Source organism: Armigeres subalbatus, chromosome 3 (genome assembly GCF_024139115.2).
Source record: "Armigeres subalbatus isolate Guangzhou_Male chromosome 3, GZ_Asu_2, whole genome shotgun sequence".
NCBI classification, from domain to species: Eukaryota; Metazoa; Arthropoda; class Insecta; order Diptera; family Culicidae; genus Armigeres; species Armigeres subalbatus.
Genome location: NC_085141.1, coordinates 417,052,018 through 417,280,005, shown reverse-complemented (window position 1 = coordinate 417,280,005; position 227,988 = coordinate 417,052,018). Strand labels below are relative to the sequence as shown.

The 227,988-nt window shown below is 39.4% G+C and overlaps 3 protein-coding genes across 3 annotated transcripts; all 3 read right to left on the bottom strand.

Annotated features, from left to right (window-relative positions):
- Nucleotides 1–1,316: 1,316 nt before the first annotated feature.
- LOC134224289 (uncharacterized) lies at nucleotides 1,317–3,339 on the bottom strand. The gene is made up of 3 exons (XM_062703625.1): nucleotides 2,969–3,339; nucleotides 2,641–2,805; nucleotides 1,317–1,857 (listed from the first exon to the last, which is right to left on the bottom strand). Exons 1-3 carry the CDS (start codon nucleotides 3,182–3,184, stop codon nucleotides 1,645–1,647), a joined length of 594 nt encoding a protein of 197 aa, XP_062559609.1. The 5' UTR covers nucleotides 3,185–3,339; the 3' UTR covers nucleotides 1,317–1,644.
- A 13,443-nt stretch (nucleotides 3,340–16,782) lies between these two features.
- Nucleotides 16,783–19,325, bottom strand: LOC134224288 (uncharacterized protein K02A2.6-like). The gene is made up of 2 exons (XM_062703624.1): nucleotides 19,267–19,325; nucleotides 16,783–18,082 (listed from the first exon to the last, which is right to left on the bottom strand). The coding sequence occupies exons 1-2, from the start codon at nucleotides 19,316–19,318 to the stop codon at nucleotides 16,896–16,898; spliced, it is 1,239 nt and encodes a 412-aa protein (XP_062559608.1). The 5' UTR covers nucleotides 19,319–19,325; the 3' UTR covers nucleotides 16,783–16,895.
- Nucleotides 19,326–70,192: 50,867 nt separating this feature from the next.
- On the bottom strand, nucleotides 70,193–200,714 carry LOC134227280 (uncharacterized). The gene is made up of 8 exons (XM_062708652.1): nucleotides 200,242–200,714; nucleotides 118,128–118,609; nucleotides 116,386–116,869; nucleotides 103,167–103,254; nucleotides 102,931–103,016; nucleotides 91,174–91,281; nucleotides 72,601–72,660; nucleotides 70,193–72,512 (listed from the first exon to the last, which is right to left on the bottom strand). Exons 3-8 carry the CDS (start codon nucleotides 116,488–116,490, stop codon nucleotides 72,426–72,428), a joined length of 534 nt encoding a protein of 177 aa, XP_062564636.1. The 5' UTR covers nucleotides 116,491–116,869; nucleotides 118,128–118,609; nucleotides 200,242–200,714; the 3' UTR covers nucleotides 70,193–72,425.
- Nucleotides 200,715–227,988: the final 27,274 nt, after the last annotated feature.

Here is a 227,988-nt window from a genome sequence, read left to right as displayed (position 1 = left end):
TTACATAGAAATCTCTATCTTCAAGAAATCAAGAAAATCCATCCTAAATCATTGGCACTTGTGAGTTCCAAGGATTTGGAATTCCTTGATGTATTGAAGATACATGAGATTCTACGTGAATTTCTCCCAAGTTCTGGTGAGATTTTTAAATTCTTATGATTATCCATAGTGAGATTCCGAAAGGATTCTGAATTCATTTCACTTCAAAGTATTCAAACAGTTTTCAAAAGGGGTAAGTTCTGTTCTCTCTTAATGTCCAGCATTATTTATATCTATTCAGATATCTGATGTAATGCCAATAAGAAGAAGAAAAAGATATCTGTGGCAGAATTATATTGAGTAGCGATAACAAAAAGCTTCATAGAAATTTGATCAACTTTTTTGTGGCACTTGAAATAGTAATTTGAAATGAGCATCAGTTGTTGGTTAATTGCCCAAAGTTGCAACTTTCTAAGAATGTAATCAAATTTCCATGTACTGTTGGTCGAATGATCCAATGCATAGCTTTTTGGCTTAAATTAAATTTATGAAAACTTTGTGGAACATCATCTACTAATGATGATTATATGGTCGGGGTTCAGCCAAAATGCACCAAGCGCCAACGAAAAATTACCCATTTTTCTGCTCAAACTTTCGTTTAGCAGATTTAATTGATCGCAAATCGTATCGGACATCCCTCAATCCAATAAATGAGGATATCCTATTGAAAATGTACGCTTGAATTGATATGAAACGATTTCCGTTGTCCTTGTACGAACAAAATATCGCAAGTCAGTCAAAAAGCCGCTTGGTGCGTTTTTAGTGAACCCCGACCATATGCAGATTTGAGGGAAAACTCTTTTTTTTAAAGAAAAATCAGGGCTGTTTTAAAAAGGCTCTTATTTCGCCAAATATTAATCAACGTTTGTCCCTATTCAATAGTTTAACAAACCAGTTTCGTTGTTAACAGAAAATACGTGAGTTTCCAAAACGTGTACATTAAGAATGGATGTCTAATCCGAAGCGCTATTCAAATGGTTCTTTGTACAATTTCGCAAGTTGTTGTCAATCACGGTGTAGTTACTTTAAATTGTACGGTCATATTGTTAATGCTTACGATAATTGGCTAAAAGACGCTTCGACATAAAACAAGCTCTATCAGATAATCGTTCACCGCCGAAATTAATTAAACGAATAACTCTGAAAACCATTATCGAGTCAACTGTCTTCACCAGATCAAATATTGTTGAGAAATAAAAGTTTCCCTACGTGCCAAAATGTAGGAAAAAATGTTCAATTATGCTCCGTTTTATAACATCCAACACTTCAGCGTGACCGCAAAACCTGTTGCAGCAATAAATTTCAACACAACCTTTATTATAATTTACCAAATAATTTAAGCTCCACCGCAGAAACCACAAGCACCGCACGCCGGCTGAATCTGGCAGAAGCCACTCACTGTCGTTCATCTACTTTGCCGGTACGGGGTCCATTCAGCGATGCCAAAAGTGAATGCTTTTTCAGTGCTTCCGGTGGCTTTTGGCAAGATAGGCAAAGTGGCATCCTGGCTTCCTGGTCACGCATAACTCCTATTCCCCGGTTCGTTGTCCAATCGTCAGTACGAGACGGGGTCCAAAGTGGTGGCAAATTTCGCTCCGATCATTATCAGCAAATTAAATGCGACAAAACCAGCATCGACAGTGATGTCGTTCCGCGCTTTGGCTTCCAGGATGATGGCATTGAGTGTGCACTTGTGCCCGACGTTGGTGGCCGGTCCCAGGTCCAACCGAGGGCAGTCCGAGTTATGAAATAGTTCAACTCCAGCACCAGAGTGATTACATGCAGCACAATGTATGGCACCAGCAGCAGGGTGTTTGGCTGAAAATAGGGTAATATTAGCGGGGCCTGAGGTCTGCGGGAGTGTTGGTTTGTTATATCACTTGACGCCACACAAGATCGACGTTGGAACGAGCGGTCTATGTTGGACGATTAGTGGCTTGCCGATGGAAATATTTTATACTGGTACTAGGGGAGGACAGATTCTACGATTCTGTGATGAGGGCAAAATATGTTAGTTCCTCATTTACGGAGAATCGAGTTTGTTTGTTGGTTGTTTAGTGATAGTAAACCATAATTAAAACCGCAATTTATATTTTAGATTACAGCGATTTCAATCTTAAAATACTTCTTCTTCTAATGGTTTTACATTTCAATTGGAACTTGACCTGCTTTTATGTGTGCTATTAGCGTTTCCATTGTTATCAATGTAAACGTATAAGTATTTATTGTGGCCAGCGCAAAGGGTACATACTCCTCAGGGAGCTGAGAATGAATCTCACCCGAACATAACACTTAGGGTTACTGCTCCTGGAATTCATCTCTTAGCTTCGATATTTATTCCACGAAATACAAAGCCCTGAAAAGGAATTTGATTTGTTTCTTAATTTTTGTGATTTTTTAGCGGTGAGCTGCATGGTAGCAAAAAGAGACGACGAAATTGGGGGTGTATTTCCGTGTTTCGCGATGAAATGGGATGAAGTGGGATGGAAAACGGAACAGTTTTCCTATAAAATTGCAAGTTGCCTTTTAATTTTCTGAGTTATGTGATTCCATATTTTGTTAAATATATTTCGAGAATAAATTACTAAAGTGGGAGCATACCTTCAATAAACCATAAATTGCCATTCCATTAGATTGCAGCATGACCATCTCCGTAACGAAATGCATATTTCTGCTTATACACCGGAACCGACCCCCACCTGCTGAAGATATATTTCCGCCCGTGCCAGTTCGCTTCCGTTCGGTCATCTCATGAAGAGCAAAACACTGGCGGAGAAGAAAAGAAGCGCAACAATTGTCAACACAAACGAGATGAAAATTGCACAAAGCTCTAATTATCGAGGGATTTCCATCATCGCAAAAACCACTCAGTGGCCGCTGCCTAACTAACGTTCGCTCGTACGGCACGGAATGACATCCACTGACTCACCGCTTCCACCACGTTGATCAGCACGGCGTACCACTTGATGAACAGAGCAGTCCGCCACGAACTGTTCAATCGGGTTTCGAATTGATGCAGGAAGCCACCAACCGGCAGCCCGACCCAGGTGGTCAGACTTAATTGGTGCTGATTTGAGAATGGGATGCGCTGCTGTTGCTGCTGCTTGGGAAGCCGACCGGAACATATCGATCGATAGCAGGACATTGTCGGTCTGCCGGGCAGGCCGGATTTCTGGCGATTATTGTGTGCGGTCGACCGGACGGAATTGTGTGGAAGGAGATTTTCAAAGCTTATGTCAGTGGAATGGATTCTTTTTATACAAAGAAATGGGACCTTGTTGTTGACGGCCTAGAATGTAAATCAAGGGCTACCATGATATTTATTTTATTTTCAGTTTCAGTCTTTATGTAAGGGATTCTCGTGTTTCTCACGTCACCGCATTTCAATAAGATTTAATTCTCATATTGTACCTAACAAAACCAGGGTGAATGTAACGGTTTTGATTTTGTTATTTCCATCCTTATCACCATGGGGCAGCTCCATACACGTAGAAGGGGGGATGGGTCTCAAATTATTTGAGGAACTTTCAAGGATTTTGACTAGATTTGTTGCTTATAATCAGGATTTTCAGCTTTCAGTCACATGCAAATGTTGATCATTTTAAATCCTTGCCAACGTTTCGATCTGGAAGTTTGGATCATCATCAGGGCCTGTTATTTTATTGGCGATAAGTTAATTACATACAATTAATTACATGTCTATTAGTGTACAACTTAGTCAAAATTAATCAACTAGTGGAGTGTTGGTCAAACGATGGACTGTCAAATGGGATGGGGTAAATTGCACTAGTCTCACTATTGTTTGAATGATTATAGAAAACGAATTTAAGTTTGCGAAAGTGTTTGGATGCATACAAAAATAGCCAAAAGTAGCCTTCCAATAGCTGCTTGTCCAATTTGTTCACGTTGGATTGGTGTCCATACGTTCGAGTTTTGAGCTTGTTGGTCGTCATACCGATGTATTTACTAGGGCAATCCGTACAGTCAATCGTTGCATTTATTGAGCTCCGATACCGGATCCTTGGAATTTTTATACAGATGTCTACAAAAGAGAATATTCTGATTGAATATTATTCGATTGTCAATTTAACAATGCAGTGAGTGAAGTGAATCATTTTTTTCTCGATTTTTTGTAGACCTGATCTCCTCTACTCTATTATTCTCCTCCTCTACTATCCAGTTCTGTAATATAGGTAGAGTAAGCTTAAAGCTATATCTTGTTGATCCTTGAAAAAAAAAAAATTTATATCGATTAATTTTACAAAACTTTCTTCATTACTCAATTAATTGAAATTTAAAACTTTATTGAAATTACTCAATCCACGAGAAAAAATATTTAAATTGTAATACAATCAACCCAAAAAAGCGATAAACAACCAAACCAACTCCAATCCAATCCAAAATCTATCCAAATCCAATCTATATTGAATCCAAATCCAATCAAAATTTGATCCAGAACCAGAAGTCCATTTCAAATCCAACCCACATTTAATCAAAATACAATCCAAACCTAATCCAAATGCAATCCAAATCCAATCGGATTCAAAATCCAAATTTAATCCAAATCCAATAAATATCCATTTTGAATCAAAATCCAATCCAATCCAAAATAATAATCCTATTCCAATCCAAATCCAATCCTTATGCATTCTATATCAATATTCATTCCAATCTGAATCCAAATCAATCCAAATCCAATCCAAATTCCGTCCAAATCCAATCCAAATACAATCCAAATCCAATCCAAATTCAATCCAAATCCAAAATCAATTCAAATCCATTCCATATCCAAAATTCAAATCCAACTTCAATCTCATTCCAAATCCTATTCAAACCAATCCAATTCCATTCCAAATCCATTCAAAGACCGATTTTCATACAAAATTGCCAACTTTGGCATGCTGTAGCTTTGTTCCTTGATGGCCGAGCTGAACTACAAATATGTTGAAATTTGCATACACGAAATATCAAATTTATTATTATTATTATTATTATTTATTATAATTCATCCGACAATTGTCTACATGAATAAACTTAAGTGGTAAAAACGACAATAACACATTTTAACGACTAGTGAAAAATAAGAACAATTAAAATACAAACATACTGTCAAAATTTTCTTCTACGGATTTTGTTACGAAACTTTTTGGACGAATCTTCAAATTCGTAATCTGCTTCCACTACCGAAAACACTCTTATCATGGCAGAGAGAGGTTCGTGATATCCATAGGCGGTACGATGATACCTTGGTTGCAGAAGAGAGGAATTCCTTAACGATCGCTGAGGAACTCGGAAATTCAATTTTGATAACAATTCCACTTCGCCGTTCAAGAGCTTCGCGACGAATGTAGCCTGCTGAATTTTCCTCCTGTGCTCCAACGTGTCCAAATCCAGCAACAAGCATCTACTCGTATATGGGGGTAAATTATCTGGATCATTCCACGGAAGATTGCGTAAAGCTAGCCGAACAAATCTTTTTTGCACTCTTTCAAGTCGAAGAATCCAGGTAACTTCATAGGGGCACCATACAACTGATGCGTTTTCGAGTATAGGTCTGACTAGAGATAATAGAGTGATTTCAGACAGTGAGGATCTGTGAAATCACGCGCTATCTTGGTAATAAATCCTAGTTGGCGATTGGCCTTTGAGATTATGGATGTGTAGTGAAGCCGAAAATCCAGTTTTGGGTCCAAAAGAACATCGAGATCATTGACTTTTTCGACTCTGTGCAGCGTAACACCGTTAATGACGTAGTTGAAGATGAATGGCTGTTTCATGCGATGAAACGTCATTACCATACATTTTGGCACACTGATTGTCAGTTTATTGCGATTACACCATTCAACAAATAGGTCCAGAAATCTTTGGAGACGGCAACAGTCGTCAATTGTTTGAACCGTAACGTAGAGTTTAAAATCATCTGCATATACGAGTTTGCATTTAGTTCCATATCGTTGAGCAACATCATTGAAGAACAGCGTGAATAGCAGTGGGCCCCAAATTACTTCCCTGTGGCACGCCTGATTTGTTGATGAAAGGTTTTGAGATACAGTTGTCTAGTTTCACACGTAGCGTCCTATTTTTCAGATATGAATGCAGTCACGACTTAAGCTCTACTGATGCACCTAGCTTGAACAGTTTGAAAAGCAAAATATTGTGGTCAATCTTGTCAAAGGCAGCTTTAAGGTCGGTGTAGATGACGTCGACTTGTTTATTCATTTCCATCGCTGTAACGCACGTACTGGTGAAGTCCAGCAAGTTTGTCACAACCGACCTTCCAGGAATGAAGCCATGTTGATCTGTCGAAATATAATTTTTCGTGTTGCTGAAGATGACCTGGTGTAGGATAATTTCGAACAGTTTCGATGCCGCATTCTTCACATCCCGGCGATCTCCAGCTTTGAACACTGGAAACATGTAGGAATGCTTCCAAATGGCGGGAAATTTACCTTGATGAAAGGATCGGGTGAAAATTGCCGCAAGAGGTTTGGCTAAGGCTACAGCACATTTGCAAAATAGAATAGCGGGAATGCCATCGGGTCCAGGAGATACAGAACTCTTTAGTTTTCTTGATGCTGCGACGACCATATCCTCTGTCACTTCAAATGTTGTTAAACTAATGAAGTCTAAAGGTACATCACCGGCTGCATACTCAGCTTCACTATCACTTGCTTCATCGTCATCGAAAACTGACGCGAAGTGTTCCGCGAATAGTTCACTTGCCTCTGCATTGCTCATGGCTTCCTTCTCATTGAGATACACGTTAGCCGGAATGGTTGAAGTTTTCCTTTACTGTTTACGAAACTCCAAAAGCTCCGAGGATTTCGTCGTAAATTCATCTGAACTTTTGTTACATGTGACTTGTACAAATAAGCATTCAGCCTACAGAAAGCTGCACTTGCGCGCTTGAAATTTACTTTATTTTCTCCCGTTTTCCACTTCCTTAATATGCGTTGAGCGGAATTTCTCTCTTTTTCAGCCGGCGAAGCAACGGGGTACTCCAAGGAGGCTTCAAACGACGTCTCCTGCGTGGCACATTCGACTCCAGCCAATGAGTAATGACGCCGCAGAACCGTACAGTCATTTCGTCAACATCAGTGCACTCTAGTATGTCGTTCCAATCCTTAGTAGAAAGGAATTGTAGGAGCATAGCGTAGTCAGTTTTCTTGTAATCCAGAAGTATTACATCATTGTTTGTTACTTCATCTGAATTTACTGACGAATGATGAATTGCAGGCAGAGATGAAGTTAGAGGAGGGTGATGGGAATCAATTGGCAACAGTGGTACGACTGACTCTTCAATTTCAATAATATTCTCGACGTTATAGAACACCAGATCAAGCGTGCGTTGTAGCTCATTCATTACGGTGTCGCGCTGACTTAGATTGACAAAATCCATTCCGTCAAGAAGGGCTACACCAGCAGCATTCATCGAGGATGTTTCTGAGATGCTGACCACGTGATCTACGGTTAACCATCGTAGTCGAGGTTGATTGTAGTCACCACAAACAAGAACACCTGTCAGTTTTGTTGCATAGCTCTCTAATGGAGGCAACATGTGCTTCCATAACGTCTACATCACGACTACGGTCCGGAGGGATATACACTACGGCCATATTAATCTTGCACCCTTTCACGCTCGCAGAAACACAAACCTGTTCAAGCATTCTTCCATGTTCGAGAGATATCAATTTACTAGAATAACGTTGCGCTACAGCGATTAACACACCTCCAAAACTCGTTTTATCACTGTTGCATGAATTGCGGTCACAGCGATAAACATTGTATTCTGATCCGAAAAGCTGAACGGAGTTGATTCGGTCATCCAAACCAGTCTCAGTCAAGAAAATCACATCAAACCCGCTGTCAGAAGCAGCAAGAAAGAGATCGTCAATTTTTGTACGAATACCCCGAACATTTTGATAATAGGCCCATATGCGATCTTCAGGCTGATTTGTCAACTGTCTTCGATGTGCATTGAGGTTCGATCGGAGTATCATCGCTACAAATGGAGCGGAAATCAGGTCCCAAAGGTGTAATTAAATTACTGTACTTGCCTGGACGAGCAAGTTGGAAGCCCTCTCCCCCAATTCCGAGCACAGGAACGGAACGGCTTGGACGGCTGGAACAATCTGCTTCGCTGGAAGATCGGCAATGCTCGACTGTGTCGGATGGCTTGAGGGCTTCCAATATGCTTTGGTTAGAGCGTTCCGTTGTCGATGACTGCGGAGGACCAGATGAATGCGGGTAGTTTATCAGGAAATTTTCAGTTGAACTTTTCATCGTCGAGGAAGAAAAACATTGGCTTGTAACATAGCGTGCGAGTGGGCTGGAATTTGAACAGGTTTCAACGTACGAAGAGGATTCTATTTTGTCATACTTGCCGGTGCAAGCAAGTTGGAAGCCCCCTTCACCGATTCCGAGCACAGGAACGGAACGGCTTGGATGGCTGGAACAATCGGCTTCGCTGGGAAAACGGCAATGCTCGACTGTGTCGGATGGCTTGAGGGCTTCCAATATGCTTTGTGGAGAGCGTTCCGTTGTCGGTGATTGTGGAGGACCAGATGATTGCGATCTGTTGATCAGTTTTGCGATCGAACTTTCCATCGTCGAGGAAGAAGAACATTGGCTTGGAACATAGCGTGCGAGTGGGTTGCCGGTGCAAGCAAGTTGGAAGCCCCCTTCACCGATTCCGAGCACAGGAACGGAACGGCTTGGATGGCAGGAACAATCGGCTTCGCTGGGAAAACGGCATATCTCGACTCTGTCGGATGTCTTGAAGGCTTCCAATATGCTTTGTGGAGAGCGTTCTGTTGTCGGTGATTATGGAGGACCAGATGATTGCGGGCTGTTGATCAGTTTTGCGATCGAACTTTCCATCGTCGAGGAAGAAGAACATTGGCTTGGAACATAGCGCGCGAGTGGGCTGGAATTTGAACAGGTTTCAACGTACGAAGAGGATTCTATTTTGTCATACTTGCCGGTGCAAGCAAGTTGGAAGCCCCCTTCACCGATTCCGAGCACAGGAACGGAACGGCTTGGATGGCTGGAACAATCGGCTTCGCTGGGAAAACGGCAATGCTCGACTGTGTCGGATGGCTTGGGGGCTTCCAGCATGCTTTGTGATGAGCGTTCCGTTGTCGATACACGAAGAGGTGTTATTGCGCGGGTGTTGTTGTTACAATCATCGGCGTCACATCGGTAAGTTGCGTCCGGTCGTCGATTCGTGGAATTTTTGCAGGTCCCCAAAAATCCCGTTCAGTTTGTAAGTTTTTGAATTCCCGGAAGTAAATTCCTTTAGGCCAAACAGATGGGTCCAGCGCGTATTCCTTTTCCTGCACGTCAACACCTACTTTGAAGGAAATGAATGCAAATTGCTTCAAATCTGCATCCTTGCGCACCAGTTTTCTCACATCGATGGATTCGGTATTCGGTAAACAACCTTTCACCAGCTCCTGGATGTCAGACTCAGTAACATGGCTAGCAATCCTGGATAAGTATATCCAAAACTTCTCAGGTGGCTTTGCAACCGTCTCAACGGCAAATTGTTCTTTTCTATGGATTTAGTGCCAACGATTAACTTTGCATCCGGCCGGGATTTGGGTGTTTCCCTTGCATCAAATCCACGAGGCCGTTTGATACTAGGCCATGCTGACCTAACTTGAGCAGTTCCGGATGAGTCTTTCAAATTAACTTCACTCGCAAATGACTTAGTTAACGCCTTCGTTTCTAAGAGATCATTCTTCAGTTCAGCTAAAGATTCCTTGATCTCTGACACACTGGTAATAATTTCGTTCGAAGAAATGCGAAAATTATCTTTGATGGTTTTCAGCTGGTCAATACAATTATCGCAAAACCATAGAATATTTCTTTTGCTCGTTAACGAAGTCCATATTAGGTCGCTTCAGTCCTACGCACTTAAGATGAGCAGCTTGATCACAGAAGCCACTACATTGCATGAACTCCAAAGTTTTGATTTGTTTGGAGCACTGGCAGCAGTTGCAATCCATTTCAATCAGAGTCGATCAATGAACAAACTTGAAGTGCAGCTCCACAGCTCAACGTTCCCACAGTCAGTCAGAACGAGTCAAGCCAAACGAATACACAGCACACAGAAACGCAGAAACGCCGCACCGCCGCAATAGTAACAGTAGCGCGAAGGTAAACAAATATACGGACGAGTAGACTGCTTGTGGTTGTAGGTACGGTTGCCGAGTGAAGTGCTATTAGCGGACAGTGACTAGTTTAAACACTTTTTCTCGCACCGCGGACTGCGATAAACAATTATGTTTTACGGGTATAATCGCGGTAATTAACGATAAAACAGTGAAATTTTCACTTCGACGCGGTACACAGTGATTAAATGATCAGTACGATGCGAAATTCAACATTAAATAGTAAATTTTACGCGGTAAAAAATACAAATCAAATTCAGTGCGTGCTCGAAACAACAAAACAACAACACGACGTTTCGGTTACAATACAATTATTGAACAGCTTGTGGAACAGAACAGCTTACATATTAGGCAATTTTTTCGAAAAAATAGCAGTGCTTATTTTTGATATATTGTCCAATTTAAATGTCATATTCCACAATTCATATCATTTACATAATTTTCTATAGGTATCCTGTATCACCTACAATCAAGTTAGTAACTCTTCATTCATTAGCATAGCATTAGCATTAGCATTGTTACAGTGTAATTCGTAGATTGGACACTAGCGATAGTCATGTTTTACTTTTGAGATCCTTATCTAGAATGATATCAGAAATCAAGAAGGAGAGTGGTCCTTGATTCCAGTCTTAAACAAAAATAACAAAAGCATGAGGATTACTACTCCTGGCCACGCCCATCTTCACCGTAACTAGGGAGAGGCAGGAAGTGTTGATGTGGTACTTACATAACGAGAGGCCACCAACTTAGCGACATCCTCATAAATACCGCGGAATTGGATAATGAGGAAGGTATTCGTTGGGTCAGGATTTGCCTGTAGTTGGCAATGTAACCGTGGTAGATCTTACCCCGTAACACACCACGTAAAGGTGTCTACCCAACGTTACGGGTCCAAGTTAGTAGCTCTTCATTCAGTTGTTTTTCAGATCTTTACAAAACAAAATTATTGTTTTGCTGCTGTAAATACGAACGCCACTGTAATCCAAATCAAAATCCAATATAAAATAATCCAAATTTAAATACAAATCAAATTCAATCCAAACCCATTTTAAATCCAATCCAAATCCAAATATAAATATAATCCAATTTCATTTTAAATCCAATCTAAATCCAATTGACCTTTCCTGTCAAAAATTTTTATTCGCTCAATCGATTATTTGACTTATTTAAGGTCAACTTTCCCAAAGTATTTTTAAAATTTAAATCAAAAAAGTGCTATTTCTTAACATTGGCCCAAAACGAACATCGGGTGAATTTTTCAGGCCGGTTTACACGTGCAGCACTTTTTTCGGTTTTTGTTTTCGATTTTCAAAAGGGCTTCAAAAAAATATGGGTTCTTTGGGAAAGTTGACCTTAAATAAGTTAAAGAATCGACTGAGACAATAAAACGAGATACAACTTTTGACGGGAAAGGTCAATTCAAATCCAATCCAATAGAAATCAAAACCAAATCCAAAAAGGTCGACACATTCAAAGTCTGTTTTTTTAACCAGTTCATTTATTTGGTAGGCTCAGTCGTGTGTGACACTTTGCGGAGCCGCAATTCTCAAGTATGATATTTTTACATGGTATATCATTTTATTTTAAAAGTTAGTTGGGAGGGGACATAGACCATAATACTCGTGGCGACTCAAGGTTAAAAATTACTTAATACAGGACGGACGGGGTAGGGATTTGGGTTTAGGTTATTTCAGCTGCTCATCCGGGCGTTTGACGTTGAACGTTGAAAACGGTTTTGCGTGGCATCGTGCTCGATTTTGGTTCGTCAGGGAGCATCTTCCGAATGGCCAGAGCTTCGAGGTACATGGTACAGAGAAACAGAATCGGACAAAAAAAAACTGAGAAAGAGAAGAATATAGGCATTAAACTTTGATGTCAGCCAATCAAAGGGAGGCATAGGTGGCCTGCATATATATCACATCGCGTTCTCCCAAAACACCTCTTATATCCCGGAAGGGTTGTTTACCTCGGGCCACAAGGGTATCCAATAGTTGCTCTTTGGAGGCGTCATTTTCCGAGCAATACCAAACTACGTGAACGATGTCATCGTAACCGGTTCCGCACCTACATAGGTTGCTATCGACCAGGTTAATTGAGTAGAGATGTGTGTTTAGTGAATCTTCCAAGCTTCTTGAAAATTGGACATAAGTCTCGACATCGTGCGAATGAAGCCTCGACTTAAGTCCTCACCTCTGAACCACGCTCGCACATAAACTTTAGGAGCTATGGAAGGTAGCCACCGTCCAAGTTCATTGTGTGACCAAATCATTTGCCAATTTTGAAGAGTACTCTGACGGACTAAGGGGAAAAACTCGTTGTTCGAGATTTGTCTATCATAAACTTCACCTTCCTGTGCGCCCACCTTTGGTAGCGAGTCTGCCTTCTCATTGCCATAGCAATGGGATGGGACCCATACAAAGGTAATCTTGAATGATCTTTCGACCAAATCACGCATCTGCTCTCTTACAGTAGTAAGAAAGTAAGATGCGTGCTTATCAGGTTTCATCGACCGGAGTGCCTCGATAGAACTAAGACTATCCGAGAAATAATGGTCTACGGACTGATTGGAAGTTATCCCCAAAGCGAAATTAATTGCTGTCAGCTCAGCAACATAAACCGAACACGGTTCTTGAAGTTTTCGGAAGGTGGTTGAACTTACGTTGAAAACACCGAAGCCAGTGGATCCGTTAATGCAGGAACCATCAGTGAAATATCTGTTATTGCAATTGACATGTTCATATTTTTCAGAAAAAAATGGAAGGGATAGATATTTGAGGAATTGTCGTTGACGAAGTGAACTCGAGGTGGATTATAACATGGAAGACAGAGATCTGACGATATGTAGTTGAGATAGACTCCCAGGTATCTTGAACGATGAACCAGTTCAAGCATATTATCGAAGTTTTCTTATACAAGTGTGTTACTTGTAACGGTGCTTTAAAGGAGTGACTCCAGCTAGCACCTAATTCCAAGTCTGTTTCCTGATGAATATTTTTAAATGTGGTTTCGCTTACTATATTTTCATACTCAGTATCAAGATTCAATCTTTCGTTTATCTCTTTTTCTTTGCATTGTTTTTTTTTGCAACTTTTTGTCTCCCGGCCTACTTCTCTGCCCTTCCGTCAGGGAGCCTACCGGAGACGCTAGCATATTTCCATTATGTTTTTCGCTATATTTACCTTGGAGTTACTATAATTATTTGCTATTTCACTTTAAACTTATATTCCAGGAGCACATACACAAACTTTAGAAAACACGGTTTTAAGATGACTCGGGGAGGCACTACACACTGTGTTATTTTTCCTAATTTTTCTCTTTTTCTAGCAGTATCACCTCGTAATTTTGTAGCAGCGTATTTCAGTTTTTAGTTGTTTGATGTAGCTGTAAAAGTATCAACATGTAGATTGCGAGTAGACTCGAGTCGAGTCAAGTACGAGACACTGAAGACGGCCTTACTGTTGAGGTCGAAATACGTATCTGTCAAGATACAATTAAGTGGTGAAATTCAATGGGATTGTTTAAACTCGTCTTATGACAGGTGAATAATTATTTTTTCTCGATATTTTGTAGACCTGATCTTATCTACTACAATGTCCTACTGTGCTGCTGTTGCTGCGTGAGATACCAATGTTTAAGCCACTGGTGTGGAGGATGCTTTTGATGTTTGGTGTTAGGTCTTAGATGAATGTTTCCAACAAAAATTTTACCTGCAGATATCTGGAACTGTAATGGGAAGCCATCTCTCTCCAATTTTAGCGGATATTGTGATGGGAAACTAGCTATACTGTAATAATTGGGTAAGTATGGCCTGAGCTATGCTGAGACTCCCTGAATCAATGGCCTCAGGGTCGGCACGCTCACCTCAAGCCACTCGCGGGCAGGGAACTCTCGGAATCAAAATGTAGGAAAGCCACAGAGCTTCACAATGCGACACTTTATTCTCTTCACTTTTTAACTTTCTTAAGCCTGGCTAACCTGTCTTCCTTGGGCCCCTTTTCCTGGCAGCACTCCACCACTTCACTTCTTCCTTTTCCAACTCCTATCCTTCCTCATCCTCTACCTGGATCTCCTTCCGTCCTTCCTTGTCTTCAACCTTCGTTGCAAGGGCATTCACGCCGGCGACGGCGGCTTTCTTCCTCCTCGGTACGGAATCTTCACTTCCTTCGCCCTTCAACGGCCTACTTAGCGTCGGTGACTGACACTTTCTTCCCTCTGTGGCCGACGACTCGGCTCGCTGCGGCTTACCGGTGGTAATGCCGGGGTGGCTTGTGGACTTCCCTCGCTCCTTGCTACGCTGCAATTTCACCAATAAGATGGCCGATCGACTATCGGCGGAATAATGCCGAATCAGGCCGACAATGGAACCTGGGTACGAAAGCGGTTCTCAATGCGAACTTTTATCATTAAAACTGCGGGGTTCTGAGAAGGAGAATATGCTGGGATCAGCTTCTGTCTCCGGAAGCAGCCACTTCAAGTAACCTGACGTCCTCTACGCCTGGTATTCTTACACAAACTCTCTCACTTCAATTTTTTTTAAATCGGTAACTTTTGCTAGCTTTCAAACTTTCATCCGTTCACTTCGAAATGCGTTGAATAAGTGACTGGTTTAGGGCTTGTTTCCCACATCCTAGGGTCATGACCTCCTTTTTCAGATCAGTCACCTCGCATAATTGCATCATCCCGATTACGCCACTCTTTCATGGCTGCTCGACGATGGTGCTTCTGGTCCTCTGGTGTTGGGTCGGAGGACTATGGTGGGTGGTTGGCTACGGTCTTCTAGGGTGGTGGAGGCTAATCACGCCCTGCTCTACTGCAGTCGCTACTGTACATGGACAACCTACACATAAAGACGAGTTTTACCTGCCATTCACGAACAATTCACGCATAACACTAAAACTCCACGAATTTCTCGGCAACACTCATCTCATAACATAACCAACACTTACAATACAGATCAATTATAGCTGCCAACATTTCTCCGCAATTTATTCGAAAATATGTGAAGCCGTTCACTTGTCGTTTCTTTCTTACAGAAAAATCAAATAAATTTATTCGAGTCGTTCGAGTGTTTAAGTTCTAAGACATGAACAGGATGGTGGGAAGAGAGAACGCCGACAATGGTGCCAAACGGATGCCTTCTCCTTCCTTGGAGGAGCGACTGTGGCCCAAGAGGCGATTGATTTCACCCTGACGGCCAATGAAGAAATGACTACGCTTAACCCGAAACGGCTCTGGCAGCAATCCGACGAAGGCGCTCAGAGCAAAGCCAAACGACGTGCGACCATAAAGGCCAAACGTCGTCTGGACAGAGCAGCTCGGGGTGTCAAGGAGCCCGAAGGACGTCGCCCCGAGAAAGTGACTTCTCGGCCCGAAAAGGCGAAAGCCACCAACCAAACGCAAGTCGCCGGGTCGCAAAAGGATACCAGTCAGCCTGCGCCATCGACACAAGGGACCGAAAATCCCTGGCAGCTGGTCAGTAGAGCAATGCGGAAGTTGAACGCATCTCGACCCGCAGATAAAGCTAAGGACAGAGGCAAGGCCTTCTTGGTGAAAACTGATAGGTAAAAGTAAACGGGTATGGTACACGGGGCCGAGGTGAGGTCATTGGGGGCGGAAGTGGCCCTCCAGTGCAAGCAAGCAGTCAGAGACCAGTGCGGTACAGAGGTCGAGGAGACCTCTGTTCGCCTAAAAAGCGGTGTCTTCGACAGGCAGGTAGCCTACCTCAGGTTACCGGTTGCGGAAGCCAAAAAGGTAATGGAGCCAGGGAATTTGAAGACCGGCTGGTCAGTACGCCCAGTAAGCAAACTCCAGCCGTCTTCAGTGGACAGGTGCTATTGGTGCTTAAGGTCACTCCTGACAGAATCCAAGTTTCAAAGTGCTCGCGTTTTCGGGGCACACCACTCGATACGGAAGCAACGCACAACTGTCATTTTTATTTTTTCACGCATGCTGCGACGCGGCAAAGTTGAATCAACAAGAATGACAGTTGTCCGCCGCCTCCGTATCGAGTGGTGTGCCCCCAAAAACGCGAGCACTTTGAAACTTGGATTCTGTCAGGAGTGACCTTAATGTCGAGGGACAAGTCCTACAACTGTAAGGTGCCAGACCGTAGCAACCTGTTTCGTTATTGTGGTGAGGAATGAACCAAAGTGCCTTATCTGCGCCCGCAAAAAGCAAGCCTGTAACCATGTTATAGGCGGATCTTCGTGTCCCATCGGAGGACAAACAAGAAGCAGCTGCTGTGGCAGTCGGTCTCGGATCGATGTCGCCCTCCTGTCCGACCCGTACAACATCCTTGTCGATAACGGCGGACAGGTCTAGGATGGCGGCTATTTGCATGACGGGACGGTACCCGATTCAAGAGGTGGTACACTCCTCTGCTGAGGGTATCGCGATAGCCAAGATCAATGGTGTGTTCTATTGTAGCTGTAGAGTCGTCGGTATATTTCGGGATTGTCACAGAATTCCACAGCAATATATATATTTTCCAGATCACCTTTATTCGCGTCTTTCTTCCGTCACTCCCCAAACTTCCTCCCTTCTCCACCCTCTCTTCAGTTCCCTCCTCTCTTCTCTTCGCAGCCATCGTGTAGTGTGTTGCTCAATCGAGCAACCCGTCTTCCTTCTCACATCTCTTTCAGTGCTCCCAAACCCCACAACCCCTCCTACACTTTCAAATAGCTAGTAAGGTACATAATCTTTGAATTTAGACGGCTGTTGCCGATCACGTTGACGGCGAACTGTATTTTCCGGAGGAAGGACGGCTCCACGATCATTCGATGATTCCTCATCCATGCCGGTTTCTACAGTCCCATCAATTTCCTTGTCCGGAGATAGCTGCCCTTCATCCCGTCCCACCGGAACTTTCTTCAGATGCACAGTGTTCCGACGAAACTCCTTACCGGTTAGCCGTGAACGGACGATAACATCTGCTCCATACTTTTTTACCACTTCATACTCCTCAGGTGCGAATTCTGCTTCCAACTTGTTGTTCTTCTTCATTCGTTTTACGAAGACAGCGTCACCTACTCGAATTTCGCTATATGCAGCTCGACGCTTCCTATCGGAATAGTTCTTACCCTTCTCTTTCTGCAGAGTATCGAAATCGCGAACTGCCTCGTCATCGAAGTGAACTGGAACATGGGGCAGTTTGCTTTGTATTCGACGTCCGAACATCAGCTTCGAAGGTGCATCACCAGTCGTTGCATGGTTGGTCGCATGATATACGAGAAGGAACTCGTGTAGCTCTTTTTGCCAATCTTTGCCAAGCTCCTGCGCAATACGTAGCCGTTTTAAAATTGAACGGTTTTGCCGTTCGACTTGACCGTTCATCTGTGGCCAATACGGAATCGTGTTCACCAGCTGTATTCCGTAGGCACTGCAAAATTCCCTGAACTCCTCACTGGTGAATTGTGGACCGTTATCTGCTTTGATCAAGGATGGTATTCCGAATCTACCAAATATTGCCCTTAAACGGCCAATGGTCTCCATAGCATCGATACAGTTCATTTCGCAGACTTCTAGGTATCTGCTGTAGCAGTCCACAATCACCAGTAAATGCTGACCACCAGGTAGTGGACCAAGAAAGTCAATAGCTATATCTTGCCAAGGTCCAGTAGGAAGCGACCTACGGAGCATAGGTTCCGGAACATCAGGAGTGGACACCAAGATACATCCACGGCAGTTTTTCACGAATTTTTCCGAATCTGCATCTAGTTTGGGCCACCAAACGGCAGATCGAAGGTATGACTTCATCATACGCACACCCTGGTGCCCTTCATGCGCTATGTTCAGGACCCGTTGACGCAAACTATCAGGAACTACGACACGATCTCCTCGTAGTAGAACTCCTCCGACCTCTGACAACTCTGTAGAAATTATACGGTAAGCAGCAGGTAAACAATCGATAGTATCTTCACTTAGGCATTTGAAAATGTTTGTGATTTCTGCATCATCTCGAGATTCACGTATCAGTTCTTCCCAAGAAACTGCAACGGATTCAGCACTAACCGAAGCTATGTGTCGAACAACTAGCTCTTCCGACGAATCTAAAGGTTTTGCAATCGTACACGAGAGTCTAGAAAGCGCATCTGCAGCATTTTGATCACCCTGAATGTGAACGACAGAGTAGTTGAAGCTTTGCAATCTTAGTACCCACCGCTCAATCCTAGAACACGGTCTTGATCGAGGAGTGAACAGATAGGTAAGCGCTTGCAATCCGTGACCAAATCGAATTGTCGTCCCAAAAGATAGAATTGAATTTTTCGACTGCCCATACCAATCCCAGGGCTTCCTTCTCTGTCTGGCAATACCTTTTCTCAGTATCCGTAAGTGATTTTGAAGCAAAGCTAATAACCCTTTCACGTCCTCGGCTGTCCGTCTGTACTAGCATCGCTCCTAGCCCCGTAGGGCTCGCATCAGCAATTACTGCAGTCCTGTCCTGAATATTATAGAAACCAAGTACACGAACATCCGACATTGCCTGTTTTATAGTCTGGAAAGACTTTTCTTGCCGTGATTCCCAAGAAAACTTAACCCCTTTCCTTGTCATCTCTCTAAGGGGTTCATCCAAAGTTGCTAATTGCGGTATGTATTTATTGAGGTAGTTCGCTAAGCCCAAGAAGCTACGAACCTCACTCTCATTCGTGGGACGACGAAAAGCAACGATTGCAGCCAGTTTTGTATCAGACGGTGCCAAGCCAGATTTTGTGATCTTTTGTCCCAGAAACTCAACGCTCGTCGTTCTAAACTGGCATTTTTCCCAATTTAATTGGACCCCTCGCTCCCTGAGTTTAGTCATGACCTTTTCAAGTCTTGCATCGTGTTCTTGAAGTGTACTGCCTGTGATAAATATATCGTCCAGGTGCCACTGTGTTCCCTCACAGCCACATAGAATTCCGTCAGTGACCTTTTGAAAAATTTCCGGGCTGTTATTAGCCCGAATGGAAGTCTTTAAACCTATACAACCCCTTCTCTGTGATGAACGTGAGAATATCTCGAGATTCCGCAGCAATCATAACTTGTAAGAAAGAATCCTTTATGTCCAACTTACTCCATACTGCACCATTTCCGATACGGGCCAGGATTTGGTCTATCACCGGCATAGGATGATGTTCCCGTAGGACTGACTGGTTTACCCTCCGGAGGTCAACACACAACCGCAATCCTCCACCAGACTTAGCTATGACAACAAGTGGAGAAACCCACGAAGTTGGACCCGTTTTAGGTTCGATAATATCTACGTCATCTCAACATCTCATCTAGTTTTCGGTTAATTTCTGCTTCGATTGGAATTGGCAACCTTCTAACCGGTTGAACTATGGGCTTAGCATCCGGCTGCATGTGAATATGGACCTCGACATCATTGATACAAGCGAACTGTTCAGACTTCTCAACACAGTTAAGATTCACACCAATCTTCAGAACTTGCAACTGTTTAGCGGTTGTATCTCCCAGCAGATATGTTTGTCCCTTTTCAACTACGTAGAATTCAGCAACCGTCACTTTGTCGTCGATTTTGATCTTTGCCGTAAACTTTACTCGGACTTCAAGTGGACTACTACTACCGTAAGAGAAAAATGAACGATCGGTTTCTTTCGACGAACTGCAAACGTCGACCCCGCTTGCTTCAACTTCGTCCACGCTTCAGATGTCACCAAGTTCGCATCTGCTCCAGAATCCACCAACATCTCCAATGGTACCTCCGACTTCAAATGTCAACATGTTTTGAGATTACCGTTGAAAAAAGCGTAGTAAGCCTTCCTTCGTCAGTGTCTTGTTTTTCCTGTTGCTCAATAGATCGAACATTTTTACTGGAAGGGACGCTTTAACTGGATTCGAAGAGATTCGAGGGACTTGCAGGTATAATCAAAATGACCTATCCGTTTGCAGTTCCTGCAAAGCTTGCCTTTTGCGGGGCAAGATTCTGACGAAGCAATGTGTCCCGATTTACCGCAATTAAAACAAACGATGGTTGAAGCATAAGGCGTAGACTGACGACCACGGAAACGAAAACGATCAACTCTAGAAGAAGACACTGGGGGACGTCCAAATCCCCGTGACGGACGCTGCCTTACTTTATAAACCTGCTCACTAACACGACTATCGTTTGATTTTCCTGCGAGATCTTGCATTTGAGACTCAACGCCTTCCAAGCCAGAAGCAATCTCTTCGATTTCATCCAACGACCGATCTTTCAGCAACATTCGTCGGCGAAGTTCGACCGACAAACAACCCTCGACGATGACGTCAGTAATCATCATTTCAGTCAGAACCTGCTTCGTTGTTTTCGAATATTTGTCGAAGCCGCACAATGCTGTTTGCTGTCTCAAACGAACCTATAGAAATATGTACACTGTTTAGAACAAACTATTAAAATTAACAAATATGCCTGCAATACCATATAATGAGAAAACTTTTCGCCAGGAAGTTGTTTCATTTGGCGTAAGCGGTGCCGTTCTAAAATGTCTTGTTGTATCGGCTGGAAGTAGTTATCCAATGCTGAAATGGCCACATCATAATATCGCTTTTCTGTAGCAACTAAGGGGAACTTGCTTCCGTCCGGAAGGTTTGTGAAAACTTTATCAAGTTGGGGCCCTCCCAAGTACAACAGCTTTGCCCGCTTTTTGTACTGCTCAGTAATGTCGTTGGCGTCGAAATATCTTTCTAGACCGCTCTTCCAGTCTTTCCACTCATGGTGTAGTCTCGCCTTAGCAATATCCTCACATCTGAACTGTGGCATCGGTCTCGTGTCGTCCATCTGAAATATCAATATCACAAAACCAACGCTTTATGGACTATGCCATTCGATACTCATGCATTAACAGTTTAATTGCATTCAATCCATATTATCTTCATCAAATATATTGTCATCAAATTACTAACCCCTATTACTCCCGCTTCAATATATTTATTCCGGGTTGCAATTTTTGATCATCCCTCATGATCATTTTTTGTTTAAGACTTCGCTTCAATCGCCCCTCACGATATGACATTCACTTCTCTTCGATCGTCCCACACGATCTTTTATCAAACATTTTGAACCTATCATCCCACACGATATTTGTCAACATTTGCGACTATAGACCATCCCACATGATCTTTCATTTTCTCCATCAATCAGTTCAATCGTCCCTAACGATATATGTACATGTAAATATTTCATTTATTTTTCGATCATCCCTCATGATATCTAGCATCCCAAAGACCAAATAGAAATCGCCCCACACGATAAATTAATTGCTAACTTGATAGCCGATCAACCCTCATGATCTTTATGTTTTTTTTTTTGCCTTTGTGTTGTAGTTTCTGTTTTCCTTCACGATTTATTATAAATAATATAACATCTGTACAATATTTGGTAAACACAATCAACTGTACTCTTCAAGACGCAAAGTAATCGATTCTTCCAATTTGCCCTCACAAATATTGTGCAATCCACCCTTTTGATTATATTTTTGTGAACTAAATTTATTTCACAGTCCCATAGCAAGTCTCCATGCAAATTAACACAATGTCGTTTGTTTATTTGTTTTCATTCATTTTCCTGGCAATGTTCTCACATTTTACTGTCAAGATCCACACGCCAATGTCCGTATCAGAATGCCACATCCGTCACCTATACAGATGTATTTTAGAATTAAGATCTCTTCCTTCCCGTCAAGTACACTCACAGCATTAAAAAAACGACATGCCACTTACACAAATGTATTTTCAATTTTGTTTCTATGTTCTATGTTTTTTTTTCAACGCTTCGAAACACTTGTCCGGCGCCATGTTTATTTTCCGATAAGACGCTTATATGCCAGATTTAATTAATCAAATTTTACACCATTTCGCGCTTATATCGATTAAATAACCCACCTTGAATATTCTCCTGCGTCGCCAGGTTGTAGAGTCGTCGGTATCTTTCGGGATTGTCACAGAATTCCACAGCAATATATATATTTTCCAGATCACCTTTATTCGCGTCTTTCTTCCGTCACTCCCCAAACTTCCTTCCCTCTCCACCCTCTCTTCAGTTCCCTCCTCTCTTCTCTTCGCAGCCATCGTGTAGTGTGTTGCTCAATCGAGCAACCCGTCTTCCTTCTCACATCTCTTTCAGTGCTCCCAAACCCCACAGTAGCCGCTATGTCCCATCGAGGTGGCCATTAGAATAGTTCAACCAGATGATCGATAGGCTATCGTCCTACCTAGTGGGTCGTAAGCCGGTTGTCATAGCAAGAGATTTTAACGCTTGGGCAGTGGAGTGGGGCAGCCGTTGCACCAATCAAAGGGGTCAAGCGTTACTAGAAGCGCTAGCGAAGTCAATGATGGTTCTGCTAGCACGTTCAGAAGGAACGGGGTTGAGTTATGGATTGACGTAACGTTTGTCAGTCCTGGTCTGGTACCAGACTTGGACTGGAGGGTGGATGAGGGTTATACCCATAGTGATCATCTAGCAATTCGCTTTAGGACGAGTTAGTACAATTCCATTCGTCGAGTCAAGTACGACTGTAGGGTGACCATATGGTATCCTAAAGGAGGACATGTCCTCCTTTTTCGATAAAAATCGGATGTCCTCCTTTTGAGCTGAAATGTCCTCCTTTTTGTACATTTTGAGGAAACAATTGACAATACTAGACATTAATTTCGGTTGTAAATATACATTTGCGTTTAATTCGTTTCCAACTTGGAACCCTTTCCATCTAGCTTTCGATTAAAATCAATGTTAATACCAAACATTAGTGAAGTGTATTAGAAGATGTCAAAAAATGATTTGAAATAAGAGTTTGATAATTTCACGAAATTGTGAATAATGGGCTAAGAATAAAATTATTCAAATGCTTCTCAAGCTGTGCTGCGAGAAAGCATACATTGGTTGATTGAATCTTATTTCGATCGTAGCACATGGAACGTGTCCTAAAAATAAATCTAAAGAAATCTAAAAATGGTCACCTGTCATGAGTCGAGTTTTGTACTATTCCATTAAATTCCACCGCAACGTGGTCCCATAACAGGTAAAGACATTCCACTAAAAGAGCTTGATAAAATGTGTTGGAGGAAACATGGGACTCAAACTTATGACCCCATTTCAAAGACGGGTGCAAACATATATTCCCTAGTCAACGATGTTCTCTAATCAAACATAAAGTTCCTAATTTACAGTAAATGAAAAATTAATTGTAATCTTTCTAGAATTCATCTGAAAATAATACCTCGCAAAGCTTCAAAATCGTCATGAAAATCTCCGTACTTGTATCCAGCCTGAAAACATTTTTGAATTTCTATGAACAACTATTGAAAGCATCGTGGCCATGGTGCACGCCGTCTAGATGCATTCGCATGCCATGAACTTGTTGGTATTCAAGGAATAATCTCCGCTGGTCTTTTGGGTGTCTCAAGTGTCTTAGGTGTCAATCAGTTGTCTATTGCTCAACGTTGCAATGTATGCGATGGTTAAGTCATTCGAAAAATAATATTATTCCAGATTTTCTTGTTAAAATTATGTGCATTGCTGCCATCATATTGATACACCAAACATTTGTGTACCATTATTCAGATAGAGTGAAGCTTGTTTAATAGAATCTCACTATAAAGATGGTGAGTTCGTTCTTTCTTTTTTTTTATTTTAATAAATTTGTATGTCGTATTTGACTAGACGCCCCGAAATTTTCGAGTTGGAATTTCTTTCATATGTCCTCCTTTTTCAATAAAATGTCCTCCTTTTTGGCACGATTTGAAGGAATTGTCCTCCTTTGGAAAATTTTCATATGGTCACCCTAAGTACGAGACACTGAAGACGACCTTACTGTTGAGGTCGAAATACGTATCTGTCAAAGGTACTGATGGAATTAAATGGAATTGTACTAACTCATCGTATGAAAAGTAAATACATTCCACTAAAAGCTTAAAATAATTTTCGTATCAATTCGCTTTAAGGTCAACTGTGCCATGCAACATCCGTTGTCCGGGGACCCCTGTCAGGTCCGTGAGTGAAGGACCAATCACTCCGACATTGAAGTTTTCACCGCGGCCCTGGGACTTGAAGCCAACACTGAAGGTCTTAGCGGGAATGCGTTTGTAGCTTTTCTATCACGCGCGTGCAATGCCACCGTGCCAAGGAAAGCCCTGCCGAGAAATGGCAAACGCCCGGTATACTGGTCGAGTGACAAGATTGCTGCCCTGTGTGAGCGTGAATGAGCGAGTACATCAAGTACTGCCTATCTCCCAGAAGTAATGCTGGGAAGCAGTTCCTGGGAAGATCAGGGGGTATATCAGGGATCTGGTAGAGAGCACATAACATAAGTGGATCTTCGAACAAAATCCCTATCAAAAAGTTGACCCCCTTTCGGTGGGCCAAAACTGTTATAACGAGCGTCGGGAACATCGTTCTGTCATTCTCAAATGTAAACAAATACCATATGATCAGAAAATTAAGTTTCAAAGAGTACAAAGGTCAGGATAGGCAACCGATGTGTGGAGTAATTCAGTTTTAGCATGCATATATTTTAAACATTATCGAGAAATGGGAGATAATATCCGAAAATAAATCTCTTCTGCGCTTCTCACAACAATGGACAAGATATAAAATAAATATCGACATTTTCTTTATCTAAAACAGCTATTTTCAGGCGATTTTATAACAATATCTTTTTCCTACCGATTACTAGTATCGAAAATGAAATGATCCTAAAACCGGTTCAATAAGTTTGTGTATGAATTGAAGAAAATTGAAGTTTTTTCAAAAAGTGTTAATTAAGATGTCGTTTAAAACTGTTCTACATTAGAAACTAATCTTCAAATATGCAGTTTTCGGCTTTTTCAAAAGGATGGCGAGGGAAACACCAATGTAGGTTTACAAGTTACAAAAATGAGTTGCGAAATGAAATGAGTAAAAAACTAAACAGTTTTCAAAACTAAAGTTTTATTATTGACTAGATGCCATTCTTGTTAATACTTTTATACCGTATAAACTGCAATGTTGAATATATGTAAATCCTCTAACCTAAATCATTAACCAAGTATGCTAAAGCAAACCCGCGGGACGGCAACCGAAGACGTTTCTGATCATTTTGAGAATTGAAAGGCTGTTTAAACACTAATTTACTTAATACGTTTTTACTAAGCATTAGGTTATTTTGAATAACTTGACAAATTGCTTGATAATATTCTGGTAAGAACGTTTCCAAATTTGTACCGATAAGGGGAAACATTGATTACATTTATTGTTCAAACAGCAAAACACTGATATTGTGAACCAATATTGTAATACTTCATTCAAAAGTTTGGTGTTACTGTAGTATGATAAATCGAAGTGTTATGTTCAAAATATTTCATAGTTAATTACAGAGTTTCAAAAGTTTAATCGTATAATTATGTTAATAATTAATTTTATAAAAATCATATAATTTTATAATGATTGTAACTGACCTTCATGAGTTAGTATTGAAAGGAACAGTCGATTCATGGAAATATCGAGATGTGGAATATAAAATCCTTGGAAAGCTCTTCACAGTAACCCAGAAAATATTGTTTTCATATGGCATAATTTGCTTCCATGTTCCGTCATCGAGTCATAGAACATCGACTCATGGAGGTTTGACTCTAATAATTTTAATAATCTATGTTAACTATTTGAGGCAACGATTCTTTTATTTGACATTTTTCTCATGGTTATGCAGAAAGAAAGGTTTGAGCTCAATAACAAAAAGTTTCTTTACTAGGGTTATGCGCTAATTCGTCCATGGCGCTAGCATTCGTCATATCAAATTCTAAATCACTAAATACTCGCGAATCGTAAACTAAAATAATTAACTAATCATCTGGCGAGATAGAAAGTGTACACTACGATCTGCATTCATTTAAATTACATTCCGGTGTTACTTACTTGAAATACAGTTAAATTTAACTTTGCGGCTGTGACTTTTGCATAATTTCCTACGTTATCCGTGCGACGAAGGAAAATCCAGTTCGTTCACTGCTGTAGAAGACGCACAACACCGTCACCAAAATCCACGTAATTCACTAATTTTCACCGCACTTTTTCACATAAATTTCTCACTGCGCACTAAATAAAAGCAATGTTTATTGCTCAAGTCAATAATAATTGCAAAATAACTGCCGGAAGGCGTTTAAATGATCTGTTTTTTCAAACTTTGGAGCGTTTGCAATTTATTTTCTTCGTCGCCTTGTTTATAGTCGAAAAACGCGTTGCCAAACTGGCGGTTTGAACTGAAATAGTCTTACGTTACACATCTGATAATACATCATGCAGTCAATAAAAGTGGGTTTTTCAATTATTTTCCGCTAGTGTAATAAAAGAAAAGTCTTCCAAATAAATATTTTTCATACACACTCGTCATTCACACTAAAATTTTCCACTATTCCAAAAGTTTGAAACAGGAGAAATAATTTCATAACAGAAATCTGTTGGCAGCACTACCCACGTACATGTTAAGCATGTGTGTTAGTTGTTTGACAGACTGAGGCATTTAACTGAATGGCAGCACAATCGAAACCATTTTTATGCGGTCGAAATGGGATTGCAATAGGAAATTTTTGTTAACTGGAACCGAAAATAAACTTTTAAGCTTGACTTTCAAAATTGAACGAAATGATAGTTATTCTGCATAAAGTCACAGATAAGTCATCCAGTTATCCAAGAAATGGCTTAAGCTCAGGAACAAAGATTTGCAGTCCTGTTTTAAGTATGGTACATGCTCCTCGTGGTACAGAGAAATAATACGTAGATGATCAATTTTCCGGTTTCAAATATGGTACATGCTCTCTGTAGTACAAAGAACAGAATGCGTTCACTGCATTTGTTCTTGTTCATCCAAGAAATCCCTGGAGTAAGGCCTTTCGATCTACACGCGTAACTGAAGATCAATTTTCCGGTTTCAAATATGGTACATGCTCTCTGTAGTACAAAGAACAGAATGCGTTCACTGCATATGTTCTTGGTCATCCAAGAAATCCCTGGAGTAAGGCCTTTCGATCTACACGTGTAACTGAAGATCAATTTTCCGGTTTCAAATATGGTACATGCTCTCTGTAGTACAAAGAACAGAATGCGTTCACTGCATATGTTCTTGGTCATCCAAGAAATCCCTGGAGTAAGGCCTTTCGATCTACACGCGTAACTGAAGATCAATTTTCCGGTTTCAAACATGGTACATGCTCTCTGTAGTACAAAGAACAGAATGCGTTCACTGCATATGTTCTTGGTCATCCAAGAAATCCCTGGAGTAAGGCCTTTCGATCTACACGCGTAACTGAAGATCAATTTTCCGGTTTCAAATATGGTACATTTTGTGCTCTCTCTGGCATGTACAAAGAACAGAATGCGTTCACTGCATATGTTCTTGGTCATCCAAGAAATCCCTGGAGTAAGGCCTTTCGATCTACACGTGTAACTGAAGATCAATTTTCCGGTTTCAAATATGGTACATGCTCTCTGTAGTACAAAGAACAGAATGCGTTCACTGCATATGTTCTTGGTCATCCAAGAAATCCCTGGAGTAAGGCCTTTCGATCTACACGCGTAACTGAAGATCAATTTTCCGGTTTCAAATATGGTACATGCTCTCTGTAGTACAAAGAACAGAATGCGTTCACTGCATATGTTCTTGGTCATCCAAGAAATCCCTGGATTAAGGCCTTTCGATCTACACGTGTAACTAAAGATCAATTTTCCGGTTCCAAATATGGTACATGCTCTCTGTAGTACAAAGAACAGAATGCGTTCATTGCATATGTTCTTGGTCGACCAAGAAATCCTTGGAGTAAGGGCTTTCGATCTACAAGTGTAACTGAAGATAAATTTTCCGGTTTCAAATATGGTACATGCTCTCTGTAGTACAAAGAACAGAATGCGGTCTCATCATATGTGCTTGGTCATCCAAGAAATCCCTGGAGTAAGCCTTCCGATCTACACGCGTAACTGAAGATCAATTTTCCGGTTTCAAATATGGTACATGCTCTCTGTAGTACAAAGAACAGAATGCGTTCACTGCATATGTTCTTGGTCATCCAAGAAATCCCTGGAGTAAGGCCTTTCGATCTACACGTGTAACTGAAGATCAATTTTCCGGTTCCAAATATGGTACATGCTCTCTGTAGTACAAAGAACAGAATGCGTTCACTGCATATGCTCTTGGTCATCCAAGAAATCCCTGGAGTAAGGCCTTTTGATCTACACGCATAACTGAAGATCAATTTTCCGGTTTCAAATATGGTACATGCTCTCTGTAGTACAAAGAACAGAATGCATTCACAGCATATGTTCTTGGTCATCCGAGAAATCCCTGGAGTAAGGCCTTTCGATCTACACGTGTAACTGAAGATCAATTTTCCGGTTTCAAATATGGTACATGCTCTCTGTAGTACAAAGAACAGAATGCGTTCACTGCATATGTTCTTGGTCATCCAAGAAATCCCTGGAGTAAGGCCTTTTGATCTACACGCGTAACTGAAGTTCAATTCTCCGGTTTCAAACATGGTACATGCTCTCTGTAGTACAAAGAACAGAATGCGTTCATTGCATATGTTCTTGGTCAACCAAGAAATCCTTGGAGTAAGGCCTTTCGATCTACACGTGTAACTGAAGATCAATTTTCCGGTTTCAAATATGGTACATGCTCTCTGTAGTACAAAGAACAGAATGCGGTCTCATCATATGTTCTTGGTCAACCAAGAAATCTCTGGAGTAAGGCCTTTTGATCTACACACGTAACTGAAGTTCAATTCTCCGGTTTCAAATATGGTACATGCTCTCTGTAGTACAAAGAACAGAATGCGTTCATTGCATATGTTCTTGGTCAACCAAGAAATCTACCTGGAGTAAGACCTTTCGATCTACACGCGTAACAAAAAATCAATTTTCCGGTTTCAAATCTGGTACATGCTCTCTGTAGTACAAAGACCAGAATGCATTCACTAGATCATTGATTACGCGTGTAGACCTGAAGGCCCTCACTTCAGGGATTTTGTGGATAACCGTGAAGATCTTCCATACGCAGATTCTATCATATGTACCACAATGGGTATATTGCATTTCCAAAACAGGCCTGTAGATCATTGGTTACGCGTGTAGATCTGAAGGCCTTCACTTCCGGTATTTCTTTGATAACCGCGAACGTCTTCCATACGCAGATTCGGTTAAATGTACTACAATGGGTACATTACATTAACAAAACAGGCCTGTAGATCATTGGTTACGCGTGTAGACCTGAAGGCCTTCACTTCATGGATTTCTTGGATAACGGTGAAGATCTTCCAAACGCAGATTTTGTTATATGTATTACAATGGGTACATTACATTTACAAAGCAGGCCTGTAGATCATTGGTTACGCGTGTAAACCTAAAGGCCAGTGTTGTAAAATGTCATTTGCATTCGTTTGTATAATTTTCCCAGAACTTTTTCCAGAAGGTAGCTATCAATTCATGATGTATGACGAACTTATAGCGCTTAAATGTGCCTACAACTTTGTTTAACAAGACATTGCTGTAAATATGTAATCTGGGGCGTGGGAGGCAAAATGTCATTCAAATGACATTATGTCAAATGACACGTGACATTTTGGAGAGTTTTCATTCTCCAGCCTCAGATGTTATATTTAGAGCAATGTACACTTGGACAAAAATATAGCCCTACTCAAGCGTTATGAGTACATCTAAAATTATGGACTAAATTTGGCTTCTAGAGAAAGTTATGAACAAATTAGTCAAATGACATGCAGATGACATTTTACAAGCCTGCTAAAGGCCATCACTTCAGGGATTTCTTGGATAACCGTTAAGATCTTCCATACGCAGATTCTATCATATGTACCACAATGGATATATTACATTTACAAAACAGACCTGTAGATCATTGGATACACGTGTAGATCTGAAGGCCTTCACTTCAGGTATTTCTTGGATAACCGCGAACGTCTTCCATACGCAGATTCGGTTAAATGTACTACAATGGGTACATTACATTAACAAAACAGGCCTGTAGATCATTGGTTACGCGTGTAGACCTGAAGGCTTTCACTTCATGGATTTCTTGGATAACGGAGAAGATCTTCCATACGTAGATTCTATCATATGTACCACAATGGGTATATTACATTTACAAAACAGGCCTGTAGATCATTGGTTACGCGCGTAGATCTGGAGATATCCTCTTCAGGTATTTCTTGGATATCCGCGAACGTCTTCCATACGCAGATTCGGTTAAATGTACTACAATGGGTACATTACATTTACAAAGCAGGCCTGTAGATCATTGGTTACGCGTGTAAACCTAAAGGCCTTCACTTCAGGGATTTCTTGAATAACCGTGAAGATCCTCCATACTCAGATTTTATCATATGTACCACAATGGATATATTACATTTACAAAAGAGGCCTGTAGATCATTGGTTACGCGTGTAGATCTGAAGGCCTCCACTTCAGGTATTTCTTGGATAACCGCGAACGTCTTCCATACGCAGATTCGGTTAAATGTACTACAATGGGTACATTACATTAACAAAACAGGCCTGTAGATCATTGGTTACGCGTGTAGACCTGAAGGCCTTCACTTCAGGGATTTCTTGGATAACCGTGCATATCTTCCATACGCAGATTCTATCATATGTACCACAATGGGTATATTACATTTACAAAACAGGCCTGTAGATCATTGGTTACGCGTGTAGACCTGAAGGCCTTCACTTCAGGGATTTCTTGGATAACCGTGAAGATCTTCCATACGCAGATTCTGTTATATGTACCACAATGGGTATATTACATTTACAAAACAGGCCTGTAGATCATTGAATACGCGTGTAGATCTGAAGACCTCCACTTCAGGTATTTCTTGGATAACCGCGAACGTCTTCGATACGCAGATTCTGTTATATGTACCACAATGGGTACATTACATTAACAAAATGGGCCTGTAGATCATTGGTTACGCGTGTAGATCTGAAGGCTTTCACTTCCGGTATTTCTTGGATAACCGCGAACGTCTTCCATACGCAGATTCTGTTATATGTACTACAATGGGTACATTAAATTTACAAAATAGGCCTGTAGATCATTGGTTGCGCGTGTAGATCTGAAGACCTTCACTTCCGGTATTTCTTGGATAACCGCGAACGTCTTCGATACGCAGATTCTGTTATATGTACTACAATGGGTACATTACATTTACAAAATAGGCCTGTAGATCATTGGTTACGCGTGTAGACCTGAAGGCCTTCACTTCAGGGATTTCTTGGTTAACCGTGCATATCTTCCATACGCAGATTCTATCGTATGTACCGCAATGGGTATATTACATTTACAAAACAGACCTGTAGATCATTGGTTACGCGCGTAGATCTGAAGACCTCCACTTCAGGTATTTCTTGGATATCCGCGAACGTCTTTGATACGCAGATTCTGTTATATGTACTACAATGGGTACATTACATTAACAAAACAGGCCGGTAGATCATTGGTTACGCGTGTAGACCTGAAGGCCTTTACTTCAGGGATTTCTTGGCTAACCGTGAAGTTCTTCCATACGCAGATTCTATCATATGTACCACAATGGATATATTACATTTACAAAACAGGCCTGTAGATCATTGGATACGCGTGTAGATCTGAAGACCTCCACTTCAGGTATTTCTTGGATAACCGCGAACGTCTTCGATACGCAGATTCTGTTATATGTACCACAATGGGTACATTACATTAACAAAATGGACCTGTAGATCATTGGTTACGCGTGTAGATCTGAAAGCTTTCACTTCCGGCATTTCTTGAATAACCGCGAACGTCTTCCATACGCAGATTCTGTTATATGTACTTCAATGAGTACATGACATTTACAAAACAGGCCTGTAGATCATTGGTTACGCGTGTAGATCTGAAGACCTCCACTCCAGGTATTTCTTGGATAGCCGCGAACATCCTCCGTACACATATTCTATTCAATGTTTCACAATGTACACATATCATATTCAGAACAGGCCAATATTAATTGAATTTATGTTAATTTTATTTAACACGGTATGATACCGCATAAAAAGCTAATTTGGTGTACTTGTAGAAATCGCACACCAATACCAACAGATTTATTTGACAGCAATCCATCGAGTTTCGGACTGGACGAATGAAAATTCTCATGGACGTAAACAGATTTTCATAAGACAAATTTGAAAAATTTTAAGGGTATTTTTGATTGCCGATTCTCAATAAACTATGATTTGTTCAATGCGCTAATAGTACACAATGAAAACTAGGAACTCTAAAATACGTGTTACATACAACTTAGTTAGAGTAAGTAGTTGGGCTGGCGTATAAATTAGATTTGAAAACCAAGCACTACCTACTACGACGGGAATTAGCTCACTACCCTATGTGCGTCTTCTTCTGTGTCTAGTGGGCTTGGTAGTCATATTGTTACCGTTTCTGCCTCATACGCTAAGTCGTTTCCTATATCTCCATCTTGATATTCTAGCAGTAATTGCTAGAACTGTAAATAAACAAAAAGATAGTTTCCTACATCAAACTAAAATTCCATCAATTGCTTTCTTCTGTCAACTCGTTAACTAAGATGAACCCGTGCTACTCGAACCTTTTCCAAAAATGTCAATAAAGTCCGCATGAACTCGTGACAAGTGCAATGTATATTCGGCTTGCAATGGTTTACTGTTTAGAGTTGCATTGCTGCTTACTTTTCTGATTCACAGTGCCCGGTAAACGGTGACATCAAGATCAACGAATACAAAACGAGCTGTCTTTCCTCAAGATCGGTAAATTTTATTACCAACTAGTTGACCCGGCAGACGTTCTACTGCAAAGTAGGCAAAAGTGTGCGTTGTGAACTGCCCATGCGAAATTTCCATACGAATCTCATTATTTTCGCATGAGGATATATCATTTGAGCCCGTCGGAAACGACAAAGAATCTGCTGAAGGAATGAAGGAAATCCATCCAGCCGTTTTCGAGTTATGCGGATACGATTTAATTTTTATTATTCAGAGATATTATTTACATCAACATCAGCACTTTAAACCATCAATATGGAAGAATTGGGTTACAAAACTTTAAAACAATAAGAAAATTATTAATCTTTTTTTGTGGATTGTCTTTACCGGTCATAAGACGAGTTTAATACTATTCAATTGTATTCCATATTTGACTAATTTTGGTGTGAATAATAATCAGATAAACAGTAAAAATCACGCGACCCCTTGCTAATTCAATACTGTTATACCATATCTTTTGACGTTTCGATGTTCCGTATAACACATTTAATCTGTTATAGGGCATCTTTAGTAATGTTACAGTTATAGTTATATTTATTTCCCGAGTTTTACATTTTATAACTGTCAAAGATATAGAACAAGAAATGCATCTTCAGTAGCAGTTATAAGCTGCACATGTTTTATACTAGAAAACGAAAAAACAATCGTCCGAGGCCATTTCAAATGTCAAATTGTTATGATGTCGATGAAATAATATTTTTTGTAGCTGATGACGTCATCTTCTATTGTTTTGAACGAAATAAAACTCGAGTAAATTCTGTTGCAAATTCATGCAAAAATACAACTGAGCAGTATTCCAGTTATAAATTTCCCAACGAAACTGTTCGAATATTTAAAACTATAACGTCTGTTGAAGATGGCATTTTTACAGTTTCAATTTCATTTCCTAACTCCCATACGATTTATAACTCTACTAAAGATGCCCTTAGGGCTTTTGCTACCCGAGTTACACAATATATGTTATGTGTAGAGAGGGTAACTCAAGTAACCTTCCGCTACTTGGGTGGGCTTAGTGGGTCGGCTTTCTGTCAACCCCACTCCCTGAGTGATAATTTCAGGTGTTTGTTTACCGATTTGCCTTCATCCTTCTATATATAAAAAAGACAAAAAATCATTTTTATTTATATAGATAACCTCTTTCAAATCCTTCCTTCGTCAACTGTGTGGAGATGCAAAGGTGTCAAGTAACAACGGGTATCACTCTAAAATTCTACCCCCTCCTCCGATGACCGTGAGAACGTCGTCGGCACTGTTATGAACTTTTGAAGCTGTAAACTACCGAAACATGCATAATGACGATGGAAAGCTACACCCAGGCTCTGGTCAATCGCGTAGTAGCAACTACGAATTGTACGGACATCATGCTGATGCTCATGCTTACTTCATTTTTTTAAAGCAATAATGTCGGAAATGCTCTCTAAGTGGAAATGCTTTTACGTTCAATAGGAAATTTCAACCCCTTATAATTAAGTTCAACTTCTCCAATACACTGTACATCTTTATGAAAAACAAAATATCAAACTATTATCTAAACGATAGGGCGATTAGATATATGACTACTTTACGAATTCTAGTGTGCTAGTTAACCATCTGCTGTTCTGTTCCCAAATTTATCTACCTTATTAGCTACATTCAACATGTTATGCTACAGTATTTTTGCTTTATTCATCTGCACGAAGCAAGAGCGCATCAGAACCAGTACTTTGTTATTCATGAAACGAAACAAATTTTCATTTTGTTTCATTAGCGGATGATGGAGAAAAGTATTCGCAACGAGCATGGACATAACTTGGATTTCAAACTACCCCATATGCGAAAGCCCAAAGCACGTTTAAATAATCATGTGCTAGTGCTGCCCCACCATGTCTCAATCGTGCATTACATTTACAGTCAGTTACGACAAATTTACGTGCTCTGTTGCATGTTTTGACTCCGCTTCGAAGTGGCAAGATAATTTTTCATTTTAAAATTGGAATGGCAATTGACAGCGCAATAATAAAAAAATGAATGTCATATGCCGAAAATGGTGTTTTTTTTTGTTTCATTATTTTAATATGTAGCTTTACTTGTTGCTCTTATGGCATATAAATGTTGCAAAAGCACACATAACATTGGAAATAGCCGTGGAAAGTGCTTTCAGAGGACCAGGAAAACCGCTGATACCATCCCGTGCTTTTCACACTCCTACTTACACGTTGTCGGATGCAGGAGACTGATACGCCCGTCAATATCGGTACTTCTTATTTTATTACTCACTTTCACGTATGATAAAGTAGAATTGATAATCAAGCCATAATGAGACACATTCGTTTACAAAAGTTCTTGTTAACATTTGATTACTTTATTTTTTTTATGAAAAATAAAGAGAATCACCATCGTTGACCAGAGGTCGTACAGACTAAACATAACATCTAGCATTAGACAACGGACAGAACATTTACACAACACCCAGTGGATTAGTGGAGAATTTTCTGCTTTATGGAAAGTTTTCTCCTTACCAGGGCGGGAATCAAAACCACACCTTGCAGCAGATGCGTCTAGAATCTAGATGACTGACGTCGCTAACAGCACGGTTACGAAGCCCACACAACATTTTGCTGTCACGAGCAAGATCTTGCATAATATCTTAAGTTCGAAACCTCAACTACAAGTTTTTGTATTTTTCAAGTATCCTTATATTGACAACCACGTTTAAAATCAAAATAAAAACTTTGAAACAACTGTCAGTAGTTGAATTTCGACAATGTCAGTCCCCTGATTGGCTGGTCTTCAGGCAAGCCGTATGCGTTAAAAATGCAATTGCTCAGTTGAAGTGCATCTGGGATGGGATATAAATCCATTTTGTTCAGCATTTATTCGTGCCATTGATCTCATATGTAAACGTGTGGAAGTAAAAAGTGGAAAATTATATTATTTCAGCTGCGGCGTACGACATGCGTTGTATGATGGGCAACATATCGAAAATTTATTCCAGAAGAACAACATATAAAGAAAACAACAAAACTCGTAGCATTGTTTTTAAAATTTAGTAATACAAACTTTGACTTGCTTGAAAATTATAACTTGATGTAGGTAAATACGTTATTGTAGTATTATTTGATTTTAAGGACACACAGTCGGGGTACAGCGAAGCCGCACCAAGCGCCTTTTTGACTGACTTTTGGTATTTTGTCTTTAGAATTAAAGCCGAAAGTAATTCATATCAATCCATCCGTAAATTTGTTGTTGGATATCCTCCGATGGGTAGACGAATATCCGATACGCTTTGTGATCAGTTTGATCTGCTACACGAAAATTTTTGCAAAAAAAAGAGGTAATTTTTCATTGGCGTTTGGTGGGATTTGGCTGAAACCCAACCAAATAGAGATTGGCACGATAAATGCTAGGAAATGCGTACCATTGGTACTCGTACGTCGTACCTGAAGGAATGAATTAGACCCATCTAACGGTCCGTATCATCTTACCTAGCAATTCCTATCCCATTTCGTAACAGCCCGGAATGCTGATTTCCTGATCAGCTCTTAAACTTCCATATTTTTCAAAACATGCCCATAAGAATGCATTGTGAGGGTATTTGATCAAACATTCCGAATAGCTGGTTTCAACAAAAAGTTGGTTATTTTTTTATCGGTTCTGAAACCTAACATGCGACGTCTCAAACTTCATGGTGGCTAGGATAGGATGTGCCAATTAGTCATTAAAAATCGTACCGATTTTCAGTCAAAATCGTACCGGTTGTTGATTGGGTGAAAATGACAATCGATTACTTCGATCGGCGGCATCACATTTTCAAAAGGGCAGCTTGTTGTTACCTTGGCCGTGTTGCTGAGTTATTAAAATGTAATTTAAGACAAAATTCAAAAGTTTGTTTTTGGATATTTTGGGTAAAATGAATTTATGGTAGACTGCAAATGATGTATGCATTAGGGTGGTTCAAAAAATCGATTTTGCTCCACAGTGCTCATCTGATTCTTTATCATGTTCTGAGTGTCCTCTGAAAATTTGAGCTCATTTGCATGAAAACTGATTTAGCACAAGCGATTTCAAGTTTGCATGCAAATTAGTATGGGGAAATTTATTTTTTCAGTATGCTGTAAATGACGCTTCCGCATTAAGCGCAGGTTAAAAGAAAACCTACATAGCTAAAAGGAATACTCAACATCTTTCACTCAGTGAAAACCGCATCTTAATTGATCGTTCCAATAATTAGTAATCGAATTTAATCTATACCGTGGTTTTCTGGAGCTAATTGCATAACTCCTCAACAGGCAACATTGCTGCTCGTGGCGCGAAAGATAGCACACACAAATTCAGGCTACTATGTTGCACTGTACATTTCAGTGATGCCCTCAAAGAAGTTTAACGATCATGACTAAAGATTCGCAACCTGTATTAAAATCGATTACTAATTACTGGGGCGATCAATCAACATGCGGTTTTCGTTGGGTGAAAGCTGTTGAGTATTCCTTATAGCTATGTAGGTTTTCTTTTAACCTGCGCTTAATGCGGAAGCGTCATTTACAGCATACTGAAAAAATAAATTTCCCCATACTAATTTGCATGCAAACTTGAAATCGCTTGTGCTAAATCAGTTTTCATGCCAATGAGCTCAAATTTTCAGAGGACACTCAGAATATGATAAAGAATCAGATGAGCACTGTGGAGCAAAATCGATTTTTTGAACCACCCTAATGCATGATTCTCAAATGTTATGCTAATTTAGAACACACGTTTTGAGGCATTAATAATCAATTTTTTACCCATTTCACTGTAAAACTTATCTAATTTGACATAAAAACTTTTTTGTGATATTATTATGTATCAGCTTTTAATACGAATAACAGAAGAAATGGGCTGCAAAATGGTGGGTTGACATCAAGGAAGGAGCGCCCAACAGAGCTCTGGTCCCCACAAATTCCTATCTCACGCTTCCACGGGTCGTCCGATGACAGAAGACCGCCAGCTAATGGTTGTGTACTTAGCTGGTAGTGCAGCCTGGGCACTGTTGTCCTTCTGACATCAGCTAGAGTGAGAAGGTACGCCTCGAGCGTCTGTTCACCAGGAGGTGCGGCTCAAACAGCGTCTGCCTGGTACCCAGCGGCTGATCAACGAAATGCTGTATCGCGTCAGCTATACCTAAGATGGCAGCCCCATCATCGCGATGTAGGTAACGCGACCCGGTAAGGTAGCTTACTGAAGCCTCTCAAATACCACGAAAAATGGAGATAGAAGAAAAAGAGAACGTTATTTTTGGCAACCGACCCGGCAACGAAATAAGGACTATAATTGGAAACTCGGTACCTGGAAAGTCAGGACCCGTCCGTCCCATAATCGGTAGGGAGAGCCTTCACTCCGCTACAAATGACAACGACCTACGGCTAGTAAACTTCGCTGCTGCCAGAGAGATGGCCATCAGTAGCACCTACTTTGTACGAAAGAGTATCCGAAAGCACACCTGGAGACACCCAAATAATGAAACTTGCAACCAGATAGACCATGTTCTGGTGGATGGGCGCCATTTCTCGGATGTTATCGATGTGCGGACATTCAGAGGTCCGAACATTGACTCTGATCACTACCTCGTTGTCAGTAAAATTCGATCACGGTTGTCAACTGTATCGAACGAAAGATCACAGCGAACGATGCGTTACAATATCCAGCGATTGTCGGCGGAAGGAGTATCGGCTGAGTACCGCCAGCGACCGTTAGCGACAACATCAACGATCTATGGGAGTCGATCCATGGAGCGGTAAGCACAACAGCACGAGAAGTGGTAGGCACTGCACAGAGGCGACCCAGGACGGGTTGGTTCGATGTGGAGTGTCAGAGAGTGACAGACGAGAAGAATGTTGCCAGAAGCCGAATGTTGGTGTCGGGTACCCAATCGAATAAAGATCGGTACAAGGAAGCAAGAGCAGCCGAAAAACGAACCCACCGCAGGATGAAAATAGAGTACGAAGAACAAGTTATTAGTGAGGCGCAGGAAAAATGGAGCAGAACGATATGCGGATGTTTTATGAGTCTGTCAATGGCGTGCGGAGAAATACAGCGCCATCTCTCGTCATGTGCAACGACCAACAAGGGAATTTGCTGACAGATAAAACCGAAGTGGCTGCCAGGTGGAAGCAACACTTCGAGACTTTGTTGAATAGTGGAAGTGACGGTGCATCGGTGAACAGAATAAATATTGGCGACGATTACCTCATCATCACCAAAGCTGTTAAAGAGCTGAAAAACAATAAGGCTGCGGGGAAGGACCAGCTCCCGGCTGAACTTCTCAAACATGACAGTGAGCAGCTTTATGAAGTTCTGCACCATATTATGTCGAAAATATGGGTAGACGAGGAAATGCCTACTAGCTGGTTGAACGGCCTCATTTGCCCTCTCTTTAAGAAAGGACACGGACTGGAGTGCGCCAAATACCGAGGAATAACCCTCCTAAATTCGGCGTAAAAAATTATGTCCCGTATTCTGTTCAACAGATTGAGACCGCTTGAAGAGTCCTTCGTCGGCGAATACCAAGCAGGTTTTCGTGAGGGCCGATCATCGACGGATCAAATGTTCACCCTGAGACAAATCCTTGATAAATTCCGGGAGTACAACCTGCAGACACATCATCTGTTTATTGATTTCAAGGCGGCGTACGATTCAGTGAAACGGAATGAATTATGGCAAATGACGCTTGAACATGGTTTTCCGGCGAAACGGATCGAAATCAAGTGTAAGGGTTGCGGATGAAATATCGACGTCATTCGTTACCTTAGATGGATTAAAGCAGGGTGATGCACTCTCGAATCTACTGTTCAATATAGCGCTCGAGGGAGCGATTAGGAGAGCTGGCGTGCAAAGAAGCGGTACCATTATCACAAGATCGCACATGCTCCTGGGACGCTCCTTTTGCGGACGATATCGATATTATCGGAATTGATCGCCGTGGCGTGGAAGAAGCTTTTGTGCCTTTCAAAAGGGAGACAGCGAGGATTGGACTCACGATCAATACCAGCAAAACGAAGTATATGGTCGCTGGCAATCAACGTGGGTTCATTAGTGGTGGTGGTAGTGAAATGGTGCTGGATGGTGAAAAATTTGCAGTGGTGGAAGAATTTGTTTGGAACATTAGTGACGTGCGTTAATGATGTTACCCGCGAGGTGAAAAGGCGTATTGCAGCTGCAAATAGGGTTTATTACGGACTTCGTAACCTGCTTAAGTCCCGTAGTCTGCAAACGAAAACAAAACTCGCGCTGCATACTACTCTGATTCTTCCGGTGGCTTTATACGGTCATGAAACATGGACGTTAAAGGAGGCTGATCGCAGAGCTTTCGGAGTGTTTGAGCGTAAGGTGCTGCGGATTATACTCAGCAGTAAACAAGAGAACGGTATCTGGCGGTGTCGCATGAATCACGAATTGTACCGGGTATATAAAGGGCAGGATATTGTTAAGCTTATACAACACGGCAGACTACGTTGGGCTGGTCACGTTATTCATATGCCGGAAGAACGTCAAGCGAAGAAAATATTTAGTAGAGAACCCCGGAAGAGGCCGCAGGCTTCGTGGAAGGCCGCGTACACGATGGCTTTTTGCAGTTGAAGAGGACCGGAGGGCGCTCAATGTTCAGGGCGACTGGAAGCGATTGGCCCAGGATCGAGTCCAGTGGAGAAGGATACTCCATTCGGCGTAGGTTCATCGAAGAGCTGTAGCCCATCAAGTATCAAGTATCAAGTAAGTAATAGAAGAAATGAACGAGAAAACATGATTTTTTACGTATATTGTTCGGCGGATTTTGCATAAAAAATATTCGGAAACACTGGCCATCACCTCGTCGGAGCAATCGACTGAAGAAACAACAAGGCAGTCGCAATTCAATTGTCACATCCTATCCTAGCATGGTAGGTACACTGAAACCCAAAACTACCCAAAAGTGGGTTGTTTGCACTCAAAACCGTAGTTTGGGCCAATAACCCAAATTTGAGTAAAATTACTTTTCTGGCACTAGGTAGTTTGCCTTTAATCCCATGTAAACAATTTACCCAAAGCTAAGTTTAATTTATCCAAAGCGGACCTTGATCAACCCAAAATAGAGAATATTGAATTTACTCAAATTTGGGTTATTGGGCTGAGCAGCCTCGGTGAGGTGTTTGCATCTTGCTCTAGTTTTGATAGCAATCATGGGAAAAAAAGGGAAAACTACCCAAATTTGGGTAAATTTTTTCTGCGGAATTCTCATCAGTACGTATATTGAACTCAAAGTTTGGGTTGGTTTATCTGTCGGTGTACTGCAAAACATGCCAGTAAAAATATATTCGGTCTATCTGGTCTCCCCCGGAACTGTTCTGACTACCGGAGTCTCAAGGTTCATGATTTTGCATCATAGATAGGTATTTGATGAGACTCGGTATTTCTGGTTCCATTTCGGAACAACCTGGAATGTGAACAAGCTTCTTTGATTAGTTTTGAAACCTGGGCAGCACGAAAAAAAAAGTCGATAACAAAACACTGAAGAAGTTTTCAAGTAGAAAACGAAATACGTATCTGTTGATACATAAGTGAATATAGCGGAAGTAAATGGAAGTTTGAAGTATTTTAACCTTACTGGGTAGCACGTCCAAATAAATAAAGCTCATTGAAGAGTATATTGTATTTATGTTTGATGTATGTGCGCTTTCCGGAATTCTGGTATCCCCTTATTGCCCTGTAATGTGGCCAGATGAATCAAATGCCCTTAAAACACTTTCGTATGAACTCAATATTTGATATATTATAAAGTTTGAAACGTTGTATTCCGAGTTTCAGAACCCTACAACAAGTGGCTGTTTCTGCGAAAAATATTGCATAACCGCATTCCTTTGATCGTGTATAATCTACTGGGCATTATGTACGTAAGTACACCTCACTAACGTATTTTTTTTATTTTATATTTCTGCATAAGAATCTACCAAAATCTGTAGAAGAAGACCGATAGACCGGTAGAAGACTAATGCATTTGCGAAATGATTAGTTTTTATACCAAAAATGTATTCATCCACGATAAATTTCAGTGTCTCAGATAATAAAGGCATTTTCATAATATGTTATTACCAGTGAAAAAAATGTTGGCCGTGAAATAAAATGTCCCTCACGATTTGAGAAGTAACATGAAAACTGAATATCGTTGATATCAAAATGTCCAAACTTTAACGTGGGCACGCGTTTAGCTTCTTATCCATCGCAAGCAAACATGTCAAGTTCCGATGGGCGATATTTACCTTCCATTCCGTGAGTGCCATTTCAATGCTAATCTCATAGCACGATGAATGTTAAGGTGAAGTATATTTTCACCTTCCGTCACAATCTAACCAACATTATACCATCGGGGTATGCTATATAGTTCTGGTTGTGGCCCATATTTTAGCGAACTCATTCCGCAAGGGAGGCACGTACCTAATGTATCGCGTTGCTCACGAATGTTTGTCTTACATTTGCTCCAAAACAAACATCCGTGACAAAACTTAACAACAACTATTTGGGTTGGTTTGTTCAGTTGACCCAATCTTTGGGTGTTATTGTGTAAAACTTTGTTGCTTATAACCTCAGTTCGTAGAAGCGGTAGGAAAGAGTGCAAATTACCGGAAAGGTTTCATTTCTGTATGAAACTGTGTGGCAGACAGTTAGTATGCCAAGGTCAGAGGTTGACATACAGTGAGAAATGAAGGAAGAAATCATATCTTATTTCCGTTTCCAAAGCAAGTGCGTGATATAAAAGAAGGACCTAAATACATTAGTAATTAAAAAAAACTTTCATTGTGGGTAAAGGGTTTTGAAAACCTTCGTCATTTTTGATGATCATTGATGCTTTATTTTATTTATTTTCAAACTAAGGCTAGAGTGGAGTAACCTGTGTGGTACGTGACTTCAAAATTTAAAAAATGAGACCGTCACGAAAAAAGATAGGTTTTAGAGACTAATAAGTTAATAATTTCTCAACGGATTTCCAAGATTTTGTCATCAATCGATTGATAATTTATCTAAGATTCATACTCTGCCGTAATCTGGCAAAGTGACGTATACGCCATTTTCCAAAAATGGTGTTAACGAGTAGTACTCATCGTACTCTTTAACAGAGAAATGGAAAACATGTATGTTGTAAAATGGCGCATACGTCACTTTTTCAGATTACAGCAGTAATGTTATTGGAAATTTTATAATTTTCAATAGTAAGCTAATGATTTGTGCTTTATTCTCAAAAAACTATGTGATCCCACAATCAGTTAATTTTATCAGTATATCAGTATATTTTCTAGGTCTCCAAAAAACTCTGAAGTGTGGCTTTAGTCATGCAAGAAATCCATGGAGTAAGATCTTGAGGTCTACCTGCGTAACCAAAGGTCTGTTGTCTAAATTCAAATACGGAACATGCTCATTGTACCCTTCTTAACCTAGCGGTTAGACTCGCGGTTTCAAAGTAAGACCATGCTGAGGGTGGCTGGGTTCGATACCCGGTGCCGGTCTAGGCAATTTTCGGATTGGAAATTGTCTCGATTTCCCTGGGCATAAAAGTATCATTGTGTTAGCCTCACGATATACGAATGTAAAAATGGTACCTTGGCTTAGAATCCTCGTAGTTAATAACTGTGGAAGTGCTCAATGAACACTAAGCAGCGAGGCGGGAATGTCCCTGTAGGGGATGTAATTCCAATAAGAAAAAGAAGACATGCTCTTTGTTTGTTAAATATCTTGGCTGTGCATATGCACAGCATATGTTTCGAAATGGACAAATTGATATGAAATTTGCGAAAAAGAATCCACGTGTCTGGGAGGGACTCGAACCCTCAACCTCCTACTCTCTAGATAGGCGTGATAACCCCTACACAACAAGACCACTTAAAGGTCACGTTTGCGGAAAAGCCATCAGAATCCGAGTACCAACCTCCACCGCGGTTAGCTCTCTTTTTTGCAAATTGAATATCTTTCGGATGCTTGATTTGTCCAAACTCGACAGGTGCTTTACTATTGTATACCCGCAGCCAAGCTTGGGCACATTGTTTATTAAATGTGATTAACGCACTGCATGCCCCCCAGTAACTGTCTGGGGGGGACGGTATAGAATGCGAATTCAATCGCACTCTGCTGTGCCGAAGGCTTGCTTGGCTAAAGCATTTGATGAGTTTGATTGCCTTAACGTAAGCGGTCGCGTGTACTCAGACGACTAATGACGGTGAAAGACCGACACTTGATTACAATTAATTGCATATTATTCGGCAACTCGGCCGTACGAAAACCATTTTTTTGCTAAATATCTTGGCTGTGCATATGCACAGCATATGTTTCGAAATGGACAAATTGATATGAAATTTGCGAAAAAGAATCCGCAAACGTGACCTTTAAGTGGTCTTGTTGTGTAGGGGTTATCACGCCTATCTAGAGAGTAGGAGGTTGAGGGTTCGAGTCCCTCCAAGACACGTGGATTCTTTTTCGCAAATTTCATATCAATTTGTCCATTTCGAAACATATGCTGTTCATATGCACAGCCAAGATATTTAACAAAAAAATGGTTTTCGTACGGCCGAGTTGCCGAATAATATGCAATTAAATGCTCTTTGTGGTACTTAGCATAGAATGCGTTCACAGTATATGTTCCGGATCATCCAAGAAATCTATGGAGTAAGGCCTTATGATCTACAGTAGATCTGTTCAAATTTCAAAAGGTTTTTATTAACTCAACCAGTCAACTGGTATTCTCAATTCTTATGCTAAGATAGAATTCTGGTGAAAATTTCAGCTTCAAATCGATTTAGTGTTTTCGGCATAATTTTGTCCCTAAAAAAATCGTAGTTGTAAGATGCTACATAAGATGCTAAAGTGGAGGCGATATAAGTACATGTTGTACGAGGAAGTACCAATATCGCCTCCACTTTTGCATCTTATACGGCATCATGCAACAGAAAGCACAAGATCTTTCGGCTACAAAGAAAATAAAAACACCAGCAAATCATCAATTTTCTTGGAGAGTCTACCTACAAATGCACAACATATGTAATCAACAAAGTTATTTGCATTTCACAACACCTTTTAGAGAACATGCAGGGGACTGTCAAATATAAAATGTTACAATCAAACTTTGGCCGCAAGACCTCAAGATTGCCGTTTTAACCAATTTAAACGTGTTTCAGGTGCATGTTACGAAGAGTCCAATAATGCATGTTCTCCTGGATACTGGCGTCCAGCAGGCACTTTGGTAGATAGCTTTACATTTTAGGTAATTTAAAAGATAAATAATAGTTGATTTGTGAATTCTCATTAGGAGTCGCTAGAGTTGAGGTAAAAGTATGCAATGATCATACTTTCGATAAAAATTTTCCTACACATTATCTAAAATTGATCGAAGAAGCTCAGGCTTGTCCAAAATATGTACATGTCCAAAATATATCATTTACCCTAGCAATTAACCAAATCATTAATTGAGCAACTTATTTGTTTTGTTTCTGACATGGAACAACCCATAATTATCCAAGAAGTCAGGAAAGGGTCGTTTGGCCAAAACACATTTGACCGAAACACATTTGACCGAAAACCATTTGGCGGAATGCCACTAGGACGAACAAACCATTATGCTGAAACCCATCTGGCCGAAATTCATATGACCGAAAAGGTCATTTGTCCGAACGGGTCATTCGGCCGAAAGGGTCGTTAGGCCGAAAGGGTCATTTGTCCGAACGGGTCGTTTGGTCGATAGGGTCATTTGGCCATTTGATCGAAAGGGTCATTTGGCCGAAAAGGTCATTAGGACGAAAGGGTCATTAGACCGAAAAGGTTATTTGGCCGAAAGGGTCATTAGGCCGAAAGGGTCGTTTAGCCGAAATGGTCAATAGACCGAAAGGGCCATTTGACCGAAAAGGTCATTTGGCCGAAAGGGTCGTTTGGCCGAAAGGGTAATTCGGATGAATAGGACATTTGGCCGAATAGGTCATTTGAAAAGTGAGAAATTCGGAATGAGAAAAGAGACATCTCACTTCGCACTCCTCGTTTCTCACTTCCCGCTGTAAAAAGTGAGTAGTGAGGTCCTTTCGGTCTCACTATCTTTTCGTCCAAACGTTCCTTTCGGGCAAATGACCCTTTCGACCAAATGACCCTTTCAGCCAAATCACCCTTTCGGCCTAATGGTCTGTTCGGCCGAATGGTATATTCGGCCAAACAACTTTCGGCCTAGTGACATTCGGCCGAATGGGTTACGGCCAAACGATCCTTCCCCTTAAGGACAAGTATCACGGAATCCAAATTTAAAAGTACATGGTGGACATGGTGAAATTCAAAATATCCAATACAATCTATTAGCTAAACAAGCCGCTATTTGAAAGATGTAGCGTGTCCTGCTTGCGTTAGAATAGAATGAGTTCTCATGATATGTTTAAAACTTTTCATTTAATTCGTTAAGTAAGACATTAAAACTTACACTCGTTACTGAAGGTTTATTAGCTTGTTTCAAATATGGAAGATGTTGCTTGTGGTACTTGGAATTCAATGTGTTCAGGGAATATTTTATGGTTCGCATCATTTTATGTTTCTTAAAGCATCAGGAAAAGTTAGTGGTTGGATTTTATATAACTTGTTTCAAAAAATTAAAAAAAATCAGAAAAGGTTTTTAGGTTATAAATATTACCTAAAAATAAAAAAAAAGTCAAAATTTCACCGATGAAATATTTTAATCGACACAGATGCTTATACTAGAGGTCAAAAACTATGATCTAGCCATTGTTTCCCATTGAAAATTGGCCAGATGGGGCTATGGGATCGGAAGTTTTGGACAAAATACAATTTTTAATTGTAACCTCTCAGTTACAATCCTATCGTAGCATCGATCAACAATTAAAAAAAAAATGTACCTAAAAAAAATATATATATATAATTTATGGTCCTAGAATTAAATAAATAGATTAAGATAGTAATGTTATATATTTAAAAGTTTTGTTATCCCATCCTAGTTCCTTTCCTTCGGTGTCAGATGCCCTTTACAACCCTATTATAAATTTAAATTTGAATTATCCCTTACCCCCTGACACCAAGCAACCGCTGACAACAAACGAACGTTTGTAACAACGACCGTAACCCGCTACCATGCTACCATGTCGGTAGCAATATGCATTATGCCATGGCGGTTTTGTAAACTGCGGTCCAGCGGATATAAAAACCACCTGAAACCAGGTTCAGGATCTTATTCGGTAACAGAAAAGCTAAAGCTAAACCACAGTTCGCGTTTTTTAAAAGTAAATTAATTACCACTTTGCAGTGACAGAAAATCAGCATCTTGCCGTAGCGATAAGCCAGTCGGAGTGCTGAGGTGTAGAAGATTCCGTGCGCGATTCTACCATCCTGGTATCTGCAGTGAACCGAGTGCCTGCCAACTGTGCCACGTAGGCGTACATCGACCGGAGCGTAGGTGGTGAACGCAGCGAGTGAAGCTTACCGAAGCAATAGAGAGACGCCATACCATCTCGGCGACCAAACCATCCATCCACCGAACGTCGGGACGAGGGGCCTGTTCATCGAGCGAGCGACGTCAACTTCGACCGGATTGTGGGTGGTGGCAGTCCTAGGCTGGTGATCGACGACTCCGTCATTATCGTCGCATCACACGTGGCGAGAGCGTGACAACGGCCGTCTTGGAGGTGAGAGCCCTGTAAGGTCCGGCGGGATTACCCCGCTTGCAGGACGCTCAATATCCGATGAGTTGTCACCCCGCTAACGAGCTTAGGGACGTCACCGTGTTTTCTTCTCCCCACCCGCTTCAACACCCTGATGAATGCTAGCAGAAATTGCAGCAACTGGAGTCTGCTCACTGCACTACATACGCCGTGGATGACCGCTACCCGAGTAAAAAGGTGTGTTATATCTTCTCCCCATTCCCATTCCTAGAATTGTTTAAATTAGAATAAAATTGCATTTCACTATTTATTATTTATTATTTTCTTAGACCATATTATCCCTATTCCACCATCTTTTGAATTGAATTAGTGTTTGATCGGTGCATAAACGTGGGAAGTTCGTTCCGTTATTCAATAACTCCCGGATTGACCCTGAGCTTAGATTAAATTAAATATTAACTTTCAATTGGCGCCCAGCGATAAAATAAGAATAAAAGGTTTCTAATTTAAAATTAAATTCGCACCCTTTTTTGATTTGCTCCGGGAGGAATTGAAATACAATTAATTTCAATTTAGTTAAAATTTTCATTGAATTTCTGAATTTCTGCTATTTCTTTTCTGTAAACAAATATATATTTCTTAGGTTAATAGTGAATTTATAATAATTTTAGTAGTGTAGTGTGATATAATGGTGAAATTAGTGATATTGAACGTTGCAAATTATATTTCAGTTCGGGTGATGATAACTAATTTATAACCGCTTTGCCCACCACGTGCTGAGGTAAAATAGAATCCTTTGTGATTGTGTCACAATAGATAAAACTTAGGCTTTTTCAATTTATTTTCGGCTTCTCAACGCTTTGTTCAAACTAGAATAACAAATTTCTCAACAGGTGAATGCCATTCATCATGGCTCAGTCGAATATCAGCTTCGAACAAGCCATCGAATTGATGCTAGGGTGGTACCATCAAATGCGCGTTGATCTTTTGTTACCAGACGAGTTTCTTTTTGAGCTAGACATAAGATCGATTGTTATTAACGATGATCCAACGCTAACGCGAAGAAGAAGGAGTCTTAGGGAACATTTAAAAGAAGAAAAGGAGTCTAGGCAGGTTTTGAATGTAAAGCTGAATGCGGATAAAGTTCATGATGTTGGGTTGTGTTACCAAAAATACCGGGAAATTTTAGAAATTTTGGAAGGGGGCGATATCAACTTGAAAGACAAGTGTAGAACTAGACTTATTCACTTAAGCCACCGATTATTTCAAATGGTGAATAATTGTGAAGATTCCAGTGAATTATGTGAACGATTGCAAAGCTTATTTGTGAAATGTGTTGAATTGTTGCGAGTTTGGTTTTACACCCAGCCTAGTGCCCCGCTCGATGAAGACAATGATAATGATTTACCAATAGGTGATTTATTTGCGATCAACCCCGGCCCATCACAGCCAGACAATGTGCAAAGTGAGTCGGTAGTTTGTGATAATTCAAACAATGTCGAAAATGACCGGGAGAATGATCGCAAACTTATTCTCTATCTCCAAGCCCGTGTTCGGCAGCTAGAAGAGAACTTAGCTCTGCGTGATAACCATAGTGAAAAGTTCAATCAGATGAATATTACAGATAAAGAAGAAGCGAGTAATCTCCCTGCTACTGCATCTGCCCTTCAATCTAGATTGACTCGGGACACTACACAGTACACTAATAATTTCCATGCTATTCCGCAAAGTTCCGTACCACATACAATTAATCAGAACTCTTACCCATCTCAATTTATTTCACATCATCAAATTTCCCCCAGTAGTGTTCCCAATTATCAACAAAGCCCAGCTCAGTTGCCTAATGCCTGGCATTATGCACAACAGCCGAGTAATTTACATATGGGTAACAATTATCCAGTTCCCAATTTCAGTTCCTGGAAAACGTGTACTAATCCTTCTACTAGTTTTGCTTGCAATTCTAATCAGTTACCCTTCAATACTGGCCACTCGTCACATCGTACGTTGCCAGTGTCCCGATGGAATTTGACAAAATACGATGGCGACGATCAGGGCCTCAAGTTGAACGAGTTTCTGGAAATCGTTCAAGCTTTATCCATGGCCGAACACGTGTCAGAAACTGAACTCTTTGAATCGGCCGTTCATCTATTCACAGGACATGCTCTAAAGTGGTACATGACCATGCGAACCACTGGGCGACTAGTGAACTGGCCGCATCTAGTATTCGAACTCCGACGTACTACGCGGTGAGCAGTTAGATGTTTTAGGTCAATTATACTTACCATTCTCCCTAAACGGTTTGGTGAAAATTGTCCCCACATTGGTTGTTCCGAAATTGGCCATTGATTGTATATGTGGAATGAATTTTTGGAACAAGTTCAGCATCCAACCAACAATGCATCATTGTGCAACAATAGAGAACACCGAATCGGAATCTTCCACTAACCAATCGTCGTCAGTATCCTCTCTTTCTGCTGAGGAACGTCAGACTCTTGACCAAATCAAACAGCTGTTCCTCTCAGCTCGTCCAGGTCAGCTAACATTGACCCCACTTGCAGTACATACCATAGAGATTCAGGATGAATGGAAGCAAAAGGCACCTGTAAGACAGTTCCCGTACGTAATGTCCCCCAAAACCCAGAGTCTGGTTACGGTGGAATTACAGCGACTGTTAGATGCCGGAATCATAGAGCCTAGCAATTCCGACTGGTCTCTCAACTGCGTCCCCGTCATAAAACCTAATAAGGTGCGATTATGTTTCGATGAGAGAAAAATAAACGAGCGCACAGTACGCGACGCGTATCCATTACCACATCCTTGTTGCATACTTGGTCAGCTTCCAAAGGCCAAATATCTGTCGACTATCGACCTTTCAGAAGCTTTCCTCCAAGTGCCTTTGGCCCCGTCGTCTAGAAAATACACTGCGTTTTGCGTACAAGGTAAGGGCCTCTTCTAATATACGCGTATGCTCGTTGGCCTCGTAAACAGCCCGGCCACATCGGCCAGATTAATGGAGAAAGTACTTGGTCCAGGGATACTAAAGCCTTATGTCTTCGTATACCTCGACGATATCGTCGTGGTTACGGAGACATTTGAGCAGCATATGCAGCTGCTCCGTGAAATTGCTTGAAGATTGCTTGAGGCCAACTTGAGTATTAACCTCGGAAAATCAAAGTTCGGTGTGCCTGAGATCCAGTTCTTGGGTTATTTGTTGAACACGGATGGTCTCCGTGCAAACCCGGATATGATTTGGCTTATCGTAGAGTACGAGAGGTCCACTTCCGTTACCAAGCTCAGAAGGTTTTTGGAGGATGGCCAACTATTATGCGCTTCATCCCCAACTTCAGTTTTATCATAGCTGGTCTCACTGAACCCTCAAAACAAAAACGAAATAATTTGTTGGCCGAGGATGCAGAAAAATCTTTCTGTGAAATCAAAGAACATCTGGTTTCCGCTCCAATTTTGAGTAGTCCGGATTTTTCTAAAGAATTGACTGTCCAAACGGATGCCAGCGACGTGGCGGTAGCTGGCATCCTGACGCAACAGCATCAAGATGGGGAAAAGGTTATCTCATATTATAGTCACAAATTGACTACACCACAGAGGAACTACCACGCGGCAGAAAAAGAAGCGTTGGCCGCCTTGTTGGCCATAGACGCTTTCCGTGGTTACATAGAGGGATACCATTTTACCCTCATCACAGATTCATCCGCCTTAACTGGAGCTTGGATCTACAGCAGTACGACATGACCGTCGTACATAGAAAGGGGAAGGATAATGTTGTACCAGACGCCCTATCACGTAGTACTGCTGTGATCCAAAACCCAACGGCAACGTGGCACTCTACCCTCGTACAGAAGGTGTCGGACAATCCTGATAACTATGTGGATTTTAAGTTGAGCGATGGTCGTTTGTATAAATTTGTGACGGCTAAAAACGAACCGTTTGATAGTCGCTTTGAATGGAAGCATGTCCCCCGTTCTGAAGAAATTCCGGGAATTTTGAAGAAGAACCATGACGATTGCTTCCATTTGGGGTACGATAAAACACTGGCCCGTATACGTACCCGGTTCTATTGGCCAAAAATGGGAACCGATATCAGGAAATATATTCAAGCTTGTCAAACCTGTAAAGAGGTGAAGCCCCCTTACGTTCCGGTTGCTCCGGCTATGGGGAAAATGCGTGTTGCCACCCGACCCTGGCAGATAATCTCTATAGATTTTGTGGGACCTCTTCCTCGCAGTCGAAAAGGTAACCAACACATACTGGTTGTAGCCGACCTGTTCTCCAAATGGGTTTTAATCCAACCTGTGAGGAAACTGGATAGCTCAGCCATGTGTGCGATTCTCAGAGACCAGTGGTTTTATAGGAATTCCGTTCCCGAAGTTGTAATATCCGACAACGGAAGCACTTTTACTTCGAAGGAATTCAAAAATCTTCTGGATCACTTCGGAATCGCACACTGGCTGAACTCCCGGTACCACTCACAGGCAAATCCAGTTGAGCGTGTTAACCGCACCATCAACGCGGCTATACGTACGTATGCCAAGAATGATCAGCGGTCATGGGACTCAAAAATCCCTGAAATTGAAGTGATACTTAACACGACCATTCACTCATCCACTGGATTTACTCCTTACTATATAACACACGGTCAAGAACTGTCCGAAAGAGGGTCTGATCATCAGCTTCATCGACACGATAAATTATTATCCGAAGTGGAACATCAAGAGCAACGAAAACAAATGTTCAAACATATTTATGACATCGTCCAAAGCAACTTAGCAAAGACTCACGAGAATTCCAAAAACCAATACAATTTACGACACAACCGATTCTCAAAATCATTCACTCCGGGACAACTTGTATATCGCAAGAATATGAAGCTGTCTAATGCAGCCGAACATTACAATGCAAAATATGCAGCTCAGTATCTTCCTTGCAAAGTTAAGAAGAAAATAGGCACTTCTTCATACGATCTAGAAGATCTGTCGGGAAAATCTCTCGGAATATGGCCAGCAGCATTATTAAAACCCGCATGAAGTAACAAAATCACTATCACAGAGATACTTTATTCTCTTCAGTATGTACACAATTATCGTTCTTCGTAAAAATAACACCCCACAACTCGATATTCGCATGAACAACACCCGTCGTATCATCTTCTCAGCAGAATGAACCGAATAAAGCACAGCAAACCTGAAAAAGAGAAAAACACAGAAAAACAACAGAAAAAGTAATAGTATCCATAACAAACCCTTAAGTTGACTAGCTAGAGTTTTCCACAGTTCGTTAGATGAATGCTTGTCGCCCTTGACCTTGATGGAATGAGTCATTCCTGACCTCGGAAATTCCAGTAATTTTAGAGGTTGATCTTTATTCCGCGCGCGTCGTCCTCACACTAAGAGTAAACAGTAATGACATCTCTCGCACTTCGACAGTCGACATTCAGTACAGCGACTGAAATGGATAGGTCAACTGCCCAAGTGGTAAATTAAAGTAGTATTAAATACATCTAGAAGTACGTTTCAAAGGGTCCTTTCTACGCTATTTAAATAAATACGCTAGAGAGAGGACACATTGAATTGATAATGTTTCGAAAATTGAACCCGGTCATTCTTGAAAGAGAATCGCCGAAGAGTTCAAGGAAACATCTTTAGAAATAGGGCGCCCTAGCATAGTGAATAAGGTTATGAAGGATTTGCGTTGAACAAATTAACAACGTGTAGCTTAGAAAAATTATTCAATTTAACCAAAGATCGTTGAGATTAAGATAATAAATGTTTTCGTCTTTTCTGTTTGAGTCGTTTTTGAAATAACATGTATAGGTCACAGGATGATGACCGTAGCATGAAGTATTCTGGTTTATCTTTATAAGCGTGAGAAGGGCATAAAGCTATTTAATCTGACGAACACGGAAGTAACATACTGCACAGCCCAATACAACTTATTCCACCATATATCGTTCAACACAATTAAAAAAAAAAATTAAAAAAATAAAAAAAAAAATATATATATATATATATATATATATATATAAATGAGTAAAGTAATAAAATCCTATAGCAGAAATTTAAAAATAGAGAAAAAAAAAATTATTGCTAATTTTTTTTATTCGTACCCCGGGATAATTGTAACCTCTCAGTTACAATCCTATCGTAGCATCGATCAACAATTAAAAAAAAAATGTACATAAAAAAAATATATATATATAATTTATGGTCCTAGAATTAAATAAATAGATTAAGATAGTAATGTTATATATTTAAAAGTTTTGTTATCCCATCCTAGTTCCTTTCCTTCGGTGTCAGATGCCCTTTACAACCCTATTATAAATTTAAATTTGAATTATCCCTTACCCCCTGACACCAAGCAACCGCTGACAACAAACGAACGTTTGTAACAACGACCGTAACCCGCTACCATGCTACCATGTCGGTAGCAATATGCATTATGCCATGGCGGTTTTGTAAACTGCGGTCCAGCGGATATAAAAACCACCTGAAACCAGGTTCAGGATCTTATTCGGTAACAGAAAAGCTAAAGTTTCAAACCACAGTTCGCATTTTTAAAAGTAAATTAATTACCACTTTGCAGTGACAGAAAATCAGCATCTTGCCGTAGCGATAAGCCAGTCGGAGTGCTAAGGTGTAGAAGATTCCGTGCGCGATTCTACCATCCTGGTATCTGCAGTGAACCGAGTGCCTGCCAACTGTGCCACGTAGGCGTACATCGACCAGAGCGTAGGTGGTGAACGCAGCTTACCGAAGCAATAGAGAGACGCCATACCATCTCGGCGACCAAACCATTCATCCACCGAACGTCGGGACGAGGGGCCTGTTCATCGAGCGAGCGACGTCAACTTCGACCGGATTGTGGGTGGTGGCGAGTCCCAGGCTGGTGATCGACGACTCCGTCATTATCGTCGCATCACACGTGGCGAGAGCGTGACAACGGCCGTCTTGGAGGTGAGAGCCCCTGTAAGGTCCGGCGGGATTACCCCGCTTGCAGGACGCTCAATATCCGATGAGTTGTCACCCCGCTAACGAGCTTAGGGACGTCACCGTGTTTTCTTCTCCCACCCCGCTTCAACACCCTGATGAATGCCAGCAGAAATTGCAGCAACTGGAGTCTGCTCACTGCACTACATACGCCGTGGATGACCGCTACCCGAGTAAAAAGGTGTGTTATATCTTCTCCCCATTCCCATTCCTAGAATTGTTTAAATTAGAATAAAATTGCATTTCACTATTTATTATTTATTATTTTCTTAGACCATATTATCCCTATTCCACCATCTTTTGAATTGAATTAGTGTTTGATCGGTGCATAAACGTGGGAAGTTCGTTCCGTTATTCAATAACTCCCGGATTGACCCTGAGCTTAGATTAAATTAAATATTAACTTTCATAATTTGCACGAGAAAGGCACCATCATCGCTGGGTGGATTAATCAGGGTCTAGTTAGAAACGAGGAGAATTTCCTACCGAAATTCAAGGGAACTGCATGTGAAACAAAAAGATAATTTCTCGTGAATGTTCAAGAGAATTTCCTTTTTCAGTTAAGAATATTTTAATGGATTTTTAGAAAATTCTGAATTTTCTTTGAAAATTAAATTTAAACTTTGAAAAATTTCCGTGAAAGTTCTGAAGAGAAAATTTCCTGTTGTCAAGAGTCAGAATAACCCAAGTAGAAATACAGAAAAATTGTCGGTGGGGTTTCAGCAAATTTCTTGAATCTTCAGTTGATTTTTTCGAACGAACGGAAAATGGTGAGGTCAGCATCAGATTGGATTAAGTAATAGAAAAAAAAGTCATACCCAAAAATTCGGCACCAACATTTCAAAAGGGCGAAACTGCTTTGGTAAACAAGAGCTTCTCACGTCGCTGGTGAGCTAATTAGAGCCTAACCACGCTATCCAACGCCACTGATAGAAGCAGTGAATCTTCCTCTTTCATTCAAAGGCGCTGGATTGCGTAGGTGTGCACAAATTAGCCAACCAGCGACGTGAGAAGCTCTTGTTTACAAAAGCAGTTTCGCCCTTTTGAAATGTTGGTGCCGAATTATTAAAAAGAGATAATACGGTAATACGATAGTAATTGAATAACTACAACAAATATACACTAAACATTTTCATTTTAAAAGAAATTTTATATGATTATCCGATATATCTCGATATTTTCATTCCAATATATCAATGATATCGATACTTTGATTCAATTATCGTATCGAATCAAATATCGATATTTTGAAGTATCGGAACGTCCCTAGGACGAAGGCTGTAAGCTTTGCAAACAAGTGGACAAAAAGTATTCGAGTTTCTGTTTCCAAAACGGCTGAAATTATCTAAATAGGTTGAAAATTGTTGAAGTTATGAAAATATCAATTTATGGGCACACGGGTACCTTGTCGGCCATCCACGTGTATCTCCAATGGAGAGATTCTCCATTTTTAGAAAGTTTTTCGATTGAACGAAAAGTTAAAAAATACACAGGTTCGATCAAAGCAATCGACGCGTAAAGATGTGTCTTTGACATGTCACTGCTAAAAGTTTTGCGAATTCCGATTTTTTCCTAATTATACCTAAATAGAATCTATTTACATAGTTTGTGAAGCGTGCTTAGAAATGTTATAAAATAATATTGTCATTGTGAGAAAGTGTGTTTGAGAAAGTGATCTGGTGTCAAAATCTTGCATCGCTAATCATTGGCGGAAAGGATAAATTTGGATGGCCGGAAACGGACGATGTTTCGCGAAGTTGGTGAGATCAAGCCATTTTTCCTTTATTTGTATTTTTGCTTTTCAAAATGCAATACTAGTCACTTGTCATAAGACGAGTTTATACAATCCCATTGAATTCCACCACTTAATTGTATCTTGACAGATACGTATTTCGATCAAACAGTCTCGTGCTTGACTCGACTAAGTCCACTAAGTCGAGTCAAGTACGAGACACTGAAGACGGCCTTGCTGTTGAGGTCGAAATACGTATCTGTCAAGATACAATTAAGTGGTGGAATTCAATGGGATTGTATAAACTCGTCTTATGACAAGTGAAGACATTCCACTAAAAAGATCAAAATAATTTTCTTATGCAATACTAGTGTTTTACGGTGTTCTTTATTTATAAAGCTGTTTCGATTCCAAGAAATTTCAGTTGTTGACAGTACTTCATACAATCAATTCTTTACTTCCCAAAGAATTAGCTAACGTTTACTTGTACATCTTCACGATATTGGGAAACACACTTTCACACCACTTCATGCTTTCTTTGTCGTTACAGATCATGTTGCAAGGTTTGTATTTTTACAAAATCAGTCAGCAGTTCATGATTTTATTTTATGCGAAATACCATAAACCAGATAGTTTTTTGTAGGTATGGTTGTGAAATGTTGATGTGGTTCATTAGTGAATAGATGCGCATCGCGCGCACTTTCAGCGGTTTTGTAGCCTTCTATGGTAATATGCAAGGCTGCAGAGCAAGACCGCGCTGAAGTTTTCAAAAGTTGATACACAGGATAAGAAAACCCCAAAATTCCAGGTCCCTACGAGTTATAGTTTTTGAGATATTAGTTATCAAATTTGAGAAAAGGTAAAAAAACTTAGTGTGCATCATAGCAACTCAAATTTTAATATTTTACTCTAAAAAGCGTTCCTGCCTATTTGTTCTTGGTATTTTGCAAATAAAAATGCGATGTCGTTTGAAAATTTATATATAGTTTTAATTAAAGAGTCAAAATATTAAGCCCTTTTCAAAAGTCAGTCGCGAAATGACTGGAATTGTTGTTTAATAACATTTCATTGCTAAGAAAACATGAAAAACATCTTATAAGCTCGGAAAAAGGAAGAAAATATTTTTTTCCGCCAGTTTGCATGGAGAGGCCTCATAGTGCAGTGGTAGCTAGCTTTAACTAGAGTCTTCGCAGTTATTGATTGGGATACGGGATTGCGGGGCGGTGGTGTCCCGATGGCTATGTGGTGTCAACGACCAAGAAAAAGCATATCACTCCATATTTAATATACAAAAATTAAATGGTTCTTCACAACATGTGTCGACGTACACTAGTAACACGTATTTCTATTAGATTCACATAAGAACTTTCAGTAAGAATAATAATATTTTGGAATATACATATGTATTACATTTTACATTTACAGTATTTTTGTACAGTTCGTCATCGAAGATGACGACATGTGTAAGTAATTTTCTAAAATAGTTGAATTAATCTATTGGTTGTTCTAATTTTAACTAATAACGGTTGCATGGATCGCATCACTTACCAAGGTGAATCCTGATCCATGAAATAACGTACCCTGTACCAACTAACCAAAATCCTTCCTGTGACAACTGTGGAGATGCAGAGGTGTTCTCGGTCTCTAGCAGCAACGGATGTCACACCAATATTCCTTCCCTTCCTCGATGACCGTAAGGACGTGGCTGGCACCGTTATTGGTCCTTTAATATCTTGAATTCTCAACCTATGCACATTGAGGTTGGACAGCTAATCCCAAGCCCCAACTATTGGTTCCCTGTGCAATTTTGATTGTTCTGATCAATCACGGAATAGCAACTACGAATTGTGCGGTCATCAAGCTCAAGCTCAAGCTCAATGAACGAAAAGTATAAAAATACACACATTTAAAAGTTGCCCATTTCTAAATGATCTGGTCCTTATGCACTTTCGGATGCATCTCTGAATCCATGCAGCTCAACGTTGAATGGATTTCTACAAGGTACCATCCAACGCGAAATAGTGAAGGTGTCGAGAGCCAAGAGATCTCTTCGAAAAGACTTCCAGAATTGCAGAGAAGTCTGTCGAAAGCACCTTTCCTAGTATCGATCGGTGCCATATGGTCCAGCTGAACGTACTCCAGCATGAAGGCTGCATATTTCTCTAAAAGCGAAGGATTCGCGCGAAGCCGTCTTTCCAGCGACAGGAAACGTCAAGTAGCGATGGTACGAGATTCTCTTAATTTGTTCAAAACATCTGGCTTTTTCGGCAAAGAAACCACAAACCTTCCAGTGCAATCTCGGGTAGTGTTAGCAGCAAATGAGGGTTCCGCATTTCCGTTCTTCTATGGAGAGGGTCTCGTTCGAGTGGTACGACTCCACTTCCCAGAACCGTGCAAGCTGGTTTTCCAAATCGGCGTTACTGTAAACGAGCGTCGTAGAAGGTTGACCGAATTCAACGTATTTACTTTTCCGGAGACTATCTACCCGAAAACCGTTTCCTTTTAATGGGATAGTTCCGGTGCAAGATCGATGAAACCTTCCAGTGGTTGACGATAATACATTTCGGCTCCAATGATGGCATCGATTCGATTTGACTCAAAAATGCGAAGATCAGCGAGCTTAACGGACCCAATATTCCAGGTGCAGACCGACAACCGATTGGATGGTAAAATCAGCTTGAACTCCGGTAAAATTTGAAACTGTAGGTCAGTGCAGCATGAACTATAGTTATTTTAATGATTGCCGTCGTCGATTGTTCGATACAGCAGTACTGGGTCCGACGCCTTGGAAAGATAATGGATTATTCTGACGATAAAGATCCAATTTTTGTGCCAATCGTTAGATCAGTAGATTCGGAGGTGCAGGGTTGTTACGAAGATCCTGAAATATTTCAGGCGCCAAATCTGCGCCGACTAAAATCAAATCCGCGCAATTTCCGCGTGACATGAAATCCATTCCGCGCCAAATCCGCGCGATCTAAATTCTAAGCAAATACATGTTAAATGTCAATTTTTGTATAACAATTTATTGAACGTCTTCTCTTCGAGTTGTTTTTTTTACAATATTACTGATTTGAAATATGATTTTAAACTGCAACCTATGTTTATATCAAAATGCTAACAGGACTAATAAAACCGCAGTAAGTATTACAACCCTTCTACGTGGCATTATTCACTACTAGAAGTACTGAATCTAAGGGAACAAGAACTAAACAGTCAAAATCATTTACATAAGTACCGCTTTTTGGATTAGATGATGGCTTTGGCATGTTTTGTTCCGTTATTGCCAGGGTTTTTTTTGATGATTTTACGGTCGTAAAATCTGTTTCAATTAGGGGAAGTGGGGGTAGCACGCCCATAGGGGTTAAAACGCGCCACCCCTGAATAAGGTTAAATATCCCCATTTTGATTATTTTCAATAGTCTATACGATAAAGCAATGAAAAATATTGCCATTGGATACATATATTTCATGATTTTTCTCTAGTTATACATGAAAAACTCGAAAAAACGATTTTTGCGTGTTTTGATGCAATTCTAGCTCGGTGGAATTTAGTCTTTCTGTCGCTGTTATACATTGATAAATTAATAATTGAGCCATGAGCCATGCTGCTTACTCGTGTTCTTTATGTTCCACACGAAATCGTCGTCAAAAATGGTTTTAAAACGATTTTATGGGCCTTCAAACTTCTGAGGTCGGTGTGGGGCATTACGCAACATGCTCATTTCGTATGACCGAAACAGCTGAAACATTCGGTTAATTGCCTTAATGTAGGCAATTAAAATGAAAATCAGTACGATAAGCACATGCACGTTTTAACCCATCCACTGGCGCATCTCACCCCGCATGGTTTCAAAATCATTTTTTTTCGGGTGTTTTTTAAAAATCAAATTTCTGTGCAATAAAATGGACAATTAGATATCTGTTATCGGTAGTCAGTCGCAGATATGCTGTTCTTCAGTATGCGCTGATGAAAACTGGCTGAAATGGTGGTTTTCATTGATAAAAATGGCATTTTCCTTAACGTGGGCGTCCTACCCCCAGTTCCCCTATGGTTTTTTTTTGTTGATAGAACTTTATAAAATTCGGCACAAAGTACGTTGATATACAAATGAATGTTAGGGTCAGATTTGATCATAATTGATCAAAGGTAACCGTGGCAAATATTAAAAAATCTGCCAAAACCGCAGTAATTAAATATGCAGCTTTGTTGTAGTTATTGATCACCAAAAAAAAACCAAAACTTATGTAAAACAAATATTTGAATTCATTTTTTTGTTAAATATCTTGGCTGTGCATATGCACAGCACATGTTTCGAAATGGACAAATTGATATGAAATTTGCGAAAAAGAATCCACGTGTCTGGGAGGGACTCGAACCCTCAACCTCCTACTCTCTAGATAGGCGTGATAACCCCTACACATCAGACCACTTAAAGGTCACGTTTGCGGAAAAGCCATCAGAATCCGAGTACCAACCTCCACCGCGGTTAGCTCTCTTTTTTGCAAATTGAATATCTTTCGGATGCTTGATTTGTCCAATCTCCACATGTGCTTTACTGTTGTATATCCACAGTCAAGCGAGTGCACATTGTTTATTAAACGAGAGGATCGCACTCCATGCCCCCCAACAACGGGTTGGGCGGGATGGTATAGAATGCGAATCAATCGCACTCTGCTGTGCCAAAGGCTTGCTTGGCTAAAGCATTTGATGAGTTTGATTGCCTTACGTAAGCGGTCGCGTGTACTCAGACGACTAATGACGGTGAAAGACCGACACTTGATTACAATTAATTGCATATTATTCGGCAACAAATCAAGCATCCGAGAGAAATTCAATTTGCAAAAAAGAGAGCTAACCGCGGTGGAGGTTGGTACTCGGATTCTGATAGCTTTTCCGCAAACGTGACCTTTAAGTGGTCTTGTTGTGTAGGGGTTATCACGCCTTTCTAGAGAGTAGGAGGTTGAGGGTTCGAGTCCCTCCCAGACACGTGGATTCTTTTTCGCAAATTTCATATTAATTTGCCATTTCGAAACATGTGCTGTGCATATGCACGCACAGCCAAGATATTTAGCAAAAAAATGGTTTTCGTACGGCCGAGTTGCCGAATAATATGCAATTAATTTGAATTCATATCAAGAAACAAATAATACAAAATCTAACATAGTTGCACAAGCTCCGTTGATTTTTAAGTCAGAATCAAGCGTAAATTCCTTCAAAAAATCCAGAGGAATATTTTTAGAAATTTCCGAAGAAATTTCTTTGGAAATATGGCAGAATAATTTGCGTAAACTCCAACAGAAATGAGTCCGTTATTTCTCCTTCAATTCTTGTAACAAGCTTTTCTAAAAGTTTGTGCAGAAATTTTTTTGACCGTTGTAATTTCATTTAAAAACTCCGAGAACTTCTGTAGAAATTCATCTTTCGTGCGCAGATTCATCCCAGAAATTTCTGCGGGTCATCCTCCGGAAATTCTCCCGGAAATTTTCATGGAAATGTTTGCCGAAATCTAACTGCCCTTGAATCTGCTGAAGTGCAGAAGTCACTCCAATTTATCTGTGGGAATTCCTCCGAGTATTCTTACAAAAAAAATCCCCTGGAAATTATTTTGTAATTCATTTGGGAATTTTGTTGTGAGTTCAAGTAAATTTTCCACGAACAACCTGCGGAAAATCTTCTGAGCTAACTTGCAGAAATCCCTTCAGAACTCCCTTGCAGAAATTAATTGGTGATTTCCTGCGGAAAAAAATTTCTGTGATCATCGCTATAACTCTTTTGTAAATTCAATGCGGCATTCTTTTGGATTTTCTATAGTCATTCCTGCGGTCACCGCTCCAGGAAATTTCTCCAAAAATGTCTTTATAATTTTTCGGGTTTTTAATGCTGCAGAAATCCTCTTTACGTAGTGCTTTACGCATCTGCATTAAATCACAGAGACAGAACATTTTTATGTTTTCAATTGCTGTATAAACCCTAATTCGTTCTAGATGAATGTTATAAAGGAAATATAAAATGTTACAATATTATGAAAGAATTCCTGGCGACTTTTGAAGAATGATATAATATATTATGCTGAGTGGTTCATCGTAAAAGAAACGACTAATCAGAAACTGACAAATATCTTGGAATTACAAAGAAATTGACAAGATGAAAATGGGTGTTCATGTCCTTCAATAGGCAATGGTTTGTGTGCGTCATGTTTTAGAATGGATAAATAATGACAACAAGTGGCGTATCTCTCCTCATAACATTTGTTTAAATAAGGACTTGGACATATTTGAAAAATAATGTTAATAACCTTGAAACGTGAATTTGTTATCAACAACACTTATTTTTTACCGGGATCTCAGCAATTTGTTCAACTTTTACCGACATTCGCACAGCCGAGCCCCAGTAAACATGTATTTCGCCAAGATATCTGTCAAAGATGCTAAAAATCAGCAAATAATTTGCCGAAACCCAGCTAACAAACCTCATTTTTGACGAAATATCAGTTTTTGATTTTGCTGGGCTGTGCGGATTTTGCCGAGCTGCAGAAATAAAAACTGAGTGTGCAGATAGGCATCGAACTAATTTTCAAATAAACTTCCTTTGATTTAGCATTTTATTTATTAAATTTCCACCTAAAACTAAATCCACGCCAAATCCGCGCGAAACTCTAAAATCGTTATGTAAATCCGCGTTAAATCCGCGAAAACCGCGAAATCCGCGAAAATCGCGAAATCTGCGTAGTCGTAACAACCCTGGCAGTGGGCTTCTCAGTAAATCGGCATCAGCAGTCCCGGAGGCAGTGACGGGAAATGTCATATCGATGTCATGGGAATAATTTGTTAATAACTTTTTTCACAAGTAATTTACAATCGTATGTTTTATATGAATATAAAGCCTTCAAAGGATACTAAAACTTTTTCTAACAGGTCATTGCTCTAAAACTGAAATTGGCGCCGTGAGAGCCGAATTAGTGTCAAATGACATTAATGTCATGACATTCCGTGACATTTTTTTAAATTCGTTATCGTGCCTCATACTGTGTATTTAGAACAATGACATGTTTGGCAAACTTGTAGGATCCTTTGAGCATTACATGTTAATAAAAAAATCCGAATTGTACATAACTTTTGAAAAAAGTTATTAGCAAATTAGTAATAGCAACCCCATGACATTTTTTTGACATTTCCCATCACTGCCCGGAGGAACTATCATCGCTGACGACAACAGCATTATCCGGCAATAGCGAAGAAAATCGACCAGCAGCTACATGCCATCCAAGAGGCGTTGTCCCAGGCACATGAACCAAATATTTGGCTTGGTATATAGAGTAGAGTGGGGCAAGAGTGCGCGTGGGGTAAGAGTACGTTTTCGATTTTTTGAAGTAATAAAAAAAGATAAACTAGCAGCACTGCATCAGTTTGACAGGTATTCTGGCCAACTATTATCATGCGTAATTGTAAACGATTTGAATAAACAATAAGGGAGATATGGAGTTAGATAACTTTTTGGTCATTTTGCTAAAAATAATTGGATTTCCGCAACTAGTATTTCATTACCATATATACGTTCAATCAGGTGAACATTATACCATTTCGATAACCTTTTGTATAGAGTACTTTATGGTACAGAACACCAATCCGGTTGGTTTTCCAAAAAGTCAAAACCATTACTTGAATAATTTTCGGGACTGTGGGGTAAAAGTACGCAGGAACCGGTGGGGCAAGAGTACGCATATGAATCTTCAAGTTATGATATCAAACCCGTATCTCCGGCCGAAATAAGACTTCTTCCAGAGCGTTAAGATCCACAACTAAGAAAAAAGGGACAGAATTCGAAATTATCACAAGTTTTTAGGATAAGTTGAAGTAATTCGGTGTTAGAAAGGACTTAGCGAACAAAGCACTGAAGCGAAATAATGAAATTGTATTAGGACTTGTTGTACACCTAAACATAGTACGAAAACACAATTTTATATAAATGATAATTTCATTTAATCAAAAGAAACATTCATAAATTACGCAACGTTTAGCTGGGAGGGGTTGTGAGATGTGTGACGAACCATATAATTTTTAGAGGAGCCATACAAAAAGTGTAAGATAGGCGGAGAGGGGCGATGAAATAGCCAAATTTTACGTTACGTGATTGGTGGACTTTCTTTAAGGAAAATGCCTTTGTATACGCCACGCGAAACCTGATATATATTTTTACCTCCGTAGTTTTTTGTATATCTTAAAAACAATGGTTTTTCGTATGAAAGTGCACATTTTTAGGACCCCCTCCCCCTTTAAGAGTTACGCAATCTTTAAACATTCCCTAATATATGCTCATTAAACATCAATTAAATGTTATTAACTCTTATTTGTGTTAATATATACTTAAAGCACATGATTGGATAAATGCGTACTTTTACCCCACCCGATGCGCACTTTTACCCCACCGGTGGGGTAAGAGTGCGTTTTTCACTTGTCTTGCCATAAGGGTTCTACTAAAACGAATCTCAATAATTTCAATATTTTTTCCACTGGGTAACATAAAGGAAGAGTATATGAATCATCGACACTGATTTGATATGCAGAAGCTTGCTTCATAAGAGCCACATGATCGATTGAAAACTAAGTGCGTACTCTTGCCCCACTCTACTCTAAGCAATATCCTAACCCTAATTATACATTCACCAAACATTTTTTTAGCGAAATGTCACTCGCAGGCAGTACCAACGTACTATACTGCCAGCGCTTAAGACATGTTCCAATCGCTTGACAAAAATAATATATAAGACCAATAAGATCTGCGTTCTCCCAGACTGTGCTAAGTAATTCTGGAAATTGACCAAAATTCTAAAATCCAAGACTCGGCCACATTTGAGCCCATTAGACAGCAATGGCTCTAAGCAGAGTGTCAAATAGGGTTTCTTACCCCATTCCCGGCCTAACATGCGTTCGACTGCATTATTTAATTGATATTTATGACAGGCAGCAACTTTTCCTGAATTTTGCGGGCTGTATAATGCTGCAATGGGGTTCACTTCTGCTTAAAAATAGCTATTCGTGCTAAATATCGTTCAAAAAAGCTTTTGTTTGATTTAAAATAACGAGGTGCAGCACTCATTTCAGTCATAGCGATTTGCCATTCCGGCACACGTAAAACCAGTTCCCGGCCTAAACAAAATTTTACTCGATCTCTCAACATTTTACTCTCATTCTCTCTCGGGACGGTAGAAAATGAGACGTAAACAAAAATATGCACTATGTTTATTTGATGATACCTTTTTGTAAAAGTGGAAAGAATCACTCCGGCTCCCTGGTGTGGCATCGGACAGTGAAATTTTGGAATCTACATTTTTATTTTCTACAATTGGATCAATTAGGAGTAAAACAAGTGGTTGAAATATATTGAGTATTGTGAAAGATAAATGGGAGACTTTTAAAAAATTATCAATCATAAACCTACGGCTTCCAAACAGTATAAATCATTAGTTTTCTGTGCAGTGAGCCGGGAATCGGGTCCATAGGCCCAAGTAGTGATTTACCCTAATCGAAATTTTTTGGTGAAGTTCTTCTTTCTTCACTTGTCAGCTCACTTTCAGACGCATTCATAGTCGGCACTGGAATGTCAATATTCGATTGAATATTAGTCATTGAATATTTATCCACATTCTACAAATTGATAAATTATCTGAAATCTAAACACGTTTTAAATGAGTGAAGTAATTTATCACATAGAACTGAATCCAACTTGCATCCGTGAGGCACTTTCAATGGTAAACATCAATATAAACAATGCTAATTATGTTTTTTTCTGCACATAGTAAACACATTCAGTGACAGTCGAATGAATGAGTTCGTGGAGTAGTCGTCTGACTATTTCATTCTATGTTTTGAATAATCATGCGATGTTTGTCAAAATTCGGACTGAAGTAGCTTCACGAAAATGAATATTTTACGCTCTGGCTCTAAGAATCGCTTGATAGCTCCTTGAGAGAGAAATAAGTCGTCACTCCGTCAGCTTACACAATCTTGGGCAGAACTTCGTCAGTCTTAACCCGTTAACTAGCATGCTAACTACACAGTAAAATATTATGAAAATTAGCCACGACGGAATTCATAATTGAATGTAAAATTTGGAAACCGAATGTGTACCAGATCATAATTTTAAATTTATGTGATGTAAATGATAAAATCATTGAAATTTCAATGGATATATCTTAATTTTACATGACTCTATCTAAAACCAAGATGAATACACAGCTAGGTGTTGCAGTCTGCCCAATTTATGGGCGAGAAGAAGGCGGGGGTGAAGAATTCATTTTCGGTGCAAAACATAAACAAACCGGCTGGCTCTCCCATACTAAAATCCAAGATGGCTGAATCGTGAATTTGGCAGATTGGAACACCTAGTGGTGTATTCATCTTGTCTAAAACCTTGGTGAGCGAGCACGTGACTGTCAAAACAAATAAAAACAAACTTCACCGTATTTTATGCAAACCGCAGCTGGCACCTATTTTATTCATATACAAATCTACTTAAACGGATATCTTTGCATATGAAAATAAAGAAGCCTTTATGATGCTGCATTTCATCGCTGCAACTCTATGTTTCTTGCTTCTTCCGGCGAGAAATCTGTGATGCATTCAGCATATGGGAAGAGGCCCCAAAACGCCCCCCCGCGTTTTGTGGTTTCCCTCAATTTTACCGTCATTAAGATGTCCGTACCAAAACTAGATCTAAAATTATGTAGGATAGGCGAAAAAAGTTTCAAAATAGTGCATGGGAAGGTCGGAAAAACCGAAAATTTCCACATTTTGAAGAAACATCTAACATTTTGGCGAGGCAAAACGCCCTAGTGGCAATAACCTACAAAGTACTTGCGTCTCCACGGACTATCCATACTAGAATGCTGCTTCGCCGACGCGTGGTACTTTGTTCCCTAGGAGCTGCCAGCTAAAAGGCGTTTTGCCTCATGAGTTTTCCGGCAACAGAATATCACCACTGTTTTGAAATGTGAATATTATCAATATGATTGAGATTTTTGACAATTTTTGAATGGCATCAACTAGCTATCTTGTTTAACTGATGCATAATTTAAAAATACCCATGAATAGCGTTACAAATAAGACAATAGAGCAGTGTTTGCTTAGCTAGGGCATATTGCCCCCCCTTTCCCTACTGAGTCTCAAACGATTCCAGCTCGAAGGAGTTTCCGTGTCATGTAAATTTAAGCTATCGTTTAGCCTAATAACGAATTATCTTATCTCCAAAACGTTTAACCTGTTACATCTTGATCGACTCTATATCAAGAAGCGGAAATAACCGAGAGGATATCAGATTAGGCTCTTACTCTGCGGACCAAAGTTCGATTCCCATGCTCTGCTCCTATTTTTTTTGTTTTTCAATAAAAATAAGAACTGTAAAATTCCAGTACGCGTAAATTTGAAACAACCTATAACTTTATGTTGTTTCACACGGAGCAGATTTGTTACATCTACTTGAACGGAAATTTACAGGTTTTGTTCGTACTGTGTACATATATCTGACTCAAACCACCTCTCGGAGGAGTTAGAGATCTCAGCTAGTGAATTGAAGTCACCGAGTTTCGAGAACATCCTGATTTTCGAACTCGAGCACCTCTCACCGATAAGTTTCTCCGTCTCAGATATTTCCCAGAATTGCGGAAGTCATCCAAAGTCATTCCCATCCGAAAACCTGGGAAGGATCTTTCCTCTCCCAAAAATTTCGTCCCATTACCCTTATCTCAGGGTTATCCAAGCTGTTTGTCAATACGATTAATTGGAGGCTACTTGAGTTTGCGTAACACAACTATATCTCGCTCGCTGTCGAGAAGGCATTCGACAATATATGGCAGGATGGGCTGGTGTACAAATTACAACGCTACAATCTTCCCAGGTACCTGATAAAATCATTAACAACTATCTGTCGGCGAGGACATTCCGGGTCTCAATCATTAGAGCAAGTTGCAATTCAACGCAGCTATGTTTTGCATTCATATATCAACATGGACATATAGATGTTGCTAATCGACTTAAAATACCTCAAACTAATGGAAGACTATGATACCGTAAAGAATAATAATGACCCTTATACCTATATTGGTAAATCTAGAGATGTATCTAGATTAAGGGTCGTTTTCTATATCTTCGCTTAGGCCTTAAACAATGCGTATGGGAAAGCACCGCTTAAGAGTTAAGCGAAAATGAAGGAATTACCTCTAAGAGTAAGTTGAATGTTAAACTTTGCTTACCTAAAAGATTGCATACATTTTCAAGCTCAAAATTCGAAATAACCCTTTTTCAGCTAAAAATTTTAAATATCGCTCTGATTTAATTTGCGCACCCCGTTTTTGGCGCAAAAAAAGGTTTTGCCTTGTACCCATTTTCTATTAAATACTTTAAATAATATTTTTTCAGCAATCCAGAAATGTACGAATATGGAGGTAGGATTTAGAACATTCATAAAATCCGAGTTTTTGGTTCTGTTTTTAATGTTCGCACTTTGGACGGTTCGTAAGTAAATTATTGAATATATTTAAATATTTTTCAGTATATACTGTTATTGACAAACGCTCTATATTGCCGAATAGAGCTCCCTATTTTTCACCTTACCCACTAATAATAATTTTCCTTTCCGAGACAGCTATGAAGGTAGTATGGGTTCCCTGCATGTTCACTAGTAGATGTTGAACTAACATTCCTTCCCTTCCTTCCGTGATTGTAAGGACGTACAACTGCTACTGTATAGGAAAAGGTACTAATCCCAAGTACCAATTTGCGACAATATACACGATTTGTACTATCACATATGCTATGCTATGCTATGCTAATCTAGAAATGTACGTTTCTGGTTGTGTATGTTTGGTTGAAGGAATTTCTGATCACTGGGTTGTAATATTTTTTAAATCAAGTAGAAGTTTGTTCTAAATATAACGAGCAACCAAACTAGGGTATGTAAAGCCAATGAATTGGTTTAATTCGCCCTCACTGCTGAAAAGGTTCCAGAAGTCTCTCGGTAACCGGCCAATAAAACTACCAAACACTATGATTTGAAAATGACTTCTTCGAATTTCATACATTCAGATTTTTTCTCTCGAAACTTATTTGCTAATTGGTCTCGTATCCAATAAAATAGTTCTGTTTCTCATGGACTAAATTCTAATTTCGGCACCCACTGCACCCAACCAGCGGTTGTTAGAGTTTCTAACAATTCTGTATAAGAATATACCAAAACATGCATAAGAACTGGGCATATGCGAAATTGTTAGATTCTTATTCAAAAATTGTAGGAAAAGCTTACTGAAAAGCTTACTACTTACTTAATATTTGTATAAGAATCAAGCAATTTCGCATATGCCCCGTTCTTATACAGGTTTTGGTAGATTCTTATACATAATTGTTGGAAAATCTAACAACCGCTGGTTGGGTGTGGGGGTTGGCGCTCTAGGCGAGAGCCAACTCAGCCAACCGCACACTACTGCGCTGATTACATATTAGGTACGATTCGGATAAATTAGGAAAATATGTTCAGTCTAAAGTTTCCGCGCCTTTTTCAACGCTGATTGCATTCAGTTCCCAGAATCCATGTGAGCATCATTATAAACCTACAGTCTTCAGAAGGCGTCGTAATAATTTGGGGATAGGTTCTGTTGCTGACAGTTGTGATATTATGATTTTTTTCTTCTTCAAAGTGATAACTGCTTGGGGGATTTTATGACAGATTAATTTAAATGGTACGACGTATACCAGGGAAGAGCTATGAGAGGAATGTAAATGGAGATTGGAAACAGGAGATCATTTATGCATATTTCTTTTGTTATATGTGGTGTGATATTCTTCATCGTACGACATTAATTTTGATTGTTTCGTTTATTCTTCCATTTTTTATTTCTCTGTTCTACTCTAGGTATATACATATACTGTGTATATAATGCTATGCTGCATGTGCTCATGAATTAGATGGTAACTAGGAGGTTGCTCTAAATAAAGAGCTACCGGTTTGTGTGTATCCTAGCCTATAAGTAAATATGGTTCTTTTGTGTTTTTTTGTTTTTTCTTGTCGCCATATCATACGACCGACGTCTCATTCGTGCTTACGTTCGCTAACATTCACACCTATGTTGGCAGCTATATACAAAGATCTTCTTAATTCCATGCCCTATTAGTGAAGGAACAAACTCGACTATTTTTTATTTGGGTTGAACTTTGCACTGTTTTTTTTTAATCTTGATATACATATTTTGACCTCAAATTTTATGTAGTGCGCAATCGGTGGAACATATAAAAACCAAGAAAATATATCGCGGTTGCTGATTTGTTTAAACATTGCGAAGCTTTTCAAGCAACAGTTTTACTGTTAACAGTTTTATTTGGAAAAGAAACAAATCAGTTCAATCAATAACATTGTGATAAGCAATGCATGCAGCAATGACATGGAACTTGAACCATGCTCAAGGAAGACTTGAAAGAACTCGGAGTATTCGATAGACGGGTGCTTAGGCCCATCTTTAGCGGTGTGCAAGAAGACGGTGTGTGGCGGCGAAGAATGAACCACGAGCTCGCTCAGCTCTACGGCGAACCCAGTATCCAGAAGGTAGGTAAAGCCGGAAGGGTACGATGGGCAGTGCATGTTGCAAGAATGCCGGAAAGCATCCCTACAAATATTCCGATCCGACAGGTATGAGACGGGATGGTGCGCAGCGAGCGAGGTGGTACAGAACGACTTGGCGAGCGTGGGGCGCGTTCGAGGATGGAGAAATGTACAGAACGACTTGGCGAGCGTGGGGCGCGTTCGAGGATGGAGAAATGTGGCATCGAGCCGTAAATAGACCTGTGCAGCGGTTCATTAAATTCACTCACCCGATGGATTTTGACATTTGAGCGGGTCGTCTTCTCGAACAAAAGTTCATTTTGCGTTCATTATGCGACCCGCTCAAACGTCATAATTTCTTGGGGGAGTTCATTTTGCGTTAGTCTATTGTGGCGTCAAATTGTTGATTTAGTGTTAACTTTTAGATGCATAACACAACAGTACCTCCCACTAATGAAACTTGCTGACTAAACATTTATCCACATTAATGACTAGTTCGTTTTTCCGGGACTACTAAAAAAATGATTTTGTAAATCGTTTGTTAATCCTCCCTACAAACTCAATCATTTCCAGCTTACCACAGATAAGCAAGATAGTAAAGCCTATTTTACTGTTGTGGGATTAGATGCAGTAAATTAGGCTTTCTGAACGATTTACAGGCGTTTTACAGAATAAACTAAAATGCGAGTGTTACAAATATGCGATCATGGGCAGCTGATAGTAAACGAATGTTTAATACTGAATTAGGTAGATGCGTAGGTCACGTCAAAACGCTGCCTCTTTTGTGAGAAGGGCATAAGAACGATTTTATATAAGTGAAGTCTGGAATCGGATAAGGTTGGAACTGATTCAAAGAGAAAAGAATTTCATGTATGCCGTTGTTGATTTCATGTTTTGTTTTGTGCAAATTTCAAACCAAATTGTAAATTTGTCGAGTACGGTTCTGGGTGTTTTTCCTTATCTTTGATGGAATTACTTTACATCTTTGCCTTGCCAGAAATTCATCAATTCTGGCCATCGTCTAGAAAAATATAAAAATCTGCGCATATACCTCAATACAAAATATAATTAAAAACAACAACACAGCACTGTCCGCCTGCCGCTGGAACTCCGTCAGCATCCGCACCAGCTTTCGATATTGTCAAACGGATGCCACGGAATTGCTATCGTACGCCACGAGGAGCGAGTCGTCCTCATCGCTCCCACTTCCGGGGCTCTTGTCTCCGTCGTCGGAACCGACACCACCGTCTCGAAATAGTTGCGGCCGTGATCGTCCCCGGCTGGGTCTCCCCCGTCCACCATGGCCCGAGGCATCAATCATATTGTCATCGGTATCCTCCCGTCGTCGTCGCCGTCGCCACCGTTGCGGTTATCGTCGTCCTCGTCGCTGGAGCTGTACCGGCCGCCGCATTCGTTCTCGGTATCACGGATGCGCACAATCAGGTGGGTTTCGTCACGGAGAGACGCCAGCGTTTTCTCCGTGTCGTTCGAGTTGTGTCATAGTTCGATCACTTCCGGCCCCTTCCAGGTGACACCCGCCCGCAGCAGATTATAGAAGCGTGTGACGGCCCACATTGCCAGGGCCTGCGGAATAGATGAGAGCAGGATAAATGGTAAATTCATTGTTTCCAAGAAATGCTTGTTCTGGTGGTCGGTCAGAAGATACACTTACGTTGATGAATGCTCGTGATATGAAAAAGGCCACTTCAGCTTTGCACAGGGAATCGAATTGCTGTGGATGAGAAAATAGATACATATGAGAATGGGTGTGTTTTTGTTTTTGATGGAGCTTGGCAAAACAGTAATTTGATTGTCTGATAACTTATTTTTTACTTTGCCGTTTAGATTGTTTAAAGATGGTTGTTTTCCGTTTTCAAATTCTATAACCATCAGCGTACCTGCTGCTAATTAATATCTTCTTAAGCAGTTAAAATTTCTATAAAGCTCGTTAGCCTTTCGGCAGTTGCATTGCTGTGAAAAGTATAACACATTGGATAAATATGCGATTTTTTTTTCAATAAGTGACCAATATCACCATACCACCATGTATTCTCCAAAAAAAAAAAATTATCGATTGAGAAGCTGAGCAATGTTTCGCAATTTTTAGTCAATTCGTTTCAGTTTTCCAAACCGTGGATAGCTATTAGATGACTTCGGAATAGGTTTTAGATCAGTGAACCCCAAAGTGCGGCCCTACGAGCCTTTTCCTGCGGCCCGCGTAGGGTTTCAGAGAATACACTACATGTGTCCAATTGTTGAGCATTACATGGCAAGATAAGCTTTTCATTAACCTTCCTAGTGCATTGGGGTCTATTTTGGCCCAGAGATGATTTAAAAACGTTGTAGCTTTGTAATCAAATGAGATAGGGCGTTGAAATTTTCTGACTTTTCCTAACTTTTGGAAATGAAAATTTTGGGGTGATAACCAGCTATCAGCGACCTCTAGGAGCGCCACAACAAAAAAAGTGACACATTGTGCATTGGCGGGTCAAAAATGACCCAAATTGGATTCGCTCCCAAAAGTTCATTTTCGAACCGATTCTCAATCTTTTGGAACCAAATTGAAGGTATGGAATCCACGGATGTCGCTTTTTACACTTTGGCCATTCTGGTTCCCAGGAATCGATGTTGAAGGAACATAGATTCTTAGGTCAATTTTTGGCGTGATTTCTTGCCTCTCGAAGGGTGATTTTGGAAATGCTCATTAATTTGTGTAGCAATAATTCTATTAGAATGTAGCCATTGTCCATTTCCATGGATCAACACAATTCCTGGTTATTTCACGGTCCGGTGTCCCTCCGGAAGATCCGGAACATCCGTAGAAGTGGTCAATTCATTGAACTCATCCTAGAAGAGCGCGGTTTTTTTCAAAGCTTTTAATTATCGAACGCTGAGTAACAAATGATTGTGGTGTGGTGGATTGTGGTGGTCCTCCAATAGATCCGGAACGTCCGTAAAAATTCCCAATTCATGAAACTTATCATAGAAGGGTGCGGTTTTTTCCAAAGCTTTTCCTCATAGTACTTTCAGTAACAAATGATTGTGGTGACCCATTTTGGTGGACCTGGGTGGCCACCGGAGGTTCTCCAGTAGATCCGGAACGTCCGTAAAAATGGCCAATTCATGAAACTCATCATAAAAGGGAGCGGTTTATTCCAAAGCTTTTCCTCATAGTACTTTGAGTAACAAATGATTATGGGGGCCTATTTTGGTGGACCTAGGGGCCCTCCTTAGCCATGCGGTAAGACGCGCGGCTACAAAGCAAGACCATGCTGAGGGTGGCTGGGTGCCGGTCTAGGCAATTTTCGGATTGGAAATTGTCTCGACTTTCCTGGGCATAAAAGTATCATCGTGTTAGCCTAATGATATACGAATGAAAAATGGTAACCTGGCTTAGAAACCTCGTAGTTAATAACCGTGGAAGTGCAGAATGAACACTAAGCTGCGAGGCGACTCTGTCCCAGTGTGGGGATGTAATGCCAATAAGAAGAAGTAGAAGAAGGTGGCCACCGGAGGTGCTCCAGAAGATCCGGAACGTCCGTAAAATTGTCAATTCATGGAATTCGGCTTTGGGACAGTTCGTCGAATGACGTTTAGTTCGACATTTTGTTGAAAGGACATTTGGTCGAAGGAACATTTAGTCGAATGGACATTTGAACGAAAGGACATTTAGTCGAATGGACATTTAGTCGAAAGGAGATTTAGACATTTCTGGTTAAATAATCCATAAGATACATGAATAAACTGGTTGGAGGAATTCAGTGGACATGAGGAATTTCAATCAGCAGCTGAAGAAACGAATAAGGAAGCCAATGAGGATTTTTCATCTGAGCTAACAGAAACTTCTGGAGACCTGGTGGATTATTGAAAAATTGAAAACCTTCAGAAGTAGCAAATATATACTGCCGCTAACCGCAAGTCGAGCACATCTGTATATGGGGCTCCATATACAGATGTGCTCGACTTGCGGTTAGCGGCAGTATACCCTATTCTATTTTCGGTGGTATAGATTCAATGTAGTCGGTTAGAGGGGTTCGCGGAAGTCAAGAATAATATATCACCGTTTTCTTATTATTTATTCTTTTTATCAGCCCATCATTCTTTGGACAATATTGGAAAAATAATTATATGACTTTTAGGAATACCGCAATAAATCATTTATTTTTTAATTGTTATTGGCTTAAGTTTTTTTTTTCTAATATCCATTCGACGGAGCGTCATTAGACTGAATGTACCAAGATTATCAATTCGAAAATCCACTTTCGACCAAACGTCATATAACCAAATGTACGAAGATTCTTTCAGAAAACTGATTTCGACTAAATGTCAATTCGACGTAGTGTTCTTTCGACAAAACGTCATTCGATCAAATGTCCTACGTCTCTAGTGGATTAAAACATCATTTTCGACTAAATGTCCCTTCGATAAAACGTCCATTCGACGTAATGTCCTTTCGACCAAATGTCATTCGACTAAATGTCTTTCGACGAAATGACTTTCGACGAAATGGTATAGATTCATGGAATTCATCCTAGAAGTGCGCGTTTTTTTTCCAAAGCTTTTCATTATCGTACTTTGAGTAACAAATGATTGTGGTGACCCAATTTGGTGAACCTGGGTGGCCACCGGAGGTCCTCCAGTAGATCCGGAACGTCCGTAAAAATGGTCAATTCATAAAACTTATCATAAAAGGGTGCGGTTTTTCCAAAGCTTTTCATTATCGAACACTGAGTAACAAATGATTATGGTGACCCAGTGTAATGGACCTGAGTGGCCACTGGAGTTCCTTCAGAAGATCTGGAACATCCGTAGAAATGGTCAATTCATAAAACTCACAATGGAATAGCTGAATCACCGAACGCTGAGTAATAAATGATTATGATAACCCTTTTTGAAGGACCTGGGTGGCTACCGAGGTCTTCCGGAAGATTTGGAACGTCCGTTAAAGTGGTCAATTCGTGGTGAATGGTGAATATCGATCATGGAAGCAAATTATGCCATACTTGAAAATATTTTCTGGGTTAATGTGATTGTCCTTTCAAAAACAAATAGTGTCATCTTAATTTTTATGAATTGACTATAATTACAGATTTTTTGATCTTGCGGAGTTTCATTCGTGACTACACACGTTCCTGAGAATGGGTTACAACGATCATCCATTACTCAGGATATGAAAATAGGAAAACTATGATAAGTTTCATGAATTGACCGATTTTACGGATGATCTGAATGTACCTGAAGACATACAGTGGGCAATCCATGCGAAATGGTTACGATCATTGGTTTCTAAAATTAGGAAAATAAAAAGGTTTAGAAGAATAGTGTGCTTCATCTTCTTCTTCTATGGAAAACACGCCATTTCTAAGGTGGGTTTTATGAATTGATGATCTCTTTTACGTGTGATACGGACATTCCGAAGGGCCTTTAGTTGCTTTGGCCTTTAGGGCCTTTCATGTTCAGAGTACGACAAGGAAATTAAAAAAAAAAATAGCCTATTCTAGTATGTATTACATAAATTAACCACTTTAACCGATGTTCCGTATCTTCCGTAAGACCTCCGGTAGTCACTTTAGTAAATAAGAACGGGTCACGACATTCCTTCGTATTTTGCTCAGAGCTCGATAATAGAAAGATTTTTTTAAAAGTTCGATAATGAAAAGCTTTAGAAAAACCGTGCTCTTTTATGATAAGTTTCATGCATTGACCATTTTACGGGCGTTCTGGATCTTCTGGAGCACTTCGGTGGCCACCCAGATCAACCAAAATAGGTCACCACAATCATTTGCTACTCAAAGTACTATGAGGAAACGTTTTGGAAAAAACCGCGCTCTTCTATGATGTATTTTATGAATTGACCACTTTTACGGACGTTCCGGATCTTCTGAAGGACCTTCGGCCATACAGGTCCATCCAAATGGGTCACCACAATCATTTGTTACTTGTAGTTCGATAATGAAAAGCTTTGGAAAAAACCGCGCTATTATATGATAAGTTTCATTAATTGACCATTTTTACGGATGTTCCGGATCTTCCGGAAAACTCCGGTGGCCACCCAGTTCCACCAAAATGAGTAACCACAATCATTTGTTACTCAAATTACGATAATCAAAAGTTTTGTGAAAACTGCATTTCTTCTAGGATGAGTTCCATGAATTGACCACTTCACCGAATGTTCCGGATCCTCTGGAGGACCTCCGGTGGCCACGCAGGTCCATCACAATGGGTCACCACAATCATTTGTTACTCAGCGTTTGATAATTAAAAGCTTTGAAAAAAACCGCGCTCTTCTAGGATGAGTTCAATGAATTGACCACTTCTACGGATGTTCCGGATCTTCCGGAGGGACACCGGACCGTGAAATAACCAGGAATTGTGTTGATCCATGGAAATGGACAATGGCTACATTCTAATAGAATTATTGCTACGCAAATTAATGAGCATTTCCAAAATCACCCTTCGAGAGGCAAGAAATCACGCCAAAATTGACCTAAGAATCTATGTTCCTTCAACATCGATTCCTGGGAACCAGAATGGCCAAAGTGCAAAAATCTGTCCGTAACGACATCCGTGGAATCCATACCTTCAATTTGATTCCAAAAGATTGAGAATCGGTTCGAAAATGAACTTTTGGGAGCGAATTCAATTTGGGGTCATTTTTGACCCGCTAATGCACAATGTGTAACTTTTTTTTAATGCACTAGGAAGGTTAAGTAAATTTTTCGTTGCATTTGAGGATTCTGTTGGTTTGAACTACTAAGTTGTTGAAGCACCGTATAAAAAGCATGAATCGTGTTATCATCATGATTAATGAAAATCATAACTTCATAAATATTATGTAGGCCAAACATACTTTGATGGTATTGTCCCGGGCTATAAAAATAGCATATGTATGTCTGTTTTTTTCACAGATTTAAACGAGCTTAATGTTGAACTTCATGTAAGAATAATGTTGCCATATACTGCAGTGTTTTTTTTTTGTGCGCTGTTTCGTTTTATTCCTAAAACCAAGTTAGGGCTCGGCGAATTTTAACTAAAATGTTACTAGAAAGGAAGTTACTCCAAGAAAAACTGGTTGGCTATCAACTATCATGTCAACTAACTTAAACCTACGGAACATATTAAACGAAATCAAGATTTTTTGTTCAAGCTCCGATATTGATCTGGGTGCTGAGGATAGAGTCGCTTTTCTGCTCTCAAGCGAGTAGCGGGATATTTTGACATCAATCCTATAAGCAAAATTATTTTGCAGTTACTCGGCTGTAAAACATTTCCCGAAGGCGCACAAATGCGCGAGACTCAAAATGACTTTATGATGGTTTCCATACATTCCTACTCCAATCAGCTGCTGAATCTCGGGAAATCTCGTAACGAGTGCTTTTTAGTTGCATTCTTACTAATTTTCCACTCGAAATATAATGTGAATATATTTGTTACAAAGAATGCAAAACTCAAACTAAGTTTATTTTTATGTTACCCCAACTAATAACAATACTTCTCAATGTAAGATCTAAAACGACCATAACCACAATCTTTAATGTTTGGCTCCGGCACAATAGAAAATTTTGGCTTCAGCTTGATAACCAAATCGATTGCCAGATATTGACGAAGAAAAAGTTTCAGAAAATGCAATTGATAGGAAAACTTGAAAGCAAGGTTAAGAATGCAGATTTACTTGATTCCCATTCAGCACTGCTGGCATGTTCACCTAGCTTTAAAAACACTTTTGAAACATGCTGTCGTTATTTGCGCGACAACTTGTAGTGGACATAATTCAGAAAAATTAATGCATAAGGTCATATGATCTTTAGGAAACATAATTTAGAATACTTTCTGAACTTAAGCGAAAAGACGGCGTTGCAAAATTATTTTCTGTTTTGGTTGCTAAAATTATTTTCTATTGTCAGGCAAAAGCAAAAACTGTAATATCGACTCATAGTCAGCTATGGCGATAAAACCTGCAGAATTAAATATCCTTACAAGTTTGTCATTTGATAAAAATCACTAGAATAACATATATTGTTGGAATTTTATTCATATTCAAAATTAAAATTCAGTTTGAAATAAAAACCCGGATTGTTCCACCTAGCGGTGTTTGTGTCTTTCTCATACATCATATACTAAAAAAAAAATTAGTGAGAATTTCTTAGCGTGTTTTTTTTGTATCTAAATCGTATTTTGGCCATATCGTTTGATCCCATAGTCTGATCTGGTCAAGTTTCAATAGGAAACAATGGGACAGAATTCCCCGTCGAATGCAACTTATTCCAAACAAATCGGATCAAGATAAGTGCCTAAAAGATGTGAGTTTTATTTTGCGCACATACATACACACACGCACACACATACACACAGACAGACATCATCTGAATTCGTCGAGCTGAGTTGATTGATATATAACACTATAGGTCTCCGGACCTTCTATCACAAAATCGTCTTGGAAGTGAATATATAGCCTTTTCGTTACACCTTGGTGTACGAGAAAGGCAAAACAATATTGTTCAAAAGGACGTATGTGATTTTGTAAACAAAGATTCATACGTCGATTTGTCCAATCTGATGGAGCTCCCACACAAACCAACACCATGAACAGGTAGCCGAAACCTCGCTCTATCTGTTTGAGTCAATGGTTTGCGTGAGAGTGCTATCATATTGGAGAAATCAACGTTTGAATCTTTGTTTACAAAATCACTTAGGTCCTTTTGAATAAGTACCCGAGATATCATCATTTCCTTCCTTTCCCTAGTAACGAAGAAGATGGGCGTGGCCAGGAATCGTAGCTTTCATGCTTTATCTTTTCAGACCCTCAATTGAATTAAATACGAATAAGATTGCTATTAAATAAAAAAAATCACGAGCGGTTGGGTAGGAAAGTTAAAGGATATGCATGACAGCTATCAGTATATGAAATCTACGAAATACTCCGTTACAACGCAACGCAATGCAACGTAGAAAACGGTCAAACTGAGGAACCACCAACGCTGGGCGAGGTAAAGAAGGTTATAAACGAGCTGAAACACAGTAACGCTGCTGGGAAGGACGAGATCCCGGTCGAGCTTCTCAAACACGGAAGTGAGCATCTGCATCAATCAATCCACCACATTATCCAGAAAATAAGGGAGGATGAAGAACTGCCTGCCGGCTGGTTGATGGCCTAATATGCCCAATCTATAAGAAAGAGCACAGACTAGAGTGTGCCAATTACAGACTGAGACCGCTTGAGGAGTCCTTCGTTGGCGAACACCAGGCAGGTTTTCGTGAGGGCCGATCAACGACGGATCAGATGTTTAGCCTGCGGATAAATAAATAATAATAATTGATAAATTCTTGCAGACTCACCATCTGTTTATTGATTTCAAAGCAGCGTACGATTCAGTGAAGAGAAATGAGCTGTGGCAGATAATGTCCGAACATAGTTTTACGGCGAAACTGATAAGACTGATACGTGCAACGCTGGATGGCTCGAAATCAAGTATTCGGATTGCAGACGAAGTGTCAACCTCGTTTGTGACCTCAGACGGATTGAAGCAGGGTGATGCACTTTTGAATTTCTTGTTCAACATTGCACTCGAAGGCGCCATTAGGAGATCTAACGTGCAGAGGAACGGCACTTTCATCACATGGTCGCATATGCTCCTGGGCTTTGCGAACGACATCGACCCCATTGGAATCGATCGCAGAGCAGTAGTGGAGGCTTTTGTCCCAATGAAGAGGGAGACGGCTAGGATAGGCTTAACCATTAACTCTACCAAGACAAAGTAGGGCTTTTTACGGATTACGTAACCAGTTTAGGTCCCGCAACATGCAGACGGAAACGAAATTTGCTCTATACAAAACTCTGATTCTACCAGTGGCCCTTTATGTTATGACGTTAAAAGTGGCGGACCGGAGAGCTTTCGGGGTTTTCGAGCGAAAAGTGCTGCGTACAATACTCGGAGGGAAACTAGAAAATAATGTATGGCGCAGACGCATGAATCATGAGCTGTATCAAGTATACAAGGAAGAAAATTTTGTGAACCCTATAAAATACGGCAGACTTCAGTGGGCTGGTCACTTAATGCGAATGCCGGAAGAAAGAATAGCGAAAACATTATTCAACAGAGAACCATGTAGGGGCCGGCGACTTCGTGGAAGGCCTCGAACACGTTGGCTGCACGCGGTGGAATCGGACCTGGGGACACTGAACGTTCTTGGATACTGGAGGAACATTGCCCAATACCAACGATTATGGAGCTCTACAATACGCCAGGCATAGGTGTATCGACGCTGTAGCCAACCAGGTATCCAGGCAGGTAACGTAGAAAGCTGGTGTTGTGGCTGTAGATTGCAAAACGGAATACATAAAATAGTTAAACTTGATACTCTACTGCGGCCTAATCGATGATGTTTTCAAAATCATTGAAATTTGGCGTTCGTTGATTCAAATATTAAAGATCTTCATCGCTCACTAATGGGAGACAACTGATCGAGGCAAATCACTTGGTAACCTGACAATAAGTGTTATTACCACACGCTGGTAGAAAAATCTTTTCAGACATTAGGAAATTTTAGTCCGCTACGAGAATGGAACTCTGATACACTGCATGGGAGGCTTTCATACCTTCTCTCCTCCATCCCAGCAACTTGAAAGCAAAATGAATTATGTGTTTTGATGTTTGAGTTTTATTCTAGTAGAGCAAACATAACACAAATGCTCAAGTCGTAGCTTCCATGGATACCATACCTAGTTTGGCTTGGCGGACTATGTTGCTCGTTGTTTAGGCAGCAACGATCGCTCATAGATTACGTTCGAGAGTATCGCGTAATCCATTTTGTTCCAAATACCGTGAACCCCTGTATTACGACCGTTTTTAATTCGAACACTTTTCAACTTGAGCTCCGTTTGTTTTAACATGTTAGCTATGTCCATTTAGAATCCGGAATCATTTATTGTATTGCAGCGACACGGAAAGCGACCGCTGCAAGAATTCTTTTACAGCGGTTTGTCTACCTAGGCGTCCACTTGCTGTGGTATAAATTTCACGAATTTTCGTGCAGCGTGTCAAAAATTATTCCAGATGGAAGTCGTAAGGAGAGAAGAAAGTCTACACAACCACGTTGATAATCCTGTTCATCGACGATGGAACCTACGTCAAAATGGATTTCGGACAGCTTCATAGCCAAAAATTCTACTTTGCGACGGCACGAGAAGTAGTTCCTGCGAAGTTTAAGTTTGCTTTTTGGACAAACTTGCCTAAAAACAGATGATTTTGGCGAGGGATATGCAACTGTGGGGCAAAGTCCTAAGTGTTTGTGACGAATAATACGATGGACTCGAAGCTGTACAAGGAGGAATGTCTCAAAAACCGCGGTCGACCTTCCATAAAGCCCATAAAGGTCCCGTGAAGTTTTGGACAGATTTGGCGAGTAGCCACTACAGCCGGGAAGTCATCCAGTGGTACCGCGATAATAACGAAAATTTCATCGATAAAAACATAAATCCACACAATGCCCACAGCTCAGGCCCATAGAGACATTTTGGGCAGTAATGAAGCGGAAGCTTAAGAAAAGTGGAAAAAGTGGAAAAACAGCTCGGGACGCGACTGAGATGACCAAAATGTGGAACAAATGTGCCAAGGAAGTTGACTCCGGAGGTGTGCAACTTTTGATGAGAGGAATAAAGAAGAAGGTGTGAATTTTCAATAGAAACAAGAAGAAATTATTTGTATCAATATTTTTTCCTTTAAGTACAGTGAATTACCCTTGTTTTGATGTATTAACCTTTTTTGTACGTCAATCCGTTACCGAGATACACATGATTTTATTATTCCGGATTATAAATCGACATAGCTTTAAGAATGGTTCAAACGTCATTTAGCACGTGGAATCAAGAAAGGAAAAATGAAAAATCGTGACACGGAACACATAATCAAAACAAACCAGTAAAAGGAGCAGCCAGAAGCCAGCATCAGGCTGAAAGTCTCCTTAATAAATACAGAAAAAAAGCAGCCAGAAGCCAGTTTTTCTGATACTCCAAAACGGCCCGGAGCTCAGATCATATGATCTACCCGATCAACTAAGTCATGAACGATGTATCCGTACATCGCTTAACATCCCAACATGTTCATTGAGCCGATAGAATTCCACTTATTATGTTTATTAGGTACTAGACCTTTCAGATTTTCCAAAATGCCTGGGAGTTCAAAATATGCGATCTACCCGATTAACCAAGCCCAGAAAGATGAATACGTGCATCGCTTAACAACTCAGCAGGTCAATTGAGCCAATAGGATTTCACTGAACACTTTTACTAGCTACTACAGGCCTTTATGGTTCTTCAAACCGGCATGAAGTTCAGATCGTGCGATCTACCCGATCAACCTAGTCCTGAACGATGTATCTGTTTAGCGCAAAATATCTCAGTAGGTTCGTTGAGTCGAATCAATTTCATTCATTGTTTTCACAAGCTACAATAGGCGATGTTCTTCGACTCGATATCGACTAACTAAAATTGCCATACTAAAATTATTTTCTTCTATTCCATATCTCAATGTATGCTTGAGTCAATGGTCCTTTCGTTAGCGACTCATAGGTTCGGTTGTATTATAGACCCTTTTTAGAGCTCGGATCATGTGATCTATCCAATGAACCAACTTATGAATGGTGTATGATATGATATCCCAGTAGGTTCATTGAGTTGATATGACTTCAATCATTATTCATACAAGCTACTACAGACCTTTTAGGTTCAACAAAACGTCCTGGAAACCGTAACGATTGAACTACATACTTGATCTTCCAAGTCCGTATACGCCGAACAAACCGCAGGTTAACCTTAATGTCATTGTGCATCTTGACTCAAGATTAAGCACCTTGGACATTGGATGTCATGTTCATGAAAATTAGGATCTTATACTTATTACACTGCATTGGGTAAATACCGATAATGAGGGTATTGCGTTAGTCTTGATTGATCTGGAAGATGCTATGAACTAAACTCAAGAATATTTTACCCCTAAAAGAAGAATATTTTACCCCGACGATGGGGACATTGACCAAAGCCTTGATTGATCTGATAGATACACTGGGCTGAACTTCAGAACGTTTTGGAGTACCCGGAGCACCCGTATTCAAGAAAGTTGGAATTGCATGACGCATATATGCTTATTGCACCAAATTGGGTGAATACCGACGATGAGGATATTGCAAAAGCCTTGATTTATCTGATAAATACCCCGGACTGAATTGCAGAATGTTTTGAAGTACCTTGACCATCTCGTATTCAAGAAAATTGGGTTTACATTATGTGTATATACTTATTGAACCAGATTTGGTGTAAGGTACACTGGGAGAAGTGGAAAAGGAAAAATCGATAGTGAATGTTTGAATTAGGGTGGGTGTACCAATTGTCGCCATACCTAAGAACAACTATTTTTTTAAAAATAAGTAAAAGGCATGTGGGTGAACTTTATATATCAAACGAAAGGTTTTACTTCCTGCTCCTTAAAACAGCTGTGAAAACCACAATAAAATTTGTTATAATCATCAAAATTGATTAATCCATAATAGGAACGCATGCACCAGTTGTGGCACTATTCTTAATTTTGGTTCCTTATTTGGCAAATCCCACTGTTTTCTTATGGGATTGGCCAAATAGGGACCACTAGTGCGACAACTGGTGCAAAGGACGTCAAAAATTGAGCAAAATCAATTTTTACAATTAGGCTTTGCTTGTTTTGTAGGAAATCAAAGCTGTTATCGTATCATATGAATATGCTTTATCGATATGAACTTGGTTTGCGGTGATTTGATTGGCCATTTGGCATATAAAGCACTAGTGCGACAACTGGTGCTATAGCCACAACTGGTACATCTAGCCTAGTGTAAAACCAGTTTAAATGATTTAAATGCGTTCAATCAAAATGGACTATCAAAAACAGTCAATTTTGCACCAACTGTGCGGTAATTCATACCATTTTGGTCGCTTGAAATTTATGGAAATAGATTTTAAAATTAGGAGTTGTTTTTCCACTTTCCCTAGTGGGATGGGGTAAGTGGAAAACCCATGTTGCCTTGACCTTCAATAGTGATGAGTAGTTACATATAACTAAAATCAATACGATAATTACTCTGAGTATCTTTTGTGGAATAATTTCATTACCTTAACGGAATAGATCCTCAAGGAATTCTCGTAATAGCTAGGGGAGGGCTGGTTTTGCCTTCTCGGACACTAAGTGTACGTAAAGTCTATATGTTCGCCCCAAAGATGAACATTTTAAAGGAAAAATGGGACTTACAGGGTTATAAACTAATCAACTTAGTTTAACGAATTGAGATGATGTCTGTAAGTGCGTATTTGTATGTATGTGTGTGCGCAAAGCACGTACAAAATTATCAGCTATTCTTAAGCACTTGTCCTTAACCGATTTGTTCGCAAAAAATTGCATTCAACGGCGAAACTTGTTAGGAATAAAAATTAATGTGAATTATACAATATATTTACCTATCAGTGCTATTTTTAACTTTCTTATATATTTTTTTCATATGGAAAACATGTGAAAGGCATCAGTAACGATAGGTGGATGAATCAGGCATTTTCTCATTTATATGAGTCCAATCACCACTGGAATCACCATGATGACAAAGAAGGGACATATTAAGATTCACAGCTATCGAAATAAACCCTGGAAGGAAGAAAAAAATTGCGTAATAAGAACATTTTCCACTTCCCCCGCAGTGTTTGATACCTGGGGTAAGTGTAAAATCTTTGAATTATTTGCTTTCTTGGTACAAACCACTACCAATTTAATGGGATTAGTTTAATTGTATTGTAATGGTCACCTGTGATATAAATTCACTTGAAAAAAGATCAATTGGTGCAAATAAGAATTAATTTTATGAATGCAAATATCAATTTTTCGCGAAATCTAAAATTACAGTTCAAGCGTTAACCGTGTTAGTGTATGTGTTATATAAATTTCAACATAGTATTAGTGTGAGCATCAAAGTATAACATTGCATGATGCTATGATGTGGTAAAAACTGTAAAGTATGTACAATTCCAATTTTTCGAGTCGATTTTTACACTTACCCCCTTTTTCCACTTCCCCCAGTGTACCTTATACCGACGATGAGAACATTGGCCAAAGCCTTGATTGATCTGATAGATACCGTGGGCTTACCTCCAGACAGGGTTGTAAATATTCGGCAGCACTGGATGAAGGTGAGGTTTTTTTTATTTCATTTTTTAATTTTCTTCCTGCTTTGAAATCAACCTCACATTCCCGGAGAGGCAGAAAAGTAAACAACAGAACTCACATCACCCACTGCGCCGCGAAGATGAAATTTACCACAGCAAAATGTACACATTCACCCAGCAAATTGAAAAAATTCACCACGCGTTTAAATGGACCACTCACAGTCATACGGTAAGGCGCGAACTGAGCAGCATGTCAGAGCGACTTGTGAGTGGCTGAATGCGAAATTGAATGGTCGGTGTTGGAAATGATTTTTCGGTTGCACCCAGTCGCACTCACCACGGCGGCGAGGAAGGCGACTGCAGATTATACTGAGATACATGTTTTTCACTGCATTGACTGTGAAATATTTCTACCCTGCCTCCAGAACGTTTTGTACCTTGAACATTCCAAGTATTCAAGAAAATTGGGTTTGCATTATGCTTATATGCTTATAGAACCAGATTGGTTGAATACCTACGATGAGGACATTGTAAAAGCCTTGATTGATCTGATCGAGAATCTACGACAAAAGGTCGAAAGACAAAAAGTCGAAGGACAAAAGGTCGAATGGACAAAAGGTCGAAGCATATGCATAATCAGCGGAGAACAACGTCGGTTATGTGGGACAAAGTCGACGGAGCGATGTTCGACGAAGAGTGCAGACAGATTCTGGAGGAGAAGGACGCAGCGTGGGCGGTCGCGCTGCAGCAAGGTACCCGGCAGAACGTGGAACGTTATAGACGGAAGCGGAGACAGCAGACCCGCCTTTTTCAGGAGAAGAAACGTCGCCTGGAAGAAGCGGAGTGCGAGGAGATGGAACAGCTGTGCCGTTCTCAAGAAAGACGCAAGTTCTATCAGAAGCTCAACGCATCCCGATAAGGCTTCGTGCCGCAAGCCGAAATATGCCGGGATAAGGATGGGAGCATCTTGACGGACGAACGTGTGGTGATCGAAAGGCAGCACTACGAGGAACATTTGAATGGCGCTGAGAGTACAGGCAGTAAAGGTCAAGGCGGCGGAGGAGATGTCCACGTCAGTTCAGCGGACGATGGAAGCCAACCAGCCCCCACCTTGAGGGAAGTTAAGGATGCCATCCAACAGCTAAAGACCAATAAAGCAGCTGGTAAGGATAGTCACTAGCCTGCACAAATTGATAGTCAGAATCTGGGAAACTGAACAGCTACCGGAGGAATGGAAGAAAGGGATATATGCCCCATCTACAAGAAAGGAAGCTTACCAGACTGATCAAAGCAACGGTGGATGGTGTGCAAAACTGTGTGAAGATTTCGGGCGAACACTCCAGATCGTTCGAATCGCACTGGGGACTAAGACAAGGTATTGAACTTTCGTGCCTGTTGTTCAACATTGCGCTAGACGGTGTCATGCGGAGAGCCGGGGGTAACAGCCGGGGTACGATTTTCAACAGATCCAGTCAATTTATTTGTTTCGCGGATGACATGGACATTGTCGGCCGAACATTTGCAAAGGTGGCAGAACTGTACACCCACCTGAAACGTGAAGCAACAAAAGTTGGACTGGTGGTAAATGCGTCAAAGACAAAGTACATGCTTGTGGGCGGAACCGAGCGCGACAAGGCCCGCCTGGGAAGCAGTGTTACGATAGACGGGGATACCTTCGAGGTGGTCGAGGAATTCGTCTACCTCGGATCCTTGCTAACGGCTGATAACAATGTCAGTCGTGAAATACGAAGACGCATCATCTGTGGAAGTCGGGCCTACTACGGGCTCCAGAAGAAACTGCGGTCAAAAAAGATTCGCCACCGCAATGTGTCATGTAGAAGATGCTAACCCAAGCAGCACGCGCAACATCTTTCAAATAGGTGTTTGTTCCTAATAAATTGCATTGAAGACACTGGCAATACATCGAGTCACATTAAAGCCACTTTCCAGTTTCAGAAAATCTCAATGTTTCATTTCCGTTTAAGTGGCGTCGCAATATTCTACCCATCTAACTTCTTGGGTGGTTTAAAATTCGATGTGTTTCATATCAGAAACAAAACAGATAAGTTGCAGAATTAATAATACTTCGGTTCATTGCTGTTACGACAATGTTTCTGATATGTTGCAAAACACTTTGAGCTCAGCTGAGCAGTATTTTATTTTTGACAGTCCCCTGCATGTTCCGTATAAGGTACAATGAAGTTACAAATGACTTTGTTGTTTATGTAGTGCACTTGTAGCAGAATCTCCAAATAGAATTGTTGGTGTGATGGTGATAATAGTAGGTTGCAAATCTCAAGGTCCATGGTTCGATTCCCGGTTGGTTTTTGGGTTTTTATTTTCATTGTAGTCGCAAGATGTTGCAAATAGGCTCCACCTCTTGCGCTTTTTGTGTCACAAACGAGTTCCAAATACGACTCGTTGTGCATAAGTCAGACCTTCAGTAAGTCACACCACAGTTGTTGTTACTCACTGAGAAACAAGAGGTGTTGCTTGGGAATATAACCGGTTGTCCTCTACGGACATGAAACATGGACAATGCTCGAGGAGGACTTGCAATCACTCGGAGTATTCGAGAGACGGGTGCTTATGACCATCTTTGGCGGTGTGCAAGAAGACGGTGCGTGGCGGCGAAGAATGAACCACGAGCTCGCCCAACTCTACGGCGAACCCAGTATCCAGAAGGTAGCTAAAGCCGTAAGGGTACGATAAGCAGGGCATGTTGCAAGAATGCCGGACAGCAACCCTGCAAAGATGGTGTTCGCTTCCGATCCGGCAGGTACGAGACGACGTGGAGCGCAGCGAGCGAGATGGGCAGGCCAGGTGCAAAACGACTTGGCGAGCGTGGGGCGTATTCGAGGATGGAGAGATGCGGCCTCGAACCGTGTATTGTGGCGTCAAATTGTTGATTCAGTGTTATCTGTTTAGATGTAGACTAAATAAATGAATGATTGAATATGCACAATCATGATTATAAACCGTTTGGGACGCGCGCGGTCCTGGAACACTCATGCAGGCTCGTTCATGCTGTATACCAAGAGAGAGATTTTTTCGTTAATGTTGTACAAAATACAACATCACGCGTGTTTGGGTGCTAATTGAAATGATTCGTACGGTTGAATCACCAAATAATATGCAATTTAAGCTGTTTACAACTTAAGGCTAGTGTTAGAATACATGCTTCAGTATTTATTTCTTATTTAGAATCAATAACGACATCACGTTGAATTAAAACAATTAACATCCCTATCTAATACATGATGAGGAGTGGAAAATGAATTTGACACACATTGCTACAAGAGACTGACAATCTTCTGTATCTCCATGATCAACATCGGAATGTATAGGAAGTCGTGTTGGTTAGCTGCGAAATAATTCATTATACGACACTGATTCAATGATACCAAAACCAACGTGTTTCACTCAAACATGCACTCGAAGCGACATGTGTTACAAGAGCACGACCTTACAAGTACTAACTATGTAGCTTCATCGTCTCGAGGACCAATAAAAATCATACAATGCTCGCCCTGGCTGCTGTATAATCACTGTAAATTTGTTAAAGAAGAAGGAGAAATCTCTGGGGAATGTAATAAGCTAGATTTTCCTCCAGAAACATGTTTTAAAACTTTATATTTAGTCTTTTTCATGTGTACAGAATTATAGATTTTTAAAATTTGGGCTTCCGACCTTTTGTCCCGTCGACCTTTTGTCCTTCCGACTATTTGTCCCTTCGACCTTTTGTTTCTTCGACCTTTTGTTCTTCGACCCTTTGTTCTTTGACCTTTTGTCTTTCGACATTCTGTTCCAAAGCCGATGGGGTCATCGTAAAAGATTTGATTGATCTGATACATACCGTGAGCTTTACTCCAAAAGGTTTTGGAGTACCTTGAGGGCCGCATCAGGCCCGCGGGCCGTAGGTTGGGCAGCCCTGGGCTAGATGTTTTGGAAGTTCTTCACAAGTCTTGAAAACGGGTTTGTACACCCAAAATGAAAACAAATTTTACAATTATTTTCATAAAATTTTGGCATATATAATTCTGCAAGGTTTTATTACTAAAACTTTTAGCTTTATATACAGATACTATGATAAAATAATCAATAAAGTTCTATCATCTTCCCAAATCATCTGCCGCTGTTTACCACTGGTAGAAACAATTTCGTTGTCAGATCGGTTTTCTCAACAGACTCTCGACAACAGGCCAGATGATTATCGCAATGATAGTGTCGGGATTATCATGTCCCAATGTATCATTTATTTATCGACTTTAAGGCGCATGATGATAGACCACATTCCCGGTAGAAGCCGTGATATTGATAACAAAACAAGATATGCACTTGTTTGGAATAAGTGCAAAAAACAAGCAAAAATTAAAAAAATAGCTCCAAAATATCATAAAAATAACTAATTTTGCGATGGATAAGAACAAACTAATAACTTTAGATATTGGTTAGTTCTTGTTACTATGCTCAAAACCTGATACATATTTTTGTGATATTTCAGTACAAAATTTTGTTAACGTCGCCTGTTCTTTTAGCTCTTATTCCAAACCAGTCCATATTGTGTTTTGTTAACAATATCACGTTTTACTGTTGATGTGCTATTATCATCTACCTGGGTTGAGTTATCGTAAATGATATACGAAAGTAACTCTTCCGGAAAGTTCCCAGGACAAGACAAGACTGATTAGAGTAACGATGAACGATGTGTGAAAATCTAGTACGGAAAATTCGCTTCATTAAATAACCTTGGAGTCATGCGAAGAGCCGTTCCAATCTATTATCTTTGAATTCTGGACAGGAGCTAAACAATAATCAGATTATTTTAAAACAGAATCTAAAGCACTTTTGATTTGATTGAAGATTGACTGTAAACTAGTACTTAATGAATGTTGCTAAACTTTGTCTCAGCAGATTGAAATTCTTCCTATTCTTAAAGCAAAGCAGTTGGCTAGCACCAACTGAGAGAAGAAGATTTAATCATGATAATAACCGAGATTTAATCTACGTAATGAAAAAGAATATCATTCCGCGCACAAGAACATACCAACATGCAAACATTTTACTCACCCTATTTACATGATCCCGCAGCACGTTGGAGTATACCATTGCCACGGCTTCCAGCGCCATGAAGGTGATGAATCCGATTATCCACGGCACCACGAGACCAATGTTTTCCTGTGGATGACATGACGTGACGATAGAGAAAAAAAATTAAATAACAAAAATAAGCAAGAATTAATGTTAATTAGGAGAACTCCAACCAGTCCACCCCGTCCATCGCAGTAATTTAATTAAAGTTTTGAAAGCTGCCCCCCAATGCGCGAACAACTTTCGTTCGCCCAAAGTTGTGCGGATTGGAACGACTACATTCCGAAATCTCTGATAAACCTGTCAGAAACTTTTATTGCCTGATTATTTAGCAGCACGTCTCTGACAGCACATTTCATAAAGGAAGGCGACAAACGACCGTTACTAGGAGTAGGGAGGAATCCGGGTTTGGTTGGAAATCTGCAAATTTATGTATCAGGGGTAATAGATGAAATAAGACGGTGAAAGGTTGTGCCGCTGGGTAAAGTTTCGCGTTTCTGAGCCGAGCGTTGGCATTAAATTTGCTGCTTAAGCGCATTATGTAAAATGTCTTCTATTCATCATGGCTAAGTGAAGATCCTTTTCAATGAACGAGAAATTGTAGCTTTAACCATAAAATAAATTATTTTAGTGCAAATTGTTCAAATATTCATCATCATTTTTCCTGAGGGAAAGAAAATATTACGGATTTAATAATTTATACTTTGTCTAACGGATAGGAACGTTAGAATGGTTTTTACGTCAATTTTGGAATTTGCAAGTTTTTACGCTGTTTTGGTTTTGAAAAAATATATATATTTTTTACAATGTTCTGAAAACTCAGATGTGAATATGTACATTATGTGGAAGAAGATCAGTACGCTAGACCGGTGCTTTAACCAATTAAGCTACGAAGGACCTACGTTGGCCAAAATCCAATGTTTGCCAAAACTTAATGTTCCCAAAATCCAATGGGGTCTATACAATTATTTTTACACTGTTATTGGGACATAAAATATACGTTCTGTTATACCAACCCATACCCTGAAATTCAAATGATTATTTCAGAATCACTATTGAAGATATTGAAAGTTTTCAACCTTATCCACTGTTTGGCTTGCCTATCTATTGTTCAGATGAATCTAGATGGAGAAGTTGTTCGTGCAGGCATCTAACAATTTGGTCTTGTCGAGGATGACAGTGAGACCCGTGCCGCTCTAGAGGTGCGTCACATGATTATTGTCTTCTAAATTCTACACCTACTCCTAATTAGGAGGAGTTAGCTGCGTCGTGGGCAGCAGGGACTATGTCCAAGGGCTTGACGATCCCTCCCCAGGCCATCTGCGAGTTGTTGGGCTTGCCTAGGATGTGGTGGGGTTTGACAGTGGGCCCTGTTAAACCCAGGCATTGCAATTTATCCCATCATTCGATCTTCTGAGCCAAGATACTGATGATATAATGGGATATCGATCTTATGTCGTTTTCGTTTTTGAGGTGTAGCGACACCGTTTAGTGCAGCATTTTGCACGGCAAAAACGAACGTTTTGAGTGCAGTTGGGTTTGTTTGTTATGGATACCTGTTGGATACCATAAAAAGAAAACAATAACAACGGGAGAAACTTGACAACAAACTACACTACACGGCACACTCTGATTTTTTCTGGTGCTACACTGCTTGTTTCAGTGCAAGAAAAATGCTACACTGGTGTAGCACGAAAATCAAAAACGAACATTTTCGGTGCAAAAGTGTAGCACGAGTGTAGCTACACCGCAAAAACGAAAACGACATTAGATATCTATCTGCTCAGTAAACAAAGTGCAATGTTCGCCATGGAGACATTTTTTCACTGCTTTTGTTGTAGCAACACCCTCGCAACGTGAACAAACCCCGAACCGTGCTGGCTATCAGGGTCATCATCAAAAGCTCACATGATAATATCTTTTCAGAGTGCTCTTTGATTAGGGATAATATCTTTGCACAAACAAAGATAATATCCTGTGTTCAGATGATATTGCAATGCCTGGTTAAACCTCTATAAAAAGCTGCATGTATCCGCAAGTAGGCCTCACCAAAGCGACCTTGTGCCGCTCAAAGCGCACAAGCCCAAGTCCTGGTGTTAGGTGGGACGCTAAACAGCCCTGGCACGACAGCCCTCCGACGAGACAGGAGGTTTGCGCAGGCCCAATAAGGCGCATGGAAAACCAATCCTTACGAACAATATAAGAGATAATGCGACTCGATATGATCGGCGAAGACCTAGGCGACGAATACAGGATCACGATTGGAAGCTTGGAACATGGAATTGCAAGTCGCTAGGTTTCGCAGGTTGCGACAGGATGATCTACGATGAATTACACCCCCGCAACTTCGACGTCGTGGCGCTGCAGGAGATTTGCTGGACAGGACAGAAAGTGTGGAAAAGCGGGCATCGAGCGGCTACCTTCTACCAAAGCTGTGGCACCACCAACGAGCTGGGAACCGGCTTCATAGTGCTGGGTAAGATGCGCCAACGCGTGATTGGGTGGCAGCCAATCAACGCAAGGATGTGCAAGCTGAGGATTAAAGGCCGTTTCTTCAACTATAGCATCATCAACGTGCACTGCCCACACGAAGGGAGACCCGACGACGAGAAAGAAGCGTTCTATGCACAGCTGGAGCAGACATACTATGGATGCCCACTGCGGGACGTCAAAATCGTCATCGGTGACATGAACGCACAGGTAGGAAGGGAGGAAATGTATAGACCGGTTATCGGATCGGATAGTCTGCACACCGTATCGAATGACAACGGCCAACGATGCATAAACTTCGCAGCCTCCCGCGGAATGGTAGTCCGAAGCACCTTCTTTCCCCGCAAAAATATCCACAAGGCCACATGGAGATCACCTAACCAAGAAACGGAAAACCAAATCGACCACGTTCTAATCGACGGTAAATTCTTCTCCGACATCACGAACGTCCGCACTTACCGCAGTGCGAATATTGAATCCGATCACTACCTCGTTGCAGTATGCCTGCGCTCAAAACTCTCGACGGTGTACAACACGCGTCGAATTCGAACGCCGCGGCCTTACATTGGGCGGCTACAAGACGGTAGACTAGCCCAAGAATACGCGCAGCAGCTGGAAGTGGCATTTCCAACGGAAGAGCAGCTAGGCGCAGCGTCTCTTGAAAATGGCTGGAGAGATATTCGATCCGCCATTGGTAGCACCGCAACCGCTGCACTTGGCACGGTGCCCCCGGATCAGAGAAACGACTGGTATGACGGCGAATGTTAGTGGAAGTTAGTGGAAGAGAAGAATGCAGTATGGGCGAGATTGCTGCAACACCGCACGAGGGCGAACGAGGCACGATATAAGCAGGCGCGGAACAGACAAAACTCGATTTTCCGGAGGAAAAAACGCCAGCAGGAAGATCGAGACCGTGAAGAGACGGAGCAACTGTACCGCGCTAAAAACACACGAAAGTTCTATGAGAAGTTAAACCGTTCACGTAAGGGCCACGTGCCACATCCTGATATGTGCAAGGACATAAACGGGAACCTTCTTACGAACGAGCGTGAGGTGATCCAAAGGTGGTGGCAGCACTACGAAGAACACCTGAATGGCGATGTGGCAGACGAAGATGGCGGTATGGTGATGGACCTGGGAGAACGCAAGCAGGACATAATTTTACCGGCTCCGGATCTCCAGGAAATCCAGGAGGAGATTGGCCGGCTGAAGAACAACAAAGCCCCTGGGGTTGACCAACTACCAGGAGAGCTATTTAAACACGGTGGTGAGGCACTGACTGGGCTGCAAAATGGTGGGTTGACATCAAGGAAGGAGCGCCAAACAGAGCTCTGGTCCCCACAAGTCCCTATCTCACGCTTCCACGGGTCGTCCGATGACAAAAGACCGCCAGCTAAGGGTTGTGTACTTAGCTGGTAGTGCAGCCTGGGCACTGTTGTCCTTCTGACTTCAGCTAGAGTGAGAAGGTACGCCTCGAGCGTCTGTTCACCAGGAGGTGCGGCTCAAACAGCGTCTGCCTGGTACCCAGCGGCTGATTAACGAAATGCTGTATCGCGTCAGCTATACCTAAGGTGGCAGCCCCATCATCGCGATGTAGGTAACGCGACCCCGGTAAGGTAGCTTACTGAAGCCTCTCAAATACCACGAAAAATGGAGATAGAAGAAAAAGAGAACGTTAATTTTGGCAACCGACCCGGCAACGAAATAAGGACTATGATTGGAAACTCGGTACCTGGAATGTCAGGACCCTAAATGAACCTGGACGAGTGAGCCTTCTGGCTCGTGAACTGCAGAAGGTTGAAGTGAACGTGGCTGCTATTCAAAGAAGTCCGATGGCCTAGATCCGGAGAACGTGAATTCCGAGCCGTGGACCCCACGACCAATACTGCATTCAAGTATAACATCTATCACAGCGGCAGTGAAAAAGCAGAGCATGGAGTTGGTTTCGTAGTGATGGGCAAGCAGATGAAGCGAGTGATGCGGTGGAAACCCATTGGCGAACGAATCTGTGTGTTGAGGATACGGGGCAAATTCTTCAATTACAGCCTAATCAACGTTTACGCACCGACAAACGATAAATCCGACGACGTGAAGGACACGTTTTATGAATGTCTTGATAAAGCCTATGGAGAGTGCCCAAAGCATGACGTGAAAATTGTTATCGGAGACGCTAACGCTCAGGTCGGTAGAGAGGACTTTTTCCGTCCCATAATCGGTAGGGAGAGCCTTCACTCCGCTACCAATGACAACGGCCTACGGCTAGTAAATTTTGCTGCTGCCAGAGGGATGGCCATCAGTAGCACCTACTGTGCACGAAAGAACATCCGAAAGCACACCTGGAGACACCCAAATGGTGAAACTTGCAACCAGATAGACAATGTTCTGGTGGATGGGCGCCATTTCTCGGATGTTATCGATGTGCGGACATTCAGAGGTCCGAACATTGACTCTGATCACTACCTCGTTGTCAGTAAAATTCGATCACGGTTGTCAACTGTATCGAACGAAAGATCACAGCGAACGATGCGTTACAATATCCAGCGATTGTCGGCGGAAGGAGTATCGGCTGAGTACCGCCAGAAGCTCGACGAACGGATAAGTGCAATCAACGTTAGCGACAACATCAACGATCTGTGGGAGTCGATCCATGGAGCGGTGAGCACAACAGCACGAGAAGTGGTAGGCACTGCACGGAGGCGACCCAGGACGGGTTGGTTCGATATGGAGTGTCAGAGAGTGACAGACGAGAAGAACGTTGCCAGAAGCCGGATGTTGGTGTCAGGTACCCGATCGAATAGAGATCGGTACAAGGAAGCAAGAGCAGCCGAAAACGAACCCACCGCAGAAAGAAAAAGTGTACGAAGAACAAGTGATTAGTGAGGCGCAGGAAAAAATGGAGCAGAACGATATGCGGAGGTTTTATGAATCTGTCAATGGCGTGCGGAGAATGACAGCGCCATCCCCCGTCATGTGCAACGACCAACAAGGGAATTTGCTGACAGATAAAACTGAAGTGGCTGCCAGGTGGAAGCAACACTTCGAGACTTTGTTGAATGGAGGAAGTGACGGTGCATCGGTGAACAGAATAAATATTAGCGACGATGGACAAGGTGTGGAGTCACCTACACTAGATGAGGTTAAAAAAGCTGTCAAAGAGCTGAAAAACAATAAGGCTGCGGGGAAGGACCAGCTCCCGGCTGAACTTCTCAAACATGGCAGTGAGCAGCTTTATGAAGTTCTGCACCATATTATGTCGAAAATATGGGAAGACGAGGAAATGCCTGCTAGCTGGTTGGACGGCCTCATTTGCCCTCTCTTTAAGAAAGGGCACAGACTGGAGTGCGCCAATTACCGAGGAATAACCCTCCTCAACTCGGCGTACAAAATTATGTCCCGTATTCTGTACAACAGATTGAGACCGCTTGAAGAGTCTTTCGTCGGCGAAAACCAAGCAGGTTTTCGTGAGGGCCGATCAACGACGGATCAAATGTTTACCCTGAGACAAATCCTTGATAAATTCCGGGAGTACAACTTGCAGACACATCATCTGTTTATTGATTTCAAGGCGGCGTACGATTCAGTGAAACGGAATGAATTATGGCAAATTATGCTTGAACATGATTTTCCGGCGAAACTGATACGGCTGATTCGTATAACGTTGGACGGATCGAAATCAAGTGTAAGGGTTGCGGATGAAATATCGACGTCATTTGTTACCTTAGATGGATTAAAGCAGGGTGATGCACTCTCGAACCTACTGTTCAATATAGCGCTCGAGGGAGCGATTAGGAGAGCTGGTGTGCAAAGAAGCGGTACCATTATCACAAAATCGCATATGCTCCTGGGATTTGCGGACGATACCGATATTATCGGAATTGATCGCCGTGCCGTGGAAGAGGCAGCGGAGAGACAGCAAGGATTGGACTCACGATCAATACCAGCAAAACGAAGTACATGGTCGCTGGCAATCAACGTGGGTTCATTAGTGGTGGTGGTAGCGAAATAGTGCTGGATGGTGAAAAATTTAAAGTGGTAGAAGAATTTGTGTATCTTGGAACATTAGTGACGTGCGATAATGATGTTACCCGCGAGGTGAAAAGGCGTATTGCAGCTGCAAATAGGGCTTATTACGGACTTCTTAGACGGAAGCGGAGACAGCAGACCCGCCTTTTTCAGGAGAAGAAACGCCGCCTGGAAGAAGCGGAGTGCGAGGAGATGGAACAGCTGTGCCGTTCTCAAGATACACGTAAGTTCTATCAGAAGCTCAACGCATCCCGCAAAGGCTTCGTGCCGCGAGCCGAAATGTGCCGGGATAAGGATGGGAGCATCTTGACGGACGAACGTGTGGTGATCGAAAGGTGGAAGCAGCACTACGAGGAACATCTGAATGGCGCTGAGAGTACAGGCAGTGAAAGTCAAGGCAGCGGAGGAGATGACTTCGTCAGTTCAGCGGACGATGGAAGCCACCCAAGCAGCACGCGCAACATCTTTCAAATAGGTGTTTGTTCCTAATAAATTGCATTGAAGACACTGGCAATACATCGAGTCACATTAAAGCCACTTCCCAGTTTCAGAAAATCACAATGTTTAATTTCCGTTTAAGTGGCATCGCAATATTCTACCCATCTGACTTCTTGGGTGGTTTAAAATTCGATGTGTTTCATATCAGAAACAAAACAGATAAGTTGCAGAATTAATAACACTTCGGTTCATTGCTGTTACGACAATGTTTCTGATATGTTGCAAAACACTTTGAGCTCAGCTGAGCAGTATTTTATTTTTAACAGTCCCCTGCATGTTCCGTATAAGGTACAATTAAGTTACAAATGACTTTGTTGTTTATGTAGTGCACTTGTAGCAGAATCTTCAAATAGAATTGTTGGTGTGATGGTTATAGTAGAAGGTTGCAAATCTCAAGGTCCATGGTTCGATTCCCGGTTGGTTTTTGTGTTTTTATTTTCATTGTAGCCGCAAAATGTTGCAAATAGGCTCCACCTCTTGCGCTTTTTGTGTCACAAAGGAGTTCCAAATACGACGCGTTGTGCATAAGTCAGACATTTCGTAAGTCACACCACAGTTGTTGTTACTCACTGAGAAACAAGAGGTGTTGCTTGGGCAACCAGCCCCCACCTTGAGGGAAGTTAAGGATGCCATTCAACAGCTAAAGACCAATAAAGCAGCTGGTAAGGATGGTATCGGAGCTGAGCTCATGAAGCTGGCCACGTGCCTGCACAAACTGATAGTCAGAATCTGGGAAACCGAACAGCTACCGGAGGAGTGGAAGGAAGGGGTTATATGCCCCATCTACAAGAAAGGCGACAAACTGGAGTGTGAGAACTTTCGAGCGATCACCATCCTTAATGCCGCCTACAAAGTGATATCCCAGATCATCTTCCGTCGTCTGTCACCATTAGTGAACGAGTTCGAGGGAAGTTATCAAGCCGGCTTCGTTGACGGCCGCTCGACAACGGACCAGATCTTTACTGTACGGCAAATCCTTCAAAATGCCGTGAATACCAGGTCCCAACGCACCATCTGTTCGTTGATTTCAAGGCGGCATACGACAGTATAGACCGCGTAGAGCTATGGAAAATTATGGACGAGAACAGCTTCCCTGGGAAGCTTACCAGACTGATTAAAGCAACGGTGGATGGTGTGCAAAACTGTGAAGATTTCGGGCGAACACTCCAGTTCGTTAGAATCGCGCCGGGGACTAAGACAAGGTGATGGACTTTCGTGCCTGTTGTTCAACATTGCGCTAGAAGGTGTCATGCGGAGAGCCGGGTGTAACAGCCGGGGTACGATTTTCAACAGATCCAGTCAATTTATTTGCTTCGCGGATGACATGGACATTGTCGGCCGAACATTTGCAAAGGTGGCAGAACTGTACACCCGCCTGAAACGTGAAGCAACAAAAGTTGGACTGGTGGTGAATGCGTCAAAGACAAAGTACATGCTTGTGGGCGGAACCGAGCGCGACAGGGCCCGCCTGGGAAGCAGTGTTACGATAGACGGGGATACCTTCGAGGTGGTCGAGGAATTCGTCTACCTCGGATCCTTGCTAACGGCTGACAACAACGTTAGTCGTGAAATACGAAGGCGCATCATCTGTGGAAGTCGGGCCTACTACGGGCTCCAGAAGAAACTGCGGTCGAAAAAGATTCGCCACCGCACCAAATGTGTCATGTACAAGACGCTTATAAGACCGGTTGTCCTCTACGGACATGAAACATGGACAATGCTCGAGGAGGACTTGCAAGCACTCGGAGTATTCGAGAGACGGGTGCTTAGGACCATCTTTGGCGGTGTGCAAGAAGACGGTGTGTGGCGGCGAAGAATGAACCATGAGCTCGCCCAACTCTACGGCGAACCCAGTATCCAGAAGGTAGCTAAAGCCGGAAGGGTACGATGGGCAGGACATGTTGCAAGAATGCCGGACAGCAACCATGCAAAGATGGTGTTCGCTTCCGATCCGGCAGGTACGAGACGGCGTGGAGCGCAGCGAGCGAGATGGGCAGACCAGGTGCAGAACGACTTGGCGAGCGTGGGGCGTATCCGAGGATGGAGAGATGCGGCCTCGAACCGTGTATTGTGACGTCAAATTTTTGATTCAGTGTTATCTGTTTAGATGTTAACTAAATAAATGAAATAAACGGACTTCGTAACCAGCTTAAGTCCCGTAGTCTGCAAACGAAAACAAAACTCGCGCTGTATACTACTCTGATTCTTCCGGTGGCTTTATACGGCCATGAGGCATGGACGTTAAAGGAGGCTGATCGGAGAGCTCTCGGAGTGTTTGAGCGTAAGGTGCTGCGAACAATACTCGGCGGTAAACAGGAGAACGGTATCTGGCGGCGTCGCATGAATCACGAATTGTACCAGGTGTATAAAGGGCTGGATATTATTAAGCTTATACAACACGGCAGACTACGGTGGGCTGGTCACGTTGTTCGTATGCCGGAAGAACGACAAGCGAAGATAATATTTAGTAGAGAACCCGGAAGAGGCCGCAGGCTTCGTGGAAGGCCGCGTACACGATGGCTTTTTGCAGTTGAAGAGGACCTGAGGGCGCTCAATGTTCAGGGCGACTGGAAGCGATTGGCCCAGGATCGAGTCCAGTGGAGAAGGATACTCCATTCGGCGTAGGTTCATCGAAGAGCTGTAGCCCATCAAGTAAGTAAGTGAGGCACTGGCTAGAGCGCTGCACTGGGTCATTACCAAGATTTGGGAGGAGGAAGTTTTGCCGCAGGAGTGGATGGAAGGTGTCGTGTGTCCCATCTACAAAAAGGGCGATAAGCTAGATTGTAGCAACTACCGCGCAATCACATTGCTGAACGCCGCCTACAAGGTACTCTCCCAAATTTTATGCTGTCGACTAGCACCAACTCCATGGGAGCTCGTGGGGCAGTACCAGGCGGGTTTTATGGGCGAACGCTCCACCACGGGCCAGGTGTTCGCCATTCGCCAAGTACTGCAGAAATGCCGCGAATACAATGTGCCCACACATCATCCATTCCTCGACTTGAAAGCCGCATATCATACAATCGATCAGGACCAGCTATGGCAGCTAATGCACGAACACGGTTTTCCGGATAAACTGACACGGTTGATCAAAGCGGCGATGGATCGGGTGATGTGCCTAGTTCGAGTTTCAGGGGCATTCTCGAGTCCCTTCGAAACCCGCAGAGGGTTACGGCAAGGTGATGGTCTTTCTTGTCTGCTATTCAACATCGCTTTGGAAGGGGTAATACGAAGAGCAGGGATTAACACGAGTGGTACAATTTTCAATAAGTCCGTCCAGCTATTTGGCTTCGCCGACGACATAGATATTATGGCACGTAATTTTGAGAATATGGAGGAAGCCTACATCAGACTGAAGAGGGAAGCTAAGCGGATCGAACTAGTCATCAGCACGTCGAAGACAAAGTACATGTTAGGAAGAGGTTCAAGAGACGACAATGTGAGCCACCTACCGCGAGTTTGCATCGGTGGTGACGAAATCGAGGTGGTAGAAGAATTTGTGTACTTGGGCTCACTGGTGACTGCCGAAAATGACACCAGCAGAGAAATTCGGAGACGCATTGTGGCTGGAAATCGTACGTACTTTGGACTTCGCAAGACGCTCCGATCGAATAGAGTTGGCCGCCGTACCAAACTGACAATCTACAAAACGCTCATTAGACCGGTAGTCCTCTACGGACACGAGACCTGGACGATGCTCGTGGAGGACCAACGCGCACTCGGAGTTTTCGAAAGGAAAGTGCTGCGTACCATCTATGGTGCAGATGGCGGACGGTACGTGGAGGAGGCGAATGAAGCACGAGTTGCATCAACTGTTGGGAGAACCATCCATCGTTCACAACGCGAAAATCGGACGACTGCGGTGGGCCAGGCACGTAGCCAGAATGTCGGACAGTAACCCGGTGAAAATGGTTCTCGACAACGATCCGACAGGCACAAGAAGGCGAGGTGCGCAGCGGGCAAGGTGGATCGATCAGGTGGAAGATGACTTGCGGACCCTCCGTAGACTGCGTGGTTGGCGACGTGTATCACGGAAACAAATGCATACCCACAGGCATGAATAAAAAATCATGAAATCATGAATCAGGTCAGTTCATGAAACCATGATTATAATTCATGATTTCAGGAACATTATTCATGGTACCAGGCAATCCTCATCAGTCGACAGTATACATAACCGGTTATACTTCGAATACTCCATTCCCAAGAAGTAAGAACGGCTGAGAGGTAGCACGCCGGACTCTCGCTCAGTGTACTCGAGTTCTAATCCCCTGTTGAACTTTTTTTTATTCTGTCGATTTTAACAACCAAATCGTAACGCATTGGTTGCGTTACGCGGAAATAAATCATGAAATCATGATTTATATTCATGGTGTATTTTCATAGCATGAAAACACGACGGATTCATGGAATCATGAATTATTTTCTCATTTCTGGGAACGGATTTTTACCCGTGTAGCCATGGACCGAGCCGAATGGAGAAGACTCTTATATACCGCACAGGCCACTTCGTCTGAATAAATAATAATATGTTAATTTACTTGAAATAGGTGATAGACAATTTTGTTTCGCTAAAGTAGCCATAATCATTGAAATTCCCATAAAAGCATTATCTGAAATTTCATAGTTTAGATTTAGATATGTGTAGTCAGTCAAAGCTAAACAAAGCTAAAGCTAGGAAATTTGAAAGTTTAGATCACTTCAACATTCACTGTCGATACTCACCTTATAGATTCCAAATATCAATACAATGCTGAGCAGAACCATCGAGCACTGCGTTCCGATGATGGCAAAGTAAGCAATCTGGACACCTGATTTTGTGGGAAGATATACGGAGAAGAGAAAAAATCCAAAACTTCAGTAATCTGATCGGCTTTTTGCTAGAAAACAGAGTCAAAAAACAAACACTGCCTGGCGAAATGTGGCCACATGTGGATGGCCTTCACCATCGATGAACGTACCATAGTAGACGTCCTCCAGATCGCTGTACTTTTTTACGTTGACACTGATTCGCCACGAGTAGAGCAGCACCACCAGGATGGAGATATTCTGGAAAGGCAGAATGGGACGATGAATGAAAAAGCCGGCGAGTGAAAGAGTTTGCAACGCAGCTGGGAAAGAAATTAAATATGGAAAATGGCTTTCCAATTCGATTAAATATGAATGAAATCGGTCTAGCGAGATGCAGCTGTATCTATTCATGGTTTTCATGGGTGGTTGGGCAGATGCAATAGGTCACCTGTCAGTTATGGTAATCAAATTTTCCAGAAGCGGATCCGTTGGGGTAATGGAATTTGGTTCGTTTATCCTCTTTCGTTGCAACATGCTCGTGGCTTTTCCCGGCTTGTGTGGTACGGGTTGAGTTGTTTAAAAATAGCGATTTAAAATGAGCAGCTGTTGGAAAACATCAAACAAGGGCACATAATTGAATGGGAATGGGAAATGAAAGGCTTATGCAATGGTTTCAAAGAGAAAATTCTAACTGTAGGACTGCTTATTCACATTGTTCCACAAATAAATTAAGTGAAAATGTTGTGGCTTACCACTGCGTTCCGACATTGCGCCATTGGTAGATCTAAGGTAGAACATCATCAAAAGCCATGCCTTTTGTATTGACTTATAAAGCCAACTGTATTAACTGTTCCACCAACATTCTATTCGAAATAATTGGATATTAATATGTCTACAAACAAGAATAGAGCTACGTGTCTTAATATAGGTACTGCAGCAATAGGCTTTTAGTTCGATTATTGCAGTAGTCGAATGGGACAGCAGCAACTCAACAAAGTTACCATGTTTTTCCGCTGAACGAGACCTAAGTTGCCGAGACCAAAGCATAGTTGTCTCATGTTTGTTTGAATTCCTTTTCACATTGGACAGATATACATTTCTGGTAGTACAGTGACGATGGGTGTTCTAGACAGAGGTCCCATTTCCGCACTGTATAAAAATCTATGACAGCGATATTTTTTTGCCGAAACTTCACCTTAGCCCTTTGTGCTCAATCGTTAAATACGATATTGCTATGTCCAAGTGTTTGACGACCCCTCCCTTGGCCACTGCGAGTTGAAGGGCTCGCCCAGAATTAGGTGGAGTTTGACAGTGGACATGTTGAGCTTCTTTAAAAAAAAATGCATATATCCGCAAGCAGGTCCAAGTATCCGCAAGCAGCATATATCCACAAACAAAAGTGTGCAACATGGTCCAACGGAAATTTTGGGGATCGATGTCAGGCCATGCAAGCCAGCCTTAAGAATATCAAGCAACGAATAATAGACAAGAACATATGTAGGGTAAGACGGTATAATGCGCCCCACCTGGCCAAAACGCCCCTCTTTGATTTCTAGAAAACTATAACTAACTAAGGGCCTAAATCAGTTGGTACCTATAAATATTTGTAAAACCATCGTACTATGTGAATGTGGAAGTATTTTTGTATTACATAATGAAAATAATAGCAAAATACAAAAAGTGACAGTTTTGATGTAACTTTTTATGTTTGTTTGCTCAACATTCTGGAGCGACGCTAGCATACTGTCCGCAAAACTTGCACGGGAACACTCAGTTGGGCAACAAAATAACTTTTCTCAGTGGTTAATATGATATAAAATTGCTTCCATCTTCAAAAACGTAACGATTTTTGAAAATATGTTTTACTGGCCAAAACGCCCCAGTGTAGGCAGGGCGATATGCCCTTACCAACTGGACACAAGCGCGGCGAGCTTGCAGCAGTTGCTTCCAAATTGTATGGAAATTATTGAAATGTAATTAAAACCTGATTAAATGGACTTATGTTGGTTTTTTAATGTCGGGCACATAAGGATTTGTAACCTTTTTATTATGGGATTGATGAAATACTAATGAAGGGCTATGGAACGTCTCTGGCTAAGGTGGGGCGTATTGCCCAGACACCTTTTGAAATCCATTTTTTCACGACTTTTCAAAAAAGCATTATTACGTGTTATCTGTAATATTCTTATATGACTACTCACGGGCAATGCATTTGCGACTTCTTGCACTACCAAATAACACAAAGTTTGCATAAATTGCGATGAAAAGTAAAAAGTTATCAAGGTTTTGCCTTAGGGGGGGCATATTATACCGTCTTACCCTACCGGAATAATCGTCGAAGACTACAACGACGAAAAGGATCACGATCTGGGAACAGCTTCCATAGTGATGAACGATTTGAAAAGGCGCGTAATTGGGTGATGGCCGATCAGTACGGTACAGGTTAAGGATCGAAGGCCGGTTTTTTAAACGTGATGTCACGAATATACCTACACTGTATACGTGTCGCATTGCCCAGGCTTCGGATTTCTCACTCATATGAATGAAAATCCAAGACAGCGGATTTCCAAATTCTTTATCTTGCCACTTCTCCAGATAATGTTTATAAGCATATTTATAAAAATGTAGGTCCGCGACGGGATTCGAACCCAAAACAATTTGAAGGGTTTAGAACACCCACTATAACCACACAACAACACAAACTAATTAAAAACATTAAGTTCTCTGGCAGATGGTCGTCTTGTTTAACGGGTCGCCAATGTGATTGTAAAGAAAAGGTGATAAATTTTAATTTGACGCGGAAACAAGCTTTTTTCACTCATTTGAGTTCTAACAGTTACCTGCTAGTGCTAGTCAAGTTGCAGGTAAAAGGTAGAAGATGAAAACTAGCGATTATTAGGAACATGAGAAATATATGGAAAGATGCAAAGTAGGAAAATTGGAACGGGCCTTGGATTGAACCCCCGACCTCCTGCTATGAGGCAGAAGTGGTAGCCATATGACCACCAAGCCCGCCCGTTACCACACGAACTGATTAAAAGCAAGTCAGATAAATATGTGCAATCAGTTTGGAGAGGAAACTGAGCGGCATATGCTTTTCGTGAAACATGCGAAGATGGATAACAAATTTTCGAACCAGAATTTATTGCACTGTAATTTCTACGGATAAAGTAGATGGTGGAGAAAGCTGTTGAGAGGTGAGTGAGAAATCCGAACCAAAATTATAACACAAGTCTATCAATGGTTGTTAACAACAACGTGTGTTATAATTAGATAATTCGATAAAAACGGCCAGTATTATTTTATATCAAAACTATAACAACCTAAGTTATGTATACCGTCAACTGGGGGGAAGATGATCATTGAGGTGAAGATGATCATTTGATGTGTCAGTCAAAAGTGCCAAATTTTTTTATGAAACGGTAGTCAACAATATTCTCCGTTCAAGTAATGTTACCGCTAGGTAGAAATCCGAGTTTTTCGATTATAATCATGAAAATGTATTTTGTGGAAGAAAGAGAGAGATAGTCATAAATGACGCTATTTTCGTTTCAAATATTGACTTCGTAGACTTCTTTACGTAGTAAATTCAACATCCATACAAATAACCTAGGGTATTTTGACTACTAGGTCATAATGATTTTAGTAGAGCTGTCTTGATCAACTTCACCCCAAACCAGATTACTCAAAAAATGTGTGATAATCTAATTTATTTTAATAAATGCGACCGCATTTCAGTAAACTATTTTTTTTTGATTATTGCAACGTATAGCAGTACATGTTTTGAAAATATTTGTTTCGATTTAAAATGTAAACACACATTGTTATTGCATGTTTTGTCTTGAAAATGATCATCTTCCCCCCAGTTGACGGTACCGTTTTGCTTCGAATTGCCGGACGCTTCGAAAGCCGGACACTTCAATTGTTATTTGACTTTATTTACCATATGAACAAGTATTTTTTGGGTTATCAACGCAGGGAACGATTCTTGGAATTGAAACCATTTCAACAAATGTAAGGAATCCTTGATCTGTGGCAGTGATGGGAAATGTCAAAAAAATGTCATGGGGTTGCTATTACTAATTTGCTAATAACTTTTTTTAAAAGATGTTTACAATTCGGATTTTTGTATTAACATGTAATGCTTAAAGGATCCTACAACTTTGCCAAACAGGTCATTGTTCTAAATATACAGTGTGAGGCATGATAACGAATTTAAAAAAATGTCACGGAATGTCATGACATTAATGTCATTTGACACTAATTCGGCTCTCACGCCGCCAATTTCAGTTTTAGAGCAATGACCTATTAGAAAAAGTTTTAGTATCCTTTGAGTGCATTATGTTTATATAAAACATACGATTGTAAATTACTTGAGATAAAAGTTATTAACAAATTAGTCCCATGACATCGATATGACATTTCCCGTCACTGATCTGTGGTAAAAACTTGAAAATTAAGGGTGAAAGTTGAAAGCATGTCATAATCAAGGGTGAATTTCGTTTTTCTTAGAATGCAGCTTAAACTCCACATTAGAAAAACCAAGCTCATATTTTCTATATTCTATCATTTGCAAGGGGTATTAGTAATTTATTAAAATAGTATGATAGCACTCTTTGTCATGAATTAGAGAAATTGGTTGGGAATTCATAGCTTTATAATTTTTATTACATTTTCTATATGTCCGGACTTCGAGGCAATAAGTTGCTTCGATTTCCGGACATGCTGAAATGATGTTAAATAACTGTTTATCAGTTAAGTTAGTTGAAATCAAATGATTCGTAATGAGCAATAGCAATAGCAATTTCATTAGATTTGAGTTGCTACACTACAAAAGCAACATTGCTTGCTCTCAGCTTATCGATATATACTTATACACATATTGTAAATGGTATTAATTTAAAAATTATACACAAGTAGCAAAACTTGCCTTCAGTTTCTAGTGAAAGGTTGTCTACAAATATATTTTTTAAACCATACACATTTTTGTAGAAAAAAAAACAAGTCAACGTTGAATTTGAGAGGTAGTATTGAAGAAAATATTTCATTACCCACAGGCCTTCTACCTTGAAAGGGGAGAGGGGGAGATTGTATGAAATTATTAGATTCCGAATGTTGTATATTGCAGTTAAATGCTCCTGCTTGATTTCAAATGCTGTTTTTGGTAGTCCTGGTCAATCTCGGAGCAGTAACTTCGGATGGTACACACAACCGGGGGATGCCAGATTTCCATACAAATGTGTATAGAAACCTTACCATACGGATTTATATTAATCGCGAAATATGAATGCTATATCCTAGTTGTCTTTGAATGGATTCAATTGGCTATTTGAGAATCAATATAGCCAAACTCGAGGTATCCGGAAATTCTAAGCAAAATTGTCCGGTATTTGAAGCATCTCCAGGGAATCAATTTTTTTGGAATGCGCCTGCAAAACAAGCGACAAAAGAGAACCAACGACAAAGTTTTGTTTTTGTCGGAGATAATAATGACAAAGATCCGAAAAAAATTGTCAGTAATAAAAAAGAAGATGATCTTATTGCTAACTTTTCATCCCGTTATTTTGCATTTTTTCTAGTGAAAATTTCGGTTTTATCCTATCATAGTTTCTGCTTTTATGGAAATATTTGAGAATCGAACAATGATTACAAATTTAGCAGCGTATTTTCGGAAATATCAGAGCATGCAAGGCAAATGATTTTTGTCATATTGTGTTTGGGTTCTGATAAAGGTTTGTCGCTAGGTGCGTTTGTCAGTAACCAACTCTGTTGATGACAAAGAGTAAAAGATATTTTAGTTACTAGATAAAAATTGTCGCTGTCGTCGCTGTCCGGAACATCTTTTGCTGCACTGAACGAAATCATCAGCCATCAATTGAATGAATCGTCATCCAACTGCCTTCAAACTTATACAATCTCTTTATTATATGATGCAATGGATTGGATGATTTTCCATTCAGAATCGGCCTCCAATCATTCAAATTTCAAAATAATAATGCTTCAATAAATGAGATTATTTCATATTAGCTAACCCTTGCCCTTCAGAAATCTTTGTTCTGAAAATCATTCTAACGATAATAGAGACAAAAGCAAGTGGCTAATTGCGGTTAGTTCGGTTGGTTGACCTGTAAGCAAAATCTGATCCGGAATAGCTTATTACCATTGTTATTTCATCGTCGTCGCCGTAACAATCCGTATCCGTAGTCTTCTGTCGTGTATTGCTGCCCGTATTCGGAAGTGTTGAAGCGGGAATTGATGACGCATTCCTGTCCTACATACAAGGAAGATGTCCTGCAGCACGGTGCAGATGAGTTTAAAGACGGCGAGATGTTTAGAAGGCTGTTGGGCGATCCTCCACGAGATCGCAGGACAAAACCGAAAAGGACATCCGGTAGATCTGGAGGCTAAAGGCAAGAACCTCATTGTGTTTGCTGCAAAATGTTATGTTACTATGGCTTGCCGTTTCGCTACGGGTTCGTGGTGAAAACGCTGATACAATGCCAGACTAGCGTGCAATGAAAGACAATCATGTCGTAGAAATTGTAACTATTGGGGTAAGTAATTGTTTATTATCAGTCTTTTATTTTATTCTAAACTTTTTTTATTGCTCAAAACATATTTCAGACCCGAAATGAAAACCGTTGGGAAAGAAGTCGAAGTGTCGATAAAACCCCCGGAAAAGCAACCGGCGTTTTTCAACTGATCGAGTTTCATTTGGAATACTTCTCCGAACAAAGAATGTTCAATTTGTTTAATGCCACCGCAAAGCTGCATCGTAAGTTCTCTGTTATTTCAAAAATGACAAAAAAGGTCTAAATGCTTTAATCATTATCAGGTAGGCAAGATTGGTGAAACCACCCTCCACCCTCATCGATAGGCGAACTGATACACCCGCATATGGGGCCCTGGTTTGTTAACTTCGTGTAGCATCACGTCGTCCAGCCGCCAACTGCATGAAACTGAACCCAGGAAAACTGATCAAAAAGTTCCGTCGGTGGCTAAGAATTTTGGCGTGTCGGGTGCTGTGGCTATACGAGTGCGTGGTGGCGTTCGCTTCAGGAAGACAGAAATCATACGTAATACTGACCAAGATGTACATGCGCTGACCGAACTGCCTGGTACTTGATGATCCGACCAATCAATATTTTTTCAACGATACCCGACGAACAATGTAATAGATTTAATTGTCTTTATTACGTAAAGCACAATGTAATAATAAATACACTAATAATTCAATTTGAAATCGAATCTGGCTCATATAATTTAATTATGTGCTTTTTTTTTCTGAGAAAGTAAAGTCACGACAACATATAAACTGAATTAAGAAATATAATCATTTTTAATAAGAATGCGAAAACGTTTTGAATTTTAATGAAAATCATTGCTTGTTTGGTTTGACTGCCAATTGAATGATTTTAATGTGCTTGCTCTATGACGTACATTCAACTTGCTTGAATTTTATGAGCAGTAGAGTTGAATGACGGTCAGTTCAAAATCATCCGATTAACGTTATAGGGCTTGGATGAACCAAAAATCATTCAGTTTCCTACTGATATTTTAGTTCAGTGCACTGAACGAAAACATCAGCTAGAAAATGAATAAATCCTCATTCAGTTGGATCTAAAATGGGATCTTCCATGTTTCACATGATCAACCAGAATGGATGATTTTCCGCTCGATATCATTTGAAATGCATTCTTATAGTAGATAAAAAAAATAAAAAGATGAATTACAAATCATATACATGATCCCAAGAAATAATATCATTCAAGGATGGGCTCTTCAACTTGTTTCGATTTCGACGAACTAAATTAAAAGAAAATCCGCTAGAAATCATCTTGTTATCGTTATAGGGTTTGGAAGAGACAAAAATCATCCAAAATACGATGGAAGTTTCCGTCAAATGTGACGATCATCCAATCTAAAATCACTCAATACTGTCTAGAACTGATTAGGTGAAAAAGGCAGTTGTGATGTACGCTGTAATTCCTCGGAAAATTTGTGTGAAACGGATAACTGCTCAAAGGTATGTATAAGTCAAACAAAATAGCTTAAATTGGTATAAGATTATTTTATATCATTCTTGTAAATAAAGCTGATACACCAGAAATTTGCTGCAGTCGGCGCTACCAGCGTTAAAAAAGGGACCATCCATCAACATTAACTCGGACCATCTATCAACGGACCAACAACGCTCGATTTACACATTGCAACGCTATGGAAACTACGCTGAACGTGCAGTACAGTGACATCGGTCAACAGAGCAATCTAGTGATCAAAATTTTCATTTATGTGAAAAGCCATCAAAATCCGATCGGAAATTAATTTATTATATGTAGAATGCAATCGACAGAATTAGAATGGAAATCACTCAACAATTGCTTATTTTGATCATGATGCAAATGAAAATAGTGAGAAAAACAGATGAAATTCTTATCAGCTTGTTTTGATATCAGCGGACTAAATTGAAGGAAAATCCGCTCGAAATCATCTGGTTATCGTCATGGGGCTTGGGAGAGGAAAAAATCATTCAAAATACGATGGAAGTTTCCGTTCAGTGTAGGTGTCCGGACTTCGAGTCAAAACGGTATTTACAGAAAATAATTGCCTATATTTTTGATAGATATTGGAAAACAGCAGAGGTAATCACCTCCAGTTTAACTTGAATCCATGTTCGATATTAATAGCTAGTACAAACAAAGTTAATCTCCTACATTATGGATAGAAATCCGTCGTTGTAGCGTACCAGATTTTTATACGTGATGTAGGCAATTACCTTAAAATTAGATTTTTTACAGGATAACTATATCAACGTTTGTTTTAATTTATAACACATTTTGTTACAACATTTTTCTGAAATAAATAACTCCCCTTGTTATGATTTTGTTATGCATTATTGATCGGGGAAGAGGGTGAGCTCGAATGAGCCTCTCTTGAGGACTGCTGTTTAACCTTTTCAAGCCTTATCTTTTATAAGCGCCTCGTAGCTCAATGTTCATTTAGCAATTCCGCAATTATTAACTGTGAGGTTTTTAAGCCAACTTACCATTTTTGCATTCGTATGTTATGAGACTGACACGATGATACTTTTATGCTCAGGGAAGTCGAGACAATTTCCAACCCGAAAATTTCCTAGACCGGACCGTGAATCGAACCCAGCCACTTTCAGCATGGTCTTGCTTTGTAGCCGCGCATCTTACCACACGGCTAAGGAAGTTTTTCATGATTAATAATGGAGAATTGACAAAACAAGTTGAAAATTTTTGCAGCAGACAGTCCAGAACTTGCGATTTACAGTTACTATGCTAGCTCTTTTCGTCACTCTAAGCTTGGATATGTATTCAACCATATCCATAACATATTCCTGAAGATCAAGAAACATGGTACGATGGTTTTGGGATATCCTGGATCATCCGAACAGTCATTGAGTCCAGAACTTGTGATCTACAGCCATGTCAATAGCATTTTTCGTCATTCCAAGCGTGGATACGAATTCAACTATGTTCAACATTATATAACATATTCGTGAAGATCAAATGACATGGTAAGATGGTTTTTACATATTCTGGGTCATCCAAACTGTCATCGGCTTGTGATCTACAGCCATCTACATCTTCAGCCGATCTACGGCATTAGATTTTTTTTCGTCGCTTGAAGATTGGATATGTATTCAATCATGTCCATAATCCCGTAACACGGTAGATCACTTTGACGTAGTGTGTTGCGGTGTAAGATCTACCAAACAGAGCCCTAGCTTTATCCATTTTTATAGCTAGGGCAATAAGTTGTGGTAATAAAGAATTCATCGTATTTAGTCCCCGCTACCAACAGCAGTCCCAGAAATAAAACCTAATTAATGTTACCTTGCAGACAGTTGAAAGACTCGAATTCCTCTTGTTTGAGGCTAAACTGTATGCAGCGGAAACAACTTTTCAAGCAATTAGTTAAAAAACCTCGGTACCCGGTCCTAGGCTGAACTGACTGCTGGAAAAATCGAGTTTAAATACGTACTAACTCTTCTTGAACTGGTGAACAATGGTAGTGAGAGGAACACACGGAAGTTCTTATTATTGAACAAATTGTCTTGCTTGAAATGGTCTTGTAGACAGAGCTAAATCCCGGGTTTTAAGACACTGGTGATATTCTAGAAGCAAGACAAATATGTGGCTAGGGCTCCGATGCATGGCCAAAAACAGTACTACTGTTCTGTTTTCTCAAGAAAGGATTGATTTCCTATTGATAAGGAGCGCGCCTTCAATATGATTGCTCTCTATAAAGGGTCTAAATAGCGGACCTTGTCATGGTGGTCTTGAGGAAACAAAACAACAACTGTATCGAAACCGACATGCACTTAAACACTAAGGATACGGGTAACGCTACAATAGATCTAATAATTGGTCGCAGTGGCACACCGAACAGGAAAAAAAATCATGTCCATAACATATTCCAGAAGATCAGGAGACATGGTAAGATAGTGCGCAGGACATACGACTTCCGACTCCGAATCTCTAGGAAATCCAGGAGGAGATTGGCCGGCTGAAAAACAACAAAGGCTCTGGAGTTGACCAACTACCAGGAGAGCTTAAAAACGGTGGTTAGTTTAAGGCTTAACACAGAGTTTGCAGAAATTGTGTCGAAAAGTAATAAGTTATTGTAGTGTTACCTTATGGGGGGCATATTCTACCGTCTTACCCTAGCTAGATAATCAAAAGCCAATCAAAAGAGACTACATCATAGCTATAATAGGGTAGAGAACCATTTGGGCAGCACCCCCTATTCCCGTCAGCAACGTTCATTACTCGAGCGCATTACAACCGAAATACTTGTTTTTCAGTACATGGTTAGTTTCTGTCGATATCTAGTGATAAACAAACAATCAAGCCATTTGATTGGAACGCGGTCGAGTTATTACCGTTGCGGACGGGAATAGGGGGTGCTGCTCAAATGGTCCCGCTCTCTACACACATTTTTTTATCTGGTTTGCAGTAGAAAAAAGTTGGATGAGCTTGTACTGATGGTGCCCCAGCAATGCTTGGGTTTTAAATCAGGATTTCGGAAAAGAATAAAAGAGCTTGCTGCACATGCCAAATATGTTCATTGCATGATTCACCGATACGCCCTTCCTTGTAAGACCCTAAAGAATCGTAAACTATTCTGATTATGGATCGACTGTACGCGACGGTTTCGACACGGGAATTGTCACTTGTCATAATACGAGTTTGTACAATCCCGTTTAATTCCAGCACTTAATTGTACCTTGACAGATTCGTATTTCGATCTCAACAGTAAGGTCGTCTTCAGTGTCTCGTACTTGACTCGACTTACGTACGAGATACTGAAGACGACCTTACTGTTGAGGTCAAAATACGTATCTGTCAAGGTACAATTAAGTGGTGAAATTAAATGGGATTGTACAAACTCGTCTTATGACAAGTGAAGACATTCCACTAAAAAGCTCAAAATAATTTTCTTTACGGGAATTGTGTCCTTTTCTATATTTTCTCCTAGTCAGTGTTGAAACGTCGGATAAATAAAATGAACTCGATGTGAAATTTTAAGACTGATTAGCCGTTCTATAAATATAAGAATCGTGAACTATATCAAATCTAGAGCTCTTCTTAACACACGTTTGTTTTATGAACTTTGCACATAAATGCATACTGATCACGAGATCCTTCTCTTCAACGCGGTCGAACGTTGGCTATCAAAAGGCAATGTTCTTAACCGCGATTTTGATTTGAGGGATAGGGAATTTTTTTGAACTGTGGGATAGGGAAACTTCCATATTGAGTATTATAGATATGATAAACAACGGTTACCAGCGTGAATGATTTTAGATCGGCAGCGTAGTCTTTATAAATCAGTTAGCGTTGGCGAAGTTCAAAAAACGCGTCTGTCTACAGATACATAGGGTGGGTGTACCAATTGTCGCCATACATAAGAACAACTATTTTTAAAAAAATAAGTAAACGGCATGTGGGTGGTCTTTACATATCAAGCGAAAGGTTGTTCTTCCTGCTCCTTAGAACAGCTTTGAAAACCACAGTAAAATTCTCGGGAACTTTTTCAAATCGGCGTATGTAACATTTTGATCAAGCTGAGAAAATGAGCTTGGAAGTTTTCAGATTTCATTTTTATTCCTATTTAGAAACTAATCATTTTTATTGCAATTGAATACACCTCAACAATACATTATGAAAAGGTTCATCGTCACTGACTCTGAAATCAGCACTGCGTGTGAACATTCCAGTTATTTTGATAAAAATATATGTTACAACGTTCTGCAGCAGATAAATCACATACGTCGTTTTGATACGTCAGCATGACCGAGGTCATGCTACTTTCGTCGAAATGTTACGCTGCTCCGTACGCTGCATTGTTGATACGTCGAAATGTTGCGTCAAGTTGAAACGTTTCACGCACATGCGACAAAAAAATTGCAACACTTACAACACGACGTAACAACATTTGCTGCAGAAAAACAACGTAAAATGTTTTTCTTAACGAAAATCAGAATATTCAAGCAACATGCTTAATTTTGAAATCAGTGATGAAAAAGTACAAGCAGACGCACGTTTTAAACTATTTAGTTGTTTGAAAAAACTTTTTAAAGTACATTTTCTGCTAAGCGGTGTATGTGCAATATTTTCAACAATGATGTTACACCGTTTTGCAAAAAATTGATTTACATTTTTAATAACACATTTTCATGTAGCTTTGAAGATATACACATTTTTAGATGAATTTTATACCATATGCTGTTGAAAACGGGTTTGTTTACAATTTGCGACATACGCCGTTTTGAAAAAGTACCCGAGAATTTGTTATAATCCTCGAAAACGATTAATCCATAATAGGAACGCATGTACCAGTTGTGGCACTATTCTTAATTGTGGTTCCTAATATGGCAAATCCTATTGTTTTCTTATGGGATTGGCCATAATGGGGGCACTAATGCGACAACTGGTGCAAAGGACGCCAAAATAAATTTTTACAATTATGTTTTGTTTGTTTTGGAAGAGATTAAAGATGTTATCGTATCATATGAATATGCTTTATCGATATGAACTTGGTTTGCGGTGATTTGATTGGCCATTTGACATATAAAGCACTAGTCCGACAACTGGTGCTGATGCCACAACTGGTACATTTAGCCTATATGCAATCATTTTGAATTAATATGAAGTAGTCTTCAGTCACTCAACTCAACTGTTCACAAAACATTGACACGCTCATTCGGTAACCTTGATCCACAAACCTACTGATTTCGGTCGTAACAAAGCAAGTCAATTAAACGCGTTCCCGCGATTGCTTCCATTTGGGTTTACACATTGGATATAGGTTTGATGAAAACAAAAGCACTAGCACAAATACCACACATATACTCACCAGAGTGTAAATGGCACTCGTCAGTGCTAAATGTTTCGCGTGCAGCATTCGACAGCATCCATTTGCTCGAAGTGGCCCGTAAGGGTAGAGAATTGCCGACTTCATGGCTGTTTCGTGTTGTGGTTTTAATGGTCGGGTCCGCTCTTTTACGATGGTTCCTGTTCCCACTACTACTGGCTGCTCGAGTACCTTTCCAAGTAGTGTGCAGCAACGCGAGGACTGGGGCACGCCGTCGAGTGGCGAGAAAACAGGATAACGCCAAGAGGTGCTGCCGCCAACTTACGAGTTTCAAGGGTTGCACGGTTGAAACGTTTAGAAGTAGTTGCAGTTGATGTACACTTGAGTAGATGCTTTTAAGGTACAAACGTAAAACACAACTCCATGTAATCTTATGTTCCACTTCACTTTGGTTGTTTCTTCTTTCGGGAGATTATGTTCTGTTTATTATTTTGTTCACTATTTTTTCATCGGTGTTGGATCAAAGCTAATTATGACGAGTAGTAAAGTTAGAGCTTATTTAATTTTAATTATCATCGTACAAGTATCTGCTGAAGGACTTTTATAATGCCACGGAAATTTAAATTCTTGAATTTTCATAATTTATAAACTTTTCCATAGAAAATGGTAACCAATTTTGGTTGATGGACTTGGATGGTTTGGTGGATGGACTTGATGGATGGTTTCTCTTTGCCTTTGAATGTAAATCAAATATTTCAAAATAATATGAGAATATATTTTGTTCATTTTTTAACGATTTATAAAAACTATTATTTATGAAAAAAAATCTTTAGCATGTGCTGGAAGGGTACCTACTCAAGTTATTTTAAAATTTTAATTATAAATGGTTATTCTGTCATTAACTATTAAAAGTACTTCGGCAAAGGGATTAGGTATGTCTTCCTCATGGGTTAAGTACTGTCGTTTTTGTCTAATACTTGATCTAACTCTAACTGTCACGGTGGATTTTTGATAATTTAAAAATCCAAGGCAATTTAGTGATGGTTTAGAAGTGCCTCATGAGCAATTTATGTTCATATGGGAATTGAGATTAGGCAAATATATTAGTTTGTTTCGGCTATTCTAAAATTGCCACATTGTGATCAGTTCGAAAGTACTACTCCACTACAATTATTAGTGCTTTTGTGCTATGTGCTTTTTCTTAGTTTTTGGTAAAAGATATTTTCCTCCCAATATGGAAATTTTACCTGCGAGAATTTTCAGTTTGTTATCAGGAAACAACAAATAAAACTTAATCATTGTCCAATACAGCATAGTGATGTACTCGATGTATCCATATAACTAAACATACATTTGCTACTCGGTTATTTGTTGTACACAAGCAACTACCGTTGTTGTTGATGACGTGGGGGATGGCTAAAAGTTGAAAGACATCGAGCAAATCAACTTCCCGCAACGCTGAATGGCAGTGAATGAAAAATAATTTTCGCATCGCAAATCATATTTCGTATTTGTAAAACGATAACTAGGCGATAATTTAGCAGTTGATAATAAATCGGTAAAATTTACAGACTGTTCTCAAGTTTTCTTAAATAGCAGTTACATCCCATTGTTCAAAAGAAATTCAAACAAGTAAACCTCAAGAGTTGAACTATGAAACTATAATAATGGTTGTAGCTTTTTGGACCTTGAATTTCCAATCAATAATAATCTAAATAGTTTACTAAAGTCTAAATCCCTTCATTGCATTTTGTACGACGATAAAAATAAAAACAAATCCTCACCGTATTCAAGTAGAACTATTAGCAAACTTTATCATCGGTGCAAGAAATGTCTGCCTTCCGGCGAACATTGGTACACAAATTGGATTCCATTTGCAATGTCGACGATTTTGTCCGTTTCATGTTGTTCGGGTGGAATGATTTGATTCACGTTGTCGCAGTCTTCTGCATTCCAGAACTGTTCACCATTGGATCGCTTTTGCACAAGTTGAGTACGGTGAGCACGGCTTCGAATCGTTCTACGGAAGAGTTTCGTATGACAATTAGGTACTGCTTTCCAGACTCGTTGTTTTCCGGTGGCAACCATTTCGCCCATCGCAGATTGATTTGATGGATGGAATCTGTTTTTTGTCATTGCTTATTATTTCCTCTATACCGCAGAAAATAAACGCACCCCAACTGGCATTCACTCCCCCGCATAGCGCTGGCAGGGTTCGCTGGGTGTTTGAAGTCGTAAAACTCGAAATGTTCGCCGGACAATCATTCTAGAAAGGGAAAATAGAGAGAAGGAAATAAATTCAATTGGAAGCAAATACAAAATGTAAGTACTTTGTATACAAATGAGACCAAAAATAACGACATCCACCGACGGCGTCGGTGTCGAAGGCGACGATAGCATTTATTGGGAAAAAGAGATTGGTAGTTTGGCATCGGAAGCAAATTATAATAATTGATTCAATTTGTCGACTGTTGGGGATGTCCCTTGCGGGATTACAAATACCATGTATAATAGAACGTTAGAAAACCCGATGAACGTGTAGAGATTTATAACTGGATAAAATCAGAATAAATCACAGATTTCTGTGAAATTTCACCGAAATCACGAAGTTTGAGACTTCGTAAGACTGGTTTCGGATCAAATCGAAAAGTGGCCACTTCCCGGGGGGAACCAGGTTTCCGGAATGCCACGAAGCCTGACCAGTACCACTCAGATATCTCAAATTAGACTCTATTGAGCTCGTTTCGCGAAATCATGAAGTTTGAGACGTCGCAAGATGGGTTTCAGATCAAATCGAAAAGTGGCCACTTCCCGGGAGGAACCAGGTTTCCGGAATACCGCAGAACCTGTCCAAACCCACCAAGGAACCTTGGACGAGACACTATTGAACATGTCTCGTGATGTCATGAAGATGACATCCTATTTGAGAAAAAAAGGTACCCCACTAGACCCCGGAATTATGTTGGAACCATGAGGTCATTTTTTAGTGTAAGCATCAAAGGAGGATAAGGGTATTAACGCACTTTTCGCTTCTTCATGATTTTCAATCTGACGACCTCAACTGAAATATGATTTGGACGGCTTTCGGTGTAATCAAATATAGCAAGATTGGTATGACATATCTGGTCAAGTGTATAAGCAACTGTTGAAAAGGTTTTGATAGATTATTATACAGTTTCTGTAAGGTTCTTATGCAGAACTTTATTAAAATCTGCCCTCCGCTGGTTGGGTGTGCGTAGTTCTTATGAGGAAAGCCATAATGTGCAGGTCCACAGAAAACAATCTTGAAATCTTTGAAATGACTGGTCCCGTAGTTGACCCGATTTTTTCGTCTCACAAGCGGATGGTCATGGGGTCTATTCCCAGTCCCTTCACCAAACTCTAGTCAGTCGCCGGTTCTGCAGCCCATGTTCTGCATACGGTGGCGTACCTTACCGTCATGGCTGCCTGAAGACGACTGACAGCTTGTTCATCTCGGAGGCATTCCTGCAAAGTTACCCGGATAAATGGCAACCGAACAATGCAACAATCATTGGATACACTACATGACATACGGGCACAATATACTCACGATGTGATGGACTGGCAACGACAACAATTATTGAAATCTAAAAATAGATTGTATGTGGATTCTATACAGCAGACCATCACAGTAGATCTCGGTGTCCACAAACCACGTAGACCGAAATTTCACCTTTTCAAACCCCCCCGTCCCCCCTAGTAGACTTTCGTAGACTTTTCCGAAACCCCTCCCCCCCCCTTGATGTCTACGTAGACTTTTCCAAATTTTACAAAACATCATATGTGATTGGAAAATATGGAAATAAACAACGTTTCAAGCAAATCAGCTACCCTCGTTGGGGGTGACAATGGGTCAAATGGGGGTGAGAATGGGTCACTGTTTCAACTACCTAGAATGCTTGTAGAAAAGATTGAATGTATCTGAGGGCAAGAAGACTAAAATATAGGAGACCTTTTTGAACGATTTTGCTCTACGACCTCCTGACTGCTGGTGAGAGCGATGACCCATTCTCACCCCCAGACCCATTGTCGGTATTCAAATCCATTTCCATGTGAACATTACAATAAAACTCAAATTTCAAACATAACTAAATCAAACAGAAGAAAATCCAACAAAACAAAAATCAACTTGAAAGGAAATCAAATTTAATCCTCTTTCCATACCTCCTGAAATCAAATTTCAAGGCCAAGTAATTTAATTTCTGTTGCATTCAATTCCTCCTAGAGGTATCGGTGCACCACTGCTTAAAATCTGTCACGCAGTGGCTATATTTCTGAACGCCGGTTTAAATTTGTGAAAACCGATAAATTTTCAGAATTTCGAGTTGAAATTCCGATAATGTCAAGTCTACATTCCAATAAGTTTTGCGTGGAAATTTCGTGAAAATTTCATAATTGATAACCTTGAAAGCTTCCAGATAATACTCCAAATCACTCTCCGTGATAATTCCGATTGTTGACTGTTGACGACTGTTGAAATCCCAAGAATATTCTTCTAAATTCCAAAAGTTTCCCCGTTCAAAAAACCCGAATATTCCCCCGTTAAAATGTTGAATAATTTCCCGAGGTAATTTAAAGTTTAAACGGACATTCCGATATATTTCCTGTGGAAATTTAGAATGGTTTCTTACTATATTTTATTAATTAGTCTAGCAATTTTTTTCTTGCAAAGAATTTTCTGAATAATATTCGGTGGAAATTATGGAGAATTTTCAGTTAAAATTTTTGCAAATTTCTCGTGAAAAATTCGAATAAATTTTCATGAAAATTACAAAGGCTTTTTTACAAAAACTGCAAACAATTTTTTGTTGTGGAAACTCATACAGTTTTTGGTGGGGAATTCAAATAATTTCTCGTGGAAGTTTTCAACAATTTATTTAGAAATTCCGGAGATTTTTCATCGATAATTCCAAAGAACTTGCATTAGAACTGCCGAAGAAATTTACGAAGTATTATCCACGGGAATTTCGAAGAATTTTGAATTCCTCGCAAAAATTCCGAAGAATTTCCGAAATTAAGAAAAAAAATTCCGGCGACTTCCCAGAAAACCTCCAGTGGATATTCTGAAGGTTTTCTCACGGAAATTTTGGAGAATTCCCTTTACAAGTTCCAAAGAATATCTTTTGGGCATTCCAGACTTTTTCTTGGATATTCCAAAATGCATCCTTTGTAAATTCCAAAAAAATCCGTTGAAGTACGACATAATTTAATTTCCATAATTTTCAAAGAAGTTCCTGCCGAAAATTTAAACAAATCTAGTGGAATCTGCAATAAAATCCAAGTGAAGATTTTGAATTTTTTTCAAAAGTTTTTATAGAATACTTTGGAGAATTTTCCTGCTCAACACAGAAGAATTTCCTGGTGAAATCCATGACTTTTATTTCAGTGAAATTTTTATGGAGACAAAAAACGGAAAATCATAAAAAAATCAAACGTATGAACTTCGCACAAAGCTGCTGTATAAATCGTTTAAAAAAATATTGTCGCGCTCTTCTTAAACGCTCAACTCTTCGCGGTGATAACGCGCAAGCAAAGATTGCGCAGCAGCGCGCCCATAAGCTTTTGCACAGGGTGTGAGTCTGTGCTGTTTAATTTAATACGCCGCCGAATGGGGTTGCTATAGTTGAATAGCCGCCGTGTGTAAAGTAAATGGGCGCGCTCCGGCGCAATTCAACGGAGGCTGATTGAGATGATCACGATCTGAGTGTTTATCTCGGGATGCATAATAAAAAGTCTACGTAGACTTTTGGTAAACCCCCCCGTCCTCCTTCGTAGACTATCGTAGACTTTTTCGAAACCCCTCCCTCCCCCTCAAGAGTCTACGTGGTTTATGGACAGCCCCTAATTATTTACAATGAAAATTGAAGTTTACATACGTGTCGATAGTGCCTTGTTTTTGAATGCGTATGTGGGTAGGTACCATTGTCCAAATTGCTAATGAAACAATTTCGCAAGCAAATGCGCTGCTACATTAAAGTGATCAAACGTCCCGGATTATGCGGGACAGTCCCGGATTCAGCTTACTTGTCCTGCATTGCCAGGTGTCTAGGAAAACGTCCAGCATTCCATGATGGATCTGTGGAACCTGGAGAATTTATGGAACCTGCAGAAATAGGGATGTCTAGAAAATCTCTAACAGATCCGAATAATCAAAAGAAAAAGGAGAACGGCAGACCACTTATAATCCAAATGACTATAGATGTCTGTATGAAAAGAACTTAACCTAACAGGAACGATCAGCTGTACGAACAAATAGGGCATCCGTTGACGGAACACGTCCGATGAAACATCAAAATAAAATTTGGTTGAAAACGTGTTTAGTTGGTGGTTAATTGAACGAGTGGGCGAGCATAATATGTGCTTAGTAAAATCGTACAGTTTTAGCTGAATGTATGACAAAAGGTCGAAATACAAAAAGTCGAAAGGCAAAATGTCGAAATGACAAAAAGTCGAAAAGACAAAACGTCGAAAGGGACAGAAGGTCGAAAGGACAAAAGGTCGAAAAGTACAATAAGTCGGAAGGGACACAATTTCGATCAGAACAAGTTGATAACAAGTTGAGTGTATTCCAAAGGAATGTGTGAAATGGATTAAACTTCAAGCGGAAATAATACACTTATCTCATCAATAAATGTTGAAGAATGAGAAATTTTAAAAGAAGGAGAAGATAATTGATTCAAAAAATAAATTAAACTTGTGTTGTGCGAGATTGATTCTCTCCGTTTTAGTTTCTTGTCTATTTCGACCTTCTGTCCCTTTCGACCTTTTGTCTCTTTCGACCTTTTGTTTCTTTCGACCTTTTGTTCTTTTCGACCTTTTGTCTCTTTCGACCTTTTGTTACGTTCGACGTTTTGTCCTTTCGACCTTTTGTCCCTCTAAACCAATGGTCCCTTCGACCTTTTGTCTTTCGACTTTTTGTCTTTCAACCTTTTGTCCTTTCGACCTTTTGTCATCCCTACTTTTCTAGTAAATTCTAGTTTTGGAATTATCCATGTCAAGCCGTGGCAAACTAGATGATGACCATGTAAACCAAAGCGACATTATCAATCTCATACTTTTGCTTCAACCAAGGCTTCAACTGTTTGTTACAACGTCAAATGGAAAGGAATACGCGCCGTCATTGTCACCATTATCGATTGCCTTTGTTGTAGGGCGAGAAAGCATAGTTTGATCATATCACTCGTCCATGTCGGAATGATATTAGGTAATTCGTTCTATAATCTTTACCTTCCATCTGCGCCAGCCTGCAATGAGCATTCTGAGCATACTGAGAACAAGCTTTTCACCAAGAAAAAGTTCAACTTTTCTCGTTTACTTAAGCATAAACTTCTTTGTTTTATGAATGCGGCGTGCCCTTGGATCCGATGCTTGGAAGTGGAAGCATTGTAGCCCCCGTCGAATGCAACTTGTTGCGACGAAATTGTTTAATTTCAAAGTCTACCAAAAAGTTTATCCTCGAAATTGGTATGCTTCTATGCATACACATTAAACCGAGCCTGGGAACAAACAGACCCCAATATGTTGCTTCTGGATAAGATAAACATTTTCTGAAAATGTTACTTAAACGGCCAGCACTTGTTTTTGGTAGAAGAGAATAGGACTCACAGGGAAAAATGGCCTAAATCATAAAATCACTCGTATATCATATATCACTACACCCGATTCTTTTTTTACACGGGGGATGCGTTCCGTGTAAAAAAAGTTTTCAGTTCAAAATTTGAAAATCCGTGTAAAAAAAGTTTTATGATTTCTCGACGAATCATGCAAAATGGAGCAACTTTGCAACAATTTTGTATGGGATTTTTTTTTCCACGGCCGTGTAAAAAAAATCCGTGTAAAAACAGAATCGGGTGTACATATTCTTTTGTAGGACATTTCTGAACGAATTTTACCACTGCAATTCAATATTAGTTATCCATAATCGAGCCGCAATGAAAAAAAAATTGAGCAAAATTACTTCATTTTCACTTAAATTTAACGGTGTGCCTCACCTCACATACAAGATTTTCGTTCAATTCAGTAAGACAAAACAAACAATCATGCGTTCACCATTATTTTACATGTAAAATGTACACTGAAAAAAATAATGAAAAGTAATCGACGCGTAAATAATAAAAACGTGAAAAATTACACTATTCTGAACGTACATGGATTTTTTCCAACAAGTTCGCCCTAAATGTATGAGCATTATGACAATTATTCGTATAAACAGTGACATAATGCAATACAAATTGCATAAATTCAGGTGATAACATCGTTTAAATTTACGGTCTTTTTGGCATTCCCTTTATGTGCATTACTTTCGTGTAAATTTCAACAGCTTTTTCTATCTGTGCATGCATTTGAGTCATTTTACATGTTTACATGCTAAACATGTTGATTACAAGATTGACAGCGCCATTGGCAATCTTCTATTCTTAGGAAAATGAACATTTTCTGAAAATTTAACCTTAAGTGGTTCGAATTTGGAAAACTTAACCTTAAGTTGCATTCGACTTGTGACAAACCCTAGTTGATCACAATGAATTTATTCACAATCGGTCGATACATTCAAAAGTTATAAAGTCAATGGTGTGTTGAACCATAGAAATTATGATGTGTATCACTCACACTTAGGCGAAACCAAACGATTGAATCGAGAAAGGCATTGTCACAGCTAGGTGGAATAATCTGAGTTTTTTCTGTTTAAAATGCAGATTTTCAGATTTTCAGATTTGGATTTCCATTTTTTAGTTAAATACTTACAAAACACTGGCTATTCAAATTTCAAATTATATATTAATAAAAATAATAAATTTGTTAAATTTCAATCGTGATACAAACAATTTAGCACATTTAATTTATAATTTAGGTAATATCTACACACACATGTGGAAGTATTGGCTTGATAAATGGATTGCGAGTGATTTGACTATGCGTCCAATTTGGGAATCTCGAGCTCGTTCAGTAGCCGCTAGGTTGCGAAGGCCGACGGAGGTCCTTCGTAGCTTTGTTGGTTAAAGCACCAGTCTAGCGTACTGTAGGGTCATGGGTTCGAGTCCCATCGAAGGGAAAGTGGTTACCTCCAATACATTTTCCAAATCAATATCTTCCACATAACGTACATATTCACATATGAGTTTTCATAACATTGTAAATTAACGTCCAAGTCGGGTGGTTTAATCCCCGGAAATAGGCAATTACCTTTGATTGAACTGAATATATAAATAATTTAATTTAATTTAGGTAAATAATTCACAGTTTGCAATCGAAAGTTTGACAATCAAATTAGTAGGGGAAGATGTTCGGTTGCGGGCAGTGGGCACCGTTTTGTCTTTGGTCTATAACTTTGGCCCTAGTTGATCTTATGCCGACATTTGTATAGCAAATGCCAAGCCAAGAAATTATATTGATTTCGTCAATTTGTGAAACTTTATTGACAATATCGCAAATTTGACATGTTTGGACATTTAAATTTTGTGGTTCGGCTGTGGACACCTTTGAAAACTCGGCTAAAAATAAAGGAGAAAGAATGAAAAGCACTTAAATTTAAGGAAAGGAATAATTTGTTTATTACAATAGCCAGGAGGTAGTAAAAAACTCACTGCACTTCAGTTAAATGGTAAGGTAAGCGTTTCTCCGTCGAATGCAACTTCTTGCAAGCAAATCGGTCAAAGCTTAGTTCCAAAAAGTATATGTACAATAACTAGACATGCCCAAAAAAATAAAAATATACGTTAAACTCATTATTTCTATCAATCATCTAAATAATTTTAAAAACTGAATAAAAACGCCATTAAAAATAAGTTACGGGGACAACTACATTAGCGACATTAATTGATTTGTCAATAAAATGCGAGGGCCCACAACCGAATTTCGCAGCCTTTTTAGAATGTGAAGAAAAAAAAATTCCCTCTCTTAAAGAATTTTAAAAATGTAGGGGGAGGGGAGGAATAACTTTGCGGAACAACTTCGTAATGTTACAAATGCTTGAGCTGACGGTACAGCTCTTTTCGTAACCATAGACAAGAACCATTATTTCCAGGCTCTCCCCACAGAAAAGATTAATTAGTATAGTCAGCTTGGACATGTTAGTTTCGGTTTGTTTTCAGATGGTTAACCCGCAGGCCATAAATCAATCTAAGAACATCACGAGTTCAAGCGATGGGAAACATGTTGATTAATTAGAATTGGATAAGTCTTTTTTTTGGTGAATGCTGCCTTTTGCAGATGAATTATTAGGGGCACCACTGTGTGTTACCCGAGAAAAAGAATAATGGCAATAAACCCTTGTCCTAAAAAATTGGTTGATTGGTTGAAAATGACAATCGATTACTTCGATTGGTGGCGGCACTTTTTTTGTAGACAGCATGTTGTTAGTTTGGCCGTGTTGCTGGTGTGTAAAGTTGATATTAAGCAAAATACGTAAATGTTTGAGTTTCAGTTTTTTGGTAAAAAATAAATTTATATTGAACTGCAAACGCCATATTAATTATTCTCAAGGGTTGTAATTTTCATTTTCGATCTCAAAGTCATATGTACATTAGAGAAAACTTCTCTCTGTTAGTCTTTCGCTTTTCTTACATAAATAATGGATAGAACGGAAAGAAAAACATCAAGTTTTGATACATGATATTTGGAAGATTTTGTACCAAATTATTTTGGCTGCACTGGTAACCACCTCGTCAGAGCAACCGAATAAAAAACAACAAGGCAGTCTCAATTGAGTTGTCACATCCTAGGGCTAGAGTATTTAGGGTGGTCTGGGTATCTACTCATCTGTAAAAACAAATTTCTCTGATTTTCCAGGTTTTTTTTTGCAGGTGCTTTACATTAGTTTCCAGGTAAAAACAAACGTGTCATGTATAGATTTTTGCAGCAAAATAAGGCCGATACAAATATTTAAAAATAATTATGTCTGACCTCCCCCCTCCAATTTTTCTGCCCAAAAATAATAATTTGAGGAGCAACGAAAAACAATTCGAAAAATTGAGCTCGGTGTTCTAGTGGCTACCGCTTCTGCCTTATAAGCAGGAGGTCGTGGGTTCAAATCCAGGCTCGTTCCTTTCCTACTTTGTATTTCTATCTTAGTTCTTTCTGTGTTTCACGCTCTACCGAAACGATTCATACTGTTATAACCTCCCACACAGTACCAAAACCTCCCGTAGCTCCTATGAGAGGTCGTGAAGTTCTTTGCATCTTTCTTTCCTTCTCCTTCCTTAGCATTCGCAAGGACAAGGCCAGGACAGATCTCGACTATTGGAGAGTGCATTACTTTCATCTAAGGGGTTAGTGATTAGTCCCAATTAGTAAACAACATCTTTGGTAACGGATGAAAGTGATGCTTCTCTCATTCAATAGTCTTATAGTGTACCACCTACGAATTTGTGCGAAATGCTCAATGTTAATGCCAATGCTAATGCTAATGCAACGAAAAACAATTCGGACAATTTTGAGAATTTTCATAGCATTCTTTAACAAATCCGAGGAGCTTTTGATTTTTTTTTTTTTCATTTTAATATTAATTTTTTATTATCCCCCCACCTTGACCTTTCGGAGATCAGTAGAACATAATTTAAATTAAATATTTTTAACGGCCTAAATAATTAAAACAATTTATTATTGCATAAAACGTTTTTCAAAAGAAACTGTTGTTGGCCTCACATAATTTTTTCTCGTACATTACTTAAGAAATTCCTCTAGGAATTCTTCCGCAAGCTCATCCAGGAATTGCTTTAACCATTCAATCAAAAACTCCTTCCAAGATTCTTCCAGGGATTCTTTCGAATCGAAAAGGATGAATTCCGTAATTTCTTCAAAAGGGGAATTCTGAGCAATACTTTGGAATTTCCTTCAGGAATTCTTCCAGCATTTCATTCGGAAAAATCTTTAGAAAACACTTCACGGAATACCTCCGGGAAAGATTCCTTAGAAAATTCCTGCAGAGATGCCTTTGGTAATTTCTTTAAGAATTTTTTTGGAAATTTTTTTAGGGGCTCTTCTGATATTCTTTTAAAATTTTTACAAGAATTCCTTTAGAAATTTCTTCTGAATAACTCTTTCGCAAAATTTCTTTAGGAATTCCTTTGGATTTTAATTCAGTAATTGAAAGAAACTTTGGAAAACTTCGTAAGGAATTGTTCCGAAAATTTGAAAATTTTCTAGCGTTTTTCCTAAACGTGATTCCTTCCTGTTGAAATTTTTGAAAAAAGTCGTGAGAAGGAAAGGGTTCGGAAATTTCATTGGAAACGCCTTTAAGAGTTCCTTTGAAAATTTTGAAAATCCCGTAAAAAATCTTTCCAGTTGATCCAAAAGTATGAGATTGTTAATGTCGTTCCCGTTCGAGTGGCCAACATTTAGTTTTTGTGGACCAGAGTTCCCGTACCAGTAGTGTCAAACCAATCTTGGTGATGAAACCAAGACAAAATTTTCAAAACGACTTATCTGCTTTTGTAAACAAAGATTCCAACGAAGATTTGACGAATCTGATAGCTCTCCCACGCAAACCAACACCACCAATAGGTAGGTGAGGGTTTCCGCTACCTGTTGATGGTTTTGGTTTGCGTGGGAGAGCTATCAGATTCGTCAAATCGACGTTTGAATCTTTGTTTACAAAAGCAGATAAGTCGTTTTGAAAATTTTGTCTTGAAACCTATACATGCACAACAACAGGTTGTAGGACAAAAGGTCGAAGGTCAAAAGGTCGAAGGACAAATGGTCGAAGGTCAAAAGGTCGAAAGGACAAAAGGTCGAAGGGTCAAAAGGTCGAAGGGACAAAAGGTCGAAACAAAAAAACTGCGTCAAAAGGTCGAAGGACAAAAGGTCGAAAGAACGAAAGGTCTTTCTTTTTTCTTCCTTCATTCTTATTGCTTCTTCTTTTTTCTTTCTATTCTCTTCCTTCTTCCTTTTTCCTTCTTACTTCATATGTTTCCTTCCTTCAATTCTTTTTCCTCCTTTCTTCTTTCTTACTTCTTTCTTCCTTCTTTCTTACACATTTCATCTTTATTTCCATCTTCTATCGTTTTTCCTTTCTTCATCTTTCTTCCTTCTTTCCACCTTTTTTCTTCCTTATTTCTTCCTTTTCTTCTTCTTTTTTCCTCCTTTCTTCCTTATTTCTCGGGTACTTATTCAAAAGGACGTATGTGATTTTTTAAACAAAGATTCAATCGTCGATTTGTCCGATCTGATGACACTCCCACGCAAACCAACATAACCAACAGGTAACCGAAGACTTCCCCTACCTGTCTGTGGCGATTGTTTGCGTGGGAGTACTATCAGATTGAACAAATCGACGTTTGAATCTTTGTTTCCAAAATCACATACGTCCTTTTGAATAAGTACCCGAGATTTCTTCTCTCTTTCTTCTTTTTCTCTCCCCCTTTTTTCTTCCTTTTTGTTTCCTGTTTTTCTTCCTTCTTTCATTTTACTTTCTTCTTTTTTTCCTTCTTTACTATTTCTCTTTTTTACTTCTTTCTTCGTTCTTCCTTGCGTTCTTAGTTTTTCTTCTTTCTTTCTTCCTTCTATATTCCTTCTTTACACCTTCTTTCTTCCTCCTCTTTCCTTTTTTTTCCTTTTTTTCTTTTTTCTTCCTTCTTTCTTTTTTCTTTTAGCCTCCTTTCATCCTTCTTTCTCCTCTCTTTCTTCCTTCTTTCTTTGTTCTTCCTTCTTGTTTCCTGTTTTTTTCTTACTTTATTTTTTCTTTCTTCTTACTTTTCTTCTTTCTCCTTTCTTTCATCCTTTATTTCTTCTGTCTTTATTCTTTCTTTCTTCCTTCTTTCTTTCTTATTGCTTCCATATTTCTCTCTTTTTTGTTCCTTATTTCTTCCCTCTTTCTTCTTTATTTCTTCTTTCCTCCTTCTTTCTTCCTTCTTTCTTCCATCTTTCTTCCTACTTTCTTCCTTATTTCTCTCTTCTTTGATCCTCATTTCTTCCATTTTCTTCTCTTTTCCTGTTACTTGCTTCCTCCTTCTTTCTTTAGTTTTGCTTCATTGTGTCTTCTCTCCTTTCTCCCTTCTTCCTTCCTTCCTTCTTTTTTCCTTCTTCTATTTTCCTTTTTCTCCATTCTTTCTTTTTTCCTTCTTCCATCTTCCTTCTTCTTTCTTTTTTTTTTGTTCTTTATTCGTCTTCTGTCCTTTTTCTTTCTTACTGTATATATTTTCTCCTTTCCTTTCCTTTCCTGTCTTCCTTTTCACTTCTTATTTCATCTTATTTCTTACTTCTCCGTTCCTCACTTCTCACATCACATTTCTCACTTGTCATTTTACTTCTTATTTCTTCTTTTCCACTTCTCACTTCTCACTTTTCACTTCTCACTTCTCACTTCTCATTTATCTATGCTCACTGCATCCAATTTGTATGTCACTTGTCACTACTCACAACGCCCATCTCATTTCTTATCTTTTTGTTCTTTCGACCTTTTGTCCTTCGACCTTTCGACCTTCGACGTTATGATACATATTCGACCTTTTGACCCTTCGACCTTTTGTCCATTCGACCTTTTGTCCTTCCGACCTTTTGACCCTTCGACCTTTTGTCCTTTCGACCTTTTGTCCTTCGACCTTTTGACACAGATTCCAACAACATGATGGACAATAAACGGCCTAAAAGCAAACCTGGGCTAAATAGTTTTAATGGTTAAACGGCCACTAGCGTATAAGTACTAGACCGGAAATACCTTCGGAAAATTCTTCCGAAATTCTTTTGGAATTCTCTTGGATTTTTTTAGAAACTTATACGAATTTTTTTTCATATTCCTTGGTAAATTCGTATATGAATTACTTCGGAAATTATAATAAATTACTTCAGAAACTAATTCGGAAATGATTTCTGGAATTCCAAAAGGAAATTGATCCAGGTATTTCTTTGAAAATTCCTCCAGTAACTTCTTCGGAAACTCTTCGGACATTCCAGGACAATTTATTTTAGCAAATCTTTAATGAAATCATTTGATCCTTTTGTTTTTTTTTTAATTTCCATAGAAATCTATCAGAAAATTATTGGGAAATTTATGTTGGAATCCTTTGAGAAATTCTTTGGGTTTTTTAAAATATTTTTTTCGAAAATAACTTTAAAAATTCCTTTGAAATTTACTTTAGGAATTTCTTTGGAAAATCCATTCGGAATTTCTCCGAAAATCGCTTTAGCCAAAATCCTTCACTAATTCCTTTAGATTTTATTTCAACAATTCTTCAGGTTTTCCTACTGAAATTTCTTTTGAAAATCCTCCAGGAATCCTTTCGGTGACTCATCTTGGTCATTCTTCCAGGAATAATTTTGAAAATTACGCTGATAATTCCTATGGATAGTCTTTTAGTGATTCCTTTGAAAATTAATCCAGAAATTTCTTCGGATGTTCCTTTCAGGAATTGCTTTGAAAAATCCTTAGTAATTTTGTATTTTTTTTAATACGTTCCTTAAGAATTTCCGAGGGAATTATCAAAATAATTCACAATGTAATCCCTAATTGATTTCTAGAATAAATTACTAGATTTCTCCAGGAATTTCTTTGAAGAAGGTAACACCTTTTTTTGCCATAGATCGAAATAACGATCCATAAGTGTTCAATATAATTTAATTGGCATTGACATTTCACATTAATTCTCAATTGTGAATCATTTTCATTTTTTATTTATGTATTTTTTTCATTATGTATTGATTACCGTGTATTGGTGAGAAAAAAATCCCTGATAACTCCAGGTTTTCCAGGTTTTTTTTCAGGTAGTAGACCTGGTGGGGAACATTCTCGACGCCCTGGCCATTATTATGCTTGCCACTATCTTGTGTGGCAACCGAGGGCATAGACAATATTTCAATTAATAACGGAGGAAATGCTAATAAAATATTAAATTTAAAAGCCGGCAAAGTTTCGGTTGCAATGTAGAGACATAGAAGAAGAAAAATATATTTCAATATATTTTATGCATACCAGATTCAAGTATCAACACTGCTCGGGTAGTCACATCACCCGTATATTTATTTAAGTCGGCATGTTTGCTTTTCCTGGAGGCACACCTGATTCACACATTTACTATAACTTATTTAATACGTTTTGACTTCCATGCCTGCCGTCGGCTACGGAGGGCTCCATGTCTGGTAGCTTTCATCGGGACAGACGAGGTAAGCCAGATATATGTTTATCATACACGTGGCAGGGCAGCTTTAGGGAATGGCAAAGTTTGAGTTTATTATAACATTGATAAACTGTGTTTACCCAAACGGGTTGGGGATGGAAGATGAAAATGTGTACGCAAAACAATTCAATTAATTACATCATGCGATATGTTCGGAATAGTAATGCTTGTAAAGTTTCTGCTTCTGAGTTTAATTTCATTTTGAAAATTATCAATTCTTATCGTAATGTTGATAAAGATTCGATTAATATTCTCTGCGGACGGGAATAGAGGTGCTACCCAAATGGTCCTTCTTCCTATAAGAAACAACTTTCTTCTCCCCACTTTCCACCCCGTATATTCATGAATGTGTTACAAATCATTAAGAATTAAAACCACTTCAAGAAAGGCTTCGCTTGCCAATCTTGATTAATCTACCCATTGTTGATCTGCTCACATCGCGCATCATGTGTACCCCTCAAGCAAAATGACACAAAAATATGCACACGCAAAACCACAGAGACAACAATTGACGGATGCCGGATCCCACGCCGTTTTCCATCACGTTCAGTAGAAAAAAAACTGAAAAGCATCCGAGGGTGGGCCAGGCTAGACTGCTTTCGTTCAATACGGGGGCGACAACGTGCCAACCGCAGGAACCTATAGGACAAAAGGGAAAAGCTCACACCCCGAAAGCCGCATAATTCCCGTTGGCTTAGCGGAGGAAAATGATTTTGCTCTTTTCGTTATATTGTTACTGGAAAGACACACTTTGGCTGCCGAGCCGTCGTCGTTGCTCTCGTCATCGTCGTCGTAAACGGTGCCTTAGAAAGAGCGCAAGACCATAATGAATGAGCCTTTGATGGAGAGCTCCTGACATCTGGGAAAGTAAAGTACCTCGTCTTGCCGTAGCATGAAACGCAAATATCTCGGTTCGCATAGAACCGTATTATAGTAGGAACTCCAGCTGTTGCAACTCAATGTGGTTGACTGGAAGAAATTCAGTTCCTTTTTTATGGTTTTCAGAAGTTGTGCTTCTTGTACAGTGATGTGTTGAAAATATTTGTGTGTGTCATTGCTCTGAAAGCCTGAATCTTATTTATTTCGAAATTCTTAAAATAGAGAAAATATATTAAGAACCACGTAACGTAGTTGGAAATTTAGATATTTGGGTATGTAATGCAAACCTGTAGCAGATACTACGAGTAGTCCCGGCCTTTTATAATGAATTCAACGAAATTATGTTTTATTTTAGTATAATTTCAGAGGCTTAAAAATAATAATGTAAGTACTACGAGTGACTCTAGTCCATTCTAATAAAATATAGTTCTAAATGAATATAGTTTGGTAGCTCAATCCATTGTAATGAAAAAACCCAGATTAATCCACCTAGCGGTGATGATGCCTTTCTCGCTCGTTCAAAATGGTTGATAAACATATATGAAAAGTCTAAAATAACAATTGGTGAATAAGACTTATTTTTCACATTTTCACATTCTCGTAAATAAAGATAGATTAATAAAGATAAATTGAATTGAAAATTCACATTTGTTTATACACATTGTAATAATTGCTGCCGGATGCAATTTGTTGCAAGCAAATCGGATGAGGTGAAGTGCCCTGAAAATGTGATGAGGTTGAGCAATTGCACAAATCGAGTTTCAGACATAGTATAAAAATTTGTATTTTGGCCATAACTTTTGAGTCCATTCCCCAGTTTGACCTGATTTTTAATGTGAAACAATGGGACAGGATTCCCCGTTTAAATAATCGGTTCAGGATAAGATTTCGACAAATGAGTTAGATTTTTTTGCACACACACGCACACACATGCACATACACACACTTTTTCTGAAAATTCCGTTTTGAAGCCAGAATCCAGCTGAAATTGTTGTTTTGAATAATATGATTCTTCATATAGATAAAACTTCAGTTGACCATCCCCGTCAAAAAATGTATTTCGTTTCATTGTTTCAGTCGATTCTTTGGCTTATTTAAGGTCAACTTTCCCAAAGAAAATATGGGTTCTTTGAAGCCTCTTACTATTAAATCGAAAACAAAAACCAGCCGCTGCAAACTTATAGGCCTGGAGACACTTGCGCTTCGTCGGACTAATCTGCAAAGGCTGGTTGTTTTGATATTTAAAAATGTCGTGCAGTGTCCATATTTATTGCAAAACGTTACGTTTTACGCTCCTTCTCGGCATCTGCGTGAACGCGATCTTATCATGATTCAGCGTCACAGGACGTCATATGGTTTTAACAACCCTCTGGAAAACTGTTTTCGGTCGTTTAATAGTGCAAGTGCTGTTTTTGATTTGTCTAAGAAATATTAGATAAGAAGCAGTCTGAGGAGTTTTTTATAATTCAAGACGAAGAAATAAATAAATGAAAGCGAAATAAGAAAAAACCGAAAACGTGTGCACGTGTTAACCGACCTGAAAAAAATCACTCGATGTTCGTTCAAAATCGGGCCAATCTTAAAAAACAGCACTTTTTCGATTTTTGTTTTAAATTTAAAAAATACTTAAGCGAATAAAAATTTTTGACGGGAAAGGTCAATTTTTGCTAATGAGTAGTTCCGTTTTTGTCATTATCATTCAAACACTTTTCAACAAGATTTATGAATTTGATCTGATTTAAAAAAAATCTGATCAGAATTCTACTGGGGTTGCTTTTCTTTATATGGAAAGCATTTCGCCATAATTATGAATGTATGGTTAAAATTGATTATTTTGATTTCTAAACTGATCCAAAACTATTTATCAGATCACTCTACAGGTAAACTATCCAAGTACAAAATCTGATAGATTACGCGTGACAGAGCTAGTGTTACCAAAATCAGCATTTTGGAGCTCATATTGTGCAATAATTTACATCGTAAAGATTACATACTTGATATACTATCAGAAAATCGAAAATCGTTGCTTGCCTTCGGGTAATTTGTTATGGATTGTGGCAAGGATGTTTTCGATCATTAGTATTGTGCCTTGCAACAAAATGACAACTTTCGTGATCATTTTCCAAGGCTCTCAAAGATGTGAAAAATTTCTCCGCAGTACAAATAGCACGTGCTATCCAAGCATTCACCGCCGGAAAGTACCACGTGGCGGCCAAATTAAAGCAAATATCGAATTGGCTTTTTTTCTGGACGTATGTTGTTCTTAGGCGACTATCTGGCGCGTATTTTTCGTTGCGACCAAAAATGAGCGGGGGAGTAGATTTTTGTATGAGCGGTACAGTAATATAGGTTCGATAATTTAGTAGTTTGTCAATAACTCATTCCAGAGGTTAAATTTCAAACGTGATATGTGTACAACTCTGCCTAATTGTTGTTTCTATTGCACTAATAACAGAGTTATAGCGCTAGTTGCAGTAACTTATTATACAGACTGATCGAAATTTTGTTATCATTTAGTATTAGTAACTAATGCTTTAACTCTATTATTAGTTGAATCAAAACAACAAACTATTAGGCAGAGCTGTAGAAAAATATTCGCACTAGAACTCCGCTGTAACACGTTTTGACATTTAACCTCTGGAATGAGTCATTGTAGTTTGTCAATGGTCGAACTAAGACTATTAAATGATCTAATACATAATTGGATTATAGAAAAGTTTGGATACTTTTTCTACTGACTTCCTAAAATAGAAAATTTTCTCCGAATCCTTCCAAAACTCAGTTTCTCCTACATAATCCGAGTGCTTTACAAACGAAATTAATATCCTATGGAAAGAACCACGCGAATAAGGTTGATATAGCCATTTAAATGCTAGTGTTCGGAATATGAGTCATTTTCGGGACTTGAGTCAAAACGGTTTATATTTTTCAACGTCCGATTAAGGTGAAGGTGGGTTGAGTACCAAAACAAAGCTTTGAAAGTATTGGTACAATGAAAACTGTCATATACTGTAGTGGTATTGGTGTCGCATTTATACAAAAACAAAGAATATTAGTAGGGTGGTTCAAAAACGACCCAGCACCACCACGCTCACTCGATTCCGTCCCATGCTCCGAGTGTCCTCCAAAAACCGATTTGAACAAAAACTGGTTTAGCGCAAGCCGGTTCAAGTTTGTATGAAAACTAGTATGGGAAACTAAATCTTTTATTACACTAGCTGCTATTGCACTAGTGCCTCCCCTCCAAATGCTGGCGAAAAGAGAACCCACATAGCTGAAAGCAACATTCCTGTGACTTCACTGAACGAAAATCGCACCGCAGGAAAGATCCATTGATTACGTAACGCAAAAATAGCATTTTATACCCACTCACCCCTCACGTCAAACTATTTGTATGAAGCATTTGCCCCTTGTACGATTGTGTAGACTAGACTAGACTAGACTAGAAGTTTCTTCCCCTGGTGCGATAGATATCACAGACAATTGCACGTTTCACTGATGCCTTCTGAGAAGCCTAATGATCATGCTAAAGATTCGCAACCTCGCTTTAAATCGACTCCCAACTATTGGAACGACCATTCTATATGGATTGTCTATGGAGTTGAAGCTCTTGAATATTTCATCCAGTCATATGGTCTCCCCCCTCGCCATCGCCCAATGACGGAGTGCCAGAATCAGAATAATGTTAAATTCAACCTCGCCATATCAACTGTCATACAAACCTGAAACGACCTGTGCACGGTAAGCCTCTATTCAAACCAGCCCAAACCATCGGATAACATGGACACCCAAATTATAAATCATAGTCGACTGAACGTGGCGGAGTAAAATTATTTTTTGAACCACCCTGTTTATTAGTTTGCTGCTGCCGGTGCCGTTGTTTACATTCGCTCCGCGATCAGTTTTTAATCGTTTTTTTCGGGCAAAAATAGCAGTTTATATTAAGTTTTCGGTTTAAACAAGTTACTGATTTCGAAAATTGATGTTTAATTTGCATTCCATCAACATTTCGGAGTGTTCATGTGCGGAGAAGTGAGTAAAAACTTGATATTTTCAGTGCCCTTTGAGAAGAAGTGAAGTGCAGTGATAAACTAACCAAATCGCGAACGGCTAATAAATTGGCACGAAATTGCTGATTTATGATATTATTCCAGCCGAAATAAATAGGACTCTTAGGATAAACAATGTTTATTAAACATGTTCATTATCACGGGAAGTGAATAAATATGCTGTGAACAGGTTAGTAATTTGAATATTAAACTTTTGTTCGATGCTGTTCGAAGCATTCGAATGCTGGTGGGAGAGGGGTGCGGGAGGTGTGGGGTTGACCCGTGGAAGGTCCGGTGCCATCTTGGCTGCCATCGTGGTACTCTTCCAACTATGTCCTTAAATGCCACCGAACCAAAGCACAGCACCCGGTGCGTTACCGCACGTATGCACAAGCAGCCGATGTCTTGATGCAGTGAAATAGTTATTTATTGCAAATCGCGTAGCCTCTTGTTCTTCGAACACTGCCCTCTCAAGAAACAAAGGTAGTTCAGGGGTAACGTCATAGGCTCTCAACCAGAGGATTTATGTTCGGTCCTTGCTTGTTATTAACCATCTTTTTTTTTCAAAACTCATATTTTCTAGGAGTGTGGTATAACATTACGCATTGCAAGAAAAGTTTTGAATACTAGAAAATTCAAACAAAATTTTTGAATTTAACATTTTCCATGCTAATAATCAATGGAACCTAATGCTGTGTATTGTTTATATTTATATTCATGACATTTCTATAATTGAATCCATCTGATTATTTGGGATATTTGAAAGAATTCAGGTCTGAACTTCAGATGATGGAGGAGGTAGGAAATGAAACATAAATGCATAAATTGAGAATCGATATGTACTCAACAGTTTTCTTTAATGATTGTTAGCAGAAACAAAATAGCTTTTGATTTACCTTGGTAGTAATAAAACTTGCCCACCGAGTTTCAATAGAGAGTAAACATAAGTGGAAAATTATATTCGATTGCTTCAATGCACAAAGAAAAGATGCCTTACTGAACAGAAAAGACATAATTTTCAATAAAATTAGAAGCTTGCGAGTTTATGGGGCAGCAGACGCTATATCCAAGGAATTAAGACCGGGGATTTCCCTCTGCGCGTTATTTCCGCGCAGACATCTAAATTATTCTTTTTTTTTCGTGATACTCATGAACCAGTTTCCCCAAATCTCATTTGCTCGGATCAACATTCAACCCAGCTGAGCTAAAAATAGAACATTGCCGCACGCAATGCGATGTGTGTTGGTGATGCTTCATACGGCAATATTCATCCGACGGCAAGAGACTAGTGCTGTCCAATGAGAGCATGAAGTAGCTCGAAGTTTCTCCCTGTCCTGCTCATGCCCATTTGTTGCCAAAAAAGAACGAGCAGGACGGGAACAACTTCGAGCTACTTCGAGCTGCTCATTAGACAGCACTACTGAAGCGAATGCGCATGCGTCCCACGTCTTCCCGCACACCAGCTGCGCTCCCATATGCTGATGGGCCTTTTCACGAGACGTTTAAAAACAGCTGATTTTATCGTCAATTGACAGTTCTTCTATGAAAGTGACAGCTTCGGACTTGCAGGCCTGTTCAGCGGTTGTAAACAAGTGCAGTCTCGGCAGTGTCACATGAAAAGGCCTATTGAACGCCACAAAGAATGATGCATATGCGTAAAAATAGAACAGAAGCACGGCTTGCCGCTGATGCTACGATTAGAGATGTCGCAAATTAATCGATTACTTTGATTAATCGATTAATCGTTGCGATAATCGATTAATTTTGAATCGATTACCTCCCAACGATTTTTTTTGTTCAATAATCGACAATAATCGGGAGTAATCGATTAGTTACTAATCGATTAATTGGGATTCTACGAAAGCTATAAGATGTCGATTACTTCGATTAATCGATTTATCGTTGTGATAATCGATTAATTTTGAATCGATTACCTCCCAACGAAGAATCGATTCATTAATCGTCAAGAATCGAGAGTAATCGATTAGTTACTAATCGATTAATTGAGATTTTACGACATCTCTAGCTACGATGGTTAAGCCGACCGATCCACAGTGGCGGAAATCCAGACAAAACCTAAAACAAAAATCGTTCTTTCGTGAAGCTGATCTTATTTTAATTTTGCACATTTAGTCAAGGATAATTCCTCAATTTGTTAATTGTAGTTGGTAAATTTAATTTTTGGTGACTTGGCTCAAGTTGATGCTGTAAAGTATCTCCCGGGGGTCTGGTGTTTTGGTTGTGTTTTCGTAGTGTAGATGCAGTCTCCTTTCTTCTGCTTGTCGTTTATGGAACTGTCAGTGTGGAACGCACCTATCTCTTTCTTTCCCATGATTCTTCTTATGGCTGTCAGTGCGGAATTTTCTATGTTGGCTACGAAATGAACTGTGGTAGAGGTATACAAGTGTCAGTCCCGTGGTATCTCCTAAACATATATGTATGGGAAAATTAAATTTGACAAAAATTTTTATCGGGAAAGATTAGGAAAGAACTTATATCACGCATTGAAATATATATATTGTCTACTTAACAGTGGTTAGTTTGGCGAATTGCGCTTTGCTGCACCAAAGCGGAAAATTTACTGTTTCAAGGTTAGAATTAAGACGCTACTGTGGCTGCAGATCCTAAGTCATGGGCTTCCGTAAGTCTTTGGATAGCATAGCATATGTCGGAACTATTAATATTTCAAAATGAATTCAGCGTTACAAGATTACTGTTGCTAAATTTTAAGCGCAATCGTAGGTTTAGAGAGTATTTGTGCTTTTCTTAGCGCTTGATAGCAATAAGACATGAGAAAAGTTATGTCTAATGTTTAGCAGAGAAGAGGGATTTTTAATTATTGAACGGATATCCTATCGTAAAAAGGTCACTCCAAATTACTATTTAGTAATTTGCATAGGGCACCCGTAACCTGAGGGCTTCTTATTGATACTTCCAATTATTGTACACATATGTGTCTACTAGTTTGGATGTAATTATGCAATTATACCAATATATGTTTGCATTAACATCCTCGAATCAATAGTGAATCTACTTTTATCTCAATTAAAGTAACAGCGCATCCAAGCGATTTCAATAGTTTATCTATTAGAGCATCATTACTGGGCGCGAGTGTTTTGATCATCCTCGCAGCGCTGTCATTTTAGTTTAGCCACTCTTTTTCGCATCGTTTACCATTTTCGTTTATCATTTTTGTGGCTGCCTTCTGTACCGGAGATGTTTGACGTTTTATAGTTCATCAAATCGCAGCGCTATTATCGCGCTACCAAATTTGATCACCTGTCCGCTGCGCAACTGTTTTCGCAGGGCGTTTAGTAGCGACCGGAAAAGTGTCAAGTAATGATACTGCGCTGCCAAACGGCTTATACTCACCACCGGCAATCTTGCTCTAAGTTAATGTATTGAAACTATATATTTTAATAACCAACGGGAAAAGCTAATATTTTCTTTTCTCAATCCATTATTACTTCCAGTATAGGAATCGGTACCCTAGCAGGATAAACTCTGATGCTTATAGAGGTAATGAATATATGCCCAATTCGATGATTTATATTTGTATGTATCTTGTCACATGTTATGTGTATTGATGGTGTTGTGGTGTAGTAACCGCTTCCCGATCCAGAGATCACGAGTTCAAATCCAGATCAGGGCGTTTTGCTTTTTTTTTGCACGTAAAAACAGTTTTTTGGCCATAACTCCGAAACGCAAAGTTCGATCGATCTAATTTTAAATAGGAACCAATGGGACTGCATTCCGCGTCGAATGCAACTTGTTGCGAGCAAATCGGATAATGATAAATGCCCAAAAACGTGTCTCACATTTTTGTACACATACACACACACACACACACATACATACACACATACAGACATCACCTCAATTCGTCGAGCTGAGTCGATTGGTATATAACACTATGGGTCTCCGAGCCTTCTATAAAAAGTTCGGTTTTGGAGCAGTTCTATAGCCTTTCCGTATACTTAGTATACGAGAAAGGCAAAAAGCATGAAATGCAGGGAACAGTCAAATGGATTAAAAGTTACTGACTCAATAGCTGTTTTGGCATCATAGCGTTTCAGAAATATCGTTTGAATTTTCCAACAATACTGGGAATGGCTGAGCAGAAGTCAATTTGCGAACGCATTCTCTGGACTTTCTGACCAAAGAGGAATGTTCTTCCACAGAACATCAATCTATCTAATGGGCCATTGGCTATTTGGTCATAATGGATAATTTTCGTAAATGCTCAAAGGCTTGTAGTACCTCAGGATGAATGGTGGATGGAGTGCTAATCCCAAGTCCTGCTGACTCCCAGTCTAATTTGACTAGTTCTGCGGCCAATCACAGAGCAGATCGTGCTCATGTTCTAAGTACACATCAATTCAATACGTTTTATTCCCATTCACTCACAAAACTGCACTCGTCCCAAGGCATGTCTTTCCGAAACGAAATAAATTCTGTGCTCTCAACCATGATTGTTGCTCGAGAGCAAAATTCAACCAAACTTGTTTATCTGCCCTCCGTGAAGTAGATAGAATCATCAAATGATTGATGAATAGATGTGCTGGGATTTTCCCGACCAAAGGAGGAATGCTTTTTACCGTCGAGACTGCTGTTGCAGGAAAACGATGATTGCAATGATTTAGCTTACGGTGGAATGTTTGGTACTTTATGGCGGGCGGGGTGACGATAAAATCTTCTACATGTTCATGGGAGGCTGTCATCTTTGACGCCTTAGTTTGTTCTTAGCGAAGGTTTTCGGAAGTAAGACTACGTCCTTGTTTCCGATACGAATATAGAGGTTCTATTCAGAATTCGAATTTAGACAAACATGTCTCATCGTTATTTCATTATTTCGCATCAACAATTGCTACTTTTTCTAAAATTCAAAATCACCATTCTAATAAAGCTCAATACACGTAAAAATGTAGTTTTAGCTATTTATTATCAGGATTTCTAATCTTTTTGCCAAAGAAGGCACTTAATGATATAGAAGAAAAAAATTACATTGCATTAGTCACATACATTCCAAAACATACACTTTTCATTAACTTATGAATGTTATTAGTTTTTTGGTATGGGATCATTCATTATGTGACATAATGAAGTGTATTGATATTTTCGAATAGGTTTTTGTCATAACTTATAAGGTTTGGATTTTAGTTATTTTCTCTATTTTGTCCCACAATCAGTCAACCAACGCATGATTTCTGGTCCATCTGTCAGTTTCTTCCAATTCATTCGGTACATTTATGGGTTTTGATCAATTACGGAATTGATTGGAGTGATAAATAAAGCCTGTCCTCGTTAAATTTCGGACACCCATCATCCAATGCGATTTTTCAAATTTTTCACATACCATTGAGAAGATCAATTTACATGACTGCTATATCTCTCCACTTTATGTGATTCTTTCAGCGTGTTTTTATTATTGTCCTAAGTGATAAAATGGCTACAAATCAATTGGAAATTGTCTAAGTGTCCGAAATTTAACGTGGACAGGCTTTAGGTATGGAAGAGTGGTCTTTATTGCACTCGCAGGGTAAAATGAAACATAAAATGTCATAAAATTGTTATTACTACATTGGCGAATATTTTTAATGCAATTCGAAATTACTATCAAAGTTGTAACGAAAAGATTGAAACATTACTTGATACTTACTATAGTTATCCGTTCTTTCAGCTGGGCGTAATGTCGTGGTTCAAAAGGTTAAGAAAAGCAACAAATGGTTGAAAATATTTTTGTTGTTGAGTACAATTTAGAAGTGACGGGTTCTACTTATCTACATAGTCATTCGTCTACAGTCCATAAAGCCGACCGCTGTGCAGCGTTCAGTGTCCACTAGAGTGATTCATATTTTGACTTTTTCGCTCCCCTGTTTTTAAACGATTATTTTTGCTAAATAATGATTTGAGTGTATTACTTCTACGTGAAGTTAAATGATTTACAATGATATGGAAATGCTAATATCATCTTCCAAACTTAGACGTACATGTTCATGATTCACGTGCACAATTAAATTACATCCAAATCAGCATAAAATTTAGGAGGACTATTAAAAAAGCAAAAATAATCAATGATATGGAAATGCTAATATCATCTTCCAAACTTAGACGTACATGTTCATGATAGAATTAGAGGCGAAAGTATAGAATTGATAGTTCCGTTAAGGTAGCCTCACACTTCAGGAATTTGGTTCGCGGATTTTTTCCCCATGTGTTTTTACACATGCGATGTTTTCGGGATTTGGGCACGGAAAATCAAAATCCCGGCCCCATTTAAAATGCACGGGGTTCAAAATCCGGCGGAAAATTTTCCCGAGGTGTAAGGTAGCCTTTAGGATACGGCAGGCATGAAGAATGTTTTATAGAAGTCGATAGAAGTGCTATCACAAATATTGCCTCCGCTCGCTTTCAAATCGACTTCTATAAAAACATTCTTCATGCCTGCCGTATCCTAACGGGAGCTATCAATTCTATACTTTCGCCTCTAATTCTATCATGAACATGTACGTCTAAGTTTGGAAGATGATATTAGCATTTCCATTCATTTCATTCATTTATTTAGTTAACATCTAAACAGATAACACTGAATCAACAATTTGACGCCAGAATGCACGGTTCGAGGCCGCATCTCTCCATCCTCGGATACGCCCCACGCTCGCCAAGTCGTTCTGCACCTGGTCTGCCCATCTCGCTCGCTGCGCTCCACGCCGTCTCGTACCTGCCGGATCGGAAGCGAACACCATCTTTGCAGGGTTGCTGTCCGGCATTCTTGCAACATGTCCTGCCCATCGTACCCTTCCGGCTTTAGCTACCTTTTTGGATACTGGGTTCGCCGTAGAGTTGGGCGAGCTCATGGTTCATTCTTCGCCGCCACACACCGTCTTCTTGCACACCGCCAAAGATGGTCCTAAGCACCCGTCTCTCGAATACTCCGAGTGCTTGCAAGTCCTCCTCGAGCATTGTCCATGTTTCATGTCCGTAGAGGACTACCGGTCTTATTAACGTCTTGTACATGACACATTTGGTGCGGTGGCGAATCTTTTTCGACCGCAGTTTCTTCTGGAGCCCGTAGTAGGCCCGACTTCCACAGATGATGCGCTTTCGTATTTCACGACTAACGTTGTTGTCAGCCGTTAGCAAGGATCCGAGGTAGACGAATTCCTCGACCACCTCAAAGGTTTCCCCGTCTATCGTAACACTGCTTCCCAGGCGGGCCCTGTCGCGCTCGGTTCCGCCCACAAGCATGTACTTTGTCTTTGACGCATTCACCACCAGTCCAACTTTTGTTGCTTCACGTTTCAGGCGGGTGTACAGTTCTGCCACCTTTGCCAATGGTCGGCCGACAATGTCCATGTCATCCGCGAAGCAAATAAATTGACTGGATCTGTTGAAAATCGTACCCCGGCTGTTACACCCGGCTCTCCGCATGACACCTTCTAGCGCAATGTTGAACAACAGGCACGAAAGTCCATCACCTTGTCTTAGTCCCCGGCGCGATTCGAACGAACTGGAGTGTTCGCCCGAAATCTTCACACAGTTTTGCACACCATCCACCGTTGCTTTGATCAGTCTGGTAAGCTTCCCAGGGAAGCTGTTCTCGTCCATAATTTTCCATAGCTCTACGCGGTCTATACTGTCGTATGCCGCCTTGAAATCAACGAACAGATGGTGCGTTGGGACCTGGTATTCACGGCATTTTTGAAGGATTTGCCGTACAGTAAAGATCTGGTCCGATGTCGAGCGGCCGTCAACGAAGCCGGCTTGATAACTTCCCACGAACTCGTTCACTAATGGTGACAGACGACGGAAGATGATCTGGGATATCACTTTGTAGGCGGCATTAAGGATGGTGATCGCTCGAAAGTTCTCACACTCCAGTTTGTCGCCTTTCTTGTAGATGGGGCATATAACCCCTTCCTTCCACTCCTCCGGTAGCTGTTCGGATTCCCAGATTCTGACTATCAGTATGTGCAGGCAAGTGGCCAGCTTTTCCGGGCCCATCTTGATGAGCTCAGCTCCGATACCATCCTTACCAGCTGCTTTATTGGTCTTTAGCTGTTGAATGGCATCCTTAACTTCCCTCAAGGTGGGGGCTGGTTGGCTTCCATCGCCCGCTGAACTGACGTAGTCATCTCCTCCGCTGCCTTGACTTTCATTGCCTGTACTCTCAGCGCCATTCAGATTTTCCTCGTAGTGCTGCTTCCACCTTTCGATCACCGCACGTTCGTCCGTCAAGATGCTCCCATCCTTATCCCGGCACATTTCGGCTCGCGGCACGAAGCCTTTCCGGGATGCGTTGAGCTTCTGATAGAACTTGCGTGTATCTTGAGAACGGCACAGCTGTTCCATCTCCTCGCACTCCGCTGCTTCCAGGCGGCGTTTCTTCTCCTGAAAAAGGCGGGTCTGCTGTCTCCGCTTCCGTCTATAACGTTCCACGTTCTGCCGGGTACCTTGCTGCAGCGCGACCACCCGCGCTGCGTCCTTCTCCTCCAGAATCTGTCTGCACTCTTCGTCGAACCAATCGTTCCGTCGACTTCGACCCATATACCCGACGTTGTTTTCCGCTGCGTCGTTAATGGCTGCTTTAACTGTACTCCAGCAGTCCTCAAGAGGGGCCCCATCGAGCTCACCCTCTTCCGGCAACGCTGCCTCGAGCAGGTTGCTTCAGTCGCTCTAGTTCGTACCGCGGCGGTCGTCGGTACCGAACATTGTTGATGACGGATAGTTTTGGGGGCAGTTTAACCATCACCAGATAGTGGTCCGAGTCGATGTTAGCGCCACGATATGTCCTGACGTCGATAATGTCGGAGAAGTGCCGTCCATCAATCAGAACGTGGTCGATTTGTGATTCTGTCTGCAGTGGTGATCTCCAGGTGTACCGATACGGGAGGCTGTGTTGGAAGTAGGTGCTACGAATGGCCATATTCTTGGAGGCGGCGAAATCAATTAGTCGTAGGCCGTTTTCGTTCGTCAGCCGGTGAGCGCTGAACTTTCCAATAGTCGGTCTAAACTCCTCCTCTTGGCCAACCTGAGCGTTCAAATCTCTTATGATGAATTTGACGTCGTGGCTTGGGCAGCTGTCGTACTCACGTTCCAGCTGCGCGTAGAATGCGTCCTTATCATCATCAGTGCTTCCGGAGTGTGGGCTATGGACGTTGATTATGCTGAAGTTGAAGAACCGGCCTTTGATCCTCAACCTGCACATTCTTTCGTTGATCGGCCACCACCCGATTACGCGCCTTTGCATATCGCCCATCACTATGAAAGCTGTTCCCAGCTCGTGTGTGTTGCCGCAGCTCTGGTAGATGGTATGATTACCTCTAAACGTTCGCACCATTGATCCCTTCCAACAAACCTCCTGCAGCGCTACGATGCCGAATTCACGGTCCTTGAGCACATCGGCGAGTATGCGTGTGCTCCCGATGAAGTTGAGAGATTTGCAGTTCCACGAACCGAGTTTCCAATCGCTAGTCCCTTTTCGTCGCAGTGGTCTTCGCCGATGGTTCCGGTCCGTACTCTCTTGTTGATTGTTCGTTGCTTATGTAGTTTTAAAGGCTGGCTTACAGGGCCTGACACCAAACCCCCTAAATTTCCGAGGACCATTCCTCCTTATTTCCGGTGGACCATGGTGCACAGTTTCACTTAGAGTCCCTCGCTGGCACTCGGACGATGATCAGCCGCCCCTAACATGGAGAACAGACGCTGTTGTGAGCCGATCCTGACATGGAGAACAGACGCTCAATAAGATTTGCACCTCCGGAGAGGAGCAAACCCCCCCTTCCCTGTCAGCATACGACCATAGTTCCCTCCGGGGTTGGTTACCCGATCTTCCCTAAGGTTGCTCGTATCCCGGCCAGCACCGCGGGGAGGTAGGGATAGGAGTTGCTGGGTAAGAGGCTAAGGACCGCGAGATGGGGTCTATTTTATTCCTTCAGGTACGCGAAGTACCAATGGTACGCTTTACCCAGCATTTGCCGATTAGCATTTCCATATCATTGATTATTTTTGCTTTTTTAATAGTCCTCCTAAATTTTATGCTGATTTGGATGTAATTTAATTGTGCACGTTACATTTGAGGGTTATATGAAAATTACTATGCGAATTGCCACTTATGTAAAAGATCGTTTCGTGAAGCAGCCCAGAATCTATTTTAATATATTTAACACATCGCCATCACAGAATAGATCCTAAGCTGAAAGTCAGATGTTGTTGCGAAGCAATCTGACTTTTGTGAGTAAAATTATAAAGAAAACAGTAATGCTCATCACTGATATTGATGTCATTCTTTTATGTGTTAAATTTAATTTCCCAGAATTCAGTATTTCCCGATAACTTTTGTTGCCATCATTAAATCGTTAGCAACAACGACGATATTTTCCCTTGTTAAATTTCCTATGTGCTAACGTATTCATATATTTTTTGAGCTTAATGGGCAATGATGTGGAACGGTTTTTCACAAAAGTTACTGAAGCTTGTATAAAAACACCTATGACTATTTTTATACAACCTTCAAACTGCTTGTGCACTGCTCAGGTAAATTACATCCAAATTAGCTAAAAAAATTAGGACGATTATTAAAATAGTAAATGCCATCGTTTAAGCACAGTTTTTTTCTCCGGATTCCAATACATATACCAGCTCTGGAAAGGCAGTGTTCAGTTCGTAGTAGTGAAACACTATCGCAACGTGAACAAAGTCATTTCAAGTGAACTAATCATACCAAATTGTAGATTTTGCTTTGCTGCTGTATAAGAACAATGTAGAGAAAGGTTGGGAGACTGTGTAGCATACTAAATATCCTTTTCATCTTCAAAGATCATAAATTAGAGATCTTGTCGTTTTCCAACAGAGCAAACATGCAGCTCAATTTCAGAATGTTCCCACGCGCAAGTCAGATGCGCTTACTTCACATTCACTCAAGTGGAATACAACAATTCCATGAATTCATCTGGAACACAACGTTCCATAACTAATAAATTCCTTTAGGTGACATACAACATTTCCAAGAATAATTCTGTGTCATGTCACTTTACACCTATCGATTCCCATACCACACAAGTGCTGGTAACTTGAGCAAGGCGCTGGTTTTCTTCAATGACAACATGACTCATTCACGATCCCTTGGATTCATATTTCATGTCGCCTAGAGCGCTGAGCAATTATGTTCTTTCTTTTACACAACTGACCTACTCCAACGCAACCAAAGTGAACACGCCCTTCGATATGACTATGTTTACGTATCGGTTATTGCCTTTACGATTTACGCTTCTCTGATTGGTAAATTAGTAAATAGTTGTTCCTAGCTTCTCACTCCATAGACAGAGAAAGCATAATGAAGAAATAATGATGCACTAGAATTAAGAAGTTTCCTATTCAATAAGATTGACAATAAAGATGATTAGTTTACCAACCACGAATCGAACCACATCTTCATTTAATTTGATCGAAGTCCCAAGTTTACTAAATGGCGACCAGATAGTTAGAAGTGGTAAATTAAAAGTTTGAAATTCAAAAGTATCTTTGTGCATTTCATGAAGTGAGTATAACAAATATAAGATGGGATTTTCAGCAGTGACGAGATCGTCACCAGTGCAAATACGTCCAGTGATAATACATTGATCGCAGTAACATTGATAGTGATTGTTATGATTATAGTGATATTTTTGTGTACCAAAATCTATACGAAATACATAAGAAGCACAGTGAGTGAAGTGGCTCGACGAGAATTACAAATTAACACTATGCGGCAAGTCTGATAAAACCGGTCAACACAGAAAAACAGTAGTGATTAAAAATTTAAAATGGAAAACAATATTTGGAATGATGTGCTTGAGAGAATTAGAGTCGAAAGACTTATTGACATTAAAGTAAAGAATTTCAAAAACAGTAGTGCATATAAAAACTTTACAAAATCGAGTGCAACAAGCTATACATTAGAAATTGACTACGTCGATAATGATGGTTACAGTGTAAAGACTAGAGTGAATATTTCAAAAGTTTACGAGAACAAAAACTCATGTATGAATAAAACTGAGAAGTACAGAAAATTGCAAAAGCGGATTGAAGCGGAATAATTTGGACAGTTAATCAGGAAAGCAAACATAATGTGCTGTGGACAGCCAGAGAAGAAAAAAAAAAAAAACTACATGTATTGAATTTCAACGGCTGGGAGTTTGAGTGTGCAACGGTGACCGACCAGAGTAGCTGAAGTGTGCATGCAGCAGAGCGGCGAATGCAGGAATGTTTGGCGAAGGTAGCAGCATAAGGAAGTAAATGAGTATTTATTACCTGGTAATGTACCCCTTTTATCTATTTTTCTTGTGTATCTTCTTTATAATTGTTTTGAATACGATAAGATTTTATTAATGAATGAATATGAGCAATTGAAGCAATTGCACACATATGTTAAAAAGTCAATAAATACTACAATAAAAGAGAATACGTTAAGGAGTAAACTCAAGGAATGCGACGAATTATATAAAATACTTGAAATAAAATTTTACGAAAATATAGACCAATTTTCAGAAGAGGATTCAAATTTGTTCATAGCTAATGCAAACAAGTGGTATATAGAAATTAAAAATATTGTAAAAAGTAAATTAGAAAAATTACATTTGAAAAAACAAAGTCGTACAAAAGAACATTTAGCACTTGTAGAGCAGCAAAAACAAAACAGTACACAATGACGGAAGCAAATGAAACTGGGTTTGATTTACGCCAAGCTACGTCGTTGCTACAACCATATGACGGTTCAGCAACCGGGCTCGATGCTTTCATCGACTCAGCAAAACTACTTGGAGAATTAATTCAGCCAACACATATGGCGATGGCCGTGAAATTTATAAGAACCCGACTGTCAGGGAAAGCTCGTAGTGGCCTTCCTGACACACTTGTTACAATAAATGATATTATTGATCATGTAAAAATAAATGTAGAGATATTGCCATTCCAGAAACAATAATAGCTAAATTAAATTCGACCAAACAGCGTGAAGTCAAATTACAAGTTTTGCGAGGATATTGAAAATCTTTGCATAAAACTTGAAAATAGTTACATTGTTCAAAAGTGCCTGAAGAAGTTGCTAAGGCAATGACTACAAAGGCAGGCGTAAATGCCTTGATTAATGGTACTAGCGCCAGTGAAACTAAATTGATTTTAAAGGCAGAATTTTGCCTCAATAAAAGATGCATTGCAGAAAGTTCAAGAATTCAGCATTGACAATTCAAGCAATTCGCAAATTTTTAACATTCGAAATAAACAAAATAATGCGCGTCCAAACGCATTCAATAGAAACAATTTTCGAGGAAATGGTTTTAATAGAAGTCGAGATTTCAGAAATTACTCTAGAGGAGGGTATTCCTCTAGAAATAATCGTTCATTTAGCGGAAGATATCAACGTGGAGGTTATAATAACCACGGCAGGTATAACAATGATCGCCCAGGATTTGATCGGAGGAACAGAATGTATTTGGTTAATATTGATCAACCAAATGGTCAATCACAACCGATACATCAAAATCGTGAGGTACAAAGAGGAGTGTCCAATAGGATGGTTTCACAACAAAATCAACAACAAGAAAGACATTTTTTAGATCAGTGTTAACGATGAATATAAGCGCCTCAAATTTTATTAAAGTTGGAGTGCGTATGGCAAATTCTGTTTGTACTCTACTTGTAGATACAGGGGCAGAAATTTCAATTTTTAAATCAAATAAAGTACTTGCGCATCAGCAATTAGATAACAGGGTTAAAACTAAATTGACAGGGATTACTGAAGAAGAAATAGAAACACTAGCCATTACTGAGACAGTGTTAGATTTTGGAGATAATGTACAATTGAAACACAAATTTCATTTAGTTAAACCAGATTTCCCTATTTTAACAGATGGAATTCTCGGGAGAGATTTTTTGTCGTCCTTTAAATGTAACATCGATTATGAATATTGGTTATTAAATTTCAACATTGATAATAGAACTGTGTCTATTCCAATTCAGGATACAGTAGATGGAAATTACATCATACCACAAAGATGTGAAGTGGTCCGAAAAATTGAAAATTTAAACGTTACAGAGGATATGGTATTGTTTTCACAAGAGATCAAACCTGGTCTATTCTTTGGTAATACAATAATTTCACCCAAAAGTAAATACATATATAAAATTGATGAACACAACATTTCAACCAATTAATGTATCGAATGTGGGTTTTAAACTGAAAATGGAACCTTTAAGTGAATATAAAATTATGAACGTAAATAAAACTAAATGTAATAATCAAAAAGAAACCAGGATATTTTAAAAGAAATTGATATGACAAATGTTCCTGACTATGCAAAGGATGATTTAAAAAATTAATAACAAACTATTCTGACATTTTTTACTACCTGATGAATCGATTACTATCAATAATTTCTATGAACAAAATATACATTTGAATGACAAAGTTCCAATTTATATTCCAAACTATAAAACTATTCACTCTCAAAGTGAAGAAATTCAAACACAAGTTAACAAGATGTTGAAGGAAAACATTATTGAACCTTCAATATCACCTTATAATAATCCAATATTACTCGTACCTAAAAAGAGTAATAATGATACTAAAAAATGGCGCCTAGTTATAGATTTCAGGCAGCTAAATAAAAGATTCTTCCTGTTAAATTTCCACTACCACGGATTGACTGTCTTCTGGATTAACCTGGTAGAGAAACATATTTTACAACACTAGATTTAATGTCTGGATTCCATCAAATTCCGTTAGACACTAATTCTAGAAAATTTACTTCTTTTCGACCCAGACAGGTCATTATCAATTTACACGATTACCGTTTGGATTAAATATAAGTCCAAATAGTTTTCAAAGAATGATGACGATCGCAATGGCTGGTTTAACACCAGAACATGCTTTTGTCTATATTGATGACATAATTGTTATTGGATGTTCTATACAACATCATTTTCATAATTTAACCAAAGTTTTGATCGTATAAGAAAGTATAATTTAAAATTGAATTTACAAAATGCAAATTTTTCAACAAAGAAGTCACTTATCTTGGTCATAAATTAACCGATAAAGGTATTCTTCCTGATGATTCAAAATTTGAAACTATAAAAAATTATCCAAAACCACAAAGTAGTGATGAAGTTAGACGGTTTGTAGCTTTTTTGCAACTACTACCGAAAATTTGTACCAAATTTTGCAACAATTGCGTATCCGTTGAATCAATTGTTAAAGAAAAATACACAATTTAAATGGTCATTTCAATGCGAAGATGCTTTTAGAGCTCTTAAGTCGTTTTTGATGTCACCAAAATTATTACAGTATCCCGATTTCAGAAAAACTTTCATTTTGACAACTGACGCGTCCGACGTGGGATGTGGAGCAGTTTTATCTCAAATTATTGATGGCAACGATTTACCTATTGCGTTTGCCAGTAAAAGTTTTACTCCGGTGAAAAAATAAATCAGTTATTTTGAAAGAGCTGACAGCAATACATTGGGCTATAAATTATTTCAGAGCCTATTTGTATGGAAGAAAATTTACTGTTTATACAGACCATAGACCGTTAGTATTCTTATACAACATGAAAATCCAACGTCCAAACTGACAAGAATGAGATTGGACTTGGAAGAGTATGATTTCAATATTGAGTATATACAGGGTAAAACAAACGTTACAGCGGATGCTTTATCACGTATACCAAAAACATCAGAGGATTTAAAGACAGAAAATATATTTATCGTTAATACAAGGTCAATGACACGAAAAGGAATGAAAAACTTAGACAAAACAAAGAGCAACTTGACAAGAGTTATCGACAAAACGAAGACAATAGCGAGTCTGATCAACTCACTATTTATACTACTGAAAACCAGACTGAGACGAGGAAAATACCAAAACTTCGAAGTACAATTGAGAACAATAAATTGATATTAACAATCTTTAAAGGAACGCAGAAGAATAACATAATAATACGAATAACAACACATTTGCAAAGCATAAGACAATCATTAGTGGTTGCACTTTCAGTGTTGGAAAAAGAAATGGAAATGAAGAAAATATATAAAATTGCATTATCAAGTCATGATAAAATTTTTGAATGGGTACCCAAAGAATCATTTAAAGAACTAGTTCTTGAAACAATGAAAAGTCTACAAATAATCATATTTAATCCACCAAAGTTCATTAGTGATCTTTGTGAAATTCAAAGTATTTTGAATAAACATCATACAACACCTACCGGAGGACACATGGGGCAGCACAGACTGTACCTAAAGTTACGAGAAATATAAAGTTGGAAAGACATGAAAAGTTCAATAGCTCAATTCATCAAGGCCTGTGAATTGTGCAAATTGAATAAAATTACTAAACACACGAAAGAGGAATTAATGATTACAAACACACCATCAAAACCTTTTGAAGTGGTATCCATTGATACAATAGGTCCACTTCCAAAATCTGGTAATAACAATAGATATGCAGTCACTATACAATGTGAACTGACTAAGTATATAATTTTAATACCAATCTCAACTAAAGAAGCTAACGTGATTGTGAAAGCTTTTAGTTGACAATTTTATTTTAATATACGGCATATTTTTAGAATTGAAATCAGATCAAGGAACCGAATACAAAACGAGGTTCTTGATCAAATATGTAAATTATTACAAATCAAACAAACTTTTTCAACAGCATATCACCCTCAGACAATTGGTTCGTTAGAAAGAAATCACCGGTGTTTGAATGAATACCTGAGATCTTTCGTAAATAACCATCAATCTGATTGGGATGATTGGTTACAATACTACGCATTTACTTATAACACTACCCCACATACAGAACATGGGTATACACCCTATGAACTTGTATTTGGAGTCAAGGCTAAACTACCTCAGGAAACATTTGCTAACGACATTGAACCTGTTTACAATTTTGATCTTTACAGTAAAGAAATAAAATACAAATTGCAAAAATCTCATGAAATAGTTAAACAAAAACTTTTAGAGCAAAAACATCTACGAAAAGAATTAGCAGATAAATTTGTAAATCCAATAAACATAAATATAGGAGATTTAGTGTATCTTAAAAACGAAAATAGAAAAAGTTAGATTCCTTTTATAGAGGTCCATATAGGGTCAAAAACGTTAATGAACCAAATTGCGAGATAATTCATTTACAGACAAATCAATCATTATTAGTACATAAAAATAGATTAATTAGAGCTTAAGAAGTGTTAAAATACCGAGCCTAATCTCAGAAAAAAAAATTTGAACTTCAAAAATAATAAACAAAAATGAGATAGGTTAAAATTCTTGGCAATAGCTAAGAAGTGAGAAATTCGGTTAGATTTAAACTAAGTTCGATTTTAATTTTTTTCCCTCCTAGTAATAACAAAATAAAAGTGTAGTGTATCAATAAATATTGTAAAGAAGATTTGGAACAACATTTTTTGAAATTTTCTCGATATATGTTGACAACAATTGAATGATTTCATTTCATTGCATCATTCACCCAAAGGGGGATGGTGTAGCATACTAAATATCCTTTTCATCTTCAAAGATCATAAATTAGAGATCTTGTCGTTTTCCAACAGAGCAAACATGCAGCTCAATTTCAGAATGTTCCCACGCGCAAGTCAGATGCGCTTACTTCACATTCACTCAAGTGGAATACAACAATTCCATGAATTCATCTGGAACACAACGTTCCATAACTAATAAATTCCTTTAGGTGACATACAACATTTCCAAGAATAATTCTGTGTCATGTCACTTTACACCTATCGATTCCCATACCACACAAGTGCTGGTAACTTGAGCAAGGCGCTGGTTTTTCTTCAATGACAACATGACTCATTCACGATCCCTTGGATTCATATTTCATGTCGCCTAGAGCGCTGAGCAATTATGTTCTTTCTTTACACAACTGACCTACTCCAACGCAACCAAAGTGAACACGCCCTTCGATATGACTATGTTTACGTATCGGTTATTGCCTTTACGATTTACGCTTCTCTGATTGGTAAATTAGTAAATAGTTGTTCCTAGCTTCTCACTCCATAGACAGAGAAAGCATAATGAAGAAATAATGATGCACTAGAATTAAGAAGTTTCCTATTCAATAAGATTGACAATAAAGATGATTAGTTTACCAACCACGAATCGAACCACATCTTCATTTAATTTGATCGAAGTCCCAAATTTACTAAAACTGCTCCTTTGGGAGACTTGATTCCCCCCTGTTTTACCGAGAACCAAAGTAGTTTTATTCAAGCGTATTTTTTAATACATATTCTTTAGACAAACGATCGTTATGCTGTGAGTTATATTTTGGATTGACAACCGTATTGATTCTGCAGGACGGTTTGTTTGACCCTCCTAAAGATTTTTTTTGTGGCCATGCCAAATTTTAACAACTTTTCCTAACAATGACCAAATGCTATATTTTTTTCACAGCACAAAGCTATGAATAAATATCCTAAACGATCTGTACTGATCAAAATCTCAACATTCTATCACGAGTTTTGAATATTTGGAATTCAAGTTGTTGCGTCAATATGGGGACAATTGATCCCTCATTTACCACCCATATAAAAGATTGGCGAAAAACATTTTTGTGTAGATTTGATGAAATTTTGGCTCGAAAAAATATTTATTGAGTAGTTGTCATAGAAGGGGGATCAAATCTTCCCAAATTCTAAGATTGCATGCGCTGTCAAATTACATGTAAAATTGTATTCATGAATATGCACATTGCATCGGAAAATCTGCGTATTTTGGTTGAAAAATATTCAAAAAGAGAGCACCTTTCTACCTTTATCGAAGCAAATTTTTGGAGAGGGAATATTTTAAATTCGATTTCTGACAGAACTCTAAAAAATGGATTGTGTGTCAAAAACAACAACAACACACATCAGTAAAATTGAATTATATATTTCTTAGAGAGTTTGCGCGAAAACTGCGTAAAATTATTCATTTTTGACTGTGATGCATCGGAAATGAGAAAAGAAGATAGTCTCCCCTACATATTCTTTTTTATCTACTAAGGTGCAGTCTTTCTTATTTTGTTTTCCTATTTTTATTTTTTTTTTCTGAGATCATGCTACAGAGGACTGAACAGTGAACAGAAATTTTGAATTGAAGATTTTTTGTTCGTCAACTGCGATTCTCTATTTTCGCCAGTAATTTTTTTTGAGAACTTTTTACACAATTATTCAAAGTTTTCTAAGAAACGATTTTCAAGACGTCGGAACTCATTCTTAAAAATTCCAGATCTGTCATTAAGTATGACCCGGGATTCCCGATGGGAATGTGGTCCGTCGATTGTTATGTGCTTTCAATCATTATACTCATTTTGAACTTTGTTGCTAATTCTAGTCTTGTATAGATACAAGACCTGGACAAAGTTATCTAATTTTTGAAGAAGCTTTGAAGGTCAACTTCACGAATGCAATTGATCACCGTTGCATCGCTTAAGGTCAAGTTAAGCATTTCTTTTATCATCCTACGGGTCTTTTTAGGAACTGCACTTACCAAATGGCGCATACACTATTCTGTTTGAAAACATGCAGTACTTTGTCTTACAATTCTTGGTTATCACGGCGCAATATCATATGTATTATGTATTTTTACCATTATTATGATGACATCAATTGAATCTCCGAATCTTTCAACAATTTTTCTGTATGTTAGCCTTCCTAACGTGTTCGGCTCAATATGACCCGAATCTCTCTTTCAAATAAGTAAGGTGGACCACCTTTTTAAGAAAAAATTCAAAATCATTTTTCCAAGACGTGTTTTTGGCAAAATAATTCGCGGTTTTCGGGAGCCTCTTTGCAATAATGTAAAGATTGTAAATGTCACTAATAAGCAGGATTGAATGACTATCGCACACTATAAGAGGTAATAAAGTGGAAAATATGCATTTTCCCATATAGAGGTGTGCGCCGCCGCGCCACGCCGCCGCCGCCGACAATTTTGCATCGGCGCGCCGCCGTCAAAATTTTGTCACGCCGCTGATTTGTTATTTTCCACGCCGATTCAAATTTGTAGAAGTCCGCAGAATTTTCCGAGCAAATTCCGAAGATCCAGTGTAGTTTTCGTAAAATTTCCAGATTGCTATCCTTACAACATAAACTCCAAAGATTGTTTTTTAAAAATTCTAAAGAATTTCCTGTTGAAATTTCGAAAAGCTCTCCGTAAAAACGATGAAAAACTTCGAGTGGAAATACCGAAGGATTTTTCGGAAGACTTCCCGTTGAAACCCGAAAAAGTTCTCGTTGAAATATAATTTTTGAACGCCGAAAACCACGAGGCCGAAGGTTGTTTGACCGAGTACGCCATTTGACTGAACAAATCATTTGGTCGAAAAGGACATCCGGCCGGCAGAACAGTTCCTTTGGTTGACAAAGTCGTTTGGCCGAAAATGCCATCGTTGGTAGACTGATCATTTGGCCAAAGTGTCATTCGGTCATTTTATCGAAAAAGTCGTTTGGTTGAATAGGTCATTTGGTCGAAATGGTTATTCGGCAAAATGGACATATTCGTGCCAGACGGATCTTTCTGCCAAACGACCATTTCTATCAAACATCTTTTTCGACTAGATGATCTTTTCGATCAAACGACATTTTCGATCATACGGCCACTTCAGCAAAACTGATAGTGCTAATAACTTTTTCGACCAAATTATCAATTCAGCTACATGTCCCTTTCGGCTGTATGTCGCTTTCGGTCAAATGAAATGTTCCGCCAAACCATTGTCGACCCAACAACCATTTCGGACAAACGTTCAATTCGGCCAAGTGAAATTATAAAAATAGCTTTTCTCAAAATGACGGGAAGATCCGTTCGGCCGTAGACCACAAGGCCAAAATGTTTTTGGTCGAAACTCGTCTGGTCGAAAATGTCATTTAGACGAAATGGACATACGGCCGTTAATTTCATTCGGCCAAATTGATCGTATGGCCGAAAAAGTAACTTGTCTAAATAGGTCATTTACCCGAAAATGCCGTTTGCCGAAATGGTCGTTTGGCTGATTTTTTTAACTTTACTTCCGTGAATTTTGAAATGACTTCAGTTCTCCACCGTTGGCTTAAAATTTCATTTGGGCATACGGCCGAAAATGTCGTTCGGCCGAACTGATCCTTTCGTCGAAAAAGTCGTTTGACAGAAAAGCCATTTGATCGAAAATGGATCGACATTTTTAATCATACAAAACCAGTTTTTATTTTTGGTAAATCCGCACAGCCGTGTGCCCAACAAACAAACAGATATCCCAGCATAAATTACACTTGTTAATTGGCTTTCGGCAAACTATTTACAGATTTTCAGCAACTTTGACAAATATCTCAACAACAAAATTTTTGCTGGGGATCGACTATGTGGATCTCGGTAAAAGTTTAACAAATTGCTGAGATCTACCGTGACCATCCGCAAAATGGCATTTTCAGCCAGATGACCTATTCGCCGAAACAACCTGTTCAGTTCCGCGTCAGCGCACTGAAGTGGATTCGGAGGAAACATCACTATAAGCAACAACACCAACCATCATAAGCCACGCCCCTAAGTAGTATGCTACGTTCGACAAGTCAGACAGTGCGAGTATATAACCAGAGCTCCATCGCGTGGCGTCAGCGCGTTTTGGTTCATCGTACAGTGAACATCATAAGAAGAAGAAGAAGAAGACAAGAAAAACATTTTGAACAAAACAGGAATAAACATGTTTAGTTAAGACTTTTTGTGTTGCTTCCATTCTGGCTGATCCCTCACTTGGTCCACGGTGCAGTTTGACGTTACTGAAATCGGTCCTTGTTAGGACCTGAGTTAATGAAGAATAATTTTCTTCGCTCGCATCGCATCGCTCGCGGCACCTGAGCCGCTAAGGAATTGCTTCGTGGGTACGCATGCCCATCGCTAGTAGCACGGCTGCCATCTGGTGGAATATTAGCAACCCGCTACATGGATTGGTTCGTCATCATTCGCTTTGCTAGCAGCAGTTTTCCAGTCCACTGCTTGGTTACGCAACACGACCTGTTGGGCAAACGGCTTTTTCTACCAAATTTCGCTTTCGGTCAAATGAAATTAACGGTTTTTGAATAAATAACCGTTTAGCTCAAATATTAATTTAGGCCGAATGGAATTTGGCTAGATGACTTTCAGAGTAACATGTTTTTCGGCGAAATAGCTTTCCGTCAAATGACTCTCGGTCAAACGACTTTTCCTCTTTTTGCATTATTTCTCGTGAAATTGTTATGGACAATACAAAAGTATTTCCGAAGAAATCTTAATAAACTCCCTTAATTACCCAAAAAAATATAAAAGAATCCCGTGGGACTTCCAAAGAATTTCTCATGGAAATTCCAAAAAATGTATTAAAAAAAATTGATCCAATTTTTAAACAGTTTTGCGTGTAAATTATGGAAAATGTCCCGTAAAAATTTCAGGGAGTTTCTCATGAAAAGCCCTAAAAGTTTTCCGCAGATATTTTGAAGAATTTTCTGTGAAAATAATTAACAGAATTTTCGAGGAGCTTTACCATGACATTTTGAATATTTTTCAGTAGAAATTTGGAACAATTTCCCGTGAGAATTCTGAATAATTTTTCATGATAATACCGCTATTTTTTTTTTGGAATTCCGAAGACCCTTCCTTGAAAATTCTACAAAATTTTCTTGTGGAAACTTTAAACTAGCTAGTAAAATTGAAAAATTAATTCCATATGAATATTTTGGAAAAACGTTATTTGGGGACGTACATTAGGGTTCATTTACAAATTACGCAATGCTAATTTTGTCGTTTTTGAACCCCCACGCTCTCCTCGTAACAACTTTTGTATGGAAGCTTTAATTTTCTTGTATGAACCGTAACGCTTGGTCTAACTCCCCCCTCCCCCTATAGCGCTACGTAATTTGTGAACAGCCGCTTTAGATTGTTCCGACGATATTCAAAAGATTCTCCCGTAGATAGGGGGAATGACGGCTTTGGCAGGTTTTGTTCTATTATTGGCAGCTTCCAAGCTATTAATAGCTATTAATAGAACAAAACCTGCCAAAGCCGTCATTCCCCCTATCTACGGAAGAATCTTTTGAATATCGTCGGAACAATCTAAAGGGCTGTTCACAAATAACGTAACGATATAGGGGGAGGGTGGAGTCAGACCAAGCGTTACGGTTCATACAAAAAAATTAAAGCTTACATACAAAATCTATCTTGAAAATGTCTCGGAAAAATAAAAAAATCGAATGCAATAAAAAAACGCCACGCCGATCCACGCCGCCGGCTAAAATGGCTGTCGGCGTGACGCCGAAAACGCCGCCGTCGCCGACCAAAATTATGACAAACGCCGCCGCCGACGATTTTTGGACCGGCGCACACCGCTATTCCCAAATATAGTCCAGAGCATTAGTGATTAATCATAGATTTAATCATGATTAATGAATAATGTGATATTTAATCACTATTCATTAATCATAATCATTCAAACAATATGATTTAATCATTATTCTCAAATCGTTAATCATATAATTTTATGTTTAATCATTAATGACTAATAGTATTCATAATTGTTTTGAATTCATTCATTAATCATCAGTTTTAATCATTGCATACATCGCTTTTATTCATTAATCATCAATCGTAATCATATAATGTTTATACCTTTTAATTACACAATTTGGAAGAAAGGTTGTTTGATTAATGATCACTAAGCAATTAATTATATTTTATTATTCATAATCATTAATCATATCGATCGTGAATCATTAATCATACACATATTGTGCCAACATTTAATCACGATCGGTAATCGTTAATCATTCTTCAAATGTTTTATTAATCAATCGCAATCGTTAATTTATTTATTTTGTTCCAGGTCAACAGACTCAATTAGTCCCAATGACCCTATTACTTAATGTTATTAATAACAAATTCAACTATGACACATAAAGCTGTTTTAGAAACGGTACAATTAAGAATTCAATATTAATAAAATTATACCGGAAACTACATTAAATGTGAATACAATCTAAGAACGAACGTTAATCATTGTCGAAAATAAATTTAATCGTAAATCATAATCTATATACATAAAAATGAATTTCTGTCTGTCTGAACCTTATAGACTCGGAAACTACTGAACCGATCGGCGTGAAAATTTGTATGTAGAGGTTTTTGGGGCCGGGAAAGGTTCTTAAGATGGTTCGAGACCCCTCCCCGTTTTGGAAAGGTGGGCTCCCATACAAATGAAACAGAAATGTCTTCATAACTTCAGAAATAATCAGAGAATAAATCAATTTTAGGCGAAACGAAGTTTGTCGGGTCTGCTAGTGATTAATCATTGCCAAATATGAATAAATTAATAATCATAATGTTTAATCCTAAAGTTAAAGGATTTAATCATAACAAATTTAATCATTCATTGGAAGCTTTATTCATTAACGCTCTGAGTCGATTCTTTCTTGAAGTTTATGTTTCAGTAATTCAGTCTTTGGTTTTTTCAATCTTAAAGTATGTATCCTTTATACTAAAGTACAATCCTTTATACTAGCAGTCTTTCAATCTATCTGTCTTTCAGTCTTTTGGTATTTCAGTTCTCAGTCCTGCAGTCCTTAAGTCCATTAGACTCTCAATCACTCAGTCTTTCAATCTTTCAGAATGTCAGTCCTTCAGTCTTTCAGGTTTTCAGAGTTCCAATCCTTCGAATTTTCAATCGTTCAGTTTTCAGTGTTTTACTTTATTTTTATTTTGAATCTTTCAGTTTCTTTTAGCTTTCCAATCTATCAGTCACCCAATCTTTCATACTTTCAGTTTTACTGTATTTAATGTTTTCAGCCTTTTCGAGCAAGGTTAATTCTTCTTTTTTACGGTTTTTGTCTTTTATTTTATTTTTCTACGGGGCACCCCCAGGATTGTGCCTTTGGATAAGAAAATCAATCTCTGAAAATTTCAGCTCAATCGCTTGTTGCATAAGCTGGCGCATTTGATTTGAAGTTTGTATGGTGGTTTCAGTCAAAATGCATAGGAAAATTCATCTCCGTAACTCTTTTGATCAAGAAATTGGTTAGGTATGCCCGATTGAGCTCAGAATTGCAACAAAGGCAGTTGATATGTTAAAGATCAATTCCACAGAACATTATACGATAATTAAATGAATTTTTCTGTAGTTTTGGGCCTATCTATTCGGGGCTAGGTTGTGCACTATGAAATTAATTCATTGCCATGAAAACCATACGCATGCCATCAAAGATGCCTGCGATGTGTGGTTTCGCGCGCGCTCAAACATATGCAGAGGAACGCGCGCCACAGCGCATATCTAAGCCACCTTTGATAACATGCGCACGTTTTTCATGACAGTCAATTAATTCCAAAGGGCACAGCCCAACTTCTAATAAATCATCCGAAACTTTATAAAAAGTCATTTAATCATCGTATAATGTTCTTTGGAATTGATCCTTAACATATCAACTGCCTTTGATGCAATTCTGAGCTCAATCGGGCATACCAAACCAATTTCCTGATCAAAAGAGTTACGGAGATGAATTTTCCTATGCATTTTGGCTGAAACCACCATATAAACTTCAAATCAAATGCGCCAGCTTATGCAACAAGCGATTGAGCTGAAATTTTCAGAGATTGATTTTCTCACCCAAAGGCACAATGCCTCGTAGAATTCGACTCCTTTTTTTTCTCCTCATACAAGGCTGGGCCACTCTAGTCCTCAGTGTTTCAATTTTTCCGTCTTTCAGTGTTTCAGCCTTCCAGTCTCTCACTCTCTCAATCTTCGAGTCTCTCAGTCTTTCAGTCGTTCATTTGTTGTTTTAATTGGCTTTATTCGGTGACATGTCACCATGTCATTTATTGAGCTGAGGCAAAATCAGAATAATCTATTTTTTATTCACATTTTTCTTAATTTTAAAATTATTTTCAGAAATTTATTATGTTTTCTTGACCTGTTCCTATTTTATCATTTCACGGAATACATATATATCACCACCTGAACATGATGGGACAAGGCATTACACTTTAAAGCCTCGTTCCAAGAAGTTTCGTGTGTCGGTAATCACTGCGTATTATTTTGAATTATGCCATCTGTGCCTATAGGTAGTCATAGGAAGAATCCGCAAGCAGGAAATAAAACGAGCCAAATTGCTCCCGCTTGCCGAGACACTTTTCCTACCTATGATTTCAACTCATGTTTACACAATTCGCGCTGTCTGTGATATCCTCTGGCATGGCAGAACGATTTGCTCCACGTGGTCGAGGCATTCCCAGCGCTTGTGTACCACCCACCCGAGCAGCAGCGCGTCGGGTGATTGGTAGCAATCTGAGCAAAAAAAAGTTATCTGTTTATTTTCCGCTTTACGTCTGCTTCCTTGACTCGACGAAGAAAATGGATCTATTCCAGTAGCAGAGGGATGATCTGTAGATCCCTGTACTATATCGCTCGTTTATGGACCTACACAGCATTTGGGGGTGCGTTTTGTCGGTCTTCTCATGTGGCTTACACCTCGAATCCTCCCCCCATTCTAGTTTCTCGCCATATTGTGAACATTTTCCATCGTTTGAAATAATGTTTTGAAAGCTACAGCCATAGGAGTGAACATTCGCATCGTTGGCAAGATTGTGTTTTCAATTCCAGTGTATAGTCGCTGATGACTCTGGCTTGGTTTCGAGAATCATCGCGATACGCCGGCAGAAAACACAGATTGCGATGATTTGAGGTTTCCAGATTTGTTTGTGATGGAGGTGGCACCGATGGCAATGGAATGATTATATTTTTATGACACGTGATGATGGCTGGAAAGTTTGCCTTTGGAATAAAAGCAATCACATTGATTGGTGGCATTTAAGAAAACAGATTTTAATTGTTGCTAATGCACTGTCTGATCATTTCTTTATAATTTGAATGCATACAATAGGACGATTGCTTTGCAACATTATTTATTCATTTGTTGATTCTTGATTTTTGGTTTACCGAATTCATTCTTCTGCTCTTTCCTTAATTGACTGAACATTTCCATCAATACATGGAATTTCGTGAAATATAAAACTTGCAAGAAGAAGTGATTTTAATGTATAGATATGTTTTGTGGGCGTGAAAACGAGTGTTGTACTGTACATTGAAGAGATTTAAATTTTGACTATTTTGCTCCATCATTTATAATTTTTGGTGCCCCTCCCAATTTTTTGAGCTACTATTTATGTATTTACTCAGATTAAGGCCAGAATGGCTTGTGCAGTACATAAAAGTTTTCTCCATTCAACTCGGTTCATGGCTGCACGTCGCCAGCCACACAGTCTGCGGAGGGCCCAAAAATTATCTTGCGCCTGATCGATTTACCTTGCTCGCTGCGCACGTCGCTTTTTGTGCTCGTTGGATCACTATCAAGGACCATTTTCACCGGGTTATTGTCCGACATTCTGGCTAGGTGCCCGGCCCACCGCACTGCATGTGTCGAGAAAGAATCCAACTGTATGGACATTAATCAAGAGAGCGGAACTACACTTACTTACTTTAGGGCCGACTCGAAAGATCTCCATCCTGGGCGATGTCCAGCTATCGCTTTAACCTGTTGTCAGGTTAGGTTTCGGTCAACTTCCTTTATTTCTTTATTGAGGCTTCGCCGCCTCTGGGTCTGCCTCTGCTACGATGCACTATGGGGCGGCTCCATACAAGTAGGTGGCCGAAAATATTTTCATTTCATTTCTGCAATATTTCACACTTATATCGTAGATTATTGTCTAAAAGATGTGAAATACTTATTTTGCAGGTCGTTATTACTTCTAAGGTCTCCAAACTCCCTGGAATACAGACCTTTGATCTCTATGGAATATATCCCTTTTATCTACGAATGTCTCATGTACACAGCAGTCTATAGATGTGTATTTTATTGCAGCGCAGACCTGTAGAGTTCAAACTAGAAAATTGTATACTGTTTTTATGTGAATTGAGTTGTACAGATGTTCTAAGTTGCACAAGGACTCCGTCAAATACAGACCATTGCATCTACATACGTAACAGGTTGTCTTTGTGGGATTTTTCAGATTGGTTCAGGCTCTTAACCCGTAAAACAAGTAAAGGGAATACAATATAAAGCTCTATTAAAGCTAAACGAACTCCATGCAATAAAAGCTTCAAGATATATAAGTATACTGCAACAACATTTATTTATTCATTATGTACATGAACATCCTCAACAAAATCATTATTTATTTCTTCAAGATCGATTAAAATATCTGCTATGGTATATTTTTCTGTACTCGAATCTGTTGTATTGCAAGAAGTTTCAGTCACTAAAAAACTTTGAACATCTTCTGGATATTCCAGATTAGATTTATTTGGCAAAACATACTTTTGCATATAAACGATAAAGACGGATCCATAAAAAACTGGAAAACGATCCATAAATAACATCTGAATGTTTCTTAAAATGCTACCATAAATCCATAAAATAGTTAATGAGATTCCATAAAGAATAATTTTTCGATCCATAACTAAGCTAAAATTTTGCAATTAATTGGGAAATATGTTCCATTAACATGGTCAAGAAAAACAATACAATTCTTGCGATTTTCCCATGAAAATATGATAAATGATCCATAAAAAACTATATTTTGATCCATAAAACTTCAAATCAAATCAAATGTGCGCATTTTTTTTATCATGATGATGATCCATAGTTTCAGTAATATGATCCATAATTTTAGTCATATGATCCATAATTCTGGCCATTTGATCCATAACTTTGTTCAAATGATCCATAGTTTTGGTGATATGATCCATACATTTTGATAAATGATCCATAGATTTTATAAAATGTGTGGATCGATTAATGTAGTTTCATTGGCCTTCTTTCCAAGCATTATGGATAACATTATCAAAATTATGGATCATGTGACCAAAATTATGGATCATATGGATGAAATTATGGATCATCACCAGGATATAAATTGCGCAAATTTGAAATTTGATGGATCATTTTTCAAAGTTTTATGGATTATAAAAATATTCTTTATGGAATCTCTCGAACGATTTTATGGATTTATGGTAGCGTTTTATGGAACATTCAGATGTTATTTATGGATCGTTTTTCATTCTTTTATGGATCGTTTTTCCACATTGAACGGTGCAAAGTAAGGGCTGCCGATTTATTTTGAAGTCGCTTACCTAAGTTGAGGGAGCTTATCAAAGGATCCGACGAGTTCATAGCACGAATGAAAACGTCATGTAAATTTTCTTCTCTTGAGGCTTTCCTGGCATGATGAGTCCGACTTTTTTTTAAGTGCTTGTGTTGACACTCAGCTGCTTCTTCAGCCAACATTCCAAGTGGTGCTGGTGAATGAATAATTATATCCCCAGCATGGGCAAGGACTTTATGCACCGTAGCAGGAATTTTATACCAATCATACAGCTGCAAATATAACCGGTAGGTTGCTTTACAATAACTGTCTAGCTTTTCAGGATTGATTGGCTCTTGGCAGTTTATCGCGATCAGAATGTTCCAGAACCGGTGAATTAGCTCTTCGTTGACATTTAATGCTTCACTTAACAGATTTGGATTCGAAAACGCTCGTCGACAAATGTTAGATGTCAGATAGACATTCATAAATGTTCTGTTTATTTATTTCACCTAGGTACATACCAATAATTATCGAAAGATGTCCTTAGGTACAGACATTTTTGCTTCTTGTATTCACATATTGGATTTTAATTAATATCAAAATTTTACTTTTATGAAATAATTTCAAATGAAGCCTAGTATTTTCGTAACCCTCAAGAGTATATATTTTTTTTTTCATATTTATTTGCTTGATACTTGATAGATAATGAGTTGCCTCCTCTTGGTGAGCCTACACCAAATGGAGTATCATATAGCTGCATAAGCTATCGTGTACACGGCCTACCACGAAGCCTACGACACTTTTCGTGTTATCTACTATCTCTATTTTAACTGTTCTTGATGCTCTTTTGTCATACGCATGGGATTTGTATCCAGCCCATCACAGTCTGCCGTGTATTATGAGAATAATTACATTTAATGTTTCAAAATTAATGACTTTTTTTCGAAAAAGTGATCGGAATCGCAAATTTGCAGCCATAAGCAGCTGGAATTTGTTTTAATGCCTTCTGGGAGGTCCAAAGAAAGTCGTAGTGGTAGTCGCTAAGCGAAACTTTGAGAAACTTTTTTTGTATGGAACTATTTGTATGAATTTTTTTTTCTTCGCGTCATTTTTGGATGTTTCACTACCTATTTTCCCATAACTAACCCGTTCTTCGCAAGTCCATGAAACAAGCTTTCAGAAACTTTTTAAAGAGTTGGAAAAGAGCTACTGTAGCCGAAGATATTGATAGTTGAATAATGCATTGATTTTTCAAGAACTAAAAAGTGTCTGGCTCTAATGCCTATATCTTGATAACCATATGGCTTAGAGTGCTGATATGCTGGGGTTTAATGCTCCAAAGCATTAGCATTTAGTAGGTCAACTTGAATTACGAATCAGAGAAAGTCGATTTTTTAATTTTCGGCCACCTGATTCCCCATAGTGCGATGTCCCACTGGGTTCCAGTCTAATGCTTGTTTACAAATTTTGTTTCCACCCCTGGGAGAGTGTGGCCGACCCAGCCCCACTTTCTATCCCGAATGTCTGTTGCTTTTGGCCTCTGGTGACAACGACGATGGAGCTCATTGTTTGAGATCCAGTTGTAAGGCCACTAGGCCCGAATTATATACCGCAGGCATCTTTTGATGAACACCTGCAGCCGTTGAGTGTTCTCCACTGATACACACCATGTTTCGCTAGCGTATAACAGCACAGATTTACGTTAAAGTTGAACATTCTTATTTTGGTGCGTTAACTTATCTGCCTGTTTTTCCAGATATTTCTTAAACTCGCAAAGGCAGCCATTGCTTTCTTGATCCGTGCGCATATGTCGATCTTGGTACCACCGTCTGACGCCATTTGAATACCAGAATATTGGAAGCTTTCAACATTCTCCACTGATTATCCGGCTACTGTGAAACTGGAAGGGGTCACCGTGTTTACATCCAACGATTTGGTTTTGTTGACGTTGATGACTAAACCTACCGAAGAGGAGCGCTCGGCAAGGTCGTTGATCTTACTCTGCATATCAGAGCGCCGTTGAGCGAGGAGTGCAACGTCATCAGCGGTTTGGTTCACGGTCAATCGCACCTACCAGAATCTCGTCGATTACGAAGAGGAACAGTAACGGTGATAGAATACATCCTTGCCTCACACCAGCTACGACCCGGATAGGGTCGGACAAGGCCCCGTTGTGCAGCAAACTACACGAGGCACCTTCAAGATACATTTTTCAACATAGCAATAACATATTATTCATTTTGTCAAAAGCCTGTGACTCGTTCAGAGAGCTCAATTTACTGCATCTAATCCCACAACAGTAAAATAGGTTTTACTATCTTGCTTATCTGTGGTAAGCTGGGAATTATTGAGCTCGTGGGGTGGAGTGACAAACGATTTGCAACATCAACCAAAATCCAAATGTTACAAATATACGATCATAGGCAGTACAGGCACTCGCTATATAGTGTCGCACTCCTCTTCTTCTTCAATGGGTTCTACATTCCAAATGGAACTTGGCCGGTCTTTGCACGCAAGGCCAACCGGAGACCGGCTGGACAAGGCTAACTGGTATGTCGCACTCACATAATTTAAATTTCAAAACAGATACGAAAGTAAAAAATTCATCTTGTTTGTATCTAAATGTTTTGTTCGTTACTGATAGCATATGTTTAATTAAACTAAAACTCTTTCCCATCACTGCAACATGGGAGAGGACTAACGAAAATTGCTCCTTAATGAAGCTGTTCATGTAGATGCCTGAACCGATGCTAATTTGACTGATTGGTAGGATAGTTTGCAGATTCCTCCATGCAGCACCTTGCGTAACATCATGCCTAACAGCCTTACAAAGAACATGCTTATTCAATCTAAAAAAAAGTAATCAATGCTTAGAAAAACCTCAATCTTCATTAAACTTCTCGGTGTCCGTAGTCTTCCTTTCCATCAATAAAAGTAATCACATTAATTTCCAATTCAAGCTCCAGGATCCTCGTGTCGTCCTTCCAAGAGATGCTTTTCCCAACACTAGCTTTCTCGCCTCACGAAGCAACAAGGCTCGGTCGGTCTTATAATTTTATTTTACTTTGAACACATCAGACAAACAATCAACAAAAAAACAACAACTAGAAGAAGGAAAACAGTTTCCGTCAACGCCTTGGTTCCCATCTTCACCGAAGCGATGATGGTCTTCGGTTGAGTTTGATTCGTCCAGGCAGCCTCCTCGCATCGATCCAGGCGGAACAGTTTATCTTCACTTTCAAAGTAATTTTGCAACTAAAATGAACCGTACGGAAAGCATGGCGTGGATGGGGGTGGTAGACGGGACCGAGACCTTGAAATGCAAGGGCGGGACCCCATAAGCCAAGACGCCCAGAGTGTGGTACAAAGTTTTATCCCGTTTCATCTTATGTGTCTCATGGTGATGGTTTGTCTGCTAATACTTTTACCTTCAGAATCAGTTTTCTCAGAAAATCTTGGCACAAAGTAGGTAGCGGAGAATGGATTAAATTGTTCCCAAGGATAAAAATCGTTGAATGCCCAATATCACTTTTCGAGTAGTAGTTTTTATCGGAAATGATAAAAATAAGGATCGTGAATCATCCACCTTAAAGCAATATTGTCTTTTCTCATAAAAAAACAAGTTGTAGATAGCATCAAGATGATAAATTACAGATCCCATTGGATTTTGGTAACTTTCGATTTTGGTAACATTCAGTTTTGACAACATTCGAGTTTGGAAACAAAACCATTCAATTTTGTCAACAAAAAATGTTTATTAATTTCTTTAAATTTTTTTTATTGCTCATAAACAAGGGGAAATTACAGCGTTGGCAGTTTTTTTCCTATTATTGTCGAAGAGGTTTTTGTTGTCCAAACTTTATTAAATTTTGCCACAATATACTTTAATATGCAAAGAATGTTTAGGCCAAATTTGAGCATAATCAGTTATAGAAAACTCCCCTGACAATAATAGATTAAAACCTGCCAAAGTCGTCATTTCCCCTACGTTAATCTCTCGCGTAAAAAAATGCAGAAATCCCAAAAAAGGCGCACAAATAATTTGCGAAAAAAAATCGCGTAAAAAGAATTTTTCGAGGAAAACGCAATTTTAAAAATTCGCACTTTATCACGGCGATTTTTAAAATAAACGTTTTTCTTCAAAAATTACAGTGTGTCTAGTGTCACAAGAAGCGAAGAATGATGAGAGAAACAAAAACTTTTTAATTTTGGCAACACAAACGTATCGAACATGTTTCCAAAAACGAATGGTGTCTGTACTAACATTTTTTAGAGTGCTGTAGGCTTTGTGCACAAATTACGTATTGGATGATGGGGAGGGAGGGAGCAACCGTTACTTATTGTGTCACAGGAGGGAGCGGGAGTTTATAGTTGAGTAGCAAAATATTCAAAGTAAAAAAAAATCAGAATCGGATACGCTATTTTCTTTTATACAATGCCCTGCTTCAAACGAGGATAAAACATAAAAAGTAATAATAATTTGTTTGCGATGTTTTGCCTTTCTCGTATACAAAGTATACGTAAAGGCTATATGTTCGCTCCAAAAACGAACTTTTTATAGGAGTCCCGGAGACCCATAGTGTTATATACCGATCGACTCAGCTCGACGAATTGAAGTGATGTCTGTGTGTATGTGTGTGTATGTGTGTGCGCAAAATAATCTCACTCATTTTTCAGGCACTTATCATTAACCGATTTGCTCGCAACAAGTTGCATTCGACGCGGAATCTTGTCCCATTGTTTCGTATTGAAAATTGGCCGAATCGGACTATGGGCTTCGGAGTTATGGCCAAAATATATTTTTTTACAACAAAAATTCTCACTCACTTTTTAGACACTTACTCTTAGCTGATTTACTCGCAACAAGTTTCATTCAACGCAGAATCATGTCCCATTGTTTCGTATTGAAAATTGGACAGATCGGACTATGGGTTTCGAAGTTATGGCCAAAATCCACTTTTTCACATGATAAACACGTACAAAATTCTCACTCATTTTTCAGGCACTTATCCTTAACCGTTTTGCTCGCAACAAGTTTCATTCGACGCGAAATCCTGTCCCATTGTTTCGTATTGAAAATTGGTCGAATCGAACTATGGGATTCGAAGTAATGGCCAAAATACATTTGTTGACAAGAAAAATTCTCACTCATTTTTTAGGCACTTACTTTTAGCCGATATGCCTGCAACAAGTTGCATTCGACGCAGAATCTTGTTCCACTGTTTCGTATTGAAAATTAAACAGATCGGTATTAAACAGATATGGCCAAAGTTTATTTTTTTGCCTTTTTGCCTTTCTCGTATACAAAGTATACGTAAAGGCTATATGTTCGCTCCAAAAACGAACTTTTGATAGGAGTCCCGGAGACCCATAGTGTTATGTTATTCATACAAGAGCGCGCTAAATCTCTGAAAATATGCCACGAATCAATAGAACTGTTTACGCTTGCCGAACAGCACTTTAGCAGGTTGAAATCGCTGTTATTTTGCCTGTCTTTGTACAGTGATCACCACGTCACTATCCAAGCCGTTTCTGGGTGGACGTTAGGCAGAATAACAGCGATTTCAACAATGTTTGTTCTCTCATATGGCCCTCTGCTAATCTTCAGTTTCTATTCATTTCACACTTGCCGCTCGCTTGCGGTGTCAATCGAATCTGTATTTTCATTACTTTCATTTACTCCCTTTCGCTTTGAGTAGTATAATTATCACCGAAAAAAGCCAATAAATTAATTTCGATAAAGTCACGCGGTGATCAAAGCTTTCCTAATTATAGAATTGAGATGATGTCTGTGTGTGCGTGTGTTTGTATGTGTGTGTGTATGTGTGTGTGTATGTGTGTGTATGTGTGTGCGTGTCCCAAGTAACACGGTTTGTTGTATGAGTGTAAAAAATACATCTTTCGAACATATAGCTTGTTACGTTTTGGTATGAAAAACTGCTTTGATTACTTTCACACGACCCAAACAGCGCAACATTTTTAGATATTTTCAACATCTTTCAGTCGCAGCCTTGTTTTTGATTGCACATTCACAAGACTCAACTCAAGTATTAGGATGTTTTCAATAACCGCCTTTCAACATGGTTCAGTCAAATTGAATACCAAAACAAAAATGCTGACCGTTCACGTTCAAAGAAATAAATTATATACAAAAAACGAATGAAAACAAGCATGCATGAAATGATGAACACTATTTTAATAATATTAATAAACATATACAAACTGAATAAATAAATCAAATTTGTTTCGAAGTCTCGGTCGAAACATTATATGCGGCTCATGTTTCATTGGCCAACTCATTTTACTTCTCCTAAATTCATGCGCCATTGATTGAAGAAAAATATAACTATGCCAAAGCATAATTTTGAAATTGATATGTAAACAAATTCTCGAATCTGCAAAAGAAAAAAAATATGGCTAGTTATCGATAAACAACCGGTTATATTCATAACATTGATCTTAAAAGATGTTGAAATTACGTTAAACTTCTATCATTGGGGTGTATATTCTGACGAAACAAATGTCAAAAAATGAACATGTTATGATTTTGTTCGTAAAATCTTCCTGTAGACATGTTTTATGTTGTGAGAATGTAAAACGAAACATCACAAAAAACCAAACAAATGTCAAAAATCGACATGTTATCAGCAAGTTGTGAGAATGTAGTATGAAACTTCTTCTCTGATCAAATTGCTATATGTTTTGCAAAAACCTTATCATAGCTTTCCTTGAACATAACATGTTTTGTATTTCATTTTCCCGACCTTTATTCAACATTATTATTAGATCTTCGTTAATAATGATGTTTTCGGTGTTACTTGGGGTGTGTATGTGTGTGTATATGTGTGTGTATGTGTGTGCGCAAAATAATCTCACTCATTTTTCAGGCACTTATCCTTAACCGATTTACTCGCAAGTTGCATTCGACGCGGAACCTTGCTCCATTGTTTCGTATTGAAAATTGGCCCAATCAGACTATGGGCTTCGGAGCTATGGCCAAAATATATTTGTTTACAAGAAAAATTCTCACTCATTTTTTAGGTACTTCCTCTTAGCTGATTTACTCGCAATAAGTTTTATTCGACGCAGAATCTTGACCCATTGTTTCGTATTGAAAATTGGACAGAACGGACTATGAACTTCGAAGTTATGGCCAAAATTCATTTTTTTACATAAGATACACATACAAAATTCTCACTCATTTTTCAGGCACTTATCTTAAACGGATTTGCTCGCAACAAGTTGCATACGACGCAGGATCTTGTCCCATTGTTTCGTATTGAAAATTGGCGTAATCGAACTTTGGGATTCGGAGTTATGGCCAAAATCCTTTTTTTTTCAAAAAAAATCTCACTCATTCTAGGCACTTACCCTCAGCCGATTTGCTCACAACAAGCTGCATTCGACGCAGAATCCTGTCTCATTGTTTCGTATTGAAAATTGGCCGGATCGGACTATGGGCTCAAAAGTTATGGCCAAAATTATTTTTTTATATCAAAAGTGCAGAGAAATTACTCACTCCTGGGAGCTGCGGATAGAGTCAAAACGAGTGTCAACGAATCTCCAAAGCAAGCTGTCAAAAAGTATCCATCGCATCGAGAGAGGTTTTGTGCATTTTGAGCACAGCCGAGAGAGTACACGTATAAATCCACTCATACTAAATATAGCTCATTTTGAACAAATTTCAATTTTCTGGCGTCATTTTAAATATATCGACGGATTGAATGTAAGTGGAAGGTATGAATTAATTTAACATTCGACACGTTAATTAATACGAGGCAGTAAATTAACGAAATCTTTTTAATGAATTTTATAAAGAAAAACACAACGATAATTCGATGTGAGAAAATCGTAACGTGTACATTGAACACCGAGAGGAAATTTTCGAGTTTTAAGCAAAATATCTTGAAATTTGGTTTCGATCGAGTCCGCAGCTACCAGACTCACTCGAAAAAAAAACGAGAAAGGCACCATCACCGCTAGGTGGATTAATCTGGGTTTTTTTTAAACATTTCTAGGACCTTTTTCATATAGGCGGAACTGTATTTGAACTTGAAATTTGAAACGACTAATATTCTCTTAATTCAGCATATAACGTTCAACTTATGTCACAACCAGATAGATCGGAATTTATTCTTGCTGTTAAGAACATAAGTTCACCATAATAGTTTGATTGAAGCGCACATTAGCCGTTCCGAAAATCAAGGTTAGATTCAATTACGCCAATTTGATAAAACGTCCTAGATTTGGGCAATCGAGAGGTGGAGGGGGTTTGTCTCTATGAGTGTTACGTAACTAAAGGGAGGAGGGTGAGATTTAAAATCCTGATTTGAATATGTGCACAAAATTCTACTAAACATAAAACACATAAATAAAACATAAAACATAAAACATAAAACATAAAACATAAAACATAAAACATAAAACATAAAACATAAAACATAAAACATAAAACATAAAACATAAAACATAAAACATAAAACATAAAACATAAAACATAAAACATAAAACATAAAACATAAAACATAAAACATAAAACATAAAACATAAAACATAAAACATAAAACATAAAACATAAAACATAAAACAAGATGCATTTATTGGGGGTCAATATCCCCAACTCAGCCATCTTGGATTTTTGTTTGGTTTGTTTACGTTTTGCACTGAAAATTAATGTTTCCCCTCTGCGCTAGTTATTCCCATCTACTGACGAAGTCGTTTAACCTACACATACAAAAGGGTCTTGATAACGTCACTCGATATAGAGTACTTCTTCTCTTCTTCTTCTTATTGGCATTACATCCCCACACTAGGACAAAGCCGCCTCGCAGCTTAGTGTTCATTAAGCACTTCCACAGTTATTAACTGCGAGGTTTCTAAGCCAAGTTACCATTTTTGCATTCGTATATCATGAGGCTACCATGATGATACTTTTATGCCCAGGGAAGTCGAGACAATTTCCAATCCGAAAATTGCCTAGACCGGCACCATTAATGTTACTGTTTTCTTCATATCATACGATCCTCAGCATTCCCCCGCGGTATTGGACAATATAGAGTTATTGAGTATTTAAGCATCTTCTATGTCAGACAAACGTATAGTCGTTATTTGGAATAGGATCTGTCAAAGTTAAATCTGATGTCTGGTTGTTTCCTAAGCAGCACAAGTCAGACAAAAACAACAACTTGATTGTGACCAAATCTAGTCACATATCAGTTGCAATAACCTTTGCCGAACTTGCGTGCTGCTAGGTTTTTGGGTATAAGTCAGCAAAACTTGAGTAAGGTATTGGTATTGTAGTGCCAAGCTTGATAAAAGTAGAGTGGATCAAGAGTGCGCGTGGGGTAAGAGTACGTTTTTGATTTTTGAAGTTATAAAAAAAGATAAACTAGCAGCACTGCATCACTTTGACAGGCATTCTAACCAACTATTGTCATTTGTAATTGTAAACGATTTGAATAAAAAACAAGGAAGATATGAAGTTTCTGCAACTAGTATTCCATTAAGGACTGTTCAGTTTATTGAGAGGACACTTTTACATGGTAATTTTTGATGGAATTTGATTTATCCTATATTATAATACACTGTCAATCAACCGTAATTCTCGAAAAGAGATAAAAACAGTTTAAATCCAACAAAATGGCGCCTATTGTCAAAGCTTCTTGAATTTCGAGTAAACATAAGTTTCCTAACAGAATTTTTCATGAGAAAAATTGATAGTTTGTAAGCAAAATGTAAATCGGCATGTCAACAAAATCATCAAGAAGATCGGAAAGAAAAACACTGTCAATGATTTGGGCAGGAGTACACATATGAATCTTCAAGTTCTGAAGTCGAACCCATATATCCGGTCGAAATAAGACTACTTTCGAAGCGTAAAGATCCACAACAATGAAAAAGGATCAGAAACCGAAAATTATTGGAAGTTCTCCTTCAAAGAATAAACTGAAGTCATTTGGTGTTATAAGGGGCTTGGTGACCAAACCGCTGAAGCAAAATTTTGAAATTGTTTTAGGTATTGTCTTACATCTAAACACAAAAAATTAATCTAATTAATTATTTCATTTTATCAAAAGCAACATCCATAAATTACGCAACTCTTAGCTAGGAGGGATTTGCGAGATGTATGATGAACCATAAATTGTTTTTAGAGGACTCATACGAACATTGTAAGATAGGGGGATAGTTGATGAAATTGTCATTTTTTGCGTTACCTAATTAGTTGGCTTTTTTCAAGAAAAACTCATTTGTTTATGCCTAGCGAAACCTGATTCGGGACTGATTTGCGATTTGGGCGTAACTTATTTTGTAAACAAACATTGGAAGGTGAATTCCGGAGAATGCAAGCGTTTTCATCCTAAGCTAATTCCCTTATCTGGTAGAGGAAAGCTTAATCTATCGGATCCATACCGTGGTTTCCTCATGAAATGCTTGTTTTAGCAGGAATTCGCCTTCCAATGTTTGTTTACAAAATAAGTTACGCCCAAATCGCAAAGCGGTCCCGATATATGTTTACCTCTGTAGTTTTTTTTGGTATATAAAAAAGACAATATTTTTTCGCATGAAAATTCAGATTTGTAGGACCCCCTCCCCTTTCAGAGTTTAGGTAACTCTGAAAGGGGAGGCGGTATTAGGTATTAGGAATCTTTAAACATTCCATTTTATACTTTCAATGCATATCAATTTAATGTTATTAATTCTTATTTGTATAAATATAGACTTGAAACACTGCGCACTCTTACCCTACTGGTGGGGTAAGAGTGCGTTTTTCACTTGTCTTGCAATAATAATTTGAATAATTTCAATATTTTTTTCGCTAGGTAACATAAAGGAATGTTTACGAATCGTCGAAATTGATTTTATGTGCAGAAGCTTGCTTCATAAGGGTCCCATGTTCGATTGAAAACTAAGTGCGTACTCTTGCCACATTCTACTCTACCGATTTTTTAAAAATAATCATAGAAGAAATTTCTGCAAAAGTTCGGACAAACTTTTGGAGGATTTCGTGAAGGAGATCCTGTAGAAATTTCTAAATGAGTTTCAGGAGGAGTTTCCAAATGAATTGTTGAAAAAATTTCCGACTGTTTTTATGAAGGAGTTTTCAGACGAGAACCTGAAGATATTTTCGAAACGAATCCATAAAAAAAAACACTGAAGGAGTTCCCTAGCAGCACATATGTTCCTCATTGGTTTCTGCAACTGATATGTCACAATCAAGTTGCTGTAACCATTTTGGTCTGACTTGTGCTGCTCGGGTTTTTTAGAAAGAGTTTGTGGCTTACATTTTATCACTATATTGATTCGCGGGAGCTGATATTGAAGCTCAAGCATCTACCGTACAAGAGAAGAGTATGGATTACCTTACTATGTAAATCCACTACACTACAGCACATCACAACAGAACATATCATCTGAGCCATACTCATGCCATATCGACTGAGCCGAATCAGAGCTTAGAGCACCAGATATAGAGATTAAACTACCTGCAAGTACCTCATGTATGCACATTGTTCAGCGACGTGATCGTTAATTATAGGATTCGAGCACTCATCTCTCTTCGTATACCTATCCATTAGTGCTCCAGATGTTTAAAAATTATCACCACCTCAGATCTCACTCTCAGTTATTTTTCCCACTAATATATCGTTGCACGGACACGGATCGAGTTTTAGCTTTCAAGCAGTGCTTTTCAGTTTAGCTTTCAAGAAGTGCTTCGATACCGGAGGTGTTAGAGTGACGGAACCAGTGTTTCGATTATTAGAGGTGATGGTGAAGATATCATAATACACCTCTCAATCTGTGCATGCTGAGGCGCGAAATGGAGTAGAGCGTATGTTTGCTAGAGATCGATAAGAAATGAAAAACGAAAATTGTGAAGTTATTCCGAAAAGACTCCATTGAAATTAGTGCTTGTTGACTGAAATGCTTCCCGCCGTTCAGGCCTTTCTATTCTTAGCCTACATCGATAGCTGCACTCTTTGTGTCGTGTGATCTATTGGCCACCAAGCCTAGTGAAAAGTCTGGCGCGGAGAATAAAAATGTGGTTCGAATTATAGTCGAGGCCATCGTCTGTCCGGACAGATATTCGCTCTGCTGCCGCCGGGGGATACTCGTAGTCGTAGACACTGACGTCATACAACACCAAGTTTCCAATGAAATTTTCAAAGGAGTTTCCGAAGAAGTTCCTGATCACATTTTCGAGGAAATTTCAAAAGGATTTTAGGATGAAATTCCAAATAGAATTTCCGTTGAGTAACATATTAGTATTAATGAAAAAAAATCAAAGATTTCTTCAGGAGCTCCTCCGGAAATTCCTTCTAGAATTGTTCACGAAATTCCCTCGAAAACAGCTAAAGGTAGCTACATTTCTTCGGAAATTTTGCCTTGAAACTCTCTGGGAATTTTTGCGAAAATTCCCGGAGGGATGTCTTCACAACACCCTACAGAAATTATTAAAGTAATTTCGTTGGAGATCCTTCCAGGAATTCCTTTATTGTTTTACTCAGAAATCAGTTCAAAAATTCCATAACGAATACCCATAGGAATTCCTTCCAAAGTTTTATAACAAAATTCTAGAAAATTCCTGAGGAGTTTTCAGAGGAACGCCTGAAGGAAACCAAACAACATTTTCGGTCAAATGAACTATTCGGTCAAACTATTCTTTCGGCCGAACTGCATTTTCAGTCAAATAACCTGTTAGGGCAAACATTTTTTTCTGCTAAATTACCAGTTCGGCCAAATGTTCCTTTTGGCTGTATGCTTCCGGCAAAACTATTTTTGGGTAAACCATGTTCGACCTTATAACAGTTTCAGATAAAAGTTAGGCTTGGCTAAATGGAATTTGGCTAGATGATTTTTGGCTTAAAGGGCAGTATAGACTTAAAAGGTAGAAAGGTTACGCCAAACGAGTGGCCATTTTTGGCCATATTATCCATTCAGTAGTTGACATTTGGTCGTATGCCAAATAACATTTTCAGCCAAATGGCTAAAAGGCATTTTCGGTTAGGTCAAACGGCAAAATTACCAGTTCGGCCGTCTGGCGCCTTCGGCCAATTGAATTTCCCAAGAATTTCTTATGGACAATGCAAATAATTTCCTGAAGAAATCCAAAAGAAAACCTTAGAAATTTCGAGAAATTTTCCGTCGAAAATTCAAGTTTTTTTATCTACATTTTGAACACTCTTCCGCGGAAGTTCCGGAAAATTTCAGAATTCCGAAGTATTTTCTGTTTTACGTTGTCTATGCCAAATAGCCAAACTAGTCGTCTTAATAAATCTAGATTGAAAAATTCAACGTTTAAGCATACCTTCTTTCATTCACAAGCTCTTGAAATTATGAAGGATATTCTGTATACATTTTGAAGAGTACTCAACAGGAACTTTCCGCAGATATTCTGAATATTTTCCTGTAGAAATTTGGAACAACATCCTGTGAATATTCTGATGAGATTCTCATGTAACATTCAAAGATATTTTCGCTGAAATTCCAAATAATTTTTCAGCCAAATGACGCTTGCTACCAAACGACCATTTCGGCCAAATGGCATATTCGGCTAATTGAGCTAGTTTTATTTCTTGGTTTTTACGAAGAGTTTTTCATAGTCGATAACAAAACACTGAAGAAGTAGGTAGGTAGAAAACGAAATACGTATATGTTGATACAAAAGTGTATATAGCGAAAGTAAAACTTTTTTAACCTTGTTAGAAAGAATTGGAATTCAGAACTTGCTCCTGGACTTCCTTCGGAAATTCTTTCAATTATTCATTTAGACATACGTCTACGAATTCCTTTAAACATTTCTTCGGTGAATTCCTTTAGAAATTTCTATGGAAATTATTTTGAAAAATATTCGTTGGCGAATTTTTTAAGGTTTTGAACAATTCACGTAGGAATTTCTTCGGAAGTTAAATTAAAAAAAAATCTGGATTTTTCTAGGAATTCATTCAGGAGCTCCTTAGGAAATTCCACTGATAATTCCTATGGAAATTCTTCCAGAAATACCTCAAGGATTTCTTTAGATTTTTTCAGGAAATCCTAAACAAAATCCCTTCAGAATAATCTCCAGCAAATCTTTCAGAACTTCTTCCAGGAAATCCGCAAAAAATTACTTTGAAAATTCCTCAGTAAATTTTTCTGCGACACTACCAGAATTTTGTTTCAATTCCTTCAGAAATTCCTTCAAGGGCTCCTCCGTAAATTTCTTATTTGAATATTTGAATATTCTGTTGAAAATTTCACTGAATATTCCTTCAAACACATTCTAGTGAAATACCTTCATTAGTGCCCTTGTTCAATTCTGCTCCAGTGATCATACCCTTGTTCGAGAAATTCTTAGAATTCTTGATAAGAAAAATCACCAGACTATCAGAAGTGAGGAGAGCCAGGCGAGTACGATTCCCCGGAATTCTTAAAGGAAGAATTCCTCAGAATTTTTAGAGAAAGGATTCTTCAAATTCTCGGGCGAGTGATTCCCCAAAATTCTTGAAGAAAAAAATACTGGTGGTGGAGTATCCCAGAAATCCAGGGGATAAAAAAGACGACGAAGGAATTTCCCACAATTCCTGGAGGAAGTAATTTCTCAAAATGGTACCTGGAACAAGTGATGCAGGAAGATGTTCGCTAATATTTATAGCTCTTTTCTATGAGCAATACCTCAGTGATGCTTTTCTTCCTGAGGACAAACCAACCTTATTCTTTCATGGTTTGAAGACATGACTGTTTTCCATTTTAATCATGAAACTACTTGCAATCTCGTGATTTTAATGCAAATGCAAATAATGTAACAAACGAATAATTACAGTGGTATCTGAATGGGATGCATTTTGCTATATATTTAGCCTTACAAATTTCACGCTAGTTGAGCGTCCACTTGGGCTTGCACAAAAATATGTTGTTCAATAAGGCCGTTACAAATATTAAATTTACATTATGTCCTATTGGTCTCTTGATGGTCAAGGGGGTGGATAATAAAAAATAAATATTAAAATGAAAAAAATAAAAATAAAACTCCTCGGATTTCCCTTGTCATAAGACGAGTTTGTACAATCCCAGTGAATTTCACCACTTAATTGTAGTGTAATTGACACTGAAGACGGCCTTACTGTTGAGGTCGAAATTCGTATCTGTCAAGATACAATTAAGTGATGGAATTCAATGGGATTGTACAAACTCGTCTCATGACAAGTGAAGACATTCCACTAAAAAGCTCAAAATACTTTTCTTATCAAAATCCTCGGATTTGTTAAAGAATGTTTTGAAAATTCTTGAAATTATCCGACAGTCGGGTCTAAAAATTGCAGCGACGTGCCGGTCAAAAATGGTGGCGGCGGTGGCGCCTAAAAATCGCCGGCACTCGCGTTGACACACAGCTCTAAGTCTAACCCTATTAACATTGCGGTCATCCGCGCAAATCAAAATGCAATCCAGTCATTAGTTGATAGTCATTAAAAAAATATCAAAAAATATTTCCAAAATATTTATTTGTGAAAATAAAATGTTTTTTTAAAGACAAGTCTATTGCTGGATTGGAATGACACTTATAGTAGTTTTGAAACTCCAATTGATACATTTCCTCTCTTTGTTTATAGTACTTTTAGCAGAAATATAGAGAAGGCCAAGTGAGGCATTTGGGACCACTCTTCCCTACTGCAGAATGGGCTTCTAGAGAAATAAGACAATTCAATTTAGAACGAGTTCATGATATTGTGCCAAGATGGTATCCCTAGTTCCGTCGGTTGGGTCCTTTAATGAAACTTCTCTCCGATAGGTGATTGCCTTTTATTGGCGGTAGTGTAATTGAAATTTCCTTCTGATAGACGATATTAATCCGACCGACGAGGGCTAAGTGCTCCATGTAGAAGGCGCGGTCGGTTATTATACTGGGCGGGCAGAGTCGTGGGCAACGTGGGGCTTATGTGCTCTGAATAAAGGAAAATATTTAGCCGAAACATTTCATGCATCCGGCGGTGGTTTGGGTTTGGAAGAATGGAGCTTTGCAGTTAAGTTTATGTTTTATTGAGCGATATTCTTGGGAAAGATATGAAGGAGGAAATTGGGGATTAAATACGAAAAAAGGAAAATGAAGATTCACAGTACTTAATTTCGTATTTTGTTTTAGTTTCCATAATGCTTTTCCAGATCAAAGAAGAATGGAGAAATAAATTATATTCCAACACATTGCTTTCCCAATTTTTTCGTGGAATGTGTCCATGATGTGAAGATAAATTCAGAACTATCAATAATGTTCGAAAATATATTTCTCGGCACAATAGTTGCTCTGTGCTCTGTGCACGGAAAGTTCTTTCAAATTACAGTTAAACTTCGCTCTACCACTACAATATCATATTTGGGCCTTGCTTATCCGTGTGGTAAGATGCACGGCTACAAAGCAAGGCCATGCTAAAGGTGGCTGGATTCGATTCCCGGTCCGGTCTAGGAAATTTTTGGGTTGGAAATGTTCTAGACTTCCCTGGGCATAAAGTATCATCGTGTTGGTCTCATAATGCACGAATGAAAAAATGGTAACTTGGCTTAGAAACCTCGCAGTTAATAACTGTGGAAGTGCTTAATGAACACTTAGCTGCGAGGCAGCAATGTCCCAGTGAGAGATGTAATGCCAACAACAAGAGGGAGAAAAAGATAATGGAATATTAAAGAAAATTAATCCCCATAATCAAGGGTCATTACAAAGCTCTGCCACACTCAGTGATAGTAGACAGGCTGAGTCAATGAAAAATGCTGAAATTTATGTTACGCTTATTACAATTTAGGGCAAAAATTTTGCTTATATATGAATATACACACAAACAAAAACTGTCTAAGCAAAAGTCTCCATTATACAGCTTTATAAAAAAACTTCATGATTGTTATACCATTAATTTGTTCGTCTGTCGACATGTTGACAAATCTTTTCAATCTTTCTGGCTTATGTTTTCTTAAAATTTAAAACTTCTTAAAACTTCAATCCATACGATCTGTACAGGTAAAGCATGGATATGGAGTCATTATAATCAAGAAAGCATAATTGTGTAAAATTTGCTTGGTATACATATGGGACAATGATGCATGTATGAGGCGTATATACGAGTGCTTGATTTGCTTGATTTATTTAAACTTAAACAGTGTTGAACTGCACGCAATATAGCGAAACAGTCAGCCACTGCAGTCAGTCAAAATTAAATGGTTTGCGTGTTAAGTATCATTAGCAAACATGAAATTAATTCAGTAAAGTAAGACTAAGGAAGACGACACACATCCCTACAGTTTCGCACATGCAAAACACAGAAACTTATTGAAATCTGACAGACCTTGGTTAGGTGATACTAAACTATAGCATTGCAAGAGTGAATCCGAACTTCGATCAATTCAAGCCGCATATTGGTAATTAGCCTAATGCGACACCATTGAAAAAAAAAACAAAATATTTCTCTGAACCCAGTGAACACTTGAGGTGGATATAAAATACACACAAATCAATCTACGGAAGCTTAATGCTGTCGTTAGCACGTTTTCCTCGTTGCTATGTGGGAGTTGAACTGGAGCACTGTTCTCCAAGGTCTAATCGGATCTAGCTGCTTCGTGTGGAGCTGTAATATCCGCATTATGAATAATGTTAGGTTTTTTCTTTTCGATTTTGCAACTCGACCTCGTTTGCGCTGCGGCAAAACCCATAATCAGGAAAGGATACATAGTTTCGAGCATATCTAAAAAATATGACTTTTTTCTCGTTTATTTGCGACCACAAAAAGGCACAAGTAAAGTACCTTATTGAAAATATGCGAAGGACCATTAGACTGTTTTTTTTTTGCTGTTACTATTTTTGTGATCAGGTTGGAGTTATTTCCCTCGTGGGCAACGTTTACGGTCGCCGTACCGTGGTTTTCTATGTACGTATCTAATTTATCAAACGGTGCGAGCTGCTAAGTATTTTCACATTGTTTAGTCAAGCGAATTTTCTTTCGTGGCATCACAATTTGGTTTGGTTCCCTTCGGCTACGCCGGGGCACGAAAGCCGCACGTGTTCATGGCGGACTGGCATGCTTATTGATTCTCTGGGGTCCTTGATGATGCAAAAGCGCCGCGCCTCGTTTCTGTGCGTCGTCTGTTGTCTGCCATAGCAGCTTGTTCGGGAAGGAATTGTGGGCAGATAAAATGTGATTCATGTTCACGCTCCCGGCTGGCACATTCGCTTTTAATAAGAATACTTCGTGAGCTTTGTGCACACAATCAGTCAGTCGCCCGGATTGCCGATGGGTGAAAATACCGCCGTCCACTACCGACAAAGACTAGTCCAAGATACCGAAAGGCGGCATAGAAAAGAAATTTCAAAGCCTCTCACAAGATGTTTCATCAAGACGTTTGAGTTGTGTATCTCTATTAAGGCCGTTCACAAGGGGTGGTTGCACGAATTTAATCGCCTCCTTTGAAAATTTCAGTTCAAAGCAAATAAAAAGCCTTATGAACTTGTCCGCTTAATTCCGTTAAATGATAATTCTGTGTACACTGCTGTTCTTCTTTTGCAGAAATTTAAATAGTATCCACTTCCCATATATTGTCAGGGATTGTATCTGATAGTAACGGGTGGCAACTAAAAAACTGGAATGAAAAGAATGGCTTGGGAAAAAAACTACAAAAAAGTACAGTTCAATCTGATATATGTTATACAAAGAGTTGTCCTTAGTCTTCAAACTTAGACTAACAAATATTAGCATATAGCTTAGTCTTTCTGGTATGACATGACCGCTGGACGGCTCTGGAACATCGATTTTTTGAATGCTGCTTCTGATCCTGCTTATGAGTTGCTTCGTGTTTACAATCACCTTTATATACAATGGAGCTATGACAGTTTTTGAAACATTTTCACGCTTAAAATGTTCGACCATGTACTTTTCCCATGATCTTTGTTCGCTTAAAAAATATACAATACGCGCAAAAGTACTTCCTGTTTCGAGGGGATGTTGTAAGCAATGTTGAAGTGAAAATGTGTGTGCGACAATTCTAAGGATCCATTCTAACGATTCATTCACATAAAGTCATATCTCTGTGAAAGCATCATTATTCTCATAGAAAAATATTGAAGTCATTCCATTTCTTAAGTTGCCATCCGTTAATCCACGAAACATAAGTCAATGGATTTTAGACGTAGGAGATGTTCTAGGACGCTTTGATCAAGACGATCAGATGAAAAATAAAGCCAATTGTGCCCCAATAACAAGTAACACCCAGGAGGAGAATTGGAAAATATCAAGGATGTTTTAAAAATCTTTTATGCGGATAAGCGAGATCTTACACCTTGCGATAGATTACCACATGAAATCAATCGCCAGGAATTGTAGAAAGTATCGATCACTGGTAGACAGTAAGTTTGTATTCGCGACGCTTATGTGTATTTGTAGTTTTCGACCTCTAGAATTGACTGGTTACCGGCGTTAGTTGATTGATTGGGAAAATTCCGAGATTATTTGGTCACAAAATTGGAGAAGGTTCGTCGCTTTAATGGCGTTGAAGTCATTTTTATGTTTGCATGATTGCATATTCATAGAAGTTAAAATACTAAGTTAATACGATAATCTAAGTTATTACGATATCTGTATGTCTCCATAAGTCAGTACCAAATTTTCAAAATGACTTATCTGCTTTTGTAAACAAAGATTCCAACGTCGATTTGACGAATCTGATTTCGCTCCGACGCATACCAACACCATCAACAGGTAGCAGATATCTTCCCCTACAAGTTGATGGTGTTGGTTTGTGTGGGAGTGCTCTCAGATTCGCCAAATCGACGCTTGAATCTTTGTTTTTAAAAGCAGATAAGTTGTTTTGAAAATTTGGTTTTGAAGTGTTTTTCAGGCAAAAAATGGCCTCCCAGGGGAAACGGTAGGTAGCGATGTTGAAAACTGTTCAGCAGCATAATAGCATATGGAGACGCATGGTACTTCTGTGCAATGACTCGTCTTGAGATTGAACTTTTTATGCAATTTTCACCTAATCTGTTTAATTAAATAAAATGTACAAGTGTGTGCATTACTTTTGTATGGCAACTTGTATTAAGGGAAACCTGAATCTAATTACTTGTTGGGAAGCACACATGTTCTTGGTTGATTTCAAATATCTGATTCCCGGACGTCTTCTAAGCGATACTCATAATCATTCCACGGTTTTCTTATCCAACTCATCTGGTTTCCTGTAGGTTGCTAGTTTGTTATGTTCCTAACGATGCTCATTTTTTTTGCAGGGTCGGATAGAGTACGGATGCTGTCATAAAGAATGAACAAATTTTCGAGTTACTAACTTCAATGAGAGTAAAGTTTACAGATTCAAAAGTATCTCATAAGAAAAATCAAGTTCATGCAAGTCCCTAGAGTCCTTGCGTATTATATGTAGCTCAAATAAGTTCAATGCGGATGTTCTAGGTTCTCCAAATTGCTCTAGAGTTCAGTTAAATTGATCTAACAGGTTTCAAACCGAAATCAACCCAGCATATCCATACAAGTCCCTTGAGCCCGTGCGTAATATGTATAGTTCAAATTAGTTTAATGCAAATGATCTAGGTTCCAGATCAGTTGATAAATCTAGGTATAGATCAATTGGCTTACCAGATCAACCACCCCTTGTATCAAACCGAAATCAATCCAGCGTACCGAAGTCCTCAGAGCCCTTGTGTATTATATGCAGTTAAACAAGTTCAATGCAGATGTTCTAGGTTCTCCAAAATGTTGTTCTGGAGTACCATTTAAATAGCCTACCAGATCAACTGTTAACAAACTGAAGTCCACCCAGCGTATCGATACAAGTCCTCAGAGCCTTTGCGTGCTATATGCAGTTCAAATCAGTTCAATGCAGATTTTCTAGGTTCTCCAAATTGTTGTGGAGTACATTTCAATTGGTCTACCAGATCAACCGCAGTTGGTATCAAACCGAAATCAACCAAGCATGCCCATACAAGTCCCCAGAGCTCTTGCGTATTATATGCAGTTCAAAGTACTTCAATGCAGATGTTTCTGCAAATTATTCTGGAGTACAGATCGATTAGTATACCAGTTAAACCACCACTTGTATCAAACCGAAATCAACCCCTTCTATATTATACGCAGTTCAAACAAGTTCAATGCAGATGTTCTAGGTTCTCCAAATTGATCTGGAGTACAGATCAGCTGATGTACCAGATCAACCGCAGTTGGTATCAAACCGAAATCAAGCCAGCATGCCCATATATAACACTTATAATACGCAAGTGCTCGATATCTTAGCTACTTCGCGACGACTAAAATACGCACTGCACAACGCTTGCTCGAATTCTACTCAAAAAAAAACACGCACTGAACTGATTAGGTTTATTACCGCCGCGCAATGCAGAACACAATATTTCGGCAGATCACGCGATCGTTCTGCTATCCTAAAACCCGGTTGTTAGGTCGTAAACTAATTAACCGATTAAGACATTTGGGTGAAGAAGCCATTTTGGCCAGACAAATGATGCGACCGAGAATACGACCGAAATGGATCTTATCGTATCTTGCTGGCCGACAAGCGTTTGTGGCTGTCAAAAACACACATTCTCAGATCATACGCATATCTTCTGGAGTATCTCAAGGAAGCGTTCTAGGTCCACTTCTTTTCAATATCTTTATTAACGACCGTTTTATTTACTCCCAAATGAAATGTGAAGATCTGCAGCCTGATATCGATAAAATGCTAATGTGGTGCAACATAAACGCCAGTGAATCGCCAGTACACAGTGGAAACAAGTTCATTGAACAGAGTGCAGTCTGCTACCTTGGAGTGATTGATGATCAGGGATTGAATACAAAAGAGAAAGAGCAAGTCTCTCACTTATCATCTCTGTATACATGTACGATATGTAGCATACCGCGAGAAACTTTTTTCGCAAGCTGTCAGGATAGAGAACTGATTCGGGAGGCTATACCCCATGATAAATTTCTTTTAGAAAGCTCCAAATGCGAGGAGCATTGGCTCTGATGATGCATTTCAACTTGTTCTACATAGCTGTGCAGTAACCAATACGAAAGGAGCGAAAACAAAGCAAGAATCACCATTTTTCTGTGGGGGCTGCCTATCAGATTCTGTTTTTTCACACTTGTTTACAAGCTTGATAAATTTGTTATCATGGCTTGTTATGATTCGGAACAGTTTTTGCCTCTCTTTTATCGTTGTTCGTTATCTATTGAGAGCGATTTCTGCAAACCCTGCTGATGATTCAAAGCTCAGATTCAATGAACATATTGAAATCATGACGGCAAGAGTATCGGCCACGTTAGGACTCATCCAACGTCATGACTTCTGTTTCACTGACATCTATTACTTGAACACACTATACTGTTCACTAGTACGCAGCACTCTCGAATATGCGGCTTGGTTTGGTCCGGTTTGGTCCCCATATCAGCTTACATACATTCTTACTATCGAACGAGTGCAGAAGAAGTCTATAAGGTTTGCACTGCAGAAACTACCATGGAGAAACCCAACCAATCTACTTACCAGGATAGATGTCATCTGATTAAATGTCAGGTACTCATCTTCTTCTATGGCTCTACTCTCCACCTGGAACATGGCCTGCTTTTCAACTTAGTGTTCTATTAGCATTTTCGCAGTTATTAATTGAAAGCTTTCTATGCTCGCCAATGCATGAGTATGTATTTTATGTGACAAGTACAATGGATACATTATGCCCAGGGAGTCAATAATGTTTCCCACCTGAAAACATCCTGGACCTGGTCAAGAATCGAATTCACCATCTGCGGGTTGGCAATTTTACGCCTTTGCACGCAAGGCTATAACTGCAGACCCAGTTACTCAACGGAAACATTTATTGTCCATCTACAACAGATCCCAATTAACATTCCTTCACGACGACTTCGCCATTCACCGTTCTTAACCCTTCTACTCCACAAAACTAACTATGGCTTTTACAACCCATTCGATTCTTGTTTGCGATGTTCCTGATGTGTTCGATTTTTATATGTCGAAATCCACGTTTTTAAATAGAATTAAGTAATTCGAATAGCCTTTTTTATATAAGATTGAAAGTCTGTACGAATTATTCGAAAATGGTGGTAGGTGAAGTAATTCAAGCCCTCGAACCAGTTCAAGCTGCCGTGACGTGAGTTTTGCACTCTATATCACGCCAACATGGCACTCCAATCTATGTTAGAGAAATTGTCAAATCAAGCCACAGAAATTGCCAACTATGTTGTCATAGAACGAATTCAATCGAGACAATCCGAATACGTCGAATGTTTTATTTTTTTTTAACAATCCTGCCGTGAAGAAACGATTTTGGCGTTTTCTTCAAGACGAATTCAACCGGACGATATTTAGGTTTAGCAGTTAAAGAACAAATAATGAAGAGACTGCAGCATAAGCATATGCGGTATTTCGAAAAAAATCGTTTCAGGTGGTTTCTTGATTTCGTTTCGTTTCGAAAAATTTCAAAAATTTCGCTAGAAAAAACTAGCTTCTAACAAAATTTAACGGAATTCCGTGGAATTTCTAAACTTAAACTTTAACCATACTTTATATTAATCATAAAGCTGTTTTTAAAACTTTAGGTTATACAAATTTTTCTATTAGCGCTTACTACCTACAAATCTACCTCGCGTAGAAGAAGTTTGTTTTACCAGTGTGCGATAGATCATGTTGATGCTGATCACGGCAGCTAGTGTTGGAGAACGTGAAGTGATAAAACTAATGTATGCATCGGAGAGCACAACATTACTTAGTGTGGAATCGATCGTGTTGTAGAAGTTCATTAAACGAAGCACATTGATCTTGCGTTGGATTGATTTGAAATACAGTTTTTCTTGTTTTCAAAATAACTTCGTTTACATTAAATATTTAGTCGCTTACCAAAGTGGCTTCACATGAATTACCTTCTCAACTAACCAACGATTGCTTTCTCGTAGCGCTCACCGAGATTCAGGGCATTCCTCGGTCTCTTATAGCAATGAATGTTAAACTAATTTTCCTCTCCTAATCCTAAATTGACTCCGAAGCAAGTATAACTTTTTGTATCCCAAAAAGATTATTTAATTGGTGAGCTGTGCATATTTGATGTTTCTCGGCCAATCATGATTAGCGACTACGATGTGGACACTGTCGAAAATGTCATTTAACTGGACAAACCATGAGGCTGAAAGTCATTTTGATGAAATATCATTTGGCTGAAATTGAAACGAGCTCGGTGGTCTAGTGGCTACCGCTTCTGCCTTATAAGCAGGGGGTTGTGGATTCAATTCCAGGCTCGTCCCTTTCCTACTTTGTATTTCTATCTTAGTTCTTTCTGTGTTTCACGTTCTACCAAAAAGGATTCTTACTGTTATAACCTTCTTCACACTCCCAAAACCTTCCGTGGCACCTATGAGAGATCGCAGAGTTCTCATCATCTTTCTTAAGTAGGAGTCCGACTAACCATCCTTCCCCTTCCTCAGCATTCGCAAGGACGTGGCCAGGACAGATCTCGACTATTGGAGAGTGCATTGCTTCCATCTAAGAGGTAATGATTAGTCCCAAATCATTACCTGAGGTAACGGATGAAGTTGATGCTTCTCTCGTACAATAGTCTTGGCTTGTACCACCTACGAATTTGTGCGAACTGCTCAAGGCTAATACTAATATCATTTGGCTGAAATTGACATACGTCAGCACTAATTATTTTGCCGAAGAAGTCATTTGCCGAATATGCTATTTGGCATAAAGAACCATTTAGCCTAACAGGTCGACATTTTTGGTCATATGTCACTTTCAGCTAAATGATATTTTTGAACAAACCATTTTAGACCTTAATAACCGTTTCGTTCAAACGTTCAATTCAGCCATGGGGTGTTCGAACAAATGGCCTTCTGCCTTCAAACGACGGGAAGAATTGTTTGGCCAAAAGCTGTTTAGCCGAATATGTCATTTGGCCGAACGAACCATTAGACCGAAACTCAGCTGGCCAAAAATGTAATTTGGCAAATATGGACAACTGGTAATTTTATCATAAAAGTGATTTGGCCGTATAGGTTGTTTGGCTGAAAATGCCGTTCGGCAGAAACGGCCATTTGGCTGATATGGGCATGCGGTAGAAAGGACCACTGTCATAACTGATTAGAAAGGACTATTTGACTCTGGCTGACGAAGGAGAGAGAGCCGCCGCAACAGGGGACATTCGCCTCCTCTACGATATCTCACGACGCTTAAGCGGGGCGAAGATGAATGCAACGATGCCTGTGAAAGACGTGAATGATCAGTTATTGCCCGACCCAACTGATCAGCTAAACGCTGGTTCGAGCACTACGAATAACTTTTTCAAATGCCAGCTAGGCCATCACCACCTCGGCATGATCTGCCTAGGATCCGACGTATAACACGCGTCAATACCGAAGCTCCATCACTGCTAGAGATTCAAACAGCCATCCAAAGCATGAAATCGAACAAAGCCCCAGAGGTCGATCGCATATCAGCCGAGATGCTCAAAGCTGACCCCATGACATCAGCTCAACTACTGCATCGTTTATTTCGTAATATCTGGGACACCGCAACTTTCCCGGTCAACTGGATGCAAGGTATCTTAGTGAAGGTGCTCATTGACTACGAAAAAGCTTTCGACCGTCTCAATCACGAGAATATGCGAGGCGCCCTGAGACGCAATGGGGTTCCTGAGAAAATCATCGGCCATGTTAAAAGCTTCCAATATCTTGGTAGCCAAATGGCATCAGATGGCGGTACCAAGATCAACATAGGCGCACAAACCAAGAAAGCAAGGGCTGCCTTTGCGAGTTTAAGAAATATCTGGAAAAACAGGCAGATAAGTGAACGCACCAAAATACGAATTTTCAACTCTAACGTGAAATCTGTGCTGTTATACGCTAGCGAAACATGGTGTGTATCAGTGGAGAACACTCAACGGCTGCAGGTGTTCATCAACAGATGCCTGCGGTATATAATTCGGGTCTGGTGGCCTCACAACTGGATCTCAAACAACGAGCTTCATCGTCGTTGTCACCAGAGGCCGATAGCAACAGAAATTCGGGATCGAAAGTGGGACTGGGTCGGCCACACTCTACGTAGAGGCGGAAACGAAATCTGTAAACAAGCATTAGACTGGAACCCAGCGGGTCATCGCAGCAGAGGCAGACCCAGAGGCTCTTGGCGGCGAAGGCTCAATAATAAATAGCAGAAATAAAAGAAGTCGTCTGAAATCTAACCTGGCAACAGGTTAAAGCGATAGCTGGGCACCGCTCAGGATGGAGATCTTTCAAGTCGGCCCTTTGCATCACCGGAGCTGTACAGGATTCATAAGTAGGTAAGTAAATATTTGACTGAAAATGTTATTTGGCCGAGCGAGTCGGCATTTTTGGTCATGTTACCCGTTCAGCAAATAACATTTTCGGCCGTAAACCAAATGATCATTTCGGTCAAACGGCGTTCTCGGCTACATGACCAATTCGTCCAAACGACCAATTAGGGCAAACGACATTTTTGACCAAATTGCCAGTTCGGCCGTATGTCGCTTTCAGCCCAATGACATTTTCGGCTAAACCGGGTTCGACGTATTCATTGTTTCGGTCTAATTTTCAATACACCAAATGACTTTTTCCAAATGAGGGGGTTAGAAGCAGTGGGGTGTAAGAGACATTTTGGTCAAAATTGAGTTGACGACAGTAAACAATGCTTTGGTTCTAGATCTTTGCGGCAATATGTTGATATAGTTTGTACGTTGTTCATAAGAAATGTTTAAATTCACGGAAAATTAGTACTTTTTTGAGCTTCCATACAATTTGTATGAAACGAAAAAATTTTGAAAAACATTGCACTAATTTTTCTCAAAACTAGCGTTTGACTCTCTCAAATGATTCTTCATCTTTTTGAGCAATTTCACTATCGAGCACGGGAACTCCAAACATTTCCGGTGGAATTCTCGTAGAATCTTTCTTGAAAATTGGAACTCGAAGAAACTAATATGAGTGTTCCTGGGCAGTCTTCAAGGTGCAGCGCCGCGCAGATGTTTATCCATGCTGCCGCACTCGAATGAACATTCGCTTCGGGCTCCAACGTGCACTCGAAAAAAATGAACAAGAACGCAAGCGTAGGCTGGATGCTCATGTTTTGCACCGCCCTCACAGCGGCGCTCGAACATTGATGTTTTCAGCGCGGCTGTGAGCCCCACTTTGAGCACGGACAAAACATCGGATATAATCAACAGACAATGCTTGGTTAGCTTGGCTTAGCATTTTGGTGTTAAAACTCTAGTTTTAATATAATTGAATTTCAAAAGTTCGAAAAGTTCGTAAAAGTAAAAAAGAACTTAGAACTATGCGTGTAGATATTCAAAACATTCTCAAAGACAGAGTGACAGGACATTCTACGAAAAACATAAGCATAAGAAAAGTCCAACCCCGTACTTGTAACCGTTTTTAATTAAATAGCCTTTAGACTTGTTGAGAAGAGTTTTGAAAATTCATTCGGCTGCTTCTCTGTGCAATTTTTTTTTAATATTTTCTTTACGCTTCTTCTTCTTCTTCGACTTTGAAAAAGGTGGGTTAGCACCATGTGAGGTTGGTGTCTTGGCTAATGCGAGAAAGGCAGTATCACTACTCGGTCAAATTGGGTTTTTGTTATAAGTTTTAGAAATAATGAACTTTTTTTTTTTTTTTTTACCAGTTCATTTATTTGGTAGGCTCAGTCGTGTGTGACACTTTGCGGAGCCGCAATTCTCAAGTATGATATTTTTACATGGTATATCATCTTATCTTAACAGTTAGTTGGGAGGGGACATAGACCATAATACTCGTGGCGACTCAAGGTTAAAAAACTTAATACAGGACGGACGGGGTAGGGATTTGGGTTTAGGTTATTTCAGCTGCTCATCCGGGCGTTTGACGTTGAACGTTGAAAACGATTTTGCGTGGCGTCGTGCTCGATTTTGGTTCGTCAGGGAGCATCTTCCGGATGGCCAGAGCTTCGGGGTACATGGTACAGAGAAACAGAATCGGACAAGAAAAAAAACTGAGAAAGAGAAGAATATAGGCATTAAACTTTGATGTCAGCCAAGCAAAGGAAGGCATAGATGGCCTGCATATATATCACATCGCGATCTCCCAAAACACCTCTTTTATCCCGGAAGGGTTGTTTACCTCGGGCCACAAGGGTATCCAATAGTTGCTCTCTGGAGGCGTCATTTTCCGAGCAATACCAAACTACGTGATCGATGTCATCGTAACCGGCTCCGCACCTACATAGGTTGCTATCGACCAGGTTTATTCTGTAGAGATGTGTGTTTAGTGAATAGTGATTGGACATAAGCCTCGACATCGTGCGAATGAAGCCTCGACTTAAGTCCTCACCTCTGAACCACGCTCGCGCAGAAACTTTTGGAACTATGGAAAATAGCCACCGTCCAAGTTCATTGTGTGACCAAATCATTTGCCAATTTTGAAGAGTACTCTGACGGACTAATGGGAAAAACTCGTTATTCGAGATTTGTCTATCATAAACTTCACCTTCCTGTGCGCCCACCTTTGCTAGCCAGTCCGCCTTCTCATTGCCATAGATTAGGCAATGGGATGGGACCCATACAAAGGTAATCTTGAATGATCTTTCGACCAAATCACGCATCTGCTCTCTTATAGTTGTAAGAAAGTAAGATGCGTGCTTAACAGGTTTCATCGACCGGAGTGCCTCGATAGAACTAAGACTATCCGAGAAGATGAAATAATGGTCTACGGGCTGATCGGAAATTATCCCCAAAGCGAAATTAATTGCTGCCAGCTCAGCATAATAAACCGAACACGGTTAGAAATAATGAACTATTATGACAAGGTCCCGCTATTTAAACTCTTCACAGAGAGTTATCGCATTAATAGCGCGCCTATTATCAATCACAACTTACTCCCTTTATGAAAAAAGCAAAACGGTAATAATGTTATTTGGTCATGCATAGGAGCCCTAGCCACATCCTTGTCTTGCTTTCAAAATACCACTAGTAAAACGTTGAAAACCCGGATTTTCTCTATCTATCTACAAGACCATTTCAATCTAAAGAATTTGTTGAGTAACAAATATTACTTTGTGTTCCTCGAACTACCATTTCTTACTGGTACGTGAAAAGTTAGTACGTATTTAAAATCCTAACTCGATCTTTTTCCAGCAGTCAGTTCAGCCTAGGACAATGTCTCCAAGGTTTTTTATAACTAATTGCAAGAAAAGTTGAATCATTTGTTTGAGAAACTGCATATATCCATTTTACACAATTTCGAAAAAACAACAAAAAAAAGGTTTTTATCAAATTGGCACCGAGTCTTTCGATTCCTTCGATACAGATCAATAGGTTTTAGCAAAACTCAACAGCCTGGGGTACTTCCAGTGCAATAACTGTAGTCAATATTGTAGTCAATAATATCAATACAAATATTTTTTTTCGTATTTTTGGCCAGAATACGTATTTTTGGACAGGGATTCAGGATATATAAAAATCTTAATTTGGCCAAAAATATTACAAATGCAGTTTCTCAAACAAACGGTTCAGTTGTTTCCGCTGCATACAGTTTAGCCTTAAACGAGGGGAATTTGACTCTTTCTATCATCTGCAGGGTAAAGTTAATTTTGTTATACTTCAGTAACTGCTGTTGGTATAGAGGAATAAATACGATGAATCCTTGAATTACCACGCCCTAGCTCAAAAAATTTGGCTAGGGCTCGGTTTTGTAGATCTAACACCGTAAAACACTACGCAAAAGTGATCTACCCAGCTTTACGGGAAAGAATTTTGTTCAGAAACCTCCAGTGAATAAATTTGGACGTTCTGAATGAACATTAAGCTGCGAAACGGTAATGGGGGGTTGGGGGCGGTTGGGGTGTAATAATGATGATGTATAAATGATCAAACCGTCTAAGACGAATTAAGTACTGTCCATTTAATTCCACTAGTTAATTTAACTAGTAAATTAACTAGTGGAATTAAATGGACAGTACTTAATTCGTCTTAGACGGTTTAATACATTCCACTAAAAGAGCTTAATATATTTTTTTGTATAAATGATATTTTCTTTAAAAAGATCAACAATTCAACCTATCGAACTCCGAAGATGAGGACGAATTGAAGCAGAAAGCTCAGTGTGATACACAAATGTATAGTTCCAAATGAATCATTTGTTTGAGAAACTGCATAAGTCCAATTTACACTATTTCGAGAAAACAACAAAAAACTGTTTTTAAACAAATTTGCACCGACTCTTTCGATTTCTTCGATACAGATCAATAGTTTTTGGCAAAACTCAACACCCTGGGGCACTTTCAGTGCAAAAAATGTAAACAGTACTCCACAAGTGCTCTTCAAAGTACGTGGACATATGTAGTTTCTCAAACAAACGAATTTTTTGACGTAGGACTTACGTCTCTCTTTACTATACCGGGTGTCATTTCAAAATATTCAAATCGACCGCGTTACGCTGTGTTGAAAGATTTTAAACGTTAATAGCGTTCGTCTCAGTGGACGAATTTCTGCGGTAAGCCCCTCAAACGACAGATTTCAAGTATGCCTTCCATGTCCATGCTTGATAAGACCCGAAAAACTTGTTTCAATAGGCATGAAACTGTTTTCAATGAAAAACATTGAGATCAAGGGAACCTATAAATATGGGTACCGCATAATTCTTGCATCATTCCATTACCACATTCTGATTGGTGCAGACACCAGCGAATAAGCAACCGCTGGGTCTGCCGAGAAGCCATAAAATAGCGCAACGCGATTTTTTCCTTTCATTCTGACCGGGACAAGCGAAGCAACCGCATCATCGATTGAACAGCACTCACACCTTTTAGCAGGGAATGAAGTCTGCACCGCTTTTTCGGCTCGACACCATCGAAGCGACCATCATCAGCCGAAACCTAGCCAGTACAGCAGCAGTCCACCCTGCAGACCCGACAAAGCAGCAATGCTGAGCAGATACCGGCAGTAGCAGCAGAGTCGAGCCGAGACCGGCCGGCATCGGTGCTGAGCCGAGACAGGCTGAAGAAAAGCCACATGATGCAGCATGTATGTCCAAAAAACAAACGGTTCTTCAGAGAGCCAATAATAGAGATCAATATCAATGCTTTCAATACCCTTCGGGATAGAAATTGTACTTGGGTTCCAAATCCAATATTCTAGAGATAAAATTTTATGCGTGATTTTCATAAATAGCGTCAAAACTAACAGTGGATAATTGTTCTGATTTAACCGCGAAGTGGACGAAGGACTCCGCTTGACCATGCCTTTAAAGATTAATAAGATGTCCAAATCTCTAACATAATCTTATAACTGCTCAAACATTAATAAACTATCAATCGATTTTTCATCAAATGTTGGATTTTTTGGCATTGATAAAAAAAATATGTAGATAAACATTGTTTGATACTGACCGCACACAAAGCGAACGTGACTGAATGATCGTCCCATGTTACCAATTCTAAATCTTATCAACCGAAATCCCATGTCCGGGTGTTTCCTTCCTTCTACTACTAACAATGTTGTCTCAGAAAAGAACACGTACTTCCCACCTGAACTGCAATTCTAAGCTCGCTTGCCCGGCTTATTGGCCTGTATCTAGCGAAAAGTCCCGTTAGGAAAGAGACGCCAGCAGCGAGCAACAAGCGTAAAAAAGAAGAAGCCCTTCTCGAACGCGTTGATGATTATGGCCGATGACATACTAACGCGTGTGCGTGCGCGAACGCGTCCAAGACAAAAGAATTTCTCTTGCTGATATTCTGCTTTACGAGTGCTTGGACGCGTTCCGCATCGCTCGACGCGTCAGTATGTCATCGCCCTATGACGCTTTGGCTGACAAAGAAGCGGGATACAAGACACTAGCTGATTGGCCCATCAATTGGGAAGCAGAGAAGATTCAAAATAAGGTATAAAAGAAAAGTGCATTCGCTCGCAGAGCATTCAGTCTTTTTTATACCATCACTAGAAATTCGCGGTTATTTGAAAAGATCGTTTTCTTACTTTTTGCACTTAGCCGAAGCAAACAGCCTTTTCAAGGCTCTAAGAGTTAAAAATAATGTTCTCCTTCAGTCGCTATCGCACGGATTAGAAGGCTCTTCAGTGGAAGGGCTGAGATACAGTCTACATCCCCTGCTGAGCCAACTTGTGGTTTATTTCAGGCAGTCCTTCAGTGGGAAGGTTGCCACTGTCGAGGCTAATATTTCGTGACCGGACAGATACTTCCTGAATTTTTTGATGATTCTTGTTCGAGGTAGATTTGATTTCTGTGTCGGTTTGATGAGAAGATTTTGCCAAGGAATGGTATGCAACGCCGATTATTTATCCAAAATAGTTGATGTGAGAAATTTGGACATAATATTATTATGTATCTTAAAGGCATGGTCAAGTCAAGTCCTACGTCCACTTAGCGGTTATGTCACAGACATTACCCACTGTTCGTTTTTTCATACATTCCTGAACAAACTTTTTTTTCGTATTTTTTGCCAGACGAGGATTCAGAATATATAAAAATCACATTTTGGCCAAAAATGTTACATATGCAGTTTCTCAAACAAACGGTTCAAATATAGTCAGGCCCTTTCAAAGCGACCGTGTGCCGCTGAAAGCGCACTATCCTAGTTCTGGAGTGGAAGGAATTTAATCAAACCTGCGTGAGCGTCTGTTTCCTATGTTAGGGGCGGCTCGAAACAGCGTCTAAAGCGTAGCGGGCGGCTAAACAATGAATGCGGTGTCACGTCAGCTATTTCTAAGATTGCAATCTAATCACGTGGCTAGGTATCGTAACGTTGGTAAGGCGACATACCAAAAACCAACAATCAATCCCAAAAAAATGTAATCCAAAACACAGGACGTGTTGATTTCGCGTGTTATTTTCGTGTTTGATTGGCAGTGGAAAATAATACCATCCAGCACTACGCAACACAAAAGTAATTTGATTTATACTTCAACGATCTGTTTCCAAAAACTGTAAGAAAGGGGTAAAAATCTATTATGAAAAGACAACAACTTTTGCCTTCAGCTAGCATAACAGAGATAATTGGAAATAAATTTCAACTAGTTGTAAGTAGTTGATCACTCCACTATACGTCTAAAAAACTACGATCTATGAAAACGCTTCTGTCGCTAAGGCATAATATGCCTGTAGTAAATGTTGTGACACAAATGTTTCCCAAAAATTCGCTAAAAGTTAAATTGATCATCAAAACTTCACGTCCAGCGCAAAATTATCAGCAATTCTAGGTGAATGACTCTTTCTTCGCCGCCTTTGGAGAATTCGCCATTAAAGTGTGTTTTCGCGTCATCAGTGCCTCGGGGTTATTTGGCTCTTTTGCGAGTTCAAGTTTGCTTTCTTGTCGTTCTCCATTCCGCGTAACATCTTGATGGTCTTTTGCCGAAGTGAAAATCATCTGGCACTGGAGTAGACAGTCGTGTATACAGAACGGCAAGCTCGTTTTGCTGTCATGATTTCTTTGAATTCTACTCCCACCGCAGCTTACTTATTCGGAACGATGTTCGTTGTTATCGTGATGTTTACGGCTGGGGTTAAAGCGATTCTTGGAAGTTATGAGACGGAAGCTTCTGTAGTCTTTAAGGTTTAATTATTCAAATCTTTCGTGTGCATTTCTGATAAACATCCACTTGTGATATATTTTCTACTTCCATATTCCGACTACATATATCACATCTCATGTTCAGCTGAATTTATCAAATATGAAGAGTTATACAATTCACTAACCTGCATAGACTATTTGTGTGTTCCGTAACTAGGCGACTTATGAATTGTTGCTTGAACAGAAAATGCTATGTTCTTCAGCACAACGTTCTAACAGATATAGTTAATAATTTTCTTCAAGCAATTAGGAAACAAATAATGCACATTGTTTATCCATGCATCCATACACATTTAGCATTTTCATTGATACATTATTTCACTTTAGATGAATTTCTTCCCCGTTTCGCCCCTATTTATCCAAAACAATCCACACTAATCACATTATAATGCATAACTTTGGACAGTTTCTTGCCGCCCATATCTTCTTCGAAACGATCAATCATTTCCAACACGGTTTCACATTTATTGGTCGTCACTTCTGCCAAATGGCGATCAAATATTTTCCTTCCCCTTTATTTTCCTAGTCAAGTACAAACTTTTCCCATCATGCAGCGCGCCACAAACACAGTTCACTTCCTTCCAACCGTCGATAAAAAATACCGAGAAAATTCTGATATCACCTGTTTCGTTCTTTTTTTCACACCATCCAAAACTTTTTCTTGAACACACCACCGCTAACCGCCAAACTGTGGGTCTCAGATTTGTTAGCAAAAAAGCTCCACGTGTGTTTCATGAAAAACTCATTTTTACCGGAATACGCTTCGCTTGTTTATATTTCGCTCATCTTCTAGTAGATTCCCATGCTTCCAAGGGAGGTAGTTACATTTTACGGTTGCTACTGTCTTCTCTAGTAGAATCAACAAACCCCGACCTACTTATGTAGAAGGAAGACACCGCCGCACGGTTCGAAGTCCAGTATCTCACTGAATCGAGTGTTGGCTTAGGGCAGGAGTTTTATCTTTCAGTATTTCGTGAATCGAGGCCTGGAACTCAGCTCGACGAAACAAATTACTACAAGGGGAATCGATGAGTTTGCGCATTATAGAGAAGCCAACAAAAAAAAAAACTGCTCGAAAGGAGAAGCTCAACTTACCTTAAAAGCAGTGAAACAAATAGGTCTGTCATCTCCTGCAGAAGCCGAACAACAAGTGGCAGTTTTTGGAAGGGAACAGGATTACTCTCCAGTTGTCCATTATCCATGGCTTAGAACCAACGATGATGGTGTCCAAATCTCTTTTATTATAGATTTCACCTAAACCTTGCTTACGAAAGGCGTAAACGTTGGTCTATACAGAGAAAAAATGTCTTTATTTTTATTTTGGCCCATCATAATCATAATCTTCTTCTTAAAATAAAATTGATACAAAAATGTGAAAACTAAGGCAATTGTGAATAGTTGAATGGTTTCATTTGAATTATATGTTCTGTGACAGAATAATCATCATCACCATTCAAAGTTATTATAGGTGTTGGGCCATTTGTTCATTTGTACCATTTTTTTAAAGGTATCATAATATCAATGTTATCGGTGAGCCTTAGTAGCTGAACGGATCTTTTCACAATATTGCGGCGCACCTCGCATTTATATAATTCCATCAATGATTTCATTCATTCAATCGGGTAATCTGAATCTAACACCAAAAAATTCCATTGATATACAGCACGATCTAGAATAGTGCGTTACAGTTGTTGCTAAAGTGGCGTGTTAAGTAGCTTTCCAAATATTTGCTATATTCCAAGAGATGTGTTGTTTTCCAGCCAGCTAATCTTCTTATGCATTTGCTGTGGACCTATAGCTGGAGAGTTTATGCTCTGTGCCCGTGCTCCCTGGATTGTCATCATACCACCCTTGTTTTCACTACATTGGCAGTTGTTTGTTCTTCGTAGTGCTACCGCTATCTCTGATGTCCTACAATGTTAATGAATAAAACCTCCTATGAATGATTTATGATTTATGATTAACGATTAATTCATTTTTAACAATGATTAATGATTATGATTAATCATTGAATTACTTTTTGACAATGATTACCGATAATGAAAGAAACCTTCTAAGCATGATGAACGATTAACGATCGTGATTAATCATTCACACAGTATATGTGTGATTGATAACTGACGATCAATATGATTAATAGGTAATGATCATGAATAATAAAAGTTTCAAGCGCTTATATGAAAACTCTATTCTTTGGTGGGTATAATTGATCAATAAAACTATTTGATTTCAAGTGCCATGAAGGCCTCCGAAGCGAAAAATGTGCTTAACCTTCCGGGACTCGTATTGTTGTAAAAAGTACAACACGCTGAGTAAAGATGAGATATCTTTTTAGTCAGTGCAATTTGCACCAAACCACCATGTTTTCCTCAAAAAATTAGTTCTTCATCAATTGAGAAGATAATAAAAGTAATTCGATAGAAGGCTCGAGTAAATATAGCTAAGTGAAAGGCTCAGGTGTTCAGGGAAAAGTGACCAATAATGAATTGAATTATACATTTATTTCATTAACAATTCATCTTAAAGTAGCGCGACTTTTTCTATATCATTTGTGACAATAACCTTGGATGCGGGCTTGGTAGTCATATGGCTACTGCTTCTGCCTCATACGCAGGAGGTCGTGGGTTCAATCCCAGGTCGATTCTCCTACTTTGTATCTTTCTCTAAATTTCTCATGTTCTAGCAATCGCTAGAACTAAAAATGGACTTCCATACCGTTTCCATCTCAATTTCCCATATACCTTCAACTTGAATATTCAGTAATCTGCTAGAATTGGAAATGAACTATAAAGCGCGTTTCCAAACATCCAATTACAAATTCCACAGTTGCTTTCTCCTTTCTATCACATTGGCAGCTCGTTAACCAAGATGGACCTCTGCCTCTCGAACCTAACCCAAAAATTCCAAGAAATTCCGCATGAACTCGTGGCAAGTGCAGAGGTATATTCGGCTTGCAGTGGGCGAGTGATTACATCATCATTTCCTCCCCCTTCCCTACATTGACTTGCATTCTGACGTGACAGGCGCCAGTGTGACCTAACAAAAGAGATCACCAGTACTTGTACATTGAAGATGTGAGCTAGTCCCAAGCAAACATCTGTTGGTTCCTTGTGCAAGAACAGCGAATCTGGTCATAATGGAGTAGCAACTACGAGCAGTCAATCCAGCTCAAGCTCATTTGTGACCATAACCTTGAAGTTAATCCGCAGTTCTCACTCATCTATGACCACCAGATGGCCTTCCGGAAGCCCGGAACGCTCGTACAAATCATCATTTTGGGAAGTTCGTCTTCGAGCAGCGAATTTTTTTCTAAACAATTTCTGATGATGATCTTCGAGTTAATACAAAGCTCCTACACTGCTATGGCAACAGTGGCCACCAGACAGACTTCTGGAGAATCCGGAACGTCCGTAAATGACCATTTTGAATCCCACAGATTTTGGATAGGTAAAGTCAAGTACGAGACACTGAAGACGGGATAACTGTTGAGGTCGAAATACGTATCTGTCAAGATACAATTAAGTGGTGGAATTCAATGGGATTGTACAAACTCGTCTTATGACAAGGCAAGTGCATTTTGGATTGTTTATCCTAGAGCAAGGATGTTATCGATCATTTAGTAATTTGCGTTCGATCAGTTAGTAGTTTGTCAATAACTCATTCCAAAAGCTGAATTTTAAAATGTATTGTATGGTGGACTTCTAGTGCAAAGGTTTTTCTACAACCCTGCCTAATAATTCATTGTTTGAATTCCACTACTAACGGAGTTATAGCTATAGTATCAATAACCTAGACTAAATGATTTCCAAATTCCTATCATTTAGTTTAAGCTGCTGCTATTAGCGCTATAGCTCCGTTATAAGTTAAATTCAAACATCAACCTGTTAAGCAGAGTTGTAGAGTTCGCACTAGAAGTCCACCATACAACACATTTTAAAATACAGCTCCTGGAATGAGTTATTGAAAAACTACTAAATGATCAAAAGCAAATTACTAAATGATCGATATCATCCTTGTCCTAGAGTAGCGCAATTTTTTAAGCCATTTCTGACGGTGATCTTAGTGTTAATTCATAGTTTTTACTCTGCAATGACCGCAGGTGGCTACCAAACGGCCTTTCCGCAAATCTGGAACGTTCGAGAAAATGGTAATTTTGAACAGTTTGCCATAGACCAACATTTTTCTCCTAAACTCCCTAGTCTGATAATGACTAGGGAGTTAGTCGATAATGATAACGAGTGGTCAGGGCCGGATTTAGCCGGAAGGGGGCCCCGGGGCCGACAGCTTGTGGGGGCCCCAAAATGTACAAAAAAGGTTGGTTTTGGTACATAAGACTTGTGAGGGCCCGGGGCCACGCCCCCCCCCGGCCCTCCCGTAAATTCGGCCCTGTGAGTGGTCAATTTCAACAAATATTGAATGCTGTCAAAGCTCTTATTTACTTATTCAGAAAAAAAGCTATTCCAGCTAAAAAAAAACTAGCTTTTGTAGCACATATTGTTTGTTGGGATGTGAAAGGAATGCAAGAGACGGAATTATAATTGGATGTAAGAAACAAGTTTTTACTGCATTTCCAATTCTAACAGACTAGACTAGTCGAGTTGAAAATGCAGGATTGAAATGGAAACGGCACGGAAATGCATTTCCTGTTCTAACGACTGCTGGAACGTGAGGAATAAAGAAAAAGATACAAAGTAGGAGAATGAAATAGGCCTGAGAACAAACACACGGCCTCCTGCGTATGAGGCAAAAACGGTAGTCACCAAGCGCACTTTTATGAAAACATTGGTTTTTTAAATCCCAAATAACTGTTTATGACGGCATGTTTAGATCCCACGTGTGAATGTAATTCAAGCTAGTTTTTTTTTCAGTATATTGGTTTTTATCCTCGAACAGCTATGTAAAAGACGTCCACTCTATAATATCACAGATTCGTGGATATATAACTAAACTGGTGGTCTCACATGCACTAGCATTACTCTGTGGATGAATTTTAAACTAATCTATTTTTTTTAAAGATTGGTTTGCAATCCCGAACATCTTTGTAGAAGACGGCAGCTTTCTGGATCCCACAGATCCCGAGATTTCGAACTGAACCGATCTCTCAAACACACTAGCACCGCCTTACGGCTGAATTCTGAACTAAACAGTTTCTCAACAAATTGATTTCCAATCCTCGAACAACTTTGTAGAAAATGGCAACTCTTATAACAGGTAGCGCCTCCTTGGGAATGAATTTTAAACTAATCAGTTTCTCAATATGAGGCCCTCCTTAGCCGTGCGGTAAGATGCGCGGCTACAAAGCAAGACCATGCTGAGGGTGGCTGGGTTCGATTCCCAGTGCCGGTCTAGGCAATTTTGGAAATTGGGATTGGAAATTGTCTCGACTTCTATGGGCATAAAAGTATCATCGTGTTAGCATCATGATATACGAATGCAAAAATGGTAACCTGGCTTGGAAACCTCGCAGTTAATAACTGTGGAAGTTCTTAATGAACACTAAGCTGTGAGGCGGCTCTGCCCCAGTGTGGGGATGTAATGCCAATGAGAAGAAGAAGAAGAAGTTTATCAATATATTGGTTTCCAATCCTCGACTTTGTAGAAGACAGCAACTGTTTAATTCCCACAGATCCCGAAATATCGAACCAAACATATAACTCACATACACTAGCGCCGCCTTACGGTTGAATTCTGAACTAAACAGTTTCTCATCATGTTGGTTTACAATCCTCGAATAGAAAGTAGAAAATGGCAACTTTTTAATTCCCACAGATTATGAGATATCGAACCGAACTAATCAATAATGTACACTAGCGGTTACTAATCTTCAGGCTTCGGAATTCTCACTCATATGAATAAAAACCCAGGATTGATCCAAACAGCGGAGTGCAATTTTTCCATATTCTCCTTTGAGCAAGTGTTCTCACGCAATATTTTATCCGGATAGAAAGACGGGCGATAAACTCGCGAGCGCCGGCTTGCCGGATAATTTAATTTTGTGCCACCAAATTCTCCACCTCGCCACTTCTCCAGATAAGTTTTAAAAGCATATTCACAAAAATGTAGGTCCGCGACGGGATTCGAACCCAAAACAATTTTAAAATGTGTAAAGCGCCCACTATAACCACGCCACCACACGAACCGATTGAAAGCAAATAGAAAAACTGCTGTCTTGAACCTACTACTTATCGTGGCGCATCGTCGTATGCAATCAGTTCGGAGTGGCAAAGTAAGCAGCATTTGATTTTCGCGAAACATGGGAAGAGGGATAACAATTTTTCGCACCACCGCTTGTGCCGGAGTTTATCGCACTGTAATTTATCCGGATAAAATGGATGGTGGAGCGATCTGTTGTCGCGTGAGTGAGTGAGAAATCCGAACCCTGCTAATCTTCGAACAACGTTGTAGAAGGCGGCAGCTTCCTAAATCCCATAGATCCCGAAATATCGAACCAACTTGGTAGGTTCATATACACTAGCGCCGCTAAGTGCAAGAATTCCGAATCATTCCATTGATTCCGGATCTCCTGGAGGACCAGCAGAAGATCCAAAAAAATATTCTCGATTAGAGTATATAACCCCTTTATTATTTTCCTCGTTGATATCATTTTAATTGGCATCATTTATCATTTTTGTAATCTTTCTATATATAGAGGCTTTTACGATTATTACTTTGATGCTCAGGAAAAATTAAAAAAAAAATGTTCTAGACCGGACCTGCAATTGAACCCAGCCAGAGCTTGCTTTGTAGACGCACATACTGGTGCTTTAACCAACATACTGCTGCTATAGAGAAAGTGTAAATTTGTTTCTTGTCCAGTCGTGTTTCTCCAGTAAGTGGATCGGCCGTGGATTTAGTTTTGCTTTGTGCGGAAAGCAAAACGATCGGCCGGTCACCTTAATTTTTTTCTGCTTTGCGCGGGTGAGTAAATCAATCAGAAAGTGAAAATTTATTTCTATTCCAGTCGTGTTTCTCCAGTAAGAGAGTAGCCATCGAGCAAGTGTTGTGCAGTGCGTGTTTTAGTCGTCGCGAAGTAGTTAAGATATCGAATCAGTCTTCGGGAAAATACGTAAGACACGCGTTGCTTTTCCGTTTTAGTATCATCATGAATACGGCGTCGTTCAAAAGAAATAATTAGTTGCTTACCAAGGCGATTTCCAATATATTTCCTTCCCAACTAACATACTATTCCTTTCCAGTACGCTCATGGAGATGCAGAGGATTCCTCGGTCTCTTGCAGCAATGCTAACCTAATTGACTGTGATGACGTGGCCGGCATCGTTATTGGTCTTGAGTTAAAGAAACTTCGAAGCATGTACAGTGAGAATAGCTTTCTAGTCCCGAGAAAACTATTCAATTGGTGAGCTGTGCATTATTTGTTGTTTCTCGGCCAATCACGACTAGCAACTACGATGGGTGGGTACAGTTAATCAAGCTAAGCTAAGCACAACATACTGCTGCTATAGAAAAACAGAGGCTTTAAATTATGAAAAAACGAATTTTAATTTCTTTTTCTTTGGGCCGCGCATCACGGAGAGCCGCTGTTAACCTATTTCACTCCTGCCAATTTAGGCCACACAGTTTGGCGATCCTGCCAGATTATTTTTGGATCAGGATACTAGGAATTCCTGAAGCTGTTTTCATTTGTCGACTTGAATTAGAGTACATAAATTGAGAGGAATAAAATGTGTTGTGCTTTGGAAAATCATTGCTTCTGGTAGTACAATAACTCTCATGCATAACTCAATTAGATTAGTTTGGAGTTATCGAGTTTCCATGAATCATTCGTGAATTGCTGACATGGCCCAACGCCCATGATAGCTCCCTATTTTGGAAACCTAATTTTTCACAAAAAACAAACTAAAAAGGTATATAAATTTCCTGAGTATGGTTATAGATGAATGAAAAAACACAATGATGTAATGAATAAGATTGATAATTAATGATTAAATATTAAATGCAAAATTATATCATTAACGACTATTGATTCATCATATTTTTGGATGATTTTCATTAATAAATTATGAGGAATAACTCATTATTCATAATTTGTTTTTAAATATATGATGCCTTACATTCGTTCGGGGGATGACTTCCGATGACATAGAGGAACAGGCCTCATTACATCCGAGGCAAAACGATTTTTGGTACTTATTTATTGTAATTGAGATGAACGTAACAAAGCTAGATTTAAAATTATATAGGTTAGGTGAAATAAGGGTCAACATAACAGGAAGAAAGGAAACACTGAGATTTTCACATTTGGATTGAACATCTGATCTTATGGAGTAGGAAAAACGCTTTAAAGGCATAAACTTATGATGTACCAAGCGCCTCCACGATCCATAGAAAAATGTTGATTCACCGACATCTGTTGCCATTGCATTATTATGTTTGTATCTTTTGTGGTAAGCATAACGGATGCACTATGCCCAGGGAGTCGAGAATGTTTTCCATCCGAAAACATTCTAGGCCGGACCGATAATTGAATTCGTCATCTCCGGATTGACAATCCCAAGATGAATACACCACTAGGTGTTCCAACACATAACATATGTGTAACTCGGGTAGCAAAAGTTGTACCCTTATAACAGATTAAATGTGTTATACGGAACATCGAAACGTCAAAAGATATGGTATAACAGTATTGAATTAGCAAGGGGTCGCGTGATTATTACTGTTTATATTTTTATTATTCACACCAAAATTAGCCAAATATTTTTTTTAGATTACAACGTGGTGGAATAAAATTGAATAGTACTAAACTCGTCTTATGACAAGTAAAGACAATCCACAAAAAAGGCTTAATAATTTTCTTATTGTTTTACAGTTTTGGAACCCAATTCTTCCATATTGATGGTTTAAAGTGCTGATGTTGATGTAAATAATATCTCTGAATAATAAAAATTAAATCGTATCCGCATAATTTGAAAACGGCTGGATAAATTTCCTTCATTCCTTCAGCAGATTCGTTGTCGTTTCCGACGGGCTTATATGATATATCCTCATGCGAAAATAATGAGATTCGTATGGAAATTTCGCATGGGCAGTTCACAGCGCACACTTTTGCCTACTTTGCAGTAGAACGTCTGCCGGGTCGACTAGTTGGTAATAAAATTTACCGATCTTGAGGAAAGACAGCTCGTTTTGTATTCGTTGATCTTGATGTCACCGTTTACCGGGCACTGTGAATCAGAAAAGTAAGCAGCAATGCAACTCTAAACAGTAAACCATTGCAAGCCGAATATACATTGCACTTGCCACGAGTTCATGCGGACTTTATTGACATTTTTGGACAAGGTTCGAGTAGCACAAGTTCGTCTTAGTTAACGAGTTTGTAAAGTGGCAAGAGAAAGCAATTGATGGAATTTTAATTTGAAGGAGGAAACTATCTTTTCGTTTATTTACAGTTCTAGCAATTACTGCTAGAATATCAAGATGGAGATATAGGAAACGACATAGCGTATGAGGCAGAAGCGGTAACAATATGACTACCAAGCCCACTAGACACAGAAGAAGACGCACATAGTAAAGAAACTCTCTGTTATTGAGCTCAAACCTTTCTTTCTGCATAACCATGAGAAAAATGTCAAATAAAAGAATATAACTTCGTTGCCTAAAATAGTTAAAATTAACCATTAGTTCATTGAATATAAAAATAATTACAGTCAAACCTCCATGAGTCGATGTTCTATGACTCGATGACGGAACATGGAAGCAAATTATGAAAACCATATTTTCTGGGTTACTGTGAAAGTCCTTCTAAAGATCTTTCCACGGATTTTATATTCCACATCTCAATATTTCCATGAATCGACTGTTCCTTTCAATATCGACTCATGAAGGTCAGAAACAATCATTATAAAATTATATGACTATTTTTTTATTTTTAATTACTTTATTAGCGTGATTTTTTATGAATTTTATAAGTTCATCACGGATTATATGATTATATTATTATATGATTATTATAAAATTATTAACATAATTATACGATTAAACTTTTGAAACTCTGTAATTAACTATGAAATATTTTGAACATAAAACTTCGATTTATCATACTACAGTAACAGCAAACTTTTGAATGAAGTATCACAATATTGGTTCACAATATCAGTGTTTTACTGTTTGAACAATAAATGTAATCAATGTTTCCCCTTATCGGTACAAATTTGAAAACGTTATTACCAGAATGTTATCAAGCAATTTGTCAAGTTATTCAAACTAACCTAATGCTTAGTAAAAACGTATTAAGTAAATTAGTGTTTAAACAGATTTTCAATTCTCAAAATGATCATAAACATCGTTAATATAGTTCATTGTTTTTTTCATAACTAAAAACGTCTCCCGTTGCCGTCTCGCGGGTTCGCTTTCGTATACTTGGTTAATGATTTAGGTTAGAGGATTTACATATATTCAACATTGCAGTATAATATACGGTACGGTATAAAAGTATTAACAAGAATGGCATCTAGTCAATAATAAAACTTTAGTTTTGAAAACTGTTTAGTTTTTTTCTCATTTCATTTCGCAACTCATTTTTGCAACTTGTAAACCAACATTGGTGTATCCCTCGCCATCCTTTTGAAAAAGCCGAAAACTGCATATTTACAGCCGAAAAAACTATTTAAAGACTAGTTTCTAATGTAGAACAGTTTTAAACGACATCTTAATTAACACTTTTTGAAAAAACTTTAATTTTTTCAATTCATACACAAACTTATTGAACCGGTTATAGGATCGTTTCATTTTCGATACTAGTAATCGGTAGGAAAAAGATATTGTTATAAAATCGCCTGAAAACAGCTGTTTTAGATAAAGAAAATGTCGATATTTATTTTATATCTTGTCCATTGTTGTGAGAAGCGCAGAAGATATTTGTTTTCGGATATTATCTCCCATTTCTTGATAATGTTTAAAATATACGCATGCTAAAACTGTATTTCTCCACACATCGGTTGTCTATCCTGACCTTTGTACTCTTTGAAACAAAGTGTTCTAATTTTCTGATCATATGGTATTTGTTTACATTTGAGAATGACAGAACGATGTTCCCGACGCTCGTTATAACAGTTTTGGCCCACCGAAAGAGGGTCAACTTTTTGATAGGGATTTTGTTCGAAGATACACTTATGTTATGTGGTTCCAATCTGCTAAATCCATGGAAGAGAAGAAGGTGGCGGTGAAAAATTCTTTTTCAAACAAACTTGCTGGCTCTTACATACTAAAATGCAAAATGGCTGAATCGTGAATTAGGCAGATTGGAACACCTAGTAGTTTTTTTCATTTTGGGCAATCCTACGCCTTTCTCAGTCTTGTGTATACAAGATTTTGAACGTTAATAGCGCCTTCATCTTTTAATGGATTTTGAAGATTCATATATCATTCGACTCGGAAACTCTCCAGCAATTTGACAATTTCATTGAAGCTTTCAATTAATAAATTTCAATTCTTGTCAAAGCCAGTAAAAAATTCAGGACCAGCTAATCCCGTTTAATGCACTCCCAACAATAGCATCAGAATGATGTAAGCTACGGGCGTTTTGGCCCACCGTTTCATTTTCTCGGGATATAAAAAGATTCGTATTTCGCGCTCGTGTGTTATTTCTGTTCTAGAATGTACGGTGAGTTGACACGGAGAGCGGTCCCAGCATCGATGACGGTGGTTGCATCTGTAGCACCAGCAGCACTCCATGGAAATTTTGTAGCATGGTTCTGGCTCTGGTTTTATTGCGGTTTGTGATCGAAAATAAGCAATACCGTGGAGGACCTGAATCCGTGGGACTGATCATATACCACGTGAATAGTTTTGGGGGAAGAGGGGTATAGCGAATGCCCACGGTTCACACATTTTTTTGAAAATTTATATGAACAACTGTCCACGCTGGGGGAGGGGGTATCTGAAACTAATCATAACCTGTCCACGTGGTTTATGGACAGCCCCAGTCAGCACCGAAATCCGTCGACCTGGACAGATATCAATAAATTAAAGGGAATTTATTTAAGGTAATTAATTTACAAATTCTTTATTTTATCCTGTTCATATACTTGACAGTAAGCTTTAAGGCCATTGAGATGGAAAGTAGACTTTGAAGTTAAAACAAAACAAATCAAAAACAAATCGTCAATTCGAAATATTTCCATCGTCCGTCCACGGATTTCGTTTCAGGAGCTGTTGATTTAATTAATTATTTTAGTATATTTTTAGTAGTTTCTAATGTGTAAATGCGGAACACTTAAAAGGTAGAGGCCTTCGTGCTTCTGGATCAACAATAAATGTTTCATTTACATTCGATTCCTATTCTCTAGAGACTTTTTCATATACTGAAGTGCTTAAGTGTACGGATTTCGATACCCCACGGGCCACGGTATAAAAAATAAATCGGTTCCAAACGTCGCCAAACGGATATGTTTTGCACTTTGAAGAAAATATGTCTCGGCTTAACCTTCACTTCTATAAAAATGTGATCCTTCATGTTTCTTCGGTTTCTTCCCAATCAGTAACAGTAACAAAACCAAAACAGAAACTTGAGAGAAAGTTTCATTTGACTGTTAATGAGGCCAACAAACATTTGAAGCTGGTAAAGCTCCTATTTAGTCAAAAATAGAATTTTTCAGTGAAAAAACTAGCTTATTCAGCTTAAATTGCTTGTTGGATGTTACTCACTGACACGCGCTCGTAAATCTGCTATGACCGGCAATTTGAAGAAAATTGTGGCTTGAGAGCTGCTTTCACTGAGGATTGCCCCAGATACCTCCGTTCCAGAAATGTACTCCACCGCTGCTGCCACGACTGCCAAAGACGCCATCGTAGCGAAACAGCCAACCGATAGTCCAAATGTTGCGAGAAAATTTCGCGTGTGTCAGAGATGGCATCAGTAGGATTGGAATGAAATTTACTCGCAAGATTCTGATTTGTTTTGATTGCTGTTGGCAGCAGAATCAGAAGAGTCGAAGGGAAATCTTGCAAAAATTTAAAAATTTTAAAATTTCCATTGAATTTTCTCCCAAGATTCTGATTTGGTGGACAGTAGGAGTAGGAAATTCTCCTCCGGTAATGCTGGAAGTTTTCTTAAATACCATCAGATAGTGGTAAGAGTCAATATTTGGGTCTCGGAGGGTCCTCACATCTATGACACCTGAGAAATGCCGACCATCCACCAAAACATGAACGATTGGAGAACATACATCGCCGTTTGTATGGTTCCAGGTGTGCTTTCGAATATTATTGTGATCAAAATTTTTCTGGTTTCTGCAGAATTGACTAGCGACTAGCGTTGCGTGGAGGCTTTCCTTCTCAAAAGACTGGGCGAAATAACATTTCCGTTCCAACCTGTGCATTTGTGTCCTAAATGACGAGTTTCACAATTGTACGACAATTCTCCGAATGCAATTTACCCGAATTTAACTATTCCTCGAAAACTACAATTCCCCGAATGTAACATTTCTTAGAATGCATTCCTCTTAGTTAGCCTTACGAGCAAAGGCGTAGGATTGCCGATTCTCGGTTCAGCTTTCGGGTAAGAAACATTCTCGGCTGCTTGGGCATAGTGCCACACAATATACATATGAATAGCTTTCATAGGAAAGCTTTCATTTAATAACTGTGGTAATGCTTATAGAACACTAAGTTAAAAATCAGTGTTCCCGTTCGAATGTAGAGCCAATGGAAAAGGAAAAGACAAATTGATGAAAGAAATCAATGCTATTTTTAATGAACGCTTCTTATCGGTATTAAGCTAAGTGGGGAGATAATGCTTCAAACGAATCATACCTAGGGTAACGATGGTATTTTGGACATCTGAATATATTTTGGACTTTTGAATATATTTTGTTTATTTTGTTAGGGGTAATGACGGCTTTGGCAGGTTTTGTTCTATTATTGGCAGGGGGGTCTTTTATGACTGATTATGCTCAAATTTGGCCTAAACATTCATTACATATCAAAGAATATTGTGGCCAAATTTCATAAAATTCGGTCGACAAAAACCCCCCTGCCAATAATAGAACAAAACCTGCCAAAGCCGTCTGTTCCCCTACATAAATGTGGTTATAAATGTGATTATGAAAGAGCACAAATAGACACATGATTTATATTTATTTAAAGAAAGCTAAACACGCAAAATATAATCAAAAGTCCAAAATATATTCAAATGAATCTGTGTCAAAAGGTCGAAGGTCATAAGGTCGAACGACAAAAAGTCGAAAGGACAAAAGGACGAAAGGTCAAAAGGTCGAAAGGTCAAAAAGTCGAAAGGTCAGAAGGTCGAAATGTCAAAAGGTCGAAAGGACAAAAGATCGAAAGGACAAAAGGTCGAAAGGACAAAAGGTCGGAAGGATAAAAGGCCGAAAGGATAGAAGGTCGAAAGGTTTCAGAAAATACTTCTAGCGCAGAAATTGGCCTGATTTCGTCGACTTGACTTTTTTTTTACAATTTTGCAAATTTGACATTTTTTGACATATTAATTTTGTGGTTCGGTTTTGGGCACCCTTGAAAACTGGGCTAGTAATAAAAAAGAATAAATAAAAACCTCATAATCCTGAAAAGGATTAATTTGTTTATTTCAGTAGCTATGTGACACTAAAAAAAACTTTGTCGACTGCAGCTTCTTCTTCTTATTGGCATTACATCCCCACACTGGGACAGAGCCGCCTCGCAGCTTAGTGTTCATTAAGCATTTCCACAGTTATTAACTGCGAGGTTTCTAAGCCAGGTTACCATTTTTGCATTCGTATATCATGAGGCTAGCACGATGATACTTTTATGCCCAGGGAAGTCGAGACAATTTCCAATCCGAAAATTGCCTAGACCGGCACCGGGAATCGAACCCAGCCACCCTCAGCATGGTCTTGCTTTGTAGCCGCGCGTCTTACCGCACGGCTAAGGAGGGCTACTGCAGCCACTTTCGAAGATCGCAATAAGGTCCACTGCGCGGAATTTGCGTTCCCATGATCCTCGCCACCGGACCTCTTAAAGCGATGCAACCCCCACATTAACCTTTTGCAGCTCATTAGCAAAAAGAGCAACTCGTGTTGATTCCAACAGGGTCATAACGTTCCATGTACTGACTTTCCAATCAGTTTCCTTTTAATATTGCCGTGTCTTTTGCCCATTGTTCAATTAGATTTTGTATTTTCTGTATTTTCTATTAGATTTTTCAGAGTTGATGGTTCGGTCTTCGGTACGCCGCCTTACCAGGGCTGTAACACCTAACCACGTTGTGGGGTTACCAGCTTAGGAATAGCGTGACGTGACACCGCATTTCTTGTTCAGCTGCCTATCTATGGGATCTTCTTATTCTATGATTCTACATTCCAACTAAAACTTGACCTGCTGTTCAACTTTTTGACATTTAATCAGTTGTTAAGTGGCGTCCCAAAAATTATGTGAAACTAGCAACACTGGAAATTAAACACATGTAAATGCTTTCATACTGAAGGGATTTGATTAGAATAGTTCAGAGTGGCGATGGAGCCTGTAGCTTGTGGATTAAACTGAAACTAGTTTGTAAGTTGAGGGCCGTCCATATACCACGTGGACAGGTTTTTGTAAGTTTTAGACAACCCCTCCCCCGCTCGGACAATTGATCATATAAATTTTCAAAAATTTGTGTGAACCATAGACATCCCCCCCTCCAAATTGTCCACGTGCTATATAAATCACCCCTTACTTCATATACATAATGAGTTCAATAATAATTGGAAATAAATTTCAGCTTTGAAGCTGTCAAAACCGTTTCTTTCAAGCCAGAAAAAATCCGTCGCAACAATCACCAAAGAAACTACCTCTATCCATGAACGAAATAAAAAGAAAGCCCAAGCAGCTAGAAGAGGAAAACAAAGCATGGTAGGATCAACAGCACGAACATGATTATTTTTGGCGCGCCCCACAAAAGAGGTAAATTCCCAGGTGGATAAATTTGAATTTATGTAATGATCAGAGGCGAGCCAGCCTAAGGCTGCAAAGTGCAAGCCTCTTTAATGAAGGAAAAAATATATTTATGTAATGAACTTAATCGCAAATCAGTTCCTGAAAACGAGTCGACATGAAAATGTAAACAGTCTTATCCTTCCGGGATTCGCATGGTCCTGGATCACTCACGCCGTCCCGCCGCTCTTGAAAACAACAAGCGTGCTTTTTTCTAAGGTGTTGTACTTTTTACAAGCATCAACGGTGCGGGTCCCGGAAGGGGAATTTATTGACAAATTCGCAAAGATACATATACATACAGTATATTCTTCCAATTCGTCGAATTGAGTGCACGTCCTACTACCAATCTTTCTAGAAAATATTTTCAAATAAAATTGACATGCAAATTATAAATCTAGAAATGAACTGAATAATAAGACAAGATCTTGTATATCCAATGAAATAATCCAGTGTATTATGATTTATTCCACGTAAGGATCTCGTGAACATTCATCAGAGTCGTTTAGAGTGCAATCGTAAAACAAACAAAAAGACCTATTAAATAAATCACTTGAAGTGCAAATGTTATCCATTTCTAAGGTATTTGTTTCTCGATTATACCCTTAATACCACTGATGATTGCTTACGGAAACCTCAAGACCTACTAAAGCCATCATCAATCATCACTCCCCCATATCAATGCAAGAATGTCAGAATCCACGATAGGCATTATTTCACATTATCGTTTTATTTTCAAATGCTTCATAGATATCATGTGCGTTTATGTGCGAGCGTGCATGAGAGGATGGTATCATTAATTCAGCGCTTCTCCGGTCGGAGATGAAGGCATCAGGCACAGACATCACAAAAAGACGTACTTTAATGCTCGATTAATTTTCAGGAAGCCTGTCTCGCTTTCCGCACAAGTTGAGACGTAATACATATACCTAGCAACATATAGCTTTTGTTTCTAATGCTACAGAAAGCCTTGAAACATCCTTGGATGTTTCGGGACGCTGGCATGGATCCAGGGCATAAAGTTAACCATTTATAATCCTCGCTAATCTTATTCGGTAAGTTCGAGAGAAGAGCATGTTACCCTTTCTCAAATAATTGAAACATGGCACACAGTAGCTAGAAGCAAAAGTAGGAATTCCATCATACAAAATTATGGTTCTGAATGTGTCATAAAAATCATTCTGGATTATTTCGAGCAGAAAATGAGTAATTACCTCCCAAAGGATTGACGCCTGTTCGTCTTATATTTTGTACATTTCAAGTCACGGTAACTTGTCATATATTCGAGACTCTAATAGAACAAATTTCAACCAAACGCTATCGTTTTACAATCAAACCTCCATGAGTCGATATTGAAGGGACCATCGACTCATGGAAATATCGATATGTGGAATAGTAAATCTATAGAAAGCTGTTTGAAGGGACCATCACAGTAACCCAGAAAACATTTTTTAATATGGCATATTTTGCTTCCATGAGTCGATATCGAGTCATAGAACATCGACTCATGGAGGTTTGACTGTATTTGAATCCATAAGGAATTTTTATTGCAAGCTTGTCATATTAAAAATATGGAGAGTACATAAACCACAATTTTCTTGATTCTCTTGTGTTTCAAAAAGTGATAATGAAGTTTTACCAAATATACAAGCAAATACTTCTTTTAATATCACATAAAATCAATATGTCAGATTTCATAATATAAAACTCAAACAATTTTATCACTTTGAAATGATATCTCACAGAAACATGTAGTACTCAAGATGGAATCATCCCGTGAGATGCCAATATGAATGCCCACCAGCTCTGTGCTTGCGAGTACATTTGGACACATCTTCTCCACCCACACACAGACACATCCAACTGCCGACATTTATCGACAAAACGTGCCATCATAAACGGTAGCCCTGATTGGGACACACTACCTACATAGGTTAAAAGGGGGGACATCCTAAAAATCCTTGTTCGACCATGTGACAGAGAGTGGCTCTGATTTGGGATTTTCCCAGCACCTGTTGGCGGCAAGAGTTCAAGAGCGGGGGATCTTTTGGGACATGTTTGGAACGGACATGTGTCAAATTTCTCACCTGCTGCTGAAAATTTATCTGATCTACCGGAAATTACGTATTCGCTTCTTGACAATAAATCATAATGGGGCAGTGACGTGCATTCGCATTTTGTAAAGCGTTGACCGTTGGGAAACATGTGTTCAATACTGGTCGTTCTTAATCGGGCACGTCGGTCAGGACCCAACCCAAACTGCTGTCACTGATAATATAGAGGGTTCGATGGATAGAGTGTGGTTTTACAACATTTTATCCCACGATGCCAACAAATTTACCGAATTGATGACAATGTTGATTCAAGCAGGCTATGGATTTTTATTACTATGTTCAACAGATAAAAAATGTAATTCATTGGAATGGATGGATTTCTGAATGTATTTCTTCAGTATGATTTTTATTTTGGCGAAGATAGACCATTTTCTCTCAGAGTATTCTAAAACTACTTTTCAAAGTTTTTTGTTTTTGACCCTTCCTTCGGAAGTGTCTATAATTTTACTATGTATGCGTTACGCAGGTGTGTTACGTATTAATCTATCAAGAAATCTCATGAATTATGAAATAAAATGTATGATATTTGGAACAAATTCACTTTAATATTGAAAATATAATTAAAACAAATGATATGATATGAAAATATGCATATTTTTCTGATTAGTTTCAAAGAAACAAATGATTTTAATTGAGAAACTTATAGAAGCATGCACAAAAAAATCTTCGCAGAAAAGCATAAACGTAAAAATTGAAAGGGATTCCAAAAATTTCTTCAATGGAAGCTAGATAGCAAATATGAGCATGTTTTGAGACACTAATAGACCACTTATATGCATGTATGTGTGCGTATTTGTGCAAATTCTGAAAATTACTACCATGTAAATCTCACTCATTTTCAAGGTATTAAAAAAGATTAGTTTTACAAAATTAGACATCCATAAGGCTAAATATATGTTATTATTGATCGCTATATTGAGTTTCGCTCAGATCAATGACTGATTTAGTTAGTTCTGGAATAATTAATATCGAGGTCTCCGGAAATTATGAGTACCTATAATATATGCAAATGGTTACTATATTTAACTAGTTGACCCGGCAGACGTTGTCCTGCATAGTAGGCGAAAATGTGCGTTGTGAAATTTCCAAACGAATCTTAATTTAAGTATTTCACGCTTTGCTCAACTTTACTCCTTATTTTCGCATTAGGAAATATCATATAAACCCGTCGGAAGCTATAACAAATGTTTCTGCTGAAGAAATGAAAAAAATCCATCCAGCCGTTTTCGAGTTATGCGGATACGAACACAGACCATTTCATTTTTATATATAAGATAACCATATCACAATAGCTATTCAATCCTACGAGCGCCTTATAGATAGACAGCATGACGTACAGTGCATTATCATTCGACGAGCTGTTGACTCAACCCATGAAATCCGCCTTTGGGTACGCAATTATTTTGTCACTTTCAAGGTAAATCGCCGTGGGGAGCTGAATAGTTTTATCTCGTTTTAAATACTGGAATCTGGAAATATTTTCTTATAACTAAGGGTAAGGTGTCCAATAGTGGACCCCCAACCACTAGTGGACCCTTCAGCTATTTTTGCATTATTACAGCACAATCTAAACATTTTGCTATGAACTTCCATCGGGAGAACCTACCTTACAGTCCTATGATTTGATTACATGGATTGGAAATGCTATGGAAAGTAAATTTAGATGATTTTTTACAATTTTATAAAAAATAAACACGAGAGTGTCCATTATAGGAATATTTTGGGGGGTCCATAATAGGGAAGAAGAACGTCCCGAAACGGAACATAAAAATCAAATTAAGTGTCGACTATAGGGAAGCAATTTCCTATTATGGACCCCCTGGGGGTCTACTATAGGGCGAATTCAGTCAGCCTTTAAAATGTTAATTTCAACGAATAACGACGAATATTTGAGTGTTTTATGTATGTATCGTGAAGACGAGATGTAGAGCTTGATATTAGATGTCACGCAAAATTAATATTTTGAAAATTTCCACTCTTTATGCCAGGAAGAGCAAAATTTCGCTACTAGGGGGTCCACTATTGGGCATTTTACCCTAAGGAAGGGTCAAAATTTCACTGTAGGTGGATTAATCTGTTTTTGCCTTTCTCGTATACAAAGTATACGTAAAGGCTATACTGCCGTGAATCGCATATTTGTCCCATATAGGAAACCCAGCAAAAATGGGACAGATATACGATTCACGGCAGTATATGTTCGCTCCAAAAATGAACTTTTTATAGGAGGCCCGGAGACCCATAGTGTTATATACCAATCGACTCAGTTCGACGAATTGAGGTGATGTCTGTGTGTGTTATTTTTTTTTTCTTCCTGAACAATGGAGGGGGAATCTGCTCAACAGACATCCTGGGTTGACCAGGAAGTGCGGGGCTAGGGATCACCGAGGGAGGCAGGACTACATTCCCGACCCGCTAAACCGTTTCCATTGCCGCCAAGCCCATAGTCCCTTCGGTACAACCAGAAAGTAATGCTTCAAAGGGGGGCCAGTGCACAACGCACCCTCGAGGTTAGCTGCGTGTCCTTGCAGCACCGAACATCGTAACTCGCTTTTCTAGAAGAACACCATGGTATCGTGCCAGCGCGTTGCCGGCTTTCCAGGTGGCCTTACCACGCCCTATGTCCTCGGAAGGTGGGAAGGGTCGACTTCGCGCCTGCTTCCCTCTGCACGACTGGTATCAAGAATGATGATGTCGCGTGCACCCCAAATTGACCTTTCTGCGATAGGGCCTATTCGCCAGCACACAGAGGAACTTGCCGACGCGAGGCCTACGCCTGCCCCTGTAGAGCGATTCAAATTTTGACTTTTTCGCTCCCCTGTGCTTAAACGATTGTTTTTGCTATTTTAATAGTCCTCTCAAATTTTTAGCTGATTTGGATGTAATTTGGTTGTGCACGTGCCGTTTGAAGGTAATATGAAAATTACTATGAGAATTACCACTTATGTAAAGGATCGTTTCGTGAATCAGCCCAGAATCTATTTGAATATATTTAAAGCATCACCATCACAGAATAGATTCTAAGCTGAAAGTTAGTTGTTGTTGCGGAGCAATCTGAATTTTGTGAACAAAATTATAAAGAAAACATAAATGCTCATTATTGATATTGATGTTATTCTTTTACGTGTTAAAATAAATTTCTCACAATTCAGTATTTCTATAATAACTTTTGTTGCCAGCATCAAATCGTTTAGCAACAACGACGATATTTTCCCTTGTTAAATTTCCTATGTTGCTAACGTATTCATACATTTTTAGAGCTTAATGGACAATGATGGGGAATGGTTTTTCACAAAAGTTACTGTTTTCATAGTAATTTTCATACAATGTTCAAACTGCTTGTGCTCAGTCAAATTACAACCAAATTAGCTGAAAATTTAGGACGATTATTAAAATGGCAGATGCCATCCTTTAAGCATAGGGGAGCAAAAAAGTCAAAATTTGAATCACTCTACTGCCCCAGCCTTGACGAGGACCCCTTTCCGTCCTCGGGCTCGGAACCCGCCCGGTTGACCGACGCCGCGAAAGCGACGATACCATGTTGTTCTTCGCGCGGCCACTTGTTCGATAAAAGGATCGAGTTCGACCACAGAGCATGACCACCGGTATGACCCATGAAGCCGACTCCGATCCCTTGGACCACCTCTTATTTGCGCCTGAACTAGCCATCCTTGAGTCCACGCGCCACCTTCTGTGTAGCTCCGAGACGATTTGGGGGATAGCCGATAAAACGGCGTTCCAGCCAACTTCATCTTTACACATCCTCCGAACTAGGTTGTCCGGGGTAGTGTCCAGACCACATGTGGCAAGCATGTTGTCACGCATTGCGCGAAACGTGAGCACACGAACAACACGTGTTCCGCCGTTTCCTCTAAACCTGCGCACACCAAACACTCGGGCGAGGCCGAGCAAGCCAGCTGCGTTACCTGCACTTTGATTTTGCAGCACGCTTAAACGCCGGGCACATCGAACCCCCCATGGGGTGCTTGCTGTTCACAGCTTTGCTGGAACAAATCAAACAATTGGGAGGGTTCGTGCAGCATTGTGCCTTATGTCCCTCTAATCCGCAGCGTCGGCAGAAATTGCTTCTGTCAGGGCCTTTGCAGTCCCATTGCTTGTGCCCCGGTTCCAGGCACTTGAAGCAAACTTCGGGTTGCTCGTATATGCGCACAGGGCATACCGACCATCCCACCTTGACGCTCCCTAACTTGACTACCTTGGAGGCGTCCGCTGCAGATAGCCGAACCAATGCTATCTGCGTCCCTGCCGGACCTTTCCGTAGCCGAACGGCTGCGGTGGTCGTCTCCACTTCACACTGTCGCCGCAGTGCCGTGACGAGCTCTTCGACTTCAGTGATCTCGTCCAGGTCTTTAACCCTTAGATTCACCTCCGTCGTGAGTGCCCTCACCTTGACCGTCTCGCCTAGGACATCCTCCGCCAACTTCTTGTAGGCGGCGCCCTTTTGCGAGACGCCCCGCTTCAGCTCGAGTATCATCTCGCCCATCCGGGTACGTCTTATTCGACGTACGTCGGCGCCGAGTTCACCGAGCTTGACGTCACTCCTCATCGCCTTCAAAACATCCGAGTACTTAGCCTCGTCCGCCGTGATGACTAGGGCATCGCCCCTGGAGCGATTGGCGCCTACCCTAGACTTCTTGCTACCCTCATTCGCCTGGGCCTTCTTTTCGGCCCTTGACGTCTTCGGTTTCCTCTTGTTCTTGACCAGGGTCCAGGAGGCGTCACCCCCCTCTATTTCCCTGGTCTGTTGCGGCTGAGAACTTTCAGCCTGCCGTAACCCCTTATCACCATCTTTCCTGAGTGGACGGACCTTTCCAGGTCCTTCCTCCCCCGGTTTTGGAGATACCTGACCGGGGTTCAGCTTCCCAGCCCCACTACCCTTGTTCGGGGTAGTAACCCTCCGCGTTTTGGAGCGGCCCCCAGGGAGCTCATCCCCTGGAGACTGTCTCCCCCGTTTTTGTGTCTGCTCCGTTGGAGCAGTCACCCCCGACGTACCCGCAAATACTTGAGCCTCAGTCTGGGTAGACTTTGGCACCACCGTCTTCGCTGGCACGCCTTCGGTCGATTCGACCTTGCCTGAGTCCGCGAATCCTTGGGCCTCAGTCTGGGTAGACCTCGACTCCACCGATTTCACGGGTTTACATTTGGCCGTCCTGACCGCCCTCTCCAGCTTGGCGTCCAGCATCGACTTTCGAAGTTTCTGCAAGCTCCTCTTGAGGTCCTTGCTGATATTATGCTTCGATGACGCAAAGTCGATGATGGCGTCCAGCTGTTCCGTCGCCACCTCGAAGGCCGAAAGCCCATCGCGTTTGCGGTTCATCGCCTCCACAAGCCATGGGCCGTCAATAACCCCTACCGGCGTTTTTATAGCCGAGAGGAAGGTTGAGTGACCCACGCTGGCGCTGCGCACTGAGCTGCCGACTATTGCCTCTGGCCTCCTAGGCGGAGACCAGAACAACCCACCTCTTGCGAAGGGGTTGTCGCCTACACTACTACCACTAATTGAAGAATTGACTTGGTTTTCCATTTTGGTCCCACGAGTTGCTCGGGAAAAGAGGTCCACCACGCCAGAGCCCAGCATAACGCGGTAAGGGACAATTACTGTGGAGGGTGCCCAGGTACCCCACAGGCTCCGTTAAAGGCCTAGCTTATTATTTCACCCCCCTGGCCATGCATCCCCTCGGCACGGGTCGCTTGACGCCTTGGGATTAGGGGTTAGGGACGATGGTCCCGATCTAACTCGCAGTGGCCATGGGGAGGGGTCGTCAAGCCCTTGGACAAAGTCCCTGCAGCCCCAAAATTTTTGTGTCTGTGTGTGCGTGTGTGTGTATGTGTGTGTATGTGTGTGTGTCTGTGCGCACCCACTCCAAAAAAATGTCACTCGTTTTTCAGGCACTTATCCTTAACCGATATACTCGCAACAAGTTGCATTCGACGCAGAATACTCTCTCATTGTTTCCTATTGAAAATTGGCCAGATCGGACTATGGACTCAAGAGTAATGTAATACTATTTTTATAATGTACGAGAAAGGCACCATCACCGCTAGGTGGATTAATCAGGGTTTTTTTATTATTGTTATGTTTAGTGAAATATCAGCTCACTCCAAAAGTAAAAAACTTTTTACTGGCGGCTCTAAGACCCACATACCAATCGACTCAGGTCGATAAACTGAATCTAAAATATTCATCTGTCCGTGTGTATGGGTTTGAACAAAAGCTGAGAGAAATATTAGCCAATATCATATATGTCGTAATCCTTAACCGATTTTCGAACAACAAGTTGTATTCGATAGGTGGTAAAGTCACTGTTGAATTTGATAACGATCTTGGCTAATTGCAAAAGAAATAGTATGACTACAAATTATTTTGGGTTTATCATTTTCAATTTTAAAATACAAACATAACTATTTTCCACCTTACTAACTGAGGTTGGAATAATTAAAAGAAAAACTCATTTATCCTCCACCTCCTAACCTTCAAGCTCGTAGTCCGATCTGGCCCATTTTTAGTAGAAACCAATAGAAAAAGATTCCCCATCGAATGCAACTCACGTACACAAAAACAATCTGAAATTGGTTTTGACATGAACATATAACCATTTCGTTACATTGAAAGGGTTCGCTACAATTGAACTCGAAACAAAAATGCATATTTCGGAATATTGTTTGACCTAACAAAAAAAATAAATTAAAGTTCTGTGAAAAGTGTATTTTAAAATATAAGCACAACAAACGACATAACGGACATTTAGCATAATTCTGCCTTATTTATGTTATGGGCTATTCTTTGAGACATTTTATTCCTCACATCCGTTATGCGTAATGTACATTATGCCTAACATTATTTCTAACGTTCTAATGCCTGAGGCACTTATGCCTTACGAGGGGCCTTCTTTAGCCGTGTGCGGCTACAAAGCAAGACAATGCTAATGGTGGCTCGGTTCGATTCCCGGTCCGACCTAGGAAATTTTCGGGTTGGAAATTTTCTCGTCTCCCTGGTCATAAAAGTATCAACGTATTTCTATCGCAATTAATTTGATGAATTAAATTATTTTTGATGATTTAACCAAAAGTTTGAGCATGTTGGACATACGAGCTTTTAGTCTAAGACTTCCGAAATTATTTATTATTGATTTAGTCTAAGGCTACCGAAATTATTCATGACATTCAATAACTCAGCATGTTTAAGAACAGCAATTTTGAGAAAAGAAGCAAAATATAAAATTGTGGCCACTATGTTGTTTCCAAACTTTGCTTCTAGTATTTTAAGGAATATTCTATCACATTAGGGAAACATATTTTATTCATGTGTTTGAGAAACTGCCTACACCCAAACGGCGGTTGTTAGATTCTCTAACAATTCTGTATAAGAATCTACCAAAACCTGTATAAGAACTGGGCATATGCGAAATTGCTAGATTTTTATACAAATATTGTATAAGAATCTAACAATTTTGTAAGGTTTTCCTACATTTTTTGTATAAGAATCTAACAATTTCGCATATGCCCAGTTCTTATACAGTTTTGGTAGATTATTATACAGAATTGTTAGAAAATCTAAGAACCGGCGGTTGGGGGTCTATTAATTTTACACAATTTCGAGAAAACAATAAAAACTGTTTTTGAACAAATTGGCACCAAATCTTTCGATTTCTTCGATACAGATCATTTTTTTCAACTAATTTTGGTTATTAATTATCTAATACATGCACTCATCTCTTAGACTAGGTGTTCCGCTTTCTCTATATCAAGAAGAGCAACTCCAGTTTAATATCCTTCAGATTTGGTGAGGCGAATTAAATTCGTAACTCTTAATAATTGATGAGTGGTTGAATGCCCCTGGCGAAACCAAATTGATCATCAGCAAATATAGAATTGTCAATAATATAAACCATCATTCTATTTAAAATAATCTTTTCAAACTGTTTTCTTATTGAAGAAAGCAAATTGATTGGGTGATAACTAGAAGCCTCAGGTCGATATCTGTCCGGCTTCATTATCTGGGAAGTATGCCAATTGAAAATATTTGTTGAATAAATTAACTAAATAGGATAAAGAGCTCTTTTTGATAAGTATGTAGAAAATACCTTCATCACCAGGGGCTTTCATATTTTTCAAATTTTCTAGTAATAGAGCTCATTTCATTCAAACTAGTTCCCAACGAAGGGTCAATTATGGGCACTCTCAAACTGCTCAGCAAATTGTTGAGCCTTTCCGCCATTTGGTCGGGGTTCAGCCAAACCGCACCGAGCGGCTTTTCGACTGACTTGTGATATTTTCATCGTACAAGGACAACGGAAATAGTTTCATGCCAATTTAAGCGTACATTTGCAGTAGAATATCCTCAATTATGGGGTTGGAGGATATCCGATACGATTTGCGTTCAATTAAATCTGCTAAACAAAACTTTTAGCAGAAAAATCGGTAATTTTTCGTTGGCGCTCGGTGCGATTTGACCCCCAACCATTTGTTAATCAAATTTGATTACCCTCTTTCGTTAAGCGCTGGAATTGGCTTTTGAGGTTTTTTAAGGATTTTCATTAAGGGTTTCGAACTGGAATTCAACTTTGAGACATTATTCTTAAAGTTGGTATTATTCTGTATAGCGAAACGTTTTTTTGTATAGCGAAACGAAAAATTTTATGAAATTTGGCCATAATATTCTTTTATATGCAAGAATTTCTATAATTAGTTAGAGACAACCCCTTTGGTGATAATAGAACAAAACCTGCCGAAGCCGTAATTTTATCACTTTTTCAAATAATCGAAAAAAAAATTCAAATATTCCTGAACATAAAATTTTTTTTTTTTGCCAGAATACGTATTTTTGGACGAGTATTCAGAATACATAAAAATCTCATTTTGTCCGTAAATGTTACATATGCAGTTTCTCAAACAAGCCTTGTGAAGCACAAATTCAAAAATAGTAATTTGGCTTAGAAACCTCGCAATTGTGTTGCCATATTCAATAATCATTTCAACTCGTCTCAACAACTACTAAGTTAGTGAATTCCAAAGTAAATTTCAAGATAATATATTTTGCCTTCCAAACAACTTTGTTTCATACGATAGTAGCCGTGCTTTGTGACAATGCAAGCCACCTTGCCTTGTATTTTTTTCAAACCATCGAATATTTTAGCACATTAGCACATTAACCACTTGAATTCAACTCACCTTTTGAAATCAGCATCAGGATTCAAAACAAAACCTGGCAGGAGCGCCAAAATGTGTGGTTCCAAATGGCCGGAGCGAAATGCAATGACAACATCTCTCCGTGTGTGCGCGTGAACGTCACGGAGATTTGACAAGAAGAGGGCGAGTCATGGCTTGCTGCTCATCGATTGACACGCTGAGGTGTTAATTTATAACCACACGGTGATGGTCACTTACTCAAACATCACAGAGTGAATTTCAAAAAATTTCCAAGAAAAAATCATAGAGTTTCCAAAGGAAATTCCGTGATGTTTCCTGAGGATGTTTCGGAAATTTTCCTAAAAAACTTCATAGAATTTTCGACGAAATCGCCTCTGAGTATGGGACCTGAACCGGGATCTGAAACCCATTAGGTCCACGATGGGAGATGGTCCTTAATTTGAAGCGGAACAGTAACACACTTTCACTATGTTGGGAATTACAATAACACAACATTTTATCTCAGCGTGAAGCATGTCCTTTGCTTGTGGGCTGTGTCAAAAACACTGGCGGTTTGCTGAAGAGGTTGATATGAAATTCTAACGCATAAATAACCCACAGGAAATCAAATTATAACAGATAGATTTTATTTTAAGAAATTTTGGCGAATGTTGTCACACTTGCCTG

Coding starts and splice junctions, on each gene's coding strand:
- LOC134224288 (XM_062703624.1), bottom strand. CDS start 19,318: ATGCCGGTGATAGACCAAATCCTGGCCCGTATCGGAAATGGTGCAGTA. Junction 18,083..19,266: donor CGGAAATGGTGCAGTATGGA/GTAAGTTGGACA, acceptor TAATTTCTACAG/AGTTGTCAGAGGTCGGAGGA.
- LOC134227280 (XM_062708652.1), bottom strand. CDS start 116,490: ATGAAGTCGGCAATTCTCTACCCTTACGGGCCACTTCGAGCAAATGGA. Junction 103,017..103,166: donor TCTGGAGGACGTCTACTATG/GTACGTTCATCG, acceptor CCACAAAATCAG/GTGTCCAGATTGCTTACTTT. Junction 72,513..72,600: donor TATCACGAGCATTCATCAAC/GTAAGTGTATCT, acceptor TCTATTCCGCAG/GCCCTGGCAATGTGGGCCGT.
- LOC134224289 (XM_062703625.1), bottom strand. CDS start 3,184: ATGTCCTGCTATCGATCGATATGTTCCGGTCGGCTTCCCAAGCAGCAG. Junction 2,806..2,968: donor TGATCAACGTGGTGGAAGCG/GTGAGTCAGTGG, acceptor CTTCTCCGCCAG/TGTTTTGCTCTTCATGAGAT. Junction 1,858..2,640: donor CAATTTATGGTTTATTGAAG/GTATGCTCCCAC, acceptor CCCTATTTTCAG/CCAAACACCCTGCTGCTGGT.